The 288,358-nt window shown below is 43.0% G+C and overlaps 2 protein-coding genes, 1 long non-coding RNA gene and 1 pseudogene across 7 annotated transcripts; 2 read left to right on the forward strand and 2 right to left on the reverse strand.

The window, feature by feature from the left end:
* Positions 1-3,449: 3,449 nt before the first annotated feature.
* DTNB (dystrobrevin beta) lies at positions 3,450-160,781 on the reverse strand. 5 transcript variants are annotated; one of them, XM_028140288.2, is made up of 21 exons: positions 160,543-160,781; positions 142,272-142,339; positions 140,282-140,362; positions 135,349-135,562; positions 130,002-130,087; positions 124,903-125,057; positions 112,704-112,809; positions 106,675-106,841; positions 90,726-90,850; positions 59,024-59,101; positions 48,552-48,641; positions 45,069-45,156; positions 35,879-35,964; positions 34,971-35,084; positions 33,150-33,246; positions 27,613-27,633; positions 12,249-12,408; positions 11,399-11,488; positions 8,543-8,596; positions 5,329-5,361; positions 3,455-3,494 (listed from the first exon to the last, which is right to left on the reverse strand). In XM_028140288.2, the coding sequence occupies exons 2-20, from the start codon at positions 142,336-142,338 to the stop codon at positions 5,357-5,359; spliced, it is 1,884 nt and encodes a 627-aa protein (XP_027996089.2). In that variant the 5' UTR covers position 142,339; positions 160,543-160,781; the 3' UTR covers positions 3,455-3,494; positions 5,329-5,356. The 5 variants fall into 5 exon arrangements, with proteins under 5 accessions (XP_027996093.2, XP_027996089.2, XP_027996092.2 ...); XM_028140292.2 differs by lacking the exon at positions 8,543-8,596 and having other exon boundaries at positions 3,450-3,494; XM_028140291.2 differs by lacking the exon at positions 27,613-27,633 and having other exon boundaries at positions 160,543-160,780.
* Positions 160,782-192,331: 31,550 nt separating this feature from the next.
* ASXL2 (ASXL transcriptional regulator 2) lies at positions 192,332-276,705 on the reverse strand. Its single transcript, XM_054727887.1, has 13 exons — positions 276,493-276,705; positions 253,233-253,315; positions 253,026-253,028; positions 238,180-238,288; positions 234,369-234,516; positions 224,395-224,510; positions 221,710-221,836; positions 220,019-220,162; positions 212,760-212,923; positions 210,283-210,379; positions 204,596-204,701; positions 201,921-202,635; positions 192,332-199,144 (listed from the first exon to the last, which is right to left on the reverse strand). Exons 1-13 carry the CDS (start codon positions 276,547-276,549, stop codon positions 196,679-196,681), a joined length of 4,335 nt encoding a protein of 1,444 aa, XP_054583862.1. The 5' UTR covers positions 276,550-276,705; the 3' UTR covers positions 192,332-196,678.
* LOC103305626 (histone H2A.Z-like) lies at positions 205,874-208,269 on the forward strand (annotated as a pseudogene).
* Positions 276,706-277,052: 347 nt separating the features above from the next.
* On the forward strand, positions 277,053-288,019 carry LOC129151848 (uncharacterized). Its single transcript, XR_008558534.1, has 3 exons — positions 277,053-277,703; positions 286,327-286,622; positions 287,466-288,019. It is a non-coding gene; the product is annotated as an uncharacterized LOC129151848 (long non-coding RNA).
* The last annotated feature ends 339 nt before the right edge of the window (positions 288,020-288,358 follow it).

Below are 288,358 nucleotides of genomic sequence, written 5' to 3' on the forward strand. Positions count from 1 at the left end.
CAGAGGGCAGATGGCACCAGCACGCTCCACTGTTTGCAGACAACCCTGTGCAAGAGAGATACCAAGCCGGCCACCTCCAGAGACCTGGCTTTCTTGTGGGGTAAGTGTGCAGAGAAGACATCAGAATCCTGGCACCTGCTGTCCACAGCTGGGGAGGCCTGCAACACCCACCTCAGGTCCTCCCCCCACCCCCCACCCCCGGCTCCTTTCCTCTTAGGAGAGTAACACCCACGGGGGTTGCAGTTCAGGTCGGCGGAGGGCGAGCAGCCCACCTGGGGCCTGAAGACTGCTCAGCGTGGAGTATGCTCCAATGGTGGGCCAGGTGCCCGGAACGCCCCTGCTTCCCTTCTCCCTCCTGAGCCAGGCAGGCTGTTGACCTCGGGCCCTAGACCCCCTCAGCCAGAAGGCACCGGAGGTTGGTCTTCTGGGAATTCAAAGCCTTGCCTGGGATGCTGGCCCCTCCTTCACATCTAGGGGACTGTCTTTGTTTATTGGCTGTTGGGAACCAAGAAGAAACAGTGTAGGACCAGTGCCGGCCCCTGCTCCCCAGGACCCCGGCCGAGCAAAGTGCCCGCAGAGCCCCTACCCCCTTTCTCCCTGTGGAACAGACGGCTCTTTCTCCCCGACTGGCCGTGGCCTCTTGCCCTGACGTGGACGCTTTTCTCCTCTGCCTAAATGGTGCAGTGGCCCTCACAGGGCGGTCCTGGACCCACAGCAGCACCACCACACGGGAGCCTGTCCGAACTGCAAATGTTTGGCTCTACCCCAGCTACTGAGTGAGAAACTCTTGGGCTGGGACCCAGGTGTCCACACATTAACAAGCCCTCAGGGGGTCCTAAGGGTTCACTGTATGTGACCTAAGGGCCCCAGGTAGGAAGCCGCACTTGGTTTTCTGACCCACGCACGGAGGACCTGCCCGGCGCATGTGGCTCGCGCCCATGGAGAGCACCTTCCCGGGGAAGACGGGCCACCTACAGCCCACACTTCCCGTCGCCGGACCCTGGCAGGGGAGAGGCCAGGGAAGGCGAGATTTGGAATCCACTGAATGGCTTTTCGCAAGCCCTTTTCTTCCAGAAGGTGCCGCAGGAATTCAGATGGCTCTAGGCATTGCCATAGCAACTGCACCTTCCTGAAGCTGTCACGCTACAGGAGCAGGGTGGAAGCAATGCGGAAGAGGGGGAGCGTGCCAGTGGGTAAAGCGCACCCAGCGGATGAGGCTGCGGAAATAAGCGGGACCTCGGCATGGCTGGGATTTACGGACCCGAGCCTGGTGGGGCCTCGGCTTCCAGACCCAAGATGCGTTGGGATCTCTCTAGGGGTCTTCGCAGCCACACAACAGCACCAACCAACCCTCAGGGGCCCATGATGTTGACAGCACATGCCAGTTATCTCAAAAGAGCATCTACCTAGGTTAGCTTCCGGTCCTACAGCTCACAGGCTATGGAAGGAAGTGCCCCCTATAGGATGGTACTTGTTCTCAGTCAGGGGTGAAGCATGGGACCCAGCTCTCAGCTTCTGACATAAATCAGATGCCAAGAAGTCAGAAGGCACGTCAGGGGCCTTAGAGAAGGGTGGGTATTCTGGCTCTCACAGAAACCAACCGTCAGCAGGACTTTATGTGAAAAAGGAACTCCCCACGCACCGCCATGCCGGCACCGGGGTCCATCCCCGTGGCTCTCCAGTCCCCCTTTTCCTGCAGGTGCCCGGGAACAGTGGGGGGCTGGGAGTTCCGGCCTCTCCTCTGCAGAGGCCGGCAGGCCGCGGGAGCCCGCAGGGTGGCAGTCAGCCTTGCCAGCCGGGCAGCCTCCCAGGTGCAGAGCGGCAGGCACAGCCCGGGGGCCCGCGTGCACCTCCGCTGGCCCGAGCACCTGGCAGCTCTGGCGCCTGTTCGTGTCAGGGACCCGGAGGTGGGATTCGGCCCTGTTCTCAGGGGCCGGGTACGAAGTGTGAGAAGTCAGAGCTGCGGGGGAAGCACCATCACCCAAAGGTGTCATCTTCAAGGCTGAGTCACAGCCCCGCCCCCCCCATACCTAACCCCCATTGTTTGGCACTGTCCCCCAAACTTTCCATGTGGTGACACTCATCCTTGCCCCTTCGGGTCCTGCAGGCAGGCGGGACCCCTGCCTCCTGGGTGTGGGAGCACACTTCCACCCACGGCTTTCTCCTTCCAGAGCCCCTGCTGGCCACTGTGAACAGAGGGAGCACCCGAGAGCTGCTGTGGGGGGGTCAACCCTCCACCAGGTGTGTGGCTCCTCCTGAGGCTTGGAGGGGGCGAGATCTTACACCCAGGGGAGGCGGGCTCCGGGCCCCCCTTCCTCCCGCTGAGGCTCCCTCGCACCTGCCCCTCCTCCCAGTACTCACGACGCCAGGAGGTGGGCCTCGAGGGCGGGCGCGGCTCTCCCACACACAAGCCTCGCCCTCCTGCAGGAAGAGTAATCGAGGGAGCAGAGACCGGGGAGGGGAAGGACGAACCCCGCCCCCGCCGCCCCCGGGCCGCTCCCTCACGAGGTTCCCATGTGACTCTCGGTGTCTGGCTGGGTCCGGCGCCCTGGCTCTGCACAGACGGCCGCGGGCAGGGGTCTGCAGAGGCGTGTGCTGGGGGGGGCGCGAGAGCCAGCTGTGGGGCCTCTCACTTCATTCCAGTCACTGCCCTTTATAAATATTTATAGAAGTTCTTCTACTAAAAATAACATCCTGGAGCCCAGGGAGGAGAAAAAAATAAACGCCAAGCACGGGGACTTGGGATGAAGATCAAGGGTGGCAGCGCAGAATGGAGCCCCGAGCGGGCACGGGCTGCGTGCGCACAGCACCCGGCGGGGCGCCCCCTGGCGGCCACGGGTCGGGCGCCTGGCGACCGGCCGCCGGCTTGGCTCACTGAACCTCCAGCTGCTGGAGGAGAGGAACCGGGGCTGCACCGCAGAGCTCGGCTCCCCCTTCCCGCCCCGGCGGCTCTGCAGCGGCATCAAACGGGGCGGCGGAAGCCTAACCGAGCGAGGGAAAGGAAGGAGGCTATTTTTAGCACTGTGGCCAGGGCGTAAATGTCTCTTCGCACGACAGGGGGAAGAAAACCTGTTTGTTTTTAAAGGTCAAAGGTAGAGAGGAAACTTGCGCCCCCACCCGGGGGGAGCACCCTAGATGCTGGCCAGAGGCCAGCAATAACTCCAGGCCACACACACACAGGAGGCTTGTGCTGTTTCTTTTCTCTTTCAACGCCCCCCCCATAGATTCCCCGGGCAGAGATGAGACCCTGCCTGAGGGGAGAGTGAAGATGCTAGTTCATGCAGGACTGGGCGAGGGGGCCGCCCACCAGCAGGGCATCAGGCGGCCTCCCACTTCCCACTGGCTCTGGGTTCCCCTCTCCCGGGCGGGTGGTGACATCTGGCAGCCTGCAAGCCGGATCCAGGTGTGCAGAGGAAAGATGGACAGGAATGCGCCTCTGGGGGAGGACTCCGCCTTCCTCAGGTCGATGCCAGCTCGCTCCACGGCTCCGGGGCCTGTGCAGGGCAGATGCGCCGTTAAGGGCGGGCACGGCGAGAACCTCAGAGCAAACGCTGCTAACGTCTGCTGGGCTGAGACTCCGTGCAGGGGCGGGTCTCCGGGTGTTTCCTTCCACCTGGGAAGGGTGCAGAGGGCTGACAGTACGCACACCCCCCTTTTCCAGGGACATCTAGAATCTGTGGAGTTCCGCTTGGGTCACTGGGTTGGCAAATATTTCCCGGAAAGAAAAAAAAAAAATCCTGGGTTGGCAGTGCCGGGTTGGGAATGTGACTGAGGAGGGCAGGGAGGTCAGGGACATGCCTGTGACACAGGGGGAGGGAGGAAGGCCTTCGCATCGCCGAGCCGGCAGACCTCAGGGTCTCTGCAGTGCAGCCACCTGGAATGTTGGGCTTTCCTCCCGACTCTCTACCGGGGGTAAGTTTCTCCTAACGTCTGACAGGGTCGGAGAACAGGGCCAGGGGCAGAGGACCCGGCTCCCATTCTATTTCTGGCACCAAGTTCGGGGCGGTGGGCCTTCGTTTCCTCTCTGCAGGATCAGGGGGTGAGCCAGATGGCTCTGACCCGCCTCTCCCGGTCTCCCAGGTCCAGTGCCGCAGGGAGGGGGGCTCTGGCAGCTCCTGAAGGGCAAGCCGGCTCCTGACTCCCTGCTGGCTGGGCCGCCTGGGGCGGCTGTCTGTCGGGAAGGGCCTTGCCTGCGTGTGCAGGGAGTTTAGGTCAAAGCCTGCCCAGGCCCGGAGGCTCTGTGATTTTCAGGGCAGCCGGCGCATTTCTGCAGCTTTGGTGCCTGCAGGATCCCTGAGTCAGTGCAGGCCTCCGGCTGGCCCCGGCAGGTGCTGGGGGACAGAGCCCCGCAAGGGCCTGGCGCGGACAGACGGGGGTGGAGGGAGTGTCGGGAAAAGGCCTGGAGGCTGCTCCAGGGGGAGACTGCTTGGAAGGGCCTGGGAAGGCTCCTCTTCTGAATCATGGGCCTGCAGCCCTGGCTTCTCTGCCGGGAAGATCTGTAACTGAGCAAGATGGCCTACCGTTCACACACGGCGGGGGAGGGGAGGGAAGAAAAGACTGAAAAACAAAGAGACCTCTCCTGGCTGTACCAAAGGCATCTATCCTTGAGAGAAATCGTTTTCCGAGCATGCCCGGTAGCTGCAATGTCTTGTCACTCAACTGGGTAAGAATTAAGGCCCTAAGATGAAAAAGGGGAAGACTAATTCCTAAAGGCAGCGGGCATTTGCCCGAGGGCCACCTGTGCTTTTCTTTCTTTAAGGAAGCGGGAAGGTGCAGCGTGGCGGGCACCGCGGGGCCTGGCTCGATCGGCTAACGGAGGCAGCGAGGTCCTGCGGATGGAACAGGTGTCTGTGGGGGGAAGTGCGGCAGGTTCCAGCTCCGGGTGCCGGGGTGTCCGGGACACAGGGGCTGTGGTTTGGGTCCCCAGGGAAGAATGACAGTGGCCATGGGAAAACAGGAGCAAGGAGGCAGCGGCCACCCCAGGAGGCAGGCGGCTCAGCCGACCTCTGAGGACACAGCCCGGTCAGCCAACTGCATCCTGACACAGGTGTCGCCAAGCCCTGTCTCAGCCCAGGCCCAGGCCCAGGCCCAGGCCCAGCCCAAGAGGGGCCAGGGCCTGGGTCGCGGGCCCAATGGGTAGGCTGGTGGGGCTTGGCAAAGGGAAGAGGTGCAGTCCGGCTGGCTCCGTAAAGAAGACCCTACCTTGGGTCTCCACCTGTTGGGTGGGTCTGGCTTGGGAGGTGTGGCTGAGGAAAGGGAGGAGGGGAAGGCAGACCATGACCTTGAAGGGAAGGGCTGTGGGGAGAGCAGAGCAGGCTCTGTACTCACCGCTTCCTCTCTGTCCCCGGCTCCTCCGTTAACCTGTGCAGCACGGACACAAACAACACACTGAGGTCACCACCAGGGTCTTCTCACCCCCTGGACCTTTCCCCAGGGGCCCCCTGACCCCCGCACCCATGGGCTTCTGGACTCGCCTCTCCCTTTGCTCCTCGTAGGCCGACTTCCCCCACCAGGTGTGAAAACAGGAGCTCCACACCACCTACAGCCACAGCGGCAACGGCCATCAGAGCCTCCCAGGAGGACACACTAATACTGGAATGGGAAGGAAGCCACTCGAAATCTAGGGAGTGGTCACTTCAGGGGGTACAGCGCCTGCAGTCCTGGCCGTGAACTTGGTGAGAGCGAGTGACACTTAGTGGGGCAGCATTTCCGTCCTGCAGGCGTATCTGCTTGGGGATGTGAGGCCATCCTCGCGCTCGCTCGCCCTGGATTTGCGACCACTGCCTGGACCCTCACTGTCTTTCCTCATGGAGGCCAGCGCCGGGCTCCAGACCCGCACAGTGTCCTTTCCGTGTGCAAACGGCACTTCCAGCTCTCAACACCGGGCGTGGCAGGTCCTGGGAGAGGGATTCTGAAGAGTCCAGGGGCAGGACTGAGACTCGGGAGCAGCTGAGACAAATTCAGGCTCTGAAGCAACATGGGGAAGTGCTGCTCGTCTGTGCCATGTGTGCGGTCTTGGTTAAAAGTGACCACCACTCAAGGTGAGGGGGGAGGGGGTGCCAAGTAGGAAGGGTACCCCAATAGAGCGGAAGCATTCCTCAGGATGCAGCCGGACAGAGAGCCAGGGCAGGGCAGGGTGCGGCCTGAGGGGGGATGTGGTCGGGAAGTCCAGCTCAGGTGCGGATTCTTCACGAGTGTCCACTTGGCTCTCAAGTGTTTGCACTGAGAGACGACGTTTGCCTGAGAAGCCGTGTTTATATTTTGTCAGCACGATCTCAACCCCTAAGAAGCAACTCTCTCTCTCTCTTTATGGCTGAGAGTTCCTGCTCTCCAGTGCCTAGGGGACAGTAGCTACTGCAAAGCCTACAGCCAACACTCATGCCCAGATCACGGCAGAGAATCAGAAGGTCTATCCATGAACACACTTGGTTTTAGAACCACACCCACGTAACAGCTACACGGTAGTGACAAGGGCATACATACCCGAGGCCCTTACAAGCGTGGTCCTTACAAGCACGTCTAACTCGCAGCCGCCGGGCCATGAGTTTGACGTGCTTGCTTACAATGTTGAAAGCCAAACATTTTTCTAAAACTCTATCCATCTCTAACCCCAACCCCTCACACTCTTCCCTCAGGGATGGCACCGAAAAGCCACAGCGATAGAAAGGTAGGCGTTGTCACAAGAAGATTTCACAACGACATCAGCTCTGGCATATGCACTGAGAGACACAGGAGCAGATACGGAGAGCGAGAGGGACAGGAAGAGCAGCTGTGATAGGGTCAAGACAGAGACCCTGAAGCCGGGAGACCCCAGGCCAGGGGGCCATCCCCAGTCCACATGTGAGGTGCAGCCTACGTCCAGCCTTGAACCAGGACTACCGGCTGAAGCCCCTGGTCCAGGCGAGCCCCAGTGGCCAGGGCAGAGTCCTCTGGGCTTCGGGGATCGGAGGGAGGCTGAGCAGAGGTTATGGGAGAGGCGAATGGAGGAGGGAGGGTCTGTGGGAAGAGAGGCCAGAGCGGCAGCTGTTACGTCTTCAGCCAAGAACATTCCACACGAATGCCAGGATCTGGCTGGACTGTGTACATGCGTGCGTGCGTGTGTGTGGAGCATGTGTTTACATAAGTGTAAACGTATCTTTGTGTGTCTGCTTTTCACCTCTTGTACTGCAACCCTCCTGCCTTCTTCCTGAGTCTCCTGTGGGCACAGGGACATGTCTTCCCTACATTCCCTTGTAGCATTTCTAGATGTTTCAACCACCACTGCCCTCTACTTCTGACCTTCAGCGTCCATGCCAAACCTGCCATTCTCCCCCACTCATCCCCGGGCGTGTCCACCTCCTCCCAGGCCTTGCTCTGGTCACTAGATGGTTTCAGCACCTGACGGAGGTGTGCTCTGCCCCCAGTTTCTTGCCCTGGCCGGTTTGGGTCAGTGAATAGAGTGTTGGTCTGTGGACTGAAGGGTCCTGGGTTCGATTCGTCAAGGGCACATGCCTGGGTTGTGGGCTCGATCCCCAGTAGGGGTGTGCAGGAGGCAGCCGATCAATGATTCTCTCTCATCATTGATGTTTCTTTTCTCTTTCTCCCTCTCCCTTCCTCTTTGAAATCAATAAAAATATTTTAAAAAATAACAGCTCTTAAATGTCCCAAGAGAATTTTGTTGTCTGTTCAGTGAAATACAGAAGCATGAAGATTAGGAACATGGAGTTGGGAGTCAGAAGGACCCAGTTCAAACCCAGGATCTGCCACTTAATAGCTACATGGTCCAAGCTTCTCTGAGCCTATTTTCTCATCAGTAAAGTGGGACCGTATTCTACGTCTCACAGGGGTGTTAAGGGTTAAGTGAGGTTATGTGTGGAAATCACGTGGCACAGCTCTTCACACCTCAGTATTAAGCAGGTTTTACATTTCAGGCACACCTCCTTCTATTGCGCTTCCCTCTATTGCTTCACAGATGCTGTGTTTTCTACAAACTGAAGGCAAGAACCTCCACCTGCAATAAGATGACGACACTCGCTTTACTGTGCTGCTCTGGAACCGATCCTGCAGTATCTCTGAGGTATGCCGACACTGACCTCTGCGGATACCTCGATTGCTTTTCTGCCCACAATCCTCTCTTCCTTTTCAGAAACCTTCCCTGTACGTATAATCATACACTCAAAGTTTGATGATTAACTTTTCCTGCCACTTCGTTTGGTCTCCTGTTTATTTTGCATCTTGCTTTCCTAACTATAGGATAAACTCCTTGAGGTGAGGGGGTCATGTTTTGTTTTGCTGTTTACCTGATTTCCTGTATCCCAACCACCTATCACTGTATCAGAAACCTGGACGCTTTGCGGACCCACTGACACTACCGCCTCCAGGGGAACACTCAGCGATCAGGATCAGCAGGGACAAGGAGGCGGAAGGAGCTGAGGGTCTGGAAGCTTTGGGGAAAGGTGGCAGCAGGAGGAAGAGCAGAAACAAAAGGAAGGGGGAGTTGGTGCAGGGGCTACATACATGGCTCTGGCTTCCATTCAAGCTAGGGGCCCTGAGCTGCCTTTACCTCTGTCTTTCCCACTCTGCATCTTCTCTTCTTCGTCCTCTGCACCTTCCTCTGCTGTGAAAACAAGTCCGAGGAGGCCCGTGACCCTTGAGCACAGGACAAGCATAGAAGGGGGTGAAGGGAGTCACACAGGAGGTGTGGGATGAAACCCTAGCTAACGGCTCATGGCTGCAGCCTCCACGCCTCACCTAGTCTGCACTCTGTGGGGTCCGGTCCCCCGCAATGTTTCATAGGACCTACTCAGAGCCCGTAGAAGCACGCAGAGCAGTCTGATGTCCCCTACACGGCTGCTGGCTTCCTGTGACCGAGGTGGGGTGGCTGCGTCCTCTGTGCCCCTTTTCCCTAAGGCGATGACATCTACTCGGGACAGATCTAATAGCTTGCACTCAGGGGAAAGAAAGCAACCATACAAGTGCATGGTGGGGAATGCCTAGATCTACACTGGCTTCCGTGAAAACAAACAAACAACTAGAGGTTTTAGCGGACAACAATCTTAAAACGACTGAACAGCGCAGTTGGCTGCGAGGAAAAAATGAGTGGCATCTAAGGTTGCTTTTGCAGGGGTCTGCTGGGGAGGGCACAGTTCACTGTGCTCTGCAGGGAGGAGACCCCCCACGGACCAGGGATGCGGAGAAGTGTGCTCAGCCCTGGGAACCCACTCTGAACTGGGGCCTTGAAGCACTCGGCCACAGCCCAGCGTGGGCACGCTGGAGGGTCAAGTGAAAACCACGCTGCGCTAGGAAGGGCTGAGGGGAACCCCAGATAGTTGCCCACGGAGGAATAAGGCTTAGGGAGAGCCTTGTTATATCTGCTGCCAGATACTTGAAAAGCAACATAAAGAGGAGGAACTGAACGGACTCTGGGCAGCTTTAGAGGGCCGAGGGAGGATAAGTGGGTTACAGGAAGGCGGACTTTGGCTCCCTGATAAGGAGGAACTTCCCGGTGATGAGCTGGCCTTGAATGAGCTCACTGGAAATATTCAGACAGACGACTTTTGTATCGGGAGGCAAACTGGAGCAAATGACTTCTAAGATCCCGGCCAACTTGAAGATTCCATTATTTGTGAAAATATTTCAAAAAAGACGAGGAGGGCAAGCTAGGGGTGTAAACAGTAGGCCCACACTGTATAGAACATACGTAAAGGTAACCTGGACATCTGATCCCACCCTGCCCCCAGCTCCACGGTGACCGTGAGAATGGGCGGGCGTGGGGGAGGCCCTCCCATCCACTGAGACACTGGCAGCCTGGTACTGCGCCATGGTGGGCTCGGGCCACATCTACTTATGGACCTCAGTGTTGGAGCGAGCAGCGCGTCAGTGCAGGGGCCCTCGTGCGGCTGCGGGCTGGCTGTTCTGTCCTGTGTGGGATAAGGGCAGTGGGAAGAGCACCGACTTAGGTCCTGAAGCCCTGAGTTCTAGGGCCAGCTCTGCCCCTTCAAGCTGCACAACTGTAGGCAAATCACTTTTCTGAGAACTACTCGCTGCATTTTCAAAGTAAGGGGACTGCACAACGTGATCTCTAAGGTGCCTTCCAGACACATGCCCCAATTCTGTGGCCACACCCTTTCCTGCTGTGAGAAGTCGCCAAGCACCTCCTAAACCAGCGTTCGCCAAGCTCTCGGACCTCACGGACCAGCAGTGGTCCACGGGCCGCCGGCTGGCGACCGCTGTCCTAAACGTCTGGTTTCTGTGAAGCTGCTGGGCCTGAATGCGCTTTGTTTTTAACGACGTCCAGTTACCTCTCATCCAGTGTGATGAGCTCATGGGCCACTTATTCTGCATAAACCCTAGTAAGTGGCCAACAGGCACCCGTGTGGCTAATTTCCTGGGCCTGAAACCCCTTAAGAAAGTCCCTTTAAAAGTGGGGTTTCTGAAACCTGAGGGGACTCTAATAGGAAGGCACCTTCTAATCACGTGTGAGGTCATCTCGGACGCAGTCACTGCTTCTGTCTACGTGTGCGCGGTGGCGGGTGCTTTTGAAGGGAGTGAGCAGTCGCGTCAGAATCGGACAGTGTTCCCGTAATGCTCCCTGCACAGGGGGACTGGATCTTAACTGCCCTGGAAAAACCAGCCCAGGCCACACGTTTATCCTCCTCTAAAAGACAACAGGCAGGCTCGGGGGCGAAGCCACGGCCGGACCCTGGGTGGTCCCTGACGCTAAAGACATGGCACCGCCAGGCTGGCCTTCCTGAAGAGCATGGACCGATGGTTTCGATGTATGTGTTTGAACAGTCCATGGAGAAACTGCTTTACATTTTTAATGAATAGCCTAAGCTACTTCAAGGCATTTAAAGCATTGCATTAGGTCAACAGAAACAAAAGAGCCATATAAGTGAGTGACCTACGGCCCTTAGGAAGGGAACCACTTGGTTAATACACAGCGTGGGGATCTGACCACTGTAAGGAAATTAGCAAATCTCCGGCAGCGACAGAACTGATGGAGTCATAGGATTCTTAAAGACAGGATGGTATGGGAATGGCCTTGTATTTTCTCTCTCTTTCCTGGGTTTTATGTAAGGGGAAAAAATGCCGAGAGGAAAGGGTCTTTGGAAAATCAATGAAATAGCCAAGTGACAGAGAGACTGAGAGAGAAGTCACAGTTGACACTGAACTTGAGGAGGGGAGGAGGCGACAGACTCAGGTCACGAACTTCAAGTGGAATCAGAGCCTAGTCATGGACAAAGGAGAGAATAGGGTTTCAAAACCAAATCAAAGAGCGGGAGCAGAGAGGCAGCTGGGAGCGAGTCCAGAAGCTGTGTGGCTGGTCCGGCGCCAGCCCTCCAGGAAAGCTGCAGAAAGAGCCGGGGTCAGGGCCTAGGAGAGAGCTGGGGGGGTGGGGGGGAGCTCTGGGCGTCACCTGCGTGGAGCTCCTTCACCAGGGATGACATGGTGTTGGTGATGGAGTCGGCAGCCACCAGCAGGTCATTGCGGAGGTTTCTCCTCGTACCTGAGGGGAGTCAGAGCAGATGGCGATGCCAGGTGGGTGGGCGTGGACACGAGAGGGCAGAGCCAATGACTGAGCCCGCCGGGCCCTGGGGCGGCGCAGAGTGCCTCAGGGGACCTGGGCCGTGGCCGCTCCCGCTCCACCTTCTCCTCCCGAAGAGTAGGACCCTGTCCGCTCCAGGCTTCTTAGCCGCAGTCCAAAGAGCTGGGTTCCAGAACCAACATCACTCCAAGCTGCTCCTCGGTCCTAGGCAGGGCCTTACTCTCCTGTGCTCCCACCTCCCTGTGTGTGTCTCCACCCGCAACAGGACTCCTTAGCCGCTCATCTTCCCCCAACTACGGAACACGCTGGCTGCCAGCTCCTCAGACACTGAATGCCCTCAGCAAGGTCCTATGGAGAGTGCCGCCCTTCCTTCTCCTGCTTGCTCTAAAGACTTTCCAGGGCAAGCGCGTGACTCTGGGAACTATTCCAGCCAATTGCTCTGGAGGAAGCAAAGTCCAGAGGACGGGGCACTTCTCACAACCCTGAAAGAGAGCACAGAAACCCCGGGGGCTGCTCTCCGCGCACACACAGCCCGCAGCCCTCCCGCTGGAGCCCAGCCCATCGACAGAGCAGGGGCCAGCCCTGGACTTATTCACACTGTATGTGAAGACCTGGTCGTCCAAACCTAAGCACACAGAAGAAGGGATACCAGAAAAATCTCAGTAAGCATCTGCTCCCAAACCCGCTCAGCTCTCGGTCATACTCTGCTCCCGGGACTGACCTTGTGCAAAGGCCTCCTGCACGTCGCCCCCGCCGCCGCTCAGGGGCTCCTGCGGACAGTGGGTGGGCGTGGAGCCAGCAGATGCTGAGCGGACGGGCATGGGCATTGGGCGGCTGCCTCCGTGGGTGGGCGACGTATGTGGCGATCCTGTGGCCTGAGCCTGGGAGAACCAAAGAGATGAAATGTTACCGCAGGTATCTCACCTCTTTGAAGAAGGGAGACGCCCTTCTCCCTGGGCAACCTGAGCCAGCCTGCGGGGCTTCGGTTCCGCGGGGCAATGCAGGGCAGGGTCACATTAGCAAGGAAGGAGTCTGGGTGCCTCCAGGCCTGGAGAGAGGAAGAAAAGGGAAAAAAAAAAAAAAAAAAGGGAGAGGGGGAGAAACAAAAGAGGAGGAGGGAGAAGAGGGAGAGAAACACGGGAAGAATGGGGGAAAGTGGGAGGGAGAGCGAGGCTAGCACAGAGCGGCACAGGCCTTGCAGGTGGGCAGGCTGAGCAGAGCAGCTGTGGAGGGTCTGAGAGGGGCTCAGGTCACAGCTGGGAACTAATACACAATATTCTTTCAGTTTTGTGTGCAAACACATTCACGGATATTATCTCATTTGGCCCTCACAACACCTTGTGAGTAGAAAGCGCGTATGTTTTTGTATCCGTTTTACAGAAGAAAAACCAGGGTGAAACGGTAAGAGCTTTCAGTGGGAGATGCGGGAATAAACCCTTCCACTCCAAGGGCAATCACGCCACGATGCGTCCTCTGCAGCTCCCAGACCGCACGCAGCCGGCAACTGAGCTTGTGCGGCAGGAGCCCAGCGGCTGGTGCTTCCGGAGCAGGGCCCTGCGGCCCGTCACACGGCACGTGTCAAGCACGCATGCTGGGGTCTTTGAGGCCATGCTGCAGGGACTCGGTGGGAATGCACACATGTCCAGTGGAACCTGAGCTTTGCTTGGGAAGGCTCTGGTGCAGTTCTGGGAAAGCTTGGAGCAACGGGATACGATTTAAAGACTCTACAGGGAGCTCACTGAGGTCGGGGCTCTGCTGCCCTTCAGGGCAAGGGAAACTGAATGTGGCGGGTAGACTAGGGTTTTCTGCGGAAGCAAAACTGGAAAAACATAAGCCAAAGTGCACTAATGAGTTCAAATGAAAATCATGATTATTTTGAGATCAGCTCCCCTGCCCCCCAACGGAATCTGCCTGAACAGGCTGACGGGCTGTGGGCACAAAGCCTCACCTCAATGCCGCCACCAGTGAGGGCGCTGGACTCAACAGAACAGCTTGTTCTCCATCGTCCTACTTTGATCCGTGTGTGTGTGTGTGTGTGTGTGTGTGTGTGTAGAGAAATGTAAAAAATAGAGGAAGCTAAAAAGTATAACATAATATACTGCCCAAATTAATAACTGTTGATATGGTATCAAAATTATTTCAGCTTAAAAATACTGCCGATGAATCTGAAGACCCCTTTCATCATCAATTCTTTCCAGTCCCGGTCCCCTCATCTTATTCCTTCATAGGCAACCATTATCAAAGATTCTGGTGTGAGAAGGTTTACCTATGTGTATATTATTAGTATACGTAACTATGAGTAATATATGACAGTTCATGCTTTTAAATTTTGTATAAATGGTATCATGCTGCACATATCATTGTGCAATTTGCTTTTATCACTTAGCACACTTTTTGAGATTTTTCCATGATACAAATAAATATGAACTTAGACCCTTAACTCATATTATATATAAAAACTCCCCAAATGGGTCCGACTAAATACAAGAACTAAAACTATAAAACTCTTAGAGGAAAAGATTAGGCAATGACTTTTTATTTTTTATTTTTTTTCACTTTTTATCACTTTTATTTTATTTAGGTGTTAAATGTGAGGCAATGACTTTTTAGATATGACAAGAAGTACAGCTACAAAAGAAAAAATAGATAAACTTCATCAAAATTAAAAACTTTTCAAAGAACTCCTTTAAAAAAGTGAAAGGACAACTCAGAATAAAAACATTTTGCAAATCATATATCTGATTAGTGACTTGTATCTAGAATATGTAAAGAGCTCTTACACTCAATAATAAAAGGACAAATAACCTAATTTAAAAGTGGGCAAAGGATCTGAATAGACAATCTCCAAAGATAAACAAATGTCCAATAAGCACATGAAAAGATGCTCAAGCTCATTAGCTATTAGGGAAATGCAAATCAAAACTACAAGACGATAGCAAGTCACACCCATAAGGATGGCTGTGATAAAAAAGACAGACAATAACAAGTGTTGACGAGGATGTGGAGAATGGGAACCCTCATGAACTGCTGGTAGGAATCTAAAATAGTGCAGCTGCTTTAGAAAACAGTCCGGCACCTCCTCAAAAGGTTCAACACTAGGTACCACATCGCCCAGAAATTCCACTTCTATGTGTACATATCTGCGCAAAAAATTGTACACAGGTGTTCATAGCAGCATTATACATAATACCCCTAAGTGGAAACAATCAAAATATCCATCAAACTGATGAATGATTTAAATAAAATTACTTGACAATAAAAAGAAACAAAGTACTGATACATGCTACAAAATGGAGAAACCTTGAAAATATGGAAAGTAAAAGAAGCCAGTTAGCCGAAACCAGTTTGGCTCATTGGATAGAGCGTCGGTCTGCGGACTGAAAGGTCCCAGGTTCGATTCCGGTCAAGGGCATGTACATTGGTTGCGGGCACATCCCCAACCAATGGATGTGGGGGGTGTGCAGGAGGCAGCTGGTCGATGTATCTCTCTCATCGATGTTTCTAGCTCTCTATCCCTCTCCCTTTCTCTGTGAAAAATCAATAAAATATATTAAAAAAAAAAAAGAAGCCAGTTACAAACGACCACACGTTATTTGATTCCATTGATATAAAATGTCCAGACTAGGCAGACCCATAGAGATAAAAAGCAGATTAGTGTTTGTCTGGGGCTGGGGGGCTTGGAAGGAATGAGGAATAGAGTGCTAAGGGGTATGGGATGCTTTGGGGTGTGTGATAAATTGTTCTAAAATTGGTTGTCATGATAGTTGCACAACTCTGTGAACATATTAACACTGAAAAAGGGTGAATTGTATGTTATAGAAATTACATCTCAATAAAACTATTATAAAAAAAACCTTACTAAGAAAAACAAAAAGATAAGCCATATACTGAGGAAAATATTTGCAAATTGTATGTGATAAGGAACTTGTGGGTATTGGCAATAATTTTTTTGGATCTGACACCAAAAGCAAAGGCAACACGAGCAAAAAATAAACAAGTGGGATATAAACTAAAAAGCTCTACACAGCAAAGGGAACCATCAACAAAACGGAAAGGCAACTTGAACGAGAGAAAATAATTGCAAACCATATACTATATATGATAATGAGTTAATATTGAGAAAATATCAAGAACTCATACAACTTAACAGCAAAAAAACAAACAATCCGATTAAAAAAATGGGCAGAGCAACTCAACAGACATTTTCCAAAGAAGACATATAAATACCTGGCCAACAGGTCCATGAAAAGGTGTGCAACATCACTAATCACCAGGGAAATACCCACCAAAGCCACAGTGAGCTGTCACCTCACACCTGTTAGAAATCATCATCAGAAAGACGAGCGATAAAGTGTTGGTGCGGACGTGGAGAAAAGGGAGCCCTTGTGCACTGTTGGTGGGAATGCAATTTGGTGCAGCCACTATGGACAACAGGATGGAGGTTCCTAAAAGCATCTACACTTCTGGGTAGATGGGCAAAGAAAGTGAACATGGGACCTTGAAGAGGAATCAGTACCCCGTATTCACTGCAGCATCAGTCACAATAGCTCAAATACGGAAACAACCTAAACGGAGAGAGAGGATGTGGTGTGTACGTACAAGAGGATCTTATTCAGCCCCGAGAAGAAGGAAATCCTGCTGTTTGTGATAACTGGGGGGGACCTGGAGCACGTGATGTACAGTAAGTGAAACGAGTCAGACAGAACACGACGAATACTGCACGTTATCACTTATACATGGAACCTAAAATACGTCTAATTCATGGAAACCGAGGAGAAAAGTGGTTGCCGGGGGCTGACGCGTATGGAAAATAGGGAGAGGTTGGTAAAAGGGTACAAGCTTTCAGTTACTAGGTAAGTAAGGTCGGAAGATCGAACGTATACTGTGGAGACTATAGTTGATAACATGGGATTATACAATAGAAATTTGCTAAGAGAGTAGAACTTACATTTCATACACACGTGCAAAGATATACATGTGAGGTGATGGGTCTTTTCATTAACTAGATCGGGGGAATCCCTTCATGATGTACATCAAACTACCACCATGTACCCAATTATAAGTATCTTATAATTTTATGTCAATTATACTTACATAAAGCTGAAATAAAAAATATACACAAACAAACGAAAAACACACCCTTGTATTCAGGACACATAACGAACTCTTACAACTGAATCAGAAGACAAACGACCCAATTACAACACGAAGACTTGAACAGACACTTCACCAAAGAAGACGTACGAATTGGCTAATCATCCACATGAAAAACACTCAACGCGAGGAGTGATGAGGGAAATGAGAACTGAAATCACAGTGAGACACCCCTCACCCACTAAAACAGCGACAATAAAAAGGACTTAACGGGCTGCGGGAAACTGCAGACGGGGCTGGGAAAGGGTACCACCACTTCGGAAAACACTCTGGCAGTTTCTTAAAATGTTCAACATACACTTACCATATGTCCCAGCAATTTCACTCCTGGGTCTATACCCAAGAGAAATGAAAACATATGTCACCCAAGAACGTGAACACAAATGTTCATTAGCAACAGTTTAACAGGCCAGAAGTGGAAATGATCCAAAAGTCCACTGACTGGTGACTGGATGAACAAAGTGTGGCTTATCCAAATACTATGGAATACTACAAAACCTCTTTTTGCTCTTTTTACTACTGCTTAACGCTCATCATTTTCCAGTGACAATTAAACATGTTCTATCTTGTGAAATATTCCATTTTTTTTTAATCAGTGGTTGTAAAACATTTATTATTCTTTACTTTTCAGGGTATATATCTTTTAATACTAGTTTAAACACACCTTAGGAATACTGTTCTGGCTAGATAACATTATCATCTTTTAATCGTTGTCTTTTGTGGAACCACCTCTAACCTTTTTCCCTATAATTACCATCACCCTCTGTTTGTTGGCCATTTTTATGGGAGCAGGGGGAAATAAAGCATAAAATCCATTCTACTCTGGGAAGTGCTTATGAACAGCCCGATCTAGTAGTTTCAGCCCCAACTCCAAATTAGACAAGGAAACTGGGAGAGAAGCTGCAGGCAAGGAAAGGAAGTCACTGCCGAGGCCTGGCTGTGCAGGAAGATCTGTGAGCCAGCACAGTTTGGGATGCGGGAGGTCACAGACATGGCGGGCTTTCCTGGGCCTCCGAGGGTTGCGGGGACCAGAATACAGGTCGATGCCCAGGTTGCTTGGGCAGCCTCAAGAAAGGTCCCCATGCACCCCAGTAGCTGATGGTTTTCCCATCAGCTGATGCCCTGGAACAAAGAGCCTAAAGTTGTCTCAATGACAGAGTTAGAGCCTCAATGAGACTGTGTGAGAGCCTGGGGTGCTGAGGGAGCTATGACTGTAGATGCCTCAGCCAAGGGCCAGGGGATGCTGCCCCTGAGCATCAGGCCTGCCCACAAGCAAAGGACATGTGGCCTCAGCACAGATCCAACGGGAGCTGACAGAGCAGCGCCGACCTCGGGCGCAGGATGGGGAAAAGAATCTCTGAGACTAGCTTCAGTTTGCCTGGAAATGCTGAGACCAAGTGTGCAGCGCAGACACTGAGCACTCAAGAGGGAAATCAAGCCCAGTTCAGAAAAAGAAAACACATTTTTTTGGCCCATCTGCGTATGTGGCCTGTGAAACTCACACTCCTTTCACTGTATGACGGTTACCTGTCGTCCCAGAGGGAAGCCCAGCCTTGCACATGCGGCGAGTACGGACACTCTCCCTCAGTGCGACGTGGGCCGGCACCTGCCTGAGGAGGCAGAGCAGGCAACAACCTCCTGGGGCTACGCACTCTCGGTCATCAATGGAGCTGCATGTGAAATGCTTTAACCAGATAAGCACAGGTGGCGGGGGGGCAGACCTCGGAGATGGCATCCATGACCCCTTGCCCTCTACCCTCACCCCTGTGTGATCCCCTCCCCTTGGACGTGGGCTGGGCACAGTGGCTGCTTCTAATGCATCAGGGAGATGGGATGCTACTTCCGAGACTCGGCTATAAAAGACTGTGACTTCTGTTTTGCTTGCCTCCCCCACGCCCTCTCTCTTGCACTCTCCTGGTTTTTCACTCTGGTGAAGCCAGCTGTCATCTCGCGAGCTGCCCTGTGGGAAGGCCCACGTGGCGAGGAGCTGAGGGTGGCTTCCAACCATCAGCCGCATTGAACAGAGGTCCTCAGTCCATCAACCCGGGAGGAATCCTGCCAACAACAGTGCAGGTTGTTGAGCCTGGAGGTGATGACAGTCTCGGGAGAGGTCCCGCCCCTCGGCTCGTGAGGACCCAGCTAAGGAGCACCTGGATTCCTGGCCCACAGAAGCTCCGAGTTAATAAATATTTGTTCTTCTCAGCCATTAGGTTTCGGGGGAAGTTATTATGCAGTGATAGGTGACCCATATGGTATGGCTGATCTCTGTCTTTATGCAATATTATATCAGTCCCCTCTGAGGACTCCTGATTGAGGGAGGGCTGAAGGGAGAATTTGGGGGCGTAAGAAACCAGACCGAGAGGCTCTCATGAGAGGCCACAGACCTCAGGAAAGAGGCTGGGGGAGCATTACAGCCGGGATCTTGAGATTGTGGGGAACCCGAGAACCACACAGAAGTTGGTAGAGGTGGAGGAACTAGTCAGGTGGCTCTGGGATGGGAATCAGCTAACCAATGAGGGTATAACACCACTGAGTGCCCCTGGGTGTCGGCTGCCAGGAGAGGGGCAGTTGGCCTGGGAAGCAAGGAAGCTTTGCAACATGCTACTTGGAGTGTCAAGGTTTCCTGATGCAAGGACAGTGGGATCTCACTGAAATACAAGCTGTAACAAAGGCCTGAGTACAGCACAGGCCCCCCTCCCCCACGTGTCTAACCAATAACTACACACAATAAGTGCCCTGTAACTCAGGTTCCCTGAACACAGAGGTCCCTTGTAGTTGGAAACAATTCTGCTGAAAATACAGAGCTAGAGACACGTTATAATCTGAGGAGTTCTTTAGTCCGCTGGCTCTTCACTTCTGAATCAGCAAAAAAAAAAAAAAAAGAGAACCCGAGAAAGCCATGCATCGCGTTCTAAGAAAATAGCTCAGAAATTATGCTTCTAACTTCAGAGGGTTCATGACCCCAGGAAAACAGTCTCTGCTTTAGCCCAGCCTTCGTTGTTATATGTGAGGAGACGGAGGCCTGCAGGGGTCAGACGGCCACAAGTAGGTCAGCGGAAAGGCTAGGACTGGTTCCAGGGTCCTCCAATCGCCTCAAACTGCTGGGAGGAGCCCAGGCAGGTAGGGAGCACCGTGCCTCTGAGCCAGAAGGAACACGGGTCAGTCCAGACCTCTCACGGCTGAAGCTCACCCTGAGCTGCAACAGGAGAGTCCGTTTCCAATGAGAGTGAGGAATGTGAGAAACATAATTACGACTTGGCTTCTCGTCTAGAACACAAGCCTAACACTGGAGCCAAACAGGGCCAGAGGACGCCAGAGAAGGTGACCCGAGGACACCGATCCTTCCCCACAGCTGGCACCTGGGCGGAGACAGGGACTCCCAGGCTGAGGCAGAGAGAGCCGCCGCAGGGAGAAGGGCGCTGTCCTAGCGGGAGACGGCACGCGCTGTTCTGGGCCGTGGTTAGGCATCCCCGGCGTGGTGCCTGACACACGGTAGGGCCGCAGTCCCTGCTTTTTCCTTACGGAGCGGGAATGAATTTTAAAAAAATCTCTTTGGTGCCCATGATGGTCAGGTCATCGAGCCCAGAGAGGCTTGTGGCACAGCCTGGTTCTGAGCCGACGCCCTGGTAGCCAAGCGAACGGCACAGCCCCCTCCACACACTCCCCAACTACAACTCCGAGCTGAGCGGTTATCATGGCAACAGAAGGAGACACTGGAGTCTCCATTTCTCTCTCTCTGACTCATGGACACCTGCCAGGTAGCAGATGGCCCGTGTGGACAATTACCTGCACTTTGCTGCAGTGTATTTAAATCAAACAGACTGGCCTCTTTGCCGCCGATCTTCAGAGGCCCTCTCAGAAAAACAAAAAAAAAACCCCAAAACAGCCTTGGGGGGAAGGAGCTATAAGCCCGAACTCGAAGCGAGGCAACCCTAAAGGTAAAGAGAACTGGGAGGTATAAGGAATGGACTTTGTACATTTTTCTTTTTCGAGAAAAGGTGAAGAAAAAAAACCCACCCACATACTATTTCGAGCTGGTGCTGGCTGGCTCTGCTAGGAAAATGCAGCTGTCTCCTCGATCACGGAAGTACAAGGAGAGAGAGGCTGATCTGATGCTGCGCCGGCTGTCCTGCGGCAAGACGTGAAAATAACTGCCTGACTCGACGAGAGTTAGGAGGGCTGGGGGTCAGGGCCAGGGGCGGAAGCGAGCGGATGATGGAGAGCAGGATGCAGGAGATGAGGCAATCACACGGCAGTGAGCACAGCAGCAGGCCGTGGTTCGCTCTGGGATGAATGAAAACAGGTAAAGGCCTGGCAGGCGTGGCTCAGTGGTTGAGCGTTGACCTATAAACCAGGAGGTCATGGTTCGATTCCCGGTCAGGCGCATGCCCAGGTTGCAGGCTCAACCCCTAGTATGGGGCGTGCAGGAGGTAGCCTAAAATGATTCTCTCTCATCATTTATGCTTCTCTCTCTCTCTCTCTCTCTCTCTCTCTCTCTCTCTCTCTTCCTCTCTGAGATCAATAAAAACGTATTTTAAAAAACACAGGTGAAGAACATGCCTGCAGACCTTCCTGTCTTAGCAAAGATGCCCGCCTGCACGCCTGAGTGCCGTGTAGCATTTAAAGGTAAGCCTGGCTCTAAACACCGGGAGAAGGGCTGCAGAGTCTTATGATGTCTCTCTTCTCTGGTCATCACCGTTGATACACATTTATCTATCATGGCTGCTGAGAAGTTATGGCCACCAAACACCTCTGCCTTGAGGTCCTTCCGCAGAGGGCTGACACCTATGTGTTCCCACACCACTTCAGGAAACGCGGTGCGAACGCACAACCTGTCCCTCCCTGTGGTGGCTTGTGGGGAAGGCGGCTGCAGACAGGAAATCGCTATCGCGGGGCTGCTGGAAGGTCAGTGACCGCACTGTTGGCAACCAGTGGAAGTTATGGTCCTCAGTCTTCATGATTCTGTCCCTACTGAGGTCAGACTACTAGTAAATTATATAGAAGACAAGGCGGACCCCAAGGCTGGAAGGGGTGGGGCAGGGGGTCTGGTTATCTTCCTAAGTGGTAGAGGAGAGCATAGTAAGCTCTTGAGACAAAGAACAACCTATTAAAACTCACCATAAACCCGAAGATCAAAGGAAAGTTGAAATGTAAACTTTCAGATAGGGGAGCTCATAAAGTCCAAGGCTACAATTACCCTCTTTCTGTTTGTTTCTCCGAGTTTGTCCCGCTCTGTTGGAAAATGGTGTCCCATTAGTTCTCATTGCAGGATTTCAAAGCCAGTTCTTGGCAAAATGATTAGGAACTTCATTATAGGGAAAAGTCCCTATAAAGCGAATACCAGACACCCAGATTGCATATTGGGAACAAGAAAACAGGCTTCCGAGAGAGTGTGGTCCTTATGCAGAAAGCTAAAGCAATGATCCCGCAGGCAGCCGGAACCTACCAGTGATGTTATAAAATTCAATGAGACAAGTTTATTTATTTAATCCTCACTCGAGGATATTTTCCCATTGATCTTTTAGAGAGAGTGGAAGAGAGAGGGAAAGACAGAGAGAAACATCAATGTGAGAGAAACACATCGAATGGTTGCCTCCTGCACACACCCTGACCAGGGCCCATGCTGGGGAGGTGCCTGCAATCAAGGCACATGCCCTTGATCGGGATCGAACCTGGGACCCTTTGGTCCACAGGCCGACGCTCTAATCACTGAGCCAAACGGACTAGGGCCCACTCAGACAAATTTAAATGCCTTTTATGGGAAGGCCGAACCTGTGTGGTGTGGCATGGCACCCTTTTCCAACACTGCCACTCCGCTGAGTCCCTGGATATGCATAATGTCGTGGCAGAGACCAGGCTCTGCAGTTGATGATCTGAGTTGGATTCCAGCTCTGCCATTTATTAGCTGCGTGACCTTGGGCACCTCAGATTCTTCCTATGTAAAATGGAGAGATATTCATCTTTTAACCTGTTGGTGAGGAAGAGCACTCAATGCGTCACCCACCAGCTCATGGAGTACTACCTGCCGTTATTCTATTTTGCAAGGCGCTGGGGGCTAGGAAGGGGCAACATCTCTGCTCGGCAGGCTCCCGAGCTCCGGAGGCAGCTGGGCATGTATGCAAGCAGCATACAAAGGAGGAGGAAACCCGTACCTACGTGGAGGTTCAGAGGAAAAGCAGCACAGGCCCGTGAGGTTAGTTTAACCCTGGCCTCCTGGAACAGGGTCAGGTTCCATGAGAGGTGGCACCGGAGAGTATCCTGAGGGCTATGATTTCAACAGGCAGAAAAGGCACAGGAAGGGCGATCCAGGTGAGGCAAGAGCGTGAGCAAAGGTGCCTGGGCTGAGAGGAGGCTGTGCGTGGGGGAGAAGGAGTCGTGTGGGGAGCACGAAGCCATGTGGTGGGAAAGAAAAGTGTGGGCCACAGTCACGCGGAGCCGTAAATAAATGGTCGTCGAGTTTATTTACTAGGCCACAGAATGGGCAAACTATGGCCCATGGCCAAACCCAGCTCACCACCTGTTTCTTTGTAGTTCATAAGAAAGAATGCCTTTACTTTTTACAAATATTTTTTTTTTATTATTGATTTCAGAGAGAGGAAGGGAGAGGGAGAGAGAGAGAGAAATATCAGTGAGAGAGAAACATGGATTGGTTGCCTCCTACATGCCTCCTACCGGGGATCAAGCCCGCAACATGGACATGTGCCCTGACCAGGAATTGAACCGGTGACCTACTGGGTAGACGCTCGACCAGCTGAGCCATACCAGCCGGACTGGCTTTACATTAAAATGGGTTTAAGTGGTTACATAAGTACTTATGTAATAGCTCTGGTTTGGCTTACAAAGCCTAAAATATTTACTAGCTAGTCCTTTAAGCGAAAGCTTGCTGACCTGCTCAGGCAGCGCCAGAGGGAATGATGTGGGCAGCGTGCTCTGTCTTCAGGAATCTGCGCAATGTGAAGGAGGGACTGGGAGGCAAGAGGCAGGGGACAAGGAGGCTTATTAGGAGGCTTTTCCCATTGACCAGGTGACAGATGCTGGAGGCTGGAAAGAGGAATGGTGATGGGAACTGAGAGGAGAGAGAGAGAAGCAGGCATTTGGAGAAAACACTGCCTGGATCGGACAGCTGCCTAGGAAGAGCAGAGCCTGGGAGAGCGCGTGCATGTAGGGAGTGCTGGCGGTGACACCAACACCGCGGGAGGTGTGCAGAGGAGCGACCTGTGGGGGAAGGGGCCTGGGGATCTTTTGTCATCCATCCCACCTCAGAACAAGGGATTCTGGGAATGCCTCGGGGCTCACAGTGGACAGAGAGAGGTTCTCTGGGCTCAGGGCAGTGCTTCTTAATTGGTAATTTTAGGTGCTAGGGACCTGGGGGTGGGGGTAGCTAGCACTAGAATTTAGGAGGTAGAGGTCAAGGATGCTTCTAAATATCCTACAATGCGGAAAACAGCCCCTTTGCCCCACACACAGTTATCTGGCTCCATACGTCCATAGTGCTGAGGATAAGAAACCTGCCTGAGGGTGATTCAGGGTCATGAGGTCCTACAGAGGTGGCCTGTCCAGGGCTACTCTTCCCAGGTGGTGAGCTGCTGTGCACGGAAGGGCAGGCCACCAGTCACCCAAGACCAGGTTAGAACTGTCAAGGGGCCCAGGAATCACTGGTCTCTTCTGCACATTTGGGAGATGTCCCGGAGGGCAGCTACAGGCCCAAGAGGCTCCTAGATTCTCTCTTGATTTCCTGAGGTTTGAGCTGGTTAAACACAGGAGTTGAAATATGAATCGTGAAAGCAATGTATAACTAGTGAATGTTATACATTTTGAAGTTAAAAAGAGAATATAATAATAAAAGCACCAAAGGATTTGTGGTTAGCCAGCTCTGTAGAGCAGTGGTGAGCTGGTATGGAGTCTTATTAAAGGTACCACTTTAGCTGCAGTAAACTGTCTCTCTGCATTGCCTCTAATTTTAGAAAACATGCCCCTCCTTCCCTCCCTCCATCTCGCTTTCTTTCTTTTTTTAAGCATTGGGACATCTATACTACAGCTCCAAATGAGAGTAATTCTACTTGCCAAATTATGATTAGCAGCAAATGGAGATGAGTGTAAGATAATCTATCGTACCCTGTATCACATGCTTCTTTCAGCTGGAAGTAAGCAGATGTGCATTTCAGTTAAGGACACTAGGCTCCCTACCTTAGCCTTGTTGCTAATACGGACCATCAGAACCAGCCTGAGGTCAGCTACAAAACCCTCGTCATCGATACAGCACCAGGATCTGAGGAAATGCCTACGGACACTCTCAAAGTGTAGGGTCAGAGGCCCAATCCCATGCCAAGACAGGATGGTAGACTGAGGTCTATCAGAAAGACAGCACCAGGAATTCCTGTCCTCCCAGAGATAAGCCACAGGGGTGGGCTTCATGGACGCAGCCAGTGGTGTCACCCTTCTCATAGGGTGCATTCGTTTGTCTGGAAGAGTGGAAGGCAGATGGTTGGCATGAATAAACCCTGGGGAAGGAGATGGTTGCTGGAAGAAAGTGCAGACAATGAAGTGAGGCCTAGAGGGTTTCAAAGTCACCAAGGGACACGCCAGTCCTTTGAGACTGTGAGACTAGACCTTGAACTCAGGACCTTGGCCCCGGAGAACTCCCAAGACATACACACAAGAGGCCTGTGAGTGGCAGGCTTCAGCAGTCTGGGTCTAGCTTGTCATTGTGCCAACTTCAAGGGGATGATGTTCTTACATGGAATCAAAGGTCGCTGAAATGAACATGTGATTTAATCCCTCGTCTGCCCAAGGTCAGCTTTAAATTGACCTTAGAAATAATACAACAGTAGTATTGATTTCTGGTTCTTGGATTACACGTTAATCCATACAGGTGTTTTTTTTTTTTTTAATGAAATGTCTGTTGGAGGGTCTACTGCTACCATTAAAATAAATACCCATAATGCCTGCCCTTCTGAGAGAGTTATCAGGAAGGTGCAGGGTGCTCCCAAGAATGGGCTGCACTCTGAGCTGGCACGTTTAGAAAGAGTTAGTCTGGGTGAATTGCTGGAACATTCCCAACAAGTGGTTTTAACGGTTAAGTGTATCTCTGAGGTGTAGACGGGTGAAGAGAAAGAGGGGAGCACTGGTGGTCAGCAACCACCGGTGAGGCGATCCCCCCGCCCCTACCGTATCAACAGGAAGGGTACAGTCGATAGATAGCAAAGGGATGAGACTGCGAGGGAGGGAGTGGAGAAGGGAGCAGGAAGGATAGACCCGCTTCTCTGCTTCTGCTAAGCCAGGGGTCCTCAAACTTTTTAAACAGGGGGCCAGTTCACTGTCCCTCAGACCGTTGGAGGGCCGGACTAGAGTTTAAAAAAACTATGAACAAATTCCTATGCATACTGCACATATCTTATTTTGAAGTAAAAAAACAAAACGGCAAAAACACCCGCATGTGGCCCGCGGGGCCGTAGTTTGAGGACACCTGTGCTAAGCAAGCTGGAGGCCATGTGACTTGCTCTGGGCAATGAGATGGAGTGGAAACGATGTGTGTCACTTCCAGGTAGCTGCGTTCAATTGCTGCACCTGACCTACCTTCCTGGCCTTCTCCTGCCTTGCCCAGGTCAGTGCATCTATTCTATGGAAGTGCCACAGATCAGCAGGAAACTGTGTCAGTGAAAACAAACAACCCGCCACAGCTTTACATGAAAGCCACTGAGGTTTCTGGGTCCTTTCCTGTTCTGCCCTCTTTCTCACAGTCTGTCTCTCCCGCACTCCTTTCTTATCCTTCCCTTCCCCTCCCCTCCTCTTTATTCTCTAAGACCGCTGCTCTCCGAACTGGAAAAAATAAATTAAAAAAACATGATGTTTTATATTCCCATTCTTAATCTGAAACATGGGTAGGTTTGTTTTTTGAAAAAAGAAATAATTAAAATTTCTGAATTAAACATTTCATATTTCTCTCTTTAAAAAAAAAAGCCCCGAGGTAAATTAAAAATCAGCTTTAGCTTATGTAAAAGATAGAAGCTGCCAAGACCGGTTTGGCTCAGTGGACAGAGTGTCGGCCTGCGGACTGAAGGGTCCCAGGTTCGATTCCGGTCAAGGGCATGTACCTTAGTTGCGGGCACATCCCCAGTGGAGGCAGCTGATTGATGTTTCTCTTTCATAGATGTTTCTAACTCTCTATCCCTCTCCCTTCCTCTCTGTAAAAAAAAAAAAAAAAGATAGATGCTTTGAAAACCTTACTATGTCATATAAACATATGGTGCTACTATTCGAACAGGCTCTCAGTTGATGTTCCTGTGTGGGTTCGCGGCTATCAGGATAAATAAAAACAGACATAAACCTCCCCGGAGCACCGTGCCACAGCCGCCCTCGGAGAAACCAGAGCTCCCTCTGGAGTGGGCCCTGAACGGGAACCCACGGCGTCACCGGCCCCTCCCTCCGTTTTCATCGGTAACTTTGTTAAGAGGCGACTGGAGCTGCGGTGCCCAGGAGCCTGTGCGAGACGAAAGCACATCTGAGGTTATCGCCAGGACGCGTTTCCATGCAGTCACTCAGGACACAGTGCTCAGACCCGAGCTCACCCCCACCGCTCCACGAGCCGTTTCAAGCAATTAAAGTCACTCCAGACAGGAAGCAGCAGGGAGAGCAAGAGCAGGGAAATGCAGTTGTAGCCCGGACAATCATGCATACTCAAACGCGGCAGACGTGTGCTCTGAAAAACGACTCAACAAGCTCCGGTTTCCAACTAGAACATGCTCTACTAGGAAAACGTGACGGGGACTTTCAGGCCACTGTACAACACCATGGAGAGAACTCGAAGGTTCTACACATAATCAGATGACCTTGGGCAGGGAGGGGAGGGGAAGTCTATGCCAGTTACACGAGGAGAAGGAGAACATGCAAAAGGAGCAAGAACTGGACGGAGAAATCTGAAGTTCACTTACTGCCTGCTTTTGCTCTTCCTCCTAGAGGTGGTGGAAACAAACAGAAGAGGTAGAGGAAAAAGGAGAGAGATTAATGCCCATCACCACAAACATTTGGGAGAAATGGCAGAACAGGGCCCATCAGGCCAGGCCCGTGGCTTCGGAGATCGGAGCCCTGACCACCGCAGCACATCATCAGCTGACAGAGCCAAGGGCTGGCCTCGGCCCCATCCGGCTCATTCAATGGGGACTTCGAGAGTTGCAAAGAAAGAACCTCAGAAACCATCTAGCCCAACTTCTTCATTGTACGCATCAGAAAGACTCAGAGAGCTTGCCTTGCCCAACATTTAACTATTTAGGGTAAACCGGAAGCAGCAGCTCAACCATGACCCAAAAGCCCAATCATCTATTTCACCCTTCACAGTATTCATAGGTGGTTAGGCACACAGATCCCGGTGGCGGGCCTCAAAGTGTGGGATACAGACCACCAGCAGCAGCAGTACCTGAAAACCTGTCGGAGATGCAGATTTTGGACCCCACCCCAGACAAACTGGATCAAAACTCTTGGGGTGGGGCACGACGGGTATTTAAGGAGCACAATGATTCGATGATTGCTAGTTTGAGAACCACGGCTCTAAGGACTTCCTCAACTAGCAATCCACATATCCATGGATTCATCTCCAACGTAGTCCCCTCCCCTCCACGGGCTTTGGGGCTGCTCCATCCCCGCACACAGGACACTGGGAACTGCGTCAGGGCCCTGAGAGACCTCACTGTTTCATTAACTCAATGCGGGTTCATTTAGTGCTTCTTACGCATGAGGCTCTGGCGTCACGAGAGGGTCTCTGTCTTTTACAGCCTCGCAGTGAGGGTGCTCAGAGCAGACACCCGTGAACTGCCCTATCAGAACGCACCACCAGGCGCTGCAGAAAGATGCACCGTGAAGAAGAGATACCCACTTCCACCTTCCTCTCTCCTCGGCCCACGGTTCCTCAGCCTCTGTCTTTTAATGGATGTCTTTGCTTCCTTTCTGTGCCTCATCGTGGGTAACTGTGGTCAGGGAGCCTCTGCTCTTTGGCCCAAGTATACACATCCACAAGCAGTTGCACTGGTTCTATTTAAATTGGATCCATCCAGGCAGTCTTTTTAAAAAATATTTTTATTGATTTTTTACACAGAGAGGAAGGGAGAGAGATAGAGAGTTAGAAACATCGATGAGAAACATCGATCAGCTGCCTCCTGCACACCTCCCTACTGGGGATGTGCCCGCAACCAAGGTACATGCCCTTGACCGGAATCGAACCTGGGACCTTTCAGTTTGCAGGCTGATGCTCTACCCACTGAGCCAAACTGGTTAGGGCCAGGCAGTCTTTTAAAAATATATATATTTTTATTGATTTCAGAGAGGAAGGGAGAGAGAGATAGAAACATCAATGATGAGAGAGAATCATTGATCGGCTGCCTCCTGCATGCCCCCTACTGGGGACTGAGCCCGCAACCCGGGCATGTGCTCTGACCAGGAATTGAACCGTGACCTCCTGGTTCACAGGTCATTGCTCAACCACTGAGGCATACTGGTCGGGGCCAGGCAGACCTGACTGAACATACGGAGGAAGTCTTAGGAAAGGATGAGGGCTTCTCAGTGTGCAGATCTGAGTGTAATGGCAAGAATGGTTTCAGTGAAGACAAGAAATTACAAAAGGGAGAGAGGAAGTAAAAATTTGGAGGAAATAATTTTAATCCTGCAAGGGAAAAACGTGGACTAGAAATTAAACGGGCACCAAAAAACTTCCAGCTCAGCCCAGGAAGATGTTCTCATAATCAAAGGCAGCTGCGAGATGCCTGGCCAAACCTAGACTCACAGGAGCCAGGCAGAGTGGGCCCCGAGCATGAGCCGAGTCGGCCTGTGAGGCTGGGGTCTTGAAGCTTTTGCGGCGGCATTCATGGCTCCAGTTAGAAGGGGTTCCAGTTTTGCAGGTAGGAAGCCAGCTCCCTTCCTAGCCAGGCTTCCCGGGGGTTGGGGGTAAGGCAAATAGCCCTAGGAGAGTTAGGAAACAATTTTAAAATGTAGGGTTTTTGCTGGCATTAAGTGTTAAATGGAAATTGAGATGGCGAGGGAGGGAGGGAGGGCGCAAATCCTTAGAGGCTGACATTGCATCTGAGGGCAAAAGACCAGCATGTAATTTCTTAGAACTGTTCCTAAGTCACCTCCCTATTCTCGCAGTTTCTCCAGGTTTGGGATCGGGGAAAACATGGCTTTGGCTCAGCAGCACAGGGAAGTTTCACACAGCAATGCTTCACTGGGCACACTTGGTGACGGGTGTGTGTAGTTTGTCCAAAGACATGAAACCATTAACATCTGTCAGGTGAGGATGGGGAGGTGGACAGGGCGGTGTGTTTAGGACTGAGAGGCCGCCCATGCGCACTGGGGTCGGGAGAGGGTGGACTTTGGCAAAGTTTGTTACGTAGGACAGCGTTGTATGATTTAAACTCACAAAAGCCCTTCAGATAAAGCCTTGAAGGCTCTGTCAACACAGAAAACAGGCCAGATGTAAGGTCTTAGAACGTTTCTGTTAACGACTGGTCATTAGTGTCAGTAAACACTGGCTGATGACAAGGGCCTCGAAGCCAACTTGATTTAAAGGGGTAATAACACCTTCGTTATAAAGCAGACATCTAGAGCTGTTGTGTCGCCTAAAACATGTGAGACTCTTTCACACAGGGGGAGAGCCTGGCTGGGTGGCCAGCGAAAGGCCGCTGTAGTCATCTGTAGAAAAATTTATATTCAAAACCTCACTTCCAAATTCAAAACTGCAGAATTCACCTGGTACATCTGCTTCAAAAGCAATAATGGAAAACGAGGCAGAAAATTATTGGGAGCATGATTTAGAAATGGGAACATCAACGCACAACCATTTCTAGATTACAGAAGCAGTATGAGGCAGAGGTTATGGAGATCCTCATTAATTGGGGTGGAGGGAATGTAAGGGAAAGATACACTCTGAAACGTGGGTAGCTGAGCATCATCTACATGATGTCATTAAAAGACCAAAACAATAAGAAGGCCCCTGATACTCCTTGGTGACAGGAATTGAGTCTTATTCACCATTAATGCCAAATACCTAAACACTAAGGATTTCAATACTTTTTTTAAAAATTAAATAAATGTATGATTAATTTTTACCCAGCCTTGTTCCCAACCCCCCACCCCCCCAAAAAAAGGACTTAAGATTTTGGTTAAATGAATTCATATACAGGGATGATGCTGCATATGCATGCTTCTTTCCAAGCACAGAATATGTCAGGAAAGGGGAGGAAAGAACTCCCTGTGAGCTGGGAGCGTGCGTGGTGGGTTTTAACTGATGAGCACCCCAGAGCATGGGGCTTGGCTGTCGGTTTGACTAAGTGCTTACAGCTGTTTTATGAGAGAATTAAATGCTAGCAGGCTGGACGTCAACGAAAGCTGGATGGTCCTTTGAAATTAAAATGAGAATGGTAAAGGGCACTTCTATTACGCACTGGTGAATATATGTTTTCTAATAGTAGGAAAACATCTTTGAAATTTTAATGGAAGTCAGTGATTCCTATGTATGACCTTTTAAGGAGTGTACATAATGCGCAAATTAAGACTGCAACCCTTCTAGGAAGCTGGACACTAAAGAAACGAGATTTCAACTGTGAATGCTAATCAGTGGATACAGAGACAACATCCCTGGTGTGTCTGCAAATTCTTCCTCCCCGTCTGAATGGCTCAGCCTGTCAGGTGGGTAAACGATAAGGTGTTGAAGAACCTGCCAGGGGATCCTACAAAATGGGCAGCGGGGTCCCGCTTATTTTACTGAAATTGTAACTGGAAGTCAACAGCGAGAAATACAAGGGATCAGAGTTCCAGGCATCAGCACATCCTGCTTAGCCCCTGAACACAAGCGTCAGAGCTGAACTACAAGGTCACAGCACTGCACGCGGGGCTCTGTGCCAGGAGCCCTAAGGAAGGAACCCTGAGGGCAGCCAGCTGACGGGAAAGTGCACAGTGGTACTTAGAGGAAATTCATCCCGACTTCCCGTGGCTTGTATAAACCTTTCACCTTTTAAAAAAAGGTCAGCCTGGGGTACCTTCCCATCTGCCTGGGTAGTGTCTGAGAGCATCTTTCTGAAAGGGAGGTTTGACACAGGCAAAGAGTGGGGGTGGGTGTTATCTCCTGACCTACTGGTGGGCTAACCTCCCAGAGGCAGGGCTCTCAAAGCCCCCACGGCCACAGATATTCCACAGACCAATGGGTCTAGGACATCTCTGCTGTGTTGAGTGGCTGGTGGGTTGCTGAGCTGCATACTTGACAATTATTGCAGGGATCTGGGCCAGGTTTTATGCATAAGGCTTTCTTTAAAGGAGACCCATTTAGACTTCAAACATTTTGCAGGAGAAATCCTGTCAACAGGGATACTGTAGAAACACGTCCAGGCAAAAACAACCCCAGCATCCAGGATCAAAGCGAGAAGCAAACTGAACTCAGGACTAAAAGAAGTGACGGAGCAAGTCAAACGCATCTACCCGAGTTGCTAACACCACTAGCTTCATCTCAAGGGACGGGTTTAGGACGGAGGAGCTGAAGAAGAGATGGCATTTTTCCAGGTGATTTCCCAGACCTGGTCTGAACCCTGGTCACTTCGGACCTGGGTGAGCTCACCAGTCTCCTGTTGTCCTTTAGTTTCTCCCCTTTCTCACTCATTCTGCATAGTTTCCTATTTTTTCAAAACCTTCAGAGGTTCCCCTTACCCCAGGATTAAATCCACCCCCCAGCCTGCTTTGAGGTCCTCTGCATTTTGCTATTTCCATGCTGGCTGCTAACTCTGTCTCCCACAAAACACAGCGGTTCAGGGCACAGACCTTGGGAGTGAGCAGTGTGAACGGATATGTCTGGCACCTCTGCGGCACAGCTGGGCAAACACTTCTTTCAGTGCCAACAACACGGCCCGGGTGAGGACACGCCCATGCCAAGCTACCTTTCTCTGCTCTGGGGTGTAGGTGTGGTAATATATTCTTCAACAAAAATAGATAGTGAGGCCTGATTATTCCAGATTTATTCAAGCCCCAATTCACCAACCCTAGAGCTAACATGCTATTTTATTCCTCCCAATACAGTGATTGATTAGAGTTGGTTGATGATTGGTGTGCTTCTGCGTTACTTACTAAAAAAGGAATTTGTAGGTGGAATACCTGAATATTTGCCTTAAAAGAAACTTTAAACAGTTGGGAAATAGTCACTTATCCATAGCTAATATGCTGTTTGTAAACATTCATAAAAGCAACTATTCCAGGACATTACTCTGGCTCCAGCTATTAACTTCTCCTTTCACAGTCAGGCTTTACGCTGATGTAGGTGACCGTTACACGGAACTCGACTGCCGCTGTGGAGGTGTACCTGGAAACTGGGACGAGGCAGCAGCATGTAAGCCTTTCGCCTCCTCCTGTTCGACGTCACGGGGGAGGCCGAGCTGCCCTGTGGTGGGAGGTGGACAAGGCAGCTGGCGGCCGGAGGAGCCCGAGAGCAGGCTCTTACCTTCAGTAGCTTCATGAGCCCCTCCAGCTGCACCATCAGCTCCCGCCTGCTCTCCTGCAGAGCCGACATCCGCTGCTCCAGCTCATCTTTCCTCTGCCTGGCCAAGAGGAAAGGCCCATCAGAAACGAAACTCAGGAAAAAGGGCCTACGGCCAGGTAGCATCACTTTTGGACCCGGTTCTGCTACTTACGAGAGTATGAGATGCTGAGCAAGCCATTTAACCTCTGATGCCTTATGCATAAAGGAATGATGGATCTATTTTGCCCACTTTACTATTGTGAGAATAGCATGTAAACATGCTCTGGAAAGTATACATGGCCATATAGAGGAAAAGTACAATATAATTATTAAAGTAATTGAAAAAAATTCTTCATCAGCAAGTCAAATACCTCATTTAGAGAAACACACAGAACCAGTCCAAATTTAAATGAATAGTGGAGAAAGGGTATAAAGACTGCGCAGGGAAGACAGGGTTCAGTAGCCAGGGCTGCCAGCACCAGACAGCAGGTGCTAGAAGCGTGACAGACTCAGGAGGGCTGTGTCTACGAGAACTCTGCTCCCTGAGGACAGTTTCATGTCAACTCTAGCTCCATAGGCCCAAAACGAAACTTAAGACTTGCCTCCTCCGATGGTTCTCTTTCCCAACTTCCTGGTCTCTCACTTTTTCATTCCAGCTGTCAGAGCTGAAAAACTCCATCCTCTTTGATACTTTCCTGTTTCTATACTATATTCAATTAAGTCACCCAATTCAGATAGTTCTTTTCTGGAAATGTACGTGTCTATCTTTCTATTCTCACTTCTCCCACTTTCTCCAAGTGCTCCTTACGTCTCACACACACACACACACACACACACACACACACACACACTGGTCTCTTAGCCTGACTAACCCTGATTTCATCTATGATGGTGAGGCCCATCGCTTACTAAATAGGCAGCCTTGATCACGCCACTTAACCTGTCTGAGCCTCAATTTTCTGTTCTGTATAATGGGACTAATAATCAGTAACATCAATATTTTGAGGAACAATTAAGATAATGACTATGAAAGTGTTTTTTTGAAGTTTGCAATCCTGCTCAAAGGAAAGCTGTATTCATTTCCTCATCCGATGCCATAACCTCAATAGAATCTCTAGCATCGCTGATTCTTGGCCTGCACAATCTAGACCTTGGCTCTCCAATATGGTAGCCAGGAGCCACACGTGCCTGCTCAGCACTTGAAACATGGCTAGTCTGCACTGATGCACTGAAAGTGTAACACACACACACACACACACACACACACACACACACACTGGATTCAAATTTTTCGTGTGGACAAAAGAAAGTAAAATATTTCATTACTATTTTTTTCAGTGTCAATTAAATGTGGAAATGACAATATTTTGGCTATATCAGGTCAAGTAAAAGAGAGTATTAAAATTAATGACTTCTATTTCCTTTTAGCTTTTCACTGTGGCTGTTAGAAAAGTTGTAATTACACATGTGCGTCCCTGTATTTCTATTGGCGAGCACGGCCCCAGACCCCACCTTCGATCCTATCGTTAGCACCCCACCTCCTAGTCCCTCTTAGGTCTGGACCTCCAGGTGGTTTACTTTTCCCTAAACAGACCCCAGCAGAGCTATCCCACCCCCTTCCAAATATTATTCACTCCTTCATGTCCAAGCATCTGAAGCAGCCACAGAAAGAGTGGACTGCATCGTGTCTGCTCCAACATGACTAATTGTTCTGATAAACGGACTCTCTCTCACTAACTTGGTTCCCTGGGACATAAACTCCTACCGAGGCAGCTTATAACTCGAGGCAGCATCCCCACTTACCTCAGCAGCCGCAGCTCTGCCAGCAGCGTGGGGTTCTGCTGGGCCTTCTCGGGGGTGGGCTGGGAGGCCTGCTCGTGCTCCAGGCGGAGACGCTGGATCTCCTGCAGGATCTCTCTGGAGGGGATGCAAGAAAGGGAGATGCCACAGGCCTCCACACCCTCTCTCTTCCTGCTGGAAGTTTCCACTCCAGTAGTGCAGCCTCTGCCAGTCTCATTCTGATTGCTTCCACATGACCAAGATGTGACACGGACACCCTCCTAATTCTGTGGCCCTTGACACTTATTCAAGGAAACAATCCTCTGTGGCAGAAAAAGCCATAAAAATACTCAAGAACGTGAAGAAATCTCCACGGAAGGAAAATGACAACCAGAATATTCTTCTCCTCTCTAGGGAAAGGACCAGAGGACTGTGCTAACTCCCCCAAGTCTTCCCCTGATCCCTGAGAGATGGACAGCAGCTTCTACCCGTCGCCTGTTACGTTACGTCCAATCTCCCGGGCCTGGTTTCTACCCGTCAGTGCATAATGGTGTTGCTGTCCGGTCTCCAAGCCTTTAAACGGCCAGTCACATGCAGCCTAATCAGCCAAAACGAGATGACGAGGCAGAGTAAAAGGCCGCTGGGAGTGAAGGAAGAAACCGTGCGCGGGGAGCACAGCTATGAAGGGGAGAAGGCCCTGGGAAAGAATGTCCCCGAGGCCGGCGGGCAGGCTTTGGGACCAGCACAAGGGACGCCAGGCAGATACGCGATGTAGTGTCCGGGGAACTTTCTGGACTTGGGCTGGCCTATATTCCCTGAGGTGGGAACTTCCTTTGTGGTCAGAAGCCATCTGGTCTGCAAGGAAAACGAGAACCAGATACTCCCGTGATGATCTCGGACTTCAGCAACTGGCTCAGCCTCTGCTTTCTCACCTGTTCTTGTTTTCCAGTTCTGCAATAAGCTGTCTTTGTTGCTTGTTGGCATCGAAGTTAAAGCTCAAGTCAGTGGGAGGACGGGTCTACAGTGAGGAGAAAGAAAGGTTTGTTGGTGTGTGTGTGTTTTTTCCTGATTCAAATATATCCAGAGTCCTAGACAGTTGATATTTAAAAAAAAACAGGTTTTTGAGGTAAAAATTACCTACCATAGAACCCACCCATTAAAAGTGTACAATGAAGTCAATGAGTCTTAGTAAACTTAAATAGCTGTGGAGCCAATCACCACAGTCCAGTTTTGGAACATTTTCCATCACCACAAAAATAAAAAATAAAAAAAAATCACCTTATTTGTGGTCAACTGCCATTCCCTCCCATCCCCACTGCAGGCAACCATTGGTCTGCTGTCTAGCTTTGCCTTTCCTAGAAACTTCACACACATGGAATCATAGAACATGTCATCGCTGGCTTCTAGCGTCTACTTAGCATGATGTTTCTGAGTTCCATTCACGTTCTTCCATGAATTAGGAGTTCCCTCCTTTTCATTGCTGAGTAGTATTTCATTGATTCAGCTTTGGGCTATTAAATGAAGTGGCTTTGTGTTGATGTACATTTCCATTTCTCTTGGGCTAGCACCTAAACGTGGAACTCCTGAGTTATATGGTCTAACTCTATATTTAACTTTTGGAGGAACTGTCCAATTGTTTTCCCAAGTGGCTATGCCATTTTACAATCCCACCAACAACGAATCAGGGTTTGATTCTCAACATCTTGTCATTGTCTTTTTGGTCTTAATCATCCTGGTGGGTGTGAAGTATCTAACTGTGGGTTTTAAAAAATGGATATATAATTTACATGCCATACCCTTGAAAGTGTGCAATTCAGTGGTTTCAAGTATATGTATGAGATTATTAAACCATCATCACTAATTCCAGAATATCTTCATCACCCCACAAGGAAACCCCATACTCATTAGCAGCCACTCTCCCTTGTCCCCTCCCCAACCCTGACAACTACTAATCTACTTTCTGTCTCTGTAGACTTGCCGATTCTGAATATTTCATACAAATGGAATTATATAATATGTGATCTTTTATGTCTGGTTTCTTTCACTTAGCAAAATATTTTCAAGGCTCATCCATGTTGTAGCATGTATCAGTATCTCATTCTTGTTTTTACAGCTGAATAATATTCCATTATGTGGATATACCACATCTTGTTTACTCCACAGTTGATGGATACTTGGGCTGTTCCCATTTTTTTGGTATAATTTGAATAATGCTGCTATAGACATTTGTGGACAAGTTTTTGTGTAGAGATATATTTTCATTTCTCTCGGGCATATTTCTAGAAATGGAATTGCTGGGTCATACAGTAACTGCCATTTGAAAAATTGCCAAACTGGTTTCCTACGTGGCTGCACTATTTTACATTCCCACTATCAACATACAAGGATTCCACTTTTCCCCATGTCCTTGTCAACACTTGTTATTGCCTTTTTAAAAATATATATATTTTTATTGATTTCACAGAGAAAGGGAGAGGGAGAGAGAGACAGAAACATCAATGATGAGAGAGAATCATGGATCGGCTGCCTCCTGCACGTCCCCTCCTGGGGATTGAGCCCGCAACCTGGGCATGTGCCCTTGGCTGGAATCGAACCCGGGACCCTTCAGTCTGCAGGCCGACGCCCTACCCACTGAGCCTAACCAGTGGGAGCCTGCCCTTCTTTTTGATCACAGTCATTCTAGTGGGTATGAAATGCCATCTCATTGTGGATTCAATTCACATCTTCCTAATGACTAATATGTTGAGCATACTTTTAAGTTTTATTGGCCATTTACATATTATCTTTGGATAAATCATTGTAGTCTTGATTTGCAAAGTCCACTGATGCTTCTAGCGCTGTTACCCCCTTTAAGAATATGGAAGCGAATCAACACAAGCGAGGAAAACGGGTGAATAGGTGATGCTTCCCCTTTGTTGATTAGCCAGAAGGAAAGCTCTCAGGAAGGCACTTCGATGGCTACGCTTCACTCTGCACATTCTTAAGTTCTGTCCAAAGCATGACCTACGATGACGCAGAAACCTGGTTTCCTCCCTTAAGCGTGAAGATACAGTAAGTACCATAAGAACATCTTTTCATGTGGCACTTCCTAAACAAACAGGGCAAAGCAGCACAGCAAATCTGGGTGGGAGACTTTTTAACCAAACTACCAAATATTTTTCTTCTTAGAGAAAAACAAGGTGATTTTTCTTCCTCCAGAGAAGAGTGAACCAGCAGCCAATTCAGCAAATTTTCTGTATTTTATTAAGCGTCTTGCGAGAGCCTGAGTTGAACCTGGGGAAAATGGCTTGCCTGAGACGGAACCTGCTATGAATAACGGGTTTACAATTTCTGAAAACTGGAGTTACAACGAATGGCTCCTTATTAGAGTGGGGTCAGGGAGAATGATGGATGAGGAATGATCTCTGAAAGGAATTTGCTTCATATGATAGAAAAAACAAACAAACAAAAACCCCACAGTATTTCGCTGGAAACCTCTGAAGGATCTTTTCAGTTTTGAGTGTCTGAAGAGGGTTAATACAGCAATCAAAAGCTACCATCAATAGTGACTCCTAATCGGCAGGAATCTTTGGCACCAAGTGTTACTCAAACACAAAGACACGGAGGGCTGCGGGGGCTGGAGGAAGGTTCAGATCCCGAGGCAGCGGTCCCACCTGGGCGCCATGCATGGAGACACACAGGGAGAGCCCTGGTGGTGAGTGTGCACTGCTGGCTTATCTCACCCAGTCAGACTTCATACACAGTCAAGTGCATTCAATAACAGATGCACTTAGAATTTTATTTATTTACTAGAGGCCTGGTGCACGAAATTCGTGCATGGGGGTGGGGGTGGGAGAGTGTCCCTCAGCCCAGCCTGCACCCTCTCCAATCTGGGACCCCTCGAGGGATGTCCGACTACCTAAACAGGATCGGGCCTAAATGGGCAGTCGGACATCCCTCTCACAATCTAGGACTGCTGGCTCCCAACTGCTCGCCTGCCTGCCTTCCTGATTGCCCCTAACCGCTTCTGCCTGCCAGCCTGATCACCCCCTAACCACTCCCCTGCCAGCCTGATTGATGCCTAACTGCTCCCCTGCCAGCCTGTTTGCCCCTAACTGCCCTCCACTGCAGGCCTGGTCACCCCCAACTGCTCTCCCCTGCAGGCCTGGGTCCCTCCCAACTGCCCTTCCTTGCAGGCCTGGTCGCCCACAACTTCCCTCCTCTGCCCTAACTGCCCTCCCCTGCAGGCTTGATCGCCCCCAACTGCTCTCCCTTGGAGGCCTGGTCCCTCCCAACTGCCATCCCCTGCTGGCCATCTTGTGGTGGCCATCTTGTGTGTTGGAGTGATGGTCAATCTGCATATTACTCTTTTATTAGATAGGACTATCATAAACACCATGCTGCTCCTTTAAAACATAAGAGGGGAGGGCGAATGGGAGATATCTATAATACTACCAACAATAAAAATATTTTAAAAAATAAAATAAAATAAAATAATTTTAAAAAGCCAGGTTATCCTTTTTCCTAAAATTCCTCCAGGACAGTGAAGAGAAAAAGACAGAAAGGGAATTATTAGATCATAAAGACATAGAGTACTTCAGCAAGAAGAGATCTAAAGATGATTCCTTTGAATATTAAATACTTCATTCATTCTTTTATTCAACAAATATTTCCTGAGCATTCACTATGTGCTAGATACCGTTCTAGAAACTGGGGACACGTTAGGGGATAAAAAAAGAAAGAAATCAAATATGTATGACCTGTTGTGGTAAATGTGATGAAGAAATAAATACAGGGTAATGAAACAGTGAGCTGAGACAGAGACTCTTTTTTAAACGAGGTGGTTGTGAAACTGCTCTCAGACTCAATGAGATGGGGAAGCGAACCAGGGGGAGGTCAGAGGGACTAGGGGAAGGTCAGAGGGACCAGGGGAAGGTCAGAGGGACCACAGGGAGGTCAGAGGGACCAGGGGAAGGTCAGAGGGACCAAGGGGAGGTCGGAGGGACCAGGGGGAGGTCGGAGGGACCAGGGGAAGGTCAGAGGGACCAGGGGGAGGTCAGAGGGACCAGGGGGAGGTCAGAGGGACCAGGGGAAGGTCAGAGGGACCACAGGGAGGTCAGAGGGACCAGGGGGAGGTCAGAGGGACCAGGGGGAGGTCAGAGGGACCAGGGGGAGGTCGGAGGGACCAGGGGAAGGTCGGAGGGACCAGGGGAAGGTCGGAGGGACCAGGGGGAGGTCGGAGGGACCAGGGGGAGGTCGGAGGGACCAGGGGAAGGTCAGAGGGACCAGGGGGAGGTCAGAGGGGCCGGGGGAGGTCAGAGGAAACAGGGGGAGGTCAGAGGGACCAGGGGGAGGTCAGAGGGACCAGGGGAAGATCAGAGGGACCAGGGGGAGGTCAGAGGGACCAGGGGAAGGTCAGAGGGACCAGGGGGAGGTCAGAGGGACCAGGGGAAGGTCAGAGGGACCAGGGGAAGGTCAGAGGGACCAGGGGGAGGTCGGAGGGACCAGGGGAAGGTCAGAGGGACCAGAGGGAGGTCAGAGGGACCAGGGGAAGGTCAGGGGGGCGAGCCAGCTGGGCAGAAAGAAGGGCGAAGGCGGAGGCTTGCTGCTGCTCCCGCGTGGTTTTCTGAATCCACCATAGGATTCTGAACAGAAAAATGTATCAATTCCAAATGATGCATGAACATACCCTACGCTCTAGGAGGTGAGCCTAACTCCTGTGTGGCCTGTCCACAGTGACTTCCTTCCAAAGAGGACAGGTGGGAAGGGGCGAAAGAGAAACTTTATGTTGGAAAACGCTGACGAACACTTCCTCCGCCAGGTGAGCAAGGTCAACATCGACGGTGATAAATGATTTTAATACTACGTGCCCTCGATGTGATGTTAGAAAAAGGGCACTCCCCTCTTCTTCCTCAAATCCTACAGTCCCCGTCTAATCAGGAGAAAGACATCGGACTAATCCCAATGAAGGGCCCTTCTACAATGCTTGACTAGCACTCCTCCAAACGGTCAAGGTCATCAGAAAACAAGGGAAGCCAGAGAAACTGTCCCAGCCCAGAGGAACCCCAGGAGAAAGGACCACTGAACACAAAGTGGTGTCCTGGATGAGACCCTGGAACAGGAAAAGGCATTAGGTGAAAAACGAACGGGACCTAAACCAAGTATGGCCTTTAGTCAATAATAATGTATCACTGCTGGCTCAGTAATTACAACCAACATTCCAGACTAATGTGAGATGTTAGTAATGGGGGAAACTGAGTGTAGGCTATATGGAAATCCTCAGTACTAGCTTCACAATTCTTCTGTACACCTAAAGCTGTTCTATAATAAAAGTTTATTACAGACAACACTGCTTTGGCTACCAAGTGGAGAATTTACTGAAGTGGGGTAAGAATGGAAGTAAGGCAGACTAGTTAGGAATCCTAGGTTTTGCTACTTACTTGCCATGCACACCTCGAGCTATTTTGTTTTACTATGCCTTTATTTTCCTGTCTGTAAAGTGGGAATATTTACAAAAAGACAGCGAAGAGGACCACTTCCTTCGTTACACTAGCTTTCTCTTAGGTTGAGGTCATCTCACAGAGCTCCATCGTCTTTAATGAGATGGAGATACCTCTGAAAAAACACAGGATACGAAACAAGACCCCTGTGACTAAAACTGGACAAACGTTATACAACCAAGGCAGGCCGACCGTCAGCAAACTGCAATCTGGTAACGTGCATGTCTGCAGCTCCTAAAAATAGACTGGCCAGGGTGAGTCCCAAAGAGATGTGCCTGCTGTTAACCGGACTTCCTTGTACCCCAGGGGAGGTCCTGGCCTCGTCCCAACCCCACTTAGACTGACTGGAGGGATGTGGATTATTAATATCTCTCTTGTCTCTCAAAAACCCAATAATGCTTTTTAGGGTAGTGGTTACAAAGCCAGCTGTGAATAAGAAGATGGGAAATTTATTTTCTTTTTTCTTTTTTAACATAAAAATCAAGAGATCCCCAAAACCCAGAGATTCTGATTCAGTAGGTCTGTGGCAAAGTCAATGATTTATATATTTTTTTAATGCTTTACACGATTATAATATGTAGCCAGGTTTGACAATTATTATTTTATGGGGCATTTTGAGTCATTAAATGTGTGCAAGATACCACATGGATACCATGGATCTTTCACTCTAAGAAGCCATGGGGAGACCCCATGGCGCATGCTGACACATGATGAGGCTGTGAGGGCCAGGATGGGGCTCCTGGAAAAAAAAAAAACTTCTCAAAAACATGTTCAAGTTTGGTGGAATGAAACTACGCTATTTCCCCTTCCTTTCCCCTTTCTCCCAAGTGTTCCTTTATGAGTTTTTATTTTTTTCATAAAGAAAAATGACTTTAAAAGCAAACCCAAAACATCTCCTTATATCTAATGCTGGTGACATTTGTAATAAAACGTTACGAATGTGCAGTTATTATTATGATTTGCCACACACTGTAGTTTTGTTTTGTAAAGGCATTTAGGCACTTCAGAAACACAAATTAGTTCTCCTGGCTGGTCTAAGGGAGCGAGCATTTCTTTATTCCGGGGCACGTGTGAAGAGGTGTCCGTGGCCAGGTGGGCCACCCGGGGAGACACGGGGCTCGATGCTGAGGCACTCCCCAGGGCGTAATGCCGACTGCTCACATGATTTAATGGTCTTCCTTTGTGGAAGAAGGTTTTAGAAAAAAAAAAAAAAAGTCAATACAAAGCCTATCTGGCAGGCTATAAATAAATTCTTCTGAGCGCTACACCCACTTTATGCAAAGCACCTGTATCAGGGAGAGATTAGCAGATTAGAAGTCTGTTTAACAGAAGTCTAGTCAAGAAGAATCCCGGCTGAGAGTCCAATATTTATAAGACAGCTACACTTTGAAAAATAAACTGAAGATGAAAGGGACCCTATCAGTATTTGGTCTCAAGCCCATTCGAACAACCCTCCTTTTCACACGAGTGAGAATTGGTATCAGAAACTATCAGGTATAAACAGACTTATCTTGTTTGCAGTGAAGGAGAACTGCAATCTCCTTTTGAGGGTCAAATGGCTTTGGAGCTTTAATTTACAGCATAAAAAAAAAATACTATGTGAAGTCAACCAGACTATAGAACGGCATTAAGTATACTTAATTTTAAAAATTCAACCACAACGCTGTCCCTCTCACCAAATTCCATTGATTTTACATATAAATTTTAATTGCTAAAATAGCTTGAACAGTTGTGACTGATTGAGGGCATGCATGAGGTGTAACTGATGAAACGGAACTTTGCTTTTTTCCCTGTTCTGTTCTATTTCACTAACCTTTAGAGCTGTAATGTTAAGAGTCTGAGGCATGACCTAATATCAGATTTTCAAAGAAAAGATTTTGAATTCTAAACAAACCCAAAGGAATAAAGTTACTTTTTGAGGGGGAAAAACAAAGCAAGACTCTCCATTGGCAGCTTTCATAACTCTACCTTCCTATGAAATGTAAATTGGTACACATTTCTGTAACTAATATACTGTGTTTGCAGAATACGGTCCTGAGCGATCTGGCCTGCCTGCCCAGCCTGATTTCACTCCAGTATTGCTCTCGGTGAAGTCTCTAACCTCAGGGCCTTTACACATGCTGAAACACCCAGTGGGCACACATTGCATTTCCTTTACGTGGACAATGCTTACACACTCTGTCATTTTGGCTTCAGATCATCCCTCCTTTCATCTCACTTTTGGCTTGTATTTGATGTTTTTTAATGTTATAGTAAATGATCTTTTTCCTAAATCTAATTGTCTAAATGTTCACTGCAGGTAGATAGAAATAATCAAAAATTTTATATTGACTTTGTATATCTTGCAACATTGCTATAAAGTCACAAATTTGTTTTAGTAGTGTTTTTGTAGATTCCTTGGAACTTTCTATATAGTCATGTCATCTGCAGATAATAACGGTTTTACTTCTTCCTTTCCAGTATTTCTGCCCCTTTCTTGTGATGTTGCACTGGCTAGGCCCTCTGGTATCACTCTGAATAGGGTGGTGAAAGGGGACATCTTTGTCTTGTTCTGAATATTAGGTAGGGGACGTATTCCAAAATTTAATCTTTAAGTGTAATATTAGATGTATGTTTTTTTGTAGGTATTCTTTATCAGAGTGAGAAAGTTTCTTCTACTCCTCATGTATTGAGTCTTAGCATAAATGGGTATTATATTTTGTTACATGCTTTTCCTGCCTCTATTGAAATGATCTTATAATTTTCTTCTTTAAACTGCTAATACGGTTGATTTTGTGTATTAAATATATTTGTATTCCTAAAACAAATCTCACTTGATCATGGAGTATTATCCTGTTTGCATATTGCTGGATTCAATTTGCTAATATTTTGTTAAGGATTTATTTTATCCATGTTCATAAGAGATTTTGACGATCAATTTTCTTTGCTTGTGATTGCCTTGTATTCTTTTGGTATCAGTTTAGAGGGGCCTGATGAAATGACTTGGAAGTGTTCCTTCTTCCTCTATTTTTCTATTAGAAAATGGGGTTCTCGTGTAGTATGCCAGCTTTATGTCAGATTGCTAGAATTTCTTCTTTGAGAATATGATAATATTTAACAGTTAAGCCATTGGAGCTTGAAGTTTTCCTTGTGGGAAGTCAGTTATCAATACAATTTCTTTAACAGGTTTAAGAATATCTAGATTTCCTATTTATTTTTATGTCAGTTTTGTTAATTTATCTTTCAAGGATTTTGTCTATTTCACCTAGGCTATCAAATTCATTGGCAAAAAGTTGCTCATAATATTCCTTTAGCATCCTTATAATGGCTGTAGGATCTGTAGTGATGTCTCTTTTACATTTGTGATATTAGTAATTTGTGTTTTCGTTCTTTTTTTCTCGATCAGGATTTCTAGGGATTTATTAATTTTATTGATCTTTTTAAGAACCAAATTGACACTTAGATTTTCTGTTCTCAATTCATTTTTTAAAGAAATGGAATTTATAGATAAAATTAGAGCCACTGTAATTCCCTCTCTAAACCTATTCCTCTCCTGTTCCTGAGATTCTTGCTCTCCTGAGTTTCATGTTTACTGTCCCCCCACCACTTGTATATTAAAGTAATGCTAACTTTTGTAATCTATGGGAATCCTCTGATTACTCACCATGTTCCCTGCCTCTGCAGCCAGCCGGGCAGCATAGCGAGCTATAAGCCGGTGTTCCTCATCCAGTCGGCTAGGACTGTCCAGGACACTGCCAAGGAGATAAAAATTCAACAAGTGTCTATTAAACATCCCCTACTCTTGCTCCTCTTAGAAAGACAGATGGGAGAGAAGCTTGTAAAAAAAAGAATGGTAACAAAAGAAACAGAGGCCTGGGCCATAGATACCATTGGTCTTTTGACACAAAGGGGATTGAGAGAAATAAGGCCACATGTGTCATTTCTCTTCAGCAGCACATCCAACCCTCTTACACCACCAGAAGGGCATGTCTTTTTTTATACAAGGACTGAGAAAAGACAGGGCATTTCAAAAGTCTGAGAGAGGGATTTCTAATCAAATGTTTTTAAGAACTCATGACTTTTAAAGATAGGTCTTGAATTCAAAAAGACCAATCATCATAAAAAACAGGGCCGAGAAAAATTAAAACTAATATTGGCTGAGGCATCCAGGCTTGGACAGGCCCAGTTTACAGTAAATTTGGAGATCACATGGTATCAAACATTTTCTTCAATGCCTCTTCTTTTTACCATGCTTGTTCCACAAATATAGCCCCATCTTAGAGTGAAGTAATTTAGTTCCATTACTCTTTAACAAGAGTTCCAGCACGCTGAAAATTTAAAGACCCACCTAGGTGGGATATCAGGTAATGCTACACCTGGATAAAAAAAGGGTTCTTGCGTAGTACGCCAGCTCTATGTGATGCAATGAACTTTAGATGAACTAATGCCTCCATTACTCAGTATGTTACATCAACTGTCCTTTTTCATATCAGGGCACTCCTAGATTAATAAGGACTGTGGCTATATAATGCTCTTTAAGTATGGCAAAACATGGAAGATAACAGAGATGATGATGACTGACCAGAGATGGCTGTTGTGGCTTGCTTTTACTTTGGTCCTAGGTTCTTGGAGTTCTGAAAGCCCTTGATTGGAATTAAGCAATATGACAAGTAATATGAAAAAATTTAAAGACATGAGTTTAATACTCATCAAATCTTGTTATAGCTACTGAGGGGAATCTGGGAAAGGTGAAATTAAATGAACAAAGATCCATCTGGCCTTTTCACGTACACAATCAGCTGTATTTTTCCTAGTTTTTTTTTTTTTTCACCTTTCTATATTTCTATCTCTGTGGCTAATTCTTTAAGTTTAGTCTTCCCTCTAGGATGAATATTTTTAAAATGTGCCTATGACACTTCTGAACACTTTATAATTTTAGGTGTGCAAATGTCAGTTTCCAGCACATGTAATCATCCTCTCAAAAGATGATCTTAAAATAAGAACATGCTACCACCAGTTGACTTTAATAGGTTACAGTCAAGGCTGCAAGGTCTGGGCTGAAATACATTTGTGCCTTAAAGGTGTTTGTCTGAAAAAAAAAAAAAAAAGAGAGAACTATCTTTATCTTTAAAAAACAACAACAACAGAAATGAACATTTAACAATAAAGTAGATAATATTATGGAGGGACTGGCAGCCTAAGAAGTCTGGCAGAGGACACAATAGGTTCCTCTGTGAAAAAGAGCTCCTTCTCCATTCCTTTCCATCTCCCAGGGAAGGCTAATCCGGGTAGTCATTTATCCCCAAGTGCAGACAACATGGTTGCTTTCATTAGCTTTGTTTTCCAATCAGAAACTAGAACGTTGCATTGATGAGAGGCTTTAAGGTCAAGAAAAATTAGAAAGATTCCCTATTCTTCTGCTTGAACTGACTTTCATTTTCAGAATTAGCCACGGAATTTCTGATTTCTTCGTGGAAGTAGGAAGCTCAGTTCCTCAGACTGTAAATCAAGAAGAGATGTAATACTCACCCAATCTTCATGTTCTCCCAGAGTTCCCGGCCACCAATTCTTGAGCAGGGAGCCTTATCGCTAAGCCAAAGACTTGAGGACCTTGACTACACCTACCATAAAACTTCTCGGGCTGAAATATCAGGTGGCAGCTGCTGTCCAACATGCTGTTGCTACTTTCACCATGGAAACGTTTAATCACCTGGACAACTGCCCTGACTGGTTTCCTGTGAGCTATCCTGCCATGGGTGAGATAACTCGATTCCTACAGACCCAGGGGCTGGGGCAGAGTGCACAGGAATCATCTCTGGATGAGAAGACTCTGGGATACAATGCTCACAGGTCAGGCCTTCCTTCTCTCCCCCAGGACAAGCCTATCACACATACTTGGGAAGCCGGAGAACCCTACAGTCTCTTTAAGGCTTTAGAGACAGTAAATACCAAAAACAGCAATGCCATTTAGTCATACGGGGAAAACTATGGGGAATGGTATAAAGTATAATAATATAATATTAAAATGAGTCCTTTTAACATATTTTTCACATTATTAAGTTATGTTTCTGTTATCATGGGAAATAAAAATGACCTTCCCCTGGAACCACGGCATGCTATAGGCAAAACTAAGATCAAAAGGAAAGGTCCAGCCTCTCTTACGTGTTTAGTTTATAAATTATGGGTTTTATTTTCTCTAAGAATAAGAACCTCGAGTTGTCTGGCACAGCGACTCCTCTTTGCTGCCATGTAGAGTGGCTGGAATGGCTTTAGATTATTTCAACTTGTCCTGCATTCTCCTTGCAGAGTGGTGGTGGGTGTGGGCATGGATCGGGCAGGTAGCTCTGGGTCTGCCTGAATGTGATAGCACTTTGTTTGGTATTAGTTCTTTCAAATGGTGGACTCTGCTGTAGTTAGTGGCTATCCAGCGTTTTTCCATCCTAACCTAGAATCTGGAGGGATCAGTCCTATTTCCCATATTAACAAGGGGTCACTACCAGAGTAGTTTTCAGGGAAAGGGGTATGTGGGGCTACTGTAGTATAAATAATTATGATGATATGAGGAGGCATATTATCATTTGAAAAAAGTCCCTTAGGTGTCAAGGACCTAATACCACTGTTGAAAACCACTGGTTTAAATAATCAACAATGATAGATCTTGGGGAAGAGATGAAGATGCAACATGTAAAGATGTAACAGGGTGATGGTATGAAAGATTAGACAAAGTGAGATATCTGGGGGTTGATCAACCCTAAGCTTTGAATATCAACAGAAAGATTTCATTGTCTAGGCGAGAATGAACAGAAAGAGGTTGCATCGCATACCTCTGTGAGTGTACACCTTTGGGACTGCACATCTCTGAGGTTTATGCACTCTCTCAGTCTAATATAACCTGAAGGAAGTGAGCTGCACTTTCAAGGGGAATTTCTGACTCTATGGTTAGGTGGGTACCTAGGCGTGCAAGGCCCCTTCTTCTTTCAAAGAACGCTTCGGAAATTACCCAAACTCTGCCTAACATAGCTGGTAGCTTCTCAAGAAAAACCCCCCCACGCAGAGCTTTTTTTCTCGCTGACAACCCCAGGTTCCACAGCTCTCCCTCCCTTTGCTCAGCCCGTGGATACCCGCCTGCTGCTGCCCTACCACTGACCGTGCACAGTGCTGAAGACGGGCCACATAGGAGGCTATCAGCGCATGCTCATCGGCCAAGTGACTGGGTATGTCCTGGCTATACTGTAACCTAGGGACAACGGAGGCAAAGACAGCAAGCGTGACACAAACACAGGCAGAGCGAGAAATGAACATGAGTTAACATGGGCAAATTCCAAAGAAATACAGAAAAATAATAAGTCACGATAAGGAAAGTAAAATAAAAATCGCAATGCATAATGGAATATGGTGTTAGAACTTGGGACTGTATCTCACAGACCCAGAGCTGCCCTCAGGAGACAGCTTTGGCCAATGGACACTACAGCCCTTGAGAAAAGAAACCAAGGAGGGTCTCCAAGGAGCCTTGGGCACCGTCGTGTCCAGGTTCTGGGCACGGACGGATGCACCTGAAGGGGAATGCCCGCTGGCAGGAAAACAGGCAGAGTGGGTCTACTTAACACCACCAAGTGGCCCCCAACGCTTTTATAGCTTTTGTCTACATGTAAGAGTTTTCAATGTTACCTAATGATCCCAGTTAAACCTTACTATTTCTATAAGGATACTGTCTTTGGCATCATTCTGTTTTCTCCCATACAATTGGCACTTAAACCAACTTGTTAGAATTGTATCTCATTGTAAGACAACACTATACATTCTGAGTGAGGCCCTATCTTATAGATACATGCAAGGTCTTTGAGCATACTATCTTTTTTTTAAAAAAAACAACAACACTTTTTATTATGGAAATGTTAAGATATGTGTAAAACAGAGAGTAGTCTAATGACTACCCTTCATGTACCCATCACCAAACTTCAACAAAAATCAACACTTTCCTACTTATTTGACCTATTTTTTCTTCCCCTAATATTTTTTTTCAGGAATAAATGGTTATAGCAAATCCCAGACAATTTATTTTTTTGCTCGGAAATAATTTACATAACCTCAATGCCATTATCACACCTGAAAAATTAACAAAAAATGTTGTAATAACTCAGTCCATCTGAAAACTACCTCAGTCTTAAAAAAAAAATCCTTTTACAGTTAAAATCAAGATCCAAACGAAGTCCACAAATCTTGCATTTGGTTGGTTTCTGTTTTTAAGCTTTCCCCTTTCTGTCATGTCATTTATTTGTGAGAAAAACAGGTTATCTTGTAGCATACCCTCTATTCTGGATTTAACTGATTGTTTCCTGTAGTGTCATTTAATTTGTTTCTTTATAGCCGTTAGTTAGATCTAAATGCTTGATTAAAGTTTCTGCTTTTGCATTGTTCTTTGAAAAGGGGCTAGAATCCATCATAGGTAATACAGTATACCTATACATCAAATAGGAGACACATAACGGATTATAAGTACTGGTCAGTGGACCCAGATGTTATTGGTTATATCTTTCCATTATAAAGTCCCCCATCAACTTTTCACCTAATGGTTTTAGCATTTAGTGATGTCCTTGACTAGATTCATTATTTTATTAGGCGTTGCAAAATGTTGATTTTCTGCATTTATGGTACAACTTCCCTCTATTTTTTTTTTATCTTGAAATACTGTTCATTCAGGAAAGGTAAAACAAACGGTTGATTTTTTTTTCTAATAAATCTTTATTGTTCAGATTATTACAGGTGTTCCTCTTTTTCCCCCCCATAGCTCCCCTCTACCCGGTTCCCCTGCTCTGCCCTTACCTTCCCCACTGTCCTCATCCATAGGTGTACGATTTTTGTCCAGTCTCTTCCCCCCCACAGACGCCTTTCCCCCCGAGAATTGTCAGTCCACTTCCTTTCTATGCCCCTGATCCTATTCTATTCACCAGTTTATTTTGTTCATCAGACTTTTTATTCACTTGATTTTTAGATTCACTTGTTGATATGTATTTGTTGTTGCTTTGTTGTTCATAACTTTTGTCTTTACCTTTTTCTTCTTCTTCCTCTTCTTAAAGAATACCCTTCAGCATTTCATATAATACTGGTTTGGCGGTGATGAACTCCTTTAGATTTTTCTTATCTGTGAAGCTCTTTATCTGACCTTCAATTCTGAATGATAGCTTTGCTGGGAAGAGTAATCTTGGTTGTAGGTTCTTGCTTTCATCACTTTGAATATTTCTTGCCACTCCCTTCTGGCCTGCATAGTTTCTGTTGAGAAATCAGCTGACAATCATATGGGTACTCCCTTGTAGATAACTGTTTTTCTCTTGCTTTTAATATTCTCTCTTTGTCTTTTGCCCTTGGCATTTTAATTATGATGTATCTTGGTGTGGTCCTCTTTGGATTCCTTTTGTTTGGGGTTCTGTGTGCTTCCTGGACTTGTAAGTCTATTTCTTTCACCAGGTGGGGGAAGTTTTCTGTCATTATTTCTTCAAATAGGTTTTCAATATCTTGCTCTCTCTCTTCTTCTGACACCCCAATAATTCGGATGTTGGTACGCTTGAAGTTGTCCCAGAGGCTCCTTACACTATCTTCATATTTTTGGATTCTTTTTTCTTTTTACTTTTCCGGTTGGGTGTTTTTTGCTTCTTTGTATTTCAAATCTTTGACTTGATTCTTGCGATCCTCTAGACTGCTGTTGGATCTCTGTATATTATTTTTTATTTCAGTCAGTGTATGCTTAATTTCTAGTTGGTCCTTTTTCATATCCTCAAGGGACTCACTAAATTTATCAGCGGTTTCTAGAAGATTCTTGAGTAATCTTATAACCGTGGTTTTGAACTCTATATCCAGTAGTTTACTTTCCTCCATTTCTGTCATTTGTGACCTGTTTCTTTGTCTCCGCATTTTGGCTGATTCCCTGTGTTGGTAGCGTGGCTTTGTGTGCCAGGTGTCCTATAGGGCCCAGTGGCTCAGCCTCCCCAGTTACCTGAGGTGGACACTCTTGGTGCACCCCTTTGTGGGCTGTGTGCACAGTCTTGTTGTAGTTAAGCCTTGATTGTTGTTGGTATCACTTGGAGGAAATGACATCCAGGCCAATTGGCTGTGAGGATCAGTTGTGTCTACGATGGGAGAACTTCTGTGCTGGAGACACCCTTATGAGGCAAGACTTGCTTCAGTGGGGCTTTGGCGCTCACTGAGTCTGCCCCCTGAGTGTGTCTCTTATGGATCTGAAGAGTTGTAGTCTGGATGGTCTCTCTCTGACCACTGGGTACACTGGCTCTTAGATCTCCAGGAGAGAGGCCGCCCAGCAGGAGCTACAGAGAGATCTGCAGATTCCTTCTCTTTGTTTGGGGTTTGGAGGTGGCCAGATGAGGCCCAGCTGTGAAGGAATACAAGCTGCTGTCGAGCCTTGGGTCTTCTTTTGGAGGCACTGGGGCTCTTTGATCCAGCTGCAGTAAGTTAGGTTTCAGATTGCAAAGGGCCAAGCCATTCATATGCAAAAGCCTCTGCGCACAGCTTGGGTGGGTTGTAAATTGGGTGGGGCAGGGTCTCAGGGAATCACCAGGGTGGAGCAAACAGCAATGGCTGACCTGGCTGGAAGAGGTCCCGTATCTCTGTGTCCCGCGGCACCGTGCAGGAACAATGATTGCTGCAAGCACCTCTGAGAGAAAGCCGCCCTCGAGTTCTGCCCGATGCCAGACAGTCCAGTTTCTCCCCATATGAGTCTGGGTCCCCAGAGTCTCTCCCGGAACTGGAGTTCAGAGCAGTTGGGAGCTTGTATCTCCCTCCCGATTGAAAAAGACAGCCGTGTACTCAGTTGCCAGCCCTTTCCGCGCACACGCTTCCGTACCTCCGCACTTTACTTCCGCACCTCCTCTGAGTCTCAGTGTGCTTTTCTCTTCCCTTCTAGTTGTAGAATTTCCACTCAGCCAGCCTTCCCGTGGTTCTGGATGATACCTGTTTTGTCTTTTAGTTGTAGTTTTAAAGTGGTTGTGCGAGGCAGCAAGTTCAGGTGTTTACCTATGCCGCCATCTTGGTTTCTCCTCTGTCGGTTGGTATTTTTTATTTAACAAGATTCAGAACTATGAGCTAGTCAGTACCCTAGCAAACTCCAATTGTTACCAAGGACTTTTGTTTTTTAGTATCATATGAATGCATAGATTTGCACGTATTGGATATGCTTCAATCCACTGCAATAATCTTTTTGTTGCCCAAATTGTCCTATCTTTGCCCAGTGGGAGCCTGTAAAGAGGACCCTGTGTTCTTCTGTCATATCCATTAGACCTTATTAGTTTCCTTGCCTAGTCTCATCTTGAATAGATCCTGCCCCACACCTGAAATCCACTGCTCTTCCAAGGACTCCAGGTGCCCTTTCCTGGGAAAGAGGGTTTAGAGACCACAATCAGGGATCGAGGGCGCTCACTATCACTGGCTTGTCACTGCCTCTAGACCTTGTCAGTGATAAAGCTAGTAAACCTCGAAGGAACAAAAATAAATTATCTCAGTACTTTCAGACGCCATTCCACTTTCCTCAAGCTTACATTGTTTTTAATGAGAAGTCACTGAAAAATCTTACCTTTGTTCCCCCTTTTTCTCTAGCCATTTAAAAAATATATATGTTTTTATTTATTTCAGAGAGGAAGGGAAAAGGAGAGAGGGAGAGAAACTCAGTGATGAGAGAGAACCATTACTTGGCTGCCTCTTGCACACCCACAAATAGGGCATGGGCCCTGACCAGGAATCAAACTGGGACTTTCTGGTTCATAGGTTGATGCTCAACCACTGAGACACACCGGCCGAACTCTAGCTGCTTTTAATATTTTCTCTTTATCACTGGTTTTTAGCAACTTGATTGAAATGTGACTTGGTAAGGTTTTCTGTTCATCCTGCTTATTGTTTGTTGAGCTTCTTATATATGTGGGTTTATAATTTTCATCATATTTGTAAAACTTTATTTGAAAATTTGGAAAAATAATTATTTCCTAAAATAATTTTCTCTACCCTCTCTGTTAGACTGCTTGACATTGTTCCACAAGTCACTGACATCCTGTTTGTTTTTCGACTTTCTTCCTCTTGGATAGTATGTCTTTACGTTCAGTGGACTTTTCTTCTGCATTCTTGTCTGTTAAGTCCACCCACTGAATTTTTCATATAAGGTATTATTCCTTTCAACTCTAGAAGTTGTTTTTTAATTAAAAATTTTTAATTAAAGTAGAAAGTTATAATTACATCTACACTTGGTTCTTTTATTTCTCCCACTTTTCTCTTGTATGTGTTCCTATTTTTTTTTTTACATATTTTGGTATTTATCCTGGATGTTTTAAAGTCCATATCTGCTAATTGCATAATTTCTGTTGTTTCTGGCTTTGACTAATTTTCTCCTGATTAGAGGCCACACTTTCCTGCTCCTTCCTATGTCATCTAACTTTTACTGGATGATGGAAATGGTGAATATTCTGTTGTTGAATGTCTGGATTTTGATGTCTTCCTTCAAAGAATCTGGTTATCAGTCAATTCACTTGTGGACAGATGGATCCTTTTTGAGGCTTGGATTTAAGTTTCATTAGTGCAGATCCAGAGTAACCTTTATCTAGGGCTATTTTTGCCCTCGTCCTAAGGCGTGGACTTCCGGGGGTCTTTGCTGAAAGTCCCAGGCATCCAATGATGTCTCTCTACTCTGGCCGGGTGAAACTTAACTGTGCAAGCTCAGGTAGCTGTTCCACTTTCAAATGAGCCCAGGGGCTGTTCTTTCCCAGGCAGTGTTCTTTGCTGGGCTAGTGAAATCTCATGCTATACAAATACAGCTCAGTTTTCAGCCAAAGACTCAGGGGTCCTCTGCAGATCTATGGAGCTGGTTCTCAGCACACTTTCTCCTCACTGGTAATCTGCTCCGGGAGCCCCTGCCTCTCCTAACTCTAACCTCGGTTCCCTTATTCTCAGCAAGATTGCCTCGCTCTGCTTGCACCCTGCACTGGAGCTGGGCAAGCGCCTCTCAGCTGGAGGCCTGGACAATCACAGCGATCTCATTTGCTTCTCATCCCTCAGAGATCAGTCCTGCTTTTTATTTACTGTCTGATTTCTGAAAAACGTTGTTAAGTTCAGACCTGTTTTCAGTGGAAGTTTACCGTGGAAGAGTCAAATTGATAATATCTTGCCTTTTCTTAAGATTCATAGCAATTGGTAACTATTCAGAGTTAGTGACTCTAATATTTACCTGTTCCCACCCAAAGATGGTATCATGTCCCAACACAACACATCTAGCTTCTGGCTCCACCATGACCAGAGTGGAAGTTCTCTTTGTAGTAACTCATTTGTAATTGCTCTACTTAAAATGATTTGAATGCAAACTCTTTTCTTTTTTGATAAAATATTTAATACATAAATAAATATATATATATTTATTTATATATATATATATATATATATAAATAAATGTATGTATAATATATATGTGTATATGTACAAGGCTTTTGTTTGTACTAACCTGAGTTAGAACTGCTGAAGGGTTTACCTTAAATGCTTGAATGGAAATGGAATTTAATCTCAACCCCGAGCAGTTGAAAACTGGAGTTCTGCCCGGGCTCTCAGATGGGCTTTGGGAATCTGCCAGCACCGAGGACCCTGCAGGTCCGTAAGATTATGTGTTAATTTTCAATTACTCTGCCTTCCTGTCTTTCAAAAAAAAAAAAGATTGGAGAAAATAATTCCTGTGTTGCCCTGGAGAGAATTTCACGAATTCATACAAGCTAGCTGTTTCATGACCAGGCTGAACCCTCATGACTGTGCTTTTCAACCAAACTCTGTTTCCTGATTTCACAGGAAGGAAGCGAATCAGCGGCGTGACTCCACAAATGGCCAGCTTCTGGCTCGACCGATTTTATTTTGCCCCCTTTCTCGGTTTCCCCAGCACCTCTTTTGTTCTCAGCCTAAAAATACAGCAGCCTGTGGCTTTTGTCACGTTACAGCATTCACAGATAACAAGATAAACTCTTTACCTGGCACCCAGTCAGAAAGCCATTTTAATACGATTACAGCGCAACTCAGCTCTTAATTTGGTCATGTTTCTACAGCTTAGAAGTAGTATTTTTACTGTGAGATCTTCTGGCCTTTAAAAAACTGCTTTTCCTTCTTGTAAAGTATGTAAGTAAAGAAAGTTCTAACTGATAATATCTTGACTTTTCTTAAGATTCATAGCAACTGGTAACTATTCAGAGTTAGTGACTCTAATATTTACCTGTTCCCACCCAAAGATGGTATCACGTCCCAACGCAATACATCTTCATAAACCAAACAGAACAGAAAGCATGATTTAACCCTTGAGAGAAATGACAATGAGGTGGGAGAAAAGGGGTCTCTTGAATTAAGCCTGTGCAAACGGAGATCTGACATAATATACTTACACATACAATTTTTTTTTTCAGAAATGATTAAAAAAAGAAGCCTATAGCTATGTGCCTCGGTACATCTACCTTCTCCGGGGACAGCAGACTCCCTCTTTTGGAGAACTGACCCCCACCTATTTTGGAAAACCCTTGGGTAGGTGACATGATCCAAGACGGACCACACAGAATTTTCTTTGGGAGTTTTCAACTTGGAATAACTATCATCCCTGGGATCCTGGGACTTAGTTCTTGTGCCTCTTATGAACCCGAGTTCCAGAGGAACGACTGGGCGTAGCAGTGATCTCCTTAAGTCTTCAGTATGATGTTGCAAGGGAGAGAGGTTGTCTGAAAGCCTACCGCCTCAGCCCACCAAGGGGGAGATAATGAAGACATCTAGGGTTTTATGGGAGTTGCACTGTTCCAGAAACTCCAAACATAAACCTCAATGCTTTGTCAGGGTGGGGTAGGCCGGCGGCCCCGTCATCATGGAGACAATCTGAGGCTCTGATACAAACGACCAGTCAGTCCTCACGTCCCCTTTTGGAGCCCAATCCCCAGAACGGACTCTTCCAGTCTCCTCTCGCCATCCGCTCAGGCTTCGGATTTTTCCAGTTTGTAAAATCAGTGACCACTCAGCCATCTGCTTCTCTGGTTCCAAAATGTAGTTGTGATGGTCTCCTCATTCATTTTTCTTTGTTCCTGTGGGTTTTTGCTTTAAAAAGTCTTGACTGTCATTTTGGTGGCATTCCAAGAAGAAACACAGGCAAATGTGGCTTAACATGCTGTTTCTGTTAATTCCATTTCCCCCCTTCTTTAAATTACAATTATCCTATTTTCAGATTTCCACTTTTGTATACTGGAGGTTTGGGTGCTTACAATGTACCATTCAGTCCACGGTAGGAAAGGTTAATGAATCAAAGGAAGACACACCTAGGCCTGATCTGGACGAGCGGACATAGCCCAGGTTTCTGGGACCCACGCTGTCTACAAGAGGCGGTAAGACTCCCAGGAAAGGCGTGCGTGCATTTGCAGACGTGTATGGAAAGCTCTATTATGTGAAGAAGGAAAACTCCGGAAATAGAAGTGTGTGTGGGTGTGTGTATGTGGGCATGGACACACTTTTGCACACATCGGTGTGCTGGGTAGCAAAACGGTGGTCTGCCAACAATGGCAGTTATTTCTCCTTCCCAGGATGACTCTCATCTGTTCTTAACGGTGTAACCCATCACACACACACAAGATGGGCTGTAATACAATCCTTGGAGCTTTCTCACCCACGGGAGACACACGGCCCTACAAGTGACAATGCTATGGAGGTGTGTGTGCGAAGCGTCGGCAGTACTGAGAGGTAGCTGCCGCAGGAGGAGCGAAGGAAGACCGAGAGAGGCAAGAGAGGCAGGGCACCCTGGTGGCGTTTCCGTGGCTTCTGTGACCCCTGGACACGTCCTCCCTCCCCTTGTTGCCTTTGTGGGTTTGTGCCTTTCTTTTCCTTGTTACTGGAGTAGGAACACATGAGATCTATCCTCTTATATGTCTAAGGGTACAGTAATGTTAACTATTAACAGTGATATACAGGAAATCATTAGGACTCTTTGATCTTGCTGAGAAGAGAGAGAGAGAGAGAGAGAGAGGGGGGGGGAACATGGAGGGAGGGAGGGAGGGAGAAAGAGAGAGAGGGAGAGAGGGGGAGGGACGGAGAGGGAGGGAGAGGGAGAGAGAGACAGAGAGAGAGAGAGAAGGAGAGAGGGAGAGAGAGGGAGAGAGGGAGAGAGGGAGAGAGGGAGAAAGGGAGAGAAGTTTATGTTCCAGAACACTGTACCATTCAACTCTGCCCCAAAGAAGTGGGTTGTTTATTCCCCTGCTAGAAGTATTTCAGCAAGGCTGTGGGCAAGCACTCTTGCCTGGTCTTGAGCCTCCATGAGAATAACTCTGTATTATCAGGTCACTCTGATTATTAAATCCCTAAATCCTCTATTCCTGGGTAGTCGTAGGGCTCCCTACTTAGCTTCTTCCTAAGGCTATTTTCCAAACTTGCCTGATGAAAGAATAACCTGGAATACTTGTTAAAAGTGTAGCTTCTCAGGATCTCAGGATCCGTTGGTCCAGAGGTCCTGAGACATAGTCCCAGATAGTTGTATTTTTAATAAGGGACCCAGGTGATTCTTCACAACAAATGTGGGAAACCTTGCTCTAGGAGTTGTGGCCAATGGGAACAAACATAGCTGATCTTAGGTATCATACAGTAAGTCCTTAACGTGGTTCTCGCAACTGTGGGGAAACTATGTACAATGAAACCAATTTTACTATAGGCTGATGGATATAAACAAGACAAGTTCCTACAGCATTTCATCCATGTTATAAGGAAAGGACATTGAACGAAATGATGCTATTCGAGGACCTGCTGCTATTATGTATTAAGTCTAAGTATTATTAACCAGGTGACATTTCTATAGCTGAATTACTCCAAAGCAATCAGGACATGTGGTTTTCTTCGGGAAGGAGTTGGAGAGTGAGTCGGAATGCCTTTGTTGTTGTTTTTTTCCTTTCTGAGTGATGACTGTTAGAAAGAATTCTTTAATGGCTATGCCCCTGAGGGAGTTTCTGCATCGCTCAGGTCAAGGAACAGCTTACATCAAAAAGAAAGTAAGCATTTTATATTCTTTTCAGTGCTGCCTAAGAGAATTCTGGAGAAAATTAAGAAGAGAAAGGAGACACACAGTTCTAGCTCCTTGATGGTCCCTAAGGGTAACTGCTTGTATGACTAAGAGAGGGACTCATGCGTTTCAACTGAAATGTTTATGAATCATATACAGAATGACTTAGGAGAAAATAGGGGATTAATTTAATTTACACAGTCTAATCAGGACACAGAATCCATCCCTGACACTCAACTCAAGTGCAAAAGTGTTGAAATTCATGATTATCAAAATGTTATTTAATGTTTTTTAAAAAAGATCTCAAACATGCCTCCTTTGTTTTGACACTATGTTCGCTGCTTGTCACAAATGCAGAGTTTCCACCTCAAGGCACCATTCAAAGCAGACTCCTTTCAGTTGCTATATGTATGAGTTAGTAGGAAAATAAATAAGTAAAAAGTGAAAAATAATATTAAAAGACCGTGAAAGGAGGAGAAAGCAAGCCAGTCCTCTCCGGCCCGTGGAATCCTCTGCTTCCCAGGCCAGAGCCTGTCCCAAATCTGAGTGGCGACTGAAGCGCAGGCCGTGACACATACCTCTTGGTGGGAGTGGGCGCTCCGGAGGACATGTGGCTAACCATGGTGTCATTCATGTTAGACAGAGGGCGAGGAGGGCTGAAAGAAAGGACATTTACACTATATTAATAATTACCAACGGGACTGGGAGGAACAAGTGAAGGAATGGTAAGGGCGAGAGAACCGACCACCATTCCTGATAAGCACAGTGGGGCCCGCGGGCGTGGGGGCAGAAATAAGCCGACAGCCCCGCCTGCAGCAAATTCAACCAGAGGTTCTCGCAGAGCAGCCAGAGGACACAGGGCTGCGAGGCACCAGGCACCTCCTCCCGCCAGGTGCAGCCACAAAGGGCTTCTTGCCTCTGGAGCCATGGCTATTGCTAAATATTCCTCGTGGGAAATCTCTTACTTCCTCTCTGAAATGGAAACAAGTTCTTTTAGAGAAATTCGTCCATCAGAAACAGGAAAGTAAAGCAGCAAAACCCTTCTCGTATATTTAGGTATTTTGGTACCTATCTCCTGGTTTCTCCTATCTTTCAGAGCTGAATTAACTGTGTAAAATGTTTTTGTAGAGGTTACACTTAGCAAGTCTTGGTAAATATGAAGCGACCAGAAGCTTTATTGTTTTACAGATTTCACAGTACTTTCATACATACATATATCAGAGAGGAAGGCAGAGGGAGAGATAGAAACATCCATGATGACAGAGAATCATTGATCAGCTGCCTCCTGCACACCCCCACTGAGGATCAAGCCCCATAGCCTGGGCATGCACTCTTGGCTGGTCTTGAACCTGGGACCCTTCAGTCTACAGGCCGATGCTCTATCCAATGAGCCAAACTGGCTAGGGCTCACAGTACTTTCTATTAAAGGCTCCAGTGACATTTTTTTAGGCAGAGCCAAGGAACCCAGAGGAAAGGTTAAGAGGAATGGATGGATAGACCTCTACATCTGTCTATCTATCCACTTCATTTTTTTTAAAAACCAATCTCATTTCTGGGTAGGGAAATCTTTTTAATAATTTCCCATTTAATGAAGAGGATCAAAGATAGAAAGTAATTTGCAGGGAACAGATTTAGGCCTCTTGATTTTTCAGCCACAGCACGATGCTCACTGTCACACGTTCCTGACTGTGGATGACAGGGCCATCAGTCAGACATGCAGAATTAAAGCATGCCTTTACAGGCTAGACTTCACGTCCACATTACTGATCTTACTACCTGTCTTCCAGACAGAGACCCACTCTGCCCCCACACTTTCACGTCTATGAACACTGTTGGCTTTGCTGAGTTATAATAAATCAATTGTTTTAGGTTGATTAATAATGGAAATGAACACAGAGATTGGGTTGATTTTAGTCCTAAATTTACATTTTTGCCAGTGGTTCTCTTAAATCAATTGTCCAAATGGAACAAGGAGATAATTCCTATGAAAGAAACAAATCCAGCATCATAGCTTTTCATTCTTGAGGGCACCAGAGGCATTCTGGTCCTGGTAAACAGAATGGACTTTGCTTCTCTGATATACTATTATTAGCAACCCATTTCCAGAATAAGATAAGGACATGTTCATGTTGCTTTCAAAACTAATGCAGTTACCTAGTGTGTACCAGTATTGAAGACACTGTATTCAATTTCCTTTCTGACATTCTCAGAGAAAAAATGACAATAGAAAAAAATTTAATTCCTTATACATGGATCCATGTGATAAAATATCATGATTTGTAGCATTTTGTTTGATCTGATGTCTCAAAAGTCTTTAATTATCATCTCTATCTCTTGGCAAAGATCATGTCCAATTATTATGTGATAGCACACATATGAAAGCCTCTTTTCTAATATTCAAAACCAGACAATAATGTAAGCTGTAAGCTATTTGTTAACTGCCCCAAATTTCATACCCCTTCTGAACTTCTAGCATATTTGATAAGAAAATGGGTATGTGTTTGCAGTCCAAGATGAAAGAGGCATTTGAAAACATAAAGGGCATCTTTACTACAATATCTACCACTAGACCCATAATTCACTGTGAACGTCAACGGCTCAGATGTTGTCTTAGGGAATTAATACACCAAAATGACTTCTGCTTTACAAAGTCTTCACAGTTCCTGTAAGGTAGAGCTGAAAACAATGCTTCTAGGTGTGAAGACAGAAACTTACAAAGCAGAACTGACACCACTCATCGGATCAGTCTTGTTGATCTTCTTTAACATCCAAAACCTATTGAAAAACTTCAATATGTCGCCAGATGTTCGATGTTTGCCTTTGGTGAAGGTCTCAGCAAAGGAGGATCACCTCACCCCATAAAGAAAAATATATTTCCAGGGTGTTAAAGAGCTGATATAAATGCTAAATTATATAAATTAGGACAAAAATATGGGTTTATGGATAGAGAGGATGTTCTAAGCTCAAAATCTGTAGAAAAACTAGGAAGGAAAAGACCAACTCATTTGAAGTATTAAAAAAATCAGGACAGGGAAAAAATACAAATTTGGGGAACTATTTCAACAAATATGACAAAGTAAGAATTAACAACCTTCACACAAATTCATAAAAATTATTAAGATTTCAATTACATAAATGAGCAAAGTGAAAATACACCTTTAAAAAAAAAAGACATTCAGCCCAACCAGTGTAGCTCAGCGGTTGAGCATGGACCCAAGAACCAAGAGGTCACCGATCCACTTCTGGTGAGGGCACATGCCTGGGTTGCGGGCTCGATCCTCAGTAGGGGCCGATTGATGATGTTTCTATCCCTCTATCCCTCGAAACAACGTAAGAGTGTTTTAATTATACAGGTAATTTATTAAAATTACAGACCACTTCCCTTTAAAAAATGTTTTTCCTCTCTTCTCTCTTTCTCAAATAAAGAAAACATTTCAAATCTCTCTACATTATCTCCATTATTAGACTAAGAAATTTGTGTGATTTCTTTATTGTATTTCGAGTACCTGCATATGGAGCAGGCTTTCAAGAAATATGTTGATCGTGAGTCAGCACCCTGCTATGTAATACACAGAAGTGTAGAGTGTGTAAGAAGTGATCTTTCTGTTATATTTAGCTTTGCTGAGACTATTCTCTGAAAGTGCAATGGTGACATTATTAGTTGTTATATTTGGTAGGTATATTTGTAGTATTTGCAGTCGTGGCAAGTTTTCATCTGTGACTTAGTAATGGAATCAAGAGTGGAGCCGAAACCGGTTTGGCTCAGTGGATAGAGCGTCGGCCTGTGGACTCAAGGGTCCCAGGTTCGATTCCGGTCAAGGGCATGTACCTTGGTTGCGGGCACATCCCCAGTAGGGGGTGTGCAAGAGGCAGCTGATCGATGTTTCTCTCTCATCGATGTTTCTAACTCTCTATCCCTCTCTCTTTCTCTCTGTAAAAAATCAATAAAATAAAAAAATAAAGAGTGGAGAGTGTTTCTAATAACAATGGCAATACTGGCTGGGTGCTACATATGTGCCAGACTCAGTCCGAACAATTCCCATGACTCACTCAAACCTCACAACCACCAATAAGGTGGATACTATTATTATCTTTTTTTACAGATGGAGACACTAAGGCATGGAGAGAAGTAATGTACCTGAGGTTACAACTAAATTGTGGCTGAAGTAGGATTTGAACCCAGGCAAGATAGCTCTTGAGTCTGTTCTTGATCGTTATGGTGTAGTGTCTCAACTACCTTGGACTGCTGCACTTTTGGAAAAACTTACTTAAGATTGTTTAGTCCATAGATTAATAGCAGTAGCGTGATCTAGATAATAGTTTTTGTAAGGTTGTTGCTAGGAAGGTAAAATAAAAGCCCCAGAGTATAGTTTTTGCGTGATTTATTCTTTCCCCTATCACGTCATTAGAACTGTATTATAAATGCCTGTGTGAACTCAAAACTTTTGCTTGCAGAACTCCCATTCTTAACCACCTTTAGGCTGCCCCAAGGAAAACTAGATAACCTAAATAAACTGTTTCCTTCCAGGACACCTCCCTAATTTATTACAATGACTTTAAAATCAAATCTTAATTTCAAAGATCTTTTGGGTTCCTCACCTCAGCCTAACAAAGTATGTAATTTTAAAGAGCAAATTATCTATTTTATCAGCCAGACAATTGATTTTTTTTAAAAACTGTGACACAGGACTAACCCTGAGTGTAATTTCTTGTGTTGGCTTTCTAAGTTGACTTAGATCCAGGGGTAAACACTTTCTGGATAAAACTCTGTGGTTAACCAAGAATGTGAAAGTATAATATTGTTGTTGTTTCAACAAAATTTCTACTTAAAAATTGTAAGTGAATAAAGGGCTCCACGAACAAAGCCAGCGCTGAAGGCTGAGTGGGAACGTGAGATCTTGGGCACATGTGAGGGTTGTCACTTTTCCATAAGCCCGTTAACAGACCTCTTCTGTATAAAGCCATCCAGATGGGCAGATACCCCTACACTATATATATATATATATATATATATATATATATATATATATACACACACACACACACACACACACACACACACACACGCCTGGTGCCTGAGTGGACAGGCACCCAGCTCCCACGCTTTTGATGGTCTGCAGTGGGACGTGAGCTCGCTGCCCCAGAGGCCCCTTCTGTGCCACAGCACAGCCATGGCGCAGACGCTGAGCTCGAGCCGCTGCTGGCGACGTGAGCTCAGCGTCCCGACGGCCCAATCGGCCACCCTGAGTCCCGCCCCCCCAAGCCTCCTGGCCAACCGCGGGCATAGCGAAGGTACAGTCAATTTGCATATTTGTCTATTATTAGGTAGGATATATATATATATATATATATATATATGTGTGTGTGTGTGTGTGTGTGTGTGTGTGTGTATTTTTATTGATTTCAGAGAGGATGGGAAAGGGAGGGAGGGAGAGATAGGAACATCAATGATGAGAGAGAACTACCTACCCGCTGCCTCTTGCACACCCCCTACTTGAGATTGAGCCCACAACACAGGCATGTGTCCTGACTGGGAATCAAACCATGACCTCCTGGTTCATAGGCTGACACTCAACCACGGAGGCACACCAGCCAGGCCCTATCCTATACTTTTAAAAGTATTTGCTCATTATCTTGCTCTTCTTCCTAGACTATTTTTTTTTTTGTAGAGGTTAAGATTCTGCAATTCTTTTACCTTGACAGCTGCCAATCACACGCTTGGGAACTCTTTACCAGATGTTTTGGTCTGTTTATTACTGTTAGCATAAAAGGGGGACAGATTTTATTATGCCCAATGCCTTCATTTACTTGATTCCTTTTGTGTATTGCCCACAACAATGCTTTACAATGAGGTACTTAAATCATTTTAGCTAAATACATTTAATCACTTAAGATTTTTGCAGCCAACTATTTTGTCTTCAATCCTAGATACCTCTGCTGCTTCTGAAATTACCTTCCCTACTTACCCAAACCTCAATACCTCCAAGGTCTGTCTGTACAGGACTTGCTGAGTACTTTGCAAGAACACTGAAGAGGGTTGGGGGAAAAGAGTAACACACTAACATCTGTTGAGTATGAGCACTGCATTAGCATTGAGCTAGGTCCTCAGATACACTGTCTGCTACTACCCATGATGGCATTCCTATTTTACAAATAAAGAAATGAAGGCCAAAGAGGACAATTAACATGACCAAGGTCACGAAGCTAGTAAGTGGCAGAACCAGTCCACTTTCATCTGGTTCTAAAGCTACTGAATAGATCAAGTCCACACGCTCACCATCCTAACCCAGGCATCTCTATTATCCAGATTTTTCAGATTGGAGTTTTCAGGGAAGAGTAAATTCTCAAGTTTGAGAACCATTGCCCACTTTAGAACCACTGGCTTCAAGTCCACCTTGAACTAGCCTGGGGGAGGGGAGGAATGCACTTGGTATCATAATTAAATTCACAACTAAGCTTCACGAAAGGTGAGGTGCAGCGGGCTCCCAGGCCCCTGGACTGTCGCCAGGACACCGGCGCTGGCTGTTATTTTTGCTGAGATCTCATTTTGGGTTCGAGTCTATACAGATCTCACAGCTTTATACGTTTAGCAAGAAACAGCTCCTGCCTAACACACTGCAGCTTCGCCATTGCAGGAAAAAACCTCTTCCTCACTCCAATCTGAAGGTGCCAGAAAACACTCAGATCCGCTTGGAGTCATCGGCCCACTCGGGTAGACCGAGGGCCCGCTACTGTGGCTGGCAATCCTCTTAGCAAAACATGGTCAGGGCGGAGGGAGGACCAAGTCTCCAAAGAAGAGGGTACTGTTCCCGGGAGAAAGGCTGAGAGAGCGACTGGGATCCAGGCCCTGCTGGGCCTCTGCTGGATGACCAGCCCGGGTGCATACAGGCTTAGAACAAAGGTTTCTCTCTTCAGCGCTGTTTCCCTTCTTACTCACTTCCCTCCAAAATGAGTGGCCTATAAGCCCAGTCACAGATCCCGACACGGACGCTCTAAACGATCTGATAAGAAAGCCAGCTTATCTAATTATGCCATTATGATGAAGATGCATGGGATGTAGATGGATCTGTAATCATGGCACACTGCAGCTCTGGTGAAATATCACGGAGGGCCGATTCTGAGTTCCCTTTCATCTACATAATTCTATTAGTCCCTCAAAAGACACCCTGCCTCTGGACAAGAGGGATGACAACTGTGGACCATTTTTGTCCTCCTCGAGTCATGTGATGTTTTGCTCTTTATTTATTCCTGTGTACCAGACCAACCATCTCCTGTCACTCCATTAGTTCATGGTTATCGGACAAAGCCAAAAAATTAAACAAACGGGCAAACAAAACTGCCTTTTGGAAAACCGTAAGGTAAAAAAAAATAAATAAATAACAAAATAGTACTGTAAATGTAGATCAACACCATGTTACATATTGACAATGAGGTTTCTCAGACTGCCAAGGAAGTAGATTTTACTTTATTGGCCATTTACAATGAATTAATCAACAGAAAATATTTAAAAATTCCAAAAGGAACTACTAATCATGTGGCAATTAACTCATTAATGTAAAAAAGACCTATTAATAGGCAGACATGTCTCACTTCCTGTTTCTTGCAGTTTAAGAGAGCCATTTGTGGTGTAAGACTTATAATGAAGTATTTCTCTGGAAGGAAAGGTTTACCACAATCGCATTCTTATGCAGAAGATTCACCATGAAACAGCACCTAGAGACACACAGAGGAACCCAGGTTTCTCACTCTAGCTCTAAAAAAGGATAGAATTGTACAGTGAGACAGTTATTTGCAAATTATTTAGTAGCATCACTCAGTGTAATATTATAATATTGGAAAAACAGGCAAAGGGCCTTACAAAACAGATAAAAGCCAACAGGAATGTACTATTTCATTTTAAAAGCCTGTCCACGGTGAGTAATCCCTCTGTTCTCCTTGCTCGTTAAACTCAGAGAGGAAGTTGTCAATACTTTATATTGACACTGACTCCTGTGTTTCTAGAAAGATGAGAGAAGATGACAACGTAAATATTTCAGTAAGTCACTGCTCACGGAGAGGTCAATGAAATGAATGATGCAGTGTCATTTTCTGACCCGTTTATATGGTCAGTACTGAAACTGGTTTTTAAAAAAATGGAAACAAACACATTATTAGAGAAAACAAGCTGACTCTCATGTTTCATACCATTAGCCACACAGAAAAAGGTACAGTGGAATTTTAAAAACAATTGCCTGAGAAATTCCAGGGGCTCTAGAATCCTACCAAAAATAAATAAATAAACACAATCATCATTAGCCCAGCAGCTCAAGCAGTAAAAACATAAAGACATGAAAAGCTACCAAACCTTTACATTCTGTAGCAAGTGCTTCTTCTTTCTCTATGTATCTGGCCTCTAGTGCATTACACTGCTATTGTCTCTAAGGCAACAGAACAATCACATGACGAAGAGTCTTCTCTACGAGGTAGTTTATCCTACAGAGCATTTTGGGAAAGGGCAGGTATGGGGGAACAACTGATTAGAAGGAAGCACACGTCTGCACTCCGTCAGCCAGTCCATCCAGCGGTCGAAGGCAGCCAATTACAGGAAGGCAGATGCAGCAAGCAGAGCAGGTACCGCTCCTCAGACGCTTAAACATGAAACACACCCTCTTGCAATAGAGTCCAGTGGCCCAATTACCTGGGGCAGCAATTCCATTCTGGTGGGGACTTTAGGGAGCACCCCCACCTCCTCTCCCAGGGCCTCTCCTAATTGCCAACTGCTTGATAAGAAAGCACCTGCACTACTGTCTGCCAGGTAGGGAGCGACTGGGACGTACGTTGGGAGGGGTAGTAAGGCTTGATTTTTTGTTGTTGAAGAGGAGTTAATGAAAATGCAAGCAGAGTGAAGAAGAAAAACATAGGGCAGTGGTGGGTGCCTACCCCTTTGATGCAAAGAGCTCCTTAATTCATGAAGGCAGTTCACCAGGGGGCGGCTGAAACAGACAGCCAGACAGTGTGCACTGCTGAGTGGGATTTCAGGGACCCCTCGCAGGGCATCCACAGGATGAGAATGCCCCTGACACTCGGAGTCATCCTGTGGCCTCTTATCATCCTGAGGCCCAGTGCACGAATCCGTGCACCAGTGGGGTCCCTTGGCCTGGCCTGCAGGATAGGACTGAAACCGGCTCTCCGACATCCCCTGAGGGGTCCCGGATTTCGAGAGGGCAAAGACCAGGCCGAGGGACCCCACCGGTTGGCCAGCCAGGGAGGAACCGCAGGAGGGCTCCAGGGCGTGTCTGGCCCATCTCTCTCAGTTCTGATCAGCCGGACCCCAGCAGCAAGCTAACCTACCAATCAGGGCGTCTGGCCCCTGGTGGTCAGTGCATGTCATAGAGAGCGGTTGAGTGGCCTTAGCATATCATTAGCATATTACACTTTGATTGGTTGAACGGCCCTCTGGACAACGGGACACTTAGCATATTAGGCTTTTATTATACAGGATCTACATCAGTAGCTCTTAAATCTATCTGCTCCTGGCTTCCAGCTCCACTGCCATCAACACATTTCAGCCTGCCTCCTGCTAGTGTAGCAAATAATGCAAGTTTTCGACTAGTCCAGTGTCCAGAGAACCTTTCCATTGTTACTGGTCTGATTTCTTACGGCCACAATTGCTTTCCTAAGCATGGCTCTCCTGTCACCATTGTGCCCCATACCATCAATTCTCTACCAGTCTCCCAAATTAAGACTAACAGCTTCCTCTCTGTGGTCACTGCCTACACACTGCAGCCTCGGTTTCCCACTCTGTCTTAATGTTTGCTACTTCCTGATACTTTCTAAGTGTTCTGGGCAAATATGCGACTCTGTTCAAACACAGGCCCTTGGACTTCTCTGCCACAGTAAAACAAAACAAAACAAAAATGGCAAAGGATATCTACATATTTACACTAAAAATAGGGGAAGTCTAAGTGAAACCCAGACTAACAACCCAAGGGTCTGCAAAAGAATACTACCATTTGCTTAGATAAATGAGAGGTGAAAAAGACAACCCAACCAATCGGACAGCTAACTGGTTAATATACACACATTGACCTCAATGATAAAAAGCTACAGAATAAAATACCAGATGCAGGTGTTAGGATGCTTGGCAGAAAATGAAAGAGTTGATTTATATGACATTGGAAATACAGTAAAAACAAAATAGCGGCGGGATAATATCTTTCAAGGCGACAAACCCGAAGGATATTGGGGGGATGGGGGGGGGCGGGGATCAGAGCAGAGAATGTGAAGGGCAATGTAAACAATAATGGGCAAAATTAATTTCATGGAAAAAACCCCTACAGGACACTTGAGACTGAAATACCTCCCTTTTAGGATAAAAACACATCAAAGGGGACGAAGGGGCAGCGGAGAGGGGAAGGACACCGGTTGGGAGAGTCGGGGTCCTGGTCCAGTCCTGGCACTGAGCGGATGACGTGGCCTGGACAAAGGAGCCCTTTGTGCCCCAGCTGAACGGACCTGCGAGGGGAAGAGGGCCCGTTCTAGAACAGTGGTTTTCACATGTTGTTCCCGGGCATCAAAGCATTCCACGGATGGCTTCAGTGACCACAGAGGAGCGCAGGCCCATCAGGCCCGGCCTCCTTCCAGGGAGAGCGGCTCCACGTCTACTCCGCTCTGCACAGCCTCACAGAGCCCCGCGTTCCACGGCCGCTCGAACGCGTCTGAAAACACCTTTCGTTACCACAGCCTTTAAATCGGCGGCCTCTACCTTCCTTACGCACCAGGCCTGGTTCTTCTCTTTTGTGGTCCTTTCACAGTTTGCAGTTACGTATAAGTAGTGTTTGCTTTTTAACTGGTCTCACTCAAGAGGCTGTGAGCTTCACGAAGGCAGAGCCCATGGGTTTATTCTACCACTGTGTTCACACATGTACCCACATCGTAACGGCACACAGTGGGTGCTCAGCAATAACTGATTCAGTAATGAAATTTTATGAATTTATTTCCCATTCCAATCCATTGAAACGTGCAAACTGGGGAAGGGCTCACCCGAGCTGAATTTTAAATGGAAAAGATGGCCTCGCAAGGAATTCTAAGGAAGACAGCTAACAGGCCATCTGGGGTGGCCAAAATTCTTGAGTGGGAGGGGTAATGATGGCTGAATAACATTCTCAGGAAGATACCTGGACACATGACAGCAACGGTACTTCTCAGAGGGGCCAAATGCATCAGGCCAACTCTGCCTGTAACATCAGTCTTGGTATTTCATTTCTGGACCAAAAGAATCTAAAAGAAATTTTAAATGCCCTAACACATTAGGAAGTTTGCCAAGGGGATAAAAAAACCACACACACCATTTCACTGAATGTCTATCGAAGTCTCTGCAAAAAAGGCCCCACAGAGACCTTTGGAGACAGTGCTGTGACAGTGAATTTTAAATCAGTTGGAGAAGCGGTTGAGGAACTTCTGGTTCAAGGTGGCAGACTGAGCACATGCTAACAGCTCACCCTCCTGTACAAATAAAAATGATTTAAAGCTATAAAAATAAGACAAGACATGCATAGCGAGAATTAAAACAAAAAGGCTTAACTCTCTTTAAGCCTAATAAAATAAAGAAGCATTTATTCCCGCACCCCAAGGAAGAAAATCAACAAGAAACCATCGTGGTGTCCAGGGCCGTGCTGAGCTGCCATGAACCAAACACCAGGGCCGCCTTTGGGGAGGCTGGGACTTAATCACACACCCCCAAACACCCAGAGAAAACAGAGCATCTAAAAAACTCTTTAAAATGAGTATACTCAATATCCTCAGACACCTAAAGGACAGACTAGCATCCATAAAATGTTCTGAAAAATAACTAGGGATTGAAAAAATGAAAAATATAATTATTGAGATTTTAAAAACTTACAGATATGCTGAATATAAGACTAAATACAACTGAAGATTGATAGCACATTTTGTTTTAGTTAAGACACTTGAGCGCTAAACTGTGTTTTAAAGTTTATGTCTCAGAGTTCCAGAGAGACCAGAGGGATTGGAGAAGAGGCAATGGCATCTGAAACAGATAATGGCTGAGAATGTTTCAGAACTGATGAATGACATGAGCCTCCAGAGAGGAAGAATCTTCTGAATATTAAAACAAACTAAACAGAACAACAACAAAAAAGCTCACATCCAGACAGATTATAGTAAAACTTCAGATTACCAGTGTTATAAAGAAAATCCTAAAAGTTACCAGCAAAATATGAGAAATTCAACAGGAAGAAGGGAGAATCAGATTGTTATTGGCAAATTGGTTACAAGATAATAGAGGAATAATATCTTCAAAGAATGAAGAGAAAACAACTTTTGCTAGACTTTAAATCCAGCCAAATTATCATTCAGTAGTGAGAGTGGATAACAATTAGGCAAGAAAAAGAAGTAAAAGACATCCAAATTGTAAAGGAAGTAAAACTATATCTGTTTACAGGTGAAGTGATTGCATATATAGAAAACCCTAGAGCTAATAACAAAGCTGCAAGACTCAAGGGCAATATAAACAAAACAGTTGTATTTCTACTTACTAGCAATGAACAATCTGAAAATAAAATTAAGAAAACAATCCTACCTAATGATAGAGTAATATGCAAATTGACCGTACCTTCACTACACCCACCAGCCACGTCCATCAGCCAATCAGAGCGAGTATGCAAATAAACCCCACCAAGATGGCTACAGCCACAGAGAGCAAGGTTTCCCAGGCAACAGAGGAAGCCAAGCTTTCCACCTGCCCTTGCCTGGCCTAAGCCTCCACTCAAGCTACAAAGTTTCAATTATAGAAGGTAAACAAATTGAAACAGAAATGGCGGCAGCCACGGAGCTGGAAAGAGCAGGCCAGGGTTGCCCCCGGCAACAGAGGAAGCAAAGCATCTGCAGCCCTGGCCGGCCTAGGCCTCCACTCCAGGATACAAAGTTTCAATTGTAGAAAGTAAATAAATTCCAGATAGCAGGGCCTCTGCTTGGGTCGCCAGGGGGCGTGGCTGGCCTGCAAACCATCAGAGGCCCCTTGCTCAGGCCACCCCACGCTCCAAGGGAACCCCCATCCTGATCCAGGACACCCTTCAGGGCAAACCAGCTGGCCCCCACCCGTGCACCAGGCTGCTATCCTATCTAATAAAAGAGTAATATGCAGATTGACCATCAATCCAACACACAAGATGGCTGCCCCCATGTGGTCAAAGATCCTGCCCCCATATGGACACAAGATGGCCACCACAAGATGGCCAGCAGGGGAGGGCAGTTGGGAGGGACCAGACCTGCAAGGGAGGGCAGTTGGGGGTGATCAAGCCAGCAGGGGAGGGCAGTTAGGGGTGACCAGGCCGGCAGAGGAGGAAAGTTGGGGGCAAACAGGCTGGCAGGGGAGCAGTTAGACATCAATCAGGCTGGCAGGGGAGTGGTTAGGGGTGATCAGGATGGCAGGCAGAAGCGGTTAGGGGCAATGAGGAAGGCAGGCAGGCGAGCAGTTGGGAGCCAGCAGTCCTGGATTGTGAGAGGGATGTCCAACTGCCCGTTTAAACAGGCAGTCGGACATCCCTCGAGGGGTCCCAGATTGGAGAGGGTGCAGGCTGGGCTGAGGGAAACCCCCCTCCGTGCATGAATTTCGTGCACCGGGCCTCTAGTTTCATTTATAATACCATCAAAAAGAATAAAATGCTTAGAAATAAATCCAATCAGGAAAATGCATGATTTGTACACTGAAAATTACAAAACATCACTGAAAAAAAAATTAAAGGCCTAAATAAGTGGAAACACATTCTATGTTCATGGAATGGAAGACTTAATATGATTGAAATAGTGGTAATCTCCCAAACTGATCTACAGATTCCCTGCAATCCCTATAAAATTATAGCTGCCTTTTTTGCAGAACATGACAAGTTGATTCTAAATTCATACGGAAATGCAAGACACACAGAACATCCAAAACAATCTTCAAAAAGAACAAAGCTGGAGGATACACACTTCCTGATTTCAGACCTACTACAAACCTTTCAAAGGAGTCTAGTTTGCTTTGTGTTACGTAAAAGGTTCAGAGCTATTCATACATTATCCATTACTCTCTCTAGCTACACAGAAATCCCTAATTAATATCTGAAATTAGTGGCTCTGAAAAAGTGTCTCAGTCTAAACACTATGTAAGAATCGATCAATAGATTCTGAAGGCTTTCACAGCAACTATCTAACTGGTGTTCCTGCCACGCCTGGAGCTCCATGCCGCAGCCACGGCTCTGAATGAAATCAGTTCTTAACTTTTTCTGTCTAACTTATTTCACTTAGCATGACATTCTCAAGGTCCATCCATGTACTTATATTTATCCTATTTCTCTCCTTCCTTCGTTGCTACTTAAAACATTTAAGATAACAATAAGTCAGGGGTGTAAGGCACACAAAATCATTTGGTCCGGCCCGGCCGAGACATTCAGGTGAGTTAATTAAATGTTTGACCAAATATAGCAGGCTAATTTTTAAGCTGATAATTTTGTATGGCCCACGATGATGTTATAAATATCCCAATGGCCCTTGGCAGAAAAAGGGTTCCCTACCCCTGCAATAAATTAAAAATATAACTTTTTTCACTTTCATGATTCAGTGTCATCCAAACTCTTTAAATGCATCTTTGTCATCACTGTCTTTATCGTAACTAAAGGTTCTCTGAGGCATCACACAGTCCTCCAGAGGAGATGATGGTCATTTCTGTCCAAACTACTTCCAAACAATGCCTCTGTAGCTAATGTCTCAATGGAAAATTTACCACAAGCTCCTCCCGTTATATGAAGGCAGCTGGCATTTTCATCTGTAATCACTTACTGCATTTTTATTTTTAAAATTGAATTTAATCTTTTCTACACACATAATTAATAAGCTTGATCTAATGGGAATATAGGGAACACTGCACTCAATAATCTGAGAATCTTTTTAAACATACAGAGAATGTTTAGAAAAATTGTTCAGACACTAGGGCCGAAAAAGAAATCTCAGCTCTATCAGGATATTCAATATTATCAGAAAACATCAAATACCCCCCGAAAGTCTTATGTGAATATTAGGGAAACAACTGAAATCAACTAACTGAACAATCGTTTAAAGAAGACACTAAATAACAGGGTTTGATCCTTACATGTTTTCTCTATCTAAACATCATCTCTAAGTTGCCAATATTTCCAAGCTGCACATGTCCCATGAACGCCTTCCAGATTTATATTTGAGCATAAAAAATAAAACAAAACAAAACAAAAAAAAAAAAACTCAACAGGTCCAAAATGGAGCTCTCATTCTACCCAAACTATAGATTTCCCCATCTCTATCGTTCCAGCCATTCAGGCTAAACTGACTTCTCTTTTTCTCTAATATTCCACATCCAATCTGCCAGCAAGATTTTTATCCTTCCATTTTATACCAGTTTTATATTTTTAAGCTCTCAGAAGGGCTGAGATCACACAGACAACATCAATCACAGTTTAATCAATTTCCCAAAATGAAGACGTTAAATATTCATCTCAAGAAATTCTATGGAGAAGCTCTTAATAAGAATGTTTTTCTCCCTGGCCAGTGTGGCTCAGTGGTTGAGTGTCGGCCTATGAACCAGGAGGTCACGGTTTCCTGGTCAAGGCACATGCTTGGGTTGTGGGCTTGATCCCCAGTGTGGGCATGCAGGAGGCGGCAGATCAATGATTCCCTCTCATCATTGATGTTTCTCTCTCTCTCCCTCTCCCTTCCTCTCTGAAATCAAATTTTTTTAAAAAAATAATGTTTTTCTTATGATAAACTGGACACTGGAAATAAGTGAAAGATAGCAGCAGGGCTTATAGAGAATTAAACATGAGTTGGTGACAACTTGGAAGAAATGACTAAAGAAGATAAAGAAGTCATTTCAATTCCAAAAAGAATTCTGCTTAAAAAGTGAAAAACTAAGAAAGAAGATTATTCAATACAATTTAGCAGACTATCTCCTTGAATTCATGCTTGGAGGCAAGGTATTCAGTTTTATCCATAAGATGGTCCCATTAACATTATCCAAAAGGGAAAAAATAAGTAAGACAAAAGGGAAAGGTTACTTTACCAAAGGAGAAGATAGCTTATTTTGATCTAGAATATTTTTAAGTTGTAATATAAGAATTTTGCCCCAAAAGCTCATTTTGAAAAAAATACAGTTTTTACAATGTGAATGTCTTCTCTTTGATTGCCTTCCAAAGCTTTAGTAAGATCAGCGAAGTCATATCAAATAAACAAGCAAGGCCCTATGATGTGACCTTGAAAAGAGGGACTACATGAAAATCGCCAAATCTGATGTAATTCAACTAGAATTTACCACTGTGCTCCATGCTCTGGAAGCACCAGTCAGTAGAGGTTGGTCCCACAAATACCTAGAATTTGCCAGGCACTAAGAACACAGAGTCGCAGGCCTTAAGAAGCTGATGTTGCAAAGGACATCTTCAGGATGTCCAGGTCCGATACGTACTTAAGAAGTCCTTACAGAAGGGGACAGCCTTTCACTGGGTGCCCAAATGACGGACAAACCAACAAGAGCTAAAGGAATTTAGGGAAGGAAAGAAAAGATCCATATGAGTTAGCTGCTTCTAGGTTTCTAAGGTTTTATGGACAGAACAGAATTTAAGCTTGGCGTGTGGCTATACAAAACGTGGAGTCTAAAAGAGGCAAGAAGGGCATTCAGGAAAAGGGGAAGTTGGGCTAGGGCCGTGGTCGGCAAACCGCGGCTCGCGAGCCACATGCGGCTCTTTGGCCCCTTGAGTGTGGCTCTTCCACAAAATACCACGGCCCTGGGCGAGTCTATTTTGAAGAAGTGGCGTTAGAAGAAGTTTAAGTTTAAAAAATTTGGCTCTCAAAAGAAATTTCAATCGCTGTCCTGTTGATATTTGGCTCTGTTGACGAATGAGTTTGCCGACCACTGGCTAGGACCTCATGAGCTAGCTCAGAGGGGCAGGAAGGGATATAAAAGTTTTAAAGGGGAGAGAGGAGGCAGTTCTAACCAGAGCCGAAGCTTTGTACTACATACATTTAGTAGCAGAAGATATGATTCAAAAGGTTAGGTGGGTCCCAGATACACAGGGCCTTGAATTCCAGCAAGAGGAGTGCCTCCTTAATTCTATAGGCAGTGAAGTGTTGTGGAGTTTTGAACAGGGAAGTAATATGACAAAGGCAATGATTCAAGAAGATTAATTTGGTAGAAATATGTAGACAGATTTGACATTTAAGAATAAAAGGACAAATTCAGTAGGTGGTAAACTCAGCTGGGCAATATAAAACCTGTAAAGGTACTAAGAAATATTCAGATTATTCTTAATTGGAACGAGATCACAGGATACACATCCTATTAAGAAATTCCACTCAATGAATATAATTCTGAGGCTCAATGTCCACATGAAATTACATTATAGGTATACCCTAGGTTTGACTAGGGAAGAAAAAAAGCTAAAAAAAAAAAAAAAAGCAGATTTCTCCAGTATTAAGAATTATTACTTTTCAAAAATAAATTTTTAGTAATCATAATGAACTGGAGTACCATGACTTCCAATTCCCAATTTTTTCACTTTAAAAAAATAACTGAGATAAAACTGGCATATAACATTATATACGTTTCAGGTGTACAACATGATAATTCAGTGTCTGTATACACTACACTGATCATCACCAAAAGTCTAGTTTCCATTCTTCACCGTACAACTGAACCCCTTAACTCATTTCACCCTACCGCCAACCCTCTTCCCCTCTGGTAACTACCAATCTGTTATTTGTATCTAGTTTATTTTTGTTTTGTTTGTTCATTTGTGGGGTTTATTTTAAAGATCATATCTATATATATGAAAGCCTAAGCGACCGTCCAACCGTTTGACCATCCAACCAGTAGCTATGATGTGCAATGACCACCAGGGGGCAGACGATCTGACTAGTAGCTATGATGCACACTGACCACCAGGAGGCAGACGCTCAACGCAGGAGCTGTCCAGCTGCGGTGACTTGGCAGTTGCGGTTCTCAGGTGACGCACCTGGAATCAGAGAGGAGGGAGCCTGATTCTGGGGTGCATCACCCGAGAACCACCCTCTCGCAATCTGGGACCCCTTGGGCGATGTCAGAGTGCCGGTTTGGGCCCAATCCCTGCAGACCAGGCTGAGGGACCCCCACCAGTGCACGAATCAGTGCACCAGACCTCTAGTACATAAATAAATAAAATCATACAGTACTGGTCTTTTTTCATCTGACTTATTTCACTTAGGATAATACTAATAAATTCCCAATAAAATATGGCGTTCAGCTAATTATAATATCAATACTGGTTCCTTTGTAAAGAGTTAACAAGAGAACAGGGCAGGGTATATGGAAACTCTCTGTCCTATCTGCAACATTTCTGTAAACCTAGTAAAACTACTATAAAATAAAAATATGATTTAAGCATTCTTTTAAATGGGCAAAAGATCTAAATAGACAATTATACCAAAGAAGATACATGAATGGCTTACATGTACATGAAGAGGTGCTAAACATTATTAGTTATTGGAGAAATGCATATTAAAGCCACAATAAGATATCATTGCTCTCTAACTAGGAGGGCTATAATTAAAAGAAATAACAATATGCCAAGTGCTAGTGAAAAGTGAAGAAACTGGAACTCTCGTGTATTGCTGGTGGGAATGTAACATGGTAAAGCCACTTTCAAAGCCAGTTTGGCAATTTCTTAAACATTTAAACATACACTTACCCTGTATGACCCAGCAATTCTAGTCCTAGGTATCCACCCGAAAGAAATGAAAACCTGTGTCCACACAAAGACGCGTATGTTCGTAGCAGTGTTTTTCATAATAGCAAAAAACTGAAATGAGCCAAATGTCCATCCACTGGTGAGAGATAAATAAAACATGTCTATTTGTACAATGGGGTATTTTTAGTATTGAAAAGGAATGAACTATTGATACTTGCCTCAACATGGGTAAGCCTCAAAAATATTATGCTAAATGAAAGACCCAGAAATAAAAGACTACATATTATATTATTCTGTTTATATGAAATTTCCAGAAAAGGCAAAACTATAGAAATAGGAAGTATAGCTGAGGTGCCCTTAAAGGTCGGGTAGGGAGATGGGATTGACTACAAATGGATGAGAGGGAACACCTTTGGATGATGGAAATGTTCTAACCTGAATGGTAGTGATGGCTGCAAAACTTTAGTAAATATAAATTTACTAAAAATTATTTAACTGTCATAGTGAGTGAATCTTGTGTAAATTATACCTCAAGAAAACTGTTTAAAGAAAGACAAGACAAACCTGAAACCACAATGAGATGCTGCATCATACCCTATAAAACAAAAACAAAACAAAAACACAGCGTCTCCAAGAGAGCAGTGTTATTTAGAACGGCCAAAAGGTGGAGGGACCCAAATGTCCACTGACGAAGGAATGGGCAAACGAAATGTGGACGATGCAATGGGCTATTTCTCAGCCTTAAAAAGGAAGTAAACCCTGGCACATGTGACAACATGGATGAACCTTTTGCTAAGTGAAATAGTCCTATAGGACAATCCAATACTAGTATATATGATTCTCCTTACAGGAGGTGTCTAAAGGAGTCAAATTCAGAAAAACAGGCAGTAAAGTGGTGGTTACCGGGGGCTTGTGGTGAAAAGGAAGTGATGTTTAATGAATCTGTTGTTTCAGATTTGCAAGCTGGGATAGTTCTGGAGATCTATTTCCCAACAATGTAAATACACTTAACACTACTAAGCTGTATACCTGGAAACGGTTAAGATGACAAATTTTATGTTATGTGTATTTTATCACAATAAAACAAAGAAAAGAAAAACAAGGGACGGTGTTAGGGCCTTGCTAAATCTGAAGTTTAAAAACAGAGTGCTTGCCCTAGCCAGTTTGGCTCGGCAGACAGAGTGTCGGCCTGCGGACCGAAGGGTCTTGGGTTTGATTCCAGGCACATACCTTGGTTGTAGGCTCCTCCCCAGCCCGGGCCCTGGTCGGGGCTCGTGCGGAGGCAACCAATCGATGTGTTTCTCTCACATTGATATTTCTCTCTGTCTTTCCCTTTCTCTCCCACTCTCCCTAAAAACCAATGGAAACATATCCTCGGTTGAGGATTAAAAAATAAATAAAAATAAAAGCAGAGTGCTCTATGGTAGTATAGTGGTAAACAGAGAGAGAAAAATCCCAAGGGGAGGGTAAATCGGACCAAAGTCACGGCCACTTGTAAACAATTGCCCTCCTAGGACTAAGCCTTGACTTTTGTTGTATTAAATGATGCTGTTTCTCCTCACTGCATCATAATCAATCATATGACATATGACACATGACAGGCTGTTCAATGACACTAACCATAAGAGAAATGCAAATTAAAACCACAGCGAGGGCCCTGGCTGGTGTGGCTCCGTTGGAGCATCCTCCCAGGCCCCACGCACTGGAAGGTCACAGATTTGATTCCGTCAGGGCACATGCCTGGGTTGTGGGTTCCATCCCAGAACTGGGCGTGTGTGTGGGGGGGAGGGGGGGTGATTGATGTTTCTCTCTCTCTCTCCCTTCCTCCCTCTCTAAAATCAATTAAAAAGAAAACCAATGACATCACCTCACACCTGTCAGAATGGCTATCATCAATAAATCAACAAACAACAAGCATTGGCCAGGATGTGGCGAAAAGGGAACCCTCATGCAATGGTGGTGGGAATGCAGACTGGTACAGCCACTGTGGAAAGCAGTATGGAGTTACCTCAAAAAATTAAAAATGGAACTGCCTTCTGACCCACTGACTCCAAAGAAATCCGAAACACGAATTTAAAATAATATATGCACCCCTATGTTCACTGCAGTGTTATTTACAATAGCCAAGATTTAGAAGCAGCCCTAGTGTCTATCAGTAGGTCAGTGGAGAAAATTACACAATGGAATGCTACTCAGCTGTAAAAATGAAGGGAATCTTATCTTTTGCAACTGCATGGATGGACCTGGAGAGTATTATGGCAAGTGAAATAGTCCAGTCAGAGAAAGACAAGTACCATATTATTTCACCTACTAGAGGCCCGGTGCACAAAATTTGTGCATGGGGGAGTGTGTGTCCCTCAGCCCAGCCTGCACCCGCTCCAATCTGGGACCCCTTGAGGGATGTCCAAATGCCCGTTTAAACAATCCCTATCACAGTCCAGGACTGCTGGCTCCCAACCACTCGCCTGCCTGCCTGCCTAATTGCCCCTAACCACTTCTGCCTGCCATCCTAATCACCCCCTAACCACTCTCCTGACAGCCTGATCGACGCCTAACTGCTCCCCTGCTGGCCTGGTCATCCCTAACTGTCCTCCCCTGCTGGCATGGTCACCCCTAACTGCTCTCCCTTGCCAGCCTGGTCTCCCCTAACTGCCATCCCCTGTAGGCCTGGTTGCCCCTGACTGCCCTCCCCTGCTTGCCTGGTCGTTCCCAACTGCCCTCCCCTGCAGGCCTTGTCCATCCCAACTGCCCTCCCTTGCAGGCCTGGTTGCCCTAACTGCCCTCCTCTGCCAGCTCGGTCACCCCTAACTGCCCTCCCCTGCAGGCCTGATCACCCCCAACTGCCCTCCCTTTCAGGCTTGGTCCCTCCCAACTGCCCTCCCTGCTGGCCTGATTGCCCACAACTGCCCTCCCCTGCTGGCCATCTTGTGTCCACATGGGGTCAGCCATCTTTGGCCACATGGGGGTGGCCATCTTAATGGAGTGATGATCAATTTGCATATTACCTCTTTATTATATAGGATATGTGGAAGCTAATGAACAAAATAAAGTGACCAAGTAGAGACAGACTTGAGGATACAGAGAACAGACTGACAGCTGTCAGAGGGGAGGGAGTTGGTGGCTGGGTAAAGAGAGTGAAGGGATTAAGCAAAGAAAAAAAGACTCAAGAGCACAGATAACAGCATGGTGATTGCCAGAGGGAAGAGGGGAGTGGAGAGAGGTACAAGAGGGTAAATGGGGGATAGATGGCGATTTAAGAAGACTTGACTTGTGGTGGTAAACACACAATACAATATGCAGATGTGTGTGTTGTAGAATTGTATATCTGAAACCTATATAATTTTATTAACCAAGGTCACCCAATAATTTCAATAAAAAAAGAAATGTAATGGTGATTAACCACTAATTAAATAAATGAGGTATAAGGACTATGTGGTTAGATAATTAGATCTTAAGCAACAGCAAATTGCTTGAAATTAGGTTAGCAGAGAGTCTATCAGAGACATCAAGAGCTTCAAGTTTTATAAACATGTTTTGACCAAAAGAAACAACTAATTTCTTTCAGAGACTTAGAAGTAGAAGTTGCTCGAGTGTTGATGATAGCCGCACTGGTTTTGTCTGAGATTTATTTGACAAACCTTGTTTACTTAATATTCTCGACTCACCATGAAAATAGCCCAACGAACTAATCAAGGAAATATGCCTGACATCTAGTGGAAGCTTTAGGTACTGTAGGTATGTGACTAATATTCTCTGAAGAAACCTAAAAGGGTGAGTGGGTGGGCTATATGACTGTTTTTTTTTTTTTTAAATAAATCTTTATTCAGATTATTACAATTGTTTCTCCTTCCCCCCCACATATCTCCCCTCCTCCCAGTTCCCACCCTTCCCTCTGCCCTTACCTCCCCCCCCTCGCTATCCTTATCCATAGGTGTATGATATTGTCCAGTCTCTTCCCGTAGCCCACACACAGACACCCCCTTCCCCTGAGAATTATCAATCCAGTCCCATTCTATGCCCCTGATTCTATTATGTTCATCAGTCTATTCTGTTCTTCAGATTTTTAATTCACTTGACTTTTAGATTCACTTGTTGATAGGTATGTATTTGTTGTTCGTAATTTTTATCTTTACTTTTTTCTTCTTTTTCCTCCTTTTAAATAATACCTTTCAGCATTTCATGTACTACTGGTTTGGTGGTGATGAATTCCTTTAGCTTTTTCTTATCTGTGAAGCTCTTTATCTGCCCTTCAATTCTGAATGATAACTTTGCTGGGTAGAGTAGTCTTGGTTGTAGGTTCTTGCTATTCATCACTTTGAATATTTCTTGTCATTCCCATCTGGCATGCATAGTTTCTGTTGAGAAATCAGCTGATAATCGTATGGGTGTTCCCTTGTAAGTAACTAACTGTTTTTCTCTTGCTGCTTGTAAGATTCTCTCTTTGTCTTTTGCCCTTGGCATTTTAATTATGATGTGTCTTGGTGTGGTCCTCTTTGGATTCCTTTTGTTTGGGGTTCTGTGTGCTTCCTGGACTTGTAAGTCTATTTCTTTTACCAGGTGGGGGAAGTTTTCGGTCATTATTTCTTCAAATAGGTTTTCAGCGTCTTGCTCTCTCTCTTCTTCTGGCACCCCAAAAATTCGGATGCTGGTACGCTTGAAGTTGTCCCAGAGGCTTCTTACACTACCTTTTACTTTCTGAATTCTCTTCTCTTCTTGCTTTTCTGGAGGCGTGTCCTTTGCCTCTTTGTATTCCAAATCCTTGACTTGATTCTTGCGTTCCTCTAGTCTGCTGCTGGGTCTCTGTATAATATTTTTTATTTCAGTCAGTGTATGTTTCATTTCTAGTTGGACCTTTTTCATATCCTCGAGGGTCTCATTAAATTTATAGGCTTTTTCCATGAAATTCTTGAAAAACCTTATAACCGTGGTTTTGAACTCTATATCCAGTCGTTTGTTCTCCTCCATTTCTTTTGTTTGGGATCTGTTTCCTTGCCTCCTCATTTTCATTTTTGCTGCTTCCCTGAGTTGGTAGGGTAGCTTTGTGTCCTATTGTGTCCTATTGTGTCCTATTGTGTCCTATTGGTTCAACTGGTCAGCCTCCCAGTTACCTGAGGTGGACGCTCTTGGTGCACCCCTTTTTAGACTGTGTGTACAGCCTTGTAGTTAAGTCTTGATTGTTGTTGGTGTCACTGGGAGGAATTGACCTCCAGGCCAATTGGCTGTGAGGACCCGCTGTGTCTATAAAGGAAGAATTGCTGTGCTGGAGACACGTTTATGGGCCGGGACTTGTTGCAGTAGGGCTTTGGCACTCACTGAGTCTGCCTCTTGAATGTGTCCCTTATGCGAGTGGTTGAAATCTGGTGTCGTTTCACACTGACCACTAGATGCCCTCGTTTCTGGATCTCCAATGGGGTGCAGGTCAGCTACTGTCTGAGGCTACTCAGCAGGAAAACTGCAGTTTTCTCCTCTTTGCTTGAGTGGTTTTGGAGCAGTCTGACTGGAGCTGCAGTTTATTTGGTTAAGCTGCCACAGGGCAGGCCATTTATATGCAAAAGCTGCTGTTTGGAGCCTGGGCAGGTTTGTTGAATGTGCAGGGCGGGTCTCAGGGCGGGGCAGGGTCTCAGGGCGTCACTAGGCTAGGGCGTGGCAAACAGCAATGGCTGCTAGTCTGCCTTTTCTGCCTTTCCTGTTTCCAAGTCCCTGCGTCCTGTGCTTCAGCGCAGTAAACACTGATTGCTGGGCGCACCTCTGCAAGAAAGTCACTCTCACTTTCTGACACGATGGCCGAGAGTCCAGCTTCTCCCCGTAGGTGTCTGGGTCCCCCGCGCATCCCCAGAAACTGGATTTCAGAGTGATCGGGAGCTTATCTCCCTTCGGGTTGGAAAAAAAGCCGTGCGTCCCGTCGCCCGCCACCAGCCCGATTCACGCGCCTCCGTACCTCAGCCCTTCCGCGTTTGTTCTTTCTTTTTCCTTCTTAGTTGTGAATCTACCATTCAGCCAGCTTTCCTGTGGTTCTGGGTGGTAGACGCTTTGTCTTTTAGTTGTATTTTTGAAACTGTTGTGCGTGGCAGCAGTTTAGTTGTTTAACTTTGCCGCCATCTTGGTTCCTTCCTATATGACTGTTTATGACTGCATATAAATCACAATTAGTGTCATTCATTTATTCAATGTATTTTAGTGTCTACCATGCACCAGGCACTATTCTAGGCACCGGGAATTCGGTGAAGAACAAGACAGAGTCCCGGCTTTTGTGAAATGATTTACTTTATCCCAAGGAAAAGACTTTAAAAGTCTAGAATACAGTGTTTATGGCATCCTAACCTCTTAACGCAACTTCAGACACATTATTCTTAACAATATCCTGAGATAATTAAAATAAGTATTATCACCAGTTTCACAAGAAAAGCAAACTGATGTCTCTTGATATATAGTGTGTATATATATTTTTAATCTAGTTTTTCTTCTATCATTTCACATTGTGTCCCTTCTATTTTTCAACCACCAAAATTGCAGTCATTCAATGTTCTCTCTCGATTGTAAAACTAACCACAGGGTGCAAACAATGGTTCCATTACTGTATGTTTCCACAATAACGATTTTTCAGCATGTTAGGAAACTGAGGTGCATGGGTTAGGAGCTCTAGACTCTAGTCCCAACCTCAATATACTACTATCTCACTAATGCTGTTTCCTGCTCTGTTACAGACTCATGACACTTACAGGCAAAGGCTGCTGCGAAGGCTAAGGAAAAGGTGAGCAAAGGGCTCAAAACACTCTGGGTGACCCATAAATACAACGAGCTCTTGAATCTCAAATCCATGAGGCTCTGAATAAATCTCTACTCCCTGTCAAAAATGAAATGTAAGCAGTTAATACTGCAATCTACTTTACCCCTGAGATTCAATTCCTTTGCCAAATTTTCATTTAGGTTTTAATTTTATTTCTGGGTATGCAATCATGGTAAGACCTATGATTTTTTTTTTTTACGTTACAACCTTTTCTCCATCTCCATTACCACCATGATCACTCAGGCCACGATCATCTCTCACCTGGCCAATGGGGAAAAAAAACAAACAAAACCCTAGCTGTCTCTTCTTTTTCACCCTTGTCCCACTGCCTATTTCCACACCGTAGGCAGTAATTTTTCTTAAATACAAATTTCAACATGTCCCTCTCCTATCTAAAACCTTCAGTTTGGGATAATGTCCAAAATCTCAGGTGGCCTTCACCTCGTCCGCAGCCTTCCTGTTGCCCTGGGTCCTAGCTCCCCCTCTACTGGGAGTGCTCCTCCCTCTGCCCTCCACCTGCCTAACCCTATTCATCTTTTAAGCTTCACCCTAAATGTTATTCATCACAGAAGCCTTTCTTAAATGGCCAATAAGATTAAAAAAAAAAAAAAAGACATAAGGTAAAGACTTCTTGTTAGAAAATTACACAGAGAGGACAAATACGTGATTTATATGATTTCTCGGAGCTTCAAGATGAGTATCAATTGCTAAAAGGAAGGCAAAATTAAAACTGCAACAAAATCATCAGGAATATAATGGAGCTGGGACAAATGGCTACCCATTTTTTAAAAAATAAACTTAAATCCTATCTCATATCTGACAACAATAAAAAAGGGGGGGAAAACAGAAATGAGAAAATTTTTATAGACAGATATTTTTATTACCTTGAGGTAAGAACATTATTTTAAATATGAAAGAGAAGCAACAAACCATGAAGAAAAATATGACCTTTAAATTAAATATTTGATTATGAAAAATAAAGTTGAGACATTTACAAATTCAGATAAATTTTGCAGCATATCCTATCTAATAAAAGAGCGAGCAGGAGGGAGGCTTGGGTTTCCCCGGCGATGGAGGAAGCCAAGCTTTCTGCACACCCTGGCTGGCCGAGGCCTCCACTCCAGGCTACAAAGTTTCAATTATAGAAGATAAATAAATTCCAACAGAAATGGCGGCAGCTACGGAGCTGGAGAGAGCAGGAGGCTAGTGTTGCCCCCGGCGATGGAGGAAGCCAAGCTTTCCGCACACCCTGGCAGTCCCAGGCCTCCACTTAAGGCTACAAAGTTTCAATTATAGAAGATACATAAATCCCAACAGAAATGGCTGCTGCCACAGAGCAAGCAGAAGGCTAGGCTCTGCTCCAGGCTACAAAGTTTCAATTATAGGAGATAAATAAATCCCAACAGAAATGGCTGCCGCCACAGAGCAAGCAGGAGGCTTGGCTTCACTCCAGGCTACAAAGTTTCAATTATAGAAGATAAATAAATCCCAGATACCAGGGCCTCCGCTTGGGTTGCGGGGGGGCATGGCCGGCCTGCAAACCACCACAGGCCCCTCGCCCAGGCTGGCCCACGCCCCAAGGGAACCCCCACCCTGATCTGGGACACCCTTCAGGGCAAACCAGCCAGCCCCCACCCATGCACCAGGCCTCTATCCTATCTAATAAAAGAATAATATGCAAATTGACCATCACTCTAACACACAAGATGGCTGCCCCCATGTGGTCAAAGATCCTGCCCCCATGTGGACACAAGATGGCCGCCACAAGATGGCCAGCAGGGGAGGGCAGTTGGGAGGGACCAGGCCTGCAAGGGAGGGCAGTTGTGGGCGATCAGGCCAGCAGGGGAGGGCAATTGGGAAGGACCAGGCCTGCAAGGGAGGGTAGTTAGGGGTGACCAGGCCAGCAGAGGAGGGAAGTTAGGGGTGACCAGGCCTGTAGGGAAGGGCAGTTAGGGGGGACCCAGGCCTGCAGGGGTGAGCAGTTGGGGGGGACCTGACCTGCAGGGGAGGGCAGTTAGGGATGACCAGGTCTGCAGGGGAGGGCAGTTAGGGGCAAACAGGCTGGCTGGGGAGCAGTTAGGCATCAATCAGGCTGGCAGGGGAGTGGTTAGGGCGTGATCAGGCTGGCAGGCAGAAGCGGTTAGGGGCAATCAGGAAGGCAGGCAGGCAAGCAGTTGGGAGCCAGAAGTCCTGGATTGTGAGAGGGATGTCCGACTGCCCGTTTAGGCCCGATCCCACTGGGCAGTCGGACATCCCTCGAGGGGTCCCAGATTGGAGAGGGTGCAGGCTGGGCTGAGGGACCACTCCCCCTCCCCTGCACGAATTTCGTGCACTGGGCCTCTAGTACTCTAATAATAATACTGAATGTAAACTGTAATTAAAAAATAATTTTAAAAAAATCCAGCTTATAATTTTCAAGAAGCATACTTAAAAACCCAAGGACATAGAAAGGTTGAAAGTAAAAGGATGGGAAAGTTATATTTGGCACATACCTAGCAAAAGATATTAGAAGACATTCCTAGCAGATAAAATAGACTTGAGAATAGAATTATCAGGAATAAAGAGAGTCACTACATTAAAATAAATTTCCATTTCCTAGTGAAATGTATAATTTGAAGAAAATAAATAAGGCTATAGAAGATTTGAATAATGTGATTAACAAACCTGACTTCATAGACATAGTTATTTACTACAAATTCTGCACCCAACAAGCATAGAATAAATGCTATTTTCAAATTTACTTGGAACATGAGAAAAACTAGATTATATGTTAGATAATAAGTATGTATCAACAAATTTAAAATAACTAAATAATGTAGACCAAAATGAAATTACACTAAAAATTAATAACAAAAAGGGAACTAGAGAATCCCCATATATTTGGAAAATAAGAAAGTATACTTCTCAAAGAAGAAATCATAACAGATCTTAGAAATATTTAGGACTAAACAAAAAAATTATATAACAAACCTTGGGACACCAGTCAGATAGTGCTTAAAGAAATAAATAGCCTTAAATGAGTATATTAGAAAAAAACAACTTGAAATGAGTAAACTACCATGTCTTTAAAGAAGTTAGAAAAAGAGTAGCAAAAGAAACTATAAAATAAATAATAAAGATAAGGATGAAAGTAAATGAAATTTAAAAATATAATACATACAATAAGAAAATCATCAAAACCAAAAGTTGGTCCTCTGAAAGTCCAATAGATTAGACAAATCTATGGGCAAAATTTCAAAGAATAAAAAAGATAAAGTGAAACCATAAATATACCAAAGTAGGAATGAAAAAGGGACATTAGCACACATATTATAAATAAAATATTACAAACTTTATACCAATAACTTTGAAAATTTAGAATAAGCTGACAAATTCCTACAAATATAAAATGTTCCAAAGTGACTCAAAAAGAAGTAAAAATAGTCTTATAATCATTTTAAAAATTGGAATTACCCATTAAAAATCTTCCCACAAAGAAGGCTAAGGGGTAAATAACTCCAATCTTAAACAAACTCTTATAAAAGATATAAACAGAGAGAATGCTCCTCAAGTTTTTGAAGAAAGCCAACTCTGTCCTAAAGAAAAAACAAAAAACAAGGGAAATTACAGAACAATTGAACTCATAAACACAGAAAAAAGCAGAACAAAATATTAGCAAATGAAATCAAGTAATGTATTAAAAGGAGAGTCAATTTATATTTATTCCAGGGTTGTTTAAAAAACAATGTAATTCATTACATTAATAGAATAAAGAAACTCATATGATCATCTCAATTAATGCAGAAAAAGTAATAAAATTTGAAATCCATTCATGACAAACAGAAAGCAGTCTTAGTGAACTAGTAATGAAAGGAAACCTCTTTTACCTGATAAACAGTTTATACAAAGACCACATCACATAGCATTCTGAAAGCATTCTCTTTGGGATTAGCAATAACACAAGAATGCCTATTAAACTGCTTCTGTTCAATATTGCCCTGGAGGTTCTAGCCAGCATTCTAAGACCAAAGCGGGAAAAAAGTATGATTAATGCTTAAAAGTATAAGAAGTGGGAAAGAGGAAACAAAGCTGTCACTATTTGCAGGTGATATAATTATTTAGAGAAAAACAATCTAAATACAAATTACTAGAACTAATGAGCAAGTTAAGCAAGATGACTGCATAGTGGATTAAAATATAAAACCAATTTGCATATCCATACACCAGAAACAAATAGTGAAGGCACATAGTTTCAAAAAAGGTACCATTTGCACAACCATATACCTTTGCCAAAACTCAGAGCATGGTACACTTAAAGTGGATGTATTTTATTGCATGTAAATTTTATCTTTAAAAAACTGTAGGAAAAGCATTATGGTAAGCGAAATAAGTCAGTTGGAGAAAGATAAATACCACATGATCTCACTCATTTGTGGAATATAATGAACAACATAAACTGATGAACAAAAACAGATCCAGAGACAGAAAAGCATTGATCAGACCGTCAGAGGGAAGGCAGGGGAGGGTGGGAGGAAGGGGGAGAGATCAACCAAAGGACTTGTATGCATGCATATAAGCCTAACCAATGGACACAGACACCAAAACTGACAGGTTTGGCTCAGGGGATAGAGCGTCGGCCTGCGGACTGAAGGGTCCCAGGTTTGATTCCAGTCAAGGGCATGTACCTTGGTTGCGGGCACATCCCCAGAAGGGGGTGTGCAGGAGGCAGCTGATTGATGTTTCTCTCTCATCGATGTTTCTAACTCTATCCCTCTCCCTTCCTCTCTGTAAAGAAATCAATAAAAATATATAAAAAAAAATAAAATAAAAAAGATTACTTACTCCCTTATAGTAATTAAGAGAGTGAGACACTGGCATAGGGATAAACAATTTAACCAAAGGAACAGAAGAAAGAGCCCAGACCACACACCGTGAATATTTGGAAACTTAATTTATGAAAGTGGTGGCACTGTGAGTGAGTGGGGAAATGATGGGTTATCCAATAAATGGCTCCGAGACAAGTTATTATTCAAAAGCAGATAAAGAGAGAAAGAGAATTACATATTCTAATTACACTATACACAAAAATCCACTTCAGATGAAATAAAGACATAAGTGGATAGGGACAGTCTCAACACTTAAAAAGGAAAAAAAGAAAGAGAGAGAAAACAACAACACACTACAATGTTGGAACCGACAAGGACTTTTTAAAATATAAATAATGCAATAGAAAAAAATACTGACCAAAAAGGGGAAAATTTAACCCACAAAATGGATTAAAGCAGTGAGTAAAATTCATTGTGGAACACAGTGGTGGGGGGGGGGGGGAGCCTTTTCCCGCAGCAAGAAGAAGAAAGCAATGGGAAACGGGAGGGAAAACAAGTCAGGAAGTCAATGCAATCATAGTCAGCAGGCGGCTTCTGAGCGATCAGTGTTGTCTCAGAGAGGAGCTCCCATTGAACTCTGAAGAGAGAACACGTGCACAGGTCATACAGAATCACAGCTCACTGTCTGACTTTGTAATAATGGTATTAACTGTGAATGCTGTAACCTGGTTTTTAACTTTCAGATTTAACCCTCACTAAATCTCAGAAGACTCACAGAGACGGGAATGGACATAGAGATAGCATCGGTTTTGACAATAAAAGTAAAGGCATAGATGACAGAGGTTAGGAGGCAAAAGAAGACGGGAGAAATAGAAGGTATTAATTTTCTCTTTTTACAGAGAAAAGAAGTTACAAAAAATAGAGGTTTAAGAATATTATTTAAAATTATAAAGTTGACCAACTTAAAAAAAAATGGTGATATAATTATGAAAAACTGGAGTGGGTTGATATATACAGTTATAAAGAAGGTCGGTTCCTTATACCACAGAAGGGATTCAGTGATGTCCAAAACTGGTAAGTCAAGAAATGGCTCTCTACATGTATTTATTATTTAGAGATACGGAGGTAACCACTCGTAGATCAAAAAGCCAAACAAAAGACAGCGAAATGGGGGAGGATGTGCTGCGTTTCATTTTAAGCTCTTCTGTGTCACTGAATTTTCAAACCACATGCTTGTATTAGTCTACCATCCGGTAGGTCAAAGAAAATAAATGTCTACTCCAACAGAAACACTTCTAACACCTGATAAAGGCTCATGACCAAAAAGCCTACCAACTTCATCCAACTCAGTAAACTTAATATCCTCATTCAATTCAGAGCGAAGAGATCATAACAGAGTCTGAATCTTACTCTTCTTTGTTTCTCCTCCTCCTTACTTGCACTAGCATTTTTGGTCCCTTTCGCTTTCTAGCATGAATAATCAATTAAAAGTATATATATATATATATATATAAAACACTAGTTTTGTTTATAAAACATAGCCTTATGTTTCCTCATTTTCTCTCAACACAGAAAGAGTAAATCAGATTTTCATTTCCATGTGGACTAAAGTTAAACTAAGTTTTAAAACCGTGGGCGTTGCTGCTGTAGAGAAGAAATGACCTCAACCACCGATTTACCAACAACCAAAGACAGCCCTGCTAAACCCAGCACAGTAACTACCCTGCAACGTGTTCACCTTCCTGTTGGAGACGGCTATACGTTTCTTAGACTTCAGGGCTCGGGAGCTAGGTTTCCACGCAGACAGTTATGGCGACGTAAAGAGATGAAAGCTTAGAGTCTAAGTTTCCCCAAACCAGAAGGTTAAACGTTTATGTTAGGTGATACTTAGTTTTGATCCAAGAGAACTTAGCAAGGTCTCCAGTTCCATCTCATCCGCATCCATACCCAGGTCTGTACTTACACTATATTTGCAAGGTCAAGTGGCTTCTCGGGCTGCTCAGGAAAAACAGGATGCGGGGGCTCTCTGGTGGGTACACACCCCAAAGATTTACTAATTGCATGGCTCAGCTTCTTTGCAGGGGATTTCTGTGTCAAAGCAAGAAAATAAGGAAACAAGGAATTAAAGAAATAAGGAATTAAATCTTCAAAGGCATAGAAAAGAATTTCAAAAGAAACGGAGACAAGAGCTATAGAAAAAAAAGCTTTTCAAATACAAACTACGTCTCATTATAACCAACATCAATGGGTTCTGCAGGAAGGAATCTACTGTTGTCCCAAGGTCACCTGTGGCCCTTCCCATCTCTGCTTCCTGTCTCTTCTCTACCTGCAGTCACACTGCCAAGTTCATGTTAACTTTCCTTCTGAACGGCCCTACGTACCCTTTGCGTGAAGTCCCTCTCTTCGGTACGATGTTCATTCCCTCAGTGGGGTCAGAAACTTTTGTGGGGCTAAAATGCTGAGAGCTCGTGGCTTTTTAATATTAGCAAATTAGCTGACGAACCACATGGCAAAATGTGCCTATTACGAGAATATTCCCCAAAATAAATGTGAGGCAGAAAATTTGGTGTTAAGGGTCTGGCTAGGAGTACAGACACAAATGAGGACCCTCACAGGCAGGCAGTGCACATCAGACCTGGGACTACATTACGATATGCTGAGGTATGAAAACAAGCTGGCGCACTAATATATTTCTGTGGAACGCAGAACAATACTCGACAAAGCCCAAAATGATCAAGTCTAAGATTTAAGAGTAAATACGCGCCAGGTAAGCAATATGCCACAATTAAGTTTTCATTACTTAAAGGAGGCTTTTTATAGGATACTGATTTTGTTGTCCACCCAATTCCCTTTAAATAACACTGCTGTCTGAGATTTCCTTGGCAGGCTATGAACTGCAGAGAAGTTTAAACACTTCATCCTACTGCCTCTGCAGGGCATTACCGTATGCACCACCTTGACTGGAAAATGGAACTTGCTTGCAGCCGTATGCCTCATCCATACCATGTCTCCCTTTAACTTTCATACGCCGCTTGCGTGTACTTTAACACAAAATAAGCAAAAATCTGTTTGCCTTTAAGCAAAGTTAGGCGAAGCTGGTTAATACATTGTTTAAAACAAAGATGGGATAATATCAATTTCTTCAGAAATCTCATATATTGACTCCAAATCACCTACCACTATCCCTTTCAACCCATTAAATTCTGGGGAAAGTCTGAATGCAATCCAATTTCCTGAAAATCATACGAAGCTAAACAAAGCAGAAATTCTGAAAACGCCCCCTCCCTCCCCCAACGGCTGTCCACTGGCCCTTTGCCCAGCGACCAACGGCAATGTGACTGATGGCTCCTGCTCTAACCCATCACCTACACTGCCCCAGACATGTCAGTCTGCTGCTTAACACCGTTCGAGGCTGACAACCATTTATAGAATAAGATCTAAATCAATGCCATCGTGGTCCATAGCTTTCGTCCCTGGCTCCCGCCTCTCTCCTCACCCTTCACCTCACACGAGCATAAATGACAAGGTGCCCAGGTGAACCCCACACACCGTGTCCTCCCAGCTCTCGGCATCTTGGCACCTGTCCCCCTGAGGGCTGCCTTCCCGGCCTGCTCCTCTGGAAATGTTCTGCTCAGCTCTCAAGGCTGCTTGCAGGTGCCGCTTCCTCTGCGAAGACGTTCCTCACTGCTCCACACGTCGGCGCCCACCTTTCCGAGCCACCCGGGCACCGTGGACGGATTTCCACGGGTGCGCTGCCGTGTTCCGGTGCTCTCTTTAACTACGTGCCTATCTCCGTCAGAGCGGTGCTCTGGAAGGGCAGGCTCCACATTTTATTCATTTGTGTATTCCTAGAACCTGCTCTACAACAAAGTATGTTATCTGAACAAATCATTTGCCTCGATGAATTTCCTAGATTGCGTTTTTCCTGAGCAAAACACATATGCTTTACTTTTTGAGTTACGATACGAGGAGGAGGCAATCAGAGGACATCAGAGAAGATCTAAATTCGCCTTTACAACTAAACACCACATCTGAAAGCCATGTATTAATTTCATGACTTTGTGCTCTATCTGGGAACCACCTGGGCCATTATTCATGCAGACTGCGGGATGGATTAGCATATAGACTGCTTTAGCTGCATCCTGAGTAATAAGAGCCATGAAATCCCAGGTTCCATACATACATTTTACAATAAACATTAAAATAACTACATGACTGTTAAAATAAAAAATGGTTCCCTTCGCCCCACCTCATACTCTCCAGCAGTATGCTTGTGTGCTTTTGAAAATGCTGCTTTAAGTCAAGGTTTAAGATTAGATCCAATTTCAAGTCTCAAACATATAGATAGAAAGGTAAAAATCAATACAGCAAAGGCAATTCTAAATTATTAGAGTACATCAAGAGAGGCTTGATATGTAGGTAAGGAAAAATTTAGAAATAAATATATACAGGAATTAGAATATTAACTGTGGGTTAGCACCAAAACAAAAAGGGTGTTGCCCTGAAAACTTCAAAGATGCGCATTCAATTTGTCTGTCTAAATCTCTATATATAAAAGCCTAAGGGACCATTACAACAGGTCGACCAAACAACCAGTCGCTATGATGCACACTGACCACCAGGGGGCAGATGCTCAACATAAGAGCTGCCCCCTGGTGATCAGTGCACTCCCACAGCCAACCTCCTGCAGCCAGCCAACCTCCCACGGTCCCTCCCCACAGCCGGCCCCAATCGGCCCCAATCGCAGGCCAGGGCAAGGGACCCCACCCGTGCATGAATTCGTGCACCGGGGCCTCTAGTAGACAAATAAATGATTTCCTTACAAAGATCTCAAAGCCTGGATTCCGATATAGACCTGAAGTGAATTTCACGGTGGAGTGAGGTGAAGAGGCTAAGAGTAATGAAGCCTGTAGCAAGGTTCGAAAACTGCTGCGATGGCAAGATGGGGGCATCACCTCATCTGCTCCTTGGTCCCTAGGGCAACACCCACACTTGGTAGCCAGTCACTGAATATTTATGGCTCTGAGGAAGGGAGTGAGGGAGGAGGGGCTGGTGTCTCCCACACCTCATTTGCGCTACTCTGCCTCCTCCTCACTCAGACTCTAAAACTGACATATGAAGAAGCCTTACCCTAGGAAATCAAACCTCCTCCAAACACTTTTAGGCAATGATTTTCAACTTTTGTGCATTTTCAATACCCTAATCTACTTCACCTAATTTCAAAACAATTCCTACCATCTCTTAAATTTTTAGACTATATGTTTTTACAATTAAAAATATATCAGAGTGTATAAAACATACATGTACAGTTTAAAAAGTTATAAAACATATATTCATCTACCCACTATTCTTCCCGAGAAATAGAACATTCTAGTCAGTTTGGAGACTCCCTAACGGCCCACTCCCACCGCCGGCTCCTCTCCTGATAATCAGAGTCCTGGATTTTGTACTAATCATTTCCTTCGTTTTATTCCTTTAGCAATTATGCATAAATAATATGATTCATTTACTACATGTTTAAAACCTATATAGGCTTACATTTTTTTCTGCAACTTGCTTCTTTCACTCAGAATTATGCTACAATTCATCCATACTGACATATGTAACTGAAACTCATTATTTTTTCAGTTTGATTGTACTTCATTACTTAATTACAGCCTAATTTATATATCCGTTCCACTGCCAATGGACATTTGGGTAGTTTCCATTTCCCCCTAGTTCATAACGCTGCCACAAACTGTCCTGTGCGTGACTCCTGGTGGCCACATGTGAGCATTTCCTAACAGTGGAATTACTGGGTCAGGAGCTATGCACATTCAGGCCCACGAGGCACTGCCAACTTGTGTTCACGAAGCGGCTGCAGTGACTTCCGCTCCCCTCAGCTGCGGGAGAGACTTCCTGCCTCTCCACATTCTGGCCAATCCTGGTTACTGTCAGACATTTTAATATTTGCCAATCTGGTGGGTGATAAACAGTATGTGGTTTTAATTTGTAATTCCTTGATTACTAAAAGACTGATGGGCCATTTGTGTTTCTTCGCCTAAAATTCCTGACCCTGTCTTTGGCACCGTGCCTCGCGGGGCTGCCTCTCTCAGTGATCTGTAAGAGTTCTTTATGTCTTCTGTATGTTAACTCAATGAAAGTTATGACTTGCAAACAACTACTTTAAGGCTTGTTTTTCACTCTGTTCTTTATGAAGTCATCTTTAAATATAACATCAGTCCCAATTTAGTAGTCTTTTCCTTTATAAAGCGTGTCCCCCAACAATGTGTACACAGTTTCACAGTTGATAACTCAGTTAATTTTCATTTGTTTTCAGGTTTAACTGATTTGAAATAATGGGGGAAGCCAGACTAAGCTTTGAACAAAGAAAAAGTATCCTAAAGTGCCATTAGACTTTTTTTGTTATGGGGATAAAAGACAATGTTTACAGTATAAAACCAGCAACAGTCAACAAACTGAGGGCACACAGATACCGAACAAAATGATGCTTGATGTTGGCGATTCCATTACTTCATGTTATCAGCAGGGCCTGGACCAGAAGGGTCATCAGTTTGAAAACAGGCATTGACAAAAAAGGTATTCATTTCTGTAAATCCTTTTAAATTTTGAAAATGAACTGTATGTTAATAGTGACTTTATAATCAAAGTGTGTATGCATTTTGGGGGGACACCCTGGATTTTGTACTTTTGTATCTTAAGAAATATTTCCCCCTCTAAGATTAGAAAGACAGTGTTCCACATTATCTTCTAAAGTTTTATAGTTTTTACATTTCATATTTAAGTTTCAATCTACTTAGAAATGCTTTATTTTATAGATAGGAGGAAAGAATCCAACTTTATTCCATACAGATAATCAACTTTATTATCCATATATTCCATACGGATAATCCAACTTTATTCCATATGGATAAATAATTCCATTATTTTCCAACTACATAATCTATTTCTATCCCTGTACCAGTGTCAGATGATTTAGTGTTTTGTTTTGTTTTTTCACTTTATTTTTTTGGGCAACTATAGTCTTTAAATTGACTCTTCCATTTTTTCCCCCCCTCTGAAATGGAAGTAATGTTTATTAAGAAATTATTGTCAGGCCCTGGCCGATGTTGCTTAGCGGTTAGAGCATCAGCCGGCGCACTGAAGTATTGTGGGCTCGACTCTCAGTCAAGGGCACATACCTGGGTTGCCGGTTCAATCCCTCGCCTCGTCAGGATGCGTTTGGGAGGCAACCAATTGATGTCTCTCCCACATAGATGTTTCTCTCTCTCTCTTCCCCTCCCTCCCTCATCCCACTCTCTCTCTCTACAAAAAAAAAAAAAAAAAAAAAAAATCAATGGAAAAAATATCCTTGGGTGGGGATTAACCAAAAAAAAAAAAAGAAGAAAAAGAAAAAGAAGGAAATAAATTAGTGTCAGGCACCCAGTAGGTGCTTTGCACACATACATAGGCTCATTTAACCCTCCCATAGTCTTATAAATTAGATGTTAACGGTCTCAGTTTTATGCGTGTGAAAACTAGCACTCCTATAAATAGGCCCATTTCACTCTTCTCATGGTACAACAGGCCCTCAACAGGTAAAACTATCAGAGCAAGAACTCAGAGGCTACACAGAAGTTGGGAGGGACAGCCTGAGACAGTGAGGCATTCTTGCAAGGAGTCAGAAATAGACGAGGGACACCAGTACCACAATGGGAGTCATAAAGGGGAAACTGGGCTGAGCGGGGTGTGGGGACACAGAGTTTCCAACTGAGGGGCAGACTCCAAGGTGGAGGGCGGGAGGTGACTCATGCTGTGACCGCTGCACTGTGTTCCTGTGCCAGGGCTGAAACTTGTTTTCCTCGCATTACCGTGGACCAGGCACTAAGACTCTCTGAAAAAGAAAGTTTGTTTGAGCTCAGATGACTGTATTTTCAATCAGCATCGAGCCAATTCCTTGCAAAGCACAGTCTTCAGCCCAGGGAACATGCTGGCAGGCCCTGACACTTGGGAGCACAACAGCCAAATGGAAAAAGCTCAGGATCGGTGCCTCGGAGGCCATTCCTGCCATGTTCACTTCAAATCACTCTCTCTGAGTGCATCATCCTGAACACCAAGCCGCCATCTGAGGGGATCCAGGTAGAAACATAAGCCTATGAAGCCCTCAGACAAGTCGGGAACCTCCTCGAACTATTTTAATATGAACACTGACCACAATATTAATCAGCATCTGTAACCTCATCCTGTAACTTAAAATCCCATAGCTCTAATCATGCCTCAACTATGTTCATGTCATAGTTGGTGAGTACTTTAGTTGCATCTTATTTTAAGCCCAACAAAATTAGCCATTATTATTTTATACAGGATGCTTATTTAAACTTATTCACATTTACCAATTCCACTGTGTGCCATTTCTTCTTCTATCTCCCTTCTTCCTCATTAATTTCCCCCCCAAAGTACATCCTTTATTAGCTCCTTCAGCAAAGGTCTACTGGTAGCAAACCCACTGAGACTTTTTCTGAAACTCTATCTTTATTTTTCCTTTGCTCTTGAACAGATGAGCTAGGTACAGAATTCTAGGTTGATCTTTTCGTTTTATTCTTCAAACCCTTTAATCATCTTTCACATTTTCCATTTCCCTATATCTGTGTTCAATGTTCTCTACCCCAGTTAATTCCTTCAGATCTATTTTCCATTCCATAATTTTTTTCTGTAGCTGTCTCTAATTTGCTATTTAACCCCTCGACCGAGCTTAACCTTAGTATTTTTTTTTAAATATATTTTATTGATTTTTTACAGAGAGGAAGAGAGAGGGATAGAGAGTTAGAAACATCGATGAGAGAGAAACATCGATCAGCTGCCTCTTGCACACCCCCTACTGGGGATGTGCCCGCAACCAAGGTACATGCCCTTGACCGGAATCGAACCTGGGACCCTTGAGTCCGCAGGCCGACGCTCTATCCACTGAGCCAAACAGGTTTCGGCAACCTTAGTATTTTTATTTCTAAAAGTTCAATTTGGTCCTTTCTTCATATTGGCTTGTTCCTTTTTTAAAATGTCACTCTTCTAAACTTAATTCTATTCAATACTGCACTGGAGTTCTAGCCAGCATTAAGACCAAAAGGGGGAAACGTATGATTAGTATTTAAAAGTACAAGGAGTGGGAGGGAGGAAACAAAGAAAGCTGTCACTATTTGCAGGTGACATAATTAGTATAGGAAATCCAAAAGAATCTGAGTACAAATTACCAGAATTAATGAGCAAGTTACAGAAGATGACTATCTAATGGATTAAAATGCAGAAATAATTTGCATTTCCATACACCAGCAACAAACTGTTAAGATACATATTTCAAAAAAGAGAGCATTTTGCATGACTATATGCATTTGCCTAAACTCACTGAATTACATGCTTAAAGTGAGTGTATTTTATTGCATGTAAGTCATATCTTAAAGAAACTACAGGAGGAAGGCACCATTTGCAACAGCAACAACAATGTAAAGTACGTAAGAATTCATCGAACCTATACGAGACCTTTCTGGTAAAAATTATAAGGCTGTGCTGAAGCCTGCGGGCAGCAGCTGAATCTTAGAGGCTGCACAGAAGTCGGGAAGGGGAAACAACAGCTTCAAAGGCATGGAAGTAAGGAGACAGGGTGAGACAAGCAGCTGCAAATAGCTCAATATTGCCACAGTGCTCCCTGTGAGTGAGAGAGAAATGGAAACCCCAGACCAAAGGTGTAACTGTAAAAGCGTTCAGAACATTACTCCCCAGGACTACACGCCAGTGTGTTATAAATCCTCTCTGGTTTAGAAGCTGCTTCTGGCACTCACTGAGCAGGCAGTTCTCTGGCCCGCGGGAAGGAACGGTCTGCACAGCAGGACAGAATGAGGGAGAAGGGGGACCCATCCGTCAGGAGCTGGCCAACAAAGGGTCTAATCAGCCACCAACAAGAGGAGCAGAGCCCGTGAGCGCCATGGAAGTGTCTTCACGGGCAGCCAGAGGCCCAGGAGAGGCTGGAGGTTGGGGAGGGCATGAGGGTTGGAAAGCCAAGACCTGCAGCTCTCTGCGCGGCCTGGAACGTAACAGGCACTAGACATGTTTACTGAGGGAATGCCAGGGCAGAAAGCTCCTTGCCTGGTGCAGACTGCCCACTGTCTGACCACCCCCGGGTACACAATGACTCCAATGCCTGGTACAAACACTGCCATGGGTCAAGACAGGAACAGAGCCAGTCGTCAGTATCACAGGATACAGATACACCAGCCGGGAGCCAAAGGCGACCACCGTGATTACCCAGCACTGCTCTGAAACGGGGTTTCCCAAACTTGTCTGAAGATTAAAAAATTCCTGCAGTGCTTGTTTAAAAAACAAAACCAAACAGAGCAGATTCTTTTTTCTTTTTTTTTTAGCAGTTTTTTTTTAAATATATTTTATTGATTTTTTACAGAGAGGAAGGGAGAGGGACAGAGAGCTAGAAACATCGATGAGAGAGAAACATCGACCAGCTGCCTCCTGCACACCCCCCTACTGGGGATGTGCCCGCAACCAAGGTACATGCCCTTGACCGGAATCGAACCCGGGACCCTTCAGTCCGCAGGCCGACGCTCTATCCACTGAGCCAAACCGGCTCCGGCCAGAGCAGATTCTTCTGCCTCAGCCCAGACCTACCAAGTTATACTTCCCAGGAGAAGAGGCTTGGTGCTTTATATATTAAGCAGCAGCCCAGATGACTCTTTTCAGGCCATTTTTGGAAGCATTTCTCTCAAAGTTCCTGCCAACACAAAGAGGTTTAAAAAAAAAAAAAAGGTATAAAGACTAGGAAATGACTAAGCTGTCTCCTATAGACGATGCAGTTATCTACCTAGAAGTCAAAAAAAAAAAAAAAAAGACTGAAAATGTATTGCAGAAAAGCCAGTGAAATTTCCAGATAGAAATGTCCCTAGGACCACTGAATATAGGGATCTCAACCTAGACAGAAAGCCTGGCTGGAATTTAAAATGGCAGAAATTTATTGGCGCCCAGGGGGTCATCGCCAACCTGGAACTGCGTGAAAGCATTCCGAGAGGGGGCACTACAAGACAAGGAGAGAGCCCAGGAGAGGGTGCCGGGGAGCGGAACATCTGCTTTATCGTAGGTAATCAAAAGGTTTAATGAATAAACAACACAGGAACGTTGCATAATTGGACATTTTGCAGTCGCTAAGTGGAGATAAAATTTAATGCGTATACAATACACATATACGAAATTTATTTAGAGAAACAGTTCTACCCTAAACCTGTACCTGTAGTTCTCACAAAGTTCTAGGTAAGCAGGCAATCATCACGGATGTATCTGAGTTAATGCAGAAACAGACAAGCAGCCCTCGCCGGTGTGGCTCAGTGGATAGCGCATCAGCCTGCGGACTGAAGGGTCCCGGGTTCGATTCTGATCAAGGGCACATGCCCGGGTTGCGGGCTTGATCCCCAGTAGGGGGGCATGCAGGAGGCAGCCGATCAATGATGCTCTCTCATCACTGATGTTTCTATCTCTCTCTCTCCCTCTCCCTTCCTCTCAATAAAAAATAAAAATTAAAAAAAATTAAGAAGAAAATATATGTATTTTTAAAAACACGAATAAAAAGAAACAGACCAGCAGCTGGCAGTGCCGTCTCACAGAGAACCCCAGTCCTCCCACACATGGAAGAGGATACACACGCTCCATCCTTTCAGCTCTGGTGGCCACCTGCAGGAATCAGAAAAGATCTGAAGCTGGAGAAAGGGCTGTGGCTAAGTGACAAATGCTAGAGGAAATTGCTCATTTGAAGAACTGCTCGGTTTGGGTGAAGTCATATATTTCTCTGCGATGGAAAACTTCCTTATCATCGCTCTGCTCTAAGAATAATCAGAGGACAGTTGGAAAAGATGCCTTATTGCTTCATGAGCCACACACCACTACTGTCTCTGGAAAGCATCCATCTTTTTAAACAGCTGGGTCCGTTTCAAATGGTCTGCCTTCTAACTCAGCACTTTTGCAGCTGTAAATGGGTTTAAGAATCAATAGTGCATCCAAATACCACAGTCAAATGCGGCCAATGCTCAGATGCTAAAAAGAGCAATATTTAAAACATCCCCATCAGCCTACTGACGACGATGATAAATGCTGTCGGGACACCTCTAGCCTATTCCTCCGTCCCTCCGATGACCCTGGGAGGGCCATGATTTCAGAGGGCGGGCCTTGGCCAGGGAACGGCCAGGTTAGCGGTGGGTGGGGAGAGCTCTAGGCCACTTCCCCCCAGGCCGTCAGACCACCACTCACAGGAGTCAGGAGAGGGTGCCAGGGCTCTGCCCGCTCCAGGCAAAACCCTCTCCGAGCCAAGCCTCACAGCGGCAGCACGGTGACCTGCTTTGGAGACCGTCCGGGGCCCATTCCAGCACCACCTTCGGCAGGCGTTATGCTTGTTTCATAAGACGTCCAGGACCCCTGCTGGACCCTCATTCCCATAAGGCTCTGCACTCCCCTGACATGACCCGTCTCCCACTGACCCTCCACTCTCCGCACTCTTCCACGTGTCCTCACGGTCCACCGTCAGCACCATCCCCTCTCGCTGAGACCGTCTTCTCCGAGTGCTGCTTTCACCTCCGTGCTCTCGGGGGAGAGCTGGCTTTCCCTGAAGGCTGGGCTCCCCCTGAAGCCATTCACGCAGCAGCTGCTTTCTCCCCCAAGTACCTGGATCTCCAGGGGGAGGGGATGGCCCCCGAAAACCTCACTGCCATTCTCAGGTCCTTTCCCCGTTTGGAACGTCATGTCATCAGACTCAAACCCTAAACATCCCTCCATCGTGGAGTCCAACATTACTGCTGACTTCAACATCCACACAGGTGACCTCCCCAATACATGAGGTGTAGCGGGTTGAATGGTGGCCCCCAAAAAGATATGTCCACATCCTAATCTCTGGAACCTGAGATTACCCTATGTGGCAAATGAGTGAACAGTACCTTTTATGGTTAAATATGTAGTTAAGGATCTTTTTAAAAATATATATATTTTTGTTGATTTCAGAGAGGAAGGGAGAGGAAGTGAGAGATAAAAAACATCAATGATGAGAGAGAATCACCGATTGGCTGCCTCCTGCACGCCACACAACCCGGGCATGTGCCCTGACCAGGAATCTAACCATGACCTTCTGGTTCATAGGTCGATGTTCAACCACTGAGCCATGCTGGATGGACATGTTAAGGATCTTGAGAGCAAATATTTTTCCTGGATTATCTTAGTGGGCCCGTAACACAATCACATGTGTTGTTGTAAGATAGACATCCAGAGAACAGAAAGAAGAGGAAGAGGCAATATGACCAATGAGGCAGAGACTGGAGTGAGGTAGCCACAAGTCAGGGAATGCCAACAGCCACCAGGAGCTGGGCAAGGCCAAGAACGGTGCGATGGCTAATTTAACTGTCAACTTGCCTGGACTCTGGGGTACCTAGACATTTGGTCAAACAGTATTTTGAATGTTCCTAAAAGGGTGTTTTTGGATGAGATTCAGATATAAATCAGTAGAATAAAGCAGATTTCCCTCCTAATATAGGTGGGCCTCATCCAATCAGTGGAAAGCCTGAATAGAACAAAAAGGCCGGCCCTCCCCTGAGCAAGACAGAATCCCTCCTGCCTACCTTTGAACTGGGCCATTGGCTTTTTCCTGCCTTCGGACTTGAGTTGAGACACCGTCTCTTCCTGGGTCTCAAGCCCGCTGGTCTCGGGACCAAAACTACATTATCAGCTCTCTGGTCAAAGGCCTTCAGACTCGGCCTGGAACTACACCATCGGCTTCCCACCTCAACCTGCAGATCGGGAGACTTATCAGCCTGCACAATCACACGAGCCAATTCCTTATAAGAAATACCTTTATATTTATCTAGCTCCTGTTGGTTCTGTATCTCTGGAGATCACGGCTGCCCTAGACATCTTGGTTTCAAACTTGGGGCATCCAGAACTGTGAGAGAATAAATCTGTTTTAAGCCACCAAGTTTCTGGTAATTTCCATGGCAGCCCTAGAAAACTTGCACGCTGGTGTTCACTGAACTCCTCTCCCTCAACAACCTTCCCCCCCACTCCACACGGGCCACGTTTCCCAGTCACATCGCAGAACTTTTTAATGTCACATCATCGAAAATCACAACTTTGAACATCCCACTCTCAATCCAACGTCTAGCTTCCTAGCTGACTCCTAGTGGGACCTCTACTCCACTGAGCCTGCTACCTTTAATCCATCCCTGTCTCCCTCATGGCGTCATTTCTCTTTAAACAACCTACTTTCTTTGTATTTTATTCATTTTTCTGTATTTTACATTCCCACCAGCAGTGTATTAGGGTTCCTATTTCTTCACATTCTCATCAGCACTTGTCAGTCAGTCTTTTTTTTTTTTTTTCTTTAATCCTCACCCAAGGACATTTTCATGTATTTTTAGAGAGGTATGTGCCCTGACCAGAAATCAAATCCAAGACTTTTCAGTGAGAGGGACGATACTCTTCTCAACTTAGCCACAGTAGCCAGGGCAATGTCAGTTTTGTGTTGTTTTAATTTTAGTCATCCTTGTGGGTGTGAAATGTCATTGCATTGTGGTTTTGATCAGACATTTCCCTAATGACTACTTCTGTTGAGCATCATCTCACGTGCTTATTGGCCATTTGCGCATCTTGTTTGGAAAATGTCTATTTAGATCATTTGCCCATTTTCCCTCCAGTTAATTTACTTTATTTTTTTTTTTGTGGTAAAAAACTCATGACATAAAGTTGATCATCTTAACCATTTTATTTATTTATTTGTTTGTTTGTTTGTTTGTTGTTGTTAATCTTCACCCAAGGATATTTTTCCATTGATTTTTCTTTTCTTTTTTAAATTATATTTTATTGATTTTTTTTACAGAGAGGAAGGAAGAGAGATAGAGAGTTAGAAACATCAATGAGAGAGAAACATCAATCAGCCGCCTCCTGCACACCCCCACTGGGGATGTGCCCGCAACCAAGGTACATGCCCTTGACCGGAATCGAACCTGGGACCTTTCAGCCTGAAGGCCGACGCTCTTTCCACTGAACCAAACCGGTTAGGGCTTTCCATTGATTTTTAGAGAGAGTGGAAGACAGAGGGAAAGACAGAGAGAAACATCGATGTGAGAGAAACACATTGATTGGTAGCCTCCTGCAGGAGCGCGGACCAGGGCCCCGCAGGGGAGGAGCCGGCGAGCAAGGTACATGCCCTTACCCAGAATCGAATGGAACCTGGGACCCTTTGGTCCACAGGCCGATGCTCTATCCACTGAGAAATACCAGCTAGGGCTTATTCATTTTATTTTAATCCTCATTCAAAGATATGTTTTTTAAAAATTTGTTTTAGAGAGGCAGAGAGAGGCATCGCAGGGAGAGAAGCATTGATTGGCTGCCTCCTGCATGTGCCCGTGTTAGTTTATTCACACTGTTGTGAAACCGACCTCCTGAACTTGGTCATCTTGTAAATCTGAAACTTTACACCGATTAAAAAACAATTCTTTCTTTCCCCCTCGCCCCAGCTCCTGGTAACCACCATTCTGCTGTGCCTCTGCCCACGTTTACATTGGGTTACTTGGTGCTTTTTGCTCTTTTTGAGCTAAATTATTTTTATAATTCTGGGTGCGTCCCTTATCAGAGATATGATTTGCAAATAGTTTCTCCTTTTCAATGGGTTGTCTTTTTACGTTCATGACAGTAGCTTTTGAGCATCGAAGTCTTTAATTTTGATTAAGTTCAATTTATCTGTTTTTCTGTTATTGCTTGTGCTTTTAGTATCATGTCAAGGAAGGTGCTATACACTCCAAGGTGACAAAGATGTTCTGTTCTAAAACTTTTCTGGCAAAAAACAAAACAAAACAAGTCAACAATCCTAACTGTTCCAGGTCTATAACAACACGCTTTGTTCTGATTTCTTAAAGGAAATGGTTTAATATCACTAATGCCCAAACAGCTACAGTGGACACTTATTAAAAAGAAGAAAAAAAAATAACAGAGATTGTTCAATAAATCCAAATACTTCCTCATTTATTGTAGATTTTGAAGAGAAGGATAAGTAACTTTGTTCAAAGGTGAAGCCTGCCATCTGCTGGGGGGAAAAGGTGACATTTTCACAGCATCCAGAGTTCTAGAACTACCTCTACGGAGGCAATCTTCCAGCAACCTGTATCTGTGCACTTCACGTCACCAGTTCCTCTCTCAGTCTCTCGCTCTCTTTCTCTGCCACGGAGTGGCCAAGGGGAATTCAGTCCAAGTTCTCTGGGTAAAGTGAAGATGGGTCAGCAGAGTCGGAATGTGAGGCACCAGGTCTGAGAACGGGAATAGGTTTATTTCCAGCCTCTTTGTGTATCAAGAAAGGGTTAAGAGTTCTGTATATTTTACCATAATTACCAGGAAGGAAGGAAGGGAAGTGGGATTGACTGGGTCACCTTCTCTGTAGGACTCCACCAGGCTGCCCCTGCCCTCACTCCCTCCTCTCCCGCTCCCTCCTCTCCCAATCAGACGGGTTGTGTTTAGAGAAGTAGTGACCATGCCTGGCTCAGCCCCTTCCCCTCCCGGGTTTCCTGGGAGCCACAAACTCCACAGGGCACAGCTCCCCCAGCTCCCAGGGCCTTCAGCGACGAGGCTCTGCTCCCTGCTGGAAAGGCCCACTGGGTGGGAGTATATTCAACTCAGGGGCTACCAGCAAGTCCAATTGTTGCCTCACAATCAATTTTAAAAATTTAAAATAACTCCTCAGAAAAATATTAGCATTTACAATGTAACAAGACTCAGAATAGGATAGTCTATTTAACAAAATTTTATGGTTAACTGTAACTGAAAAACTAATAAAAAAATTTTTTTATCTCTAACACATCGTCAGATGTAGGAAGTAAAGTATACACTTGGGTTGCAGTCTGTTCTTTAAAAAAAACAAAACACAAAACAAAACAAAAAAACCCCCACTAATCTCTGATATAAACTTACTTGCTTATTCTTGGTTAAGTTTTATGAAAGCTAACTAGAAAACACACACACACACACACACACACACACCACTTTTTTTGTTACTTAATACTTAAAGTCCAGTAGAATGACCAGGCTTAACAAGCTTGATCTTGAATTATACTAATAACCAGGTGTCTCAAAAAATGTATATATACTTTAACATCTGATAGTTCAATTTTGAAAATGAACTGTATTTTAATAAACACTGCCTTTAAAATTATTCAAAGTGTGTGTATATACTTTTGGGAGACACCCTATATTTTTCTACCCTTTAACAAACCAAACAACCAACAAATGAAAAAGGTAAAAACTCTGGAAATCAATTGAAAGAAGGGAAGAAAATGTATTGGTACTAAGCTTGTTACATGATCTATAAGCACAACACAAAAATCAGACATCAGCCTCCACCTAAATAGTGTGTGTAAAAGACTACTTTTAAAAGTAAGGACACCAATGTGGCAATTGTGAAATATAGTATTTTCCCAACCTCAGAGAGGCAAAATGTAACGCCTTTATATCGTGCAGCTTTCTTTTGCAACATTTAATTTAAATTTGCCTAAAGAAAGAACTTTAAATCTTGTTTAAAGCTCATAGCATAAGCATTGAGAGGGATACCTTCTAGAATTTTAAAATAAGAAGAAACTCTCCTTTTTTACTTTGGGACGGGCGCATTGTAACATTCCATTTTTACTGAATTATTTCAAGTGTAATAATATCTCCATCTCCTAGAACTTTAAAAATTCTGCTTTTACAATCAAGTGATGAAGTACAACATATTTGCAAACCCGGTCCTGAATGTCAGTATTAAGATCTGATGACACCGAATCCTCATTTATGGGCATCTGACCCGAAATAGGCCCACGTGCTGCCACGGATGGAACAGAAGAAAAGTGGGGGGCGCGGACGGAAAATAAAGCAATTACCCAGGAGGAATGCTCCTTCATCTGGTGCTGGTTGCTGTGAGGACCACTGGCATGGCCACGCCAAAAGCAGTTCTGGCAGAGCTGGTAGTTGTGGCACTGCTGGCATCGGTACCGGAAACCCATCATGCTCTCACAGTGGCAGTAGGAGCACTCCACGGGGTGGAAGACTTGTGGAGGGCGGGAAGGCGGGGGCGCGGGAAGGGCAGAGGACAAGGAATGGGATAAGAGGGAGAAAAAAAATCATTTTCATTTGGGGAATAAAGTCAACACAGTAGAAAACCTAATCTAATATTAAAAAAAAAAAAAAGATGAAAACAAAATTAGGGCTGAAGACTCCAGGTTGTCTCCTAGTTCATTTAACCAGCCATTGACGAGGAAAAAAAAAAGGGAAAGACAATAAATAAGAAAATAAATTTTTCATCCACCTTAGAAAATAGCCAATTTATTTCTTTAAAATGAAACTCATGTTTCTCAAAATTTAGATAAATATAGAAGTGAGGAGGAAATCGGAACCTTCACTCCAAAGTTTCTTTTCCAGACCTACTGGTTTTTGAAGATTTATATCACTGTTGGTTGTGTGTACGCTTTTTCCTTCACTAACATAAAATCCGTGAGAGCCAGGGCATATATTATATGTCACTGTTACCTGCAAATGGTATTTTACACAGTACCTGGGACTGAAGACCTGTGAATGTTGGCTGAATGAAACACTACTACATACTTGGACACAAACGGTAACTGGTAAAAAGTAACGCTAGACATGTTAAAACAGCAGATTTAGCTAAGAGCTCTAAGTAGCAGCAAAGAATTAAAGTCCTCTAGACCCGTGGTCGGCAAACTGCGGCTCGCGAGCCACATGCGGCTCTTTGACCCCTTGAGTGTGGCTCTTCCACAAAATACCACGGCCTGGGCGAGTCTATTCTGAAGAAGTGGCATTAGAAGAAGTTTACGTTTAAAAAATGTGGCTCTCAAAAGAAATTCCAATCGTTGTCCTGTTGATATTTGGCTCTGTGGACTAATGAGTTTGCCGACCACGGCTCTAGACCACTGAAGGGTCAGTGATTGGAGGAAGGGAAGCTCAGTGATCTGCGGCTCTTCTCTCCACCTCACTGGGCTTCTCACCTTACGAAAACTGTCAGGTGGTGCTCAGGACTCAGGGATTACTGGATTCTCTTATGGCCTGAAAGTCCAGTTCACTGAGTGGGACGTGGACAATGCACAGCTGTGTGTTATCCTACCTAATAATAGACAAATATGCAAATTGACCGTGCCTTCACTATGCCCACGATTGGCCAGGAGGCACGGGGGGGCGGGACTTGGGGTGGCCGGGGTAGCCGATTGGGCCAGCGGGACGCTGAGCTCGCGTCGCCAGCGGCAGCTCGAGCTCAGCGTTTGCGCCATGGCTGTGCTGCGGCACAGAAGGGGCCTCTGGGGCAGCGAGCTCATGTCCCACCGCAGACCATCAAAAGCAGGGGAGCTGTCCGCTCAGGCACCAGGCCTTTCAGAAGCCTTCGCCGCGCCGGAGGCTTCTGAAAGGCCTGGTGCACCAGCGGACAGGCACCCAGCTCCCCTGCGATCGAAAGCAAAAGCGTGGGAGCTGGGTGCCTGTCCGCTCAGGCACCAGGCCTTTCAGAAGCCTTCGCAGCACCGGAGGCTTCTGAAAGGCCTGGTGCACCAGCAGACAAGCACCCAGCTCCCCCGTGATCGAAAGCGAAAGCGTGTAGGGGACCCTACACGTGCATGATTCAATCATGCACTGGGCCTCTAGTAGAAGGGGTAATTCTAGTCATACTTTTATTTATTTTTAATTAAATTTATTGGGTGACACTGGTTAATAGGATCATATAGGTAGGTGTCAAGTGTACATTTCTATGTTACAAGATCTCTATATTGATTGCACTATGAGCCACCACCCAAAGGCAAACCATCTTCTGCCACCATATAATAGGCCCCTCCCCCCCCCACACTATTTATACTTTTATTAGTAAACGTTGGTAGCATATTCGTTCCTTCTGGCAAATCAGTTCTGAATGGAAGAATTGAAAGTCCACAGGAAAGAGGGATACAGTATTCAAATCTTCATCTGAATGGCTCTTTCTAGCACTGTTTATACAAAGCCAATCTTGTCTCAATTTTAAGAATTTTTAGTTCTGCTTCCAAAAATATATATGTTAACACATTGCGGACCAGCAGTTTTATTGCTAGCTTTACCCAGTGGCCAGATAAGTTCCTATTGAACGAGTACAAAAACGTTTTACATAAATGTTAAAGGCACGCTTTAAAATTAAATAGCCATTGCATTTTGAAGTTATTTATTACATGTTCTTACAAGCTAATATCTTTTTAAAGAATTCTCGTGATTGGCCACAAGCCTTAGAACAGAAAACACGAGAATTCTAGTGATCCGTCCGCAATGTGTTAACTAGGGTATCAAGAGTCAAAAAATAAATAAATAAATGGAGCACTAAGTAGGGAAAACAATATAATAAGATCACTAAAGACCAGCCTAGCCGGTTTGTTCAGTGGATAAAGCGCTGGCCTGCAGACTGAAAGATCCCAGGTTCAATCCCGGTCAAGGGCACACGCCCTGGTTGTGAGCTCGGTCTGCAGCAGGGGGTGTGCAGGAGGCAATCAATGATTCTCTCTCATCATTGATGTTTCTTTCTCTTTCTCACTCTCCCTTCTCTGAAATCAATAGGTATTTTGTATTTTGTATATTTAAAATATAAAAATAAATATTTTTTTTCTAAAAAAAAGATCACTCAAGACCAAAAGAAAAGCAAAATACGAATGAGAGATACAAAGGACAAACTTCCTCTAAAAAATTCAAGCTTTGGTCATCAAATAATTTCTAAGGAATCATGAAAATGCTGAGTCTGTGTTCCAAATTAAAACTACACAACACAGCAGAGTTCTGCCAGACAACTCTCCCAAATCAATCTAGAGCTAACATCAGTGCAGGCAACACAAGTGAGCCAATGTTTATAATTCCATATACTTTGGGGTTAATATTAAAGGACATATGTACATAGTATTAAATTAGCAGATATGTTCTGATAATTTTGATTGAACATGTATGTCTATGTGATTTTTCCTCTCGTACTAAGCAGCCAGCCGCTGCTTAGTCAGTGGACTGGGTGACCAGGTGGAAAACGCTGAAAACCAGAATGAGGAAAGAACCAACGTGTGCTGGGTCAATTACAAGGAAGATTAGGTTTTGGTAAAGTATTCTTTTTTGGAAGAATGCATCATGTGATAGTTATCTTCTGATATACGACACACTTGAGTTAGTAAGCCAGCATAAAAAGTGCGATTTTTGCTTAAGCAAATAAATATCTGTCCTCATGAATAGAACTTCAATACAATTTGAGTAATAAATTTCATGAGAAGGAAAAGGCCCAACAACAACAAAAAAGACACTAAAAATAGCATAATTTAATTTATTTCTCACCATAAATATTAAGATATGTAGCTAAATGTTAGTGTGATAGGTAATGTTTTATTTTCTATGTATTCCAATAATTTCATAATATTTCTTGGTTTCTAAAAATATATCAATAACCACATAAGAATGTAATCAATAAATAATACGAAGTTGCAATAAAATGTTCATATGAATAATAATACATCAAGACAAATAAGATTTTTCTACTTGGTATAGCAGATACAAAATGATTTTATGAAAATGAACTGGCTATGAAACTACTAAAACACTTAAAGGCTCTAAAAGTAATGCCTCCAAAAGAACCAATAGTACTGTTATAATTTAATAGTATAAATCTCCATCCAAAAACCCTATTAAAAATGTGAGCTGTTTTGCCATGGTTCGAGTGTCGGCCCGTGCACCGAAGGATCACAGGTTGGATTCCTGGTCAAGGGCACGTAACTAGGTTGCAGGTTCAATCCCTGGCCCCAGTCGGGGCGCATGTGGGAGGCAACCAATCGATGTGTCTCTCTCACACTGGTATTTCTCTCTCTCTCCCTCCCTTTCACTCTCTAAAAAAATCAATGGAAAAAAGTGTCTTCAAGTGAGGATTAACAAACAAACAAACACACAAAAAAGAGCTATTTTACTCTAGTCAAGAGATTCTGGACCTTTAAAAAAATAATCCTGAATCTAAGGTACTTATAAACTAAAGCCACAGTTAAAGAAAAAAAAAAAAAGTGCCTGGCCTGTGTGACTCGGTGGTCGATTCCCAGTCAGGGCACATGCCTGGGCTGCAGGCTCGGTCCCCAGTGAGGGGTGTGGAGGAGGCAGCTGATCAATGATTCTCTCTCGTCATTGAAGTTTCTATTTCTCTCTCCCTCTCCCTTCCTCTCTGAAATCAATAAAAAAAATATATAGTTTTTTAAAGTATGGAGAGCAGAGAAGATAAAAAAGGACAGATGTGTGTTTCGTTCGTAGGAAGGGGAAAAAGAGGCCTCTGGTTTTTAGTGCCTTTCAGCTACCACTGTTCTCTGTGTGGAATGAGGAGGGACAGGAAGAAGCCTGAGAGGAGGTTACGTAGAAAAACCACAGCCTTCCCTTCAATAAACTCAAGCAACCTACACAAGGAGATAAACTGATAGCAGCAGCAGAAAAAACTGAGACGTTACTAAGAGATAAGTGCCATTTCAATACCAAATAATAAAAAAACATAAAGCACATATGTACATACAAAGATTTAAGCCAAATTACTAGAAAGGATACTGAGAATAACTCAAGGTGAACTAAAAATTAAAGGAAAAAGCGGAAGATGTGTGAAACCCAGTACTAAATTCTATCTTAGCTACTTTCCGTCAAACGATTAAAAAATAGTTTTAGTTTTAGTGGCTGATATTGAATATATCCAATTTTTGACCTATGATTTTTAAAAATTTAAGAAAAAAAGAAGCCATGGAGATTCGTGCACTCCGTGGGAGTGTGTGGGGGGGGTCCCCCAGCCCAGCCTGCGCCCTCTCCCAGTCTGGGAGCCCTTGGGGAATATCTGACTGACAGGGAGTGGGCCTAAGCCAGCAGTCAGACATCCTTCGCGCTGCCATGGAGGCTGGAGAAGATCCCGCCACTGCCACTGCGCTCACTAGCTGTGAGCCCTGTGGGAGCGCACTGACCACCAGGGGGCAGCTCCTGCGTTAAGTGTCTGCCCCCTGGTGGTCAGTGTGCGTCGTAGCGACTGGTTGTTCTGCCGTTTTGTTGATTTGCATATTACCCTTTTATTATATAGGATACTAGAGGCCCGGTGCACGAAATTCATACAAGGGAGGGGGGTCCACTCAGCCCAGCCTGCACCCTCTCCAATCCGGGGCCCCTCAGGGCCTAAACCAGCAGTAAGACATCCCTCTCACAATCCGGGACCGCTGGATCCTAACTGCTCACCTGCCTGCCTGCCTGCCTGATCGCCCCTAAGTGCCCCCTCTGCCAGCCTGATCATCCCTAACCACCTCTGCCTGCTGGCCTGATCGCCTCCCCCTAACCCGCTGGCCTGGTTGCCCCTAACTGCCCCCCTGCCAGCCTGGTCACCCCTTACTGTCTCCCCTGCCAGCCTGGTTGCCCCAACTGCCCCCTCTGCCAGCCTGATCGCCCCCAACTTCCCCCTCTGCTGGCTTGGTCACCCCTAACTGTCCCCACCCCGCCAGCCTGGACACCCCCAACTGCCCCCCCGCCAGCCTGGTTGCCCCCAACTGCTGACCTGGTCACCCCATACAGCCTGCTGTTCAGTCGTTTGGTCGTCCCTCACTAACCCCCCTGCCGGCCTGGTCGCCCCACGCAGCCTGTGTTCGGTAGTCCGTCTGGTCGTTTAGGTCGTGACGGCCCCTGGCTTTTTATATATTAGGATTACTACGTCTTGGTATCCTATCTAAGTAATAAGACCCCCACCACTTCTTTGAGAAACAGACATTCTTCTTTTGAAAGCTAAAATCACAAATTCAAATAATAGAGTACCAGCAAATGTCAATTACAATTTCAATCACAGTAGCTGAGGACATTACAAATACTCAGTTCGCATACTCCCTGTAGCAGAGGAACGAACGGGACAAGTTCTGCTTACCATTCTCGACATGGGCAAGCCTGTGCATGAGAGGCAGCCAGACAAGGCACTGGGGAGGAGGATCGGCCATCACTGTGTCTAAAAACGTGTTTAACATGATCTTTTTCTGTGGAGAGAAGAAAATCAGATATACTTTATGTTTTCCAAATACCTCTGAACTCCAAGGTTAAGTGAACTTGGGCCTTTCCCAACCAAGTTAATAAATTACATGTGGAATTTAACTGCAAAATAAAATATTTTACATTACTACAGACACTGCTACACACTACACTACACACTACACTACTCCTGTCTTCAAATGCATTTCCACATACATTATTTTGTCCGAGTCTTAAAACAACTGTACGAGTTAAACGGGTTAGGTATTGCTATCTTCGTTTCACAGGTGAGACAATGAAAGAACCAAACATTTAAATACAGGCAGTCCTCGGGTTACGTCGGACTCGACATACGTCGTTTCGTGGTTACGTCGCCATTTCCCACTTATTTATAAAAAAAAAAAAGTTCCGTCATTTCGACATATGTACATATGTGCTTTATGTTTTTTATTATTTATTTACCACAAGTAAAGGTCAGGTATTATCTTTCTTTTAAATGTTTTTTTACTGCTTCACTTCATTACTGCTGTGTATGTGCTCCATGTGAATGACGTAGGTGCTTATGTATGAGGGTTCCGACTTACGGCGAAAATCACGTTACGTCGCACCGCAGGAATGGATCTCCGACGTAACCCCAGGGCCTACTGTACCTTGTAAAGGCCCTGCCCAAATCGGACACGGAGCAGGACTAGAACTCAGATATCCTGCCCATTGGTACTAATCCCAGTACGCAGGGTGGAAGTACCTATCCCGCACCCGACTATAAAGCATCAGTGGGAACAGGAACTGTGGCTGAGGGGCTGGCGACCGCGGTTCCAGCATTCATAACAGAGCCAGGCACACAGCAAGCATTTAATAAGTAATTGTTGAGTGAATACCAACATGAGGGGCGAACACCCGCGCACATCATTTAACAACCTTCTCATTTGCATAAGAGAGAACTGAAGCTCTGAGTAGTGATGTGACCAAACCACAGAAATGGATAGAAGAAGGATGACATCAGAACCTAATATTCAAATGCCCATCACAGGACTCCCTCCATTATCCCATCTCCTTGGCTGGATTGCATTTTTTTTTTAAATATATACTTTATTGATTTTTTACAGAGAAGAAGGGAGAGAGGTAGAGAGTCAGAAACATTGATGTGAGAGAAACATCGATCAGCTGCCTCCTGCACAGATGTGCCTGCAACCAAGGTACATGCCCTTGACCGGAATTGAACCTGGGCCCCTTCAGTCCGCAGGCCGATGCTCTATCCACTGAGCCAAACCGGTTTCGGCCATGGATTGCATTTTTTGGTCCTATCTTTGTTTCTCTCTTTTAAACAAATATATTGTAAGCTTCCCCTGTGTGGGAGACAATGATAAAATTATGTCCCATGTGGACATAGAAAATTAGAAGACAGACTAGAAAAAATAGTCAGGTGATGTAGATAAAACAAGTTCTCAACAGTATTTCTAATTAATGAAACTCCTCTTTATTTTCTCTAACCTACAAAACACCTTCCCCAGCTCTAAAACGGAAGGGAAAGGAGGCAAGGGCAGTGCCATACGACTGGTGTAGAAGTTCTGTCACTGTAACCTGGACACCGAGGCGTCCACTTCAAACTTTGTTCCAAAAGAAGAGCAGAGACAAGAGGGCAAACACAGGAGAAGGAGAGGCGCACAGCCCAGGAAACAGGCCGTTTCCAGGCCCTGGCCCCACAATTCAAAGCCTGGGGGGCTGGGGAGACACTGAGTATTAGGGGTGAAGCCGAAAGGCACCCAAATGTCAGCTTTCTCTCCCAAGTAACTGCGTCCTCAGTGCCACCACTTTACTTGAAGTGAAAAACAGGATAGAAAAAACGAGGTGCTTCCCTATAAAACTTTAAAACAGTTTATTTCAGAAAGGAAGGTAGGAAGATAAAAGTGGTTAGAGCTGACAAATACGTTGCCAGGTGACTACAAAATAACTTAGACTTTGGCCACTAATACATTCAGCACAGAGTGCGGGCAGTTCGTCAGGAAGACGGGCCTCCGGATTTCCATCTGACCCACCACGATACCTCCCCCAACAATGGTCCCATCACGCAAACATGTGTGACCACACACACTGAAGTCTGTGTATCTGTTTGGCAACTATGAGAATCTTGATTCCATTATGGGTAAATTAGAAGTCATTCTTATTGAAAACAATCTTTAAAAGAAGAAACTGATATACAGGGAAGAGAGAGAGAAAAAAAAAGGTAAAGTAGATGGCAGAGCAAGAAAGAAGCTTTTGCAATAAAAACCTGAGAAATATGAAGGGGAGTCTCAGGCCAGGTCAGAGCCCGCAGGCCAGCACTGCCTGGGGAGGGAAAGGTTCTGAGATCCAAGCAAGAGGGTGAGAACAGTCTGAGGACATCAGCCGAAGACCCTCTCTGTAGAGCTGTGCACTGATGGTGAGGTTTGAGAAACAGCCTCTAACATAAGCCAAAGATTTCCAAAGCGTTTTCCATCTCAGGCATCCAAGTCACTGATTTCCGAGGCCTCAGTGGACTCTGGGAGAATGAGTGAACAATGTTAAAGACAAAACCAGAAAGTCACTGACCTTCTGAATGGAAGTCCAGACGTGGAAAGCGCCTCTGATTATATATAGGCAAATAACTGCTACAAACCAAGATGAAATTAAGAATGCCTACTTCAAATTACTGACAAGGAAGATGCTAGGAAGTTTTTTAGCTCGTAAGAGTTGGTAAGCAAATTAAGCTATCATATCGTTTATTAAAAATATGTTTAATATTTCTACATCTTCTATTTGTTAAAAATTACGTATTTACAAACCCACTTATAATCCTAATGCTACTTTCTCTGAAACAGTTTTGGTTTGCCTATCATGGAGTTTAATTTTTTTTCCATCGTCAAGATAAAAAGGACCAATTAGTTTTGCTATCTCAGAAGACCCTCATGATATGCTCAGGATCAGTTTCCCAAAGTTGTCCTGAGGGAGGTCCCACTGTCACCTGAAGTCCTCTGCGAGTGAGAGGAAGGAAACCAGGCTGGGTCCCCAGGCTCTGTCTCCCATTAACCATGTGATGTGGGGGAAATCACTAACACTCTGGTTTTAGTTTCCCTCTCTCAAGGACAGTGGTTCTCGGAGTACGGCGAGAGGCTCTCCCGGCAGGTCCTGGAAACATTTTTAGGAAGTCCACGACGCCAAACTATTTTCATAATAATGCAGACATTATTACCTTTTTTAAACTCATGAGTGTACAGTGGGTGTTCCAGAGGCAACGTGCATAGCCACAATTATCTGAAAAAGCTATTACAATACTCCTCCCCAGGCCCGGCCTGCATGGCTCAGCAGTTGAGTGTCAACCTATGAACCAGGAGGTCATGGTTTGATTCCCGGTCAGGGCACAAGCCCAGGTTGCGGGCTCAATCCCCAGTGTGGGGCATGCAGGAGGCAGCCGATCGATGATTCTCTCTCATCATTGATGTTTCTCTCTCTCTCTCCCTTCCTCTCTGAAATTAAAAAAAAAAAAAGTATTTTAAAAAAATATTCCTCCCAACTACATATCTGTGTGAGGCCAGATTTTCTTTCTATACTTTAACCAAAACATCATATCACAACAGACTGAATGGGTAAGCAGATATGAGATACCAGCTGTCTTCAACTGAGCAAATCTGAGATTTGCAAAAATATAAAACAACGACATTCTCATTAAATTTTATGGTTTTACAATCTACAGCTATTTTTCATTAAAATACATTACTTACATAATAGGTTTATCATGGTTGTTTTCAAAGACTTAAGAATAATTTTAAATTTATAATATGAAAATGCTAATATTTATAAACCACATAAATAAAAGCTCATTGGGGTCCTCAATACTTTTTATTGTAATGAGGTCCTGAGATCAAAAAGTTTGAGAACTTTTGGGACAGAATTCCAGCTCAAAAAATCTGAGTTACTAAATAACTGTGTGAAAGAGAGGCCGGCTCATTTTTCTCCCTTTTTGTTTTATTTCCTCTTGAGTTGAACACATTCATTGCATTTCTCATTTTTTGTTTTAAAACATTTTATTTTGAAATAACTTTAGATTTATGAGTTGCAAAGACAGTACAGAGGGTTCTGGAATGCCCTTCTCTCAGCTTCCCCTACTGGTTTGTGTGTTTTTTTAATCTTTATTGAAAGATTAAAAATGTCCCACCATTGCCCCCCTCCATCCTGTTTCTGCCCCACCCCATGCCTTCACCACCCTCCTGTGTCCACAGGTAAGATCTCTGGTTAATCTCTTCCTGCCCCTCTCCCCTCTTCGATTTGCTGGTCTGTTCCATGCTTCCATGCCTCTAATTCTGTTTTATTCACCAGTTTATTTTGTTCATTAGATTTCTTGTTTGTTTATCCTGATTTTTACATTCAATTGTTGATAGCTATGTATTTGTTGCCATTTTATTGTTCATACTAGAGGCCCGGTGCACGAAATTCGTGCACTCATGTTTGTGGGGGGGGGGGGGAGTCCCTCAGCTCAGCCTGCACCCTCTCGCAGTCCAGGAGCCCTCGGGGGATATCCGACTGTCGCCTTAGGCCTTAGCACTGCTGCAGAGGTGGAGAGGCTCCTGCCACTGCCACTGAGCTCGCCAGCAGTGAGCCCGGCTTCTGGCTGAGCGGCACTCCCCCTGTGGGAGCACACTGACCACCAGAGGGCAACTCCTGCGTTGAGCATCTGCCCCCTGGTGGTCAGTGCGCATCATAGCGACCAGTCATTCTGCCATTCGGTCGATTTGCATATTAGCCTTTTATTATATAGGATTTTTTTCCTCCTTTTCCTCCTTCTTCAAAAATCTAAGATCCTTGAAAGTCTCACTAAATCCCTTGAAGCTCTCATGCAGATCCTCGAGTAACATTATAACCATGGTTTTGAACTGTGTATCCAGTAGTTTGCTTGATTCCATTTCTTTCATTTGTGATGTTTCTTTTTCTCCACATTTTGACTGCTTCCCTGTGTTTGTTTCTATGAATTGGGTAAAACTACTATGTCTCCTGGAATTGGAAGAGTGATCTTGGTAGTAGGCGTCCTGTAGGGCCTAGTGGCTCAACCGCCTGTACATTCTCTCCTTATTTTTTACAGCACAATAACATTTATGACAAAAACTATAACAAATTGTAAATTATGGAAATTCCTCCCCACAATTCTCATTTTTCTGTATTCCCCTCCAAGTGTATAAATGTTTCTATGTAATTATGTGCATAGTGTAGTAAAAATATATAAGCTGTTTTTTCACTTAACATTTTATTAAATATTTTATTGCTTTCCTACAAGGTCTTTATTTCTAATCATTTTAACAGCTGCCTGATCCACTGAGCAAAAACACCATGATTTGTTTATATCTTCCTCAACGAAACACTGAGGCTGTTTCTCTCTTTGTACGCATTCTCATATTTGTTCTTAGAAAGGAGTTGTTCTGTTTGTCGCCTACATCACCACCCTCTGTCACTCTGAACCTCAATATTGACAATTTCTTACCCTAAATGCCATTCTCACTTCCCTCCCTACAACCTTGGCTAAATCTTTCCTGTTTTAAAATGAGAGTGGAATCATCTCTTAAAAATGAGAAATCCAGTATTACACGAGGAAACAAGTAAAATAATTTAGCATTAGATCATTATAGTTGCAATTTCCAATCTCATCATTTCCATTAAAAATTCCTGCCTGCCTGGTGTGGTTGCACGTCGACCTATGAACCAGGAGGTCATGGTTTGATTCCTGGTCAGGGCACATGCCCGGATTGCGGGCTTGATCCCCAGTGTGAGGTGTGCAGGAGGCAGCCAATAGATTATTCTCTATGATCATTGATATTTCTATCTCTCTCTCCCTCTCCTTTCCTCTCTGAAATCAATAAAAAATATTTTAAAAACGTAATTCCTCAATAAATCACAAATTGGAAAAAACAACAACTCTATTTCCTTATGGGCAACAGGTAAATATTTCTTATCCATTGCCCTCTTACTTGGTAATCAGTTAAAGTATGACATCTAGTTCAAACTTGAAAACACTTTAAAAGACTTTTAGATTAAAATGTTTTCATCTAACTTTTGTGTAGAGTTATAGAAACATTTTACCTGACAAGGACAAGCATGCTGGTTATAAAAAAACTCGTTATAGGACTAGTGCTATGGGTGAGCCTTTCTATTATTATTAGACAATGAATTTGCCCATATCCACAGATTTATTTTGGACTTTGAAAATTAGAGTACTTTGCAATGACACAATAATGTAATGTTGCTGCACTTTTTATCAGAGCTATTTTATTTATTATAGCTAAAAGGATATTTGGAAAAACTTCATTTTCCTCTCTGCAAAGATTGTTTCATTTGAGAAAATCATGGAATAATATCAGGGAAAACAAGGTTGTAAGTACATCCACGAGCTTTAAGCTTCCTCTGAGAATTCAAGCCAAAGACCTTTTCTCATACCTATCTGATTTAAAATCCTTACTCGATCAATCCCACAAATACCCAGTAAGCACTGATCGTTTCCCAGACACTGTTGTCCTGGGGATGTAAAGTTGGAGACCAAGGTGCATCCCTCCAGGGCAAGAGTGAGCTAGATGTAACATGCCACGGGCTGCAGGAGAGGAGCAGCTAATCCCACATGAAAGACCCAGAGCATCAAAGCGGGGATTTGAAATACGAGGCCTTTGTTGGAGAAGAGGGGTCAGGGTGATTGGCATTTCAGTGACAGCTAATAGCATAAACAAAGACAAGAACTGTGTTAAAGATTCACTCAAAATGCACGTTACTCAACACAAGAGATAAGCAAATGAAAAAAGATAACATTTTCACCTATCAGATGGGCAAAAATTCCTACGTGTAAGAACACGCGCTCTTGGCAAGGCTGTGGAGAAACAGATGCCCCTTTGCATTGCTGGTGGGAGGGTCAAGTGGTGCGGCTCCTGGGGCCTCAGCAACGTCTAAAAGAACCCAGGGCACAGCGACGGAGTGGTCTGAGGAGCAGCGTGGGATGAAGGTGAAAGCGAGGCTGGGGTTAAGAGTGATAAGCACCATGGTGCCATGATAAGAACCTCACCCAGCCTGGCCGGTGTGGCTCAGAGGTTGAGCATCGATCTATGAGCCAGGAGGTCACGTTTGATTCCTGGTCAGAGCACATGCCTGGGTTGTGGGCTAGATCCCCAATAGGGGGCGTACAGGAGGCAGCCAATAAATGATTCTCTCTCGTCATTGATGTTTCAACCTCTCTCTCCCTCTCCTTTCCTTTCTGAAATCAATGGAAAAAAATTTTTTTTTAAAAAAACCTCATCAAGCCCTAACTGGTTTGGCTCAGTGGATAGAGCGTCGGCCTGCGGACTGAAGGGTCCCGGGTTCGGTTCCGGTCAGGGGCATGTAGCTTGGTTGTGGGCACATAGGGAGTGTGCAGGAGGCAGCTGAATTGATGTTTCTCTCTCATCGATGTTTCTAACTATCCCTCTCCCTCTCCCTTCCACTCTGTGAAAAATCAATAAAATATATATATTTTTAAAAAACCCTCATCAAGTAGGAAATAGGACTTAGTCATGTGTGTTTTTTAAGCAAAATCAGGACATCAACTGAACTGTATTTTAAAACGATGACTCAAATTTGCTTATGATTAAAAGAAATAATAAAACAAGCTGTATCTGAGGAGGCATCGTCCTCTTCTTTAAACTGCCATTCGGCCATTAAGTAGATTAGACCAGGGTCCTCAGGTTTTTTGGTGAAGAATTGTTCTGCTTTGCCTGAGACTGGTGAACCATACAGCTCTAGGGCAGGAGGGGCCTGGGAGTGAATAGCATACTATGCTTATCACCCAGCTTCAACAATTCTCAGCAGAGGACTAATTTGTTTCATTTATGCCTTCTCTCTCCCTGCAACCTGGATTATCTTGAAGCAAATTCCAGACATATTCCCTCTTGAATTAAATTTACTCCAATGTTTTATTATATGGACAACTCGGATGTGTCTGAGGCTTAGACCATTCTTATAAGAGTCTTTTTGTGGACATACCTTTTTATTTCAGGTGGGAAAAAACCTAGGAGTAGAATTACTAGGTTAAGAAAAGGTGTCTGTTTAGGCTTAAAACAAACCACCAGGGCTTCTCCACGGGGCTTGAAAGAGAGTTCCAGCTGCTCCAAACCTTTGCCATGATTTGGTGTCAGTCACCGAATTTTAGCTATCCCAGCAGATGCGTTCTGTTGAATTAACTTATAAATTTTGTTGTTGTTGTTGTGCTTTTAAAACTATTAAACTACATGAAAATGTACCCCTTACTTGGGTTAGTTTGTGAAAAGCAGGCAAGTTGTTTTTATAAAAAGTATCTGATGGTATATGAGCTAACTCGCATTAAACAAACAAACAAAAATAACCGCCTGTAGGGAAACAAACCGTATGGGAAAAACCCATTTTCAAAAAGAAACCCCAAACGCACTGAATTTAACTCCTGCTGCATGAAACTCTGTCCCAAGTCTCGTTTTGCTGTTGTTGTTATATTCATAGACCAAACACAATTCAACTTTCCTGTGGATGAAGATAAGCCTCTTTGAATTTTCCAAACCTGCCATGTATAAAACCAGACTGAGTTTTTTTACAGGAATCTGAAGCAGGTGAAAAGCAACGATTAGGTTGTGAGTTCAAAGGCCTGACAATCATGGCATAGGTAATTTGCAGAATCCTAGATAGCATTCTTAGAATTAACAATTATAATTTTTAAAATATTCTTCAACATTTTAAACCATTATTCCAATACTAGAGGCCCAGTGCACGAAATTCGTGCACTCGGGAGGGGGGGTGTCTCCCAGCCCGGCCTGTGCCCTCTCGCAGTCTGGGACCCCTTGGCGGACATCCCTCTGGCAGCCTGGGGCTCTTGAAGTCCAGGACCCCTCGCTCCTTACCACCCGCCTGCAGCGGAGGCGGGAGAGCGTCCTGCCACCGCCATTGCACTCACCAGCTATGAGCCCGGCTTCTGGCTGAGCGGCGTTCCCCCTGTGGGAGTGCACTGACCACCAGGGGCAGCTCCTGCATTGAGCGTCTGCCCCCTGGTGGTCAGTGCGTGTCATAGCAACCAGTTGTTCTGCCGTTCGGTCGATTTGCATATTAGGGTTTTATTATATAGTATTAGCTTCTCATTACAGTACTCACATTATAAGTAAATCCAAGATTACTTTAGATAGTACCCCACTTAACTGTCAACCATTGGTCAAACGTTGCTCTTCAATGGTGGTACTTTGGATAAAGTCTCCTTCCCATTACTTTGCTTAATAGGAACATTCCACACCCTGATCGGTTTTTAGCCTGGCCTCCAGGAAGCACCTGTGTGAAGAGCTACATGGACATCAGATACAAGAGTACCTTCCCCCCAGGATTGTGGTGTCTTCTTCATCGTCACCTCAGTTACAGTTCTGGAGGGTGTTTTAATGCCTGCAGGACACTTAACGCCAGGGTATGTTTGGACAGCCTCGTGTTATTTGAAAATGCATATCCAGGGGGGAAATGCAAACTGTGCTTTATTAGAATAAATTGAAGCACAGAGATATTCTTAACACATAAAGCTGATATTGCTATTTATACTGAGAGAAAAAAATGACGTATAGAGGCTAACTTCCACAAACACAATTAGCCGAGTGTGCACCAACTGGGAAGACGACCTCCTCAGAAGCTACTAAAAATAACTCTTCTATGTTACGGGTGCAACTTCAGTGCTGAAGCTGAGAATCTCTAAACAAACCATAAAAGACTGTTTGAAAGATGAATTCAGAAGTTTCAATGTAAAAAGGGGTGTATGGCTGTTTGTTTTTGGTTCTTCTGTGAATCTAAGTATCACAGGTCAGGAGGGTGTGTTTCTTTTATATTTTGACCTTTTGTTTAAATCATTTCAAACTTACAGAAAGGTAACCAAGGACTATTTTAAAAATTATATTTGTCATCAAACTAGATTCCTCAAATGTTAACACTGCAGTACAGACACGGTCGACCCTGATATATTTATTTATTGTATTTTTAAAAATTTTTTAAATATGTTTTTTGTTGTTGTTAGTATCACAGATATCTCCCACTTTTACCCTCTCCACCCCTCCTCTCAGCCACACTGTATTTCTTAAAAACCAGGGTAGCCTCTTAATTCAAATATCAAAATCAGGGAATTACCATTCATTGACAGAATACTATTATCTCGTCTACAAGCTTTCTTCAGATTTTTCCAACTGTCCCACTAATGTCCTTTATCAGAAAGAAAATCCTGGCTCATCGGCTGCGTTCAGCTTTCATGTCTCTTTGGACCCTGTAGTCGGGACAGTTCCTGTCGTTTCTTATCTTTCGTGACCCTGACATTTTTAAAGCTACAGGCCAGTCATGTTTCAGAAATCCCTGCCACTGGGAGATGAGACTCGGGTGTGCTTCCCTGGCAGGAGGACCACGGGATACTGGGAACTTCTCAGTGAATCTTACCCGGAGGCAGCGACAGCAGCCTGTCCCTCCCCTGGTGACAGGGATTTCGTCACTTGGTTAAAGTCGCATCTGACAGGTTTCTCTGAGGAGAGCGGCTACAGCGTTCGGACAGGTTCAAGCCTCGGACTAAAGAGAGGGCACAGTCCTCTCGTGGCAAAGCCATGTGCAAGTCCCAGCTTGGAGGGCAAAGCCTTCCCAGCACAATTATAGCCAAAAGCTATAGTTGTAAGCTTGACCTTATGGCCCAAACCTGTGGACCCAGGTGGCTAAGTGAGGTAGGCTGCGGGAGGTGCAGCAAGTGCTGCCAAAACAAAGCTTGATAGAGTTCAGGTGCACGTAATTGAGTAAATTCAAAATCCATGAGAACATGGTAAACATCTAGACCACACCCTTGCTTTGCCTCGTGGAATCTGGCTATAAAATAAAGACTCGGCTTGCAGGCTGTGGCACTGTCTCTCCATCCGAGAGCAGCGTCCACCTAGCCCCAGCTTTATTCTCTTGTCTGTCTTCTTTAATCCTTCCCCGCCCTCCCTCAGGTTCACCCCTGGCTGTGCTGAGCGCGGCACATTTCTCCACTGTAGAGTCGTTATGTTTCCTTTGTAATTAATAAATATTTTATGGGGAGACACTTTCAAACTATGTCACTAGCCTTTTTCCATTAATTTTTCACCCATTGGTTTTAACATGGATTTTTTTTCCGAATTCCCTGCTTTCCAGAACTTTCCAAGTGTAGCCTGAAGTTCCTTTTATCTCATTGCTACCTGGGGGGAAAAAAAATGGATGCAATAGCCAGCATCCGCTCTGCTCTGAGTCCTTTGAGGCCTAGTTAATGTCTTAGGAACACGCTCCTATCACCTCTAGGGAGAACCACAAAGGGACCCCCACAAATAAAGAGGAAACCAAATCTATCTTTCTTGCCTATGAAAATGGCAGTGTACCCCGAGGGACCGTGGGCGGCAGCTGAGAGCGGGGCAGCTCTGCTTGTCCTCGGTGTTCAGGAAACAACGACCCAGCACCGAGCAGAGCTGTACATCCAGGCTCCTGCGCTTCCGGCTTAAAGAACTCGTTACGGAGAGTGGTGTATGTCCAGTAGCAATAATATGAGCACTTCATCCTTCATCATGAATGTTTTCTTCAAACTTTCAGTAACTTAACCCTTTGCACTCGCTTGCTTTTTTCTCGATTCCTTTATTCTACTCGGGATTTAATTTTTTAAATACCCCAGATTTTACAAAGCGCGGCAGTAGAATAAGAAACTGGAGTTTCTTTTCATACAAACTTACTTATTTGGATTTTTTTATATTTCAAATTATTGATACATTCAAAGAGTATAAAAAGAGCTGCTACCGATGCTAACCGTGTCGAGTCACACTCGACATCCGAGTGCAAAAGGTTAAAACATGTCAAATGTTATTTCTTCAGAAAAGACTCTTCTCTCTCTCTCTCTCTCTCTCTCTCTCTCAAAAGAAAAAAAAAAAAGAGTTCTCAGGTGAATTTTTTATCCCCCCCTTTCACCCTCCCAAACTCCCCACCCCGGACATAAACCTCTGTTTCTTGCCCTGCCCAGAACCTGTATCCTTATGCTGAAGCAACCTGGGGAATCCTGGGAAAACGGGGAGGGGCGAGTGCCCCTCAGTCCGGCTCTGTGCCCCGGCCCTTACCTGCTGTGGGAAACAGGTGCGGACGGAGTGCTCGGTGTAGCCGAACGACGGCCCTTCAAAGACAGCGGTTGGGAGCTTCAGCACCTCCTTCAGAAACTGGTCAAACTTGCTAAATACCATTAAGCCATTGGAATCTGACATCTGGGAGAAAACATCTATGAGAACAAAACCAAACAAAGTCAAACTACCAAGAAACATCCACCTTTGATAAATGGCTCTATGTCATTTGCGTCATTAGAAAGATCATGAAGTATCATTAGAAAGTACATGAAGTTGGCACGATTTTTAGTCAACGTGGATTCTCATTTTTTATTAACATGGCGTGGGCACTTGGTTGATGAGGCCCACCTACTTCACATTCATCCCAAACCTCAAACCCAATAACCACTCAGGCATGTCCACCTACCTACTCCTTTTCAGTGTACAGAACTAGATGATATATAATTTCTATTTTTTTATTAAATTCATGCCAGCATATCTTTATCTCTTAACATTTATACATGTATTTATATAAGACATATGCATGTTTGAGTGTATGACTATATTAGCATATTGGTGATGAGGTGTGAAATAAATTGTATTATATTTGTATGTTCATATACTAATGATGCAATGTATTCCCATGACAGAATAAATTGGAAGGAAGCACACAGCATGTTGAAAATATTCCATCTAGTGAGTTCCAAAGTAGAATAAAAAGAACTCAGATAGCCTGACTGGCATGGCTCAGTGGTTGAGCATCAACCTATGAACCAGGAGGTCACGGTTCGATTCCCGGTCAGGGACACATGCCCGGGGTTGCAGGCTCAATCCCCAAAGGGGGGCATGTAAGAGGCAGCCAATCAATGATTCTCTCCCATCACTGATGCTTCTATCTCTCCCTCTCCCTTCCTCTCTGAAATCAATAAAAAATATTTTTTAACACATTAAGCACCCAGTCTGTTTTGTTTTCCGGACGGAAAGTACAGTGTCAGTCACCGGTGACTGACAGGGCGCCGAATGTGTTAAAAATGTTTCAAATTAAAGGCACAAATATTGGTTAAGTCATTTCAAAGGCTATCTTGACATTAAAACAAGAAAACAAACAAAAGAATCAAAGAAAAAAGGGGAGTGGGCAAAATTATAGGAAAAAATATAAAAGAAAAGGTAAAAGCAGAAAGATCAAAATAAAGGGAAAGAAAAGCAGAAACACTAAGGCATATCCCATAAACTAGAAAACCTAATTTAAAGGAACATTAACAGAGGTAACAGCAGAGAGCACCTTCAGTGGCAGGAAGATGGAGAAACGAAGAACAACAAAGTCAAGGTTGCCCAGTAAGCAGGTGGAAGAAAGTGAACAATCGAATATGATTGGATGTTACAACGCAGTGTGACATCTCACGTTCCTGTTACTCAGCCACTTCAACTAGACAGAACACAGCTGGGAACCAGAAAGCCGGGGGGAAGGATTCTCCAAACAGCCCAAACTGCCAGTCACACTACAAAAGCTCAAGTGCTTCTCTCATGAGTACGAGTACTCAGGACGTCCTTACTTTAAGAAGAATGCTGGGAAGCTTGGTTACATTTCCTTTGTCCGTAGTATATCCAAAGTAAATCAGAAGCAAAGAGAGATTTGTAGAGACTGGTACACTGACAATACCATCACATCTACCAGTGATAAAGGACAACCGACATCACCGTGGCCACCAACAAGCACAACAACAAACACTCAAGAAATGGAAAAACACACACACACACACAACAGTCTGAAAACATGAGGTGGGACAAATAACCCAAGCCTCACGATTAGCCCTATATGCACCCGAGAATGACATTCCTCAGAGATGAAAAGTGTTTAAATTATGATCAGAGAGCTCTGTTTAATATGAGAGGGCCAGACCACATTTAAAGTGATTTCTGCCCTGTTTTAAAAAGTGGAGGCAAGCTTCAATACCTGAATATTTTATTTATGTTACTCATCTCATTCCCTAGCTAAGATATTATGGTACAATAAGAATAATGGAACAGTGACAGATGGTAAAGCAACTATAGTTTTGAACATGAAGGAGATAATCAAGCCATATTTTAAATCTATCTGAATAATATAAACTTGGTAATGAGTGACCTAGCATGGCTAGTAACTAACTCAGCAACCCATATACACTGTGCAATGGCCTGGCATTCTGAGCACACTTGACATGTCACGTTTGCCTGGGCGTGCATACTTTAGTGCTGCTTGAATACAGGTCAGTGTGCGCCTCCAAGAAGTGCAAAAGCCACATTAAAAAAAAAAACAAAACAACAACAAAAAAACACTAAAAAAGACAAAAGAAAAACAACCAAAAACCTGCTATCACTTAGGTATCTTCCAAATTTCACATACTACTAAGATTTCTACCTTTTCACTAAAAGTTCCAACAGAGAATTTCAGTAATTTTAGTACTCAATCAACAATTTGTACTTAGCAAAATCTTAGCACTTACTATGTGCCAGGTATCAGCTCTATTTAGATGTAGCAGATGTAATCATAGAAAATAATTCCAGAGACATCTAAAATGTGCATTTTTATATATAATCAATTTTCTATTATCAACCAGTTTATTCAGTACTAATTAAATGGTGATTTATATTCATTTTTTAGCCATTTTAAAGTATTTTATTTTTTTCAATTACAGCTGACATGTAATATTATTTTATATTAGTTTCAGGTGTATAGCATAGTGATTAGACATTTATATAATTTGCAAAGTGATCCCCCAATAAGTCTGGTCCCTACCAGGCACCATACATAGGTATTGCAATATGACTGACTACAATAATGTTCCCTATGCTGTACATTATATCCCCACGACTATTTTGTAACTACCATTTGTACTTCTCACTCCCTTCACCTTTTCACCCATACCCGCACCCCCATGTTGATGTATGTTCTTTACCTGGAATCATCATCATTAAAAAACAAAATCCCAACTTTCTTTTTCTTTCTGTTTGAATGAAGAATAATTTCATCCATATTATACTATCTTACTCAGAAAAACATCATGCTAGAATTAAAAAATTATTAAGAGCCCCGCCAGAATGGCTTAGTGGTTGAGCACTGACCTATGAACTGGGAGGTCACAGTTTGATTCCCAGGTTGTGGGCTCCACCCTCAGTAGGGGGCATGCAGGAGGTGGCCAATCAATGATTCTCTCTCTCCCTCTCCCTTCCTCTCTGAAATCAATACAAATATATTTTTTTAAAAAGGAATTAAGAAATTTCAGTCCAAAAGAGTAATATTACCACGTTAAAAAAAAAACCTCAAAAGAGCACTTAAATAAAACGATACTTTTCACTACCAAAAATTGGTTTAACATGGCAACTGTTTCTGAAATGAAGACAAACCGAGTAACAGTTTGACCAAAAACATCTAAGATCTTTAGAATATCAAAATCTTTATCTAGTGAGCCATCTAGTTTCCCAACTTCCAGTGTCATGGTAACATGTAATAAAGAGCACATGTTTGTGGGGGAGGGGGATGGAGGGATTGAGCAAAAAATTGAGAAAAAGAGAGAATTCATGAACATGAACAATAATGTGCTGATTGTGGGGGGAGGTGGAAGAGGGCATAAAGGCGACAAATGGTGATGGAAAAAAATTAAATTAAATTAATTAATTAAAAATAAATTAAAATGAATAGAATAGAATATTACCCCTGACCACGGAAGTATAGATTTCACTTTTGTGAAAGATAATCTAAGCACTGAGTTCTAATGCACCTAATGAAGTAATCTTGCCCAAAAGCTTGTACTTGAATCTGAAGTTTCTATATCTTTCAATTAAAACAAAAAAATGCAGGGCACAGAGGAACATCATGGGGACCCAATCATCAAAATCCAGTCTATGAGAAATGCTACAAGACAAATGACCCATTTTCTTCAACAAATCGATTCACAGGGTATCTCAACATTTCATTAAACACACAGCTTCTATCTTAACTCCCTGAAATCTGAGATCCTTTCTCTATGGGTACCTGTATGATGGCGCTTTGATCACTGTACAGGACCAGAATACAGGAGTATAACCAAGCAGCTTAGAGCAGGGCTCTGAAGGAGACAGCCTACTCTGGAATCCCAGCTTCGCCCCTCAGTTAACTCTTCTATAAAATGGAGAAAATACCACCTGCTGCTCAAAGAAATTTTAAGGATTCGGTGAGAAAATACATGTAAAGCATCTGGCACAATGCTTGGCATATCTTAGGCAGTTAGTAACTACCTAGAGTGAATGAATGAAAATCTTAAGAAGAAAAAGTAAATAATTTTCCTTTTTACCTCCTCAGACTTCATCTAACCACCTTTCTATAGTATCTAGTGAACATTAAAATGACAAAATGGCCAATAGTAAGGGGGAAAAAATAGGAAAGATAATTGGAGAAACATGCTGCCCATTTCTAAATAACTGAGCGTGACTCCAAGGTGCTCAGGAACAGTTTACGCAGCAAATACAACCTGATGAAGAAGGGAATTATTAAGAAAAGGGCTGCCCGGCCAGTGTGACTCAGTGACTGAGCGTTGACTATGAATCAGGAGATCATGGTTCGATTCCCAATCAGGGAACATGCCCAGGTTGCGGGCTCCATCCCCAGTAGGGGGTGTGCAGGAGGTAGCTGATCAATGATTCTCTCTCATCACTGATATTTCTATTTCTCTCTTCCTCTCTCTTCCTCTCTGAAATCAATAAAAAAATTTTTAAAAAAGAAAGGGCTGACCTTGACCAAACCTGGTAAAAACAATCAAATTTATTTTCTAATTAAAAGTAATCATCTTCAAACACAGTAATTTTTAATAATATGGAAAACACTTTTTAACGAATTTTTAAAATGTCAACATTACTGCTCTGAATCTCGATTCTCTTGCTTTCAACTAAAAAACAAATAGTACACACATTAATTCAACCAACTTTTCTATCTGAACATTAGGTGGCATAATTTACTACATACTTTGAGTCAGGTGAGTAATGTAGTAAAAAAAATAAAAATGTTCAATATAGAATCATCCAAAATTCTGAAAAATATTCATTTAAAACTGCTTAAAAGTTCTAATTTGAAAATAAAATATTTCAAATAATATGAAAATACTTACATCTCAATTTGTCCAGCATTTTTCCACCACACATAGTTGCTAACATAGCTTTAACTGAAAATACCGTCATTTTGCCTCGGCCCTCACTGAAAAAGAAATTATAGTAGAAATAATTGTTATCTGGAACCACAACAGCAATCAAATGTATCACTAAACATCGGGAAACCAGTAAATTGATCCTTACCCTTTTCTGCCATATTACTTTGGATAGGTAGAAACCTTGGATTTTTTTTTTTCCTTTGCAGAATTAAGGCTTCATTTTTGCTAAGTGAATAATGCTAGAAATGAACCCAAATTATTTAGGAACTAGAGGCCCAATGCACAAAATTCATACAAGGGCCTTGGCCCCGGCCCCCGCCCGCCACCGCGGTGGTTGGGTCCTCCGCTGCGGCCCCCCGCTCGCTGCAGTTTTGTCTGGAAGGAAGGACGTCCGGAAGGACGTCCAGTCTAATTAGCATATTACACTTTTATTATTATAGATGAGTTTTATAAACATTCTGTAAGGCAATTTCTACTGGCTGTGTAGGCAGAAGCCAACCGGATGAACCAGAATTAAATTTCTCACCAACTTAGCCCGTTAAATTCACAGCTGCAATGTTTTCAAGTCTTCAAAACCGAGGCACCACTTGTTTTAGACACTAAGTCAGAAATGTGTCCGTCCATCAGGGCATTATAACAACAGTTTACTGTTGTGTCATAAACCAACGGGGTGCACACCACGATAAAGATCTTAGAGTACATTCACCTTTGTTTATTTTTACTGTAACAACCTTCATATTCTCATGTGTTTATTCTAAGGAGCTCAATCATACCTGTCTCAGGTCTTCCCATATCACAACTGTGAGGAAAGTGAAGGAGAAGGGTCAATAATAATTCTTTTTAGGAATTGGAGAGATGGAATGGAGAGTAACATGGATGAACTACCCCAAGTAATGCTGCACAGCACCTGCACATCAGCAAGGCCCCTGGCCCAACAAGCGCCGGGCTCCATCCCATCACCCACGCCCTGGCTCACAGCAGGTGAAAACCCCACCAGCCAGTTTTTAAAGTCATCATACGTAAGTAAACAAGGGCTATTGTGCTAGTTTTACACAGCTTGTGCTCACCAAGTGTCATAGCAACTTAGTAAAATAAACACCTCTGTAATGATGAGAACGATGTTATCTTAGTTTTATAAAGCAAGTGTCATCCTATTTATATTTACTAATGGCGCTATTACATTTACTATTTATATTAACTATATATATTATCCTATTTATATTTACTACGTGTCTCCCATTTTCCAAACCTTCTTTGTATACAGTAAGATCATACCTGAAAAAAAAAGGCAAATTATCTATAAGCTAGAAGGTTCTCAGCAAAAGCATAGCCATGAAATACCAATGTTAGTCTGGTTTTTAACTATTACATCTCATTAAGTTTATTCATAACAAAAAAGAGAAATCCCTACAACTAGTTAAAATTAGGATGGGGTATTTTAAATATACAATTTATATCCCTGATGAACATAGATGCTAAAATCCACAACAAAATTCTAGCAAACAGGATCCAGCATTACATTAGAAAGATCATACACCATGACCAAGTGGGATTTATTCCAGGGATGCAAGGCTGCTTACACTATCCAATAAATCAATAAACGTGATGAATCACATAAACAAACTGAGAGACAAAAATCACATAATCATATCAATTGATTCAGAAAAGGCATTTGACAAAGTCCAACACCCTTTTCTGATAAAAACGCTCAGCAAAGTGGGAATAGAGGGATCATACCTCAACATAATGAAGCCTTATATGACAAACCTACAGCCAACATCATACTCAATGGGCAAAAACTAAAACCATTCCCCTAAGAACAGGAACAAGACAGGGATGCCCGCTTTCACCACTCCTGTTTGACATAGTAACTGAAAGTGGTAGCCACAGCGATCAGACAAGAAGAAGTAATAAAAGGCATCCAAATTGGAAAAGAAGAAGTAAAATTGTCATTATTCGCAGATGACATGATACTGTACATAGAAAACCCCAAAGACTCCATCAAAAAATTATTTACAAATACAGATGCTGTGTTCCTGTCTCAGTACCTGGCGTATGGCACCTGGAAATAATAAGGAATATTCCTATGTCAAAAAGCACTGCATTGTATGAGCAACACCAGTGGCTCTGAAGAGCATCAATCATGTTAAAATGCATGGATTTCTAAGACTGACAGAGGACTTTGACAGTGGACATTTCCTTTTGGTCACCAACCCTCCAAATGCTGAGTCTACATTGAAGCAGACCCTACCTTATGCGACAAGTACTCTTCCCACTAACAAAATACTGAAAAAGGAAAAAACTCAGATATCTGTTTTCCCATCTTTCTTCAAAACTCAGACATGGGCTCATGACACAATCTCCACCAATAAGACGCACCGCTCAGGACTCCAAATAGAAAACTGTGATCTTTTATTGGAATTCCGGACAGTCCCCCGGGAGGGAGGGCAGCTGCTGGCGCGTGCCCCTGGGGTGAGGCCGCAGAGACAGGGACAGCCCAGCATCAGTGGTGTTTGGAGCACAAGCAACAGTATCTGTGCCCCGACTTATGGCAGAAGTGCTTTGTGAGACCCTTTTGGTGTGACTTTGAGCTTTCTTCTTGGCAGTATGATCTTCAAGCCTACACTTCCCCAACACGCTCAGAGGGTCTTTACTAAGACCCCCATCCTTTTAATAAATTAGCCAGAGAGGGTTTCTACTGCTTACGACGAAGCACGCGGAGGGATGCAGCCTCTTTCCTGAAGGAAAGTGGTCCAGAGAGATGAAGCAACAAGAGAAAACATTCCTGAAGGGAGAGGAGGCATGCCTGGCGGCCGGCAGAGTGAGAATGAAGGAGTGCTCACACACAGAGTCAAGCCTTGCTACACAGATAATGACCTTTTTTAAGGTAAATGTGCTCAAAACATTTTTTGCAGACACAGATTTCATGATGCAAGAACATCCAGGAAATTCCACAGGGGAAAGTAAAAATTAACCTGAGAAGAGATCTCCATAAAAATCAGGATACTGGTTACATCTGGGAGAAGAAAGAGGAGCTTCTGGGGAGATGCAGCATTCTTTCTTGGCCACTGTGGTACTAATATTTGATTTATAACAATTCACTTTAAACTACACTCATTTTCTGTACTTTTCTGTAGTTGTTTTCTATTTCTCAATAACAGCTGTTTTAAAAAATGAATCCTGGGAAAATAAAGGTTACTATTACTGGACAAAGTTAATCGTTTAAAGGAAAAATAATGAAGGGGAAACCTGTAGGTTAAAGGACACGCAAGAGGCCCTGGTCGGGTGGTTCAGTTGGTTAGAGTGTTGTCCTGATATACCAAGGTGTGGGTTCAATTCCACATCAGGACACATACAAGAATCAACCAATGAATGCATAAATAAGTGGAACAACAAATCTCTCTCTCTCTCTCTCTGTGTGTGTGTGTTTGTGTGTGTGTGTGTATCTTTCTCCCCTTTTCATGCTGAATGCTAAAAACAAAACAATATTTTTTTAACAGCAAAAATAAATCAGTACAATCAACCAAAGGACTTGTATGCATGCATATAAGCACAACCAATAGATGTAAGACACCAGGGGCGGCGGGGGGGCGGTGATGGCAAGTACCGGAGGTTAGGGGAGGCTGGGGGGAGGTCAATGGGGGGAAAAAAAGGAGACATATGTACTACTATTTGTAATACCTTAAACAATAAATTTTTTAAAATATAAAAATAAAAAATAAACCAGTACATTTTAAATTCTGAATATACCCAGTTGCCATATTATAGAATGGATGTTGCTCACTTAGCAGCCTAACAACCTATGATTATACCCTTTACCTAATTCTTTTTTCTTGAAAAAACTCATTCTTGATCCTTCCCACCATATAGCCGAATTTGATCTATAGACACTGGCCAAGTAACATTTAAAACTAAGAGTTAGCTGCCCCCGGCCATGGCATATACAACCTCACCCACGTCCATGTTTCCAGTGATTCCAAGGTAAAGTGCAGGTTCATACCGTAATCAATTCCCTTCAAACAAGATTTGGGAAAGATCTGGTTTCATCACAAAACATGACTCACTTAAAATCTGACCTGTGATAGCTCAGAGTTGATTAGTAGGTCAATATTTAAGATGTGACACAGTGAGCAGTGACGATTAACCCCCACATGAAGACACTAAAATGAAAAGGTAAACAGGTAATAGTCGTTGAGGATGACAGGAGAGAGGAAGCTTGTTATTTTAACCCTGCCCAAACAGAATCGCTCCGAGGAGCACTCTCCCTCCGTAAAGAGAATGATTTTCTTTCTCAGACATCTCTGCATGATTCATTTCCAGAGACCTATCATTTTACAGGCTGACAATAAACCAAGCACAGGACTTCTAAAAAGAGTTCTTATTCTCCAAAACTGAGAAAACACAATGATCACGTGTGGGCCGAGCTAAGCAGACAGTGAGTCACCCTGAATAAACACCTGTGTTTGGACAGGCAGGTAGGGACCGCGGAGGCCCCTGCAGCCCTCACCTGTGCCCTCTGCATGGGAACTGCTCATTTCGGTTGTCACGTCTCAAAGGCTGCCTACGTTTTTATATTTACACTCACCTCATCCGGGTGATGTTTACAGCTTTGCTCTGTCTAATAAGAGAGCTTGTTATTCAAATTAATACTTTTGAAAAACAAGACGATTTTTTTTTACTTAAGAAAACAAGCTGTTTTTACATCTTTAGCAAACAACTGTGGATGCTGCCAAGTATAATTTAGTACTCCTCTCATGAAAACAGGCTTCTATTTTAGAAACATTATTCCCAATTATCACATGTAGCTAAAAGGAATAAGAGCATTTCTCTTTGATTTCCAAAAACTCTTATTTTTCCAATTAATCCCAATTTACAAAACTTCCAGTGAATGGATTATGCAATAATCAACTACAAATCAAGAATCCATTTGGCAAATATCAAATAGCTTCATCAAGTAAAATCAACAAAAAATGTTATTCAACTTTATCATCATCAGAATGCCTGATCTTTTTTTTTTTTTACCTGCCAATTTTCATTCCAACTTTATAAATATTTATTAAGAATCCAGGGCTGCACTTGAGAAATCAAAGAAATGCAAAATAGGATCTCTGCTCTCGAGGATTTTCCATCTTATCTGTACACTTAGGAAGCAGTTCAGAGCATCAGTCTTCAGAAAGGACTTACACCGAACCATTCCCCTCCTAACTGTGATTCTAAGTTGACAACCCTTAGCAAGAAAGTATGGAATAGGAACAACTAAGAAACAAACACTCTTACTTAAGATTAAGTAAGCGTGTAAGGTACTAGCCTGTCGTAGGCAGCAACCATGAAGTTGAGGAGGAGGCTGATGGACTGGTCCACGCTGATCTGGTGAGTAGAAGGCAGGCGCTTGTTGAGCTGGTAGTAGATGGATGAGATGACCGTTTCGAGGCGGGACACGCTCATCTCCGTGCTATGGTCCAGTGTGTTAAGGCCGTTGTCTCGGAAGGCTTCAATCATGTTCCAGATATCAACGAGATGGACTGAAACACAAAGAACATAAACTATCAACAACGTAAAGTTTTAATTAATCAGAAAGACATACAGATTTTACATGTAACGGGTCCGTGAAGGGTGGCAGACTATGCCACCCCAAAATGCCACTTTGGCATAAGGATTCTTTTGAGCTAAAGATACTTGAAAAATAGCAGTGCCGAAAAGGGCACTTGGACCCCACCTTTTCGTCCTGACAGCTGGAACAGCTGGAAATAAAACTCCCATGTGAAAGATGCCTTTCTTACTCCGGGGGGGGGGGGGGGGGAAACATTCTAGTCACAGAGACAGTGGATCAAGGCCAAAATTAATCTGTACAGACCTGTTAAAATAACTCTTATCTTCCCTTCGCCTCCCCATATACACATTTTAGTTACTGTTCCACAACTGCTACTCTCTGTGCATCCTAGTATGTTAGCACTTAGACCTACTCACTTCTTTGGGTCATTTTCCTATGGGGCTCCCAGACACATGTAAAAATGTGTATGTTTTTCTCCTGCTCATCTGTCTCGTGCCAATTTAATTCTCAGGCCCAACCAGAGATCCTGAGAGAGTAGCTGTGAAGTACTGACTCCTCTACAACAGCCTCAAAAATATATGATGCAAAATTTAACTGAATGTCAAAGAGAAAAATTCAACAAGCTTTGAGGGAAATATTAACACACCTCTCTTAGTAAGTGAGAGAGCAAACAGACAAAAAGTAAGTACAGATAGAAAAATTAAACTTTACAACAACAAAGTAGTAGTAATGAACATTATATGAAGTATTGTCCCGATGATTTAAAAACATGCTTTATTTTCTAGAAAACACAAAAGACAAGTATAGAAATTGACCTTATCCTGAGTCATAAAACTAATTTCAACCAACTTCAAAGGATATAAATCATGTTCTCTGACCAAAATAAAACTAAGTTAGAAATCATTACCAAAAAGACAACTTTTTAAATTAGCCTTATCTCTAGAAAAGAAGAAACACACTGGGGAACTTCCTTAATCTCATTAAGGGTGTCTACAGAAACCTGCATCATACGTGTTACTTGATAGTAAAATGCTGAAATCCTTTCCTCTGATGTTGGGGATGAGAACAGAAATGCCCACTATTGCCCTGGTCGGTGTCGCCCCATCTATCAGAAGGTGGCAGGTTTGATCCCGGTCAGGGCATATGCGGGAGGCAACCAATCAATATTTCTCTCTCACAAAAGTGTTTCTCTCTTTTTTTTTTTTTCTCCCTCTCTCTCTCTAAAATCAATAAAAAAATTTAAATTAAAAAAAGAAAGAAATGCCCACTATCATCATTTCTATTGTACTTCAGGTCCTAAGAATATAAAGATGCAGTAATTATTGGAATAAGTATTGGAAATAAAGAAATATAACTGTGATTATTCAGAAATGACTAAATTAGACACATAGAACATAAAAAAGATGCTAGGATAAATTATTAAATCTAACATTTGAGTTCAGAACGATTGCTAGACATAGATCAAGATATAAAAGTCATTGTATTTCTATGTATCAATAACAATGAAATTTTAGAAGTATCATAAGTCATCAAAGACTTAGAAATAAATCCAATGAAGAATGTGCAACATCTCTACAAAAAAAGTCTATAAATATAATTGGCAAAAATAAACACCTAAATAAATGGAGGAATATACTATGTTCACAAGAGGAAATCTCAATATTGGAAACACGTCAACTCTCCCAACTTGATCTATAGATTCAATGCAATCCCAGCAAAACCCCACAGGGCTATACATTAACAGGATGAATTGTACTGTATGTTAATTATACTTTAAAAAAAGGAAGAAGACAAAAATCCCAGCAAACTTCTTTGTTTTATTTTGTTTGTTCTTAGCAGAGATTGACATGCAGAGTTTAAAATATGTATGAAAATAAAATGTAAAAAGGCCAATCTTAAAAAGAAAAACAGAACAAAGGAGGAATACCTGCTCTACCTGATATCAAGACCTATTACTATAAAGTTGTAATAGTTACAACTAGCCAAACAGGCCAACGGAACACAGAGCCCAGAAGCAGCCCTCACATACAGACACCGCCATTAACGTTCTCGTACCTTTCTCCAAAGAATGTGAGCAAAAGATGCTGAGCAGGAAGAAAAAGGGTGATCGTTCAATAGACAGTATAGGGACAACAGAACACACGTGGAAAAAACTGGAATTTTTTTCATGTGATTATTCTGGAATTTTCACATGAAAAAACTGAAATTTTTTTCATGTAGGTTAAATAATCAAATGTTACAAAATAAAACTTCTAGAACAATGCATCTTTTACTTTACGTTACTAAGGCCGCTAGCCTGGTTATGACTCTCAACACTTCGCTTACAGACTACCATTTCCCAAGAGTAATTACAGGAAGAATTACAAAAATGGTAGGTTCTTTAGAATAGTGGTTTCCAAAGTTTTTTTTTTTAACCACAACCCACAAAATTATATTTAAATCATAACACACACACACACACACACCCTCCAGACATATAAATTTATAAAAATTTCACAAAATACTTTTTAGATTTACAATATAGGCTGTGTTCTGGTTTTTCTTTTTTTCTCTATTACATGCTTTAAATTCTGTCCAGAGTCACCAAAATGATTTCATAAGCCATTAATGGGTCACAATCCATAATTTGAAAAACACTGCTTTGGTACACCAAAAAATAAACATGACTTCAGTCTAGGATGGAACAGTAAACTCTTCAGAAAGCATGTTAAGCTAGGATTTTTGAGTAAGACTTACAGTAGGGTAGAAGTATTTAGCTGTAAAAGTGATTTTCCCAAGGCACGTGTTTATAATAAACTGGTGACCTGGTGCAAGGATTTGTGCACATCAAAAGGAAATTAATTACAAGGTGGCCAGCGAGGCGGGACTGGGCGAGACGGGCCAAACACGCCTGGGAGCCAACCTCCCACGGTCCCTCCCCGGCGTGTGTGGAGTGAGTGGGGTCCCTCTGGCAGGTGGGGTCCTTCGGCCTGGTCTGTGGGGATCGGGCTGAAACCGGCTCTCCGACATCCCCCGAGGGGTCCCGGAGTGCCAGAGGGCACTCTGCAAAGTTGCTGTCGTACAGGGTGTGGAAGGCAAATGCAAGTGTGCAGTAAACCAGATTCAGGGCCCACAGTGCCCAGCAACAACATAACCCACGGCCGACGGTGGAATCACACGGCCCCGCGAGAAATCGGGTTCCCTCCTCCCTGGTTTCGGGGTGTGTCACCCGAGAACCGCTGCTGCCAAGTCACTGCAGTTTGGCAGCTCCTGCAGTGAGCGTCTGCCCCCTGGTGGTCAGTGCGCATCATAGCAACCAGTCAGACAGGTGGAGGGACACTTAGCACATTAGCCTTTTACATATATATATATATATATATATATATATATATATATATATACATATATATATATATATATATGGCAAAACCAGGATTAACCCTTTGCACTCGCTAGCTTTTTTCTCAATTCCTTTATTCTACTCGGAATTTAATTTTTTAAATACCCCAGATTTTACAAAGCACGGCAGTAGAATAAAAAACTGGAGTTTCTTTTCATACAAACTTATTTATTTGGATTTTTTTATATTTCAAATTATTGATACATTCAAAGAGTAATTTTAATCTCGATGCTAACCGTGTCGAGTCACACTCGACATCCGAGTGCAAAAGGTTACAGCTGAGGTGCTTCCCCATTCTACGGCTAATGATCTTTCCGTTATACAAAACAGTTTTTCATCAATACACACATACCGTATATGAGAAAAGGACAATAATTCTGTCACTGGTTAATTCATCTTTGTGGAAATTAAGAGAAGGAAGATTTTTATGCATGTCATGTGTATATGTACACATTTATTTTATTTACTTATTTTGTAAGTAGCAATTGTGGTAGCAAATGGAAAAGGCTGATTGTTGTTACATTAAGTTTAATTCTTATTACTAGAGGCCCGATGCACAAAATTTGTGCAAGAGTAGGCCTTCCTTCCCCCGGCTGCCGGCACCGGCTTCCCTCCGGCACCCAGGACCCAGGCTTCCCTTTGGACGCCGGCAGGCACCCGGGACCCGGACTTCCCTCTCAGAGGGAGGCCCCTCCCACCAGCCACAGCCTGCCAGTCAATGGCCTGGGCCTCCCTCTGTGGGGAGATCGTGGAGCCCCCCGATGGATCACCCCACCGGCCTGTGACCTGGGCCTCCCTCTGCGGGGCGATCATGGGGCGATGGCTGAGCCCCCGACCAAGCGCATTGCACCCGCCTTGGCTGGCCTGGCACCAGTGGGTGTCATAGTGTGGTCCCGGACAGTTGTCCGGTTGGTCATTCTGCTGTTCGGGCCGTTCAGCTGATTTGCATATTATGCTTTTATTACATAGGATACTTTTATCAAAATATTAATGTTTTTCTTTTCCTCCAGAAGCTGATAAATTGCATTAATTCTGCATAAAATTTTTCATTAAAAAGTGACATGGAGAAATACATTCCCCCATTTGAAGAACATAAATAATATGCCAGCCTCAAAACTAGTTACATATTGAGTTTATTAAATATTTTGAGGGAGACACAGAGTCAAGTGCCAACTTCTTTCCATTACAAAGTTTATATTCTGATATATACTTACGGCAAAATAATTCCATTAAAATTACAATAAGACTAAAAGGTATTAAAGTATTTTATATTATTGAGAGTTCTATACAGCTTCTATAGAAATGACTTACGGTTGCATCGTTTTTGTACAAATCGCAATTTGCAAGCTGTTCTATAAGTTGATAGTCGTATGACATCAAAGTTCTGAGCACCTGAAAGAAGGGCAAACAAAACATGTTAAGTGGCCGAAACCAGTTTGGCTCAGTGGATAGAGCGTCGGCCTGCAGACTGAAGGGTCCCAGGTTCCATTCCGGTCAGGGGCATGTACCTTGGTTGCGGGCACATCCCCAGTGGGGGGTGTGCAGGAGGCAGCTGATTGATGTTTCTAACTCTCTATCCCTCTCTCTTCCTCTCTGTAAAAAAATCAATAAAATATATTTTTAAAAAAAACAAAACATGTTAAGTGGACTTACTGGCTAATTTCTAAATGCTGGGAAGAGACGCGATTCCATAGTGCTGGCATACTGAGTCTTCTGACAGAGCACAAAGGCAGGAGGAGGGTTAGGGTACACTTCCTGTGTGCCCCTCCACACCAGTAGTTCTGCCTAATTATCCCATCTGCTGGCCTAAGAAAGCTCTGAGGGAGGAACACTCATGATTGGCGTGCATTAACCTTATGTATCAGGAAGTGGGTGAGGTGGTATAGTAGGAAAGACCCTAGCGCAGAGTCAGAGACGTAGACCCCAGCCCTGGCCTGACTGCCACCCACAGAACATGACCATAACCTCGTCACACACCTCTTCTCAGGCTCGGTGTCCTCTGTAAAACGAGGGAACTGGACCAGCTAATCTCTGAGTTCCCCCTCCAGGTCTGTGGATAACAGAATGTCCAGTGCACTGTCCCTCCCGATCAAGAACTAAAGATTCTTTCCCTCTACCTGCATCTGAGCAGGTTACCGGGACTGCCTGAAGGAGTACCGTGGCAGGCGTGCCTGCATGACTCCTGAAGGTGGGTGGTAAAAGGTGGTCAGCTTGCCCCTACTCTCACGCTCTCGGGATGCCCGCCCTGGGAGCCCAAACTGGCTTTCCCTCTGTGAACGGACCTCAGGGGCCATCCCAGGCTGGGCTCCTGCCTCCCGCTCCAGCCTCAGCTGAGCAGTACCATTTTCTAACAGCCAAGTGCTTGTAAAAGGTTTCACAATCGCTGGCCCAGACCAGGAACCCTATTTCAGGCAGAAGAATTTGAAGTCCTGCAAGTATGTGTGCATTAGTCAAGGTCACTCAGTCAAGGTCACCTAGACAAGAAGTCACAAAACAAAACAACCCTTCAAATACTGTGGACTGCCCTACTCCTCCTAGCCATCTTTCTTCTTCATTCAGTCTTACATAATAATGTAATTTTAAAAAATATATCTTATTGATTTCCCACAGAGAGGAAGGGAGAGGAAGAGGGAGTTAGAAACATCAATGAGAGAGAAACATTGATCAGCTGCCTCCTGCACACCCCCCTACTGGGGATGTGCCCGCAACCCAGGTACATGCCCTTGACCGGGATCGAACCTGGGACCCTTCAGTCCGCAGGCCGACGCTCTATCCACTGAGCCAAACCGATTAGGGCAATAATGTAATTTTTAACAGAAGATTTAATATTGTATAGTAAAGTAATATACCAAAGTACACGTTCATGATATTAATTTTTCCTCTTGCTCTAAGTGTTGGCCTGACACTTGGTCTTCTCAACCTCCGAATTTGTATCTAGTGCAAGGTAATTTATATGACGTATTAATTATGCATCAGCACCGGCAAGCTCACGGTAACAACGGAGTCACAGCAAGAGGTCTAAATTGACTGGCATGCCTTGATCTTACAGATATTCTAGGTTAACATCTCTGCCTCCTTCTTTATGGTGTGGCTTAAGAAAGCAGTTCAAATCAGCTCAATTAAAATAATAAGGTCTGTCTTGGGGTCCTCCAACTCCATGATTCTTTAACTCTCGTTCTTCCCTTCCTAAAGCCTGTAACTTAAAACTCCTGATTAAAGTTGTGACTTGATCAGAAAAAAAGAGGGGGGGGGAGCATTCCCACACATATAAACAAGGACGCCAGAAGCACTCAGGACTCACGCATTTCTATGAACAGCTGCCTCTTCTCTGCCATCGTCTTCCGCTTATTCCCACTTTCCTCAATCATCCTGGAGACAAAGAAGGATACAATAAAGCACTGTATGATTTGACAATTCAACCAAGTGCTTATCATTCTATTGTGAAGAGAGAGCCTCAGGACATCAAGTTGCAAATGCACATACTCAGAGAGTATCAGTGAAAATAAAGTGGAACCTGATACCAAAAAAAGGTAAATCCTTACTTCTTTATTTGATAATTTCTAAAATAGTAAAAGTCAATACTTAACTGAGCTCATACATGCCTCCTGTGCTGAAAATTTGGGCTCTATCTTATTTCTAACTTTGATTATTTTCTCTGCAGAGTCCTCTATTAGCTGAGATACAGGTTCCCATATCCCTACTGTTTTTCATGAACATGTTACTGAATATAATTTAGAAAATAATTATAATGAAAGGCTACAATAGAGAACATAAAAACAGTGAGCTTATATATAAAATATACAAATAAAATCTATTTTTATATTTAAAAAAAATAAATTCATCCCCACACTCAAAGAACTCCTAAATGACTTTTTATCACCTGATAATAGTAGTTTACACTGACAGACTTAGGCTATGCCAGTGACTGTTAAAACTCTCTCCATGCGTTATCTCATTTAATACTCCCATCAACCCTAGGTGCTGGCATTATAACTATTACATTATCCCCGTTTTATTGATTAGGAAACAGATGCCTAGAAAAGAACACTAACTTGCTCAAGGGCACACAACTCAGAAGTGGCAGAGTAGAACCTCAACCCTTTCGTTAAACGTCTTACATAATTGCGTCTTTTAGATGGACCTTTTCCAATATCTACCTAGGCCTAAAAAGCTAGAACACAAACAACCCATTGCATGGACCCTATTGATGCAAAATTTGTGACAATTTTAGCTGAACTTTGCTTTATTGTATGAAGAAAAATATATAGACAAACAGCATAAGCCAAATGATTTCCCTAAGCAGATTACACTGTTGTGACTCATTCTCAAATACGTTAGAATCACAAATTAAATAAGTGATGACCACACACATCCCATAGCCACTAAAGCAAAGTGACTGAAAAAAGTTTAGCTGTAAATACATCCTAAAGAAAATTTAAAATGAAAATATATTCCTTAATATTCTGCCATTAATATTTTGACAATTAAGACTGGTTCTTTTCCAGATCACTGAAATGTTACCAGATAGGCTGCAACACACGTGATGGTTCCTTAATAATTTGCCCCCAAGAGGAAAGAATTTTAAATAGAAAGAAAGTCAAAGAAAAAGCAACCAGAAACAGCAAAAAAAAAAAAAAAAACACAAAAAAAACACACAAAAACCAGTGAAATCTAGGTCCTAGAGAAAAAACAGGAGTTGGTACCAGTAGCCTGTGATTACAAAGAAAAAAATATATATATTCAAACACCTGCTCCCTCCTCCCCAATCGTGGTCTCTCACTAAATAATACACACAGACTAACACAGAGAATATCACAATGCCCTTTATAATACATCTCATTTATTATATCCTTTTTCTATGTTTGCTATTTCTTTACACCCCTTTTTCTCAAAATAGGGTCTAAGAAGTCCCTGAGACCATGACCATTTTTAAAATGTTGTCTCTCCTTCCAGATTCAATTTGGAAAAGTTAATACACACATATGGTGGATCATCTAGATGGCCTCCAAACTACAAGCACTGCCAGGCCATTTCGCGCACACACATCTGCACGCGGGGTTCCTGCAGCATTGGGAGGAGGAGACCCCCAAAAGTAGGGGAGACCCACTGGAGAAACTATACTCCCCTCGGCCGGATCTGACCTGCCGCCTGTTTCTGCAAATCAAGTTTTACTGGAACGCGGCCATACCTCTTCATTTATGTCTCCTCTATAGGAGACAGATGAGGAGCTGCAACAGAGCGCGCCTGGCCTGCAAAGTCTAACAGAGTTTACTCTCCGGCTCTTTAAGAAAAAGCATGCCGACCCCACCTAAAGCAACAGTAATTAATGCTGCATCACCGCACGTCTGGCTGCAATCAGACCAGCACGTCCCCGCTGTCCAAAGGACAATGACCATCCCAGCTGGGCTCCCGGTGCAGTTCCATTACCGCCAGTCTATCCTGGAGGAGGTGCCTTCCTCACTCAGGCGTCCTCAAACTACGGCCCGCGGGCCACATGCGGGTGTTTTTGCCGTTTTGTTTTTTTACTTCAAAATAAGATACGTGCCGTGTGCATAGGAATTTGTTCATAGTTTTTTTTTTTAAACCATAGTCCGGCCCTCCCACGGTCTGAGGGACAGTGAACTGGCCCCCTGTTTAAAAAGTTTGAGGACCCCTGCTCGAAGGTTTACTCCTCATTGCTGAAACAGCCTAAAAACTATATATACTTCATGAACCAGTCATTGGACAAATACAAGCAGCTCCTCTATGGGAGACACATCTGGATGAACTAGAAATAGTGCAGTGAGTGAGAGAGACGAGGTCCCCCACCTTCGTGTAGCTTCTTGTGATAGGGTCAAAGTTCGTTTCCAGTGCCTGGCCGAAGGTAAGCCCAGGACAGATGGTGGCTGCTATTCCTATGATTACAATTACTATTACTACTACTATGACACAGGTAGTTTATAAATCTAGTGGATTAACTGCATCATTTGTAATTAATGATACTATGCTAGACATTAATTGCATATGTTTTAAGAAAATCCTTGGGCTTTTGAAATTAATAAAGCACAAAGTAAACCTTTTAGAGTTTTAATGATCAAACCTGACAAAATGACGGCATCTTCATGTCCCACAGACAGTTATTGCAAACCTGCGTCAAACAATCCCTGGGAACACGCATCAGAACAATCCGAGATGACAAATGGCAAGGTCGTCACACGGATGAGCCAGTAAGAAATCTGTTTTATAAATCAGATGGTTTTAATTATGTTATGGTCATTTAAACTACCCAAGTTTTAAAAGCATACCGTGGGATTTTAGCATGTTTACATTTGACTAACACAAATTCAACTACAGGAGAGAGAAAGTATTTAAACGATGGGCCATCCCACACCGGGATCACCTGTTCCGAGAGAGCGTGGGAAAGAAAGTGCATCTGCAGCTCCGGAGGGCTCGGCTCCCTCTGGCCTCTGACTGAGTGAGCCCCCCTGTCCTTTTCTCCAAAGCAAATTCAACTCGAGAAAAAAGTAGCCAGTTCCAACGTGAAGAAAAACTAGCTGTGCTAGACCTCCAACTCCTTGTCCACGCTGGCCCCCACCACAGCTTGTTCCTGGGGAAACTTCAAAAGGAATGTTGACCTACTTCCGGCACTCGCTGACTTCGGAATCTAACTCCCAAGTAAAACTGGACTCAGGTGCATGAAAGATAATCAAGATCTGCCCAACTACAAGGACTTGATACAAATGTTTCAGAAATAATGTTTCTAATGTTTCAATTGCTTTAGGAAATCATATTCATGTAACTATTAAAAGTTTGCAAAACTGTTCACACTATAGAAAAATCCTCAAAATTCAGAGCTATCGCATAAGGCTAACCACAATTATAAAAGAATTATGAAATATAAGCAACATGTCTAGCTACATATGGTGCCAACAAAAATTAAAATATTGTATTCATACTGCAGTACCAATTTAACCATCATATCTGTATATGACTAAAGATTAGAAATAAATTAAAAATGAAAATGCATTCATAAGATATGGTTTTTTTCCCGAAATTTTTATTTTGTCACTGTATTGCCTGGCAGTTTTTAGAAAGTTGAATATGTTTGATGTTTGTGCTTAAAAGTGTTTTAAAATGTCTAAATATGTTTCCTGGGAGACAGACACTCTTAGTAGTGAATATACAGTTACTGACACAAGTATTTTGGATGGCAATTTCTACCAAAATTTTAAGGTATGCTACCTTTGGCCTAGTAAATATGTCTCTTTATTTGTTTAAAAAGGAGAGGAGAGGTAAGGAGAGGAAAGGGTAAGGGGGGAAACGGAAGCAGAGAGCACGCGGAAGGAAAGAAAGGGGGGATAAAACAGTGTAAGACGGCTTAAATAACATACGGCACAGCCACACTATGAGAGTACAGTCCACAGATGTTAAAAAGAACGAGGTAGGTAAGTGCAATTTATGAAAAGATGGTCAAGACATGTAAGTCAAATGCAAGTAAGGAGACAGCATCACAATGTAGCAGACGCTGTTCGCCCTGCCAAGATACCCTCACCTGGCTGCCAACTTCCCCCCGCCGTGTTCTTCTCTGAGAATGACCTTCAGGGGAGCTCCTGAAGCAAATGCCTGGGACTACTTCACCCGCTACAGGGGCCCTGGTGCCTGACAGACACCGTACAAAGCCCAGGCCCGGAAGTGCTGGATCCAAGTAAAATGGATGAGCACACGCCAACCTTACTCTCCCGCCGAATACTAAGCCTAGCGTGTGCGTGTGCTGGAGTTACCCGAGCTCCGTGAACAGTCAACAGCAGCAGGTGGACCGGGGAGGACACAGAGTTCACAGTTCTGCTGAACAGATGGCGAGTCTGCCCTGGCTCCCCTCTCGCATCCCCTGGCTTCACCTCCACCCAGCGCGAACTCCCAACCTCGGAACGTGGTACATACGCAGGGAAATCCTCAGAGCCCTCTCGCTCTGGCTCACAGAAAAGCAGAACGGAAGCCCAGAGAGAACGAGAGACACTTCCCAGGTCTTCTTCTCTCTCCTTCCTTCTTCTTCATGTCCTCCCACCCCAGCCAGCAGGCAATCCCACAGCAGAGGGGGCCTGGGAAACGGCAGAAATAAAAAATGTGGGGAAAAGGAATCCTCTGTTCGTCAGCTGCAGCTCCAAGGGGGTGGGGGGTGGGGTGCCCACTGATTGATTCTCTCTCCTCTGCTATTGCGGTGCAACTGCCGAAGGGGCCGTTTCTGGCCAGGGGACAGAAAGGGGAGTCCAGGGTAGCCACAAAGGACCAGGGCGCTCAGGGAGCAGAAGCACAGGAAAGCAGCTCACACAGCTGTTTGTGAAATACTGGGATCTTCTCCAGCCCGCACGTCCAGGGATCTGATCGCCACCGGCATACCAACGAGCTCCGAAAATTCATCTCACAGAGAGACCGCCACGGCCAGCGCGCTCTCCGCTTCCTGCCACCCGGACTCCTGGCACTTTGCCTTTTCTTGGCCTCCTAATCCGGAGATAACCAAACCGCCTATCACTCCCTTCGCATACCAGCTCTGACTTGGAGCCCTGCATTTCCTTCCTCATAATCACTCTCATATCCACCCTTTTTTCCCATTCCAACTGCCAAAATCTTTGTCCACGCGAACGAGCAAACGAACCCCTCTGACGCCGTGGTCTCCGGACTCTGCGCCCCCTTCTTCCTGTCGTGCATCCTGCGGACACAGAGACACCCACGAGGTGTATTTATTCAAACACGTTCTATCGCCAATGGATCCTGATCACCCTGCTCAGAAGCTTCATTCCACACAACTAAAAAAAAAAAAAAAAATCAGAGCACAAAGTGAAATATTCCAGAGAAAGACAAATATTATGATCCCACTCGTAAGGGGAATCTAATAATACACAAAAAAGAAAAAAGTCAAACTCATCCTGGAAGCAGAGTAGAATGGTGGTAGCCAGGGGCTCAGGGGCGGGGGAAATGGAGAGATGTTGGTCAAAGGATACAAAGTTTTAGTTATAAGATGGGAACTGAAAGTACAGCTTGGTGACGATAGCGGATAACACCACACCGTATACCTGAAATTTGCTAAGAGAATAGATCTTAAACATTCTCAATACACACACACACACACACACACACACACACACACAGGTGACTATGTGATGTGATGGAATGTGTGAAAAAACAAAACTATAGAAATGGCAAAATGATCCGTGATCGACAGAGATTTAGGGGGAAGGGAAGAGGGGTGAACAGATGAAGCGCAGACTTTTGGGGTGGTGAAACTTCACTGCAGTGGTGGACACATGACCCCATGCACTTGTCAAACTAATAGAAATTTACAACACGGAGTGAAAATGTGTGTACGTTTTTGTTAAATCCTTTAGGACGTCAGAGGATCCAAGGATGAAATGCAGAATGTGAACAAAACAATCTGTGTTACAAATGCCTGGAACAGCCTCACTGAAGGGGGGCGTGGGGAGGATGGAAGTGACTTTGGAAATGAATGGTGTCTGTAAGACTAAAAGCAAAACGAAATATACCTAAGTCCTCTATCCCAGGTTCCCATCAGGCATATGGTACCAATTCTAACATAACAATTACATAGCGATGGCATTTGGTAGCGTGTGAGGTTACAGAGAAGCAAGATGAGAAGCTAGAATGATCCACGTGGTAATGGATTACAACTGCAGACATCAGTATAAGATCACGTTTCTCTTAATACACATACAGATAGTTACATAGAGCAGTAATTATAGATATGTGTATATGCATGGGTTAGTATATACACATATGCCCTTGCTCTGTCAACTGAGATGTAGAAACAACAACATCCCTAGCTGTCATGAGTATACACCTAATGCCCAAATGTTGGTCTATAACACCTGAACTATATGTAATGAACGTACCTAGCCCAAAGGTTGGTTTATAATACCTTTCTCCAACAGAAGGAACCTGGAGAAATGAGTGAGGCAGGAAATATACAAGATGAGCCTGGAACATCTTGTAATGTAGGAAGTAAAGAAGTTGTGGGAGAAAAATAAACCATGTGATAGGTGTTTATAAATATAAAAGGCACTCAGAAGCCAACTGAAAGCTCCCAACAGCCAAAGCTGGAACAACTCCACAACAAAATAAATAAGGTAGTACTGCATGTCCATCCGTCGATACTGACATAAATGAGTGAATATATTCATACATGAAGAAGAACAGACAAATACCCTGTGAAGAATTCCAAATAATTTATGTCGATACTCAGCCCTGAAGAAAGCGAAGCACAACTTCCACTCCTTCGTGCGGGCTGCGCACAGGGACTACCTTACAAAGACACAGCATCGGAGCGGGGAGGAGCGGGGAGGAGCGGGGGGCCGGGGGGGGGGGGGGGGGGCGCGAAGGAACTGGATGGCAGAGAAACCTGGTCAGTACCACCGCAGCCAGTGCAAGTTCCACATCCGTAGATACGTCATGCTGACAGTACACATGCTTGACACGATGTGATGAAATGGCATTTTACCTCTGTTGTCTTCCTCCCCCAAACCGATAAACCCAGGTGAATCATGAGAAAAACATCAGGCAGATATCAACTGAGGGATAATCTACAAATACCTAACCAGTACTCCTCAAATTATTCACCAAAAACGAGATCAGAAAAGTCTGAGAAACCGACAAAGCCAAGAGACATCTCAGGAGACATGACAGCTACATGTCATGGGGTGTCCTGGGTGGGACTGTGGAACAGACAAAGGCCATTAGGTGAACACTAAGGAAACCTGAATAAAGGGTGGATTTTAGTAATAATGTACCATCATTGGTTCACTCATTGTAACAAATGTACTAATGTATGAGGTTAATAACAGAACAGAGTATGGGTTGCTATTATTTTCCATTTTTCTGTAAGTCTAAAACTGTTCTAAAAAATAAAGTTTTAAATTTTTTTTAAAGACAGTACAAACACATACTAGACAAATCCACACTTACACGTGGGAGACTTCAACACTCCTCCATGATCAACGCAAGTAGGAAGTCAAGAAGGACGTGGAAGGGCTGAACAACACCCTCAGCCTACTAGACCTCATTGGTATTTGTGTCACCCAATAGTGACAAACACAAATTCTTTTCCAGTGCACACGAAGCACGTACCACCCAACTCAGAAAGTGATGCTCTGGAGATGGAGGCAGAATGAAGTGACGGCAGAGGGACGGCAACTCTAGTGGCTGTTTTATTAGGCTGGTTCTGGGTACACCGTGTTATTCTTTATGCTATTATACATCCTACTAGCGTTCCCGTTGCAGGAAAAATCCTGCAATAGGATTTCCTGCTGCACTCTACCCCGCCTCCGCTCCGCCCTTGTCGCCCGCCCCGCCTTCTCCTCCAGCCCGCCTGCTTTTCCCTTCGCCCCCGGCCCCGCCTCCGCTCCTCCCTTGTCACCTGCCCCGCCTTCTCCGCCAGCCCGCCTGCTTTTCCGTTCGCCCCCGGCCCTGCCTTCGCTCCTCCCTTCTCCTCCCCCGGCGTGCTTGCTTCTTCAAAGCTTTACTCCCTTCTGCAGCTCTTGGCTTCTTTCGATGCTGTCTTGATATGCAAATTAGCAGCCATCTTTGTTGGGGTAATTTGCATACTTGTCCTGATTGGCTGGTGGGCGTGGCTTGGCTGGTGGGCGTGGCTTGGGTGTAGCGAAGGTGCAGTCAATTTGCATATTTGTCTATTATTAGATAGGATTTCACAATAACATTGTAAGTCCTTTACTTTGAATAATATATTCTCTGGTAAACCTTTTCTTTTGTGGTTTGGGGATGCAGGTCTTCACGTATTTTATTAATAAAATGGAGGATATCAAGTACCATATGCTCCGTACTTTGACCCAAATGAACAGAAACTCTCACAAACTCCACAGTTGGGTACAATATTACTTCAAATCTTCAGCAATGTCCTCTATGAGTATTCCCAACAACATCTGCTAACAAGGCATGCATTTCACCAAACTAAAATTATTCATTTGTCTATATTTATTTCAGCGACTACTACCAAAACAAGAAGAACAAAGGCTTGTAGCTTTTTGGTTTTTACTCCTGAAGTAAAATCTCCACAAAATTTCTAAAAATGTGTAATTAAGTTTAAAATTTAAGGTACTAAGTAGCACATGACTAACCATCACTGAAAAAGCTCAGTAACTTTGCCTTTATGTTCTGAATGCTTAGTTTTAAAATATCTCAACTGACAGGAGTAGCCTCAGGGTATCATTAGTAAATATCTTGGGCGCAATATAATCAATGGCATCTATATATATAAAACCCTAATATGCAAATAGACTGAATGGTGGAACAACCGAACAACCAAACAACCGGTTGCTACGCCGTGCGCTGACCACCAGGGGGCGTGCACAGAACATGGCGGGCGTTAGCCACAGGCAGCAGAGCACAGAACATGAGCATCAGCCACGTTGGGATGGGGGAGCAGGTGAGCAGGGGCGCCAGACCAAGGCGGGGCACCAGTTGCTGTCATCGTGGTGAGCTTCTGGTGGTTACTGAAAATTCTTTGCTCCCGCGCACCATGGTCCCGCCCAGGGCTCACACCTGCTGCCGGTGCCAGCCCAGCCCCGTTCGCACCTGCAGTCAGTGCCGGAGCCCTCGCTCGCACCCTCTGCTGGCGCCCAGCACCAGTCCCAATCGCTTGGCGCCAGCAGCGGGTGTGAGTGGCGGCTGCTGCCCCAACTGCCACTCAGGAACAGGGGGAGGTGGAGAAGCCCTCAGGGGCGATCGGGGCCAACAGCCACCACTCACACCCGGGGATAACGCCTGCCCAATCGCTCTGCGCTGTCAGCGGTTGCAAGCGGGGCTGGCACCGTCAACACGTGGGGTCAGCGTGTGGGAGCGGGGCTGCCGACAGACAAGCGACAGGGGCCGCGGTGGGAGGGGCCAGGCGGGGGAGTGGAGAATGGGCCGAGACCTTCCCCTGTGCCCACCGCAGCCTCACGGCCCACTGTTCCTTTCAAGGTGCACGAATTCATGCACTGGGCCCCCAGTATGTAAATAAATCCTTATAACAAACAGTATTTCTAACAACTTTAAGGTGTTGTTTTTACTGATTCCCCTTCAATCTCTTTAGATCATTATTGTTTTTGTACTTTGCAATTGACTGACAACAAGCCCATGATAGATACAGAAGTGTCAGCTCTGCTTTATCTTGCAGTTCATGTGTCCCGGCCTTATTATTTCAATCTTCAATTGAGTCTGAAACTTCAATCCGCAGTGTCTTTGTAGGAATCTTTTAAAACGCTTTGTCTACTGAGCAAGGTTCATTTCATTCCAATCAGATAATAGAATCTGGAAGACCACTAAACCAAGCAGAGGTGAACTGCAGAATGTCTGCACAGAATGTAAGCAGATAAATATGGGAGCTCACACAGCCGCCCCTCCAGGCTGCCGTGTCCCCACCTCCCTTCCTCTCAGCTTACCTCGCTTACCAGACCTGCTGTGTATCATCAGACACACAGGTGGGAGTCAAGTATCAACCTATGAATTAAATATTAGTACAAGTTAGCTGCCTATATTTTCTTGCTATAGCCTGCCTAAGAGGATCATTTTTGCATGCCTCCCACTTTGAAAACCATTGATCATAAATGAGGGGGGGGGGGGGGAGAGGGAGGGAGGAGACAGGACTGTGCCTGGTTTGAGGAGAAAATGAGGAATATGGGTGGTAGAATTAGATAAGTAAATTTAGAGCCTAAGTCGTTAGTTAATGTGGCCTAAGGTTACAAAGCTAGTAATTTATGGATTTAGGCAACCGATTTGACTCAGAAGTCCACTCTCTTTCCGCTGTGCCACATCGCCCCCTTCAGGACAAACACCAGGATTCCAGGGAAAGGCAAACATTCAGGTCTCCAAGTTGTGGAGCTGGATCAGAACTTAATTCATAGTTAAACAGGGTCTGGAGGCTTGTTAGTCCTATCTAGGACGCAGTGTGTTCCAGAGCTAGACTGAGTCTGCAGGCAGAAGGTGAGTAACTCCCGTGGTAAAAACGGAAGGAAAGAGGCCGGCTCTCGAAAGGTCTCCAGAATGCCTCTGTACTGCACCTACGTGTCAAATCCCCTTCATTTCCCTGGAATCTTTCTGTTCATGTCTTAACCCTTCCAGCTCTCAGTTACTTCAAAGCATCCAGGCATCGAAACTTCCTGTGCAAGTTCACTGTGTCCCTGCAAACCTGCGGTCCGGTTTTCTCTGGATGCCCTACTGCAAGGAGGAAATCAGAGGTGACTGCAATGGTCATTACCAAGTACTAGTACTGAGCTGCAGCTAGTCAAACGTCCCTGAAGAACTTCCTTGCTTATTTCAGGAAAATTCTCCACTGTCCTTCCTCTAATACTTCTTCTTTTCTCTTCTCTTTCAGATTAAAAAAAAAAAAAGTAAATGTTTTTAAGACCACAGAGATTTTCCATTTACAAATCTGAAAAACTTTCTAGGTTCCAATAAAAAAATTCAAATACATATTGCACTCCACGAGTACACAGAGCTCTGAATAGCAAAAAGAACCACTTAGGGTTGAAGTAACAATTAAATAAATTAGGTAAAGCTTTTAGCACAAAGCCTGGCACAAAATAAGAGCCTAATTTAATAAAAAAATAAATAAAAAGGGCCCATGAAATGTGTTCCAACCTAAATCAAATTATTTCTATTTCTTTTTCACCACAAAAGCAATGTGTAGCCTTCACATCTAAATCCTGAATATTAACAACAATTTCTTTTCTGAGTTCTCATAACTTTCATTTGAGTTAACACATTGGTAGTAATGATTAGGAGCTACAGAAACCACAAGCAAAGCAAGAGAGAATCTGAATGTGAGGGCTTAGAAATAACCTAACCCAGACCCCACATTCTGCACCAAATAAAAATCTTGGCCCAGCATATAACTGAACTTCACAATGAAGAAATGGATATGGAAACCCAGGACCGCCAGCTCCTTGTCCATTATAACAACTTTCTACATGCACACACCAGGATGATTTTTCTGTGTTCGTGATCTGTAGGGAAATTTTACAAACAATAAATTAAAACCACAAATGTATCAAAAGATCATACTTTTTAATGTTTTTAAAGACAAGCCACAAACTGGAAGAAGATATGTGAAACCATCTAAGCGAAATATTAGAATCTAAACTGTAGTAAAGCCAGGCCAGCATGGCTCAGTGGCTGAGTGTTGACCTATGAACCAGGAGGTCACAGTTCCATCCAGGTCAGGGCACATGCTGGGTTGTGGACAATCCACAGTGTGAGGCTTTCAGGAGGCAGCCAATCGATGATTCTCTCTCATCACTGATGTCTCTATCTCTCTCTCCCTCTCCCTTCCTCTCTGAAATAAAACACACACACACACACAAATATATATATACATATATATATATGAGCATATTTTATTTTTTTTAATGTAGTAAAAATTATAAACCAGCTGGTGTGGCTCAGTTAGTTAAGCATCATCCCATGCACCAAAAGGTTGCTGGTTCGATTCCCATACAATGTATGTTTCGCTGGGTTATCAGTAACTCAGAAAGGTCTCTCCTACCATTAACATATTAAAGAGAAAGTAATAATTTCAACAAATGCCTCCCCCAAAAGCCCTTGATAAAATTCAACACCCAATAAAAATGCAAATCAAGAACAGAAGAGAACTTCCTCAAGTTGACGACGACATCTACCAGAGACCTTCAGTGAGTGCGCTCTCACAGTGAAACCCTGGGAGCGCTCCCATTTGGGAAGAAGATAAAAGTGCCCCTTATCATCGCTGCTATTCAGCTCCTGCCCTGAAGGGGCTCGGTGCTGCAGTAACACAGAACACGGAAACAGTGGTGTCCGGTGTAGGAAGGAGGCTGGCCAGTTAAGTCTTCGTGTCAAAGCAGTTCACTCAGTAGACACTTGGGTGCATCCCTTCTCCTTCAAATACACAGGAATAGATAAAATATGTTCACATGGCTTAGGAAGGTTCAACAAGAAAAGCCTTCATCTGGATCAGAAACAGAACAGACACAAAACTGGGCGCAAAGCAGACGCTCCAGGCCTGCTGGACGCCGAGCCCCGGAGCAGGTGTCTGCTTCCTGCAGGGCGACGGGGACACACGGAGCAGGAGACCCGCAGACTCCGGAGACGTCGGCGCCAGCTCACGGTGTACAGCCCAGGAGGAGGCTGGAGCTGAGAGGAAGCTGAAACACGCTGCCAGTCTCTGCCTAGAACTAGTTTATGCAATGCTCTGGGCTTAAAAATGTGGGGAGATAAAAACAGACGCGTGACCAGGAACTGAACCCGAACATTCGCTTACTCTGAGAGTGGGTCTAGAAGAGCCCCAATTACCTCAAAGGGCAGGACCCCTGACCCACCACTATCGGATCTAATTTTTTATTAGGTTCCCGCAGATCAAGAAAAGCACCTAAAATATCACCACACAGAGAAGGGTGAGCACAGAAACAAGAACAAAATGAAAAGCACTAACACTCAAATGAATTTGTCAATCAACACTTCAAAACACACAAAGAAATAGAATGCTAAGAAAGATAGCCAACAAAAGCTACAACTGGAATATGAATTCATTCCAGATGAAGTTAATATCACAGAACAGTTTGACAGATACTTACTTTGAAGTACATTTAAGGTGCTAGGCTATCCATTTTTTAAGTTATTGAAAATGCAAATCTGTACAGCCACTTTCGAAGACAAGCAGTTTCTTACAAAGCTAAACATTCTCTAACAATATGATCCAGCAATCATGCTCCTAGGTATTTATTTAAAAAAGCTGAAAACTTATGTCCACACAAAAACCTGCACATAAATATTAACAGGACCTTTATTCATCATTATCAAAAACTGGAAGTAACCAAAATGTCCTTCAAAAGTGGATAGACAAACTGTGGTACTTCCATACAATGGACTATTATTCAGCAATAAAAAGAAATGAGCTGTCAAGCCAGGCAAAGACACTGAGGAGCCGTAAACGCACAATGCTGACTGGTGAAAGAATCCCGCCTGAAAGGCCGCAAACGGTATGATCCCAAACACAGACATTCTGGAAAAGGCAAAGCTATGGACACGGTAAAACGATCAGTGGTTACCGGGATCATTTCAGGAGGAGGGCGGGAAGAACTGAACAGGTGGAACACAGACGACTTGTAGGACAATGAAATTATTCTGTTTGACATACATGAAATGTCATGTAATGATATTAATGATGCCTGACATACAGTTGTGAAAACCTAAAGAACTACTAGTATGTGACACATAGAGTGAAGCCTAATATAAACTGTGAACTAAAGTTAATAATAATAACAACAATAACAATCAATATGGATTCATCAGTTGTAGCAAATGTACACACACTAAAGCAAGATATTAATAGCAGGGGAAACTACGCATGGGGGAGAGGGGGTGTATAAGAACTCTCTGTACCATCCACCCATCTAGGTCACATTCAGTTATGTACTAGTATGTAATTTTTTAAATTGGCATGGACAGTTTCACTTCTGGACATATACACAAAATAACTGAAAGGGACTTGAACATGTATCTACACACCCGTTTTCACAACAGCATGTTTCACATTGTCCTGCTGGGTGAATGGATAAACAAATGTGACATATGCATACAATGAAATAGTATTCAGCTTTAAAAAAGGGAGAAAACCTGACAAAACGCAACTCTGAAGATGTGCTAAGTTAAATAAGCCAAACGCAAAGAGACAAAGATAGTAGGATTCCACTTGTATGAGGTGCCAGAGTGGTCAGATTCATGGACAGTAAGTACAATGGTGGTCGCTGGGGCTGAGGGAGGAGAGAACTGGGAGTTAGTGTTTAATGGGTAGAGCTTCATGTTGGAAAATATGATAAAACTTAATGCCACAGAACTGTACACTTAAAAATGGGTACAATGGTAAATTTTGTTATGTATATTTTGCCACAATAAAAAATTATGAAAAACTGGTTATCACAATTGAAAAATAAATTATATCTCTTTATTATACCATCTAGAAATTTCACACTAAAAGCAAAACTTTTTTTTTTTAATCCTCACCCGAGGATATGGTTTTTTAAATCCATTTTAGAGAGAGAGGAAGGGAGAGTGAAAGAGAGAGAGAAACACGGGGTTGTATGCCTCCCATATGCGCTCTGAACAGGGATCAAACCCGAAACCCAGGTAAGTGCTCAGTCAGGGAATCAAACTTGCAACCTTTTGGTGTATGGGATGACGTCCCAACCAACTAGCTAGGCAAAACTTGCTTTTTTAATTTTAGAAGGACATACAAAAATACATAATTCAGACCCTGGGATAGAGAAAATTTACTTAACCAGATTGCGCGCACACACAAATTTAATTTAAGGGAATTTCTTTCATAAGTGTAACACGGAAGTTTAAAACGTGTATACAACTAAAGACACTGTGAACCAAGGGAAAAGGCAAGCCTCAGACTGGGAGGATGCATTCACAACACACATTCCCATAAAAAAAATCAGTATCCAAAGTAACCTAACTGTCCCTTGCGAGTGAAGGATACATAAACGGTCAGTTCAGTTCTACCACTGAACACGCTTCGGCAGTTAAAAATAAATGAACCAGATCCACAAGTAGCAACATGGTTAAATCTCCACCAATTAAAATTTTAAATGTGCACCCTCTTGACCCAGCAAGTCTCCTTTTCATTCACTGCAGCAACGTCTGAAACCGCAGGACAACGCACACTTCACGAGAGAGTGCGCAGTGGCCAGGAGGGACCAGGCAGACCCCCGTGTTTCCACACGGAAAGATCTCTGATATTCTGTTCGAAAACAAGCCGCAGAACAGTGTCCAGGGTCGTGTCACGAATGTGGGGAGTCTGGGGAAAGCCGGCGTTTACCTGCATTACCTATATAGAGATGAAAACGCACAGAGAAGGGTCAGGAGGGATCACAAGGAACCGATGACAGCTTGGGTGGAGAAGGGAGTGGGCCAAGGAGGCTTGTATTCTGTCTGTCCTGTTAGTATTTTATCAGAGTGCGCACTCGTGAGCCATTGGCACAGCTGCGGCTCCCAGCCACGCGGACTGAGCACCATACAACCCCAGACGCTGCCAGTCACGGGGACTCTGTTATGAACGGCGTCTCCTAAACCTGGGCCGTATATATCCTGCTCAAGGAGACACCACAGCCCCGAAGCTTGTGTAACTAGAAATAAATTAGTGGCTCCGTCGGCGGGAACATTGTCTCCTGTACCAAAAGGTTTCTGTTTTGATTCCCGGTCAGGGCACAGACCTGGGTTTTGGGTTCCATCCCTGATCGGAGCTCGTGCAGTAGTAGGCAACCAACTCTCTCACATTGGTGTTTCTCTCTCTCCTCTCTCTCTCTCTCTCTCTCTCTCTCTCTCTCTCTCTCTCTCTCTCTCCTTCTGCCTCTCTTATCTAAAATCAATGAGCATGTCTTCGGGAGGGAGGTAAGTTTCTCTATCCTGACTGGGATAGTGGCTGGACAAAGTATGCACATTTTTAAAACTCACCCACTCTACACAGGCATCCATGCACTTTGTTATATGTAAACTACACATCAATGAAGTGGATGTTAAAATAAATATAAACTAAATACATAAATAAAATACGACGATCCCTGGGAGAACCTGGAACAAAGCACCCAACATTACAGGACCCAAAACAAGACCTGGTAGACGCCTGCTGGATGCACTCTGAAGTACACAGCAGTAACGCTAAAGAGAAATGCGTCCTTCAAGGGTGGCCACACAATGCCAAATTTGGATTAACAGGGCCCTTATTGTTCACAGGAGGAAACAAAGGCCCTGAGAGACTTCTAGAAAGGGTCTAAAATAAAGGGTCACTTGCCATTCTACCGGTTAGCAGTCTAATTTTCTAAGTTGAAATTTGTCTCTCACACTCCGTGGGCCCTCAGGAGCCTGGTCAGTTCTGCTTTGGCTAGATAACCCCCTTCACAGGTGACTCCACTTACGTATGATAAAAATCCTCACAGAACTCATAAAAGGTCAAGTTTTGATTTGGCAGACAAAGTAACCCAACAGGCACTGCAACCCAGGGAACCGAAGCAGCAGACTGGAGCGGGAGAGTCTAGAGACCTAAGCAAGGCAGCCAACAGGCGGAGTTCCAGCCCACACAGGGGCTTCCTGCAGACCTGCAGTCCACGGACCAGGACAAAACGTAAAAAAACCAGAACGTGTCCTCTAGACAAAAGTATCCTTCTTCAAGGGGCAGCAAAGGGGAGGTTGGAAGCAATGGCCCAAGGGCTAAGTTCTAACAGCAAACCTGCAATAAAGACGAGAAAGTGGCAGCATGTGCCCACTCCATCACCTCAGCCACTGTTTTAAACGCTCAGACCTATGAACCTCGGTTACCTAACATGGCAAAAAAAAAAAAAAAGTAAGGGGGGCTTTAGGAACGAGGGAAGTCCATCAGCCATCCCTCCCAGCAGAGCGATTAATACTGCTCTGTGTAATATACAGCAAAACCATGCTGGGTTCATTCATTCACGCAATAAACATTTCTTGCAGGATTTGCTGTTCTCGTCTGTCACTCAGAAGTCAGCTAGCCGTGATCATGGAGCTTAATAACAGTTGGGAAGGAAGGAAACTTTTCTCCTTTCCAATTGTTTATTTTTCTCTCCCTTTAAACGTTACAAGAGCCTTCAAAACTCTCCTAAGTTGCTCCCCCGAGCTCCCTTGACCCTCCTGCTTTATCCCCAAACCAAGCCATGTATGGCTCCAATTTCCCAATCTTGGGAGGAGTGGGGGGTGGACAGGAGACCTAAGGCGAATAAGGTGCGAGACAAAATTCAATGCTGCTTTGTCTTTTCTGCTCATAGCTTCACAAACAAATTGTTAGCTCCTCAACAGTCAGGGATGGTTGTGTTTGACACTCTTTTGTGGCCCCAGCGCTGACCACGGCTCCCTCCCCACGGAGGCCAGCTGATCAATAAACGTCTGCTAAGGATGCCGGAGGTCTTCCTAATCCCGAGGCCTGGCGCAGGAACTGGACAGCGAGCATTCGCCAGCTGCATCCTCCCCCCTCCGGCACACTTTCCTTCCACGGGTGACACGGTGCATAGGTCCACTGTTAGGTGCCTCGGGAAACAGTGTTTTGGGGCGATCTGCAATGAATTCCATTCCCTCTGCCAGGGCCTGTCTGCCTCACCTGCCCTCTGCCAGGACCTGCCTCCTGTGCCCCCTTCAGCACCTAACGCAGAGCCCGCTCCCAGGGAATGGGGCTCCCGCAGCATCAGCCCGGCGCCCGCTCCCCGGCTCCGCACCGACGGCCGCGGCGCGCTCGGAACTCGGGAGACCCCCCTCCCTGGCCCGGGGTTCAGAGCCCGGCGGCGCCGGCCGGGGCTGCGCTCCATCCCCTCCGCGCGCCCCTCCGAGGGCCGTGAGCGCGGAGCCGTCTCCCCTCGCAGCGCGCGGTGCAGCGGCCCCGGCTCCGCCGCGCGCCTCCCCGCCGCTCCCGGCCCTGCACCCCCGCGGGCTCCAGAGGTCGGGGCGCTACGCGGGCTCCTCCCGTTCCTCGCGGGCGCGAGGCTCCAGCACCGCGCACCGCTCCCGCAGCCGCTGCCGCCGCGGACCCCCACCTCACTCACTTCCCGGCTGGCGCAGGGGGCAGTCCAGACGGTCTCCGCGGCCGCAGCCTCCCCCGCCAACCTCCGGCCCGGCGTCCGCGGCTCCGGCGGCGGCGGCGCCCGCTCAGGCCCTGGAGCCGCCCCCGCGACGAGCGTTCTCCACTCCCGGCTCGCGCCGCTTCCCCGCCCGGCACGCGCAGCGAGCCCGCCCCCGGTGCGAGGGCGCGAGGGCGCGAGGTCTCAGGGCTGGAGGCGGGCGCGCGCCGCCGCGAGCGCGCGGCGGGGGGCGTGGCTTCCGCCCGGGGAGGGGCGGGTCAGCGGCAGGGCCCCGCCCCCTGCGGCCCGGCGGGCCCGCCCCCCAGCTCGCCCCCGCGTTCCCTGCCTGCTGGGGAAGCTTGGGGGCCCCCCGCGGTGGGCGCCCGGACCCTGATCGAGGCCGCGGAGGTGCGTTTCAGCGCCGCACCTATTTGCCAGGCCAGCTGGATGCTCCGCCCGACGTGACTCCGAGGTAAAGAATGCGAAGAACCACCCATGAATCATTCATCCGCGCCCCGAGCGCGGTGTCCTCCCCTGAATTATTTTGCCAAATTAATTCAACTCTGCGAGCGTTTGCTGAGCACTGACTGGGTACCCGGTGCTGCGTGGGCCCCCCTTCACGGTCACGGTCACGGTCCCTGGCCGCGAGGAGCGCATAACTTAGTGGAGGAGCCGCCGTGTAAACAGCCCCGGCTGCTGACCCGTGCAGAGCCCAGTGGAGGGCAGGGGAGGAAGAGATGGCTTCCGGCTTGGGCCGTGGGGACAGGTTCCTGGAAGAGGTGGCATTTGTGCTCAGCCTTGACGGGAGAGAAAGAAAGAGGCTTAGGGGAAAAGGTCGAGGGCATCAAAGCCTAGGGAAACAGCTTGGGCCAAGGAAGAGAGGGTGACCAAGGTCTACCATCTCAGCATCAACTTTTTTCTTGTAATAGTATCCTTTTTTAAAATGCATATATATTTTTTATTGATTTTTTTACAGAGAGGAAGGGAGAGGGATAGAGAGTTAGAAACATCGATCAGCTGCCGGCTGCACACCCCCCACTGGGGATGTGCCTGCAACTAAGGTACATGCCCTTGACGGGAATCGAACCCGGGACCCTTCAGTCCGAAGGCCGACGCTCTATCCACCAAGCCAAACCGGTTTCGGCTAATAGTATCCATTTTTGATAGAATCCTTTCCAAACCATGTGAAACATAGGAGATTATCCCACATGAGGAACAGCTAAGCTTTTTTAATGACTCAAAGAATCTTTTTTTTTCTCAACGTTATTTAAGGCTGAAAAAACCAGTGTCCTTCAAGGGCTGTTGTATGTGAAGTATGTTACATCCCTCAGCGAAGAGACCCAAAGCCAGTGTCCTTTGATCTGGTTTTTCACTGCTTTTTGGCACCTTATGATAAGGCAGATCATGCCACCTCCTGCTGCCTGCCTGCCTGCCTTTAGAACATCCTCTTCCTCCTCCTCTCATCTTCCTATTTTAAAACTCCTACGGTGAAGGAAATGCTGGCAACCCACTGTAAGTGAGAGTAAACATCGCTCCGGAACAGGTGTCACCTTTCACACAGGAACTTAGCCACCATATTGCATGCCTGGAAGACTTGAACTTGTATGCAGGGCCTTGGCTGAGTTCTGAATATGTTAAGATACTCAGAACACAGGTAAGAGAGGGCTTGTGTATTCATTTACCACCTTTGAGCACCAGTTGGAGGAGGCATTGAAAGGGTCCTTTGGAGGAAAGATGTGTATTTGATGTAAAATAAATATGTAAATATTGCTTTAAATATTCATTTGATGTAAAATAAATATGTAAATATCACTTTAAATATGTAAATGTTTGCCCTATTGATTGAACCCCAAGTAATGTCAATATGTGGGCCAGACTGTTATGCACCATTCTGGGAACTGACTACTTTACGCACACTCGCATTAGCATCGCCCCATCTTTGTTCTGCATTTCATCGCCTCTCATGTGCTCAGAAAACGTATTCCAGTCATATTTCAATCATTCTCCCTGCCCCACCCCCCCTTTTCCAAAATCATCAACTCCTCTTACCTACTTGTCCTCTTCCTTCACCATCAGCTCATGTTCAGGCTTTTCCTGTCCTAAAGAGGAAGAAACCCCTCTGTCATTCCAGATTGTGCCGTAAATTCTTTTACAAACACCTCAAAGCAGTTTATCTCTGCCAACTCAGCTGCGCCTCACTCCTCACCTCGCAACTCTGTAGCTTTTGTCCCCACCACGTCACTGCACGTCTCTCGGTCATGAATGTCTGTTTAATCCTAAATGCCACCAGCCGTTCCTGAGTCCTCCTTTTCCTAGAGTTCTCCGTCGTATTTGACAATACAGAGCATTCCACTCTTTTTGGAACCCCCTTTGACTTCACAACATGACTCCTCTGCTAACCCCTCTGACCAGGCCTGTCTCCAGGATTCTGGAAGCCATGAGGAACAGAAAACCACCCAGCCAAACCCCGCCCAAATCCCTGGCCCCAAAGATGGTGAAGTTATAACTAAAATGGTTCTTAGTTTAAGTCATTACTGTTTAGGATAGGTAGTTTGTTACGGAGTCTGTTAACCAAAATGTTTGGCATCAGACTTCTCAAGAGCAAACCAAGGCAGTAATGATGTGGCATCTTCTGGAGACTCGAGGAAAGAAGATGCAAGGTGAGGATTTTATACCCATCCATCATGCTGTTTTTCAAACATCAGAGGCTATAGAAAAAAAAAGCTTTTTTAAAATGCAAAGAACTATGCACGTAAGCCCATCCTAAGTACTATAGCAGGGGTCAGCACATTTTTTTCTAAAGCACCAAGATAGTAAATATTTTGCTTTGCAGGCCTAACTATTCAACTCTGTCATTGTAGCACAAAAGCAGCCATAGATAAAATGCCAGTGAGTGGGTGTGGCTATGTCTCCAATAAACTGAACTTACCAAAATAGGCAGGAGACTAGATTTGGCCTACGAATTGCAGTTTGCCACTTCTATGCTAGAGGAAATTATTTCTCTTAAAAAAGCACAAAGTTCATATGATTTAAGAAACATATACCATGACCAAGTGGGGTTTCTGTGTTTGTTTGCTGGAACTGCCATAACAAAGTACCACAGGCCGGCCTAAAGAGCAGAAATGTATTTCCTCACAGAACTGGAGGCTGGAAGTACAAGATCAAGCTGTTGACGGCGTTGGCTTCTTCTGGGGCCTCTCTCTGTGGCTCATGGATGACCTTCTCCCTGTGTCTTCCCGCGTTCTTCCTTTGTGCTGCGAGCATCTGTGTGCTAATCCCCTCTTCTTATAAAGACACCAATTATACTGGAGCAGGGCCCACCCTAATGGCCTCCTTTTAATGTAATTATGTCTTTAAAGGCCCTATCTTCAAATACAGTCACATTCTGCAATACTGGTTAGGACTTCAACTATTTAAATGTAAAAGCTATAACAATAAAACTCTTGGGGGAAAAAATACATGTAAATCTTCATTACCTTGGGTTTGGCAAAGCCTTCTTAGATAAAACATCACAAGCACAAGTGACAGAAGAAAAAAATAGACAAATTGTGCTTTATCAAAATGTATAACTTTTGTGCATCAAAGGACACCATTTAAAAAGTGCAAAGGCAGCCTACAGAATGAGAGTAAATACTTTGAAATAATATATGTGATAAGAAACTTATATCCAGAATATATAAACAACACTACAATTATGAAACAAATAACCCAATTGAAAAAAAAGGGGAAATGATTTGAGCAGACATTTCTTCAAAGGAGATATATAGATGGCCAATAAACACATGTAAAGATGCTCAACATGATTAGCTATTAGTAGAATGTAAATCAAAAACACAAGGAGATACCACTCCAACCCCACTAGGATGGCTGTAATGAAAACCACCGACAAAGTGTTGGTGAGAATGTGGAGAAATTAGAATATTGATACATTGCTGGTAGAAATATAAAATGGCGCAGCTGTTCCAGAAAACAGCTGCAGTTCCTCAAAATGTTAGACATGAAGTTCTCATATGACCCAGTAATTCTATTTCGAGATGTATACCCAAGAGACTTGAAAATATATGCCCACACGAAAACCTATGCACAAATGGTCATAGTGTCTGCTTCATAGTAGCCAAAAAATGAAAACAATCCAAAACTCCATCAACTGATGAATGGATAAACAAGATGTGATTAATCCATTCATACAATAGAATATTAGTCAGCAATAAAAAGTAATGGAGCACATGCTATAACATGGATAAAACTTGAAAACATTATGCCAAGTGAAAGAATCCAATCACAGAAAAACCACATATTGTACTGTTCAATACAGTACATGAAATGTCCAGAATAGGCAAATATTTATAGAGACAGAATGTAGACCTGTGGTCGCAGGGGCTGGAGGGGTTGGAGGGGTTGAAAAAGGACTACTAATAGGTATGAGGCTACTTTTCGAGTTGATGGAATTGTTCTAACGTTGGTTGTGGTGATGGTTATACAACTCTGTGGTAGACTAAAAACCACCGAATTGTACACTTTAAATAAAGGAAGTAAGAAGTATGTGAACTGTGTCTCAATCAATGTGGTTCTTTGAAAGAGGAAAACTACAAGGCAATCCTGAAAGACACAAAAGCATACTTGAACAAGACATTCCTTGGTTTTGGTTAAAATACCTTAACATTGTTAACATGACAGTTCTCCTTATGGTCATTTATAAAGTTAATGATTCCCCCCCCCCAAAAAAAAAAAAACAACATAAGCAAAATTTTCTTCTGTAGCTAGATAAATGGATACCAACGTTCATATGGAAAAAATAAACACTCAAAAATAGCTAGTAAAACACTGAAAAGGAAGAAGTAGGAGAGGTGACTAGCCCTAGCAAATATTAAAACATACGACAGAGCCGCCTGAATGAGAACACCCTGGTTCTGGCACAGGAACAGGCAGACCAGCGGAAGGTGCAGGTAGCAATCCAACTACATGTGCAAATCCACTGTCTGCTAAGCAGTCAAATGGCTGAGGCAAAGGACTTTTTAATAAATGGTATGGAGGCAAACTGGACAGCCACGCACAGCCTCTGTGTTGGTGAGGTTATGGGGAACAAATATTACTAAATGGAATGAAAAATACGCAACCCCTTGCCCTAACCAGGTTCGATTCCGGTCAAGGGCATAAACCTTGGTTGTGGGCACATCCCCAGTAGGGGGTGTGCAGGAGGCAGCTGATCGATGTTTCTCTCATCGATGTTTCTAACTCTCTATCCCTCTCCCACATCCTCTCTGTAAAAAATCAATAAAATATATTTAATAAGCCCTAACCGGTTTGGCTCAGTGGATAGAGCGTCAGGCCTGCGGACTGAAGGGTCCCAGGTTCGATTCCGGTCAAGGGCATGTACCTTGGTTGCAGGCACATCCCCAGTAGGGGGGTGTGCAGGAGGCAGCTGATCGATGTTTCTCTCTCATCGATGTTTCTAACTCTCTATCCCTCTCCCTTCCTCTCTGTAAAAAAAAACCCCAATAAAATATTTTTTAAAAAAGAAAAATATAATATATATATATATATATATTATAATTAAAAAAAAAGAAAAATACGCAACCCCTGTGGAGTAGCACTTGGCAATATCCAGTGAAACGATCTGTACCTTTAACCTCTCAACCTAGCACTCCACCTTCTAGGAATTTACCCAAAAGGTACCTCCAAAAATAGTCTGTACTCTTACATAGGAAACCTCCTGCATTGTACCATGATTTGTATTTGCAGAATATTGGAAACCACCTAAATGCCCAAACATAGACTAGTTGAATAAACTAGGATCCTTACACATATTTGACTACTAGAAAGCAATAAAAAGGAGTAAAGATGATCTTTATGGATTGAGAGATACATACTGGTAATTGCAAAATAGTCACAGGGGTGTACAGTATTGCATAGGAAATAGAGTCAATACTATTGTAATAGCTATGTATGGTGCCAGGTGGGTCCTGGAAATATTGGAGGGAACACTTGTAAAGTGTCTAACCGCTAGGCTGTGCACCTGCAACTAATACAAAATAATATTGAATATAAACTGTAATTGAAAAAAAAACTTTTAAAAAGAAAAAGGAATAATATCTTTACGAACTGAGATATAGTAGTTTCCAGGGTATATTATTAAGCAAAGCACAAAAGCAAACATATAGTATGTTACCTTTTGCTTATTTTCGTAAAAGGAATCACCAGAACAATAACCCAGAAAACAATAAAACTGTCGCCTTAAGGAAATGGGTGAGGGAACAGGGTAGAAAGTTTAGGGGAGGAAGGGACAATTCTGAATATATGATATCTTTTGGTGTAGTTTTAGCCTTTGGAAACATGTTAATGTTACACACATTCAAAAAAATAAAATTAAATCAACACGCATAGGGAAAAATTGAAAACCTGTAGCTAAATGCAAACAGAAACAAGCTCAATTGTATGTCAAACGAATGACAACCACAATGAAGGGAAAAGAAGTAAGCCAAGTAATTCTGAATATAGTCCTTGATATACCTTCAGTCCAATGCAAACAATAAACTAGGGGGGGAAAGAATCAATTCCAGTAAAAAAAGAAACACAATGGCTAATAAGCATAGTTTAAAATGTTGATTATATTTATTTCTAATATTTACAAATTAAACTAGCAACATATTTGAACTGTAATAGTGTTAAAGAGTTTTTTGAAGAAATGTAAATAATACAGCCCTTCTGGGCGGGGATTTGATACCAAAGATATGTAACAAGAAATAAAACATATATATATATAGCATATCAAACTGTTTAAAAAGGTTAAAATCCTTTGACCAGAAATCCAAATTCTTGCAGTTTATTTTGTGAAGACATTAAGTGATGCATAATTAAATTTGTGCATTAGGGGTAGTTTACCAGAGTTACTTCTAAAAACTAAAATTTTCAAAAAGGTACGGGGCTTTGATTAATTAAATTATGAGATATCCATGAGATAGAAGATGCCACAGGTATTAAAATCACAGGGTAAAAGAATGTTTCATGCCATGGAAACATGTAAAATGTATATGTACTGTGATTTAAATTTTGCTTAAAAATATGTGTGAGAGACAAGTCTAATAGAAAAAGGGGCAAAAGGAGAAAGAGACATTTTTTAAAAGAGCAAACACAGCCCTGCTGGCGTTTAGAGTGTCAACCTACAAACCAGGAGGTCACGGTTCGATTCCCAGTCAGGGCACATGCCTGGGTTGCGGGCTCCATTCCCAGTGTGGGCCGGGCAGGAAGCAGCCTATCAACGATTCTCTCATCATTGATGTTTCTATCTCTCTCTCTTCCTCTCTGAAACTAATAAAAATATATTAAAAAAAAAAAAAGCAAACACATATGACATGTAAATGTATGAAAAAATCCTCAATGTCATTAGTAAATGTATCCCGGTAAATGCAAGTTAATACTACAATATTATATACCTTCTTAGAAAGGCAAAAGTTTTAAAGTCCGATAATGTCAAATGTTGGACAGAAGGTTAATCACCTGGGACTCTGATGCACTGATGCTGGGAATATAAATCGGAGAAATCATTTTGGCACTGGCTCATCAAGTTGAAATTTCATATACTTTTTTTACCCAGCCGTTTCACCCCAAAGGCACTCAACAGATGCACCAAGAGGCCTGGACGGGAACTGATTATAATGGCCAAGTACTAACAACAGCCAAATGCCCAGCAAGAGAAGGAGTGAATAAATCGTGTCTGTCTCTGCAATGGAAATATCAAACAGCAGCGAAAACGAAAGAACTACCTCTACGTAACACAACCTGGATAAAGTGAACCAATGTATTTTTTGAGCGAGAAAAGCAAGAGACATATGATTATAGAATGAAATCGTTTTTGTAATGCTTCAAGTCAAGTAAACCCAAACAGTGTGTAAAATTACTTTTATAAAGCAAGGGAATAATAAGACCAAACTTGGAGAAAACAGTTACCCTGTGCAAGGAAGTGGCAGGCTGGGAGAGCACTCAGGTGACAATTATTGCCAGTTATTGCCTAATGTTTTATTTCTTGTTGCATATCTTTTGTATCAAATACCATATTTTTTTAGTTTTCGGTTACAGTCAACATTCAATATTATATTAGTTTCAGGTGTACAGCAAAGTGGTTAGCTATCAAATATCACATTATAAAATAATGAAGTGAAAGAGGCTGTGTGTGTGTGTGTGTGTGTGTGTGTGTGTGTTTCTCCCTGAATGAAAGACAGGAAGAATATAAACCAGGAATTTATTCAGGGGTTATCTCTGGGTGATAGGATTAAGGATGATTTTAATTTTCCTTGTACTTGTTTATATTTCCAAAATGTCTTAAATGAACATGCACTTTTTCCAGAACAGGAAAAAAAATGCTTTTTAAAAAATCTATGCTAGACCCTGCCCCACTCTCACTCTGCAGTATGAACATCCAGGTCTTCATTTCCACGGCTAAAAATGGGCCGGGGAAGGGAACACAGCGAGTCCCCAAGGTCGCGTGTGACACCCCGTGGGGCCAGGCAGCGGCTGCCCGTGTCGGGAACAAAGCTGGGGAGGACGGGTGCACAGAGCTGCGTGGGAGGGCCGACATCTGCCAGCCGAGTGTCAGCTGAGCAGCAGGAAGGTCGGAACAGCTCAAGGCAAATAATTTCCTGGAGCTGAAAACCCATTCCCTGAAGTCAGGAATCCACTGCACTGGCCCCCACGCCCCACGCCCCACCCCAAAACCCTAACACCGTGCGGGTAAGAATACTGGGAAGTAAATACCACGACTCCATTCTTGTATCAAATTCTGGTAAGTGGACACCAGAACGTGTGTCCCTCTGTTCTCTGGCACGTCCAGACGACACGATGGGCCTGGAAAGGGTCCAACAGAGAGTCATGGACACGGAGGCAGAAAGTGTTCTCTGCGGGCTGACAAGCAAAGCGCAGGCGCTGGCCTTCAGAGGAAGAGGAGAGCTCAGACGGGACGTGCCAGCGGTGTGCGCCGTGGGAACACAGAGGCAGTCACCACACCTGGCGAGGCCAGAGGCCAGCAGCGAGGGGTAGCTGTGGGCGCTGACAGAGGCAGGTCTGGGGGGGAATCCTTGGGAACTGCTCTTTGGCACAGTGGGTAGCAGCGTGGAAAGCGCTCCCCCGAGGCTGGCTCCTTGGTTCTCAGTCTTGTCCGAACATGGAAGGAAGGCAGGGAGGCTCTGGATGGGGACGTGTGGCCAGGAAGAGAGGCGGAGCTGGGACAGGAGCATTCTGAGTCCCCGGAGCAGCTTGTGGAGAGGCGGTGACACATCGCATGGAAAACCTTTATGGGTGAAACTCCCTAGGATTTACATCACGGACAGCCGTCGTGTCCTTCCACAGAACTGTCCTTGAGTGCCACGTTGGAGACGTCACTGCGTAGGCGGCTACACGGACCCACTGCAGGAACTTGGGTGTGAGCGCCCAGGGGCTGCCGTATTTCCGTGCTGTGAGAAGCTCAGGAAGCCAGAGCTAAATGGCACCCCCAAAGATCCTCCAGAATGACCCCAACAGGCAACCCAGAGGCCGCAGTATCCAAGGAAGGATATCTCCCAGGCTGGCTGGATATCAGCCAGTTCACCAAAGGCTGATCACTCAGGTGGTATTTTCAGACATCTCAAAAGATCCGCAGGCTCTCTGTTGATGAAACTTTCTGCCGTGGCTCAAGATTAGTAACTCCAACTATTCTCAACCAGGCTGCATTGAAAAAATAGCTACCGGCGAGGATGAACTGAATGTTTTTAAAGCGCCCCCGATGGATATCATGTGTGACCAAAGCGGAGAGCCGCTGAGCGTCTCCATTTGTCCCAGTTAATGACTCGGAGAGCTGGCTGCAGGGCGGGTGCAAAGGGCATGGGCGAACCGGCTAGCGTGGAAGAAGGACAGTTCAGCCCGCTCCCTCGTGCCCCCCTGCGCTCACACGCTGTCCCGGCTGCTCCTGCAGGGGTGCTGGGGTGGGGAGTGAGCTGCTTTCCATTCCAGAACGTTTCCAGACTTAGACATTGGGAACAGAAGCCTCCCGGGTCCCCGTTACTGCACGAGGAAGGAGAGAGAAGAGAGCCATGCGTTCCCTTCCTCTCTGGACCCCCTTCTGGGCTCCCCCCTCGGACCGGAGAGAAGGATGCGGGAGGCCAGCACCTGCAGCACAGGAAAGCGCTCTCTGGTCACCAAAGCCGAGCTGTTCCATCTGCGTTTGCTCCTCGGCACTTGCTGGTCTCCCTGCCTTGGGGTTAGCCTCTTCTGCTCCAGGTCTCAGCACTTCAGAGCTCAGCCTGCAGCAGCAGCCTTAGAGGTGACGTGCGGCCGTGAGTGGGCCACGGTGATAGCATCCGAGGAGCCTCCCGGCTGACCTGCGGGATTGAGAAAATAATATTGTTTTAAGACTCAACACCTTGCCAAAACCGGTTTGGCTCAGTGGATAGAGCGTCGGCCTGCGGACTCAAGGGTCCCAGGTTCGATTCCGGTCAAGGGCATGTACTTTGGTTGGGGGCACATCCCCAGTGGGGGGTGTGTAGGAGGCAGCTGATCGATGTTTCTCTCTCATCGATGTTTCTAACTCTCTATCCCTCTCTCTTCCTCTCTGTAAAAAAAATCAATAAAATATATTAAAAAAAAAAAAAAGACTCAACACCTTGGGGTGAGTTGTTAGGCCACAACAGATCGTGCACAGAAATGGAGGCGATGCCACGACAAACACACACACCATGTAGTCTTGGCTTTGCATTGTGTGGCGAGTGGGGCTGGACGTGGCACTGAGACTGAGTGCAGCCTGGATGTTTGGGGGGGGGGGAGGTGGCGGGGGAGGTGGGGGGAGGCTGTTGGAAGGATAGCCGCCTGCCTGCGTCTTACAGCAGCGACACGATTACAGCCGTGATAGCAGTCCTGCCAAACTGTCCCCTCCCGTCAGCCGGGAGGGAGAAAACACACCTCACGGGCTCGTGAATCCGGCTCAGGGCGGTCCCAGGCAGCACGGTGAAAGTGTCAGCTGTCCTTTGGCAAAGTCCTGACCGGAAGGCACGGGTGGGAGGGGCTGTTGAATGTGCCAGCAGAATTTAGCCGGACATGGCAGGTCAGCGATGTGCTGGGTCCCAGAATAAAATGTGTCACATTCCCGGTCTCTCTGATCCACCAAAGAGTCTCAAAGACATGGCTTCAGAAGAAAGGTCCAATGAAGTCCATGGCTGTGACTCGTTGTTAAGACCACAGGAGATTTAAACTGATGCCAGGAGACCCTCTCCGTGAGGCAAAGGAGCTTCTGAGAACCTCGGGCCGTTGCCCCCACGGCTCTGCAACGTGCCAGCCCTGCACACCCTACCCTGAAGGGATGTTTTCAGGCCAAACCAGCCAGAGAAACCCCTCAGCCAATCCGCAGAATCTGTGATGGGAAACGACAAATCATTGTTCGTCTGCGTCAGTGGTCGGCAAACGCATTAGTCAACAGAGCCAAATGTCAACAGCACAACGATGGAAATTTCTTTTGGGAGCCACATTTTTTAAACTTAAACGTCTTCTAACGCCACTTCTTCAACATAGACTCGCCCAGGCCATGGTATTTTGTGGAAGAGCCACACTCAAGGGGCCAAAGAGCCGCATGTAGCTCGCGAGCCGCAGTTTGCCGACCACGGGTCTAAGTAAACATTTCCAGGATGGGTTAATAAGGCAGCAGTAGATAAATGATCTGTAGGAAGGTGGGAAAAGCCTTCATGGAGGAGCTAATACTTGAAGATCAGAGAGGGGAGCCCATGGAGGGCCAGGGAGAGGTCCTCGTGGCTTTGCAAGGGAGGGCGATGTAAGTGGCATTGCAAGAGAGGGTAGGGGTGCAAGCAAAGGCCCGGGGGAGACGGGGACTGGGCCTCCTGAGCCACGTCATGCTGAACATGCTACTGTCTGCAGGACCTCCTCCAAGGAGGGGTCAGGAGCCCCTTTTAGAAAACAGCACCAGGAAGCTTTCACTACTCAACAGAGGTCTTGGCTGAGCCATGGGGGCTTCAAGGGCCAGGGCTTTCCCACCTCTGCTGCCCAAAGATGTCCCGTGGAAGGGACTCTCGGGGTCATGGTGGCCAGAAGACAAACGTGCAGTGTCCTCTCTCAGCTGTGCCTTCACAGGGAACGTGCAGACAGCCCAGCTGCACCCGCGGGGCCCGGCAGACAACACCTGGAGACTCGAGGTCCAGGGGCTCAGGTTTCCTCTCGGCATGCTTTTGTTTTCAAACGTGCAGCATGAGCGCGGGCCATAATTTCTCCGGGCCGCGTGTCTTTGTTTCTAAAATGAGCAGATGTCCTCCAACTCCAAAAACCTGAAGCAGACTAGGAAGCACACTCCCACGTAATAAGCGGACAAATATGTGTTGAATCTGAGTAGGCACGGCAGTAAAGTGGACTATGGTAGCACTGAAATGCTATCTATATAAATAAAAACCTCAGTGACCGGTCGACCGGTCACTATGACACGCACTGACCACCAGGGAGCAGACACTCAATGCAGGAGCTGCCCCCTGGTAGTCAGTGCGCTCCCAAAGCCAACCTCCCACGGTCCCTCCCCCCGGCCAGCCAGCCCCGATCGGCACTGGGCAAGATGGCCCCCATCAGCCCCAATTGCTGGCCAGGCTGAGGGACCCCACCCGTGCACGAATTCATGCACCGGGCCTCTAGTTATCTATAAGTTGGTACAACCCTTTTGGAAAGCAATATGGGAATAAGAATCAGGAGCCATAAAAATGCGTGGCCCTTGACTTATAATTCCATTCTTGAAAATGTATCCCATGGAAATAATTAAACATAAGATAAAAACTATAATGCATCACATCTAATGTTAAAAAAAAAAAGTTGGAAACAATCTAAATTTCTTTAAAAAAAAAAAGGGTAAATAAATAATTGCATGGGCCACATTATATAGACATTATAAGGATTACTGTGAAAGCTGTAGAATCATAGGAAAATGTTTTATGGCTCCATAATTAGTGAAAAGGGCAATATATAAGGTGTCCCCAAAAATGTATACACACCTTATAATTACAAAGGCAGCGTTTATTAAAATACACGTCATTTCCAAAACCGAGCTCTCAGCTGTGAGAGTGTGTCTACCTTTGGGGGACACGAGCTCAGGATGCAGAGTTAAACACACACGGCCACGCCCAACCAGCAGTTGACCATTGGGAGTGCGCTTCCTAGCTTCCTAGTCCCGTGGTCGGCAAACTGCGGCTCGCGAGCCACATGCGGCTCTTTGGCCCCTTGCGTGTGGCTCTTCCACAAAATTCCACGGCCTGGGCGAGTCTATTTTGAAGAAGTGGCGTTAGAAGAAGTTTAAGTTTAAAAAATTTGACTCTCAAAAGAAATTTCAATCGTTGTGCTATTGATATTTGGCTCTGTTGATGAATGAGTTTGCCGACCACTGTGACCTAGGCCGTCGGGGTTAGACTGGAGAGCTCGAGTTAAAAGCCAGCTGGCAAGGGCGGAGTGTCTGGGGAGAGGACTGAAGGCTGAAACTCAGAGCAGGGTGTTCAGGTGACGGGGAGAAGCGAATGACAGAGAGAAAGGCACACCAGAGGGGGCAGAGGAGAACGGGGACCAGAAGGCTTAGGTGAAGAGTGTCCCTGTGAGGGTGCGGGCGGGGGGGGGGGGGGTGCAGGGGGCTCAAACTAAGAGGTTGGCGGGGGGGGGGGGGCAGGAGCCAGACTATAAGGAGCTGAGAGCCTAGTCACCAAGTGGGACACACTCGGATAGCATTGCCCTTGAGGGTGGTGACGAGAGAGAGGGGATGGCCCCCTGAACGGGTAAGCAGGGTCGAGGGGAGGTGTTTTATTTTATTTATTTATTTTTAAAAATGTATTTTTATTGATTTCAGAGAGGAAGGGAGAGGGAGAGAGAGACAGAAACATCAGTGATGAGAGAGAATCATTGATCAGCTGCCTCCTGCGCGCCCCCTGCTGGGGATCAAGCCCGCAACCCCGGCATGTGCCCTTGACCAGAATCGAACCCGGGACCCTTCAGCCCACAGGCTGACCCTCTATCCACTGAGCCACACCGGCGAGGGCGAGGGGAGGTGTTTTAGAGTGAGCGCCGTGGCGCACGTGTGCCGGGAAGAAGATGGTGGATGAAAGGACAAGTGGACACCGCTGTCCTGGAGAAGAGGGGACGGGGCATGGCCATCAGCTCTGTCAGAAGAGAGATACTTGATCCTTCGAGGAAACGCTGTTTAAAAAAATACTGTTTTTAACAGAAATCTTCCTTCAGGCAAACCCTATTCAGAATCCCTGTGTGTACCATCATGGGTGCTGAGCTGGCCTAGGGAACGGAGGGCCACTGAGAGGCCTCCTGGCCCCGGAGCATCAGCTCCAAGCAGCACAGAAAAGGGCGGGGGAGGGGCTGGAGGGCGGCTTAGTTGGTGAGAACATCATCCAGATACGCCAAGGTTGTGGGTTTGATCCCCCGTCAGGGCACATACAAGAATTAACTAATGAACGACGAATAAAGAAACAAAAAGGCCAGTTGAAAGAAATGGAGACTACAGCAATACACATCATTAATCAATCAGTGAAGCAATAAATAAAAACAAAGTGAAATATAAAAAAAAAAAGAATCAACCAATGCATGCATGAATAAGTGGAACAACAAATGGATGATTCTCTCACTCATGGATAAGAAAGTAATGAAGTTGGAAGGGAGATCCTTCACTGAGGGCCTGATGGCCATGTTGAAACACGGAAAGCTCAAAGACAGCAGAAAGAATCTGGAAGAGTCACAGTGAAAAAGGAGCTACCGCTTCAACGTGAGCTGGAAAACCTGGGATTTCTAAGCAACACAGAGGTCCCTGTTGAGCCGGGAGCAGGAGGCAGGAGAGCAGCCAGCTGGCACGTTCTGCCCCCGCCAGGCGGGCAGCCTCCGGCAGCAGCCGCGTGGGGCGGTGATTACCCAGGTGGGGCTGACACAAGTCTAATGGGAGGTTGGGACGTGAGGGATTTCAGGAGCTTTCAAGGACATGTTAGAGAGAGCCAGCCTATTCTGGGCTCCCCTCTTTGCCAAGCCAGACAGCAGGGCTTGGGCCCAGGGATGTGCTCCGTCAGCTACTCTCAGGGGGAGACAACGCTGCTTTCAAGGACAGGACCCTGACAACCTTGGGTTATTTTCAGTGAAATATTTTTTTAAAACTTTAAACTGTGGTAAATTACACGTAACAAAATGTGCCATTTAAACCGTTTTTAAGTGAACAGTTCCGTAGCATTAAATACATTCACAACGTGGTGCCATCATCACCACCGCCCATCTCCAGAACTCTTCCATCTTCCCCAGCGAAACTCTGTCCCCAGGAAACGAATTCTCGATTTCTCCCTCCACCCCGCCTTACCCCTGGTAGCCACTGTTCTGCTTCCTATCTCTGTGAATTTCATTATTCCAGGTATCTCATATAAGTGAAACCATACAATATCGGTCTTTTTGTTGACTGGCTTGTTTCACTTAGCGCAATCTCTTCAAAGTTCATCCATGTTGTCAAATGTGTCAGGATCCCTTTCCTTTTGAAGGCCGCATAATATTCCACTACATGGGTGCACATTTTGTTGACCTGTTCATCAGTGAATGAACACTTGGGTTGCTTCCACCTTTTGGCTATTGTGAACATTGGTGTATAAATACCTACAAAATCCCTATTTTCAATTATTTTCTTCACTTTCCCCAAGGGGGAATTGTCCATGATATACGTAACTGAATAAAAATAGATCAATACAACTTTGACCAAAATGGGTGGTGCCGGACGGACATTTGAGAGCTGGGTACCAGCACCCCTGGCTGGACAGGGCTGATGGCATTTTCAGAGCCCTGGCCTTTTAGGACTCAAGGCCTGGCTCTAGACAGACACGTGGCTATTTCAAAAGCACACAAGTGGCTCTGTGAAGCATGAGGTCCACCAACAGCTGTGGTTTGGGCACCGATGATAAGAATAGAGCTGGTCACTGGTAAAAATAAAACCAAGTTTCGGTTCAAAGCTCAGGCTTTGCAGTCAAGACAGCCCCTATTGATATCTGTGCTCCGCTAGTCTTAGCTCTGTTATCGTAGGCAGGTCATTCTCTCTCCTTGGTTCTCAGTTTCCCCATCTGTAAATTGGGTAACTACAAGGATTAATGAGATTTGTAGATGTAAGTGCTTAAGACAGAATCTAGCACAGAACAGACGATCAGTGAATGCCGGCTTCCTTCTTTTCCCATCTCAGTGGCTTCCTTCACTGCCCTCCTCCGCTCCTTAGAACTTCGGGTGCCTAGGACCCCTCTGCTGTCTGGCACCTTCCCAGGTAGCTACCAGAAAAAGAAAAAGGGCAGAAACTCCGCTCCTTTGCCTCCTCGTGGTGAAAGACACCCATTGCAGGTACATACAACACATTACAGGTTCATACTTTATTGGTTGATGAACCAGAGGTCAGCTCTAATTTGTAAATACATATCTGAGTCGTCAGCCATGTATCACTGTAACTAGCATCTAGTGTGTACTATTATGCATGATTAAATTCTATCTAGCAGAATAATTACAAGGCGCCATTAAACATATCCTGTAATTCTTAGGCCCCATCCCAGACCTACCACTCTGATGGGGAGGACTAAGGGTCTATCCTTTCGGTACTCCACCCCAAGGCGACTCCGATTCCTCAGGCTGTGACCTCTCGCTTGACCAGCAGCAGGATGACCCAGGTGCTTGGGCGGGGCCGGGTGGCTGTAGCTTTGGGATGAAGGGCTCGGGGAGCAGGAAGTCCGTCCACTACCCGCCTTACAACCTGGAGCAGAAATGCCAGCGGCAGCTGTACCCAGAGCTGAGCAGTGGGCTCTGGCTTTGGGACCCTCATAGGCCACCGTTCGATCCGTGTAGTACAAAAGGACGACACTTGCCTCAACATTTGTTTACCTGACATAAGGTTTTTTGGTTTTTGTTTGTTTTTCAAGGAAAAGCACGAGTTGTACATAGAGCCAGGGTTAGTGTCAGGTCAAGCACTTACATCTACAAATCTCATGTTTGGCATCCTATTATAACCCATCCTCAGGTACCCACTGCCCTCATGTGTCGTGGACACCAGAACCCTGCTCTGTGGCGCCCCTCCTACCCCCCTGGGAAGCACTGCATTCTCTGGCACCTTCTTCAGCTGCGTGACTTCTCCTGCAAAAACCCAAATATGCAACAAGCAAGGCATTAGGCAGTCCATGAAATTATCATAAAGGTTGCACAGGAACTTAGGACATAGTTATAAAAGAATATTATATAATATGTATTATTAAGTGTAGACGTCATTAGAGCTATACAAACATGGAAAACAAAACAATATGCGGAAAATGGAATTGCGAGAGTGGTGACCATCTTTTGTTTCCTTAAGACTTTTTATTTTTATTTTTTAAAATATATTTTTATTTATTTCAGAGAGGAAAGGAGAGAGTTAGAGAGATAGAAACATCAATGATGAGAGAGAATCATTGATTGGCTGCCTCCTGCACACGTCCCCCACTGCGGGGGGATCGAGCCCACAACCCAGGCATGTGCTATTGGCCAGAATCGAACCTGGAACCCTTTAGTCCGCAGGCCGATGCTCTATCCACTGAGCCAAACCAGCTAGGGATTAAGACTTTTTAGAATGGGTTATAGTGTAACCGTTATTAAAGCCCCTTTCTTTTGTTATCGATTTTTTATTTTTTTATTGAATTCAGAGAGGGAGAGACAGAAACATCCATGATGAGAGAGAATTATCGACTAGCTGCCTCCTGCACCCTCCCCTGTGGGGATCAAGCCCACTGGGGCATATGCCCTGACCGAGAATTGAACCGGGACCTCCTGGTTTATAGGTCGAGCCACACTGGCTGGCTTTCTACTGCCCCTTCGTCTCTCTGAATTACAAGATGATAAGCCATAGTCAGGACTGAGCCCTTCAGGAACTACCGAGCAGTCGCTAACCTTGAAAGGTCAGAAAACCTCCCGGGTGAAGTGGCAGTAGATGGGCTGGCGGCTCTGAGCACAGCCTGCTCTCAGCGCGGGAGCCGCGCTACCTGTTTAAGCAGCTGGTTAACGGCCTGGTGCAGAGGCCAGCCAAGGAGCAGCCCCTGGCAGCTGCGTGGGCAGCCGGCGGGCGATGCTCTGTGACAGATGGGACAAGGAACTCTGGGCTAAGTGGTGTGAAGCTTGGAATCGGCTCTTTATCGCACTGTCTCTGGTTGAGCTACCTATACTGTGAGTCAATGTATGCTTCGTCCGCTGCTCTGCTCCCTGCCCAGCCTCCGCCTGTGCGTGGATGGAGGGAGAGGTCAGCTTGAAAGTGCCGTCTTCCTTTCACAGCCTGCGAGCTGAGGGGAGCTGCGATCACGTCTGTGAATACCCGGGCTGGAAATGCCAGGGCCTGCCTGCTTGGGGGTGGAATTGCATACACAAGGGGTGGGGTTATGGAAGGAAACATTGGTCTGAATGTCCAGTTTTCCTGCGGCGAGCTCGGTGATCACAGCATCGTTCCTTGGGGGAGAGGGGGCAGTGGGAGAGAAAGCCAGCTCCTGAGATGGTAGGAAACATCTGGAGAACTTTGTTGGGAAGAGGAGGCCAACGTGGAGTACGCAGGGGAACGAATGCTTGTGACCAGCAAGAGCCCTAGGACCTCAGTGCTGACGGGCCCTGTGGGGAAGAGAGCTGGGAGAAGGCGAAGAAAAGCATCTTTGTCAGAGAGAAACAAGAGGAGGTACAGTCTCATCGTGCGGATTCCCTTTCAGCCGTTAGCTCTCCCAATCCCTGCGGATCCTAAGAAGATAAGCCCTCCATCACTGAGTTCATTCCAGCCCTGGGTCTCAAAACAACGGTTCTGTAAAAATGAAAGCAATGAACTACGCAAAAAGTTGCTGGCTCACAGATGAAACTGAAACAGTGCTGCACTAAAATTTTAAAAAATGCAAATTTCACACGTAGTCTCAAGATTGTGAGGTCAGTTGAGGCTCCTTCTCTTGCACGCAGCATCTGTAACTTAGGTAACGGGAGGTGTGCAAAGGGATCAGGCTTTGGCCCTGTTAGCCCCGTGGTAAGACATAACCGAGGCATGAGCAGAAAAGAGAGCAATGTCTTTACACCCTCTCTACCAACACTATAATTCTTAACTCATGGCTACAGGTTTATTATTCAGTAAATTACCTTCACTCATGTAAAGGGGAGGAACCTATTTGGTACATGTTTATCTTCAACATTTCAGTTACTAATATCTACATAACAAATTCAAGCCTTAACATACAATCGTTTCTAGAGAAAATGTAGCACAATACACCAAAACGTATGGGATGCAGCTAGTGCAGTGCATAGAGGGCAACTTATAGCTAGAAATGCCCGGAAGTTCTAGCCAGAAAAATTAGACAAGAAAATGAAAGCAAGGGCACCCTTTCTTTGGATTGGAAAGGAAGAAGTAAAGGACAATTAATACTGCAAATATACGTGTGATGGGTTACATGGAGTCCCCCAAAAAGGTATGTTGAAGTCCTAACTCCCAGACCCCAGAATGTGACCTTATTGGGAATAGAAGAGTTGTCGATGTAATTAGTCAAGATGAGGTCATGCTGGAGTAGAGCAGGTCCTTAATTCAGTATGGCTATGTCCTTAGAAGAAGGGAAAGCAGAGATACACAGAGAGAAGGCCATGTGCCAACACAGGCTGAGGCTGGAGCGACGCACCTGTGAGCCAAGGGATGCCAAGGATGGTTAGTGACCCCAGAAGCGAAGAGAAAGGCATGGGGCACTTTTCCCCTGGAGCCTTGGGGGAACACGCCCTGCTGACCCTTATTTCAGACTTCTCGCCTCTAGAAAGAACCTCACAAGAACACGTTTCTGTGAAGCTATCCAGTTTGTGGTAATTGGTAAGAGTAGCCCTAGGACAGTGGTCGGCAAACTCATTAGTCAACAGAGCCAAATATCAACAGTACAACGATTGAAATTTCTTTGGAGAGCCACATTTTTTAAACTTAAACTTCTTCTAACGCCACTTCTTCAAAGTAGACTCGCCCAGGCCGTGGAATTTTGTGGAAGAGCCACACTCAAGGGGCCAAAGAGCCGCATGTGGCTCGCGAGCCGCAGTTTGCCGACCACGTCCCTAGGATTCTAATACAATAAGTAAACATCTCCTTCCAATCACATGAAATAAGGAAACACCAAGAAAGGTGGGATTCTCCTAACACACCCACGTGGCCTGCCACGTCCACGTTCCTGCTTTGATGAGGAGTAGACCTCTGCTCCTTTGTGAATGGCCGAGGTCCGTGGGCCCGGGGCCACCCACACTGAGCAGCGCAGAGAAGTCACTGGATTCGTACTGACTCTCTGACCTACGATATCATGGCAGAGTCTGTCTGGGTGTTTACCCAACATCTGCCCCCCACGTCTTCCTCAACAAACAGAGTCCCAGGACTGCAGGGCCTACTTGTCAGAGGGGATAGCCCTGTCCCCATCTCAGAGATGAGCCCCATTCCTCGCAGCCAGTCCAGGAACCCCATTCCTCTCGCCAACGACTGGTTCAGGGATGGGCAAGTGAGGGAAACTCTTGCCAATGGGTTTCTTACCCTCCTCAGGAGGTTTCCACATTGTTACAGCTCACGCTCAAGTTGGGACTAGACCGGGCTCTGTGTGCTCGGGAGGAAGGCCAAGGTCAACGCTGAGATGCTGAGGATGGACAAAGGCGCATGTAGGAACACCAGTTAGAGCCGTGGTCGGCCAATCGCGGCTCGCGAGCCACATGCGGCTCTTTGGCCCTTTGAGTGTGGCTCTTCCACAAAATACCACGGCCTGGGCGAGTCTATTTTGAAGAAGTGGCGTTAGAAGAAGTTTAAGTTTAAAAAATGTGGCTCTCCAGAGAAATTTCAATCGTTGTACGGTTGATATTTGGCTCTGCTGACTGATGAGTTTGCCGACCGCTGGGCTAGAGGCTTTGCAGGTGGAGGCAATGGTGTCTTGGGCAGACTGGTGACCACGGGGGTGGAGAGAAATGGCTGGGCGGTGGCTATATTTTGGAGATCGTGCCCACAGGATTTGGAGGCTGGATGTGGAGTACAGTCGCTCCTGTATCGATCCCTGCAGAATTAAGAGAGCAGCTGGTGCGAAGGCGAATGAGCACCAAGAGGGATGTCCTGTCAGGCCGCTGTGGCTCCTCGGTGTTAGACGGCAGCTCTCCCTGTGGGGAGGGGGAGGTGAGCTTCACCCCATGCCATCGCCCCGTCTGCCACCCTGACCTCTTCGTGTCAAGTAGGCGTGCTCCCCGTCCAGGAAGAACCCAACCCCTCGATCACGTCTGAGGCGGGGGGAGGGCTGGCACCACCTGCTCACTTGGCCTGTGTTTCTGTTCTGCTTCCTTTCCTTCCGTTTCCGTCTCCCAAAGCAGACCAGGCTTCCTCCCCGCAGCGGGATCCCAGGTGAGGGAGATGGGGTCCCTGTGCCCGTGGCTCCTCCCTGAGTTAAAGCTGCAACCATCTCCGCTAGAAACGGTCCTGTGTCCAGCTCCTCTCACCGCCGGACTCCTGGTCTGCACCGTCGGGCGCCACTCACGGACGCACATCAACAGCCACGCCGGTGACCCCACAACTGCCCAAAGCGTAACATTTTATCCAAGAACAAGAGAGCGCTAAGGAAGGGTCTACCCCTGTGCCAGCGAGCTCTCTTCCCCGCAAACATCCGTACACACATGTAACTCACCACGCATGCTCCCCAGCATGGCAGGCTGCCAGGCCTCCCGGCTTCTCCGATGCCAGGCCTCCTGCTCGGGCCTCCTTAGCAGGCGGTGAGCTGCCAGGCCCGGTCCACAGGAGTGCCGAGCGAGTTCCAGACCTGGGTCCTGCCTCACCTTGCTCAGCTCCGCGATCCATGCTGCGTGTTTGCCTCTGCCTGCTCCTCCCGGCCAGCCCAGTCCTGCCTGCTCCTCACCCTGGCATGCCTGCTGCACTCCAGCCTGGCACAGCTTCGAGGCTGTTGGCTCCAAACCAGGCCCCGTTCATCGGCCCCTCCCCAGCCTTCACAATAGGGAACAGAACCCCTGCCCCGAGCCATTCAGGGAACTGGAATGCAGGGGACACGGGCCTGGCATCCCCAGCTCTCACCGGAAGAGGAGGTGTGTCTGTATGTCCGGCAGAGCATGGAGTCAGCCCAACCTTGCCCGGTTCAAATCTCCGGTTACCACAAAGCAAGCAGGCCACCTCTCAGGGGCTCAGTATCCTCATCTGTACCATCGAGATGATTCAGTAAACCCCTCCATGCGGTGATGGGTGGGGCAAAAAGGGGTCCCTCTTGTGAAAAGCTAGGGCACAGGTTTGGGAAGTTAATGAAATGACTGGGACCTCCAGGGTTCTGGTTCTGAGAGTCAGATCCTTTCCAGTCTCAGCTGTGCTTGCTGCCACCTGGGCATTGTTTAATCTGGTTTAAACGTGGATGGGAACCAGCATGGGTCCTGGCTCTGTGGCAGGCCGAGTCTCCCAGGACAGCAGCAGTCATTCCGGGAATCTCCCAGTTCCCTGACCCCCGTTGTGTCTTTTGGATCCAGGGAGATTTGGCTGGAGAATTCTGAGGGCACAAAGACTCACTCTGCCTCCCACTTTCCGAGGGCAGCTGTGGCCCTCCCCGCTCCGCTCGGTAAGAACTTCAGTTCATCTCATCTGAGAGCAGCGGCTGGAGGAACAGGGAACAGTGAAGGGATACCTGAATTTGCTTTTTTGAGGGATTTTACTTCAAAGCCTATGTTGTGAGGATTTGGGTTAATATATGACTACTAGAGGCCCAATGCACAAAATTTATGCACAGTGGGGGGGGGGTCCCTCAGCCCGTCCTGCACCCTCTCCAATCCGGGACCCCTCGGGGAATGTCCAACTGCCGGTTTAGGCCCAATCCCACAGGGGTCGGGCCTAATCCCTCTTGCAATCCGGGACCGCTGGCTCCTAACTGCTCACCTGCCTGCCTGATCACCCCTAACCGCCTCTGCCTGCCTGCCTGATCGCCCCTAACTGCTCTCCCCTGCTGGCCTGACAGCCCCTAACCACTCTGCCTGCCGGCCTTCCTGATCGCCCCTAACCACCTCTACCTCGGCCCTGCCACCGTGGCTTTGTCTGGAAGGACGTCCGGAAGACGTCCGGTCTATCTGGTCTAATTAGTACCTACTATGTCCCGAGCATTATACTAGTACTGGGTCCGAGGACTATGACAGTAAATTGGATGCATGTTGTTTCTGTCCTTATGACGCTTACAGGTTAGTAGGAATAACAGCTTGGAGCAGTGCCTTGGAAGCTATGAAGGTTAAGCTATCATTATATTCTTTTCTAAAATATTATGTTTCCCTAAACGCTTTAAAACATTCTAAGATCTTATAAGTACACTTTGAAACGGAATATTTTATCCTCTTTTCTAAAGAAATGGTTCCCAGAAGGGGTCAGTTTTGCTGCCCAGGGGACATTGGCAATGTCTGGAGACATTCTTTTGTTTCCATAACCTGAGGGCTGGGAGCGCGCTGCTGGGATCTACGGGTGAAGGACAGGGATGCTGCTGAACAGCCTACAATGCACAGGACAGCGCCACGACACACTCACCTGGCCCAAAATTTTAATACGCCCCGGCCAGAAACTATAGCCCAGGGGGGACCTGTTTAGTTCACAATCAGTTACTTCTGGCAGCAAAGGGAGAGAAACACACTCCACCCTTGTGAGTCTTAGAAAAGCGGGCCCTTCTGAGCTATACGCTCCATGCCACTCGCCTGTGTCCCGGGGGCGCTGGGGAGGCTGTTGGGGCAGAGGATGGACCTGGGCTTCTGTGGTCAGAGAATTGAGCGCTGTACCTGCATTTGGTGAGTGTTACATTGGACTTGTTCTCTTACAGAAAGAAGTTTTCAAACAGAAGCTCCTGCAAAGGAACTTATCTTTTTTACCCTTTGGTAACCCTACCAAGATAGGTCAAGGCCAATCGAACCCAAGCTTTCGGTTCACCTGGTGGTCTTTCTTCCTGTTTAAAATGTTTTAAAAGTTGTCTGGGCATAATTAGGCCAATTGGTCTGTAGGGCAGCCCAGACTTCCACAGTGACTGGCTTTGATCTGATAGTTTTCTCCTCTGTGTGCAGCAAAGCAATAACATCCTGGAGAAACCCGAGGATGAGGGAGAGTGAGGCAAAATAAAATGAAGCGAGAAGGAAATGGAGGAAGGAAGGGAGAGAGGAAGTAGAGGGGGGCGGGGAGGGGGGACGGACAGACTAGTAAGCACAGAAAGAATAAAATGGCCAGTTTTAACTTTCCCCACTTCAAGAGTCCAGGTTTCCAGCCTCAGCTTACCTCTTTGTCTCCTATACCCCTTCCCAAAGCACTGAGCACTGGCCTCCTTCTCTGGCCTCCGGCTCCTGGGCAGCTCCTGTCTCATCGCTGGGCCCTGAAGCAAAATCCTGTGTGGAAACAGCATACCCCTACGGGGCAAAGCTAGGGTGTGTGTGTGTGTGTGTGTGTGTGTGTGTGTGTGAAATTCAAGACTATTTTCCATCCCCATCACCTTGTCACAGTGAATTATCACCAAGTAGGTGCTGTTGTTGATAAAGCTTGACTATCCATTGGTACCAGGCACAGGATGTATGAATCATGTTCCCACTCATATGGGTTGGATGATGACTCAGGCTACAATGTGAATCCTTTGAACTCCGTATTTCACGTCCCATTGGCTGAACAAGCTACATGCCTTTTCTTAGAAATGAGATTTGGTTTTAAAATGTGCCAACATCTGATCTGAAATGTGCAAACCACCCTTTGCGAACGCAGTATTTTACTTGGAACTTGCTGCAGGTGTTAAATGTGCTGTTGCAGATTCTTTGTCTGAGCCCACCTGCAGGTGTTATGCCTCGCTCATAAAAGTCATCCTCAACAGAAAGTAACAAATTAATCAGAATCACTTGTGATACTTGTGGTTGACAGAATTTTGTGTTCGCTTAAGCATCGTTCTTCATGCTTTAAAAAGACCTGTTACTGGCAGACGCCAAGTGTTCTATAGTACTTCCCTAATGTAAACAAGATTTTCATGAAAGCTTCCTAAGACGATATTTCATTGTTTAAACTTGCCCCTGACATAGTAGCCTTCAATAATAAAACCTGGCCGGTGTCGCTCAGTGGTAGAGCACCTGAAGGGTCATGGGTTTGATTCCTGGTCAAGGGCACATACCTGGGTTGCAGGTTTGATCCCCCACCCCATCTTTCCTTCTCCCTCTCTTTTTCTTCCCCTCCCTCCCTTTACCCCCAAAGTACCTTCTCTTCTCTTGAATTTCTCCAACTTTGGTGTGTTTTTTTATTGCTGACAATATTATAGATGTCCCCATTCTCCCCCAACCCCACACCCGTCTCAGTCCTCCTCCATCCAGCCCACACCCCCCTCTCACTCTGGTTTTGAACTCCTTAGAAATTCAGTGAGTTTCTGCTGGTTGCCTTCTAGTGTGATATTGAATAAGCTCCCCACATGCCTGGCACAGGGCATGTGCTCAGTTAGTGTTTGTTAGGTGGGAGAACAAGGAGGGCTTTGCAAGATTGGGTTATCAATACATTACGCAGCTGTCGGCTGCGTATCCACTGAGGACCTTTCCTCGTTCTCTGTCACACCGGGCATTTCCAGGACTGAGGGATCTCTCACCAGGCCAGTCCCCCTGCAGTTCTAAATAGGGCCATTGTGCTGGAGGTTGAAGCAGCATCCTCTTCACTGGGGCTTCTGGCAGCCAGACATTCCTCGGTCAGCCGGTCAGCCTGCACGTCTGCTCCCTGAGCATTTGCCTCCAGGCCCGCAGGTCAGGCCGATTGCGTGGAAGCCCAAGCCAGTGAGAGGAATGGAAATGATGGGGCCTGGAAATTCCTCACTCTTTGTTCTTCGGGTCGGTGACAGGATAATTAGTCCAAGTGAGATGCAGCCTCTCCCAGACTATACTTAGTCTAATTGCAGAGCTTTCTTTCCCCTGAAGAAGGCTGGGATTTCTCCCCAATAGATGGTAAGTGCCAGAAGGGGAACAGAATCAAGCAGGCCAGCCACAGCCGTGCCAGAGCATGCTCCCTCTTTCTCAGAAGGGAGGCAGTGGCTTGTGTCCAGGATTCAGGAAATGGGGTTCCACCCCCCAACTCTACCACTAACTAGCTGGGTGACCGAGGACCCTTTATCCCCTCTGAGCCTCAGCTTTTTATGCTAAACAAGCATGATAATCTCTATCTCACAGGCACTAAAACTGATGAGTTTAGCAACATCAGTATAAACATATAAATTGAGCGCTGGCCAGGTAGCTCCGTTGGTTAAAGCATCATCTGACACATCAAGGTTGTGGGTTTGATCCCCACTCAGGGCGAATTCAAAAACCAACCAAAGAATGCATAAATAAGTGGATATTTCTCTCGCTCCAAAAGCAATAAAAATTAAAAAATATATAAATTGGATGTTTCTGTCCATCAACTAACACTTTAGAAGTTGAGTGAATTAAAAAAAAAATTTAAAGTGTCACAGTATCATTTTTTAAAAAGTTAAATCTGACAAAAGAATGTGAAAGATCTGTTCACCGAAACCTACACGACAACATTGAGAGACATTAAAGAATAAGTAAATAACTGAAAAGATGGATCAATGGCAAATACCAAGATCTCAAGTCTCTCCAAACTGATCCATACCTTAAATAACCCCAAAGTCCTGTTTTTTAAAGAGGCTGACCACTGATTCTATCATTCATGTGGAAATCAAAGAATCTAAAATAGCCTACCCAACCTTGAAAATAAAGAACAAAACTGCAGGACTAACACTTTCGTAAAGCCACGGTAATTGAGATAAAGCGGTATTGGTACAAAGATATACAAATATGTACATTTCCATCAGCAATGCACAAGTGTCCCGATTTCTCTTTGCCAACACTTCTATTTACTTGTGTTTTGATAACATCTATCCTACTGGGTGTGAAGTTGTATCTCATTGTGGTTTTGGTTTGCATTTCTGTAGTGATTCGGGATGTTGAGCATCTTTCCCTGTGCTTACTGGCCATTTATACAGCTTGTGAGAAATGTCTGTTCAAGTTCTTCATTCATTTTTAATTGGCTTTTCTTTTGTAATGAGATCATTATCAATAGTGAAAAGGCAATCTACACCTACAAAATGCGAGAAAATGTTTGCAAATCATATTTCTAATAATAACTATTTAGAATGTATAAACATTTCCTCCCATTTTGTAGGTGTAGATCGCCTTTCCACTATTGATAATGTCCTTCGATACACAAGTTTTCAATTTTTAGTGAAACCCAATTTATTTTTTTCTTCTGTTGCCTATGCTTTTGGCATCATATCCAAGAAATCATTGTCAAATTGAATTATGAAGCTCTTCCCATTTTGTTCTGAGAGTTTTTAATGTTAGTTTTTGTATATGGTGTAACGTAATCGTCCAATTTCATTCTCTTGCATATGAATATCAACATTTATTGAAAAGACTGTGCTGTCCTCCTTGACTAGTTTCGGCACCCTTGTCAAAAATCATTTGACCATGTATGTGAGGGTTTATTTCTGGGCTCTCTCTTCTATCCCATTGGTCTGTGTGTCTGTATTTATGCTATTACCACACTGCTTTGATTTCTGTAGCTTTGCAGCATAGACATGCTTTTTATTTTTTAAATACACGCAATCCTTTTCTGGCTCGTGTTGAGTTCTTTTAATCCTTAAGTGTTGCCTGAAGAAACCAGCACTCTCCGTGGCATCCAAATTTAGCCAGAACACAGGGACAATTGTGCCATCAGGCACAGGGGAAGATGCAACAAGCAGGTAAGTCATCCAACATGATGTCTGGTTTCTTTGGAAAAGAAAAGGCACAATCTAGAGTAAAACTGTTTGCCTTTATTCAACATAAATGAGTCATTAAGATAAAATACAGTGCATCCATGTGCAGAAATATTATACATTCAGTTCTTGAAGAAGGTAGCTTTATACAACCAATGAAAGGAAGTCTAAAAATGAGAGGAATAAAGATGACAGTGAGGAGCTAAAAGGCAGTTTTATGCGTCAAAGTGCTAAGGCCTCTGTGCACAGAGATTTTAAAGTGAACAAGACCAACATAAGGTTATTTCTTCCATTCTGATTTCTCTGGGTGCTGGTGAAGGTCTTCAGGTATGATACAGTGAGTAACAGAATTAAGATGGGTTTTTGAAGAATAGATCATAGCACTTATGGCTAAGAAAAAAGGTGTTAAGTTCTAGAGTCATTTGTCAGGTACTCTAGATCTTTCATGGACTTTATGTTGTGAAATCTCTAAGAATAAAGTTGCCCTTCCAACAGTAGTTTATTGTCAGAGATCAAATGACCAGGTTCTTCCCAGCTCAGAATCCAAATTTGAGACTCAGGAAGAATTCCATTAATGTAAAGCAGGTACCGTGATTACATGAAGGTTCAGCTAAGGACACTACTGAAGTCCTCAAATTGCCACTGCCTAAAAACCTAAAATGAAAAAAATTTATGACTCAGGGTCAAAGTCCAGCTTCATCAGTCCTAAGCTCTAGGTATCTAAAAACATTAGACACCGGTTTTTGAAAAAATAAAAACTGATTCAAGAAACATAAAATTTTATGTACCACAATTTCCATAGGAAGAGCATAGATTGGGTGTGAAATAATAGTTCTAAAGTATCTTCATATATTTTGATAATATTTAATGCATTGTTTTCTTATTTGGCTAATCTGAATTTTAAAAATTTAAATAGAGGTCCCATGATTAAAATTAATAAAATTAAGTGTTGACAGAAGTTGGTTTAATAGCATTTATGAGCCAATGTCTGGGTCACTTAACAGACACAGGTGCAAAACCCTAAATCGTGATCAGAGGCTAAAGCTGCCACCATTGAAAATCCACAAAATGCCTCCAATCAAATTCCATGTTCCACTCATGGCAATTCGTTATCTTATCGGAACCCAAAACTTTAAGAACAACAATAATAAAGTTTATTTAAATCTAGCTTAAATCCAATCTTGGGTTTACCGTTCTTCTTTCCTAGGCATTCTCAAGGCTTGCAGGCAAGATGAAAATCAGATGTTTTTAAATATCTCCTTTTGAGTTTGAAGAACCAAAAAACTTGAGTTTAGTTACTCTACAGGAGAGCCCCACCATCTACTCACAGCCTCTCTCCACAGCTGATCATCTCTGGCTCTCTTCCAGGTTGTCTGCCCTTCCTGTTAAAAGGAAATCTTTCTAGGAGATTCCCTTTTTAGGTTGAAACTGAAAGCTACATGGAGGTATAGAGAGTCCTTAGTTTATAGTCTGTATGAAAGAAGCCCAATCTTTAAGGTCACCAAGTACTAGGAAAATATAGGATATCCACCCTCCTACTTCCTGGACAGAGATGAGACTACATACCTTACAGTGGAATACACCTAATACCTCTTTGACTAAAGGTAAATATGGATGTTTTTGGCATACAGAAGTCAAGTTGCCCAGACAGTAACACAGGTTAAAGACAAATGGTAAGGAAAATTCAGTAAGCACTGATCAGATACAATGACATCCTTTTGAAACCTTCTACCAGAGTCTTAAAGAATTAGGATTTAGGCCACTAAAAAGGGCTAGGGTTCTGCTGAAGCCTCTTTTAATTCAAGTTTTGTAACTTACAGATAGAAGGGGGAAAAGCTAATTCTACAATATTAGAGTAAAAAAGAACACTGTATCTATTGAAGAAAAAAAAAAAGAGGGTGCAACATCCCTTCAGAGATACGCTGCCTTCTCACCAGGCTACCAGATGAAGATCAAGGTATGATTTTTAAATTCCCTTTAGCTTCTTTTGGGTGACTTACCCAACTTGTTATTCGGAAGGGTTCATTAAACATAAGCTAAAGCATCTTTACTGACTTACTGACAGGAATTAATTGAAAGGAATTGCTTTTCGCCTGATTATCTCATCAATTTAGCTATTACTAAGAGACTTCTTAAAATTTCTATCAACTAAATCTTCCAATGAAAGTTCTCAAAAAAAAAAAAAAAAAAAAGGTAAATTAACATGGCTCCTGACTTCCACATTGTCTCATCTAGGCCGATGCCTCTTTTCTTCATGGTTTGCCACTGTTTTGCTCAGTGTCTCAAATGCTTCTATTTCATAATTCATTTGCAATTAAATTTCCAACGTGTCTTGGGAAATACGTAGCATATATTACTCCTGGAGCCCTGCACTAGACATGCTGTATGGTTACTACGTTAGCAAGACCTTCCACATTTTACATGGCTGCTTTTGTTTACCAGAACTTCCGCAGTGCTTAGTACATGTTGGGGTTCAATAAATATCTGAATTGGCAAATAACATTCGTACACAAACAGCTGGAAACAGTATGCAAAATTTGATTTCTTGTAGTCAAGTAGTGTCAAAAGCAATGAACACAGGTTTCTAAGACTGTGATGTCAGTAAGTTTGAGGATTCAAGTTGAAGCTGTGTCCTGGTATATTGCTCTTTCAATTGCAGACCAAATATACCTTTAGACTCCTATGTCATCACCTGAATGCAAGTTTTTCTTCCAGTGAGGTAGGAGGCCCTTTTAAATAATAAATATGTTCTAGAAATGAGGTGGGGGAGGTCTTTGTAAATGGTCATCATCGACTGGTTCACACACATTTAAATACTTCACCTTCTTTCCTATCTATCATATGTGGGAATTATGGAGATGCAGATGTTCCCTGAGACTTAAGAAATAGTGTATTTTCAGTAAACATTTAGAGTTTTCTGTTCTTTTGGACAGTTACTAGTAAACTATCTTAAGGCAACCCTAATATATGAAATTTCAATTTTTGAAAAATAGTAAGGCTCTTTTAAAAAGCATTCTTGTATCCTTGTTAATTTCCAAAATATGCTATTATCAGTGAAAATAACCACAGCTGAGCAAATTTGGGGTGAACTACACAATAAAGTTAATTTCATGGGTCATTAAGATATATTCTTGAAATTCTGACCTTATAAATCTATTATTCATTTTAAAAGAATGGGCTACCTACCACATACCTTTATTTCCAAAGACTATCTAGTTATCACTTGGTTTCCTCAAACATATCCTAAAACTAAGTATTTATAACCACAAAATTACTTCTCTTAATCAGGATTCCAGATTATCTTGAGGTATGGGACAACGTTCAATTAATGTCTTCTAACATCTGGCTCAGTCATTTTCACAAATGCCCTTCCCGACACTAGGGAGATCAAAATCCATTCACCCCGCTCTCCTACCTCTCCAGATCAACCAGGGATATAAAACTGGCTATGAAACTCATTTCTCAGAGAAAAATGGGAAACAGAAAGTGTTCTATTATCTTCACGAGATTATTTCTCCACACACCCCCAGGCCTGGAAGGTGTTGGCAGTGAATGTTTGCTAATGAATTATTAACTAGTGTGGAGAAAGAAAAACCTGTTTTCCCTGGAGAGATTTCTTACCATTCTTTGTTTTAGAAGCAAACAATGAGCATGTTTGTTTTTAAAAAGAATGCACCTAGGGTTTTACTGTTTTTGTTTTACTTTCCTAGTGACATTAGGTGGTCAGGAGACAGAACAGTTTAAGGGTGAAAAGACGGACAGATGAGAGAATTCAATGTTTTTACTATAGTTCTGAAATAAATGTTACCTGGATTTATGACCAAAATGACTCATTTCACTGCCCTCTATACTCTCCCAATAGTAATATAAGGCAACTGAGGGCCCTTGCCCACATCACTCAGATACATGTCAGAACTCGAGATTCACCAAAGACTCCAGTCTTTATTTTCACTTTAATTATCTTTTACTTAATAAAATGAAAAAGAATATACGAATACACACAATCTATATACATATATTTATTGCAAATACTTAAAGTTCTTATGTAAAATGATTTTTCTATATTTGTGAAAAAATATGACTTTTTAAATGGTGTTGACACCAACTTTTCTGTACATACCCTCAATTCCAATGTTAACAATTCCTTTAAAAAGGCAAAAAGACACAAAAGTTTAGCTTTTACCAAACCAGTCTATACAAACCTTATAGCCAAAAGGAAAAAAAATAGTTTGTGGTAAATAAGTCAATTTTCCTTTAAAATAAAAAATAAACTCCAACTCCTTTATTGCATTTTTTGGAAATAATCTGAATGTCTTTAGAGTAACTTCCTTTGAAATTGTTTGTGCCTTAACAGTGAGGTCCTACATTACACATACCATATATGAGAAATTCAGTCTTCCACTGTTATTTTTTACATAGATATTAAAATATATATTACTTAAAATATATTACTGGAAAGCTATTTTTAAAATTGATCTTTAATAGTTGTATCAAATGTAAAGCATTAATAAAAATAAAGTAACCAATAATCTATGCAGCTCTTCAACTTTAGGAAATGTTTTTACCTATTGTTTTCTTTCAATAGGTATGTAGGTATTGAAACATGGTAGGAAAGATCTCTGCCTATCATCATGTTTCTCAGTCTCTTTGGACTTGTCTATAAATTGAGCTGAAAACTACCCTTGGCCAAGTTTTCACTTAGCACATTGCTGTAAATGCAATGGGGAGACTTTCCCTCCTTGTCGTGAAATCAAACTTCTAGGTTACAAAGAACAATCCTGGCACTGCTCACTGACAGTGAGTTCTAGAAATAAATAGCAGTGTAATGACCAGAGAAGACCCCCTAATCACAACAAATCATTTCACCCGAGTTTTTTAAAGGACTCTAAGGCAGAGAATGGCAATAATAAGCAATTAGGATGATGACTATCAGGTCATTAATATGTATGATTTACTCCTTCACCTGGAAGGCAATGAGGTCTTCCTTTGGCTATTTAAATGAGATAACTTCCTAAAACAACTACATCTGTGTGCCTTTCCAGCCCATGCAAGTATGCTTCTCCTACCCCAAGTAAAAATACACGTCAGGTCTGATTCTTTAAAATGTTACATGGGATACCACAGATAGCTTTAGTATCTTGAGCACAGGAGTTAAGGAATAAAAGCAGAGCAAACAACTCCAGGTTATTTGGCTTTATTCTCTCTTGAATAGGATGGAGAATTTTAGTCAAAATTCTTTAAGACTCTGGGAGCCTCTTTACTAGATGACTCAATATTCGTAAGTGAGACTGAGATGACATACCGCTAGTGCTTGCTCCCCAAGGTGACCTGCAGTGGGAGGTATCGGAAGCACACCCTGGAGGCATAATAAGCATCAGGCATAATGCCTGACTAGTCACTCAAAACAGTGCAACTTAGTATCAGAAAAATAAGCTTAGCACTTACTAGGTTGATCTGAATGGTAAAGTAATTATGAAAACCTAAAACAAAAATTGCTTTAAAGGTACTGGAGTGCCATACTTTAATAATTTAATGATTTTCTTGTTCCTTCTGCCTTATTTTCAAGATCATAATTTTCTCCTCTATTCAGTTAATGGCTTTCAACTTGAAACCACTGTTTTCAAACAAACTGATATATGGGTTGTATTCAGTTTACTACCAATCTAAGAAAACTGAACTATTCTCTCTTTTGGTCAATATTGAGGCAGTGTACCTACTTGACAATTTCTGTTTTAGGGGCAGTAATAAATGCAGGTATTTTATTAGTTGGGTATTATATTACTTCTGAAGAAAACCTTGTGAACAGTAAATCTTAGGACCATCTGCAAGAGTTAGGACCATCTGCAAGAGCGTGGGTCAAGATGAAGAGGCACAGTATGGTTTGCTCTCTAAATGAATTTGAATATCCCTGATCCTTTCCTCCTTTCCTGGTTAGTCTAGCCACCCTCAGCTTAAAGGATCCACGGAGCAGACATTTTCTATTTCAGGAAAGTTGTGAAGAAAAGCCACATTAATCAACCCCAATTGGTAACTAATTGGTCAGGTCTAAACTCTCAGCAACTTCCAGCACACAGACCAACCTCCAGTCTGCCCCTCAAGTGGGGAGCGCAGAAGCTGGGCACGGGAAGTTCTAACCGGCATTAGGTCTTTCAAGTTCCCCCCGAATTTCCCAGGGTACTGCAAGTTTGGGAACAGAACCACGGTTTCTGTTTGTTACCGGGTCTTAGCTGGAGAACTTAAACCTTATCCCTGGGTCCTTGCAGCTTTCATTTCTCTTCGCTATGTGTGTGCTGGAAGAAAAAGGGAAGTTAGAATGACATATTGTCTTGGCTGCAACAAGAACATAGATATTAGTCCTCTGTTTGCCTTGGACCACACAAAAAACAGAAGCAAAAAAATGAAAAATAGTGAAATAATGAGTCTCTTAGGGAGTATGAAAATATTAAGAGTGTATAACATGGAGGAAGGGGAAGATAGGGTAGCAGAATGGAAGCAAAGCCAAGATTATTACTGCTACTTTCTCCTAATCTGGAATGTGACTTAATTAACAAGTTTACACTGTTCTGCATGTTATAAATATCACATCCTGAATATTAAGTACAACTACAACTGTACTAGTTATAGTATTTTTACTTTACACACTTGGAATTAGAAAACTTGAAATCAATATGCAAATGATGCACGTTGACAATACCAGATATTAAAATATCAAATTCTGGTAAATGGTAGGCTTATTTTAATGTTCTTTAACCATGACCTAAATACATGTACTTGAAAATTCTTTAGTTGCTAAATACAGGCTTAAAAACACAAGGACACAAAAAAGAATAAAAACAAACAAAGTTTTAGAGGTAATTTCTCTCCTTTCTAGATGTTCCCCTAGCCCAGTGGTCGGCAAACTCATTAGTCAACAGAGCCAAGTATCAACAGTACAACGATCGAAATTTCTTTTGAGAGCCAAAATTTTTAAACTTAAACTTCTTCTAACGCCATTTCTTCAAAATAGACTCGCCCAGGCCGTGGTATTTTGTGGAAGAGCCACACTCAAGGGGCCAAAGAGCTGCATGTGGCTCGCGAGCCGCGGTTTGCCGACCACTGCACTAGCCATTTACTGAAGCCCCTTCACATTAAAAATTTCTAGTGCATAGACAGCAGAAATCCAAAACGGGACATATTTTCTAAAACAGGGAAAGTGTCTGACTTTCATTGTATGTGTGAGTGCATACATGTCTTCAAAGTAACGTATTACTCCCTACTCCTCAGATGCCTGAGAGGTCAAAATAGGTTTACCAGAATGGGCAAATGTGGCACTCATGATCTTTCTACCTGCAGCAAGAGCTGACTATAGAACATTAGGTAATGTGTTGGAAAAGAAGAGGCTGCCTTGTTTCTAATGTTAAAAATCTTTCCCAAACATCTTTGTTTCTGTACCTTTACTCCCCTTGCCCAACAAAACACGTAATTCAAATTACCCCAGCACTAACACTTTCCTGTTCATTTTATACTAGTATTTCAAACCTGTTGTAAGCTCCCATGATTAAGTACTTGGGTTATTGCTGGAACTGTTGCCCTGCCCGGGCTATGGTAACACCAGGGGCCAGAGAGGCACCGTCTCCCTGGACCACCTTCACTACCTGAGGGCAGGGGAACGGGATTAGGCAACAGCAGGGACCCACGAATTGCATACAGTGTGCTTGGCAATAGTACTGGCTTATGGAAGCCAAGAACCAAGTCAAGAGCTTTCAGAGTCTGAAGCACTCGCTGTGAAATGAATACCTTATCAAAAATTTGAACTTAAGACTCCATCTGAAGTAAAGGGACTTAGTAAACCCTGAATCCATATTCTGGAAAGGCTGGGTAATCCACATAAAACCTACAGGCAGATGGTTAAGACATAATCAGCATAAAAGGTCATTTCTCCAGACCCTTTTGTTCACGCCTTCCTCTTCCCAGCCTCTTAGGAAAGGACAGAAGGCAAACAAGCTTCCTTTCACCATGCATGGCATTAAACTTAGAGTCACATGAAGTAGGCCATAAATTTGAATTAAAAGTAATACATTATTACCTAAACACTTGGGAAAATAATGTTAAAACAAAATGTGACGTATTTACATGATTTTGTAAGTGCAAACTTGTCACAAATTCACAAAGTCTTGCTTGACTTAGACTTACTATACAAGGTGCTCTTCCTCTAAAATGTAAGATCTGTACTCTGTATACCTGATTAAGTAACATTTGTCTCTTGACAACTGAAATCTACTTGTTTATTTCTGTGATTCCAAAAGGACACAAAAACACAGCCTGTCAACCCTTCCCTCTGCCTTTTTTACAGTGTGTTCTTTCTAGTCTCGTTACCGAACAACAAGGCAGGAGACACACAGTTTGGAGGGGCCAATGCAGTCATCGTGGCAGAAGGCTCCACACCCCTTGCACATGATCATGGCTTTCAATCGGCAGTAACATTTCGAAGGCGTGTCCTCTATGCTGTTCTCTTCGGGAAATGCCTGAACAGGAATGGTCTGGCCATGGCTGCTGGGATTCATAGCTTGGCTAGCGGGGATGGTAGTGACAGTCACTGAAAAGGACATGACATCACCTACATTGCTAGATACCTGGCCACAGTCAGGCATCCCCGGTACAGCAGAGTTATGGTCCATGTCAGACGAGGTGGAGACATTGATCATGCCTCTGTAGCTGGGCCCAATCTGTGTGGGGCTCCCATACAGCTTTGGGGTTTGCAGTGGTGGGAGGAGGAGAGGCTGATGAGTGGGACTGTCTGCAGGTGGAGGAAGAGCAGTGGCACTGAAAACCTCGGGGCTGCTATGCATTGCCTTACCTCTCACTGCATGAGCCATCTGCTGCTGTGCTGCCTGAATAAGATCTCTGGCTAGGGTCTTTTCATCAAATGTTTGGCCTCTAGTGAACAGATAATTCTCCTTGTTTAAAGCGGTTTGCACTGGTGTCTCTACCTTCACATTCTTTTTAGCTAAACAATCAGTGGATAGGGTTTCTCTACTGTGGGGTCCTGAACTTGCTTCACACTTGCCAGAACCCTGGGAAGCCTGGGGCTCCTCCTTCACCATGGCCGATTCTTCTTCATCAGCAGTACTTTCCTCATCAGTGTCTTCTTTGTCGCTGCTATTATCTCCTGTTTCATTTTTACAGTCTGTATATCCCATTTTCAAGGCTTCAGTGGGGCTACTTAGACAAAAACGATCTTCTGGGTTTACAGAATGGGTCCTCCTAAAGCTCTCCGAACCCCGGCCGTAGGTGGAAATGTTAAGTAAGTAGTGACCTGCCATTGCAGGCTTCGAAGTCCTTCTGCCAGCAAAGCCCAGCATGAACCGCTGGCTTGTGGAGATGTCTTCTAACTGGAAACCTGAGTGACTGAAGTTGAACTGGGAGGGCTGCACAAATGAGAGAACATTATGCCTCTGAATATGAACCCTCTGGATGAGAGTCTGAAGGATCTGATCTTGGGTTGTTTTACTTACTCCTTCTTGGTGTGGGTCAATGCTAGAGTCCCTCAGATCCTTACCTGAAAAGAGCTGAAGGGGTCTGGGAACCTGGGAGAGATGCTTACTTTGCAAGGTTTTACCCAGTTGCTGTATAGCTGGATGAGAAGGCCTCTCATGAACTTCCTCTCTGGTGCTATTTTCTGTTTTGTTGGTGCCTGTGGGTGCTCCTATCCCTATTTCCTCTTTTGCAGTCAGTGGAACAGTTTTCATTTCAACTTTGGTGAGTGGTTTAGGCAGAATTTGCTCCATGGGAACATCTTTGCCCTGGAGCAGCTGAGTGACCAGAGGATTATTAGCAGGGATACTTGAGCTTGGCCGTGAAATGGGTCCATTCATATTTGAAGAAGTTCCTGGAGTTTTAAGGCTAGAAATTGCTGGCAAAGTGCTTGAGGATTGAACTGGTCCGGGAGGTGCTACAGTTCCACTGACCTGGGGTATGGAAAGCTTTTCTAAAGTGGCAGCTATTAATAAAGATGTTAAAGGGGAGGAAGTCATATCCACTGAAGCCCTGGCAGTAGTCTCTGCTGAGGCTGAAGTGTTTGGTGTATTCTTACTACAACCTGCTTTGGGATCAACTGTGCCATCAGCTGCAAAATGAACAGGTGTAGCACCTGAGATTAGAGCAGGACCTGCTGGAGCAGAAGGTAACTTCTCCTGCCTGCAATGACTGGGCCCTTGTGGGTGGCTAAGAGAGGCCACTGTGGCTGTTGCCCTGGTGGCATTCAGTTTCTCAATATTCAATTTCCCTACAGTTGGTGGGGGTGGGTTAGTGTGAGCTAGTGATGGGACACTTGTGCATGCTCCACTGATGGCAGATGTTGGAGGCACTGAGGGGGTTTGCTGTAGTTGTGCTCCAGAAACACTAAGAGGCTGTGGCTGGCCTGGGGTGTTGGTCTCAGATTGGGGCCGAGTCTCTGAACCACAGGGTAAAAGCTCTCTCGGACTTCCCCTGCTTCCAGTTCCTGCCAGTTCCAGTGTGGGGCCCTTTCCAGTTTCTCTGACTCTGTCTGAGTCTGGATTCCCTCCTCTAGCAGTTTTCCTTTCACCACCCTCTCCTGGGCCTTGTCCACCCCCTGGGCCAGGTCCTGGAATGGTCCCTCCAACTGAGGCGGCGGCAGCAGCTGCGGCGGCAGCGGCAGCTGCTGCCCTCTGTGCTTTGACCAGCTGGGCTTTTGCTTTGATGTCGGCAAGAGTTCTGGCTCCTGTTCTGTTAGGACTAGTGATGGAGACTGGAAAACGAGCCCTGGGAGAGACCTGCGATGTAGGAAAGAGCATGGGGGAGATTCTGGAGACCGGGATCTGAAAGAAGTAGGGGAAACAACAGAGTTTAGTTTCCATTGACAAGAACAACAAACGTTATTAACATACTTTTAGAATAGGATGAACACTACAACACCTGTGACAAAGATGGGAAGTTTCTGATGAGAGACCAAATCATGCAGACAGCAACACAATTTTTATATACATTTATAACATCTGTAATAAAATTCCAATTTTGTTTTTCTTTTTTTTCCAATTTTGTTTTTCTATATAAATTTTGTTTAAAAGGTATTTTGTTATAAATGACTTTAAGCTTTGTCTAAGAAAGTAGGATTTGAAATAGAGTCTAAGGTAAAATTAGAGTTACTAAAGCAACTTCTGGTACAAATTCTTTTTTGGGGGGATGAAGAAGGAGAAGAAGGTAAAAGGAAAAAAGTTAAATAGTATTAGCTTGGTGACAATGGATTTAAGTTTTCAGCATTGAGCCTCTTTGGATTAGCAAACTATGATGTAATTCAGCCTCTTTACAGATTAGGAAATAGAAAGGATGGATCTCACCAAGTGTCATTGATATAAAGTAAAATCTAAACATAACTCAGCTCTCAGGTCTGGAGATTAGTTCTGATTAACATTCATTAAAAAAAGGTTTCTAGCCCTAGCTGGTTTTGCTCAGTGGATAGAGCGTCAGCCTGTGGACTGAAGGGTTCCAGGTTTAATTCTGGTCAAGGGCACATGCGTGGGTTGCGGGCTCGATCCCCAGTAGGGGTCATGCAGTAGGCAGCCAATCAATGATTCTCTCTCATCATTGATGTTTCTATCTCTCCTTCTCTCTCCTTTCTTCTCTGAAATCAATAAAGATATATTTTAAAAAAAAGTTTCTACTATCTTTATAAGAATAGTAAAAATAATAATCGTATAAATAAGAATATCTGGCAAAGCATGACAGAATATGTTAGTGGTAGAAAATTGTCAAAAATAAGGAGAGATTCCTAAGTAATAAAACCATAAATGGTAAAAATAAAAAGTAATGAGGAACATCATACTTTTAGTAATAAGAGGCAAAATGAGAAACAGAAGTCATGTGGTACATGATATGGGTCAAGTACTAGTAAATGAATGCTTCCACAGGATATTTCCTGACAGAAATAACTTTGATTCACCTAAGTTAAATAAAAGAGGGGAGAGGGGAAGCAGTATTTCTATATGGCTTATTTTTCTACTTATATCCTAATGTGAAAAAAGAGGGGAGAGGGGAAGCAGTATTTCTATATGGCTTATTTTTCTACTTATATCCTAATGTGAATGAATACCCAGTGTCTGGGCTCATAGTAGACACAATGGTATTAATAAATGCTATTAATAAAAATATAATAAATATTATGTATTAATTAAATAAATGAAAGGACTGCAAACTAATATTAAGCACAAGCCCAAGAATTAATAAACCTTTAAGTTAAAAGGTTTATTAGAAATGTATTTGGGTTTTCAAAGGTAGACTACTGATTAGATGGAGTCTTTATATACTGAGAGACACTGCTATAAGAATGTGAAAGATTTGACAGATAGAAATATAAGGTTAAAAAAGAAATTAAGACATATCCTAAGCAGAAGAGCTTAGCAACACTATGCCATCTTACCAATGTCCTTCAAGTAACCAGTGGTGACTCATGGTAGCCACACATTTCCTTTAAAAGGATGGACTAGCCCAGCCAGTGTGGTTCAGTGGTTGAGCATCAACATATGAACCAGGAAATTACGGTTCAATTCCCAGTCAGGGCACATGCCTGGGTTGTGGGCTCGATTCCCAGTAGGGGGTGGGGGGATGTGCAGGAGGCAGCCGATCAATGATACTCTCTCATCACTGATGCTTCCATCTCTCCCTTCCTCTCTGAAATCAATAAAAATATATTTTTTAAAAAAAGGATGGACTAAAGATAGCTCTAGAACCACACATCACGTAAGTTATAGTAGTAAGAAAAAGGCCAGGGTACACTTAAGTATCATGGCTTTTGGTACAAATATATGATCTTTGGGTCACACCAATGGCCTCATGTTTATCATTATACTTCTTACTAGAGGTCCGGTGCACGAATTTGTGTATCAGTGGGGTCCCTCTGCCTCGCCTGCGGGATCGGGCCAAAACTGGCTCTCCAACATCCCCCAAGGGGTCCCAGATTGCGAGAGGGTGCAGGCCAGGCCAAGGGACCCCACAGGTGCATGATCGAAACCGGGGAGAGACGCAGGAGGTTGGCCAGCCGGGGAGAGACCACGGGAGGACTCCAGGGTCATGTCCCATCCATCTTGCTCAGTCCCGATTGGCCAGACACCAGCAGCAAGCTAACCTACCCGTCGGAGCATCTGTCCCCTGGTGGTCAGTGCACATCATAGCGACTGGTCAACCGGTCGACTGTCTGCCCCCGTTGGTCAGCTCACGTCATAACGAGTGGTTGAGCGGCCTTAGCATATCATGCTTTGATTGGTTGAATGGCCAACCAGTCGACCAGACACTTAGCATATTAGGCTTTTACTATATAGGATTTTGCCACATGAGACAATAATTTCCATAACTGTCTTAAAATACAAAAGTAGCCATCAGATATCCATGTACCTTAGTCAAACAACAAAGATCTGTAGGAATGTAGTCTAAATAGCGGTTTATTGACAATTTTACTTATATAAGACCACAGTTGTCGTATATGAATATATATAACTGCTTCTGCATTAAAAAATACCAAATTACTTCAAATTTGGTAGGCACGACCAAAAACTTAGTGTTCAGGCCACCTCTCTCTTTCAGTTTGGTAAATTCTCTTACCTTGAGAGGTGGTACTTTTCGCACTTGGATCCTGTCCCCTCTGCTGAGAAAGGGCTGTGGAGAGACTTGAAATGGCTGCTGGTGCTGGCGATTCTCAGTGACACGCGGCCTTTTCTCCCAGCTTGTAGGGGCCTCTTCTTGGGTGAGAGATTTCCTCTTGAGGCTTTCTGGGCTGTGATCAACCAGAGCTGATGAAGACTCTTTCATAGTGGCCTCCTGTGGACCTGCTTCTGTTATGGGCTTCATTATTGGTTTCTCTACTCCAGGACTCTTGGGTTTGCTTGGAGACTTAACTGAAGCTTCTTGGCTTTCATTTTTGTTATAATTAGAAGCTGTAGTGAGATGATTCTCTTTCTCAGATTCCTGTTCAGCAGAGGCAACTGGCTTCTGCCCCAAGACATCCTCATCCTTTGGGCACTTGCTGGGAAGAATGCTGCGAAGCTCATTTGTTTCGCTGGGAGAGGAAGGAAGGGGCTCTGTGGATTCAGGGTTTGGCTGCACCTTATCTTGGCTTTCGTGCTCCTCTTTTCTGACAGGGGACGGCATATGCACCACCTCTTCTTTAGACTCTGCCTGGGGAATTACAGGGATTACACTGACAGGAGAGGCCTCTGAAGGAAGCATGGATTTTGGTTGCTCAGCTGAGGGTTTCTTTACTTTAGGATCGCTGGGTGAAGCTGTCAATTTCTTTGAATCCTCAAGGCTCAGGCCGGAACTAAAAGGTGGAAGAAAGAAATACTCTAGTTGAGAAATGGCCCATGTTATTGAAAGCATTATGAGATAATGGTATATGGCAACGCCTAGAAGAACCTGATGCATAATAGGTATCCTTCCTATAATATCTTCATCATCATCAGTATTATTATTATTATTACTGAAAGTTCTGGAGCCAGAGTGCCTGGATTCAAATCTTAGCTCTGATACTGACTAGCCATTTTATATTAAGTAAGTGACTAGACTTCTGTACCTCAGTTTCTTCAACTGTGCACTGAGCTTAATCATTTGATAGCATTGCTATGACCATTAACTAAGTTAATGCATGTAAAATACTTAAGATTAGTACCTAGCCCATAATAAAAGTTCAATAATGTTCATTATTATTATTACTTCCTGTTATAAAGGGGCCACACTGTCTAGAGACATGCATCACGGACTATCCTCAAGGGAAGTGAAAGAAGGCCAAGACCCACACACCCTGAGATTGTGGGTTTAGACTGGATCAACTCTGCTCTGCAGTATCTATAGAAAGACTAGCCCCTAAAACCTGAGACCCTAAGGAGATAATAGGAGAGTTGGCTGTCAATGTTCTCCAGAGGATGAGAATTACAATTCTGAGTTTTTGGAAAGCCTATTTAATTTACTTGATATAGCTCTATAATTCTGATATCCAGTGCCTCTGAGCTATCCTGGGAGTGAGTGAAGGCCAATTGGGACTTCCATAGTGTGGCGTGGCTAAGAACTAGGCTACTCTGTAGGGGTCACTAGGGACTCCTTCTAATGTTTTAGAATGTTGTTTAATGGGAAGCACTGGTGGTTCAGTGGTAGAATTCTTGCCTCCCATTTGGGAGACCTGGATTCCATTCCTAGTCTATAGGTTCAGTTTCTGGCCTATATATTCTAGAATATTGTTTAACAGGCAAAAACAAGGCAACCCACTTTGGTGACTTCAAATAATCGGTACTGTACTTCTGAGATGAAATGGCTAAGGACAAAACTGGACAGTAATAAAAAACAGCCCTTCTATAAAAGCTGGCAAAAAGAGCTAAATACTGAAGGATCCACGAACTACTGTAATGCTCTATCTGCCTAATGAGGAGAGAGTGAACAATATTTATGGAATACCTGGTATCTGTGATAATGGTCTAAATGTATACATACCATCATTTCTATAGAACTCAAAACTCATACCAAGAATATAGAAAAATCAGTATATGAGACTCTTAATCCTGACAGGAATCATTTCCTAAATGAATATGAAGATGTCAATAGACATTACTTGGAGATAAGGAAGAAAGCCAATAGTTCTCAAGCTGTGGTTATGGAGTCTCCTTAAGGGTTCCCATTAGGTATGCAAAAGAAAGGGAAATTAACAAATAAGACTGGGTGTTCAATCCTATTTCAAACAATACAGCTCCATTTTCTCCTATTTCAATGTCCCCCATTAAGACTTCATCTGGATTTTTTATTAGAAAAAAAACTGATTTAGACTACAGCTTCTTGAGAACAGGATTTATATTTTGTTTCAGAGTGCCTTCTACAGAGGAGAGGCCGTTTAATTAAACATTGGATGTAACAGTCCTTATTAGAGGATCCCTAGAATTCTTTAGTGGTTCATATTGTGGAATTAAAATTAATTACTGTATGAACTATATAGAACTTCAGTATTTTTATATTTTATAAAGATACTGGAAGAAAAGCCTCTACTTAAAGAAAGAGACTTTAATTCAAGATCATTAAAATCTTTTTTTTTTTTTTAAAGAAACCATCCCAACCACAATGGTAATGTTTTAAGAGTTAAAGATTATGACTAATCCAACTCTGTGTACTTGAGAATCATAAGAGAAAAAAATTTTCTCAGTAAAGAATTGTGAAAATATAGAAGGAAATTAAGGACTACATTTTCTGGGAAGGTAATAAGATGAAGCACCACATGACAGAACCTATCTTGATATTACCTCTGACCATAGTAGCTTTCAAAGAATTGCTCTTTCCACGGCTCTACTTTTTTCTCCTTCTCAATTTCTTGTCGAATTCTCACCTGCATCTCAGGTGTAAACTCACCTATAAATGTAAAAAAAGATATTCAATAGATATGCTGTTTGCCACTTTTAAATATTTGTAAGTCATGAAATACTCATGAAGGAGTCAGAATAGAGTTGAAAGCAACAAAAATGTGCCCCAATTCCTCACTGTAAGAAAGTACCCAAGTGCCATTAAGAGCAATAAAAATACGTGCACACCACTCCATGTAGTTTTCAGTACGCAGCCAAGGCCAACTGGGCCTCTTCTCTGGACTTTCCTTGTAGTACCTTGCTCTTGCTCCAAACATATTTTCCCTACAGATTTCTTTTATCACGAACCTTGAATCTGTGATTGCTTTCCACTAGAAAAATGCTCATGAGTTTTCAGTAAATAATGCCACTGAGCATTTTATTATTTTAAAGTTCTGTTTTTTCAAGGCAACATGTGCTTTAGGTTTTTTATCTCTAACTGCATAATGAACAGCTGTGGCCATTAGAGGCATTTGAGATTCCAGTAAAAACGTATGAAGTTACTTTGGAGTTGTCAGTTTTCTAACTGTACCAGTTTATTGCCCTAGAAATGAGACATGCAAGATGCCAAAGACCAGCTCTGCATATGCCCTTTATTTGTATCTACCAACTACCTCAATCCTTCCCACTTCAGCAGAAAACAGTCAATGTGCTTGGTAGGCCATCTTCAAACTCATGGCTCAGAAAGGCTTCTCCCTTTTATACTCTAACTAGTGGCACGGTGCACGTATTTGTGAACATTGAAAGGAAATTAATTAGAAGAAATAATTTAATGTCACTATTCGCCCTTTCTCTATAATAGAAGTGTCAACCAAATTCACGATCGACAATGACAGATCGAAACACATGCGTGCGATTGGTGCCAGTGAGAGCTTTATATGTATCACACATGCACAAATCAATGTTTATTTTTAAAATGCCAGTGCGCGTCCTATGTATCGGCTGGTCGGTCAGTCAGATGGACGTATGGTAGGTACGTAGCCTATTATATAGGTAGATACTCAAGACACTGGGAAATAAGAGGTGGAAATGGCAGACTTTAAAACCCTCTGGGAGTAAGAAGAGGGAAAGAAGAAGTTTTAGAGGATATTGAAAATCACAATCCTGAGCATGTGAGTAGAAAATGAATTTGGCTGTCAGAATCCAACCCAGACATTGTGCTCTTTTGTTGTGTCTACTGTGCATAGTAAAAAAAGGAGTAAAAGAACTGAATGTATTGAACTCTGTTGACATGTGTATAGGGTTCAGTTTCTGCTGCTCAAAAAATATAATCTACTAGAGGCCCAGTGCACAAAATTTGTGCACGAATAGGGTCCCTAGGCCAAGCCAGCGATCAGGACTGATCAGGGCCTTCCTTCCCTGGCTGCCGGCCCGGGCCTTCTTTTATTCCGCACCACACCCTGGTGGTCAGCACATATCATAGCGAGTGATCAAACTCCTAGTCTCCTGGTCAAACTCCCAAGGGAACACTTTGCATATTAGCCTTTTATATAGATAGATAGATAGGTACAGCAGTGATGGTTCATATGAAAAGAAAAAAAGTAACACTGATAATCAAGTATCACTGTTAGTAACACCTGCTTTAAAAAATAGGGGATTGAATGTCATAGATCTGTCTCCAAATTATTCTTCAAGAAAGGCACTGGTAATGGGTTGTTTTAAAGTGCTTGTATGATTTCAATTCTTTCAGAAAAAAAGGGGGTCTCTGCTCATGGAAATCTTTAAGAAAGATTAAGTACCAAATTAATCAGCAAGGGATCCCTTCAACACAGAATTTGTTCTAAAATGAAAAACAGGTCAGGAAAAACCAACAATTGCAGTGAACAATATCGATATTAATTAGCTGGTCAATTAATTCTAATTGTCAATGATCTGACAAAAAGTATGCAATGAATAGCATTTTTAATGCTCTCCTGAATAAATGTATTTGTTTTAAAGCTTTTCATTCTTGCTTTAATATAAGCAGTGGTTTTTAATAATGGCCAGATAGTAGAATCACTTTGGGAAAGCTTAAAAAGAGGTAGATCCAAGATGGCAGCAGAGAAGGTGGAAGTTACAGTCACCTCTTCCCAGGACCAAACTGGAATTGCAATTAAAATACTATAGAGCAATCAACCTAAATAACCATAGACTAGCTCAAGAGAAGTCTCATAATCAAGGATATACAGAAGAAGCCACATCGAGACTGGTGTGTGTGTGTGGGGGGGGGGGGGGGGGAAGCAGACTTGAAAAAACAACAACAACAACAAAAAACTGGCCCCATTCCCATAGGGGTTTCCAGAGGTTTATCTCAGCTGCAAAGGTTCCCCCTGAGAAGTATGAGGTCTCAACCCCAAGCCAGGCTCCCCAGCCCAGAGAACCAGAGCCAGGAAGAGGTGCCCACATAACATCTGGCTATGAAAATCAATGGGGATTCTGTCCACCAGGGAGAGAGACGGTGTCTGCTAGAGACACAGGTGTGCTCTTAAAGGGCCAATGCACAAAATCTCATTTGCAGTCATCGCTCTGGACTCAGGCCTCAGAGGAAAGTGGAACATACTAGAGTCACATGAGGAGAGAATGGGCTTTGTGGCTCTGGGGAGAGAGCTGAAGGGACAGCTGCCATGATACCTGTGCTGAGACATAAAGATAGTCTATTCAATAAATGGTGTTGGGAAAATCAGGCAGATATGTGCAAAATAATGAAACCGTACCACCTTCTTACACCATACACAGAAATAAACTCAAAATGGCTTAAAGACTTAAATGTAAAACTTTAAACCATAAAAATTCTAGAAAAAAACATAGGCAGTAAAATTTCAGACATTTCATATAGCACAATTTTTTCTGATATATCTCCCTGAGCAAGGGAAATAAATGAAAAAAATAAACAAATGGGACTACATCATACTAAAAAGTTCTTGCACAGCAAAGGAAACTATCAACAGAATAAAAAAGACAACCCACTGATAAAGTGTTAATGTCCAAAATTTATAAAGAACTTATACAACTCAACAGCAAAAAAACCCATTTTAAAAATGGGCAAATGAGTTTAGATTGAGGTGCAGTGGAGTAGGAGTGGAATCTCACTGGGTGCCTTACTAGTCTTTTCTGTGCTTTGCTTGTTTGAGCTTCAGCAGAATTCGAAATGGCTCGCGGTAAGACTGGGAAAGACTCCAGAAAGGCCAACCAAGACAAAGGTGGTTTCCAGCTTGCAGACAGCCGGCTTGCAGTTTCCGGTGAGCTGTATTCATCGATACCTGAAATCTAGGATGACTAGTCATGGACGTGTGGTGCAACTGCTGCTGTGTACAGCACAGCCACATTCTGGAGTACCTCGATGCAGAAGTACTTGAATTGGCAAAAAATGTATCAAAAGACTTAAAAGTGTATTACTCCTCATCATTTGCAACTTGCTATTCGTGGAGATGAAGAACTGGACTCTCTCATCAAGGATACAATTGCTGGTGGTGGTGTCATTCCACACACCCACAAATCTGATTGGGAAGAAAGGACAACAGAGGACTGTCCTAAAGGATGCCGGGATTTCTTATTATCTCAGGACTCTAAATATTCTAACAGCTGTCCAGTGTTGTTGATTCCAGTGGACTTTATCTCTGTGAAAAACACAATTTTGCCTTTTTGTAATTCTATCTGAGCAAGTTGGAAGTTTAATTAGCTTTCCAACCAACCAATTTTTTAAAATGTTTTTACCGATTTGAGAGAGAGAGAGAGAAACATCAATGAAAGAGAAACAGAGACTGGCTGCCTCCTGCACACCCCCTACTGGGGATCGAGTCTGCAACCTAGGCATGGGCCCTGACTGGGAATCAAATCAGCAACTTGTGATGCTTGGGACAATGCTCAATCAACTGAGCCACACCAGCCAGGCCAACCAACCAACCAAATTTCTGCATTCGAGTTTTAACTATATTTAAGTGCCTAGTGGGTTTTGGTTGAGCTATTTTTTTTAAAACTATTTGTATTTTAGTCTCATCCAAGAATATGTTTTTATTGATTTGAGAGAGAGTGCAAGGAGAAGAGAGAAACATAGATGTGAGAAAGAAATATTGGTTTAAAGGCACATGTGATGCCAAAGTTAATAGTAATAAACATTTGGTTTTATACAGACATTATTTCCACTCCAGTGGATAAGCTCAATAAAGGTCATATCCCCCTCAAAAAATGTTTTAAAAAGGGCAAATGGCTTGAAAAGACACTTCTCCAAAAAGGACATATAGATGGGAAATATATACAATAAATTAAATAAATAAAAATTTTAAGCCCTGGCAGGCCCAACCAGTGTGGCTCAGTGGTTGAGCGTCAATCTATGAAGAAGGTGCGGTCCACTATTTCCACTCCTGGTCAAGGTACATGCCCAGGTTTCAGGTTTGATACCAGTGGGGGGGGGGGCATACAGGAGGCAGCTGATCAATGATTCTCTTTCATTAGTAATGTTTCTTTCTCTCTCTCTCTCCCTTCTTCTCTGAAATCAATAAATATATATATATATTTTAAAAGCCCTGGCAGAGTGGCTCAATTGATTGGAGTGTTGTCCCACACACCAAAAGATTGCAGGTTTGATTCCCGGTCAGGGTATGTATAGGAGGCAACTGATCGGAATTTCTCTCTCACACCGCTGTTTCTCTCTCTCTCCTCTCTTTCTCTCTAAAAATCAATTTAAAAAACAACAACAACATATCCTTTAATCAGGTGAGGATTAAAAAATATAATTAAAAAAATAAAACATTAAAAAAATTGTTTTACAGAAAGAAATGCTAAAGCTCAAGCACCATCCTAGATTAATAAAAACAAACTCATTAGAGTGGGTCCTAGCCATCAGTATTTTGAAAAACACCACAGGTGACTATAATGAGCAGCCAAGGTTAAGAACCGCTAATATGACTGATACTGTGTGCTGTCCAAATGCAATAAATCAATCCCTCTTTTATACTTTATAAGTTACTCTCAGTAACTTTGTTAGATCAGAATTAAAAGCAAGGCATACATGGTAAACCAGTGACCACAGGCAGCAATTCTAAGTCATAATCTATATTTATTAAAATGCTCTGACTGCTACTAAACTGTACACTTCTAATGGTAAGTTTTACAGTATGTAAACATTTTTTAATAATGCTGTTTTTTAAGAAGTTCTTAGTGATTCTTTTCACTGTTAGTTTTATTGAGGTTGGGCAGCAATAAACAGGTTATCTCACTGCTTACCAAACCATAATTCATAGCATCATAAAATAACTCTAATTCTATACTCTACTTTTAGGGAGCTTATTAGAATTTTAATTTGAATTCACCTACAATTACTGAATCAGAATGACTGGGAATAGGGCCTAAACATATGTACTCTTCAGTTTCCCAAGTGACTTTAAACCCTTAAAAGAAACATATTGTTGAACTCTACCTGGAGCCAAACCTGAATACATAAGTTCCTGATAAAAGTCTAGCAATGTATTTCACAAAAGACAGCTAGTTTTACCTTATGAAAATACCCTGCCCTTTGCCTTCCAAAATTGCTCAAATACCCTCTGAGGTACCAATATGCCCTCAGAGTGGCTCGAAGTGCATACACATGCCAGGAGACAAGGTAGAACACTTACCTTCTGAGAGTCTTTCCTTCCAGCCTTGGGCTGCTGAAGTGAAGAACTCATTGTTAAGGGCTGAACCATTTAGCTTCATCAGACCATCTGGACCAACCTGGGTCAAAGAGTAAGCAAAGGAAAGCTTACAAAGAAAGCCAAACGTTTCATGTGGAATATGACTTTTTTTTTTTTTTTTTAGGAAAGAATGTATGTACATTCAATTTTATAGAAACATGACTATATAATATTATGCTGCTTATTATGGACACTACTGTTATAAAGTAATCTTTTTTCTAAAAAATTGCCCTAACCGGTTTGGCTCAGTGGATAGAGCGTTGGCCTGCAGACTGAAAGGTCCCAGGTTCAATTTCGGTCAAGGGCATGTACCTTGGTTGCGGGCACATCCCCAGTAGGGAGTGTGCAGGAGGCAGCTGATCGATGTTTCTCTCTCATTGATGTTTCTAGCTCTCTATCCCTCTCCCTTCCTCTCTGTAAAAAATCAATAAAATATATTTAAAAATAAAAAAAAAATTTATTTCCTTTTTACCTCTTTTCCCTTCTTCCTCTCCTTTCAATTCCATTCCCCACTGATTAATTATACTAAAAAGAAAACATCTGCAAACAAATAAATTCATAAGTAAGAGTTTTTCTTCTGAGAGGTTTATTATTTGTTTTATAAAACTGTGACAAAGTTACATACACTGTTCTTTTTTTTTAATATATTTTATTGATTTTTTACAGAGAGGAAGAGAGAGGGACAGAGAGTCAGAAACATCGATGAGAGAGAAACATCGATCAGCCGCCTCTTGCACACCCTCCACCAGGGATGTGCCCGCAACCAAGGCACATGCCCTTGACCGGAATCGAACCCGGGACCCTTCAGTCCGCAGGCCGACGCTCTATCCACTGAGCCAAACCGGTTTCGGCACATACACTGTTCTGAATCTCACTTGGTTCAGGAATACATTGTGGAAGTCTCTACAAGTCCACTGGTACAGTTTTAGCAACTTTGTAAAACCTGCATATGATTTCATTGTATAATGCACCTCAATTCATTTACCGATTTCCTATGCATATACAAATACTTTGTTTCCCATGTTTTCCCATAATCAACAAAACTGCAATATGCATTCTGGTAAAGATGAATATACTAGTGCTTTTATTTCTGTGGGATAGGTTCTGAGAGCAAAGAAATATTTATGTGTTATTAGATATTATTTTCTAAAAAGGCTAAAACAATTCACATTTCTACTAGAAATATATGAGTATACCTTTTAACCTGTAAACAATAGATATGAAGATGCTAATTTTTGCCAACCCAATGGGTTTGAAATGGTAAAAATTTCCTTTATCCGCCAAAACCGGTTTGGCTCAGTGGATAGAGCGTCAACCTGCAGACTTAAGGGTCCCAGGTTCGATTCTGGTCAAGGGCATGTACCTTGGTTGCGGGCACATCCCCAGTGGGGGGTGTGCAGGAGGCAGCTGATCGATGTTTCTAACTCTCTATCCCTCTCTCTTCCTCTCTGTAAAAAATAAAAAAATTTCCTTTATCCTACCTAGAATGTTGTGCATCTTTTTGTACTTTCATTGAATATTTTTATTTGCCATCTTGTAATATGCCAATTCCTATTATTTGCTCATTTTTCTATGAGGCTGCTTATTTTTATTATCAACTTGTGAGAATCCTTTACTAATTATAGTAAAACTGTCACGTCAAAAATATTTCACCCAATCTGTCTGTCTATTGACTTGATTTGTGATGTCATGATGTCTTGCCAAAGGTTTTAAGACTCTTCTTTATATTACAGATTTTTTTATTTCCTGTCCTGGTTTAAAAGCACAAAATCTCATTTAAGGGCATAAAACATAGTATCTAAAAAAAACCTGGATGGAAAAACTTAATAAAACTGCCATTCTCCCCAAAGTTAATATCTATATTCCTATAAGAATCCCCATGCAGATTTTCTTATTAATAAAATGACCTTAATATTCACATGGAAAAAAGTAACAAAATTGAGAGGGGGGAAATTGCCTTTTCAATTGCACCTGTAAAGTACATACCACATGTAAATATATAGAACATATAACACAAATGGTATTTCAAACTGTAAGAAAAAGATGGTTATACAAGTATGTAGTTTTGGAACAACTGGTTATCTATTCAGTAGAAAATAAAGTTGAACCCCAATTTTGGGGCAATACAAAAATAATTCTAGATGAATTAAAAACCTAAATGTTAGTTTGAAGTAAAAACAACTTTTTGAAGAAAATTTAAGTAACTACTTGGACATCCTGGGGGGAAAAAAAACTCTCATCAAAATGTCAAGATTACAAATTACATAAAAATATTCTTATTTTTTTGTTTAGTATCTTTGATACCACTTCTTTATGGGTATAAATAAAAAGCTATTTTAAAAGATTTAAGGAGTTCCAAAGGGATGAGTGAAGGAAGCATTAGAATGGTTATAAAACTGCTTCTGCTTAAAATCACGCACCTGTCGATCCACCTCTGGAAGCAGTAAAAGCAGTCGCTGTTGGCAATCTCCAGGAAGGACTGAAAAGGTGTGCTTGTTGATCAGTGCTCGAAGATTTGTATTAACCAGAATGGAGTCTGGTGTCTCAACATCAATTTCAGCACATTTAGTCCTTTTCATTTGTCCTACAAAAATATGAAAAAGGATCATTTGGGCCTCCTTCAAATTCCTGTTTATATCTAAACGACAGCATTTTCTGCAATGCAAATAAATAAATAGACATCTATAATTGTAAGTATTTTAAATGTCACATTATGAAGAAGTAACACTTAAGGCTCTTAGAAATTTCTTCTAAGACTAACAAAGCAAGTTTTGTTCATTCATAAAGGATTAAAAAATACAATTTATCTTCTCTGCAAAAATAGAACAAGGTCTATAAAATTGAACTTTCTGCCATACTAAAAGTACATTTTATATATGTTTGAGAATTGGTTATTTCCCAAATAGAATTGAGGAAGTTTATGATAAATAACATATATATATAATTTGATTTAAAAAATAGAAAAATTCAAATCTATATATAAATTATACTGAGGCCCTTGTTCTCTTCCCATGAGAATTTTTTCAACAATTTGAATTTGCATTATCTAATAACTAGAGGCCCAGTGCACGAAATTTGTGCGTGGGGGGGGGGGGGTTGTCCCCTCAGCCCGGTCTGCACCCTCTCCAATCCAGGACCCCTAGGGGGATGTCGGCTGCCGGTTTAGGGATGGGGCCTAAACCGGCAGTCGGACATCCCTCTCGCAATCCGGGACTGCTGGCTCCTAACCGCTCGCCTGCCTGCCTGATCGCCCCTAACCACTCTACCTGCCTCCCTGATTGCCCCTAACTGCCTCTGCTTGCCGTCCTGGTCGCCCCCCAACTCCCCCCCGCCGACCTGGTCGCCCCCTAACTGCCCCCCTGCAGGCCTGGTCGCCCCCTAACTGCCTCTGCTTGCCCGACTGATCGAACCCTAACTGGCCTCCTGCCAGCCTGGTCACCCCTAACTGCCTCCCTGCCAGCCTGGCCATCTCCTAACTGTGTCTGCTTGCCAGCCTGACAGACCCCTAACTGGTCCCCTGCCAGCCTAGTTGCCCCCTAACTGCCACCCTGCCAGCCTGGTCGCCCCCTAACTGCTCCCCTGCTGGCCTGGCCGCCCCCTAACTGCCCCCACTGCCAGCATGATTGCCTCTAACCACCTCTGCCTCAGCCCCTGCCACCGTGGCTTTGTCTGGAAGGAAGTCGGACGTCTGGAAGATGTCCAGTCAACCCAGTCTAATTAGCATATTACCCTTTTATTAGTATAGATCTTATGATTAAATAGTTCGGCAGTTTGAAGAAATCTGTTCACAATCAGAACATTATAGTCTTTTAAAAGACTGACAGATTTGAGGTACACAAAGTTTTAAAATGTAAATAACAAAATATATATATATAGATAGATATGTATATATGCACATATATATAAACTAATGTGAAAAATATATTTGCAAGCCATGACAAAAGATTCTTCATATCAAAAGTGAATTTATAATTCAATATTAAACAGACAAATATCACCAAGAGAAAAATAAGCAAAGGGAATTAATAGGCAATTCATAGTTGACTAACTATAAACAGAAGCTAAGGTATCAACACTTACAGGAATACCAGTTAAACCAATGAACATTTTTTTGTCTATCAAAATGCAAACTCTCTCTCACAGAGTTATTGTTGGTTATTTGTATAATGCTTCCAATAAAACTAAAAAAAGGCAAATATTGCAATATAATGACAGGATTATGTTGAGGAAAAGCAAAATCACTTTCAAATATTGCTGGTGGTGCTAAAATTAAAATAATCTTTTAGAAGAAAATGTAACATATATAGTAAAATTTTAATATGCATAATAATCTAGGATCCAGAATTCTACATTTAGAAATACCTGCACAAAGTTACACAATTCAGGGTGTGGGTAACCTCTGGCTCCTGGCCTAAATATAAGCAAAAGTAATCTCTCTTAAGAGGAAAGGATTTCCCTTAAATTAAACCCATAGGATCCTTACAAATTAAAATCCAGCACTACCTCACAATCAGAAAGTACGCCACTATGACAGAGTCAGCAGAAACCAGAAAGAAAAAATTAAGACCTAAAACTACTGCTATTACTGAAACTGGCACATACTAGTATATAGAATATAGGATAGCTATGTATAAAATTATTTAAAATCTAAAAGATGTCATTGTAAAGATGAGGATAATTAGGAATGAAACAAAGATTTGAAAAAATAAACAGGACTTCCACAAGTTAGAATAAAAACTGTCAAAATCAGATACTATGACTATATTAAAGAGCAGTTTAGACTCTGTTTAAAGTGGCGGGGGGGAGGGGGCTATAACCTAAAATATATATAGCCAAACAATTTACCCAGAATATAACAAAGACAGATAAGATTAAGTATTTTGAGAGCTTTACAGAAACATGAATGATAGAATGAAATCTAACGAATGCTTGATTAAACACAAGGAGAAAATTAAGAGAAAGAAAGCAATATTTAAAAAATTGACAGTAGTACATTTACCAAAACTGATGAAATTATAGGAAGGATGGGCTGGAATACAATGAAAAAAGGTAAACATTTAGATAAATGTACATCAACATTGTTGCATAAAAAAAAATAGTAGCCTAGTGTCTGATTTGCGAGATTAAGAAGAGAAATGTCAGATAATCCTATATAATAAAAGGCTAATATGCAAAATGACCGAACAGTGGAATGATCGGTCACTATGATGCACAATGACTACCAGGGGGCAGATGCTCAATGCAGGAGCTGCCCCCTGGTGGTCAGTGCAATCCCACAGGGGGAGCGCTGCTCAGCCAGAAACTGGGCTCATGGTTGGCGAGCATAGCAGCAGTGGCAGGAGCCTCTCCTGCCTCTGTGGCAGTGCTAAGGATGTCTGACCGATGGCTTAGGCCCGTCTCCCAGGGAGAGCGAGCCAAAGTCATCGGTCAGACATCCCCTGAGAGCTCCTGGACTGCGAGAGGGTGCAGGCCGGGATGAGGGACCCCCCCCCCCCCCCCCGCCAAGTGCACGAATTTCATGCACCAGGCCTCTAGTATTATTTAAGTCCAGATATAAAATATCAGTGCTAAATTTTTGTAAAGCACTTCTGTTTTGGAGAAAAATCAAGATGATTACTTTTAAGAGTAGATCTTAAAAGTTCTCATTATAAGCCCTAACTGGTTTGGCTCAGTGGATAGAGCATCAGCCTACAGACTAAAGGGTCCCGGGTTCGATTCAGGTCAAGGGTACATGCCTGGATTGCAGGCTCAATCCCCAGTAGGAGGCATGCAGGAAGCAGCAGATCAATGATTCTCATCATTGATATTTCTATCTTTCCCTTCCTCTCTGAAATCAATAAAAATATTTTTTGCAAAAGAAAAACAGAAGACAAAGATCAACAAATAAACAAGACTGTAAAAACTAGTCCAAATAGATTAGCAATTACAGTAAGTGTAAATGGATAAATCTCACTGAATAAAGGAGACTGTCATATTAAATTACAAATTTTAAAAATTCAGCTAGCTATATCCTCTGTAAAGAGATATACCTAAAACATAAAGACACAGAAATGAACAAAGTAAAGATATATCAGGGAAAAACTAATCAAAGAAAAGCTGGTGTACCTTATAAGACACTTTAAGTAAAAAAAACTAATCAGTGATTGATAAAGTAAATAAATAGTGATAATGATAAAGGGTTCAATCCATCAGGAGGATTTTAAACATAAAAATACCTAGTATCAGATATTTAAAAATATGTGACATAAAAAATGATAGAACAACAGAGAGAACTGGACAAAGCCACCAGTAAGATTTCAACACATCTCTCTCAATTATTAATAAATCACTCATACTAAAGACAGGATGGGGGGGAAGCTGAGATATTTTTCAGATTGACAAGCTTGGTCCAATAAACACAGAATTCTATATAGTATTCATTACCATTATTCCAAAAACAATATCAGTAATTTTTCTTTACTCCTCACCCAAGGATATGCTTATTAATTTTAGAGGGGGATGGGAAGAGAAAAAGAGAGAAATACGAATATGACACAGAATATCGATTGGTTGCCTTCCATACATGAACCCAAAACCTAGGTATGTGCCCTGATTCAGAAGGGAATCCACAACCTTTCAGTATATGAGTCAATGCTCCAACCAACTGAGCCACACTGGCCAGGGCACATCTCAGTAAATTTAAAGTAATATTAGTAGTAATAACAACAACAATGATAAATAACAGCAACAGTAAACACTTATATAGGGTCTCCAAAGCACCAGGCACTAAAATTGTGACTTTAATTGAATTGAATATAGGCCCCCAAAGAAAGAAACTTTGTTCTGTTCATTGCCACATCTCTAGGGCCTTAAACCTGTGCGTGGCATATTAGTATACCTTCTGCAAGTATTTGTGTAATAAGTATACAATCTTTTAGCTTCTATGTTGCTTCAGAGATGTCTGCCATTCCATTTCTTGAATTTTTATAGATGAATTATTTTTTTCTCTCTGGAGGTTTTTTTTTGCAAATCATCTCATGTCCTGGATGTTTTGAAATTTCAAAAGAATGTGCCTTGGGATAGGTTTCCTTTTATTCGTGTTTCTTGACACCAATTTTGTACTTCCAGTCTGTAATCTGTGGCTTTCAATTCCATGGAATTTTCTTGTATTTTCTCTCTTAATATTTACCTTCCTTTCAATTTATTTTTTTATTTCTGACAGCATAGATTAGCATTCTAATATTCTTACCTCCTCTCGCATATGAAACTCACCTTAGACCTACCTATGCTCTGAGAAATTTCTTCACCTTTATCATTTTGTATTTCTATTATAGTTTTTTATTTCTGCTACCACATTATTTAGTATCCTAGAACTCTATTTTTGGATATTTAATATAGTATTCTATTCTTTCATGGATACAATATCATCTTTTAGTTCTTTCTATAGATATTGCAGTTTTAAAATATAGAATTGTATACCTGAAACCTATGTAATTTTATTAACCAACTAGAGGCCCGGTGCATGAAATTCATGCACTGGGGGTGGGGGTTGTCCCTCAGCTTGCACCGTCTCCAACCTGGGACCCCTTGGGGGATGTCCAACTGCCGGTTTATCGGGCCTAAACCAGCAGTCGGACATCCCACTCACAATCCGGGACTGCTGGCTTCTAACCACTTGCCTGCCTGGCTGCCTGACTGTCCCTAACCACTCTGCCTGCCAGCCTGATAGCCCCCTAACTGCTCCCCTGCTGGCATGATTGACACCTAACTGTTCCCCTGCCAGCCCAATCACCCCTAGCTGCCCTCCCCTGCAGGCCTGGTCTCCCCTGCCAGCCATCTTGTGATTACGTGGGGGCAGCCATCTTGTGACACGAGGGTGTGAGGGTCAATTTGCATATTGCCTCTTTATTATATAGAATGTATCACCCCAATAAATTCAATTAAGAATTTAAAAAATAAAAATTATTTGGCCCAGCCAGCATGGCTCAGTGGTTGAGCATCAACCTATAAACCAGGAGGTCACAGTTGAATTCCCAGTTAGGGCAAATGCACCAGTTGGGGGCTCGATCCTCCATGTGGGTTGTGCAGAAGGCGGCCAATCAATGATTCTCTCTCATTATTGATATTTCAATCTCTCTCTTGCTCTCCCTTTCTCTCAGAAATCTGTAAAAAAATATATTTTTAAAAAGGTTGTTTTAAATTTTCTTCTTTCTGAATGGTCTGTTTCTTCTGAGTCTATATTTCATATTTTGTCCTCACAAAGGGATTTTCTTCAAAGGTGATCCTTAGTAGGCATAATTAAAAGATAGGCACTTAACCCTTTGCACTCGCTTGCTTTTTTCTCGAGCTGCTACCGATGCTAACCGTGTCGAGTCACACTCGACATATGAGTGCAAAAGGTTAAAAAGGCTGAATGAAAATTTTGTGTGGGTTTTGTAGACTGGAGAGCACCACAGAAATGTGACCAAGATGATTTCTGTTTAGTAGTGAATCTATAAATGTGCCTGCAGATTTTTTTCTGAGGGTATTTCTTTTTCTTAGTTACCAATTCACCAATCTCCTGCTGGAGCATAGTTAGTAAGGAACTAGTGGTAGTAGAAATATGCCTCACTACTAGTATTCTGGAAGACAAACAAGAGGATCACTCTTCAGTATTCATATTTTACTTAATTTCCCCAACTCCAGTACATGACTCATTGTCTGCCCTCTGCTATGTGTAATATCTCTGAATTGGAAATCTATATGGCTTAATTTCACTTCAAAATAAATCTATCTCGCCAAAACTGGTTTGGCTCAGTGGATAGAGCGTCGGCCTGCGGACTGAAAGGTCCCAGGTTCGATTCCAGTCAAGGGCATGTACATTGGTTGCGAGCACATCCCCAGTAGGGGTTGTGTAAGAGGCAGCTGATCGATGTTTCTCTATCATCGATGTTTCTAACTCTCTATCCCTCTCTCTTCCTCTCTGTAAAAAATCAATAAAATATATATTTTTTAAAAAATAATAAATCTATCTCCTACTTAGTTAGGTGAGGCATCAAACTGTTTCTTACTAACTTTTTACTTTTAATTGATTTATAGAAAGAGAGGAAAGGAGAGAGAAAAAAAACATTGACTTGTTATGATGCTCTTAACCAACTAAATCTCTGTCTCACCCTCTCTACTATGATCCATTATATCTCCAATTCTGGAACCTTTCTGGTAGTCTACAGCTTTAAGCTGGCTTGCTTATTACTGGCATCTGCTACTCAGCTCTGTGAAATACCCATCCAGTTTTCATCTTTCAAAGTTGTTGACATTGCCTACCCATCTGTTATCTCCTTGTTTTCTTTACCCTTAAGGATTTAGGCTTTTGTATTTCCATATTCTCATTTTTGTGGGATTCAGAGGGAACAGAAAAAAAATGTTCAGTTTGCCAGGTTTAATTATAAGCTCTTTCTGTACAGTTAGAAATAAAACGTAAATAATGCCAGACAAAGCAACTTATGATCAGAAAAATAAATAAACCACAAAAATGGCCTGATAACAGATCTTATTCTGAATAAAGTTTGGTAAGGACAGGCCAGGACAGGAGGGACATGAAAATGGTCAAGACCTCATAGGTGAACAGGAAGTAAAATTAAGACAGGCAGCTGATGAATTTCATATACAGCGTTGATAAATTAAGTTGATAAAAACATGAAGTCTTTGTAAATTAACTTACTTGTATGGAGTCTGTCAGACCTTTGGAATGACTTCTTCCCCAAGCCTAACAACGGATTTTCCACTTTAACTGATGAAGAAAAGCTAGAGTTTGAGTTCTGGGAGCTGCTTGACTGTCCATCAGATTGCTTTCCTTCCCATACTGCTAGGGAAAAATATATAAGACTGGTGACATTAAAGTTATAGATAGAAATCAATTAATCAAACAATTAAACCATTCAACACTAACAAAAAGTATTTATGTATGAGGCAAGGTGTTTTGAGTCTGAGAATTAAGCCTTGAAAAAAAGTAAAATCCTGCCTGGTTGGTGTGGTTTAGCAGTTAAGCGTCAACCCAAGAACCAAGAGGTTGCTGGTTCTGTAGCTGGTTTGATTCCCGGTCAGGGCACATGCCGGGGTTTCAGGCTTGATCCCCAGTGGGGGGCATGCAGGAGGCAGCCGATCAATGATATTCTTCTCTTATCGATGTTTCTATCTCTCTATCCTTCTCCTTCTCTTTAAAAATCAATGAAAATATATATTTTTAAAAAGGTAAAATCCCTTATTTCCTCTCAGCACATTACTGGCTTTGGGTGGTAAATTTCCTTCCTAATATAAATGCAAAGTTCTGCAAGACACAGTTTAAATCTGGCAGGCACATATAATTAACTGGCATCAAAATGAATTGCATAATAAAATACAAAGTCTATATTCAGACCAGTTAATAAGTAAGCAACAACAACAAATCTAAAGGCCTGTAGGTCTGTCTGTCCAATGGAAATTCAAAGGCTGCATATATGTTTAGTTAGACCTTTTCTTTTTACTTTTTTTATTAAATATATTTTTATTGATTTCAGAGAGGAAGGCAGAGAGAGAGAGAAACATCAATGATGAGAGAGAATCATTGATCGGTTGCCTCCTGCAAGTTCCACACTGGGGATGGAGCCCGAAACCCAGGCATGTGCCCTGACCGGGAATTGAACCCGTGACCTTCTGGTTCATAGGTTGACGCTAAACCACAGAGCCACGCCAGCTGGGCAAAACAAAACCTTTTCTTTCTAAAGGAGGTAATTTGTGAAGAGTTCAGTTTGAGCATCTTTTGGAAACATCAGCTTTCTAAGGTTATTGATCAGCAGCTTCCAAATATTACTAAGACATCTTGGAAATTACATTACTCACAGATTTCATTCTAACATACAAATCCCACTTATGTAGTTTTTAGTAACTGCATGAATATTTGCATAAATTTTCTGTTTACCTTGGAAAGATTTACTAGTAAGTCAATGATTTAGCAGTGCAAGAATTATGTAAATAAATATAATAATTTAAAAATAAACGCTATAGTATACAAATTGGAAAACCAACATGAAACTACCAGAAAAAGAAACTTCCACTGATTAAAGATTAAGCAAAAACAACAAAACAAAATAAAACAAGACAACCAAAACCCCCCTAGAGACAGACAATAGTATGGTGATTATCAGAGAGGGGGAGGCAAGAGAGGGTAATGTGGAGGATAAATGGTGTGGAAGGAGACTTTACTTTTAGTAGTGAACACACAATACAATATACAGGTGATGTATTATAGAATTGTTCCCCTGAAACCCATGTAATTTTATTAACCAATGTCAACCCAATAAATTCAATTAAGAATTAAAATAAAATAATAACAGTAAAGAAACTTCCATTGAAAAGACACTCCCATCTACCTACCCGATTTGGCAGTCGCAGAGTCACTGGCAGCTTTGACAGCCTTCAGAGAGAGATGCTGACTGGAGGAGAGGGCCATACTTGGCCGGCATTGCTGCTGCTGCTTCCGCTGCTGCTGCTGCTTTAGAGCCTAGAAAGAGAAAACTGACTGTGAGAAATAAGACAATCAGTTTCAGTAATAAGACAAAGTAAATGACCTATTAAGTGGTAAAGAGCATGCAATTTTTGCTATTACAAACTTTAATGCAAATATTATTCTGTGTGTTTATGTATATACTAGAGGCCCAGTGCACAAATTTGTGCACAAGTGGGATCCGGCTGGCCCGTCCCATGGGGGACCATAGGGCCGGGCCGACAGGGGGAGGAGGGGCCCGTGGGCACTTGGCTGGCTGGCGTGTTGGGGTGTTGGGGGCTAATCAGGGGCAGGGCTGGCGGCGGGGAGGGGCCGATTGGAGCCTGGATCAGGCTGGTTGGCTGCTGCAGTGCGCATCATAGCCACCAGTCACTCTGGTTGTTCTGCCTTTCTGGTCGCTGGGCTTTTATATATATATAGATATATGTGCATGTATTTTTCTTAATATTAGTTCTAAAATGTTCAACTGTTTAGTTATGGGGTGTATATTTAAAATTTTAATAAATAAACCCTGGCTGGTGTGGCTCAGTTGGTTGAGCATCTTCCTATGCACCGAGGGATCGCCAGTTCAATACCAGATCAGGGCACATTCCCAGGTTGCGGGCTTGATACCTGGTAGGGGGTATGCGGGACACAGCTGATCGATGTTTCTCTGTCTCATCCATGTTTCTCTCTTTCTCTCCCTCTCCCTTACTCTCTCTTTAAAAATCAATAAAAACACATTTAAAAAATAAAAGAAATTAAGTTTTAACAAACGTTACAAAATCTGTCTCCTAAGTAACTACAATAATTTATATTCTACCGACAAACTACAGTAGCCATTTTCCCACACTCTTGCCAATGTTTGATATAATTAAAATTTTTATACCGATCTGAGAATTAATAGTAGTCCACTATTTTCATGTTTTCTTAACTACTAGTGAGTTTCTATTTACTGACCATTTGCATTTCAAAAAATCAAAAGCTAATTCTTAGAAAAGCCCAATAAAATAGACAAACTATTGGCTAGTAGCATTGAGGGGGGGAAAAGATCCTATATAATAAAACCCTAATATGCAAATCAACCAAACGGCGGAATGACCAGTCGCTATGACACGCACTGACCAATAGGGGGCAGACGTTCAATGCAGGGGCTGTCCCTGGTGGTCAGTGTGCTCCCACAGGGGGCACGCCACTCAGCCAGAATCCAGGCTCATGGCTGGTGAGCGCAGCAGCGGGGGCGGGAGCCTCTCCTGCTTCCGCTGCAGCACTAAGAACCCCTAGGCGGACATCCCCCGAGGGGTCCCAGACTGGGAGACAGCACAGGGCGGGTTGAGGAATCCCTCCCCTCCCCCCCGCCACTCCATGTATGAATGTCATGCACCGGGCCTCTAGTACATTATAAATAAACAACAGTGAGGAACAAAAAAGAGACATATAAGAATACTATGTACAACTTTATAACAATATTTGAAAAAATATCAGGTGAAATGGATCACTTTCTAAGAAAAATAAATTTCCAAATTTGGCTCCACAAGCAGAAAACCAAGAGACTAGTAAAAGCAGATAAAGTAAAATTGAAATGCTACAAAAACAATTTTAAAAAGTGAGATTTACAGAATTTTCAAGAAAAAGATAAATTACTCAAAATTTCCCCAGAAACCTAGAAAAATACAGGGTGTTCCAAAAAATGTATACACACTTTGAATAATTAATTCCAGTAAGTTAAATCTGAAAAGAAAGAAACATCAATGGAGCTATCAGCTGTTGAAGTGTGTATACATTTTGGGGGGACACCCTGTATAGAGAGCTACACAATTTAGTTTAGGATGTTAGAACAATCTTGATTCCAAAATTGTTTCTGGATAGCACAAAAGAAAAAACAAACAAACTCTCAACAAAATCCAAGCTAAAATCTTAAAAAAGAAAATCCCATAATATATTTAAAAATACATAACAAACATACAGTTTATTTTAGAGAGCTAAGTATAGATGAGCATAAAAAACCTAGCCCGGCTGGTGTTGCTCAGTTGTTGAACATCTACCTATGAACCAGGAGGTCACAGTTGGATTCCCAGTAAGGGCACAAGACAGGGTTTCGGGCTTGATGCCCAGTAGGGGGCATGCAGGAGGCAGCTGATCAATGATTCTCATCATGGATGTTTCTATCTCTCTCACCTTCACTCTTCCTCTCTGAAATCAATAAAAAATAAATCTAGTCGTGGAATTTTGTATGTTACTAGATTTAAAGAAGAAAGCCACCTGATTATCTCAATAAATGCTGAAGAAAACAAACCTGAAAAATTCAACAACTATTCATAATTTTTAAAATGAACACATACACAAACAAAAACCTCTTAGCAAATTAGGAACACATAAAATGTGACAAATAGAGTATAAGCCACAAACCAATGACACAAAGATACATACATTATTAAATCCTAATCGGGAAATTGCATGAAATTTCTCCTTAAAAGAACATAATGTCTTTCCAAGAAATTTTTAATGGCTGCCAGAGTCATGCATTTTTAATGTAAGAGGTTATACTTCTGATAAACAGAGACTAGCATAATTACCTGCTTTAGTGCCTTCTTGCTGTGCTTCTGTGATGGAGATATGACTTTACCTGCTGGAATTGTGGGTGATGGGCAACCTGACTGGGGAGAGGATGGCTGTGACAGTCTAGATGATACTAAGGGGGGGAAATGACAATGAAAAATTTGTTATCAGAGTTGATATCAAGCACCATGCCTTCCCCAATCATATTCTGCTACCTGTATTAAGAACTGTGACCAAACACTTTTGGGAAGGATCTTCTTTTTGGAGTTCTACGGCAAACAGCCTCCCTTTTCAGTTTATATCCTCAGAAAGCTCTAGTGAAGGATGATAGGATGGGGAAGGGGTGGGTGTTAGTATTCATACCTTTTCATTCTTTAATTTTTCAAAAGAATTGATTGAAGAAACAGGAAGCAGAATATAAACCATTAGTCACCAAATTAGATAAACTTAGAAGAGATTCTAGAGCCTGTTGGACAGTATGTATGTTCTTAAGGTAAATCTAACAACATGATACAGTGGAAGAAACCTGGATTGATAGAATAGGTCCCAGTTTTCCCTATCTTTAAAATAAAGGCAGTAAGGCCATTCCACCGCAAAAACTCTTACTACCTCTTTAATACTGATATTTCCACATCTCTTAAGTCAATAGTTTTAGGGCTACTAGGGTGAGAGGACACTTGAGGATTTCTCTAATGGAAGCAACGTAGGTTGACAAAATGTAAACCACTCTCTACTTCATTACTAGCTGTTTTATACCCCAGAGCTTAGCCCAACCTTAGTCTTATGTGAATGAGGGTCTTCCCTTCCAAGAGCCTATACCTCTTATAATAAACTTTGGTTTAACAGTGCATTATCTATGATGAGATAAATTGTTGATTCAGACCCCTTAACAATAAAAATAAAATAATCACTACTGCTAGTGATGACTTTGAAGAGTGCATGCTTACTAATGCCTTCTCCTTTAATAGTAGTTGGACTGAAAAGGCTTAAAAGCAAAATGGAATCCCATAGTGTGGGCTAAAGAGCTTTAAGATACCAAATCAGGTATGTTGGTAGGTAGCTACCTAACATGAAAATGCAGAAGCATGGTTCACTGGAATACAGAAGTTTGGAAATAGAGCATTTCAATTGTCTCTTAGATATCCTAAGAAAAGAATACACAGTAAATAACATTTTAAAGAGGACAAGAGCAGAGAATATTAAAATGACTTATCTACGCAGCTTTAGCTTTATATTTCAACCCTTATGATATAGTTCAGTGGTCGCCAAACTTTCAGACCTCATGGACCACTAAATTCATAATTTTAAATCCCATGGACCACTAATATTTTTTTTAAAAATATAAATACATTTGTAAAATAATGATTAGAGCACTTCCTTTTTATTAATATGAAATGCACCTATTTAATATAACATTATACTTATTTAATCATAATATCTTCAAAGGTTGTTTAATATAACAAATTTATTAAAGTAAGTTTTATTTTTACAAAATAATTGAAGCTTATTTAAGTACTAGAGGCCTGATGCATGAAATTCGTGCATGGGTAGGGTCCCTAGGCCTGGCCGGCAATCAGGGCTGATCTGTGGGGTGACCAGCGGGGCCCGCTGGTACCTGCCTTGGCTGGCTTGGGACCTGTGGGCTAGGGGCAGCTCCTGTATTGAGCGTCTGCCCCCTGGTGGTCAGTGCATGTCATAGTGACCGGTTGTTCCTCCCTTCGGTCAATTTGCATATTAGTCTTTTATTATATAGGACTATAGGCCCAGTGCACGAAATTCGTGCATGGGGGGGGGTCCCTCAACCCAGCCTGTACCCTCTCCAATCTGGGACCCTCGAGGGATGTTTGACTGCCCATTTATTTATTTATTTTAAATATATTTTATTGATTTATTACAGAGAGGAAGGGAGAGGGATAGTTGGAAACATCGATCAGCTGCCTCCTGCACACTCCCTACTGGGGATGTGCCCACAACCAAGGTACATGCCCTTGACTGGAATCGAACCTGGGACCCTTCAGTCCACAGGCCAACACTCTATCCACTGAGCCAAACCAGTCAGGGCTTGACTAACCGTTTACAGGGATCGGGCCATGGGGGTGTGGCCAGCCTGGGTGAGGGGTTGATGACTGTTTGCAGGCTGGCCACAGCCCCTTCAGGGTGGGGGGTCCTGCTGGGGTGCCTGGGCAGCCTGGGTGAGGGGATGATGGTTGTTTGCAGGCTGGCAACACACCCCCGGTGACCCAAGTTCCCAGCCCCTCCTTTTTTTCTTTTTTCCAGCACCTCCTTGAGCGGAGGCCAGGGCAGGCTGGAAGCAGGTATCTGGGATTTATTTATCTTCTATAATTGAAACTTTGTAGCCTTGAGCGGAGGCCAGGGCAAGTGAGAAGCTTGGCTTCATCACCAGGGACAACCCAAGCCTCCTGCTCACTCCAGCTCTGTGGCCACCACCATCTTTGTTGGTTTAATTTGCATACCTGCTCCTGACTGGCTGGTGGGTATAGAGGAATGATGGTCAATTTGCATGTTTCTCTTTTATTAGTGTAGATTACACAATTTTAGAGTGTGATATTTACTCCTGTTGGCTTGAAATTTCAAGTTTATGGATTTTTGGCTCCAATGCCGTTACTACAAGACAGAGAGCCATATTTATTTTAAGTCGAGATTGGTACTGAGTTTTAATTGCTGTGACAGATGAAAATGTTTTTTTTTCGCATAAATATGTTGTTGAAAATTGAATCAAAATTTTCACTGCTTTTTCACTCCCCAATGGGTATTCACTTTTAATGGAGATCCAAAAATGAGGTCTTGGTAAGGATGACTGGAATTTAGCTTTGAGACTGTTGTCGATGATAGATCGATGTGACTTTCTTTTTCATTCATGCTTAAATTGCTATCTTCAATGTTTGCTGCAAATGGATCTATTATCCACATATTGCCATGCCTGGGATCTTCTTTCTTTGGGTAATAACGACCAAAAGATTCTGTGAGTGATTGTAAGTGCTGTTGAACAATGTTTACCACCTCTGCAATTGACATCCTTCTCTCTCAAATATTCATCAAAGTTTGAAAACATTTGCAGATCTTCTTCAGCCAACCGCGTTAGCCACAGTATTATTTTCTTTTGAAAAGCATCCATTTTACCTCGTTAGATTGAACACATCCTTAAATTGTCCTTGCAAGGATATGTTTAGTTCATTTAATAGCAAAAAAAATATCTGCCAGGTATACAAGCTTGGCTACCCACTCATCATCAGAGAACAGTTCTTGTTATTTCAATTATTCTGCCACTGGAAAAATATTTTGACTTCTTCGCGCAGGGCGAACAGTGTTGGACATATGTTTTGAATTCTCCTGGGTTCATATATAAACTATAACTTTATGTTTAACTTTCTGAGAAACTGCCAAATTGTTTACCAAAATGGACACACCATTTTAACAGTTCTACCAGAAATGTAGAATTTCTTCTAATTTCTCCACATCCTTGCCAACACTTGTTACTGTCTTTTTGATTTGACCAATTTTTTTAAAGGGACATAATGAAAATAAAGTTTAAAAGTATTAATATTTAACTAAGTTTATTTTGTTTTTAATGATTTGCATATATCTGAGAATATACATTTTCTCACCTGCCTCAAAGCCCTTTCTAACAAACAAACCACAAACATATCTCAAAGCCAACTGAACTAAAGCATAAAGATTCCGGGACCCACCAGTGAAGCAAACTCAAATACACATCGATGTGAGAGAGCCACATTGACTGGTTGCCTCAAACATGAACCTCAACTGGGGCCAGGGATCAAACCTGCAACCCAGTTACGTGTCCTTGACCAGGAATCGAATCCATGACACTACATTGCACTAAATGATGGCCTAACCATTGAGCATACCAGCCAGGCCTAGAGTAGCACTTATAATTTCCTTCATGAACTTTTCCTTTGCATTCAAAATCTGCCTAAATGTTTGATGCTCTTGCCTATCTCAGCTTTGTACGTACCTTCCTTACTAAGTTTAATATTTCTAGTTTTTTACTTAAAGTGAGAGATGTAAGACCCTTCACTTGAACACTTAAAGACCACTATAGGGTTATTAAGTGGCCTAATTACAATATTATTGTGTCTCAGGGAATAGGGAGGACAAAGGAGAGAAACAGAAATGAGGAATGGCCAATTGGTGGAGCCATTCATTTATTGGTGAAGTTCACCATCTTACAGGGACACAGTTTGTGGTGCCCCAAAACAATTACAATAACATCACAGATAACCATAACAAATATAGTAATAATGAAAAAATCTGAAATATTGTGAGAATTACCAAAATGTGACACAGGAAGCAAATGCTGTTGGAAAAATGGCATTAACAGACATGCTCAACACAGGGTTGTCACAAATGTTCACTTTGTGTAAAAAAAAATGTAGCATCAGTGAAGCGCAATAAAGTGAAGTGCAATAAAACGAGGTATAATATGAGAGAATAGAATGGGAGAGAATTCTTTCGACCTATATACCAATGGTTAGAAATAAATTGAACTAATATAAACTCTATTGAGTAGAAAAATAAATCAAAGCTAGTATATTAACTCAGATACTAACTGGACAAGTGGATAAAGCCAACAGGAAAGACAAGAGGATAAAACCAACAGAAAAAGGTCTATAAACAAAAATATATTTTTAAAAAATACATTTTTATTGATTTCAGAGGAAAGAGCAAGGGAGAGAGATAGAAACATCAATGATGAGAGAGAATCATTGATCGGCTGCCTCCTGCATGCTACAACCCAGGTATGTGCCCTGACCAGGAATCGAACCATGACCTCCTGGTGCATAGGTCGACGCTCAACCACTGATGCTCAATGCATGCTGGGCAGGCATAAACAAAAACCTTGTTCCTCTTGGTATGTGGCTATGAAAATTTGAGTCAGCAGTGTTGCCATTCTCTGATCCATACTACATATCTTAATTTTCCTAAGAAGTTACTTTATGTACATCTCCAACCTATAAATAATGGAGACTTATCAATAAAGATTAACAGTCTGATCCCAACTTCTTTCCTCTTTTTTCCCCCCCACAAATTCCCTCTCTTCTAGCCAAACTTTTCTTCCTATGGTTTCTTGAAAACACTGTACACACACTTCCACCTTCTTGCCTTTACATATATTTTCTTTCCATGATATGTCCTATCTTCACTAGAAATTACACTCTCAAGGGGAGAATATATTAAATCTTTCTATGTCTCATATAATACTCACTAACCCAGGTAAAGCTAACTACTCTCTTTTCTAATTCTGTCATAATATGATAAACACAAACACTTGCTACTTATTAGTATTTGCTAATTATCTGCTTATATCTATACCTCTAGATATGGGTGGAACCCACACCTTATTCAAATTGTTCTCCCAAATACCTGGCAAACGGTACATAATGGGAAAAGATTAAATGTAGCAAATAGTTTAAAAAGAGACATTTCTTTACCTTTATAAATAAAGAATGACCTAAACAATACTTCTCAAGATTATATCCTGATCTACTGGTTCTCCAATGTGAACTGCTCAACATATTAAAAGCACTCATTTAAAAATATATTTAGAATCTGGTTAGAAACAAAAATGTTTCATATAAACATATAGACACAACAGATCAACAAATTCTAGTCAAAAGATCAGCTGTTACTATTTGATTTAAAAAAAAAAAACAAAAAATCAAAGAGCAACCCAGTGGAGAAAGCTTTAAAATAAAGTGGTTTCAGAAAAACATTTAAACTTGGTGCTCATTAAAGCCAGTTTTGCATAATTTACTAAAGTAGTTTCAAGTTGTTGGATAGTTATGTACCACCCACTGAATATATGTGCAGAAGATACTGCTTTTCAGATATATTATAGCACTGAGAATTTCCCATTTCAATGGATAGTTATTATATTGAATAACATCAACAGAATACGGACTATTCATATTAAATACATTTGAATTTAAAGCTTTAGTAAATAATCACTGATATTTTATTTTCTCCTAAAAACATTCAATGGGCTCCTCTTAAATATTAGATGTTATCAGAAATAATGAAGCAGTAATATAAAAATTAAAACTTAGCTTTATATAGATGAAGGCTTAATAGTTGAAACAATTATAGCAATTGAAATTTCCAAAATTGTTTTATTTACAGGATAGTCTTTCTTGAGGGGAATTTCATTTCCAGAAGTAAGATTGTTACAGTTCTAAGCACCTTCTTCCCACAGCAAGTATAGTCTACTCCAAACTGGGCAGACTAGCTCCTTGTGATATTCGAACAGTCCCATAATCAAAGATGGAGAGGCCATACCTGAATATCTTCCCTTGCTTCTGGGCACCCTAACTATCCAAGTCCTAATAGTGTAGCCATCTTTAATACATGACAGCTAAAACCTCCAACTCAGCCACCAACCACTCCAGAAGAGAAAAAGAACATCTCTCCCAATGGTCTCTCCCCACATAAGTTAACTTTGTCCAAAGGAGTTTTTCTCCCTAGTATTCTTTTAAAGGAGGTATTTCTATACATAATCATCCCCATTCAGCAACTTAACATATAAATAAATGTTAGAGGACAGGGAGGACTATGGTATTTCAACTAAAAACACAATATACTGTATATATCAAATTCCTGACTTAAAATAGTTCTGGACAAGCAGTAAAATTAACATTAGGTCATGCTCCTGGAAAGAGCTAGCAATTTCTTGTAGGTGAAAAGATACATTTCACATTTAATGTTTTTCTTAAGACACTTTAAAAGCATACTAAAATCTGAAAAACTTTTTTCTTTTATAAGATAAAAATAATATTTCTGCAATTGCTTCATGCTACAGTATTTATATTTTATTTTGGGGAAAAGGCAAAGACTTATTTAGCTATGATCCTACCAAAAAAAGCAACAGAAAAAGTTGATTTTAATAATTTTTCTGGAGTCATTCCACCTTACCTTGGCTTGGAATTTCATAAAGTTCTTCTCTGAACATTGTTTCCTGTCTGAAAATTAAGTACCAAAAACTACAAGCTTCTAAGTTCTTCCACTTTACATGGAAATCAATAAACTAGTTTTAATATTGGGCTGAATTTCAAAGTTCTGTTCTCTATTCCTACTTGGCTGAAAGGTACAACTATATCAAGAGAGTTTCTATCGATTTTCAACTAGAAGTATCAGTTTTGCTGTCAGAGCTCTTTATTTTTGTACATAAAAGGAAGTGGGTTTTGATATTATCTCAATGTTCTTCCTGTCTTACAATGCATTTGAAATAAAGTGATGTCAGATTGAGAGGAAAAGCCCTAAATAAGAAAAAGGAATAGGCACAATTATTTTGCTTTACCTTTATTAATAACTGCAACTGATTTAGAGCTGCTCTGCTGCAAGCTGCTCCTGTAACTGCTAACTATCATTTTCCACTTTAATTTCACTGGACTACAAGAACATTCATAAATATATAGCATATACCTAAAAATGTCTATATCTGTACCATGTGTGACCCATGAATGAAAGATTAAATCATTCTTCACTATTGGTAGCCCTGCATTTATCCATTTCTTAAGAATATCAGAGCTGCTAGAGTAAATATGAATTCTATATGACATCATATGTACCTCTCATCTCCACCTTCCAAACACCATATACAGCCCATTCCACTCTCATTTTAACAGACTACCTACAATCAGAAAAGATTGTGATGGAACATTTCATTGTAATGTAAACCAAGGATAAATACCCAATATTGTGATAAGTTCTAGAAAAGGAATGAATCAAAGGCAATTCAAAACAATTTATCTGAACTACAATTTTGATTTTGCTATTACCTTGCTGTTAGTATCTTCTATTATTACTAGAGGCCCAATGCACAAAATTCGTGCAAGAGTAGGCCTTCCTTCCCCCAGCTGCCGGCACCGGCTTCCCTCTGGCACCTGGGACCCGGGCTTCCCTCCAGCCACCAGCAGGCACCCAGGACTCAGGCTTCCCTCACAGCCCAGCCTTTGTCCAGAAGGATGTCCGGTCTAATTAGCATATTACACTTTTATTATTATAGATGCTGAGTATTAATGCTATTTTAGCCTACTTCATAAGCTACTGACAATGGGGTTCTATTGTTATTTCTTAGATCTTCCTGTATTGTAATACATTTACCTTAAATTCTTAGAGACAACCTTTAACAACATTGTACAGCCACTACTCAAAACAGCTACTGTAGCATATGTGGCCAATGAACAGTCAAGACCTCCAAGACCATGATTTTGTTTCCAGTTTATTAGTCTGGCCTTCTTCAATACTGATTTCCCTGTTTCCAGCCACATCCAGACATTCTAAATCTTGCTATTTCTCTAGCCTGATGACTTTGCTTGGTTCTTAATCTTAGATCAACCATTTCCAAACTTAAAAAGTTGGAACTGGGGAGGCACAAAAGGAGGGATAGAACTTTTAATACTTTCAGCTCTACCATTCCAAAAAAGATCCTTAACTCTTAGTGCATAAGGAATGTAGGCCTGGACTATACCTCCTTTCACTATTGACAGGGATTGCTTTAAAAATATGTATCAGAATATTAGTAACAGGTCCTGGCTTTGTCTCTCACCTTTATTCCATTCATTCCCAAAATTTGAAGTCTGGGTTGCTATTGAAGTGGTTGTGATCTTAAAAGCTAAAATCCTCACAATCCCAAATTTTCCCCAATTGCATGTGTCGTAGCCATACCAGAGAACTCACATGATTCCACCAATTATCTCAATTCTCTCCAGGAGTAGCATACACATTAACACAGAGATGAGGATAAATAAGACTTTTTCTGATATAGTTCTACAACAATACTTCTAAAGGAACTTAAAATTAATGAGTCAAGTATTCCAAAAAACATAACTCTTAGTTTCTAGATCCAAAGACAGCTCACCTAAAACTCAAACCTAAGAGGATATCCAACCTAGGAAAACTATTAGATGTCTATTTTTGCTATGTAAAATCAGTCCAGAGTAAAAAAAAAAAAAAAAGCCTGTATCAACCCTTAAAAAGGAATCATCATGGTTCATTTAAGAATGGGAGTGGATTGATAATTCTCAGGGGTAAAGGGGTGTCTGTGTGGGGGGTACGGGAAGAGACTGGACAAAAATCATACACTTATGGATAAGGACAGTGGCGGGGAGGTAATGGCAGAGAGGGGGGGTGGGAACTGAGTGGTGGGGAGATATGGTGGGAAAAAAGGAGAAACAATTGTAATCTGATCAATAAATATTTATTAAAATTAAATTTTAAAAAAATCTGCCTTGCCATGTATAGCTAAATTTATTAATATTTTGGTACAAAAACAATTTGTCCTCTTCAAGACTCTGACAAGAAGCTATAGATAATTAGCAGGAATAGGTAATAATGTGTATCCTTAAATGGAAAATCCATGGCCGGAAGCTGTAGCACAAGACACTGTTCCTTAAAGAAAGTTACTGGGTAAACTATGAAGCAGACACCAAGCAGGGGATGAGAGCAAAGGCTGGCACACTAAATTTAGTCTTTGCTAATAGAAATGAAAAGCATTCTTTTCCTAGTAAGGAGAGAGTTGTTAAGAGTAAAAAGTGTTCAAATTTTAGAAAAGAAGATTAATGGGTAAATAAAATCAGAGTATCCTAAAGCAGGCTATAGATGGCCAAGAGCTGAAAATAAACCCAGGTAAAACCTAGAGCCATGGTGTCCAATGTGGTAGCCACTAGCCATAAGTGGCTATTGAAATTTAAGTTAAAATAAAATTTAAAATTCAGTTCCTTGGTCACACTTGCCATATTCTAAGTGCTCAATAGACACATGTAGCAAGTGGCTACTTTGTTGCATTGGACAGCATAGATACAGAACTCTTCCATGACAGAAGGAAATCCTATTGGACAGTACTGATCTGAAGGTAAGGGAAGGAGACTAACAGACTGAGGGTCTGAAATAAAACCAACTACTAACAAGGGCATTTTATCCTACAGTACTTTATTAATGGGTCAGGTGTATTTACCTTTCCTTTTCCACCTGTTCTTTTTTCCCTCCTTGTTGCTGCCATCACTGCTGCTGCTGCTGTTCTCAGAACTCTGGGAATCTGACTGACCATCACTGCTTTCTTCTGAACCTTCTGATAGCTCTTTCACCCCATCCGGCACATCTTTCTGAAAATGTAGGCATCCAGTTAGGATTAATCATTACCAATTCAGCAAGTAAGAATTAAGTCTTTGATACCCATTGCTCAACTGGGTTGATTAATTTTTTTGTATTAAAGATTCAACAGCAGAACTAACAATATTTTCTGAATCCTGGTCATCTCTCTTTTTTGGATCAAAGTAGTTAAATGTTTCAATCTATATCCAAAGGTAAAAATTTTACATGCCAATCATATGTAGGCACAACACAGAGACTTAAATTAGATAAGAATTTGGTATATATATGTATGTCAGATAAATATTATATGTTCAGGATAAAAACAACTATATAATAAAAATGTTATAAAGCATGTGTGCATGCATCAGCCATGTAATATATATATATATAAATATATATATATATGCATATATTAGTACCATTATGTATTGTGAATTCAATCAAGAGTCTGGGAAGCAAAAGATAGTCCATTATTTGAATCTAATTGTTTCCCAAATATTGGTTAGTAACCATCAAGAATCAAATACAAAAGAAATCTTTTTTCTTTTTTTTAAATCACATGAATCTTTGGTTTCTACGCTGGATTTTGAGAATGTCAGTCAGAAAGGATACCTGTGTCAGAACAGTATGTGAGAGATAAAATAGGACAGTTGTAAGATCAACAACTAGGAAATTAAGACTTTCTGGGTTTGAATTCTGGCTTTATCTTCTCCTAACTGTTTACCCTTCATCAAAATCTTAACCTCTCATTCTTCAGTTTCCCTGTCTATTAGACAGGAATAACAGTACCTTCCTTAAAAGATCACTCTGAAATTAAATGAGTTAATAAATGAAAAACTGTGCTTGGCATATGATAAGAGCTCAATAAATATTAGTTATGAATTTATATAGTATATAAAAATATACACATATAAATAACTAATGTTATTTCTAAGTTATAAAATTGCATACAGATGGTTCTTTTTCCTCTCAATATATATATATTTTTTAAATATTTTTATTTTATTTTATTTTTTATTTTTATTTTTTTACTTTTTTTTCATTGAGGTATTATATGTGTACATATCTTATCAATATATTTTTTATTTTCCCATATAATTTATTATTCTAGTCAGAATTCTGACATGTAACCTACCTAACCTACAATTAACACTCAAAAACTCTGATCTAGTAAAGAACTGCTCTTCTCCACTTATGTTTATATCCTAATGCCATTTCTCATGTTATACACTTCATTAAAATACACACCCCGTATTTTTCTATTCTTACCTTCAAAATGCAGGACAACTTTTACAGAGTTAGTTGTCAACCATACCTCTTGACCTGCAGGTTCAGCAAGTATTTTAAATACAAATATAACTAACTTCTTTGCCTCCATCTCTTTCACTACTTTTGTATTCAGGCCAATTATTTCTTTCAAACAACCATAAACATATTTTTTACAAGTTTTCCTGCTTTACCCTTAAACATACCCTACCTAATTATCTTCCTAAACTAGAGGCCCGGTGCACGAAATTTGTGCATGGGAGTGGGGGAGGGGGGTCCCTCAGCCCGGCCTGCACCCTCTCCAATCTGGGACCCCTCGGGGGATGTCCAACTGCCTCTTGCAACCTGGGACCACTGGCTCCTAACCCCTCACCTGCCTGCCTGCCTGATCGCCCCTAACTGCTCCCTTGCTGGACTGATCGCCCCTAACCACCTCTGCCTCGCTCCGCACCCGGGACCTAGAATTCCCTCCTCCGGCCGGTCGCAGGTACCCCGTGCCTGGGCTTCCCTCCCTTTGGCTGGCCACAGGCCCAGGACCCGGGCCGGCCACAGCTGCAGGGGATCACAGGGCAGGCTGCATATCCCTCTCCTGGGCCCCAGCCGCTGGCGCCCGGGCCACAGCCTGGCTGGTCCCCATTCTTCTCTCGCAAGCTCATTTGTGCCTGGCTGGTCCCCAATTCCTCTCTCATGAGCTCATTTGTGCCTGGCTGGTCCCCATTCCTCTCTCCTCAGTGTTGAGTGTCTGAGCAGTTCCAGAGCAAGGGTGTGAGGACCATTTGCATATTAGCTCTTTATTATATAGGAGGATATGGATTTGATGATGTTCTCTTGAAAAAAACTCTGCCATCTTCTTAACACACATACTCACCTCACCTTCCTGCCCCCCACCCACTCACTGCGCAGGTTTTCAAAAGCCTTCAAAGTCTGATCATTACCTAACATTTACCCCACCCCTAACTCCTATCACACTAGTCCACACACAGATTATGGTCTAACCACTCCAATGTACTCTACTTTCAAATCCATTCTGAATCCTTCTAGCTATGCCTTTGCTTAAGCTATTCCCTTGTCCTGGAAGGCCCTCTTTACACTACTTATCTGCCAAAGTTCAACTCAATCCTTACAAGTTTAAAAAACTAAACCAACGCACAAAAACTTTCCAGATTCCTTTATTCAAAATTAATCTTTCTCTATATCATCACAGTACTTTATAATAGTACAGTATACTTTATATCACAGTTAAATTTTGCCAATGTACAATTATTTCAATAACTATGTGAGCTTCAAGAGCTCAGGGATCACAGTTTATCCTTCTTTATTGCCTCTACAGTGTCCAGCACGGAGTACGTTATTAACAATATGGAAAGTCTAGAACACTAAAACCTAAAAGAAATGCAAACAACTCCATATGGTACTATTGCCCTGTAATCCCAGGAAATTAATAAAGTGTATAAAAAGGAGGTATTATAGGTAAATTAGATCTTTCTAATGTTAATGGGCTATGTACAACCACTGAGCATACTATGATCATAGCATAAAGTTTAAGAGGTAAGAGGAATACACACATGAGCCAAGCCAAACTAATTAAATAATTAAGCCAAATCAAAACTAACTGAAGTGTCCTGCTTTAGTTCCTGAGACTCTTTCCTCTCCAGACTTACAGCCTGCAGAGTGGAGTCATGTACAAAGAGGAAAGTGCCTGCCTGAGAGCGAAGCCAAAATAAAGTGGAGAGACCTGATAACATCCCTGTTATCAATTGTTGCCAATCCCTGATAATATCATTTGAGCTCCTGAATCAAGGTTGAGTTTCCCTAGAATTTTCAGTTATCTAAACTAATAAATTCTGTTTTACTCAAACTATTCTGTTTTACTCAAGCTCATTGAGAAAGGACACTGATAGGTCAAGGTTCCTTCTCAAGTAGAGGAATTAAAAATTACTAAGCCTGCTATGGTAAAAAGAACATGGGCTTGGGAATTCAGTCAGATCTGGGTTCTGATTCTAATGGTATTTGGCCAACAAGAAAACCCAATCTTCTGAACTTTGGCTTTCTCCATTAAATAATAACCATAAGTCTAAATTGTAACGGAGAATTAAATGAGAAGGTACTACAACACATCAAGGCTGTATCACTTGTTATTATTCAAATGTGAGGCCCTTGAAAAAGTTTCTGAAAGACATTTTCATTTCATCCTTTCAAGATAATATTATCATAAACAATAAAAAATAAATTGATTTCTCTTCTCTGATTTACCTAGATGGTTAAAGATTAGTAAAAAGAAAATATTTTGAATACAGGGTCAAAAATATTACCTCTTCAAAAACAGAATTCTGTCCTCTATGATGCAAATATTATTTATATATAGTCACTTCATGATTTACTTTTTAAATGACTCCAAAAATATTTACCTTCAAAGTATATACTCCCATTCTGCCTGGAACCTTATAGAAGATGCCCTCTTCACCTCGGGAGTTTGTGTGCAGCATTGCGTTCAGGCATGCAAGAGGGGAAGTCCCACTGCAAAAGAAAACACAATGATTAGTGTCTATCTCTGAATATCCAATGTAACACATACTTAAGATAAAATTACCTGATCAACACTCACTTGATATAAACACATTTTATAAACTATAAAAAGTCCATCCATCTACTGAGAGGCTAGAACAGAGAAAATGGATGTAGAGGTTCATTCTCGTATTATCTAAACAAAAAATAATTCCTTAAGTTTCTTAATCCTCATCAGTATCTAACATTTAAGCCAAGAAAAAATTATCTCATGAAAATATCACAAATAATGTGTAAAGATTCTATGTCACTTAAAGTTTTGTCAATTATAACTCACTAAAGCTGAATTCTTTCTAAAAGACACTATTTCATTTAGCACAAACTTTAACTGTCCAGAAGTAAAATAGAGGGGAAAAGAACACACACAGATTCAAATGAAAAATACTAATCTCCTTGCCAACTGCTGCACCAGACTAAAATCTGAGTTGTGAAACACACACATTTCCATGGTCTCTTGTACTTTTTCCCAATATAACTGACATATAGTTTCAGTTGTACAACATGATTCCATATATGTATATATTGTGCTGATCTCTATTATGAGATCACTTAAAAGTAGGCTTTGAAATGTTTCTCTTCTTTTTTTTTTTATAGGTATGTCTGAAAAATTTATTTTTTTCTGAATTTTATTTTTATTTTTTCCATCACCATATAGCCTCTTTATGCCCCCTTCCATCTCTACCTATACCCCTGCCCTTTGCAATCACCACTTTTGTCCATGTCCATGAGTTCTCTCTTTCTTTCTATTTTGCTGTCCCTCCACCACCACGAGTTGTCTGCGTGTTCTCTAGGAGTCTGTTTCTATTTTGCTTGGTAGTTCAGTTTGTTCATTAAATTCTACATATGAGTGAAATCATATGGTACTTGTCTTTCTCTGACTGGCTTATTTCACTTAGCATAATGTTCTCCAGGTCCATCCATGCTGTCAAAAGGGTAAATTTTTCTTTCTTTTTTCAAGAGTAGTATTCCATTATGTAAATGTACCCGGCTTTGTCATCCACTCATCTATTAATGGATACTTGGGCTGCTTCCAAATCTTGGCTATTGTAAATAACGCTGCAATGAACATAGGGGTACATATAGTCTTTCAAATTAAGTGTTTGGGGTTTCTTTAGATAAATTCCCTCAAGTGGAATCGCTGAGTCATATGGCAGTTCCATTTCTAGTCTTTTATTTATTTTTTAAAATGTATTTTTATTAACTTCAGAGAAGGGAGAGGGAAACATCAATGATGAGAGAGAATAATTGATTGGCTACCTCCTGCACCACCCACCCCGCCACTGGGGAATGGAGCTGGCAATCTTGGGCATGTGCCCTCACCAGAATTGAACTGTGACCTCCTGTGGTTCATAGGTTGCCGCTCAATCACTGAGCCACACCTGGCCAGGCCCATTTTTAATTTTTTAAGGTAACTCCATACTGTTTTCCACAGTGGCTGCACCAATCTGCATTCCCACCAACAGTGCATAAGGATTCCCTTTTCTCCACATCCTCGCCAACACTTGTATGTTGACTTATTGATGACAGCCATTCCGACAGATGTGAGGTGATAGCTGATTGTGGTTTTAATTTGCACTTCTCTGATGATTACTGACACTGAGCATCTTTTCATATGTCTATTGGCCATCAGTATGTCCTCTTTGGAGAACTGTCTAATCCCGTGGTCGGCAAACTGCGGCTCGCGAGCTACATAAGGCTCTTTGGTCCCTTGAGTGTGGCTCTTCCACAAAATACCACAGCCTGGGCGAGTCTATTTTGAAGAAGTGGCGTTAGAAGAAGTTTAAGTTTAAAAAAGTTTGGCTCTCAAAAGAAATTTCAATCGTTGTACTGTTGATATTTGGCTCTGTTGACTAATGAGTTTGCCAACCACTGGTCTAGTCAGGTCTTTTATACACATTTTTTAATTGGGCTGTTTATTGTTGTTTTTGGTGTTGAGTTTTATAAGTTCTTTATAAATTTTGGATATTAATCCCTTCTCAGATGTATCATTGGTGAATATGTTCTCCTATTCAGTGGGTTGTCTTTTCATTTTGTTGATGGTTTCCTTTGCTGTGCTAAAAACTCTTTAGTTTTACGTAGTCCCATTTGTTTATTTATTTTTTCTTTTTTTAATCCTCACCCAAGGACATTTTTTCATTAATTTTTTAGAGAAAGTGGAGAGAGAGGGAAAGACAGAGAAATATCAAACACATCGATTGGTTGCTTCCTGCATGAGCCCTGACCAGGGCTGGGGAGGAGCCTGCAACCAAGGTACATGCCCCTTGACAAGAATCGAACCCGAGGCCCTTAGGTCCGCTGGCTGATGCTCTAACCACTGAACCAAACCAGCTAGGGCTCGTGTGTTTATTTTTTCTTTTGTTTCCTTTGCCTCAGGAAATATATCAGAAAAAAATATTGCTACGAGAAATGTCCCAGAATTTACAATGTTTTCTTCTAGTATTTTTATGATTTCGAGCCTAATATTTACATCTTTAATCCATTTTGAGTTGATTCTTGTGTACAGTATAAGAAGAAAAAATTAAAAAAGACATCCAAATTGGAAAGGAGGAAATAAAACTGTCATTATTTACAGATGACATGGTACTATACATAGAAAGCCCGAAAGACTCCACCAAAAAACTTCTAGATTTAATAAATGATTCAGAAAAATAGCAGGGTGCAAAATTAACATCCAGAAATTGATGGCATTTTGATACACTAATAATGAACTCTCAGAAATAGAAACAAAACAAAACAAAATCCCATTTACCATTACAACAACAAAAAGATACCTAGGAATAAACTTAACCAAGGAGGTAAAAGACCTGTACTCGGAAAACTCTAGGATCGGACATTAAAAAAGAAATAGAAGATCCATCTGACAGCCCCCTTCAAACACTTAAGGCTCTTCATAAACCCTGAAGTCCACTACTTTTCAAAATTTGCGTCTCTCATCACTGGCATTCCTTCCTGCAACCAATCTAAAAAAAAATTAATATAATGAACTTTTATAGTCCACCCTCAAAATTCACCAGTGTCTTCCAATATTTATTACCCCCACTTCAAGCCTTTGATAAAGAGCTTTAAGGGACTTCATTGGTCTAATTTATTTAATCCTAGAGTTATTTCCTCCTGCAATAGATTACCCTGCCTAATCTCTACTTTAATCCCAAGCTCTTGTTCATTTTTTCTGTACTCCCTCCAATAGAATAGCATTGTCAAAACTAGGCCTTAATGAGCTTTCCTATCTCTGACTGAACTACTATGCACTCTATATTTATCCTTCAAATACCTTGAATTTCAATAGGGTTAAAGGAAAGACTCAGACTTTCAAGATTAAAACACTGAAAAAAAAGAAAAGTGGAGTCTAGTTCCCCTTATAGATGCTTGAATGCATTCTTTCAGGTCAACTTTAAATGTAAAAAGATAATAAACTTGTCTCTTTCACTCACATAATACACTTACACATATACCTATACACACACACACACACACACACACACACACACCTGTTATCATTATCCACATACAAACTAAAAATTCAACACAGATAGCTTTAAAAGCTAGAACTGATTTTTATGGCATGCTTACTTGACAGCACACAGAACAAAACCGAACTCAACACACCCTTATGTTGGAAAATAGTGAGTTTAAGGATCACTAAATTAATAAATAGACTTAATAGGTTTTAAATTCACTGGATCTTAGTATTATTATAAACTCTTTCATTAAAACCTTTTTCTAGCTTTCCATTGATCTTACCACCTGCAATTCTTCTAAGAAGTCCATTTGGTTAACAACTAATCTATTTTTTTTAAAAAGAAATAACATAAATATAGATTTTAAATTCAAAAGTAGCATCTGACTCACCCATACTTTAATGAATTAGTTTCTTCAAACTGTTTTCGTCCATAAACATACCATGAAACAAATGATAGTGAAACCATTGGAGACAGAGAAAAGGGTATGAAGGGAAATTTTCAACAGGCATTTTTGGAAAAGCCCAATTGGGACCCCACAATGAGAGGTCTGTATTAATAGACCAGTGAAACAAAACAAATAAGCGAGCAATCTAGAAATAGCCTAGAGAGGGAAGTCGTAAAAAGAAACCAAAAAAGGTTCTTTGGAAAATTTGCTTGTATACGCTCTCTGTCCTCTTAATACTTCACTGTAAATCTTCACTCATTCTCCCCATTATTGTCTTTTTTCCCACTGTTATTTTTTTAAAAGCATAGTTTGCCTCCTATCAGTAAGATGTGAGCAAAACTGTTTGGAAAGAAAAAAAGAGTCCAGTGATTATGTTTTATTTTAAAGTAAATATATGGAACAATAAGGTTCAATTTTTATATTTTAAAGTAAATATATGGAACAATAAGGTTCAATTTTTAGAGAATCACAAGCTCTTGGTATAGAAAGACTTGGAGAACACCGTAACTTTTCACCTGAAGTGAAATACAAAGCAGTTCATCAAGAGCCTTATCCAATGTCCTGATCCTACCCACAAGTGAGGCAATAGAAGCAGCACTTATGTTTCTGAGTCAGACAGATGTGGATTCAAGTTTTCTCTCCAACTGGTTATGCAATTCCTCACTGCTTCAACATCTCTGTCTATGAAATAAAGACTTCAGATGGTTTCTTTAGGTTAAATAGATCATATGCATAAAATACGTGAATCCTATCTCAGTCCATGACCATTTCCATGATTGGTTCACTAAGAGCATCTTGCGTTACAATCTTATAATAAAACATAAGAAGAAAAAATAGACTTTAAGAGAAATATAATGCTCCTAAAAGGTCACCTTGTAACTACTGCATATAAAGAAATATTAACTGCCTGTATTTCAACTGATCAAGATGCTAACATTTCTTAACTGGATGGGTTAAATAAGTTCCTAAAAACCACATGTCTCTGAACTAAAGAGGTGTAGACGGTTGTATAAGAGGACACACTATTTGGGGTAAAAGAAGTATTGATGTGGGAAACAAAAATAAAAATAAAATATGTATCAATATAAGCTATGGACATAGTTCTGAAACAGAGCTGGAGAGAGAATAAAATTTAACAGATTTAAATACATCAAAAATTAAGATTTTGTTGTGTTCTTATATCGTTGCCCTATTTGGTATTTCTTGTTCATTTAATATAGTTTATACATCTAACAGCAAAGCTATTTATTCCAATTATGTTCTGCATCTGAATAACAGCTGTCAGTCTTGACATAACTAACCACTTACGTCAAGATTCAGAGCTTTTAAGGAGTCAATTGATCCTTTAATTTTACCAATTTCTGGCATTTTCCAACTCACAGAAGTAACTTAAGAGTTACAGTAAAGCTTATATAATTAAATGGCTTTGACTGAGGGAATTATCTTACCTCAAGCAGCAAAAATAAAGACTAAAATAGGAGAAACAAGGTGACACAAGCAAGTGGGATCTGACCACAAAAAGCAGTCCAGCCCAGGAAGCCTCTTTGTCCTTGTGGACCTGGGACTACCAGCCCCCTGAAATGCTAAGCAACCCAGTGCACAAGCAGGGGTCCTGTCACAAGCACCTGCCTCAGGAAGCCTCTCTGTTCCCATAGGCTGGAGACTCCCTTTTCCCCACATCTAGAGGCATAAGGCAGCCAACTCCGCCCCCCTCAGAAAGCAACAGCAAAGATTACTGGCAGCCTGTGTCACCAGATAAAACAAGACCACAGTCTACCTCAAGAGTCCAGGACTCACATGGTAAACCTGAGCAGTGTGAATGCCTGCTTAAATAAAAGATTTATACTCAATAGGACCCAACATCTCATAATAGCTAAAATATCCAAGATTCAATAAAAAAAAAAATTTAAAAATCACCCATCATACTAAGAACCAGGAAAAATCACAGCCTAAATGAGAAAGGACAATCAACTGATGCCAACAGTGAGACAGGTGTTGAGATTATAAGAATTTTAAAACAGCTGTCATAAAAATGTTTCAATAAACACACATTCTTTAGAAACAAATGAAAAAAACAGCAAATATAAGCAAAGAAATAGAAGCTATAACAAATAGAATTATAGAACTGAAAAGTATAAGAAACGTAAAAACTGGCTAGATGAAAAAAACAAACACAAAACTCGCTAGATGGGCTCAATAGTAAAATGGAGATAACAAAATAGAATCAATAACCTTGAGAACAGATCAATAAAATTTACTAGTGTGAACAACAGAGAGAAAGTAACACTGAAAAAAATGAACAGAAACTCAGGAAGTTGTTGGATAATAATAGAAGATTCAAAGTTTATATCATCATAGTCTGAGAAGGAAAGGAGAAAAAAGATTTAAAGAATTAATGGCTGAAAACTTCTTATATTTAGTGAAAAAGAAATCTACATATTCAAGAAACTCGGGGAATCTAAAAAGGATAAACTCAAAAAAGTCCACACACCAAGACACATCATAATTAAATTTCTAAACACTAAATAAACATTTTTTTAAATCTTAAAAGTAGAAAGAAAAAAACACATTGCCTACAGGGAAACACTAATTCAAATGACAGCAAATTTCTCATCTGAAACCACAGAGACCATAAGGAAGTGGCGTAACATTTTATAAGTGCTGAACAAAAGCAAATGTTATCTTACACATTTCCAATATCGTATTTTCATTAATCTGCAGAATACTAGGCATTCCAATGGTAGCAAGTCAAATGATGATTTTAATAAAATTAAATGTAAATTGAGTTTCTAAAATTATGACAAATAATGCTTGTAAACGGCAAGAACAAAAAAGTACATATACTAAAACATTTACATAGTAATATCACTCTAAGTTTCTAGACTAATTATATCGGTTTATAAAGTAAAAATCATGCATCCAAAGGTAAGTTCAATTAAACTTATAAAAGAGTGCTTTATAATTGTATAATAATGCTTTAGAATAAAATAATACTTCTTACCTTCTGGAGTTGGAATGCACCCCAAGAAAGTGAAAGGAGGGAAAAAAAGAGCTTTTAATTTCTCTTTATAAAGCAACAATAAAGCCAAAATATAAATTCTCCCTTCCCCTCCCAGCATTGTCCACAATTTTTAAAATTAGCACCTCCCCCAGCTTTGCTACATAAAACATTAATTTCTTCTTCAGAATTTACCTTAGGCCAAAATATCACTGTATCTAACAATACACAATTAAATTCAGCTATACAGCCTACACCATTTCAGGTAACAGTTGCAGTACTCTATTTGTGTGGCAGAATAAAAATATTACAATAATTTATACTTAAATGTGGGTACAATGAATATTCCCCATTCTTTAATATTCTTCCCATGCATCTCAATTTCCAAGGAGCCATCATAAAGCCATCAGCTATGGACCCTAAGGTTTCGTAGCTTCCCTTTGATCCATAATGGAACTCATTGTGAAGCGCAATAGCAATGAATAAGAATCTTTTCTGCCAATATCCAAGCATTTTGATTTTTTTGATGTTGCTTATTAGTCCTTTCGACATCCTTACAACCTTTGTGGGCTTGAAAGCAGATTGCAACTAGCAGATAAAGAAAATGCAGACCAAACTCAAAGGTATCTAAGCCAACCTTACATAAATATGGTACCAAGTTAATAATGTTCTTCATTCTTAAACTGAGCTCTTTCTAATGAAAGAGCAATTTAGCTTGGCAAATAGCCAAATGATCTGCTCTGGGGGAATAATAATTTTTGCTGTAAAGTAGAAGAGAGTGTTGACTTTATTTTCCTTGCTGTATAATTTTATGTAAGAAGAGGTGGGGGAAAAAAAAATAAAAAATAAAAAAAAAGAGGTGGGGGGAAAGTTAGGTGATGGGATTAGTTATTGGTGTTAAGTTGGGCTAACATATACTTAAATACCATATGAGAGAGATTATTTTGTTCACAAGCAAATGTATTAATAGTAATACAATGTGCAATGGGGACTCCTCCAAAAAAGTCAATTTCAATCTGGCAAATGTTTATTGAGTACGATCTTTGCTAGATGGTTCCCAGAGTTCTTTACAATTCCAACTTGTTTGGGATACAAGACTGAAACAGAAGAAGAATTCCTTGTTAGGTAACAATTTTGAGCTCCACATGACAACAATATAAAGATCTACTTAAAAGCTGTTAAGGTGTCCAGCCACATGGCTCAATGGTTGAGCAAAGACCTATGAAACAGGAGGTCACAGTTCAATTCCTGGTCAGGGCACATGCCCAGGTTGTGGGCTCGATCCCCAGTGTGGGGCGTGCAGGAGGCAGCCGATCAGTGAATCTCTCTCATCATTGATGTTTCTCTCTCTCTCTCCCTCTCCCTTCCTCCCTGAAATCAATAAAAATATATTTAAAAAATAAAAAAATAAAAGCTGTTAGGTTAAGTTCTTAAATGTATTGTCTGTTTCAGAAGCTAAGTTATTAGTATAATGGCTGTAGTTTAAATTTCAAATTCTTTCAGAAAGTAATTTATAATTAGGAAGCAACTAACCTAATATTGTTATATGTCAGCATATGACATAGAATTTATTTGAAAAATAATAGAGCACATGTGCTAATCACAATGGTAGAGAGAACTATGGATCAAGAGGCGGTATGATATACTGAAAAGAGCAAAACCAGAAGCTGTAAGCCTCTGTTTCTAGTTTCACTGAAGCCAGCTGTACGACCCTGGCCAAGTCTGGCCAAGTCTCAATCTCCATAGGCCTTAGTTCAATAATAAAATGAGATGTAACCTAATTATCTTTTCCAGCTATAACATTCCATGACTAAATTATGTGACTGGTTTGGAAAAGGGGTTGGGGAAGGAGGAAAGGATGAGGAATGCAACAGAGATTACCCACTTGGGGGATATTGTTAATCAGGGGCATCACACTGTACTGTAACTAACTAAACTTCATTTACAAGGAGTGCATGACCAAGTCATCTACTTGTTCCCAAATCTGTCAGTACTACTATATAAATAGCACTTATTTCTCCCTTTCCAGGTCTTTTTCCATAAAGAACCAATGCTTTTAAATAGTTATCAACTTCTTTCAGAGGTAACAAGTGATGATCACCTAATTTAAAAGCTAAGCAGTTAGTCCTGGCCAGTGTTCTCAGTGGTTAGAGTATAACAGTTCCATTCCCAGTCAAGGGCATGTACCTGGGTTACAGATTGATCCCCAGTCCTTGTAAGGGCACATGCAGGAAGCAACCAATTGATGTTTTTTTCTCTCTCCCCCTGTTTCTCTGCCCCTTCTTTCCTCTCTCCCTCTCTCTAAAGATCAATGAGAAAAAAATTTTCTTTGGGTGAGGATTAACAAAAAAATTAAAATAAAATAAAAGCTAGGCAGTTGGCTACACTCAGTAACTACATAACTTACTGTTCCTCACCAATCTTATGGTATAAAAGATTCAAATTCATGACTCACCAAAATTACTAATTATTATGTGTCATGAACCCCGGGGACCACTCATGAATGGTCTAATTCAAAAAATACATAATCTGCGGATGATGAATTCATGAACACTAAGAATCTTCCTAATTTCATTTTCCTCTTCTATTCACAAAAGATAAGAAAAACTAATAAGTGAATAGGATCTCGGGAAATGAATACTCTTCTTTCGCTTCTTTCCTCAAAACTCTGTTAGCTGTTAATAATAAGGATCAAGATTATACACTGAGTGGCCAGATTATTATGATCTCTGAACACATAATAATCTGGACACTCAGTGTATATCCTATATAATAAAAGGCTAATTGTCCCCTCGACTAGGAGTCTGACCAGCAGGCAGGCCGGCCAACCGCCCATGTCCCCTCCCCTGGCCAGGCTGGCCGGGCCCCACCCATGCACGAATTCATGCACCGGGCCCCTAACACACACACACACACACACACACACACACACACACACACACACTGAGTGGCCAGATTATTATTCGTTCAGAGATCATAATAATCTGGCCACTCAGTGTATAGCTAATAGGATGAGCAAAGCAAGTTAAGAAGACTCCACTGGGAGAAGCATTAAAAGCAATGACTACTTTAGAAGGAAGCTTTGCAGTCCTCCACACGTAATGCTGTAAAAACACATTTATAAACATTAATGGCAGCCACAGCTGATGGAGGGAAGAAACCTGCTTTTCAACAGACTAAGTAGTGAGTTGTTGAGACCAGTAAATGGTGAGCAGGAACAGTCCCAAAGTTTACATAAGCACTTTGATCTATGTACTATTCTGTGTATATGTTTATCAATATTATGTATGCTTAATGTCTATATTTAGTTGCTCTTTTCTGATAACAATCCAGAATATCCAAATTGCATACAAATAGTCTCTTGAGTTCTTAACTGTTAGATACATACTGGAATGTTGGAAGCACTATTTGTAATTTATACTGGACAATGCACACTTTTTAGTTTGGAATTTTCCAAAAGTAAACCTTTATATTTAAAAAACTGTTTTCAGTACCTGACTTATAAACTGAGGCTGTAACACAAGTCAAAGTATCTTATCACAAAAGAAAAAGGATTTTTAAATTCTGTAACACACCAGGAACTATTTAGTCACCAACATCCGAAACAAATTAAGCAAGATTCTTCAAAATGGGCAAGCAGACAAAAAACTACAAAGGGAAAAAGAGTTGAAATTCATGTATTGAGGGCTGAGAAATAAAAATAGCACATCTTCAATAAGCACAGTATCCATTTCATTCTATAACCTGTCTAAAAACTTTAAAGATTGTAAGACTACCATTTGACATATCACATCAACGAGAATAAGTTTATAACTACATTTGAATGTGATCTTCCAACTTATATTTCATATATTCATTAATAAGTAGGTTTTCAATATCAGTTATATGCCAAGGACTATGGGGGGAGGGAGAGGGGGAGGGGGAGGGAGGGGCGGAGTGGGACTGGAAAAGCAAACAGTGTCACTGCCCTAATGGAGCTAGCTTAAACTATAGAGAAGCTACATGATGTTTTTAATATTACAAAAATATGTAATTTTAAACCTTAAGTGCCATGAAGAAACAACATAGAACACTATAATAAACTAAAAAAGGAAAATGTAATCTAGACCAGAAAGTCAGTCAAAGTTTTCTGAAAAAGACATTCAAACTGACACCTGAAAAATAAATAAGAGTTAAGTGAGGGAAAGCACATTCCTTGTTAAAGCATCAGCATGTATCAAGGCTGCAGTGGGCAGCCTACAAATTCCCTACATAGTTGGGAATTGACAAGCCAAAACTGGCATTTAAAGCTATGAGAATGGACGAAAGTACACCTAAGTTGGAGAGAAGGTAATGAGAAAAACAGAGAAGAAAAACTTAGAGAGGAAGGAAAGCAGGAATGTTTGTGGTCACTTCAGGCAACAAAACAGTTTCAAGAAGGAAGTAGTAGTCAGCTGTGATAAGTAATGCTGACAAGAGAGGTGAGAACTGAAAGTCCCCTGGAGTTGGCAAAATGTAAGTCACTGATGACTTAGAAAGAACTGTGTTGTGGTCACATAACTGCACCAGCATAAGTTCTTCCTTCTGTTCTTTTTTTTTATTTACGTTCTTTACTTATTTGCTGTTCTTGCCTACTCCCTAGAAATGATAATGACAAGTTTAAAGTCACAGAGCCTTACTATGTTAGAGCTGGATGAACCTGCAATTAGCATTTTGACTTAAAGGACTGGTGAAGTCTGATCTCTACATACTAGATTTCCTGACCGATTTCCCCAGTGTGTATCAAGTCTAATTTTATGAAAAGAAATGAAATCCCTAACTCATTCCCATTCTATAAGACCCAATAGTGTTATAAATGGGTATTAGAATACCTTAGCTTAATTCATTCCTTAGTCACAATAATCACTTATCCTCTTCTCCTATAGCCTTATACAAACTGATGTGTTATTAAATGGGTATTGTGCTTTAATTTTAATCTAATAAATATGACTAATTCAAATAACAATAACAACTTGGAACTATATCATTGATACATTTTTAAATAATTTACAAAAAAGCCCTAACTGGTTTGGCTCAGTGGATAGTGTCAGCCTGCGGACTGAAGGGTCCCAGGTTCGATTCTGGTCGGGGCATGTACCTTGGTTGGGGGCGCATCCCCAGTGGGGGGTGTGCAGGAGGCAGCTGATCGATGTTTCTCTCTCATCGATGTTTCTAACTCTCTATCCCTCTCCCTTCCTCTCTGTAAAAACAAAAACAAAAAACAAACAATAAAATATACTTGAAAATAATAATTTACAAAAAATACGTTTAAGAGCTAACATATTTCAAACACATTTTAATTTACAAATGTTCACACAATTTTTCAGGGGCATACATTATATAAAGCAAAGTTATACTAACTTATACTTCATCATTTTATATTAATAAAGCAAACTTAATTTATTCCCAACCTACTGACATCTGGCCACAAATCAAAAGTTTTTAACTGCATTAGCAAAGAAAAGCAGTAAAAAAAATCTCAAATTGAATTTCATGGTAAAGAAAAAAAAAAGAATGAAAATCTACAACATTTTGTTGTTTATTTACAAGTGCATAACTCACTATTTCTCAATAGGAATACTACTGGCATATGAGGTGAACAATTTTTCAAAGGAAGACATTTAACATCCCTGTTACTTTCTTCATTGTGGCAATCAAAAAATAGCTGCTCCCCGCGGGGGCGGGAGCCAGGAGGGACCGGGTGGCACGAGGGGCTGGCATGGTCATTAGCAGCCTGTGGCGTTCTCAGTGCGCAATTTATAATCTTCAGAGATGCTTCTTTTTATTTGTTAACCTTCTGCACTCGGATGTCGAGTATGACTCGACACAGTTAGCATCTGTAGCAACTCGTATGTATTTGAAATATAAAAAAATCCAAATAAATAAGTTTGTATGAAAAGAAACTCCAGTTTTTTATTCTACTGCTGCACTTTGTAAAATCTGGGGTATTTAAAAAATTAAATCCCGAGTAGAATAAAGGAATCGAGAAAAAAGCAAGCGAGTGCAAAGGGTTAAGTTTCACTAACTACTCCAGGAGAGTGGGTAGCACCATTATGGGGGGACAGGCCAGGCACACCTTGGCCTCGGGCTCGGGCTCCCAGGGATGCAGCAGAGAGGGGGTCAGAGCTGAGTTGGAGAAACCAAGTCCAAAACTTGGGGCAGTGAGGGGTGGAGGGTGACAGCTGTGCAGGGGCCTAGAAAAGCTGCTGAGTGGGGGCAGCCAAGGAGCCCGGTGCCTCTCCCAGGGGACAGGCTCCATGTCCCTTCCTCCCCTCCCTCCGCCCCCCCTCTTCCCTCCCTCCGTGCCGTGACCCGTCACCCCGGCTCTCCTCAAAACCCTGCTTGGGCTTGCCCTGCACAACCCCGCCCTGTCCCACCCCAGCCTGCCCTGCACAGCCCCTCCTCGCCCCACACAACCTTTGGGGAGCTCCACCACCGGAGGAGAAAGGGGGAGGCTGCAGACAAGAGATCATAGGAGGGGCAGAGCAGGGCCCACCAAGTTAGATGGAGGGGAGGGAGGGAGAGACCCCACAGGACTGGGGTCAGAGATGGGCGGGGAAGGAGGTTTGTGCAGAAACGTCGCCCTTAGTTGAAGTAGAAATCCTGACCCCATTTTACAGACCCCAGCTGTGTGTGGGGTGAAGACAAAAGAGGGTGTGAGGGAACTGGATGGATGGACAGCAGTGATGTTTAATTCATGGCCTATTTATTTTTATTTTTGTTAATATATTTTTATTGATTTCAGAGAGAAAGCAGAGGGAAAGACAGAAACATCAATGATGAGAGAGAATCGATCCGCTGCCTCCTGCATGCCCCCTACTGGGGGTTGAGCCCACAACCCAGGAATGTGCCCTTGACAGGAATCAAACCCAGGACCCTTTAGTCCAAAGGCCAGGGCTCTATCCACTGAACCAAACCATCTACGGTGATCGATGGCCTATTTAAAACTGCAGTAGGCTGAGCAGGGGTCTTACCACAATGGTGTTACCTGATAATGAGAGTGTCTCTCCTTATGTTGGTAATCAGAACTGCAGCAAAGTAAAGACACACCCATGGAGCCTACAAAAGGTTTACACACACACGATACAATTTACTTCGTGTGGCAGCTGAAGAGGTTGAGCAGAGCCTAGGAAGGACATGACGTCTCCAAGACCAGGGGCTAGAGGGAAAGTGCATGCTGAGCATTCCGCATTGTGAGTTACAAATCTATATATATAAGTGTCCGACCGAGCAGTGGACCAATTGGTCGCTATGACATGCACTGACCACCAGGGGGCAGATGCTCCCAACTGGTAGGTTAGCTTGCTGCTGGGGTCCGGCCAATCGGAACTGTGCGAGATGGGGCCGGACATGCTTTGGAACCCTCCCACGGTCCCTCCCCGGCCACTGGCCCTGATTGGCCCCAATCGCTGGCCAGGCGGAAGGACTCCACCCGTGCACAAATTTTGTGCACCAGGCCTCTAGCTCTTAGAAATTAAAATATGTTTACCTTCAATCCTATATTAATTTATCCCAGGCTGCTACATTTGAAAGTAAGACTAATATCTGAAATATATACTCCTTATATGTATCTTTTCCATTGTGTGCTTTGTGGCCAAAGTTATTTCTTCCTAGACTGCCTACCTCTAGCACTCTCCTTGCACTAGAGTACTTTTTATCTGCTAATGACCAAACTTATTAAATCAAAAGCCTTAATTGATAGATGAAGGCTTGAAGATGGCTCTAGGCCGCATAAGAATTAAAGTGCATGGGTGTAGAGATAGTTACCTTCTAAGAATTTATTGAAACTTACTTTTGGTTTTATAACTGTGCTATGATTGAAAATGCCAAAGATCTGACAACTGAATAAATAAGAAATTAACAATGCAGTTATCACTAAATAATCAATCTTCAGGATTGAAATACACTGCTATATACTATAAAATACTCTAATCATGGACTATAATTATTACTAATAATATTTAAATAACTCACCTGATTTCTTTTAGTCCTTCTCTCTGGATAACTTGAAGAATTTCTTTATGACTCATGGGTGTATTGGGATATTTTTCTAAGACCTGAGAAACAAGTATATAATAATAAATTATTTTTCTTATTGCAAGTTCTTATTCTTATTATAATTATATATTTAAGTATATTCCTCATTCTTATTAAAACTATGTATTAATTTCATCCAGCACATACATATCCAGAGATTTTTCATCCCTTATATTTTGGGATAAGAAAAGTGGAATATTAATGAAATATAAATAGGATCTTCTCTCCTTTAGTCACAAACAAGTCAAACCTGAAGCAGAAATAGATAAAAGGAGTATAATTAATAACTCAATTATTATTAATGCATAATATGAAATGTTTACTTTCTGTCTCTACCCCTACATTACAGGCCTACCTGTGTGCCTACTATAAGCACATTAAAGATTTTCCATCTTCACATTACAGCAAAGCCTAATACAGCATGGATTCTCAAAAATGCATAACCAAAACAAATTAAGCCGAAACCGGTTTGGCTCAGTGGATAGAGCGTCGGTCTGCGGACTGGAGGGTCCCAGGTTCGATTCCGGTCAGGGGCATGTACATTGGTTGCAGGCACATCCCCCGGTGGGGGGTGTGCAGGAGGCAGCTGGTCGGTGTCTCTCTCTCTCATCGATGTTTCTGGCTCTCTGTCCCTCTCCCTTCCTCTCTGTGAAAAATGAATAAAATATATTTAAAAAAAAATTAATACAGTTATAATGAAATTAAAATGGTACCTGTGTTCTGATTCTAATAAAAACAGAATAAGCCCAGTTTATTCTATCTCTCCCAATGAATATATACAACTAAAAACCTAAACAGAATACATGGAGCAGCTATCTGAGGACTCTGAAAATGGTAGCAGTTGGCTGGAGGGAGGAAACCACAACTAGAAGTACCTTGGGACTACTTAGCCTGGACTCAATGGCAGTCCAAACTCAAAACTGCACTCTAAGTGCAGACAGAAATGATTTCAAGGGAAGACTTTTCCTTTTTGGTCTGAAGAGCAGAGGGAGGACCCTCTGGGATTTTGTTTTGTTTTCCCTTTCTCTTGGCCCGTCCCCAGGCAATCTAAAGACAGCGGTTGTGGCAGTGATGATAGCAGCAATAGACAGACAGGGACCTAAATCTCCAAGAAAGGTCCCATGAGTGTGAAGAGATTCCTCATGGCTTATATTCCTTCTCTACCATCTTGCTGCGTGGCATAGAAGGCAGATGTGATTGTGGAAGTGTGTAGCAAAACAGAAATGACAGCTCCAGTTATCCAGTGACAGGACAAGGGAGAAGGGTCTCTAGAAGTCAGAAAGTGCAAAAGAAAGTAAAAGGAGCTCAAGAAAGAGATACCATAAAGTTCTATAAAAACCCCTGAGGTCACCCCAAACTATGCTTATGTGGCTCCAACCCTCAACATACTACTTATCTGGTTCTCAAAATAGCCACTAGGAGGCGCATATGCAGAACAGACCCAAACAGTATGTACCTGTCCAGGTTTTCCAACACCATTTATTGAAGAGACTATTTCTACTCTATTGTATGCTTTTGCCTCCTTTGTCAATAGTTCTATTTTCATACTAAATTTGTTAAAACTTACACTGTCACATTTACTGCAAATACTTTTCCAGTCTATTTTTCATCTTTTTATTTCTGTTGTTTTTCCACCGAGATTTCTATGAATTTCATGTATTATAACTGATTGGTCTTTTTTCTTTAAAGAATAATTTATTTCCCAGCTGGCGTGGCTCAGTGGTTAAGCATCAATGCATGAACCAGGAGGTCACAGTTCAATTCCTGGTCAGAGCACCTGCCCGGGTTACAGGCTCAATCACCAGTGTGGGGCATGCAGGAGGCAGCTGATCAATGATTCTCTCTCATCACTGATGTTTCTATCTCACTCTCCCTCTCCCTTCTTCTCTGAAATCAATAAAAACATATTTTTTAATTTAAAAAATAATTTTATTGATTTTTAGAGAGAGAGAGAAATATCTATGTAAGAGCGCAACATCATGCGGCTGCATCCTGCACACCAGCAACCCAGGAATGTGCCCGTGACTAGGAATCAAACAGGCAACCTCCTGGTGCACAGGACAGCACCCAACCGTCTGAGCCACACCAGCCAGAGCTCTTTTGTTTTAACATGTCTCCATTTAAGTGTACCTTCCCTCCCTTCAATAGCTTAATATTTTTCATGTTTTCATTTGACTCTTAATTTACTTATTTTTAACAGGAAAATGTGCAAAGACATAGTATGAGAAAAATGTAGAGACACACTAGAGAAACCAAAGAAGAAAAACTAGAGAGAAAAACAACATGGCTACATATATTTCTGAGCAAAAATACAGTATTCCATTACATTACTATTACAATATTATCAGTGTATTGCAATAATATTACTTTTATTTACCACAGGTTTAATGTAAATGAAAATACTAGTTTTATAAAAACATTTAGCTTAATTTAACCACAGGAGGGCAGTGTATATCAAACAAAATATTCCACTGGAACTGTTTATGGAACCATACTAACACAATTTTTAGAAACTACTTTGATAATCTGAATAACTGCTCAGCCCAGCCGGCATGGCTCAGTGACTGAGCCTGGACCTATGAACCAGGAGGTCACGGTTCGATTCAGGTCAGGGCACATGCCCAGGTTGCGTGCTCAGCCCCCAGTGTGGGCTGTGCAGGAGGCAGCCAATCAGTGATTCTCTATCATCATTGATGTTTCTCTCTCTCTCTTCCTCTCTGAAATCAATAAAAATATATTAAAAAATAAAATGTACAGATAAAAACATGAATCTTTATAATTTACTTCAGTGTTTTATGGCTTACTTGCTGTCCAAAAACCTTTAATTAGGTTAATCAATGCCACTGTAATGAATGAGGTCACCCAGGAAATACGCAGAATGACTGATTAGAGCCTATGCTACAGAACCAATATACCAATGTTTAAGAGTCAGAGAAAGAAAACTAGGAAATAAACTAATGAATGGCCAGAGAAACTGGAAGAAAACCAAAGAATATGGTGCCTCACAAAAGACAAACATTCTAAGAAGGATGAAGAGGTCAACAATGTCAAAAACTGCCTAGAAGTTGAGATAACAACTTCAAAATCCACTGGCCTTAGCAACAAGAAGCCTCTTAACTAGCTTTACAAGTTTAAATTCCATTTCATCAGGAGGAAAGAAATCAAATTTGAGGGGGTTAAGCACTGAATGGGAAGTCCAAAGTTGGCAACAGGGAGTTAAAACAACTCCTAGAAAAGTGAAGGAAATGTGGATTCAAGGAATTTTGTTAAATGGATTTGAACAAGTTTCACTGGACAAGGATAAAAGGAGACCGAAGTATCCTTAGCTATCCCAGCTTTCCCCATCCCAACATGAGAGGCAAACAGATGCAGACACAAATGAGACAAATCCCTTATTATCCGAACTTGTGCTAATTTGACACTCAGAAGCAAAATTAATTCAGAGGATGCAGTGTCCCACACCTACCAAGCTCACTATACAAACACTCACTGTGTGAATTCAGGAACTGAACAGAGAATAACAAGGAATACATGGAATTTAGACAGAAGAAATAATTTACAGAGCCAAATATTAGAAAAGGGAAGAAGGAAAAGGACCTGACCTGGCTGCTGAGCAGTATCTCCTGATCACTACCTCTGTCCTGAGATGCACTTCTCTGTGCAGCTGCTGGGACACCAGACCCTCCTTGTTTCCCTTCTGCCTCTTCACCAGCACTTTTCATTCTCCACAGTCTTTTAATGTTGAGATTCCTCAGGACTCTCTCGTCTTAATTTCTATGGCCCTTGGGCATTTCATCCTCCCATAGTTTCAAAAGTATTTATGCTCCTACAGCAGCACTCTATACACCCCCAGTAGTACTTATCACACTATATTTATTATAACTGCATTTTAAATCATCTGTCCTGCCCCCTGGTACATAAGCTCAGGAGGGCTGGGACCACCTGTCTTGTTCTTCTAGTATCCCTCGTGCCTATCTATGGGAGGCCTAAAACCTGTGATGGGTGACTGAGGAATTAGGAACACAGGCTTTAGACAATAATAATAAAAATGCTTCTCTCTATATATTTTTTAAACAAGAAAGATGAAAGGTAAGTGCAATTGCAAATAAGTTTGTAGATTCAGGAGCAGAAACTTGAATATAAGAAGTGGCTGAGAATATTTAAATACAAATCTATACAGAGAGGCAGCTTAGGAAAACCAGAGATTACATAGGCTGGCTTCGTAAGTCCAGGGGTAGTTTTACCGCAATTCTGAACAGCTCTAATCAAGTCATTCTGAAATAGTTCATTCCTAGCTTAGACTGTTTTTATCTGATTATCCAAGAAGTCCATATGTTATGTGAACTCCCTAGTTTAAGCAACAACAAAAAAAGTTCTCAAAACCTAATTTTCTCTGCCGAAACCGGTTTGGCTCAGTGGATAGAGCGTCGGCCTGCGGACTGAAAGGTCCCAGGTTCGATTCCGGTCAAGGGCATGTACCTTGGTTTCGGGCACATCCCCAGTAGGGGGTGTGCAAGAGGCAGCTGATCGATGTTTCTCTCTCATCGATGTTTCTAACTCTCTATCCCTCTCTCTTCCTCTCTGTAAAAAATCAATAAAATATATTTTTAAAAAAAACAACCTAATTTTCTCAAAATTCTGAAGAATTAATAACACTTAATGTTTTTCTAGCATTTAAGTGTCAAGTATACTAAGTGTTTTACATATATTAGCTCATTTAATCTTTACAACAAACCTATGAGGTAGGTACTATTATGACATTTTTTTCAGATACGAAAACTGAGGCACAGAGAAAATAAGTCACTTGACCACGGTCACATCAGTTAATACGTGATGGAGAACAAAATTCTTTGCTCCTAAGCCTTATGCTATATATACTCCCTCTCCATCAGTTACACATCCACACTACTCCTAAAATTAACTCTTATTTTAATGGACATTTACTAAGTACTCCTTAAGTGTCAAAAACTGGGAATACAAAGATGAACAAGAAACAAGTCCTGTTGTTCCTAACTAGGGTGGAGAAAAGATGGGAAAGGGAGAGATAGACAACTATAAATATGAGAAGAAATACTCAAAAAGACATAAAAAACTACAGAAACAAAGGTAAAGAACCTTTAATTCTTCCTATGAAAATTATGCAATATTTCAAATAACAGAAACTACAAAATAATAAAACACTTATGTACCAACTAACTAACTTTGTCAAATCCACAAAGAAAATGGAAGAACTTTCTGAAAAGATAGAAAGTTAGCAATTCTAACAGACAATAAATATGTAAGCAAAAAAAATATTTTTTAAATAGTGGTTTAAGTGCAATAAACAAAATAAAACAGGGTGATAAGGCTCATAGTAAATGAGAAGAGAGATAACTCTGAGCAGTCAGGCCTCAATGACTACCCAACATTTAAGCTGAGAACTATATGACACGTAGCCAGGCATGGTAACAAGAGTGGGCTTAATATGGAACGCTAGCTGTGTAAGGAATAAACTGTAAGGGAGTGTCAATATCCTGCAACACACACTGCCAACATCCTAACTTTGCTCATGCCATTCTCTGTATCTGACTTAACTTCTCCACTCCATTCTATACCTGAAAGTCTATCTGTCACCTAATAAAATGGCAAAAATTTTCAAAAGTGGAAATAGTCAATCCTTCAAAGGTTCGGTAAGACAGGCACACACATACTACCCAGCTGGGACAGTAAAGTGATACACCTTTCGGAAAACAATTTGGTAACATGTAACTTTAAGGGCTTTTCAAAGATTGATATCCTCTTACCCAATAACTTTTCTTCCAGCAATCTATAAAAGCAAAATAACAGAAATACATACAAGATCTAGGCACAAAGGTGTTCACTGCATTTATTATTTGTAACAATTACAAAAATAATCAAAATTCCCAATATTAAGATAATAAATCAATTTAACTCCCCCTCCCAAAGAGATCTCCAGTTCAATAGCAAAGCAGAAACCACAGGCCTCTTTATCTTTATGGTAATCCAATTAGACAATGCCTGAAAGAAGGAAGGAACTCAATAAATTATTTCTAAATTGAAAACAGTGATACATTATGTTGTCATTAAAGATATCTTTAATCAGCCTGCCTGGCATGGCTCAATAGTTAAGCATCGACCTATGAACCAGGAGGTCACGGTATGGTTCCCAGTCAGGGTACATGCCCAGGTTGCAGGCTGGATCCCCAGGGTGGGGCGTATAGGATGCAGCAGATTGATCTCTCTCATCATTGTTTCTATCTCTCTTTCTCCCTCTCTCTTCCTCTCTGAAATTAATAAAAAATATTTTTCTAAATGAAAAACTTGGTACTACATGCATGCACATGCATGCCCATGAACAAAATCTAAAGAAAACCAGGAAAAAAATATAAAACATATCACACAGAATAAGTTGTCATGAATCAATGAGAAAAACACCAACAATTCAAAATAAAGAACAAAGAATATAAAGAGAAACAGAAATACAAGTGTTCAGTAAACATCTAAAAAGATGTTTACCACAGTCATATAATCACAAATATAGAATCGAAATCAAACCAGCTTTTTTTTTACCCACTGAATTGACAAAGGTGAAAATGACTAAAAGTCTAGGATGTGGAGAGCAAATACTGTTATCCACTGCTGTAAAATGATACAACCCTTTTTGAAGCACAATTTGGCTTAGATGGATATGTCTTTGACCCAGCAATCTAATCTAATAATAGACAAATATGCAAATTGACCGCACCTTCGCTACACCTAAGCCACGCCCACCAGCCAAGCCACGCCCACCAACCACGCCCACCAACCAATCAGGACGAGTATGCAAATTGTCCCAACAAAGATGGCGGCTAATTTGCATAACAAGACAGTGTTGAAAGAAGCCAAGAGCTGCAAAGGGGAGTAAAGCTTCGAAGAAGCAAGCAAGCCAGGGGGCGGGGGGAGGAGAAGGGAGGAGCGAAGTCAGGGCCGTAGGCGAAGGGAAACGAAGGCGGGCTGGAGGAGAAGGCGGGGCCGGCGGCAAGGGCGGAGCGGAGGCGGGGCCGGGGCAGAAGGGAAACGCGGGCGGGCTGGAGGAGAAGGCGGGGCCGGCGGCAAGGGCAGGGCGGAGGCGGGGCCGGGGGTGAAGGGAAACGTGGGCAGGCTGGAGGAGAAGGCAGGGCCGGCGGCAAGGGCGGGGCGGAGGCGAGGCCGGGCCGAAGGGAAACGCGGGCAGGTTGGAGGAGAAGGCGGGGCCGGCGACGAGGGTGGGGCGGAGGCGGGGCCGGGGGCGAAGGGAAACGCGGGCGGGCTGGAGGAGAAGGCGAGGCAGGCGGCAAGGGCGGGGCGGAGGCGGGGCCGGGGGCGAAGGGAAACGCGGGCGGGCTGGAGGAGAAGGCGAGGCGGGCAGCAAGGGCGGGGCGGAGGCGGGGCCGGGGGCGAAGGGAAACGCGGGCGGGCTGGAGGAGAAGGCGAGGCGGGCAGCAAGGGCAGGGCGGAGGCGGGGCCGGGGGCGAAGGGAAACGCGGGCGGGCTGGAGGAGAAGGCGAGGCGGGCGGCAAGGGAGGAACGGAGGCGGGGTAGAGTGCAGCAGGAAATCCCATTGCAGGAATTTTCCTGCAACGGGAAAGCTAGTCCTATATAATAAAAGCCTAATATGCAAATCGACCAAATGGCGGAATGACCAGTAGAATGACCAGTCACTATGATGCGCACTGACCACCAGGGAGCAGACGCTCAATGCAGGAGCTGCCCCAACCCGCAGGCCCCAAGCCAGCCAAGGTGGGTGCCAGCGGGGGCCCCCCTGGTCGCCACACAGAGGGATGAAACTGGCACTGGCGGCGGGGGGCAGGGCCAGCGAATGGGCGGCGCCAGGCCAGCCAAGGTGGGTGCCAGCGGGGCCCGATTGCCCCGCCGGTTGCCCAACAGATTGGCCCTGATCGCCAGCCAGGCCTAGGGACCCTACCCATGCACGAATTTCGTGCACCGAGCATCTAGTTCCAATATAAAAATTATTATGACTACTAGAGGCCCGGTGCACAAAATTCATGCACTCAGGGGGGGGGATGTCCCCTCAGCCCAGCCTGTGCCCTCTCACAGTCCAGGAGTCCTCAGGGGATGTCCAACTGATGGCTTAGGCCCGCTCCCCCTAAGCCATCTGTTGGACATCCTTAGTGCTGCCGCAGAGGCAGGAAAGGCTGCGTTGAGCATCTGCCCCCGGTGGTCAGTGCCCATCATAGCAACTGGTGATTTGGCCATTTGGTCAATTTGCATATTAGTCTTTTATTATATAGGATAGTCTCACAAGGACACAAATATATATGTACAACAATATTTACTGAAGCCATGTTTGTAACTGAAAATGACCTGAATTCCAACTAAGTGTCCACTGACCAATGAATAAACAAAAGGTGGTATACACACACACATACAACATACATACACTTACAAAGGAAATTCTGCCCTGGCCAGTTTTGCTCAGTGGTTGGAGCAACAGCCCAAGAACTGAAGGGTTCCAGGTTTGATTCCAGTCAAGGGCACATAAACTGGGTTGCAGGCTCGATCCCTAGCTAATACTGAGGTGTATGCGAGAGGCAACCAATAAAGTGTCTCTGTCACATCGATGTTTCTCTCTCTTTGTCTCTCCCCCTCCCTTCCACTCTCTCTAAAAGAAATAAAAGGAAATATACTCAGGTGAGGATTAACAAAACAAAAAAAAAGGAAATTCTGACACATGCTATGACATGGTGGAACCTTGATGACATTATGCTAAGTAAAATAGGTGAATCATGAAATGACAAACATTGTATGATTTCACTTGCATGAGATATCTAGAGTAGTCCAAACTCATGGAAATGGAAAGTAGAACGGTGGTTGCCTGGGACTATGAGGGGAGATGAGAAATGAAAAATTAATTAATGTCTACAGTGTTTCAGTTCTACAAGATGGAAAAAGTTCTAGAGATTTAGTGTACAGTTCAGTAGTATTAAGTATAATAAAATGATTAAGACGGTAGCCCAGCCGGTGTGGCTTAGTGATTGAGCGTTGACCTATGAACCAGGAGGTCATAGTTAAATTCCCAGTCAGGGCATATGCCCGGTTGCAGGCTCAATCCCCAGAGTGGGGCCTGCAGGAGGCAGCTGATCAATGATTCTCTCTCATCATTGATGTTTCTATCTCTCTCTCTCTCCCTCTCCCTTCCTCTCTGAAGTCAATTAAAAAAAAATTTTTTTTTCAATGCAAACACCTAGCCCAGCATTTCCTAGCTATCCTGCTTTATTTTTCCCCATAGCACTTGCCACTAACATAATATATAGGGTATTTCTCTCCCTTCCTCTCTTTCTCTAAAAAATCAATAAAAACATTTAGAACACATACACACACACACACACACATACACACACACACACACACACACGTTTTCACTATGAGAACTGAAACAAGAAGGCAGAGCATCACACTTTTTTTTTTTTTTGAAATTTAATTTGGCGATATGAGGGGCCAGGCGGGAGGCCACCTCTAGTGGGAGGACTACCACTAGGCTCTGGCCTTGCTGTCCCTTTTATTGAGACTATGGGATACACCCATTACCCTTAAGCAGGATTGGGATACACCCATAGCCCTTAGGCAGGTAATAAGTGGGTTATCATATCAGTAAGGATTTACATGATTATTTGATGGGGAAGTTGCCTCAGTTACCATTGTCTCAATTAGATAGGGAATGGCTGGCTCTGACCTTTCAGAGCTTCAAGGTTGACCAGCCTTTTATATATTTTCTATTAGTGAGACAATGGTCGGTTTCCGGCATCTCCCCTGTTTCTTTCTTTTAAAAAATCTTGCATCTGTAGACCAGAAATAAACATATAAGAACAAAAAATGTTTGAGTCCCAATTTCAATGTCCAACAGTTCTGAGTCCAGTTTCAACGCCTAACAGTTCCTTATGTGTACATGTCAGTAATGATATTTCAGTTCTGGATGGTGGACAAGTGGTGGTAATACAGGTCCAACCCTCTCTGGTTTGGTCCTGGGCAACCTGCAATGATGCACAGCTGCTGACTGCTAGCATGGCAAGGCATCGTCAGCGTCTTCCATCTCTGGACTGTTTCTCCTCTTTTCTTTAAGGCTGGAGTATTCCTGTCAATTCCTCTCTGTTGCAGGAATCCGCATGGTCAGAGCATCACCTTGCTCGATCTTAGCAGGGACCTCAGCTGGAAATGTTGGCATCAGGTGACTCAATTTTTTTGCCACTCTGCACATGTCCATGAATGACCACAAAAAGTGTCATACGCATTAATTTGGGGTTAAGAGTCAATTTTAGCAAGTAGGTGAATTCACCAATACTGAGTATCAACTATAAACTCTTTCAGGAAATAAAATTGGGAGGAAGAATGCCCAGCTTTTTTTATGAGGCAGCATTATTCTGATATCAAAACCCAGACATAGTCCAAGAAAACTACAGATTAATATCCCTCATGAACATAACTGTGAATGTCCTCAACAAAATATTAGCAAATACAGCACAATATATAAAAAGTATATTATACCACAACCAAGCGAGATTTCATTCCCCCCTCCCCAGGAACACAAGGCCAATTCAAAATTTGGAAACTAATGTCATCTACCATACTAGTAGTCTAAAAATTAAAAGCAAGTGATTGTATCAATGATTCAGAGAATGACACATAAAATACTTCTTAATACATTAAGAAAGCAGATTAGAAACAGAAAGAGATTGATTACAACTACATAGAAAAGAAAACTATATCAAAGACTAGAAGTCCCAAATGTTAAGCTATACTGTGTCAGATGATGGTGACTTTTTTCTCTACTTTTCCAAATTAATTTAATTTCTGTAATTTAAATTATTCATGGAATGTTTGTGAAATAGGAAACCTATGTTACATATTACTATAACTAAATTTATTTTAAATTCAACATCAGTAGAGCAAAAAATAACACACCAATCCTAACCTAGAACCAGCCAGGGCCCATCCTTTTAATTCAGAGAGTCCTGCTCTAACCCTCAAAACCTGTCTACAACTAATAAATCCCACAAATGGCCCAATTAGATTGAAACACAGATGTTATCACCTACATTAAAACTCCCTATGACTCTTAGAATAAAAATACTTGTCAGCCCGACTTCTATGACTCTCCACATTTTGGCCCAAACCTACCTTTTTTGGTCCTATTTTTCACTACGCTTCACAATACTCCAAGGTAAATTAGCTATGCATCAAACATACCTTGCATTTTTCAGTCTTCCCTCTGCCTGGAATGCCTTTACCCATACTCACCTCTAAATGTTTTAACCATCATCCCTGACTACACAGGTCAAACCTCTAAGACCAACCCTCACCGAGTCCCCCTCCACCAAATTTCAGTATTATTACTATTTTGCTATTATACAGCCCCAACACAAATTTACTTTATGATTATGTTTTATTACAAAACTTAGGTGAAAACAACTCAAATTTATCTGTTTCTGTGTGGAAGGATTCTGGACATGGGTTAACTGGGTTTTCTGTTTAGGGTCTCACTAGGCAGGTTTCAGTTCCTTTCTGTTGTGCTGGCTCTTGGCCAGCAGTCACTCAGCTCTTAGAGGCTGCCTGCCATTCCTTGCCACATGGTGTTCTCAGGGGCAGTTCCCAAAGAATAAGTCAAGAGAGTGGGGTTTGGTACAGAATCTCCTAAAGCAGGAAAGAGACGGGTTCCCAAACTTGTTTACAGCTAGTTTAAGTCCCTGTGTGGTTACACACTGACCTTCAGAAACAAGTGGCAAATGGTATCCCTGAGGTTAAAAGGCTTTTCGTTAGTAGTCTCAAACCTCTGTGAATCTTTGCTAAGAAATAACCTCTTTACAGTATATAGTTTTCTCATTAGGAAATATAAAATAATCCATATTTATTAATTTTTCAACAATATTAACCGTGTTCACAACATACTAGCCATTATAAAAAGAACTTTTCATACATTCTCATCTAACATCCCAAATGGTAAGTTCTACTATTATCTCTATTTTAAAGTTGAGGAAACAAAAAACTTAGTATAAATCTCTGTAACTCCAAAAGTGGTCCTTAGACCAAAGCACCAACATTACCTGGGAACTTGTTAGAAATGCAGAATTTCTGGCCCGGCCGTTGTGGCTCAATGGTTGAGCGTCAACCCATGAACCAAGAGGTCACTGGTTCAATTCCCTATCAAGGTACATGCCCAGGTTGCAGGCTGGATCCCCAGTAGGGAGCGTGCTAGAGGTAGCTGATTAATGTTTCTCTCTCATCAATGTTTCTCTCTCTATCCCTCTCCCTTCTCTCTCTCTAAAATTCAATAAAAAAACATATTTTAAAAAAAAGAAATACAGACTTTCTGGCTACACAGCAGACCTACTGAATAAAAATCTACATTATAGCAAGCTCTCCAGATGATTCTTATACACATTAATGTTTGTGCACTTGTTTAAAGAATTTTCCAAGCTGACATAATAAATGTTAGAACCAACATCAAATCCAGATTGTTAAGGTTATTCCCAAATTGCTATGAAAAAGTTTTTTATTCCCCATTATGTCTTTCATGGGTAATTAATATTTATAAAACTTCTTTCCATTATTTTTTTAATAATCCATTTATTTTACATCTATATGTGTATGCACACACACACACAACACACACAAAAAAGAAAATATTTCCTACATATTAATATATTTCATGGTACCATCTGCATAAACTTACAAAATTTGTCAGGACCACTAAAATCATATAGAAAAATAACCACTATAAATCAATAGTAATATATTTAAATCTTACGTTACTATTTAGAAATAAGTCACTAACATTAAGCACTTTGAAACTGAATATGGCTAAACCAGCTATTAAATAATTCAGATATCAGAGGGTTAAAGATTCAGAATGATTTAGGCCATCCCAAGCTGTGAAACCCAATGAAAATCCATTCTAAATGTAGTATCAACTGCTAAATGTCAGTAAACCAAAGAATCTTCCAATGAAAAGTCTTTTACAACATAATTTTTACTAAAAGTTGGATCAAATTACTCAGAAGGCACTATAATTAATAATGTTTAGTGTCCCCTGAGGCCCAGGACCGAGTACATGTGCATTCACCATTTAACCAGTTTTAGTTTTGTCAAGCAAGATCAAAAGTAAAACTTATCAGAGAATAACGCAAAAGGGTCTTTGGAGGCAAATACCCAGGTGGGACTTGAAATAATTTTCTTTCACAAACAAGACAGAAATACTCCACCTGTTTTCCTGACAAACAACACTTAATATAGTTGACTAACTTTACTTAAATTGTATTCTCTTGAAAGTGAGAACAATGTCTTCTTTTACCTCCAATTAAAAAAGATTAAGCCCTGGCCAGTGTGGCTAAGATGGTTGAGTGTGCCCTCTGCTCTGAAAGGTCACCAGTTCAATTCCTAGTCAGAGCACATACCCAGGATGCAGGCTCAATCCCCAGTACGGGGTGTGCAGGAAGCAGCCAATCAATGATTCTCGTTATTAATGTTCCTATCTCTTTCTCCTTCTCCCTTTCTCTCTGAAATCAATAAAAATATATTTTTTAAAAATAATAATGAGCCGAAACCGGTTTGGCTCAGTGGATAGAGCGTCGGCCTGCGGACTGAAAGGTCCCAGGTTCGATTCCGGTCAAGGGTATGTACCTTGGTTGCGGGCACATCCCGAGTAGGGGGTGTGCAGGAGGCAGCTGATGGATGTTTCTCTCATTGATGTTTCTAACTCTCTATCCCTCTCCCTTCCTCTCTGTAAAAAAATCAATAAAATATATTTTAAAAATAATAATAATGAGTTTATATAACTTTAATAGAAACTCAAAGTTTAAAGCAAGTAATATTATTGTATTTAAGTCATATTTAAAGAGTTCAAAAACTGCACCTATGTTCACCTTTGTATTTTTAATTCTAAACTTTCTAAATAATTTTTTCCTTTACAAAAATAAAGTTCAAAAACTTAGTACATTCAATTACCTTTTAAAACACTAAAAAATGCCTTAACCAGTTTGGCTCAGTAGATAGAGCGTTGGCCTGCAGACCAAAGGGTCCCAGGTTTGATTCCAGTCAAGGGCACATACCTTGGTTGCAGGTTCCTCCCTGGCCCGGGCCTTGGTTGAGGCTCATGCAGGAGGCAAGTAAATCAATGTGTTTCTCTCACACCGATGCTTTTCTCTGTCTTTCTCTCTCTCTCTCTTCCACTCTCCCTAAATATCAATGGAAAAATATCCTTGGGTAAAGATTAACAAAATAATAATAATGTAAAAAAAAATTAAAACACTAAAAACAGCCCTGGCCAGGTGGCTCAGTTGGTTGGAGCATCGTTCCATACATCAAAAGGTTGCAGGTTTGATTCTTGGTCAGAGCACATACCTGGGTTTTCAATTTTAAAAAAGTTACTCATGGTAAATAGATTGATATTTCTCTCTCTCTCAAATCAATAAAAAACATCCGATAGCCTCAGGTGAGGATTAAAAACACACACACTAAAAACATGATAAATCAAACTGCACTAAAAATACCAAATTTCATAATACTAAAAACTATGATGGCCTCTATGAGACATGGAAAGAAAAAATACAGAACCAAAGGGGTTTCAGAGTTTATTCTGTAAAAAGGACACAAATAGCAGGTTTTAGAAAAACCTACTGGTCAGTTCCCTATAATTGTATCTTCCACATACTGGCCTCTTTCCAGACAGTTTTTGTAATGAAAACATAATGCCCTTTCACCGACAGCAAAATTGCACAGCCTTTTAAGGGTGGATAGATTCCGTGGATGATGAAACAGCAAGGACTTCTGCACATCTGACCTTATTTTCTCAGCTTCTGTCAGAATTCTAGGAGATGCAGCAGCAGCATCTTTCACAGAGAGGTTTAACTTGTGTTCAAAATTAGATTTTGATTTTTTTCTTCAATGAGTTAGGAGCATTGTGGTACATAAGAACAGGACAGAAGGAGGGATGGACTAAAAAAAATAATACAAAATTCAAGAAGCAAAACACAGGGAAACTTTACTTTTTTGTTTTTTATGGCAAGATGTAAGATCACTCAAGAAAGTGTTGCAGCAAATCATCTAGCAGACAGACTTGCAGATAGCAATTTCATAAATGTTGAAATATAATTTTGTCAATTATACCTCAATAAAACATAGTTTTTGTTTTAAAAATCATGGATCAGCCGAAACCGGTTTGGCTCAGTGGATAGAGCGTCTGCCTGCGGACTAAAAGGTCCCAGGTTCGATCCCAGTCAAGGGCATGTACCTTGGTTGCGGGCACATCCCCAGTGGGGGTTGTGCAGGAGGCAGCTGATCGATGTTTATCGATGTTTCTAACTCTCTATCCCTCTCTCTTCCTCTCTGTAAAAAAATCAATAAAATATATTTTTTTAAAAAATCATGGATCAGCCTGGCCAGTGTGGCTCAATGGTTGAGCATTGACCTAGGAACCAGGAGGTCACAGTTCCATCCCAGGTTAAAGGCACATGCCCAGGTTGCAGGATCAATCCCCAGTAGGGGGCGTGCAGGAGGCAGCAGATCCATGATTCTCTCTCATCTATGTTTCTATCTTTCTCTCCCTCTCTGAAATTAATAATTATATATTTTTTAATAAAAAATAAAAATCATGGATAAGAGCAGTTTCTCAATCTTTTTCAATTTTTTAAAAAACATTTTTTTAGCCTTAGCTGGTTTTACTCAGTGGATAGAGTCAGCCTGCAGACTGAAAGGTCCCAGGTTCAATTCCGGTCAAGGGCACATACCCAGATTGTGGATTTCATCCCCATGTGGAAGGCAACAGATAGATGTTTCTCTCTCTCTCTCCCTTCCTCTCTCTAAAATCAATTTTATTTTCCATTTTCTATACTTCCTACATAAAAGTCTTACTCCTTCAACAGAAATTTTTTATCTTCCATCTTATTCCCCAACATTAAATAACTTTAGATAAATGACAAAAATAAAAATCTATGGCCCTAATAGGTTTGGCTCAGCAGATAGAGCGTTGGCCTGTGGATTGAAGGGTCCCGGGTTCGATTCTGGTCATGGACACGTGCTCGGGTTTTGCGCTTGATCCCCAGTAGGGGGCGTGCAGGAGGCAGCCGACCAATGATCCTCTCTCATCATTGATGTTTTTCTCTCTCCCTGTCCCTTTCTGTCTGAAATCAATAAAAAAAAAAGAAAAAAATCTATATACATTCAAAATAATATTAACATGTAAATGAAGTCTATATAAATGCCATCCAAGCTCTGACTGGTTTGGCTCAGTGGATAGAGCGTCGGCCTGCGGACTGAAAGGTCCCAGGTTTGATTCTGGTCAAGGGCATGTACCTTGGTTGCGGGCACATCCCCAGTAGGGGGTGTGCAGGAGGCAGCTGGTGGATGTTTCTCTCTCATCGATGTTCCTAACTCTGTGTCCCTCTCCCTTCCTCTCTGTAAAAAAAAAAAATCAATAAAATATATTAAAAAAATAATAAAATAAAATGCCATCCAAAAAAACAAACCACTTTTTCTTCAGTCTACAAACCATGTGCTACAGATCTACACTACAGACTTCTGTGCTCCTCAACTCTACCACCCATACTTCACTTAATCACACGTGGACTACTTCACTCCCAAAAGATACCCAAAGATACCTCTATGTACATGTCTAAGGTCTGTGTCTCTGTCCCTTCCACCTATAACCACAACTAATCTGGCCTCTTAGGTTGTTTTTCTCTCTTAATGCTTTCCTAGTTGTGGTGGGTGACAAGTAAAAAAAAAAAAAAGAAAGAAAGAAACAGGATTAACAATATTATACTGTACTATTTTGAAAGCTCTGCTTTGCAAAAACAGCTAAATTCCTCAGGGATGTCATCAAATATTTAGATGATACCATGTCTTTTTTTTAAATAAGCATAAATGAACATTAGAGTCAAGTGTAATGCTTTTCAGTATCTCTTACTATAAATTTTTCTATTTAAATTGCACCAAACACTATTCTACAGATCTCTCACCCGAATAATGCATTTTATAAGACAAATATAAAAAAGATCAGCAGGAAGACTCTATATAGTGTCCTTAGTTATTGGAACCTGTCTATACATTTAATCAGCCTTTTGGCAAAATGGCATAATTTTACTATTATATAATAGTTATGAATCTTATTATTTTCTTTTTTATTTTTTGTAATTTTTTAAAATTGATTTCAAAGAGGAAGGGAGAGGGAGAGATAGACAGAAGCATCAATGATGAGACAGAATCATGGATTGGATGCCTCCTGCATGCCCCACACTGGGGATGGAGCCCACAACCTGGGCATGTGCCCTGACCAGAAGTCAAACTGTGACCTCCTGGTGTGGTTCATAGGTTGGTGCTCAACCACCAGCTGGGCTATTTTCTTTAGATTGCTCATAGCAACCTTACATCAACGCATGTAGCTCTCATTTACCCACATACACACCCATATCATGTACGTATATAAATGATTGAATAATTTTACCTGTTGCTTCATTATTAGTCAGGAATACAACCCTATTTTAATAGTGCTCCCTAAAACAGGACAGCTCTACAATACAGGTACCAAGAACACAATAAAATAAGCAGCAGATACTGCCTGTATTCATAATTTATTATGTCCTTGCTGAAACTGTTCCTAGAATATTTGACTGTAATAATATGAAATAAGTTTAAAACTTACTTCTCCTGCCTGACTAGAGTAGCTCAGTTGGTTAAGCATCATCCGCCAAAACCGGTTTGGCTCAGTGGATAGAGCGTCTGCCTGCGGACTAAAAGGTCCCAGGTTCGATCCGGTCAAGGGCATGTACCTTGGTTGCGGGCACATCCCCAGTAGGGGGTTGTGCAGGAGGCAGCTGATCGATGTTTATCGATGTTTCTAACTCTCTATCCCTCTCTCTTCCTCTCTGTAAAAAAATCAATAAAATATATTTTTTTAAAAAATCATGGATCAGCCTGGCCAGTGTGGCTCAATGGTTGAGCATTGACCTAGGAACCAGGAGGTCACAGTTCCATCCCAGGTTAAAGGCACATGCCCAGGTTGCAGGATCAATCCCCAGTAGGGGGCGTGCAGGAGGCAGCAGATCCATGATTCTCTCTCATCTATGTTTCTATCTTTCTCTCCCTCTCTGAAATTAATAATTATATATTTTTTAATAAAAAATAAAAATCATGGATAAGAGCAGTTTCTCAATCTTTTTCAATTTTTTAAAAAACATTTTTTTAGCCTTAGCTGGTTTTACTCAGTGGATAGAGTCAGCCTGCAGACTGAAAGGTCCCAGGTTCAATTCCGGTCAAGGGCACATACCCAGATTGTGGATTTCATCCCCATGTGGAAGGCAACAGATAGATGTTTCTCTCTCTCTCTCCCTTCCTCTCTCTAAAATCAATTTTATTTTCCATTTTCTATACTTCCTACATAAAAGTCTTACTCCTTCAACAGAAATTTTTTATCTTCCATCTTATTCCCCAACATTAAATAACTTTAGATAAATGACAAAAATAAAAATCTATGGCCCTAATAGGTTTGGCTCAGCAGATAGAGCGTTGGCCTGTGGACTGAAGGGTCCCGGGTTCGATTCTGGTCATGGACACGTGCTCGGGTTTTGCGCTTGATCCCCAGTAGGGGGCGTGCAGGAGGCAGCCGACCAATGATCCTCTCTCATCATTGATGTTTTTCTCTCTCCCTGTCCCTTTCTGTCTGAAATCAATAAAAAAAAAAGAAAAAAATCTATATACATTCAAAATAATATTAACATGTAAATGAAATCTATATAAATGCCATCCAAGCTCTGACTGGTTTGGCTCAGTGGATAGAGCGTCGGCCTGCGGACTGAAAGGTCCCAGGTTCGATTCTGGTCAAGGGCATGTACCTTGGTTGCGGGCACATCCCCAGTAGGGGGTGTGCAGGAGGCAGCTGGTGGATGTTTCTCTCTCATCGATGTTCCTAACTCTGTGTCCCTCTCCCTTCCTCTCTGTAAAAAAAAAAAATCAATAAAATATATTAAAAAAATAATAAAATAAAATGCCATCCAAAAAAACAAACCACTTTTTCTTCAGTCTACAAACCATGTGCTACAGATCTACACTACAGATTTCTGTGCTCCTCAACTCTACCACCCATACTTCACTTAATCACACGTGGACTACTTCACTCCCAAAAGATACCCAAAGATACCTCTATGTACATGTCTAAGGTCTGTGTCTCTGTCCCTTCCACCTATAACCACAACTAATCTGGCCTCTTAGGTTGTTTTTCTCTCTTAATGCTTTCCTAGTTGTGGTGGGTGACAAGTAAAAAAAAAAAGAAAGAAACAGGATTAACAATATTATACTGTACTATTTTGAAAGCTCTGCTTTGCAAAAACAGCTAAATTCCTCAGGGATGTCATCAAATATTTAGATGATACCATGTCTTTTTTTTAAATAAGCATAAATGAACATTAGAGTCAAGTGTAATGCTTTTCAGTATCTCTTACTATAAATTTTTCTATTTAAATTGCACCAAACACTATTCTACAGATCTCTCACCCGAATAATGCATTTTATAAGACAAATATAAAAAAGATCAGCAGGGAGACTCTATATAGTGTCCTTAGTTATTGGAACCTGTCTATACATTTAATCAGCCTTTTGGCAAAATGGCATAATTTTACTATTATATAATAGTTATGAATCTTATTATTTTCTTTTTTATTTTTTGTAATTTTTTAAAATTGATTTCAAAGAGGAAGGGAGAGGGAGAGATAGACAGAAACATCAATGATGAGACAGAATCATGGATTGGATGCCTCCTGCATGCCCCACACTGGGGATGGAGCCCACAACCTGGGCATGTGCCCTGACCAGAAGTCAAACTGTGACCTCCTGGTGTGGTTCACAGGTTGGTGCTCAATCACCAGCTGGGCTATTTTCTTTAGATTGCTCATAGCAACCTTACATCAACGCATGTAGCTCTCATTTACCCACATACACACCCATATCATGTACGTATATAAATGATTCAATAATTTTACCTGTTGCTTCATTATTAGTCAGGAATACCCTATTTTAATAGTGCTCCCTAAAACAGGACAGCTCTACAATACAGGTACCAAGAACACAATAAAATAAGCAGCAGATACTGCCTGTATTCATAATTTATTATGTCCTTGCTGAAACTGTTCCTAGAATATTTGACTGTAATAATATGAAATAAGTTTAAAACTTACTTCTCCTGCCTGACTAGAGTAGCTCAGTTGGTTAAGCATCATCCGCCAAAACCGGTTTGGCTCAGTGGATAGAGCGTCGGCCTGCGGACTGAAAGGTCCCAGGTTTGATTCTGGTCAAGGGCATGTACCTTGGTTGCGGGCACATCCCCAGTAGGGGGTGTGCAGGAGGCAGCTAATCGATGTTCCTAACTCTGTGTCCCTCTCCCTTCCTCTCTGTAAAAAATCAATAATATATATATATATTAAAAAAAAAAAGCATCATCCTTTGCACCAAAAGGTTGCCTGGTTTGATTCCTGGTCAAGGCACATACCAGGGGGCGTTCCATCCCCAGTCAGGGAATGTACAGAAGGCAATCAATTGATGTTTCTCTCTTACATGAATGTTTCTCTTTCTCTAAGCATGTTCTCAGATGAGGATTTAAAAAAAAAATTACTTATCCTAGTTTTCTTGATCTTATAAATATATGCGCACCCCCCCCCTTTTTTTTTTTTTTTTTTTTTTTTTTTAGTGATCTTAGGGAGAAAAGGAGGGAGAGAGAGGGAGAGAGAAACATCTATTTATTGTTCCACTTATTTTTCTATTCATTGGTTGCTTCTTGTATATGCCCTAACCAGGAATGAACCCAAAACCTTGGCATATCAGGAGGATGCTCTAACCAACTGAGCTACTCTGTCACGGCACTATTTCTTAATTTAGGTCAAAGTTACTTCCATTTGTCAAATCACCAATTCTCTGATCTCATTCTAAAGTCTAAAATATTAAAGATCTACTTTTGTTTATTCCTCTTACGTTTTCTTCTAAACTTCCTACAAGCAGAAATCTTTTGAGCACTGAGGTTTACTTTAATTCCTCACTTTATAGATGATAAAACAAACCAAAAAGGGTATGGTATTTTCTAGATTTTGGCTACTAAAAAAAAGTCTTAGTGTCACCATTCTCTTTCTAAAGTTCATTTTTACTTAGACTGAAGTCTTATACATTTACCAGAATAAAATAAAGACACCAAACCACTAATACACTGATCCCTTCAGGAACTCACTTAGAACTCTATTAATTAAACTAGTCTTGCCCAGTCCTTGTGGTTCAGTGGATTGGGAGTTGTCCTGTGGTTCGACTCCTGGTCAGAGCACATGACCAGGTTGTGGGCTGGATCCCCAGTCGGGGGTGTACAGGAAGCAGATGATCTCCCATTGATGTTTCTATCTCTCTCCCCTCTCCTTTCCTCTCTCTCAAAAATCAATAAAAACATTTTAAGAAACAAAAACTAGTCTTTCCATCTTTAAAATACTATTTTTCACACAGCTAGCTAGAGCATGAAATGTTTATTATAAATAAACATACCAATTCATTACAGGTAAATATAAACAGATGTAAACAAATTTTTCCTATTTGTCACAATCTCCCAATGATTAGACTATTTCATCCAAAGAGATAATAGTTCAAAAAATACTATGATTCTAGAGACAAAATTAATTAACATAACTAGAGTTTTACCTAACAGTTAAAGTTTACAATTAAAATTTACCATCCTCCTTTTAATAAAAGGAAGAGGTCTTGAGGTATTCATCAGTTTAGAAAAAAAGTAAAACAGTCTTCTGTGAAGGGGCAATTTCCAGACCACCAAGGAAATTATTTCTATAGAATTGTTTAAATCTTTTAGAGGGTAACTACCAACAGTCACAATTATGAAGACAAACTGTATGTAAAAACACTCAATAAATAAAATGTGCTTTTATTTACTTTTTCACATTTCCAGCTGAAACAGTTTAAGGCTCATATACCACCCCTAACATATACCAAAATGTTAACAGATATAGCTGAGGGGTGAAATATGTGATTTTTTTTTTAATGTTCTTCTTTATAGGTTTCTATAATCTTCACAAATTTCCCAGAGTGAACATTTATTACTTTTATACTGTATTCAGAAACATCTCATTCAAAAAGAAACCAATCATATAATAAAGGTTCATTGAGAAGGGCTCCCCATGGTGTACAAGGTATCACTGACATGATTCACCATTGAAGACAATGCCTCCACACCTTCTCCCTTCCCAACGCTAAAAGGCTGTTTTCAGGTCCTGTTCCTTTTCTGCTGCCTCCTCCCCTCCACACGTATACACACACTTTACATTTTTTTTCATAAAACACAGTTCTCACTAATCCTAAATAGTCCTATTTTTTAAAAACCTACCTCTAAGTCTCGTTATAGCAAATTTAGAAAGGGAAAAAAAAAAAAAAAAAAGATGGTTTTACCCACTAAGTACAACTTCGCGAAGCCACCATCACTTTAATTACGGAAAAGTCAAGGCCGGGTAAACTACACGTCCCGCCATGCATTGCTGCCTTGTTCAGAGTAGGTCTCTACGGAAACAGAAAAAAAAAAAAAAATTCTACAAGTCCCACCTGTTACTTGGTTTCTAAACACCTCCTGCACTTTCAGCTCCAACAGCAAACAAAAACAGGGGCCTCGTGACCTCGCGCTGGACCGGGGAGCCCAGAGGAGCGGGGAGCCCGAGGTCAGACGCCTTGTCTGCTCTAGCGGGTCCATTCTAGCAAGCTCCCGAGCTCCCCTCTTCTTTCCCGGGGCTGGGTGCACGCACCAGCCTTCTCCCGTCCACATCCAAGGGGGGATCCTCGGCCGCACCAGGGAGGAGAACCGGTTACCGTGCAAGCACCACAGACTTCCCCATGCCGGGGCGGGGGCCGCCACAAGACTGGGGCCGAGAGCGACGTGACCCCGAGAGGCAAGCTTCAACACACGCCGAGGACTCGCCGCCGCCGCCGCAGGGAGAAAGCACAACGCCGCGACGACCCTCTTCCGCTGGGCGCCTCCCTTCCCACAAGGATCACCACCCGACACGAACCGCCGCCTCCCGGCGCGGTTTTGTGCCCCCCTCCGCCGGGTCGCTGGGCCCATGACCTCCCTCCCCCTGCCTCCGGAGGTCGGCGAGGGAACGAAATCCTCCCGGCCTTCCCCCCTTCGCTTCCTCCCCCTTACCGTCTTGGCGGCCTCCGCCCAGGTCCTGCCCTTCTTCCTACGGCCCTTTTCCCTCATGTCGGGTCTTGAACTGCCTGGGAGGCTCCCGTGTCCGGGCTCCGGCCGCCCTCCCTGCCTGCTCTGCCCCGCGCTGCTTTTCCCGCGGTGCCGGGAAAGGTGGGAGAAAGGGGAAGTCGGGCCGGAGGAGCACCCAAGCAGAGGAAGCGCCGGGGGTGGTGTGCGCGGGGGGGGTGGGGGGGGGTCTAAGGGGCGGCCGGTCTTGCTGCCGTTGCCACTGCTACCGCCGCTGCCATATTGGGTCCTTACTGTACAGGCAGCCGCTACGGTCATGTGACCGCTCCCGCGCGGCCGTCACTACTGTACGCAGCCGGCAGCGCGAACGAGCGCGCGCGCGCGGGCGCCCACCGCCACCCAACGCGCGCGGCGGCAGCTGGGAGAGCGAGCCCGCGGTAGCCGCGCCTCGCCACGCCCCCTCTCCTCCGGAGCATGCGCGTGAGGACAGGCCGGCGCCAGCCTGCGCGTGGCGTCAGGCTCTCACGCCCACCCCTGCGGAAGCGGAACTGGATCCGTCCCGGAAGGCTCCTGGAAACGGATTGCCACCCTGTGCTGGGCGCCGCCTGGGCTGTCCAGACTTGGAGTACACAGTCTCTTCCCTCTGGGGGCGAGCCTCCCAACGATCACCGTCAGTAAGCCTCGTACTTGCGGTTTTTTTTTCATGTGTCCATGTTTATCTTTACAAAAGTTATCTTTTTGAAGACTTGGAACAGTTCTCCTCCACTGAATGCACGAAGCAGTTTGAAATGGTGTGATGTACCAAGCTCACAAGTCTAGGATTGGAGAGAAAACAAAAATCAGATTGCTAGCCCAGAGCCCTTTCCATCTCCCCCGAATGCCTGTCACACTGGGTGAGCTCGGCTCCGGCTCAGTGCCTGTAATATATCATATCGGGCGCCCAGGAAATATTTGCTGAATGATTCAGCCATGTCTGTGGTCAGAAACCATTATTTGCATTGTCCATAACAGCCTCCTAAACGATCAGGAATGTGGCATCTTCGGTCGAGTTATCCACATCTTTATTCTCTGCAAAGTAAAAAGAATGTGTAATGACGCCTACTGATCTCCTAAGGCCACCTGCTTCAAGAAGCAGCTTCCAGTTTACTGAAGTTACCGTATTCTAAAACAGACCTGAGTGTGGGGCTGCTTCTTGGGAGGTAAGACAGGTGAGAGCAATACTTGGAGTCCATGTAGGGTTTCAGAAGTTCACGGACTCCCTAAAATTATGGACAATATTTTGTATGTGTTAACTGTTCATTTGGGGATTATGTAAAGAAGATTTTGTTTCTTTTTTAATAAGAACTATTAATGATTATTAGTGATAGCTTACTAATAGTTTTTTTTAAAAGAAGGGAAAAGTAGAATCCTCCTGTTCTTCCTAGGTTTTCTCTGCTGCTGCATGGAAGCTATCTAAAATTAATTTGATTAAAGTGTTTTTATCCCATGGGGAAAAACACACTACAGTACCCCTGCTAAAACATCACACTATACCCCAGAAGTAAGATGGACAAATATGGACAGTTCACAAAAGAGGAAATTCATTAGGTAATAAACACTTAAAAACAGTATCTACTTCATGAGTATCAGTGAAATCTAAATTAAAATATAATTAACTAATAAAAAGTTATTTAAGAATCCTGATTAAACATACTTGTAATAAAAATTAACAAGTCCTATCAGAGGCTGGGGTAGAGGAGGATGGGGAGTCACTATTTAATAGGTACAGGGTTTCAGTTTGGGATAATGAAAAAGTTCCACTATGAATGTACTTAATGTCACTGAATTGTACTCTTAAAAATAGCAACTGGCCAGTGTGGTTCCGTTGGCTGGGCATTGTCCCATGCACTGAAGGGTTGCCGGTTCAATTCCTATGTATGTTTCACTCTCAGTTTTTCTCTCTGTCTCTCCATCTCCTTTCCTCTCTCTCTAAAAATCAATGAAAAAAAATATTTTTAAAAGCATCTACTCTGATCTTTGTTATTTTCTTTCATCTATCAACTGTGAACTCAGTTTATTCTTCCTTTTCTAGTTCCTGTGGTATAAAGTTGGGTTGTCTATTTGAGAGCGGTTTTTTTTAATTTTCTTAAGGTAGGATTTTATTACTATAAACTTCTCTCTTAGAACTGCTTGCTTCATCCCACTCTTAGAACTGCTTGCTTGTTGTATTTCTATTCTCATTTCTCTCAAGATATATTTTGATTTCTCATTGATTTCTTTGACCCATTGGTTGTTCAGAGCATGTTGTTTAATCTCTGCATATTTGTAAATTGTCCAGTTTTCTTCTTATAATCAATTTCTACTTTCATATCATTGTGACTAAAAAAGATGCTTGATAGATAAGGGGTCAATGGCGGGGGGGGAGGAAGGGAGACATATGTAATACTTTCAACACATAAAGATTTAACTTGAAAAATAGATGCTTGATAGTATTGCAAAATTCTTGAATTTATTAACACTTGTTTTGTGGCCTAACATATGATATATCCTGGAGAATGCTCCATGTGTGCTTGAGAAGGATGTGTGTTCTGATGCTGTTGGATGAAATGTTCTGTAAATGTCTGTTAAGTCCATCTGGTCTAACATGTTATTTAAGTCCAATGTTTCTTTTTATTTTATTTTATTTATTTTTTTTTTACAGAGAGGAAGGGAGAGGGATAGAAGGTTAGAAACATCAATGAGAGAGAAACATCCATCAGCTGCCTCCTGCACACTCCCCACTGGATATGTGCCCGCAACCAAGGTACATGCCCTTGACTGGAATCGAACCCGGGACCCTTGAATCTGCAGGCTGATGCTCTATCCACTGAGCCAAACCAGCTAGGGCTCCAATGTTTCTTTATTGAGTTTCTGTCTGGGTGATCTATCCATTGCTGAAAGTGGGATATTGAAGCCCCCTATTGTGTGTTGCTGTCTATTTCTCCCTTTACATCTATTAATATTTGCTTCGTATATTTAGGTGCTCCTATATTGAGTGAATAAATATTTACAAATGTTATATTCTCAATGAATCGATCCCTTTATCATTATAGAATGACTTTCTTTGTCTCTTGTTACAGTCTTTGGCTTAAAGTCTACTTTGTGTGATATAAGTACAGGGACACCTGCTTTCTTTTGGTTTCCGTTTGCATGGCATATCTTTTTCCATCCCTTCACTTTCAGTCTATGTGGGCCCTTAAAGCTGAAGTGAGTCTCTTGTAGGTAGCATATGTTTTTTTAATTCATTCAGCTACTCTATATCTTTAGATTGGAGAAAGAAAAAAAATTTTTTTAAGGAACTTCTGTCCATATGGTAAAAAGATACTCAAGTACTCTTTATATTTCTGTGTTATGTTTTAGTTTGGGCCTAGACTAGGTACATAATGCATGTGGTAATAAGAATTCATTGCCATTAACTTAATTAAATTAAATAAATGAGTTTAATTAAATAAATTAGTTTTTAGCTTTCAGCCATGAACCAAATACTGAGGACCAGGAAGGAATGCAAGACTACAAAGCAATGAGGACAGCGATTATATCTGTCATGTTCATTATTATATGTGCCGTGCCCAGGATAGCACCTTGAAAGAGAAAGTGCTCAGTACATTTTTATTGAATGAATAAATAGATGAATGAATGAATGAATGAATAAACAAGACACAGTCCCTACTCCAAAATAGCTCTTTATTTATTTATTTTTTATTATTATTTTTTTTTTTACAAAGGGAGAGACATTGGTTTGTTGTGCCACTTATTCATGCATTCATTGGTTGCTTCTTGTATGTGCCCTGACCAGGTATGGAATCCACAAACTTAGCATATCAGGATGACACTCGAACTACTAACTGAGCTACCTGGCCAGGGCCCCAATAGCTCATATTAAAGTAAGAAAGACCTGTAAACAAGTTCAATACTATGTAACCATAAATATGTATGCAAGATCCCAAAGTGACCTAGAGGAGAGGTAATAAACCCTATGGGGATAAGGGCTAGAGAGAGTGTCCAGCAACGCTCCAAGCAGGAGCCTTCTAGGTCATGGTTTGTAAAGACAGCCAGTGAGGAGCGTGGTGGGGCAGGGAGAATAAGTGACATTAGGAGTAGGGAGGCCAGTTAGGAGGGCTTGGCTGCACTGCAGGGAGAATTATGTTCTCAGGTTCTACATCAGGGTTCCCAACCTGGAGCCCAGGGGAATGTACTTGGACAGTAGCTGAGACAAAATTATGTTTTTATTTTCACTAATTTTAAACTGATTTGTCACCTATGACTTTGTCACTAACAGAAATCACAGATATTTTTATATTGTATTACAGTTATCACAATTTCAGTATTTTAGACCTGCCACTAGATCGTGTCACGTAATGCATTGAAAATGAAGCACACCCGGCCAGTGTGGCTCAGTGGTTGAGCATCAATCCATGAACCAAGAGGTCGCTGGTTTGGTTCCCAGTCAGGGCACATGCCCAGTTACAGGCTTGATCCCCAGTAGGGGGCATGCAGGAGACAGCCAATTGATGTTTCTCTCTCATCGATGTTTCCACCTCTCTCTCCCTTCCTCTCTCTCTAAAAATCAATAAAAACCTTTTTTTAAATGAAGCACATATATTGTCATATCACAAAGTTGTTTTTCTAATAAGCTGATCACTGTATGTCAATATAAATGTCTTTGTAATCTTATGTACTTTACACATTGAAAGAGATTCTGAGAAGGCGTCAATAGGCTTCAACAAACTGCCAAAGGAATTCATAGCAAAAACAAACAAGCAAACACAAAACAGGTGGTGAAGATGAAATCCTGGTTTCACCACATAAGCATGTGACTTCAGACAAATTTTTTAAAAATCTTTCTTGGCCTCAGTTTTCTCATGTGGAAAATGGGTGTGATATTGATAGTATCTATTTCATAACTTTTTTATAAAGATCAAATAAATACAGAGCTTAGAATAATGACAGGTATACATTAACATTCAATAAATGATAATTTTATAACCTGTTTAGATCTTGGTTTCTGAAGAAAATCCAACAAAGGATCTCTTAAATTCAGTATCTCTTGAGACTCTCGCCTATATGTGAAGATTTTCCTAAATGCTATTTAAAGGCAACAGCCAGAGACCCCATTTTCTCTCCTTTTGCTTCTGAGAATCAATGAAGTGTCAACACAAGGTTCTCATTTTCTGCAGAGAAATGAAAAGGCAACTTCCTGAGAATTAAGGCTGATGTATAAAGGCTGATTTAGAATTAATGGACCCCCTTGGAAAATGCCCTATTCCATGTTCTCTAAGGCATGAATCTGGATACTATTGACAGGCATGAACTAGTTCACTTCATGGCCATGTAGGGAAAAGCAGAGCCGACTTCAACAGGCCTGGACTGCAGGTGGTCAGAGACTCAGAGATGTAGGAAGCAGGAAGGAAGGCGGCGGAATTGGAGGCCAGCCAGGAGCAAGCTGGGAATAGCTAGGCCATGCTGCTCCTTGGTTACCACGGGCTTTGTCCAGCCAGATGTCCTCAGCATCTCCTTGGTTTTCTGCCTGAGGAATTTGACTATTCATTCTGAAGTTGTCTTAAATGCTGTCCACATTCACAATAGTCCTCAGAAGCCAAACACTTTATAAAATGTTCATCCTGGCAAGAGATATTTTACATAGATGGGGACACAGCCTGGATGTAAAAGGATTTCGGTTCACGTCCCAACTTTGTTACTTACTACTTGGATAAACTGAAGCAATTTCTTTAGATTGTCTAATCTTCAGTTTCCTTATCTGCCAAAAATTGAGAATATGTACTCAATGAACATTCATTTTGAGCCTATCATGTGACAGGCTTGTTAGGACTATGGAGTGATACAATCCTTAACAGCCGTTTTGCCCTCGTACCGCCAGGTTAACCTATTCTCAACACCCAAGGCTCAGATTTGGGTGTTGAGGATACAGAAGTAAACCAGGTAGGTAAAGTAGGTAAGGTCATGCTGTCATGGAGCTTTATTCAAGTGGGAGACAGGAGAGAAATAAATAGACAATATTAGATATTGATAAATGCTTGAAAGACAATAAAACAAGTAGTTGTGCAAGAGAGTGACTGAGTTGGGAGCATCTTTAGATTACAAGGAAAGCCACTCTGAGAATTTGAGCTGAAACAGAAGACAAGAAAAGCAAGAAGCAACTAGCCTAGAGAAGATCAGGGTGTGGAGCATTCCAATTAGAGGGAAGGGGCATTTCAAAGGCCCTAACGTTGAGGAAAGAGTTTGGTATGTTCATGAAATATAAAGAAGACCTAGAATGGAGTGAGGTGGAGAGGGATCTAGGAAGAGGTGGGCAGGACTGAGGAAGTGGAGGAGGATGTGGGAGATTTGAGGAGAGCAGAGGATGTGTGAAATAATTGTTTTGGAAAATGGGGAGAGGACATACTAAGGAAGTGCAGTAGGTTGCTTGGCAGCGTTGAGAGACTCCTTTTGAAATGTGTGGTCATGAATTTAAACTAGAACTAATTGGCATAGTGGATGTTGTTCTGAGGATTAGATAAAATGGATGGCAGCTTTTGATAGATGGTAGACAAAGTTAAATCACTATCGTAAGAAGTACAAAAAAAACCCTCATTTATTTTTGCCACCATTTGCCGTCCATAGAAGAAGTAAATAATACACCATAAATTCTGATCTTTGGTTTAAGACTAAGGTTTTCTTCTAAACTTAGTTTTTCTTTTGTATCTGGATATTTTAAACCTGAATGTTTTTGCATGTGTAATACAAAATGCTGTGATATTTGCTCCTGCGGTTTTCTTGTTTTCTTTTTTTTTTTTTTAATTTATCTCAGAGAGGAAGGAAGAGGGAGAGAGAGATAGAAACATCAATGAGAGAGAATCATTGATCGGCTGCCTCCTGCACGCCCCCTACTGTGGATTGAGCCCACAACCTGGGCATGTGCCCTTGACCGGAATCGAACCTGGGACACTTCAGTCCAAAGGCCGAAGCTCTATCCACTGAGACAAACCGGTTAGGGTGCTCTTGTGGTCTTAATAAACTGGAAGTAAATTTCTTTGGTTAGTCCCTTGTAGAACCACTTCCTTGTATTCCAAATACAGGAACACAGCTCATCTTGGTATACACACAAAATTTGCTTCACTTTATCTTTCTGAGTGTTCAGACAAAAGAAAGATTTTCCTATTTTGAAATGTTAATTACCAACATTTGTTACCTGGGAACAACTCTGCAGCCTACGATATCACATCTATTGCAACTTTAAATATAATCTCCCTACAATGCTAGAATGGAGATAATCACACCTGAGATTTCCTGTAATTTCATCTGACCCATGAGATTCCTTTTTATGGTTCCATCCCTTTTAGTTTTACTTATTGACTTGAGAGAGAAATATTGATTTGTTGTTCCACTTATTTATGCATTCATTGGTTGATTCTGGTATGTGCCCTGACCTGGGATCAAACCCACAACCTTGGCGTATGGGGCCAACACTCTATCCAACTGGGCTACCCTGCCGAGGTCCGATGAGATCCTTTTTCACAAATCCCTTTTTTCAGACTTCTTAAGGTTGAAAAGTCCTGATATGGGAAAAACACTAATAACTGATATGGGATATAGCAGAAACGCTGAATGAACTAAATTTGAACAGGACAGGATCTGGAGTTGGTGAGGACCTCAGGAGCAGTGGCTGGGAGACAGGTAGGTGCTGAGAGGTGAGAATGACAACAGATTTGATAGGAGGCTAAAGAGAAATCCAGCAGGAATAGTAAGTGAGCTCACCTGCGAGGAGGCAGAGACCAACGTAAGATTCTATGCATGCAGTCTGACGGCAGGCCGTGCGGACTCCAGCTTTTATACAGTCGGAGAAGATGACAATAATGAGGTAGGCCCCCCCATCTCAGTCTTTGAGAGTCCCAACTCCATGTTCTGCAAAGTTTTCCCAGGTGGTGGTGCCTCCCAGAGGCACCGTCCACTCCAATGCCCTTGGTTCCTCAAAGAAACCTCCTCTTCTCCACCTCCCACCCCCATTCCACATATGGTATGTTTACCAGTTGGAGGAAAAGAGGTTCTGAGGTTGTAGCAAACGTGGCTGGTTTCCGACACATCCGCTCAGCACCCGGTGTTGCTGTAGACGCTGACGGCTCCTTCCTGCAAGCATCTGGGACTCTCTGCCCGAGAGTCTTCCCTGATCCCTGGAGCCGGCTTGACTCACGAGCAGGGCAGACCAAACAAAGCCAGGGTCTTAATGCCTGAAGGAACAACCGTGGAACAATGACTGACTGGCGTTGGTGTAGAAATACATATTTCAGTTACTTATTGCTGTGTCACAAACTACCCCCAAACCAGTGGCTTGAGACAACACTGATTTGTTATTTCTCACGATTCTGTGGGTAGGCTGGGTGGTTCCTCTTCTGTGCTCACTCGCATAGCTGTATTCACTGCAGAGTTAGCTGGACCGAAAGCTCCAAGCTGGCATGACTTAACATTTCTCGCAGTTGACCTTGACTGCTGGCTTGGGACTTTGGTATTCTTCCACACTGGCCTTCTTTCATTTACTGGGCTAGACCAGCTTCCCTCCCAGCGGAGATATTAGCACATCAAGAGGCCAAAGGCAGGAGCTGCAAGGAGTCTCAAGGCCTAGACTTTGAAGCTGGCACAATATCACTTTTTCCATTCTTATTGGTCAAAGCAAGTCATGAGATCATCCCGATTCGAGGGGCAATGGCTATAGACCATGGTGCTCCTATGAACAAGACGGATAGGTAGACAATATAATTTGCTTAAAGTATATCCTCAAAACAAGATCAAGCGTGAATGTGACAGACACACAGACACACTCTAGAGTGAGCCCCCTTCCTCCATGAGTCACCCTCTTCTATAATTCTCTCTCCTTGAAAACCCATGCCTAGATTCTTGCCTGTAGATTTTGGCAAAGGCGATGGGATAGTCACTTCCTTAATTAGGTTATGTCATTTGAAAAAGTCCATCTTGCCTAGTCAGTGGGGCTCAGCGATTGAGCGTCAACCCAGGAACCAAGAAGTTGCCTGTTTGATTCCTGGCCAGGGCACATGCCCTGGTTGATCCCAAGTGGGAAGTATGTAGGAGGCAGCTGATCGATGTGTTTCTCCCTCATCGATGTTTCTATCTCTCTATCCTTCTCCCTTCCTCTCTCTCTAAAAATCAATAAAAAACAGCCCTAGCTGGTTTCACTCAGTGGATAGAATGTTGGCCTGAAGACTGAAGGGTCCCAGGTTCAATTCCAGTCAAGGACACATTCCCTGGGTTGTGGGCTCAATCCCCAGTGAGGGGTGCACAGGAGGCAGCTGGTCAATAATTCCCTCTCATCAGTGATGTTTCTCTCTCTCTCTCTCTCTCCCTCTCCCTTCCTCTCTGAAATCGATAAAAATACATTTAAAAATAAGTAAATAAGTAAAAATCAATAAAGGCAGGGCTTGGGTCCCCTCCCTGCAGCAGGAAGCCTTTCTGTAATACAACTGCTTTCACTAAAAAAATAAACAAACAAATAAAAACATATTTTTAAAAAAAAACAACAACAGCCGAAACCGGTTTGGCTCAATGGATAGAGCGTCGGTCTGCGGACTGAAAGGGCCCAGGTTCGATTCCGGTCAAGGGCATGTACATTGGCTGCGGGCGCATCCCTGGTAGGGGGTGTGCAGGAGGCAGCTGGTCGATGATTCTCTCTCATCGATGTTTCTAGCTCTCTATCCCTCTCCCTTCCTCTCTGTAAAAAATCAATAAAAAATACAAATAAAAATAAATAAAAAATAAAAAAACAACAACAAAACAAATAAAACCCCTCTGTTTTAGTCGATTGAACTGGAAGATCCCCCTGCTAGCCTTGAAGACTTGAAGAAGCAAAGTGCTAAAAGTAAACTGCCTATAAGAGGGAAGATCATGTCCCTTTGTCCCACAACTGCAAGGAGCTGAATTTGACCAATAACCGTGTCAACCTGGAAGAGGACTCCAAACTCTAGAAAGGCGCTCCACCCAGAAAGGGGTTCCAGAAAGAAACACAGCCCATCCGACACCTCGAATACAACCTTGTGAAACCTCACGTGGGAGATCCAGCTAAGATATGCCTGAACTTCTGACCCACGAAAAATGTAAGATAATAAAATAGATTTTGTTTTAAGCTGCTAAGTTTGTGGTAATTTGTTATGCAGCAAATATGCAACTAATACAAGTGAGTAGAAAGCTGAGGTCAGCCACGGTGATGGAAAATCACAGTCCCTCACCCAGTTTCCAGACCCGAGCCAGTTCTCACATCTAGGGCCCATCAGTTGAAGAAGATGCTGACTACTGAGGAATGGCCCTAAAATGCTGCAGTAAGTATAGACAGTAGTGACTCTCTTAATCCTTCCACAAAAGGATTTATGGCCATTTACTGGAATAACAACACTGGGGGAAAGGGACTACCCATATTTTTTTAAATATATTTTATTGATTTTTACAGAGAGGAAGAGAGAGGGATAGAGAGTTAGAAACATCGATGAAAGAGAAACATCGATCAGCTGCCTCCTGCACACCCCCTACTGGGATGTGCCCGCAACCAAGGTACATGCCCTTAATTGGAATTGAACCTGGGACCCTTCAGTCCGAAGGCCGACGCTCTATCCACTGAGCCAAACCGGTTAGGGCCCCATATTTTTTTTAGACCTCTGAGTTGACAGTGATACCAAGTGACTCAAAACACCAGCATGGCTCCCTATTGGAGGATCCACTGGATTGGACCACTTGGTTCTCACGTGAGGGCTCAGTAACCTCGAGGGTGCAGGCCTGATGCTCCTCAAAGATGGAGGTGAGCAACCAAGACCAGAAAAAAGGTTGGCTGAGGAGGAGGAGGATCCAGAATGAGTGGTGGAAGAGGGAGATGCTAACTAGGGGAATTGTAGTCAGTAACAGGATTGAGGCTGGTTCCACTATTAACTTTTTAGTTATTGCCACAGGCTACCACCTTGACGAGTCAGTGCCAAAATGGACTTCATGCGGGTCACACGTAGATCGGAGTGAAACAAAGTGCATTGGCGCCCTGCACCTATTCCCTTGGCACAGACCTCTCTCTCCTCGCTCGGATGGCTTTTTCCTGCCAATACTTGCAACCCTGTGCCTGCTGGCTTTCTCCAGCCCAAGGTGCATAGTTAGCCCACTCTTGGGGCCAACTGTGATCGCCAGAGTGTTAATGTACTCAGCTCTCCCGCAGCGCCTGAAGGAGGTGAGTGTATACACACCCGGCCTCTTTGCTTCTCTGGGGACAGCTCGGAAACGTGTTCTACACCGTCTCCCCGAGGTTCCCGGTGGGACTGAGCCCTGTGCTCATTAACCCCTCTGCCAGGCCTCCTCTTTTTGGTGTTTCCTTTCTTATTCCCTGAAACGATCAGGGAAGAGTTTTATTCTGGGTGTTAAAAAGTTTTACTTCAAGCACCTGTAACTATGAGATCTGGGGGGAAATGAAAAGAATATTACCTGCTCGCAAAGTGGTCCCTCATGAGAACTGGATGAGATAAGGCAAATAAACCTGTTTTGTTGTCCTGGCTGGTGTGGCTCAGTTGTTTGGAGAGTCATCCCGCGCACCAAAGGGTCCTGGGTTCAATTCCCGGTCAGGGAACATGCCTGGATGGCGGGCTTGATCACTAGTAGGAGGTGTGCAGAAGGCAGTTGATCCGTGTTTCTCTCTCTTCCTCTCTTTTCATATCTCTCTAAAATCTATAAAAACATATCTTTTAAAAAATAGTTCAGCCCTAGCTGGTTTGGCTCAGTGGATGGAGCGTTGGCCTGCGGACTCAGGGGTCCCAGGTTCGATTCTGGTCAAGGTCATGTACCTTGGTTGCGGACACATACC

Source organism: Eptesicus fuscus, chromosome 16 (genome assembly GCF_027574615.1).
Source record: "Eptesicus fuscus isolate TK198812 chromosome 16, DD_ASM_mEF_20220401, whole genome shotgun sequence".
NCBI classification, from domain to species: domain Eukaryota; kingdom Metazoa; phylum Chordata; class Mammalia; order Chiroptera; family Vespertilionidae; genus Eptesicus; species Eptesicus fuscus.

Bases quoted from the DNA above. Each gene is read 5' to 3' on its own strand.
- DTNB (XM_028140288.2), bottom strand. From the start codon at position 142,338: ATGATTGAGGAAAGTGGGAATAAGCGGAAGACGATGGCAGAGAAGAGG. The intron at 48,642-59,023 runs GTATGTGTCACG...CGTTGTCCCTAG, and splicing joins GCGCCCACTCCCACCAAGAG to GTTACAGTATAGCCAGGACA. The intron at 35,965-45,068 runs GTGAGTAATCAG...TCCTCACTGTAG, and splicing joins CTGCAGAGGCAGGGAACATG to ACCCGTCCTCCCACTGACTT.
- ASXL2 (XM_054727887.1), bottom strand. From the start codon at position 276,549: ATGAGGGAAAAGGGCCGTAGGAAGAAGGGCAGGACCTGGGCGGAGGCC. The intron at 253,316-276,492 runs GTAAGGGGGAGG...CTTGTTTCTCAG, and splicing joins GGGCGGAGGCCGCCAAGACG to GTCTTAGAAAAATATCCCAA. The intron at 210,380-212,759 runs GTGCGTGATTTT...TCTTTGACCCAG, and splicing joins TTCCAGAGGTGGATCGACAG to GTTGGTCCAGATGGTCTGAT.